Genomic DNA, 210689 nt, shown 5'->3' on the forward strand with positions numbered 1-210689 from the left:
CATCTCCGGGGTGAGGCCGTACCTTGTGAGGAGGGCCGCTTTCATGTGTTCATAGGAGGTCTGCATGGAGGTGGGTAGGTCACGCAGGGTGTCTCTCCCTTCGCTCAGGAATCGTCCCCATAACCCAGCCCCCCAATCCTTCTGCGGGACCCGATGGGAGGTCATGGCGACCTCGTAGGCCCGGAACCACTGCTGAATGTCATCATTTTTTTAATATTCTTTGACCACATCCTTGGGGATGTGGACCTTCTGCTCCATTGGGGCGGCCGCCTCCCGGTTCCCCGGGGGCCGCGTTTCTTCGCTTCTTGCTTTCAGTTCTATTTCCTTTAGGCTGCGTTCATGTTCCAGTTGAAGTCTCCTTCCCTCGTGTTCTCGTTGGAGTTTCTTCTCTTCTAGTTCTCCTTGTAATCGCAACTGTTCTACTGCCAGCTTTTTCTCGGCTAATTTCAACTCGCCCTCAATTTTGAGTTTGGCTAATTCGAGCTCGTGATGGCGACTTTTTTCTCTGTCTGCGAGTTCCTCCGGGGATAGGCCCCCGTCTGGTACGAAGCCTCGCACCTGGTTGCTGCTGCGTTCTCCTTGGGTGGGTTCAGCTTCGTCGTGGGGCTCCCCCGCTCCTTCTGGGCGGGAGGCTCCAGAATCCACCCAAGCTTTCAGTGCCTTTTGCATATCTTCTTTGGTGTTGAGGCCAGTGGTAGCGATTCTGAGTTCTTTACAGAATTGCTTCAGTTCTTTATGAGTGTACTCTTCCAGCTGTTCCACCTGGAACACGGTACTGGCGTCGTCTTCTATGAGAACCACGGCGTTTCCTTCTGCCATCTTTGTCGGTAGTGCGTCAGCCGTTCACGGTACGATCTCTAGATTATGGGCCCGAATCCCGTCGCTGCCACCAATGTTAGAAGGCGACCTCAGAGGGGCCCGGAGGGGGCCCTGACTGCCCTGAGACCCACCCTCGAGGTATCGTAGCCGGGCACTGGCAGGAGACTCCTCAGGGGAGGAACCTCGTATCTAGGATCGCACACTCGGCACCACACGACAGAGAGACACCACACGAGGAGTTCTTAGGAGCAAATCTTTATCAGATCGGAGTGGTAGGATCTTTATGATCAGCAAGGCAAAGTATATACAAGTAGAGCGCGGGCTCACAAAGTCTTGGCGGGGGAGAATTAGGAGGTAGCGGGACAGTCTTTGGGGATATGGATCAAATGCAGGAACGTACCCGGCGCACAGCTCACAATCCTCAAGCTGGGGGATACGCTTGTCGTCGTAGGGTCCGGCAGGACCAAGAGAGTCAGTGGGCGCTGCGAGATACTCAGCAGGCTCGAGTATAAGTTCGGAGGTCTTACGATCTTCGGGGAGCCGCGAGTCACTCAGCAGGGCTAAAGCACGAGTTCGGAGGTCTTACGATCTTCAGGGAGCCGCGAGTCACTCAGCAGGGCTCAAGCACCAGTTCGGAGGTCTTACGATCTTCAGGGAGCCGCGAGTCACTCAGCAGGGCTCAGGTATACGTTCGGAGGTTTGACGATCTTCAGGGAGCCGCGAGTCACTCAGCGGGGCTCAGGTGTTTCCAAGGCGAATCTGCCGGACCGTCCCCAAGCACCCCTTGTTATAGGGCGACTCCTCTTTGATGTCCGGAGTCTGTGCAGGCAGGGGTCTTGTCACCTGGGGGTCGCTTGTTGGGGGTTTCCTGCCATTGTCCTTTGATCCTTTCAGGGCCGGGTCGGGAGGAGCCCCAGACACCCAGCAGGCGTGGAGCCAGCCCTCGGGGAGGCCGGCGGGTCGATCGAAACCCACCTTCCCAGGGAAGCGCAGAGGTGTGATGGAAACTGCTCCTCCCTTTTCATCCCAAGGGGAGCGCTATGTCCTCCAGCCGGAGTGGTGCCTATGGCTAGGGTCGCGCTGGAGCCGGGCGGCCATCTTGGTGCATGAAGTGGGCATGCGGGCCCGGGGTGGCCGAAGGAGGAAGGCCATGGACGGGGGAAGTCCGGGTCGGGTGTGTGTGTTCTGGTGGGAAGGAACGGCTAGGCCGTGGGCTCGGGGCTGGTGTGAGGTGCGGGGGTCAGGTCTGTCTATGTTACGAGGGCCGGGTCTAACAAGCCTTCTGAGAAAGAAAGTTCACAACGCAGGGTAAGTCTGCCCCCACGGGATCCACGTGCTGTTCCATGTACCAACGAAGCCAGCCCTTCCAGGCTGAAGCGTATCACTTCCTGGTTGAGGGAGCCCAAGCCTGGTTGATAAAGGCTGAAGCATGTTCCGAAAATCCAGGCATTTGCCAACGTTGCCGGAAAGTCTCCAGGCCATCAGGGACAACTGCCCCGACATTACCATCGGGTGCATCTCTCCGTGAGGGCCCTGGAGCATCGTCGGGGACTCCGGAATTCTCCTGGGGAAGTCGCAGCTCGCCTCCAGTAGACACGGGAACTAAGGCTGCGGCTTCCACAGGGGAGTCACCAGGATCACTTCCGCCGTCTGCCGCATTATCTGCGTACACACCCGGGGAATCAATATAAACGGGGGAAAGGCATAGTTCAGAGACAGGGACCAATCCTGAGTGAAGGCATCCTTTGCCAGAGCTAACGGATCCGGTCTCCAGCTGAAGAACTTCATCATTTGCCGGTTCAATCGGGACACAAACAGGTCGATCTGGCATGTCCCCCAGATCGCTTGCAGCCAAAGTATTACCCGGGGTTGGAGTTGCCAATCGCTGTAGTCCTAGAGATGGCGGGAATTCCAGTCCGCCACCACATTTGACTGGCCCGGAATGTATTCGGCTATGACCGTTATCTGATGACTTAGACAATAGTGCCAAAAGTCCTTCGCTATCTCTACTAACATGGAGGACCTTGTGCCTCCCAGTTTGTTGATGTAGCGAACTGCCGATATGTTGTCCATCCGCAAAAGGATGTAACACAAGACTTTTTTGGGTGACAGAGTCTGGATCGCGAACGATCCTGAGAGAAGTTATAAACAGTTGATGTGGAGATCTAGTTCGCATAGGGACCAACGCCCTCCTGTGGAAATATTTCAGCAGCGAGCCCCCCAGCCCAAGTGGCTGGCGTCAGACTCTATGACGACCTCTGGAAGAGAGCCGATGATGGCTCTGCCGTTCCACGCTTCCACGTGGGCTAGCCACCACTGAATCTCCTCCCGGACCTCCGATGAAAGAGGGACCTGGTCCGTGTAGGAGAGACCCTTCTGCAGGTGTTGAATCTTCAACCTTTGAAGGGCTCGGTAATGAAGGGGCCCTGGAAATATCGCTTGTATGGAAGACGCCAACAGGCCCACTATTCTGGCAATCAACCTGAGAGAGCCTGTCTGTTTGGATAATAGGGAACGCAATTCTTTCTTGATATCCAGAAGTTTGGAGCGGGGAAGGCTCAACTGAGCTGTGTGCGAATTTATGACAAAGTCCAGGAAGTCTATCGTCTGGGAGGGACACAGTACTGACTTGGCTTCGTTGACCACGAATCCCAAATTTTGCAACATAGCAATGGTCTGCGCAAATGTTGAACCGCCACAGTCGGCGACTGCGCCATGATCAGTATATCATCTAAGTACACTATCATGCGAACTCCTTGTTCCCTGAGGTAAGCTATCACTGGTTTCAACACCTTGGTGAAGCACCATGGTGCCAAAGAGAGTCCAAAAGGAAGGATCAAATATTCGTACCATCGGTCCCGCCATTGAAACTGCAGAAACCGGCGATGTGGAGGAAAAATCGGAATGGATAAATAGGAGTCCTTCAGGTCCAGCTGGACCATCCAGTCCCCTTGTTTCAGGAGATCCGCCAACAGATGGATACCTTCCATCTTGAAATGTTTGAAGGTCATGTAATGATTGAAATCTTTTAAACTGAGTACCAACCTGTAACCTCTGCCTTTCTTCTGCATCAGAAAAATATTGCTGCAGAAACCGCGAGGGCCCTCGTCGCAACACGCTATTGCGTGTTTCCGCAGCAATTCTTCGATTTCTGAATCTATAAAAGCACATTCTGTTTGGGAAAAAGACAGTTGCCTGGGCTGTCTGTCCTCACAAGGGACCTGAAAGAAATCTAGATGAAAACCCTGAACCGTCTGCAATATCCAAGCATCTTGAGATAGTTGAGCCCAATTGTGTAAGAAAAAATGAGTACGACCCCCCAAGGGAAGTGGAAATGAGTCTGGAGCACTCACCTGAAGATTCTGGGGCTTGAAAGCCTCCACGATAGGCTCCTTTGTTGAAACGCCTCTTGTTAAAGCGTTGCCTGTTAGGGTAGAAAGTTCCCCCACGGGTGGAGTCCCAGTCACCTCTGCCTCTACCGAAGTCACCTCTCTGTGGACCTTGTGTGAATTGACGGCCAAACGAGCGTCCCCGGCCTTGATCAATAGTGAAGGTACCCACATACTTTGCCACGTCTTTGACAAAACGCTCCCCAAATAGGTTGCCTTCCGCCAACGGACCTGGTTCTGCTGCCGCCAACTCCGTGAGGTTAGAGTCTATTCGCAGCAGGAGCGATTTACGCCGTTCCGTGGACAAGGCGCAGTTGGTGTTACCTAGGAGGCATATGGCCCTCTGTGTCCACCCTGCCAGGACATGGGGGTCAATTGCAGTGCCCAATTCTTGGGCCTCTAAGGCCATTTCCAAGATCTTTGCTAGGGGCCCTACGACATCTAGGAGCTTGTCTTGGCATCCCCGCCAAGCCCTTTCTTCGGGTCTTTGGCAAATTTTTTCAAGAAGGTCAGAAGGCTAGAATCTATGTTCGGAGTTTCCGTGACCTTGTCTGCAAGGTCCGGTCGGGGGCACTCTGAGCGGAGTCTGTTCCGCACCTCCTTATCGAAACTTTTGCGAATATTATCGTGCAGGTATGCAGCAACCTCGGGGGCCGCAAGCCAATCAGACAAACGAGGATGAACTATATCTGCTGGATTGAAGTTGAAGGGAGTGGAAACCGGCTGTGGGGGTTCCACATTTTTAGATTTCTTGGCCCTCTTTCTGGGGGGTGACTCATCTGGGGTATCCGTAGATGTGGAATCCGTATCTGTGTCCGGGACCTTGGACTTGCCAGAGCTAGGCAAAGAGGGCAGTGCGGAAGAATGAGGCCAGGGAGCAGATTGTGACTCTGAAGCTGCGGCGTCCTTATGAGTTCCTGCAGGAGCAGTGAAACCATGACGCTACGCAAACTTCTCCAACTGCTTCGTTATGGGCTTCAGCGCAGTAGCCAGTGCTTGTTGGGCAGTCCCCGGGACTGCTTTTTCAAGGGCCTTGTTGACCGACTCCTGGACGGAGGCGTCCAGGGCCTCAACAATATTATCCTCTATGGAAGGGTTTTCCACTTCCTCCTCATATAAGGTATCATCCTCTTCATAGTGCACCCAATCCTCCATCTTAGACCCAAATTTGTAAATATATTTGCTCATGGAGAGATTTCTGCAAGAGGAGTAAAGGGGGGAGCCAACCCACAGCACAACCAATTAAAGACCAGGTACCTAGCTCCTCAGCAGTAGCTGTATCACAGTTCTTCCAGCCCTCAGGGCGTAATGGAACCAAAAAGCAGTAATTTTTTCCAGGAGGTGTGCGCCCTCCAGTCCCAGATCATTATTTCTGGCAGCCAGGCGTAAGGATGCTGCTCAGAGGAAATCACACCAGAGAATAAACTAATTTCTATGAGAACAAGCATTTGCAATGCAATAGGTCTCGCATTTATATGAGTTTGAGCTATTGGCATTGTAAATGACAATGCCTTTTATTTATGTTTTAAAAACCCACACATAAATAAAAGGCATTGCCATTTACAGTGCCAATAGCTCAAACTCTTAACAACTGCGAGACTTATTGCATTGCAAATGCTTGTTATGGTGAGTTCATGTTTACTATGCGAGCAAAATAGTGAGTAAAGCATTCTGCACTTGCATTTTTACATGTAAATGTTTGTGTAAGCAAAATGTAAAACGGAAGCTAGCAAAGGCATTGAATTAACTTTAGACGTTGTTTTAGAAAAAAAAGAAAGGATAAAAAAAAAAAAACAGTGTGCCACTAAGTCTGGAGTGGCCTAACAGCTTTAAATTGTTTAGGAATCTGCTGTGAAAGGAAACAGCAATCCTACAATAAACTGAAAGTTAGCCTCCTAATTAAGATAGATATTAGTGTTGCCGTGGCACCCTTTCAGCTGAATGTGTTTGAAAAGCGTTCACACCTTGGTTTCGGAAGAGGACCGAATGATGCGCCAAGAAGTCTGGAGTGGTGTGAAATGTTTGAATAGTTTGTAGATGTGTTTGATGTGGAGTCTGCAGTGGTACAATACAGAGAAACGTCGCCTCCTGGTTAAGATCGTTATCACTGGTAGGAGCTGTATATGCGGCTTTCATCAACTTGTACATATTGATGGAAACAACAAGGTGGTAAGTTTCAAACTGAGACCAGAATGTTGTTTTAAAGTTCCCTTTCCATTCCCGCTCTAACAGTTGCACTTTCAAAACGTTAAAATAGGACGGAAGAAAAAAAACTATGAAATTATACAAAGTGTTGTGCGGTTAAGTGGACAAAAAGTGTAATTACTTCTAACTATATGCACCCTGTGGAAACCAGTGTGTTTGTTTGTTTGAGAAATAAATGCGCTCCCTAACGTTTACTGCACCTAACACAAAGAGGGCTTCAGGAAAACAGAGAACTAGAGAAGGAGATATAGGATATAGAATTAGAATACGAGTGTGTGAGAGAAAGAGAGACGAAGAGAGAGAAAGGGTGAGAGAGAGAGATTATGGGTTAACGCATGGATGGCTGAATGGGCGGATGGTTGGGTGGATGGGTCAGTGGCTAGCTGGCTGGATGGATGGGATAATTGGGTAAGTGGGTGGGAGATGGGTGGATAGATAGATTGGTGGATGGTTGAATAGGGAGATAAAACAGAGGTAGAGAAAGGGGAGGAAGAGTGTGAGGATGGTTTTAACATTTAGCCTGCCTCACCTAAGAAATATTAGCCAGGTGATTTAGTTATTGTTTGCGAATGTACAGTTCCAAAAGTGGCCTATTGGTACATAAGGCACATTGCAAAACACATACTCAGTCTGAAACATAATAGTGCGTAATACCGGTCAGGCACACAATTGGCAGCAGCTAAAATGTTTCCCACGTAATAAACATCACGTGCTTACTGTGAAAACTGTAAACGTTTGACCTGCTTGCTGAGCGTATGAAATGATGTGGACTGTAAAGGGGTTCTGACTAATTGCTTATTTACTCTTTGGCCTCTCTGCTGAGCACAGTAAGTGATGCTAAATGCTGTGTTTGCGTACATAGAGACCGGACGGCTTATAGCACTGTAAAGGGGGAGATAGGGGGCAGTACTAGTGGCCCAAGTGCCCAAGTAACTAAAATGTAACATCACGGATAGTTGCGCATTTTACATAAAATTGTGCTTTGGGGGCACACAATTACCAATGGTGAATTTTTTTTACAAACAGTTTAGCAGTATAAATTGTATACATTGTTATGCTGCATAGGTAAAGCAGTGCCTATAGGTTGTTGATATTAGTGTTTAAAATACCTGCATATTTACTCCGTGGCCTCTTTGCTGAGCGTACGCAATCATCCGTACCATGAAGGGGTTCTGACTATTTGCTCATTATCTATTTGGCCTCTCTGCTGAGTGCAATAAGTGATGCAAATAATGTTGTTTGTTTGCTCTGACAAGAAATTGACTAAAACACTGTAAAAGGTAGCGCAGTTAGATGTCTATATAGCTAGACCGAATCTGTGTAATAAATGCGAGTTTTGCGTGTATGAACCACTGCCTGTAAATATGCGCATTTGTGAAGGCAATTACAGATGGTGGGCGCCGATACAGTTTCTTAAGGCCGCTGGCTATGTAAGCCCGGAGGTCACTGCTGACGCCGCTGTTGCTTTTCTAAGCTCCCTAACGTTTACTGCACATAGCATAAAGAGGGCTTCCGGAAAATAGAGAGCTAGAGAAGGAGATATAGAGATATAGAATTAGAATAAGAGTGTGTGAGAGAGAAAGAGAGAGGGGCAGAGGGCTGCAGGCAGGCTTCTACCTTTGAGAGCATACCACACTGGATTCCGAGGTGAAGTGGGGGATGGTAGTGGGGAGGGGGTCGGGGGTGTAAACAGAGGTGGTCGACAAGTTAATAGAGGGAGTCAGAGCCGAGTGTTGAAAAGCCGGGCTTGCCTCAGAGAGTCCGTGCACCAAATGAACATTGAAAATATTCGGCATGTAAATCACGCAAACGATATCATGTAAATAATAAATAATAAAAACCAGAGTCTGTTCAGAATTCAAAAACAGTCATCACGCAAACGATGTCATGTAAATAATAAATAATAAAAACCAGAGTCTGTTCAGAATTCAAAAAGTCTGTTTATTAACGCGAGGAATCGTTTCACCTTAGTGCTGCAGATGATACCAAGGCACTGACTAAAACACTGTAAAAGGGAGCGCAGTTAGATGTCTATATAGCTAGACCGGTGTAAGTATAGCATTATAAGGGGGATGTAGCTAAAACCAAAACAGAAACCTCGCCTCATGCGACACGGTGGAGAAGCTGTAAGTGAATTACAAGCCCGGCGCGCCGCTTGGCGGGGGAGCGCATTCCAGGCGGGGGAGCGGACCCTTTGAAGTGCTCCCAAAAGGGAGTGTCTGTATGTGAGAGGAGTTCCTTGTACTGCACCGGGTGTGTGCCTGAAGCGTGTAATGATGACCCTGTCTTGTGCAAGAGGGTGACTTGATTTCCTTGCTCCCCACGCTGCATTTGTCGGTGTGCGAGTGAAGCTTTCGCTGCTGACAGGGCTGTGCCTGTTACCAACACTTCGGCTACGTGTTGTCTGTGATTGAGGGCCGTTTGTGTAACCTCGAAACACCTTCTTAAAGTGGATAGATCCCAGTTACAAACAAAGTTGAAACATTTGAGTAAATGCCTACAGTTCTAATATAATTTTATGGATAACTAGTTTTGTTTCACAAGATGCAGCGCTGCCTTCTTTGCTCGGTGGCTGAAGGTTAGCTTTCTGAGGCCGTATTACTCAGAAGAAAATAAAGAGTTGGAGGTCATGAGAGGGCACCCAGAGAGTATCACAAAAGCCCGGCTCTATATGTGGGTCACATGGCGGGTCCGGGGGCTTGCGTGGGACTCACAGGCCGGAGTTATGCTAAGCCGCCTTCTCCAATAGCGAAGGGTGACCGCGGGGGCATAGGCAACAGGAAGCCCATTGTCCTGCAGGCCCGGTTGTGACACAGTCGCCAGCAGTGTCTCCGGCCTGACCTCTCCACTGGCACTGCGAGGCCCAATATTAGGACGCAATGTCATCCTCAGATGAGCTTACATGACACTCTTTGAAAGAACTATGGTTTGTCGATTTAATTCTTACAATTCAATTTGGAAGACTAGAACACAGGAATTTCCCTGGCCCCGGTTTTGTGAAATTCAGATGGTGCCTAAAGTTTATGAAATGTTGGCACACCACCAAAAATCTCTTTGAACTTCTTTAAAAAACATGGATAGCGAAATATTTTTTCAGTTAAGGACATAGTAGCTGCATTTGATACTAGATCGTATGAAAATGGTTATGCTGAAAGCACCCTTTCAAATGTGCGCATTACTACCCAGAGCCATGGAACCAACAGAAGGATAAACTGAAGAAAATTGTGTAGCTTTCTGTTTCCAGATGCAGGATACAGAGAATAACAAGCATTGGCCGCACGCGCGCCTCGCGCTTAAAGTAAAAAAAAAAAAAATGAAAAACAAGACAAGCCCGGCGGAGCGTGGCGCGCGCGCGCTTGGGGGCGGGGGAGCGGACCCTTTGAAGTGCTCCCAAAAGGCGGATTGCATGGCGGCACGATGCGCGTGATTGTGCGCGTGCTAGCCATGCAATCCGCTTTTTGGGAGCACTTTTCAAACCCGCTTTCTATAATCTCGCTTTGCGATCGCTTACGCGATAGCAAGGTCGAGACCTAAAAACGGGCAGTAGCGACGTGCGTAACCAAATCCTACCAAAAACCAGCCCAATTGGGCTACGCATGTCGAAACTATCTAAAACTGAAAGTAAAAGGCTCCTGCGCAATCGGCCTACAAGGGGGGCCTCAGCGCATAAAATACATCAAGAGACACCGCCGTTGGCGGCGCGGTACAGGCTAGTGCCCCCACTGGGCTTAGTGAGGGCCGGGTACGCAGTTATCAACACAAGCAAGCAATTAACACTTAACTGTCTGCGTGAGCAGCAAAGAAAGAGGAGGATATCCAGTCATGAGTGGCTCTTATGGGGTCTGACAGGATGTGATGTGTACTTGTGCATCATGGGAAATGTTTTTTTTATACATTACTAAGTTTCATTGGCTGCTGTGAGTAGCAATAAATGAAAGAGAAAGCATAATACGAAGCCTCCGGTCCTGTAATAGAATTGTCTCAACCTAATATAAACTTATTTTGACTTGTACTTAAGTGGTTGTCTATTTACTTACTTTTATACTATTGTGTGACGTCCTCTGACATGTCTGTAAAACTTACCTTTTGTCCCGAAGTTCGGTCCTGAATTTTGACCTCCTCTCCTGAATTCTTGTACTGAATTTTGACACTGTCCTGAATTTACTCCCATGCCAGTTGGTCACCCTACCCACAAATACCTCTCCCAATAGGACTGACCACGCCCCTGCAGCACTCAAGTCGTTCAAGTATCGAGACCCATGCAGCCGCAGTGCTACTACAGCAAAAATTGCATCTCCTCTCTGAAATACGCCTCCAACAGATAACTCGCTATAGACACTCTTAAAAGGCATTATTGGTGCACCTCAACTCGCCGCCCTAGGACTGAGCAATTCCTCCTGCGACAATTAACCCTTCACACGTCAATCCGATATATTTCTGATCATCTATGATGGCTTGTAGGCTTACTGACAACGAAAAAAGAAAACACTCTCCGTAGGAGCCAATAACATGACCAAACTGCTGGTCAGCCAATAACTGCGTGCCTTTCTGCAGGTTTATCCCGTTGATTGTACAGTGGACGTGTCACTCTAACGTGGTGGGCTGGTTTCTGCAATTGATTTGTTGATTTTCATAACAAGTTAGATTGATCTATGTAGAAAAAGTAGGTATTGGTTAGCGATTGGCCGGCCCCTCTAGGAAACAAAGTTCACTGGCAAGCGGCAAGGGATCCTGACTTCCTGATTGGCTAGCTCTGATGTCAGTTATGTTTCACTGTACAGCGGCAGGGGCAGCACTAGCAGGAAGCACAAACCCATCTCTAACCTGTGCTGATCCTAGAGCCTCAATGAGCGGACAGGGGAGTACGGGGGAACCCGAGGAGATGAGCGACCAGGTGTTTGCGCAAGTAAGACAAGGGCTGCGTGGAGGGAAAAAGCAGTGCGTGTGCATTGATTGAACCCCCCTTCTTGTTAGCTCAGATCGTGTCACGTTCAACCTGTGGGATACGTATGTCCGGGGGTGGAGTATTGTATGCGTGCATGTTCAAACGCTGCTCGCATGGTGTGCTACTGTGTGTTTGTAAAAACTCTGTGTGAGTGAGACAGTGTGCGGAACCTCTTGTCTAAGGGCGATATCGTGAAGGAGGTATCCGTGCCTAAAAGGATCCCTGTGTATGGCTGTGCGCATTGGAGGATTTCTTTAATTGTCCCAGGGCCAGTGCTTAAAATGGGCAAGCACTCCGTACCTCCACGTATTTAATTTGAAAGGGAGAGTACCTGCTCCTCCCAGCAGCAAATAGGTAGGTACTTTGGGATAGTGAGTACCTACACTACATTTCAAGCTCTGACAGTGGTGTATGGTTTTGGTAACACATAGTTCTAAAGTCTGAGTAACCAATAACTATAGCACATTTGATGACATCAAAGGAAGTGACATCACATGACTTATGATCCACTGACTTCACATGGAGCGATGTCACAGGCAGTGCAATTACAGTAAGAGACATTGCAGGATGTAATCTTGCAAACGGTGCATTCTTTCGCCACCTTTGAATCATTAGATCATCTTCTGAAATGCTGTCAAAGCTAAAAAATAAAGACGTTGGATCATTTTTTGGGGTGGGTGCCCATTTCAAAGAATAAGCACAACCCTTGACAGGGTGAACCCACAAACTTACTAAATTAACCTAAACTTAGACCCCTGGTAGGTGTGGCACAGAGCAGACAAGCATAATTTAGGGCAATGTGTACAGTAATTCTTTAGTACCAAAACCGTAATAAAGTCAATATGCAAAACAATAAAAATCCCGAACCGAATTAGAAAAATAGTGTAACATTAATAAACACAATGACAAAATCCAATAAGTGGATCCAAAAATATGGGTTTGAAAAAAAATATTTAAGGTAAAATGGTGCCAAAAGTGGCAATGACAGTTATAACGTTATTCTTTACAGATAGACAGCTACGCGTGATGTATGAATAAAGGTACGTTTATTGGAGAAAGGGTTTACACAACTCTCCAAGGATAAAGCCTGGGCCAACTTTCGTTGCATGGAATCTGAACCACCGAGATTCCAGCATCAGATTCCATCCAACCTCAATGGCCAGGATTTAACACATCCCCTATCGTTAGCACAATAACAAATAAATCAATACACAAATGTACATGTTGAATGTACTGAGAACAGAACAGTATAAGTTTGTTCAAAACGAAAATACCTCTGTATGCATTGCAAAACAGAAACTGATAAAAACATATAAATACATGACCCTGACTTATACATGACCCTGACGTAACACAGTGTTACCACTGTGTATATGAGTACACGTGACTTTAGATTTTTACTGATGTGACATGCTATAGTCTTTGCACCAAGCTGGCTTCATTTTTAACCTTGAACCTCGACCTCGTTTTGACACAGCACCACCTTGACAATTCTCTACAACATCACTTGGTTCAGAAGAACCGTCTTCACGATTACTCTCTTTTGGCCATAGACATTCATGCACTATAACAACCCTGCTCATACTCCATACATTTCCATCAGTCAATTCTACTACCTGATGTCCCACTCTGATTATGTTCATGGGAATAGAAAACATGCATTCTCCAGATTTAATTAATCTTCTCTTCTTCACTGGGACCCATTCACCAATGACAAATTGATGTATGTGACCTTTGTGTTCCTGAGAAAACGTTTATCGTTTGACAACCATATATGATCTGACCTTACCACCCTGGTACTAACTACCCTATTTTTAATTTCCATCATCCACATCTGGTTCAGATTACACACTGCCTTTCTTCCCCTCATTTTCTCAAATGGAGACATATCTACAAGGGTTCTAGGTGTGGCTCTATAATTCCATAATACGTCTTTGAGTGCCTTATGACAATTGTTTTCAATGGCCAGAGCTAACTGTATGCCTTCTTTCAAAACCCTTATCCACCTTTCCACAATACAGTTGTTTTGTGGATAATATACTGACATTCGTAAATGACTAACCCCATGTTTATCCAAATAATCTTTCATCTCATTTGATCTTAATTGTACACCATTGTCCGTAACCAAACATTTGGGAAAACCTTACTTTTCAAACACTTCATTGGTGCATCAGGTTGATTTGCAAACTGTATTACAGTATGCAAATCAACCTGATGCACCAATTTAACTGGCCATTGAGATAATTGATTAATGAGAATGATGGCAAAACATGACTGTTGGATAAACCCATAGGACCAGCAATATCAAGAGAAATCCTTTCCCATACTTTTCAGGTCTCGATACATTGGCTTTTTCGTAATTAACACACTCTTGAGATTTGTCACTAATAGAGCATTAAATGCATGATCTAACTTTTGCTTCAACACATCTATCAATTGCCGGCCACCAAAATTCGGAAGGCAATCTACTTTTCATGCTAGACATGCCAGGATGACCTTCATGGGCCATGTCTAACACCAGTTGTCTCAAATCCTGAGGTACCACTAGCTGCTCCCCCCCAAAATAACAGATCATCTATCACTGATAGTTCACTTGCAATGTAAAGATAAGGTAATAATTCTTTATTCAGTCCTTCTTTTCTGGCCATTGCGACTTGTTATACTTGATAACTTCCTGGATTACCTCATCATTATTACAGGCATTCCTCCATTCATCTTGTTTAATGCACCCTCTTGACACCTCACATATAGATACAAATCTCTCCACGTCCTTATCAATAATACATTGGTCACAAGCCTCTTTAATCGGTAGCCTAGATAAACAATCTGCTAAAGTGTTCCTGGCACCTGGTATGTATTCTACCTTGAAATTAAAATCTTGCAATTTGTATTGCCATCTGGCAATTCTGGGTGTGGCTTTACCAGAACCTTTTGTAGTGAATAATTCCACTAAAGGACGATGGTCTGATCTTATTTTACATTGGGTACCATATACATATTTGCGAAAATACTCAACCCCCACCCCCCAACATGCCAGAGTTTCTTTTTCAAGCGTTGAATACTTAACTTCTGCATCTCTTAATGATCTTGACGCAAACGCTATGGTGACCAGTCTTCCTTCATGATCTTGCATCAAAACAGAACCAATCCCAACACTACTTGCATCTGTAACTATAACTGAATTATGAGTGTCAAATGTTGCCAAAGCAGAAGTGGAAGACAATTCTTTTTTTAGGTTGACAAATTCAATAGTACATTCTTTACTCCAAACATATTGTTGGTTCTTCTTCATTAGACCTCTCATGTGATTTATCTTCTCAGCAAACAATGGAATGAATTTGGCATAATATTCTGCCAAACCAAGAAAAGATCTAAGCTGATCCTTATTCTGAGGTTCTGGAGCCCCTTCAATTGCTTTTACTAAATTCTGTTTTGGTAAAATGCCTTTCTTGCTGATATTGTGTCCCAAATAGTCCACAGATTCCTTTTCAAATTAAACATTTTCTTTGGTTAATGTCATTCCATAACTCTGCAAAATGTTCAGGACTTTACATAGGGTCTCTGCATGATCTTGCTTATTGTTCCCAAAAACCAGTATATCGTCTTGAAAATATGGAGTATTCTTTACATCTCTGAACAATTTATGCATGACCCTTTAAAATACTGCAGAAGCTGAGATTAAACCGAAAGGCAATCTTTTGTACCTAAATGCCCCTTCAGGAGTTATAAATGAAGTGTAAGGTTTACTATCCTCATGCAAAGCAATTTGATGATATGCATTGGATAGGTCCAATCTTGAAAACACAGTGGCCCCCTTCAATACTGAAAACATTTCCCCTATATTAGGCAGTGGGTGCCGATCCACCCACACGCATTCGTTTAGATCTCTCAAATCGACACAAAGTCTCATTTTCCCATTTTGTTTGTGTACTACAACCACTCAAACAACTCAATCACTTTAATTATGTCTTGACTGCATAATCTATCCAATTCTTCCCTTAAGGCTTGCCTCATAGATAAGGGAATATTCCTGACTTTGTGTACTTTGGAACAACATTCTGTTTTAAGATAATTTTATGCACAAAGTCCTCAACAATCCAAGCTTTGATGAAAATACTTTGATGTTGTTTTATCTTCACTGACTTGAGCTATGAAATCATTATATCCTAAAACTTGTTCAGGATGATTGGGATCCAGGGTAAGGAGCAAATCCCTTTATTGTGGCCATCCCAACAAACAGGATCCCTCCTTGGCTACATATACGTTGGCAGCTATGGCCTTACCTTTAAAACTAATATTGGCACCAAAATAACCTAAAACCTCAATGGGGCTATTACCATAACCAACCAGTTTTATGTCGGAAGGTAATAATTGGATGTTAGGAAATTTCTGTAGCCATTGATCACCAATGAAAGTATGGTGAACACCTGAGTCAGACATAACTTTAATATCTTTACCATCAATGTTAAAAACACAGAATGGAGAATCCTTGCTTTTAGCATTGACTTCATGAATACAAAGTAGAAATTCTTCTCAGTCATCATACTCTTGATGTATTTCCTTGACATGAGCAGATTTGTTCCTGTTCTTGTTTTTATTCCTGCACATGCTGTCATAGCGACCCTTGCTTTTACAATATCTACACATCTGTCCGACTGCTGGGTATAATCTGTCATTTGCTAAATGACCAGATAACCCGCATTTGAAAAAAACATAATCTTTTTTTCCTAGACCTTGGGAACCTATTCTAGTTCTATCCTTGTCACTGTCATTGGTTGTTTTATCATTACTCGCAATCTTTTTCACTACCTGCACCTCAGAAGTCAGTTTCACAGCCAATTCTTTCATACCTAACTTCATCTCTTCAAATCTATGACTAATATCAATGGCTCTCTCTAACGTAAGATCTTCTGCAGCTAAAAGTTTCTTTTGCAGTATTGCATCCCCAATTTTGTGTACCATTTGATCATGTAACATCTGGTCATGTAATTCACCATATTTACACTTTGCTGCAAGAATCTTTAAGCCATTAACAACAGAAGCAATGGATTCATTGAGCAGTTGAGCTATACTCAAGAATTTGTGTCTAGCAACTACCTCATTAATTGTTTTGATATAAAGTATATCCAGTTATGAAATCACCCTGTCATATACATCAACATCATCTTCGTCATCTTCATCAACAACAATGGGTGGTAAATGACTTAAAACACGCCTCCCCTCTGCACCCAAACAATGTTTAAGAACAGCAAGTTTCCGCCCATCAGTATAAACATCCCCCCTATAGCTTCTAAATAGGCTTCAAATCCATCTTTCCATTGTTTCCACTCCTAAACAGGGTCTCCTGGATTGGGTAGAAAGGATACCGGTGCAACAATACCTTCCATTTTGTCACTAAATTATAATTTGTGTACACACTCTATCAATACGAGACAATAATATTAATAATTCTTTTTTTCTGTGAACATATTCCAATTACAGTAATACATTTAACTTTTTCTCAAAGGTGTGTGTATCACTGTATCAAATCGACATGTTTGTTGGTGTCTTTTGAATCTTCACGATAAAATGTGCACAACTGTACCACACACACTAGTTTATAGGCAAATTATTCGGGTGTGCGGATCACAGCTGCATTAAAATCTGGTTGGTAGCTTAAAAATGGCATTCGGTAGCAATTTGACCAATTTTCAAAGTTGATTGGCCTTATTTTTTCATGCCTGACCACTGTGTGACAAGTCAGGCAACACAATGGCATCCGGCGTGCATGATTACATCACGGCACAGTACCAAAGATATGCGCGTGGTGATTGTTTTCAACTTGCAGTGCTAGATAGTGTGTGCGCGGTGACTGTCTTCAGTATGCAGCGCGAGGAAGTGTGCACGCAGTGGCTGTCTTCAGCGTGCAGTGCGAGTAGATGCGCGCCCCGAAACCCGGCAAGGCCAAATTAAATTCTAAACTGTTTTTTACTCACAATTCATACAACCGATCTCTTGTGATGTTGAAATTTTCTTTCACATACCACAGAGATTCCCTTCCACACATAGGATCCTGGTGTCCTCCTCACGAAAACCTCTGATCTGCCACAATGTCACATCAAGTACATCGGCAGTGCTCCAGGCTTTTCCTAGCTGTATCCCGCTTGCCGTCAGTATAACGTTCTTCTTTACGGATAGACCGCTACGCGTGATGTATGAATAAAGGTATGTTTATTGGAGAAAGGGTTTACACAACTCTCCAAGGATAAAGCCTGGTCCAACTGTTGTTGCATGGAATCTGGACCCCTGAGATTCTAGCACCAGATTCCATCCAACCTCATTGGCCAGGATATAACAACAGTCTATGGTCCAGGCAGACCGGGATCTAGGCATGATTTGAACTGACAGCAAAACCTACAAACCTGTAAATAAATGTCACCATGCGATGAGGGAGCAGAGTCTTGGAAGGGGTGGGACCTAGTGCCAAACGCTGCCTTCCATTCAAGCCCACCACCACCACCACCATCACCTCCTCACTCCCCCCTCCCCCCAAAAAACCAACAGGTCGATGAGGCTGTTACCGATGTCCTCGAGTTTTTTCCACACCTCTTAATCGACATCGGCTGCCTACAGCTGCACAAAATAAGCTGGAAATACACTGTAGGCAGTGGTTTCCAGCTCACCTTGCCTGCCACTATGTGGTGTCTGCTCCTCACAGGGTGACCGTGTGAAGGTAGCCGAAATTGTGTGCACACAGTGACACCATGTGTGTTGACAGATCTGTGACAGCGATAAAGCTTCGGGTCAGATGCACCAACCAGACACAACCTGGTCAAAGATTTTACCTTCTGACTTAGTGTGTTAAGTCCTAATCCACCACAGAAGTACACTTATACTCCCCCACTCCCCAATACCTCATGGGAGACACTTAAAGACTTGCAGTGTGTCAGGCAGAGGCCAACAGCAGGGTCCAGTCATTGTCTAGTTGCCTTCCAGGAAAAAGCCTCTTTCAACTTGTTGTCTCCCTGTAGCCACACAGGTCAGCCAGCTGACCCTTTGAGTATACATGAGGAAGCAGGTCCAGTCCTTCCGGACTGCTCTTAGGTCACATATAGCTGGTTCAGTGCCCTGCTAATCTTATGCAGGCTCAAAGTGTTATAAAGTGGGCGCTTCAAGATGCCACATTAATGCCTGGCATTAGCTAGTGGGTGGGAATGACACCTCGGCACACACTTACCAATGGGGTAGAAGATCCCTGGGAAAACCCTACACTCTTTGGGCATTTTCAAGATGTAAAGGTTTTTAGCCACACTAAACTTGGGCTCTGAGGGCTTGAGATGTGTGTCGGACTGTAGTATGGTAATCTTAGTGTCCTCCCACATGTTGAGAGCGTAGTTCCTCTGCTACACGTCTCAGGCTAAGTTGGGTCACCAATGATGGTCCTCTCTGCCTACTGCTGAGTGTGCTTGATAGTAAGTAGCAACTGGGTGGGCATCAGTGTTGCCAGACTAGGCTACCTCCGTCACAAATGAGCAACATTTTTGCCATTTGTGCGGGGAAAAAATACACCTGACGGATGACAGCTGTTTGAGCTAGGTTGTGCCCTGAGTGCTTTTTTTGTTTCAGTATGAGGCTCTGCCTTATAAATGTCTTGGTTACACAATGCACTGAAGGTGCACACTGTCCCCTGAGCTCAGCTGTCTGCTTTGCTTGCCCCGTCTGCATGCCTTGGGTAGGCTCACACCCTTCTCAGTCTGCCACCCCTCCAAGGCTATCCCCTCCCAAACCCCAAGCATTGAGGTAGAAGCAACAGTCTATCACGGGCTGTACACAATAATGACACAAGTAGTTATATTAAGGCGCAATGACATGTCATGTGCCTTAAAGCAACTACTTGTGCCATTGTTGACACCATCCCTCTGTGGTGTTTGGTTACAGGGCCGCCATTCTCTTTCAGCGTGTGAAAGCTCTTCCAATGACAGCCCCGTTTGAAGAGAATTGTCTGTCTAGTGTGTGTCTAGTGTGTGTCCAGTGGATGGGTGACTGGTGCTCGGCAGCAGAGTCAAAATTGGCAGTGACCGGGCCTGAAAGAGAAAGTTTCCTCTCCTTCTGCTCTTATGTCGCACGTCGTGCTTGAGTCTAACTATAAGAAACATATGTTGGTTAATGCACGCACTGCAGGGATCTGTGTTTTGTGTAATCGCAGTTTTGTCTCATAAAGTAACATTAAAGGTTAATGTGCTTGCTGCAAAGCACTACTCTTTGGTTACTTGAAGTTTTTATTTTACAATCTTAGTATGACGCATTGAGTTATGAATCGGCGTCATGCACACTGCAAGGCATAGGTGTAGAAGCTTATCGTTTTTTTCAGTCTTTTGGTATTCTAGGGTCGCTAGAAAGAGTTAATTTTGAAGGAAATAACATCTTTTATGTATTGACAACCTCAACTTCTGCAATACTTGTTAAATCTGGACTTTGTTTCTTCAGACCAAGCACTATTCACATTTAACACCTACCAGTATGGATATGTGACTTCTAAGCCTTGTGACAATCATTCTGTTATGTAACATTCAATGTACAGAAGGCAGACCCACAGCTACTGTCCTTCAGGAAGAACCTGAAGACTCATTTGTTTAAAAAGATAATCTCTTCATCCCAAGTTGGACGGCTGGCGGAGTGATCTAGGCGCAGTTGGTTATGTTCTCTCTGTGTAAGCGCTTAGAGACCGATGGTGATAGGCGCTCAACAAATTGACTCTAACATAACATAACATTTACACATTTCTATGATTTATTGTATGAGTGTTATATAAAGTGCGCGGAAACTGTACCCTAACCCTTAGCCTGGGACTAGTAGCGCTACAAAATAAATTAAAAAAATACTATTTAAATTATTACCAGCATAATTACTCATACGGAGAGATACACCTGACATTCTTATAGTGCATGCATAGCTCACATACAGCGGTTGAACAGAGTTAAAACCTTGCCTCCAAATTATAGTTTCGCTTAAACACTTGTGAAGTAATAAGCCGATTGTTTTTTCTCTCCATTTGATTGACATTTAGGTTGTAAGCTCCAGATACGTCCCAGCCAGGGTAAGACACCAACAAAAGGAAGAAAGGAAGGCTGATGGCCTTTTAGATGAGGCCATTGTATTGGCTCATCTGGAAGTAAAAATCAGAAACCCCCCTTTATACTCTACAGGTTGCTACTCTCAAAGAAACACAACCAAGTTGCGAGGGCTGCTGAATGAGCCCTAGTGTCAGCAAATTACATTGGGACAAATTCTGCATGTTCCATTTAAGCTTGCTCAGATCTGACCAATAATTGCTGCTTGATCTGGCTGGTTTCCCATCAGATTTGCACTGATGAAAGGGAATACATAAAGGACAGAGTGAAAAGAGGATGCTGAAAAGAAAAACAATGAAATGTAAGATATGCCAATGGAGGATTTCAGAAAGATGTGGGGTGGAAAAAGGGCCCCATAGTTCCATACCCTCCCCTTGCTGAGATGGGCATACAAAACTGACTGTAACCCAGATTCTGAATGCATGGGTGCAGTTTACATGTGACCATCATTATGTGTGCTCTGCAGTGAGGGCAAGGATCATATGTGCACGTAGTGTAAACCCCTAAATAACCCACTGATAAGCACTGTCAGAAACGTATACTGCTTTCAGCATCGGGGCTCTCAATCATGCTCCGTCATAAACACCCACCCACACCCTTAACTCACCCAGATACCTAGAGGTGACTCTGTTCACAATATGCACTATACAAGAGTTATATGTGGCATGAAAATAGAACTACAGAAACCCATCTGAAAAAAGCAAATATTTGTAGGTAATGAAGGTTGAAATATAAATGAAGGTGAAATGTGAAAAGGAACTGTTTTGCTGACGATCAATGCTTTAGCCTTTACATTTAGGGATATGATTATAGGGCCCCTTAAGGGCCCATTTCAACGTCAGTTTTCGGACCTGCTCCCCTTAAAGCCGTGGGTGAGTGATAGGTTTAAATGAGCTGGTTAGCCTAATGAGATTGCACTGATCAGCAGTGTCATGAGGAAGGGGCAGCGCTACTGATGAAGGGGAATGGAATTGGATGGGGCAAGTGTAGTGATGACAGTGTCATCAGACTTGGAAAAAAAGCTTGTGTTTAGATGTTAGGGGAGGGTATCACCTACGGTTTTTGGGAAGGGATCTTTTTCCTTTCCGCTCCAATAGCCTTGATTTCATTTGAACCTCAAACAAACCCATATACTTCTTAACTTCAAAACTAGGAGCTTTAGTCTATTTTTTGCTGAAATATGAAGGCAATAGCATCAGCCCTGTATAACAATTAGTGTCACAATAAGTGGTCCTGGTGAAAGACTTTGGAGCAGGGGACTCATCAGAGTAAGCGACTATCTCCTTTCTGATCTTTATACATTTTAGCTGAAGAGAATGGGCCTCTTGTTGCAGGTTGCCTAAGAAGTGGTGCTGGAATGTGGTTTCTTTGTATGTGTATCATTGTGTGGTGTTAAACCTGCAAGATCGATTAAATGTACTGTTTAGGAGCCACATTACTTAAACAGTTTCAATGTTCCAGCACTTGGACTTTATTGAGATGCATTATAGTCTGCCCTTGTAAAGTTTTTTCATCAATGCCAGATACAGGTTTGGATTTGTGGTGACGGCAGAGGCAGTTGGATTTTAGTTGGGAGCGATGTTCAAAATCATTTAGTTATTTATAGAATTTGGACATGATTGCAGAATCCTCCCACTATACACATATTGAATAGAAATTAGAAATATGCTTAAAATGTTTCCTGAAGGCTGTTTTTGCATAAATTGAGGTTTGCAACTTCAGGCTGGTTTTTGGGCCGATAGGGGTCTGAAAATCTGGGCTTGAACTTGGACAGCTTTGAGCTAGGAATGGGGTTGCAAAATCTGGCAACACTGGCCTCCTCTCGCCCAACAAACAACATGAGGTGGATCGCAGGACAGTGGGCAGGCTAGCTATGCTGTAAAGCATGTGGCAGGAAGAATAACAGTCCCCTTATTAACCTATGGATGCTCCTGCCTGGCTAGGGGCTTGCTCAGGCACTCCGGTGGGCCATTCTAGAAATGCTAGACACCCCATGTTTGGCCTATTTTGGTCTATATGCTTCACTGTACAGTGCCAGGCGCCAAGTGAGAAGATAAACTCAGGAACGTGCATCCAGACACTCTTGAAAGGCTCTGGGGGCGCATAATAAACAGCACACTTGTCTGTAGCAGAGTCAATGCTGATGTGCATGAGAATCAGCTGTCTCAATGTGACCGCTTATTCACTTACTAATTTGCATGAGACTTGAGGTCTCTGGCAACACCGACAGACGGTCAAGAGTATGAACATGACTGAGAACTGCATTTAACTATTTACAGGGTGATGGGTAAGGCTGAGAGAATCATTTAATGAGATATCCATGTCATAGCTTATGGCCTATGGAACAACGGATAATTTACAAGATAAAACAGTTCTTACTTTGCTGTTTATAGATAAACATTTATTATAGTATAAAACAAATAACAATTGTTTTAAGTCCGGTATCGTTTAAACAGAAAAAAGTATTTGGCTCTTTCCCGAAGATTAGACCTGTTGCAGCCATTCTTAGCCTGGGAAGTAAAGAGTTCCTAGGTGTAAGGGCAGCAAAGAAGTCTGGGATTTTTTTAAAGAGAGACCTCAAAGCAGGCACGTTCCTTACTGCTAGTAGCCCCTCTACCCTCTTACAATCTGAAGGTTTACCGCTAAATAGGATGGTTGTTGCTGCACCAAGGTCTTATGGGGAAGGCAGGCTGGGTTAAACTGAACATGCACGTCTAATAGCAGTCAGTGGATGGATTTGTAAATGGGCGTGATACGTTCAGATTTACTAGCGCCCATAGTGATTTACGCTGCTGACCAGCTTTAAGTAGAAGAAGGACACTTTTAGGAAGGACAATTAACAATGCATTGCCACCAACAAAGTGGAAGAGCACAAGATCTTGTATTCCGGTGCTGAATGCAGTTGTAGCGAGAACATGTTTCAGCCATCTTGGGAGAAATAATCCAAAATGAGCATTCTGTTCTTTTTTAGCAAAATTTGCTTACTTTGTTAGTTTGGAATCTAAATTGAGACCTATTTATCTGGCAGGCTAAGCCTATAACACAGTGGCATGATGTTTGTGAAGTGGAAACCCATGACTGAATATAAGTGGTATCTTTAACTGAGGCAAAGAGCATAAACTCAGTAATAATTGGACTGAATTTTAGATTTGCCTAAGCTAGTCCATGCTTAGTCACTGAGAGTCAGTTTTGCAGCTGGGAAAGATCATGCTATGAATACACTATATAACAGAGTTTGGTGTCATGGGAAGCTGATTAATTTGGTAATTTTCATAGATTATTTCAGTGTGGCCATGAATCAGTCTGAATTCCCAGCCACACGGTGTGAACTTACAATTTTGGTCCATGTGTACCATGCAAATTGGAGCCATTATATAATTTGATTATGTTCTGATGTGAAGTATGTCCAAACAATTGTTTTCAAAGCTGGAATTAGCACATCTGTGCTTGATAGAGGCATGATTTCATGCAATCAAAAGTACTCGTCCATTATCATCAGCAGATGCTTAGGTGAAGCAATAGGGCCGTATCAATAACCATTTTTCTCATAGGCCCTGTGGTAGAGGGGACATTTGAAGGGGAAAGGGGCACTTTCTATTTCTAACCTTTGCAGGCTTGACTACTTCCAAGCATTCTTCTGACTGGCTAATGGGAGAAAGAGACCCATACTTTCTGGCGGTGCGTTCCTTTCATAATCATTCTGCCTTATTGTACTTCAGAGCCGATCCTACTACTTTCTGTCATAAGATGGAGAGAGTTGGCCTAACAGCTAGGGCGGTCGACATCAAATCTGGTGAAGTGGGTTCGAGTCTCGGTAAGGACGCACAACATCCTGTGATTCTGGGCAAATCACTTAATCTACCCGTGCCTAACAAAAATGAATGTGTCCTCACGTAACGCAACTGGTGCTCGTGTAAAGCACTCTGATACCCGATACCTTCGGGTCAAGTTCGCAGTATATAAAAACTCAGTAAAAAAAAAAAAAAAAAGACATTCGGCGGCCCACCAGCTCACCTAGTACATGGCAAAAAGCTTTCAGTTCTTTCAAGACTGTGTGGTTTATGCACGTTTTGATGCTGCCAAGATCTCTCAATTGTTCTCTGAAATGAGTGTAAGGGGTCCTGAAATGAGTGTAAGGGGTCCTGAAATGAGTGTAAGGGGTCCTTCTATATGCCATACAAGAGGTTTGTTTGACTTACAAACCTAGGTGTTGCCTACCTCACAAAATATTTTAGACTATTATTCAACAATTGACAGCTTTGTCATGCTGTGTTGGACAGGTAAGTGGAAGAACACAGCGGGGTTGTGCCCCCTTTTGAATTTACAGATTATCTGGAAGTAATATTTGTTAAGACACACACCCCCTCTTTCAGTCCTTGGCACGATCTTTGCCTTGAGGTTTCCAGTGTGATGGTCAGGACCTGTCATAGACCAACTAATTGAATTGCTCAAATGCCCAGATTATGCTAGACTTAATTCTATGCTTGTAAATGGTTTCGTGTTTTAATCTGGCTGTGACTGCCCTAGGCGGTGATCTTGCTGCTTGTTTCAATATCATGTACTGTTTGTCTGAGGGTGGCACTGGGTCTTAGAGGTCTGTCTTTCACAATAATTTTAGTACTAAATGAAGGGTCATAATATATCACAACCCAGGCTTCAGAAATCTGTATTCTGACGACTTCAAAACTAATGAAAATTGTCCTTTCTTGATCACTTCTCTAGGAAAGCAAAATCCTATGCTTCAAATTCAATTTAAAAACTGTTTATTAAGTCATAACTGTATAGAGAAACATAAAACATACACACAGAGTTCTATTACACACAGCTGTTTTTAAACGCATTGACATTACACGTGTGCTTGCTGCATCTTTCCAGTTTTCTTTTAAAAAGCTGCTGGCTCGAACGCTACCAGAGAACTATTCAAAGAAACAGAAAACTCACTTCTTCTACTGTCCTTAATGAAATTGCGTTAAACAAGAGGAGAAGAAACATTCTTCGCAACTTCCTATACTTAAGGCAAAAAAGGAACATGTGCAAAAGAAGATTCACTCCCTTAGTAACACAATTGCAGTCCTGATCGTTTACATAGATGTTATTCTTACCAAACGTTACGGGTAGAACGGGTACTCTGATTCACATTGAGTAATAAATGTCTGCCAGGCATAGGAACTGGCATCAACTACTGAGTTATTCCAAGTAAATTTCTACATTGCTACCAAAAAGTTAGTGATCTTTTAGTTGCTGCATGGTCAAATTTTTATATGCTGTATTTCAGAAAAGTTTCTTTGAGTTGACCCTAATTCATATTGGATAGTTACGGAGAATAAATCAAGGTAACTTGAGGATCATATTTGGTTCACTGACAGAATATCAACACCTAAAATATCCCCATACCACAATATCAAGTTATAAATATCAATGTCAAAAATATCAACATCCTACATTTATAAGGGTAAGTACAAAAATATTGGGAACAAAATTTTGGTCAAAAATAGTTGGACAAAATATCGTTTTATATATATTAATTAATATATTCTAAATAATAAACATCATTAAAAACAATATACATTTTAGCCGACGGACCTGCCACCAAAAGGGAGGCTCTGGGTGACGCTCGGCCAAATGGTGGCGAAGAGGAACATAGCTAGACTTTGGGGAAGTCCTATTCCGCCCACATTGTCAGACTGGAACAGAGACATGGACTGGTGCATGCTACAGGAAAAAACCGTCTATGTGGCAAGAGGGTGCCCCCGTAAGTGGGTCGAGGTGTGGTCCAAGTGGAATGATTTCAGAGGGGGCATTTGTGTGCCTCCTTCTATCGAGCAGGCAGACCCCGGGGATGTGTAATATACCACTGCTCTGGACGCTCCGAAGGTTAAGACAGTGGTGCGTAGGTCGCACCACCGGGAAGTAAAGGTCAAAGGTGATTACAGTGTGGACCGTCAGTTGGAAGGGGGGGGGGGAGTTTTGACTGTTAGATAAGTTTACGCCTGTTGGGGCACATGCTTGTGTTCAAAGTGGTTCTAAGAGAAAATAAGACCTAAGACATACGTCCTTCTTCCCTACAAATTTGATGCACTGGTTTATTAACGCCGCCGTACCCCCGGGTTGACGGCACAGGGCTGTGTTATTTGGTTACACATATAGGATTCCCTCCGCTGCCGGCCCACTGGGTTGTAGGCTGTCAGCCGTGTATTGTGTGTCTCTTAATAAAGGTCTTTATAAAAAAAAAACAAAAAAAAAAAACAATATACATTTTAACAAATAAATGTAATTTAAAAAGTTAAACACACATATATAGTAATTAATACATATATTTACTTTAAAACAATTAAACTAATTTATTTTAAAATTGTAAACTTAGAGGGGGCGTGGCTTGCTAAGCCAAGATGGTGGACGCACTTTAAGAGGGCTCCGGGACCCCTCCGCCATCCGCCCGATATCCTTACCTGAATCGAGCCATCCAGCGGTGTACTTTGCTGTGCACGTTGCGGATCAGCTCTGGCTGCACCCGTGGGACTTCTGGATCTTCGCTGAGCCGTCTCGTTGCCGAAAATCAGTGCATCGCGCCTCGCTCGCAAAATGGTGGCCCCTCTGTGGTGCCCCTGAGATGCCCCTGAGGTGCCCTCCCCGGATCCGAGTGCGCTGCTGTGGTGAGGGGTGCACCTTGGCCGTGTGTCCTGAGGTGAAGCGGCTGCCGGCCTGACGGACTCTTCCTATCGCTGCCTGGTGTTCCTTGGTCACTGCTGGCGGGAACGGACCTGTGAGGGAGGAGCCTCGGTGGCCTGGATCCAAGTCGCGGCCGGAGGCCCTCTCGGTGGCGCTGCGGCGGCCTCGGCTGCCATATCGGGCGGCGTGGGTGCGAGAGAGAGGCCGCGCTCCCATTCTGACAGGGAGTTCAGCGGAAGACTCCGGGGCCATATTTCCGGTGCCTGTTGAGCGGGTGAGCCACGGCGGGGGTCCGAGACGGCTGCTGGGTGCCCCCCGGGTAGCGGGCGGCTCATTCCTCGCTTTTCCCCCTGAAGAGTTGGCTGCCAGCACCTGCCCTGGTCTGGGCCCACGCTGACTCCCTGGAGGGGCGGACTCCCTGTGACCCAGCGGATCGTGGACTCCTTGGGGCCGGTCATCAGTCATTGCCGGTGAGCGGGGTGCGGGCCTGGGGGTTCGGCTGCATCCTCGAGCAGGGGGTTGGTATCGGTGCCCTCTGCCCTCAGGGGTAACCCAGGTCCTGTGTGGCTCCTTCTGCGCTCCCCGGTGGGGCCCTGGGATGTTGGGCCGGCACCGCATTTTAGAAATGGGGGCCCCCTGTTCCTCGGGGATCTGTCCCCGCAGCGCCGTCGGCGACAACTGGGCGCAGCACCTGGCGGGTTTTTGCCCTGGAGTTCCCACCCTGCCCGCTGGCGGTGGTTCCCGCCGGCCACAACCTTCTTCACTGCCTTGGCGACATACGGGAGGTGCAGGGACGTCACGCCCTACGACTGACTGCCGGGCGTTATACGGAGGTGGGGTCGGGCTAGCCCACGCACGGATCCCCCTTGGGTTGCAGATCTGCTGGTCATCCGTTTCCACCACTGGGAGGCCCCGCATCCACCAGTGCCCTTACCGGAGTGCCCGTCACCGTCTCTGGCCCTGCGGACTGGGCCGTGGGGCGCTTAGCCCGGCTGCTGGTTCTGCCCTCCCCTTGCTGCACGCCTTCCCGGGTAACCCTCTGGCTCCACCGGATGGTCTTTTGGACTGGTGATGGTTCTTAGCCCTGGTGTGGGGTGTTCACAGTTCCAGGTCCCTCAGCTTTGTCCCCGGGCTCCTGGTGGCAGTGGGATTGCCCAGCAATTATGGGGAGGGACAAGGGCCTCAAGCCCACACAGGCCCCCACTCAGACGAAGATGGACCGGTTTACCACCTCTGTCCCGGAACCCCCTGGGCAGGCGGCCGGGGCTCCCCACCCACCCCAGGACAGGGATCTGAACACCATTCTTCAGGCAATCAGTGCCTCACAGGCGTCCGTCGAGGGGAAGATTGGAGAAATCAAGGTGGACGTCTCCCTCCTCCGACAAGACCTCCGCAACGCCACCGCGCGACTCGCAGAGGCCGAATCAGGCCTATCCACAGCGGAGGACGACATCTCACACTTGAAGGAGCAGGTAGCTCACCTCAGTACCCACACCAAGGAACTCCACCGGCGTGCTGAAGATGCTGAAAATCGCGCACGTCACAATAATCTCCGCCTGGTGGGGTTTCCCGAAGGGGTCGAGTCGAATCCTGTTGCTGCCTTCGTCGAGGCCTGGTTTACATCGTGGATGCCCAAGGACGCTCTCTCTCCCTGGTTCGTGGTTGAGAGAGCCCACTGTTCTCTCGCTCCCAGGCCGCCCCCCCGGAGCTCCATCCCGCCCCATCATACTGAAAATCCTTAATTTTAAAGACGGGGATGCCATTCTGCGGGAGGCCCGGGCCCATGGTCCCCTCAGGTTCCAGAACCATACTGTTACGCTATTCACGGACTACACAAGGGAGGTGCAAGATCTCTGTCATTCGTACATGGACGTTAAAAAGAAATTGCACACCCTGGGCCTACAATACCAGCTTCAACGTCTCCGGGTCACCTTTCAGAACAAAGCTCAATTTTTCGACACACCCCAGGCGGCATGGACATGGCTGATGGAAGAACGTCCCCTCCGCCAGAGGGGGGACCCTTTCCCGGGCCCTGCGGGCTCCCAATCCGTGAGGCCGTGGTTGCCGGGGCGCCGGCGCCGCTCACACTCCCGCAGGGGGCGCCGGTCTCGGGCAGCGGCATCCAGGTCCCCAAGCATGGCAGCCCATGGACTCCAGGACTCGTCCAGCCAGTCAGGCTCTCCACACCGTACCAGGCACCGATCTGTTGACGAGCTATTGGGGACATCCTCATTGCCGACCCGGGGGGGTTCCCCCAGGCTTGACTTAGACCTCTCCCGTACTCCTACTCTCTGAGGGCCCATTGAGCTAGGTCTGCTGCTTCTCGGCTACTAGGTGGGACTCTCTCCTGACGAAGATCTTGAACATTGGTAGAGTGTCACGCTCACCCCCTAGTTCCTTTGGCCGATTCGCGGTTCATCCGTCCACATAGAGGGGTCCTCCACGCAACCAACCCGAGCGTTTTAGTTTGGTTACAGTTACAATGGGGGGTCGACAGATACTTCCGTTCTTGAAGTGTAGGGAGGGGGGAAAAGTTTGGTACGGGTTTTCCTTAGGTGGTTGTTGCTTTTGTTATTTTTCCATTTCAGCTCCCACGGATCCTCTCGCGCTGACCCACCAGGGGCCAGGCACGAGCTCGCTGCGTGTGCTCACCCACACAGAGGCAGGCTTCCACGCGCACTCCCGTATCCCTGTAGGGATGCACGACCCAGATCCACGTTCCACCCGCCATGACTGACACAATTACTCCTAAGGCGTCCCTTCACGTTTTATCGTGGAATGTTAACGTCTCTTGGACCGGGTTAAATGTACGGCGGTCCTGCGCTATGCTCAGCGCCTTGGCGTAGACGTCCTCTTACTTGAAGAGACGTACCTGATGGGTAACTGTTGCCCCTTCCTGGCACGCTACGGGTAAGACCGAGTGTGGCATTCAGGCTTCTCTAGGGGTTCCCGAGGGGTGGCTATCCTTCTAAAACGTACCCTGCCCTTTGTACTCACACAGGTCTTTCACGACCCTCCATGGCTTATTGGTGACCCTTTGCGGCTTGCTGGGCTCCCCCCTCCACCTTATGTCCATCTACTCGCCCCCTCGATGCTGGCTGTTACCCTTAAACACACCGCTGCCCGCCTGAACGCTTTGCCTCTGGGACCTACTATCATTGGAGGTGACTTTAATGCGGTTTCCTTTCCGGCCGTTGATACTACGGGCCCTCCCTCCACCACTAGATTGGCGCAGGCGAACCAGCTATGGCGCTGGTCCGAGTCTCTGGGCATATGTGATGCATGGCGCACCTGGCACCCCCGTACCACCCAATTTACCCATACCTCTGCAGCGCACCACACACAGGCACGCATAGACGCGATCTTTGTCCCCTCGGTTGACTGCGCTGGGATTGTTGATGTCCGGATCCTTCCTAGGGGAATTTCTGACCACTCCCCAGTGCTTCTTAGTGCAGGGGCTCCCCCCCCCCCCCCCTGCCTGCCAAACATGGAGAATGAATGCCTGGTTCCTCCAGGATAGAGAATTCAAAAAGGTGGTGGGGATGGAACTCAAGCAATACTTCCTTACCAACGATGGCTCGGTGGCTTCCACGGGTACCTTATGGGAGGCGGGGAAGGCTACCATTCGGGGTGTTGCAAAGGGTCAGCTTCGGAGTCAGAGACCGGTGCAGTTGCAGGAAATTACCTCGCGGGAGGCGCAGGCGCTCCGCCTTGAGCAATCCCTTTCTCTGTCCGACGCGGTCCAGGTCCGACAACTCACCCATCTTCGGGCTGAGATCAGGCAGTTATCCCTAGATGCCGCTAAGCTCCTTTGGCGATCGTCAGTGGCAAGAGTATTTGGCTGGGGAGATAAAAACGGTACGATCCTGCATCGCCTGGCCACATATCCTAGAGCCAACCACATTATCCCGGAAGTAGTGGACGACGAGGGTGCAGTGCACAGCGCTCCACTGGTGATGGCACGCATCTTCGCCTGTTCTTACCAACGACTCTATGAGGCGCGGACCCCTGGTATATCCCTCTCAGCCTTCCTCGAGCAAGGGCAGGTGCGTCTCCATCGGCTGACTCCCACCGCTCAGAAGGACCTAGACCGCTCCATTTCTCGGGAAGAAATTGACGCAGCTATCTCCCTCGTCTCGTCAGGCAAGACCCCGGGCCCAGATGGCCTTCCCCAAGAATACTATGCATTATATCGGGAGACTCTTGTGCCCCGCTTGGCCGATCTATACGAGGAAGCTTTGGAGAACGTTTCCTTCCCACCGAGACGGACATTGCCACCATCGTGGTCTTACCGAAATCCCAGCCACATTCCCCGTCACTGCGCAGACTATCGCCCCATCTCCCTTATCAACACGGAGATCAAGTTGTATGCTGCCATACTCGCTCAGCGACTGAAGCCATATCTGTCCCTGCTGGTTCACCCCGACCAATGTGGCTTTATGCCCTGGCGTGGGAACAGACACTGTTTTCGGAGGTTACAGCTGGCTCTGGCCCACCGGCACCTCCTCACTCCATACCTAGCACTCCTTTTTATAGACTTCGAAAAAGCCTTCGATTCGGTGGACTGGGTATACCTATTGGCTGTGCTGGCCGAGATGGGGTTTGGGCCCCACTTTCGGGCTCTGGTCTGTGTCCTTTACGCACGCCCACCCACGAGCGCGGGTGTTGGTTAATGGAGTGCTATCTGAGGCTTTCCCTATTACCAGGGGGACAAGGCAGGGCTGCCCTCTTTTCCCCCCTGCTCTTCGCCTTGGCGATGGAGCACCTGGCCTCTCGGGTGTGGGCTGACGATTGCATCTACGGCTGGGAGTGGCCCAATACAGAGGCGGACAAGATTGCCCTAAATGCCGATGATGTCCTGGTCTTTCTGGCCGAACCTGCCGTATCCGGGCCGCGGTGTCTTCAGATCTTGCAGTCCTTTGGGCAAGCATCTGGTCTCCGGCTGAATCCCGGGAAATCATCACTGGTCCCACTGCACCTGTCCAGGGACTGTTACGATTGGCAATCCATGCTTTGGCGTCAATCGGTCAAATATTTGGGGATTTGGGTCACCCTTCTTCCTGAACTGAGATGGTCTCTTAATGTAGCCCCATTGGTAATGAAGGCCAAGGAGGACATTCAAAAATGGAAGACGCTACCTCTGAATCCCCTGGGGAGGGTTGCCCTGTTCAAAATGATGATCCTTCCCAGATTCCTCTACGTCCTTCAGAATGCCCCTTTCTGCTTCTCTAGAACCTGGTTCAGGGAACTGGATAGTCTCGCCACTAAATTTCTTTGGAATGGGGGGAGGGCGCGCTTGGCCTTGACCACCTGCCAGATCCCCTCCTTCGATGGGTTATGGGGATGACGCATCTGTACCTTCACTTTTTGGCGGCGCGTCTCCTGGTGATCCACGATTGGTTCAACGGGGGCTGGTCCGACCCAGCCTATCGGCTCGAGCTGAGCGAACTGGGCCTACCCAAAATCCAATACATGATGTACGGGGAACCATTCCGTCTCAGTTGCCTGACACGACACGTTCCGTGCTGCTGGCCTGGCAGGCTTCTCTACGCCACACTCGCTGGACGTGTAGGCTGACCCAATACACTCCCCTCTGGCAGGGAACATGGCATCATGAAGTTAGTGGGCTGCAGGGGTTTAAATCGTGGGACCTTATCGGAATTTCGCAACTTGGGGATGTCTGGGCCAATGGCCACTTGCGTTCATTTCAAGAACTCCGGGCCCGTTACTCCCTTCATTCATCCCAATTCTTTAGATACCTGCAGCTGCGGCACGCCCTCCACACACATCTCACAGGCGAGACCAGGCTCCCGGAGCACAGCCCTTCCGAGGCGCAAACTATGTTGGGAGACTTGGGCAAAGGGGGTATCTCCCGCATTTACCGCACTCTTGTCAATAAAACTCCCACTTCCCTGGACAAGTTGCGCGACCAATGGGTGGAGTGGGTGGTCCCTATTGACGAGGCAGATTTCCGGGACGCCTTTATGGCACCAAAGATGATTACAGCTTCCGCCAAGCTCAGGCTGATCCAGCTATACTACGTGCATGCCGCCTACCTCACGCCCGTGCGCCTTCATCGTGCGGGCCTGTGCCCAAATGCGTCCTGCGCTCGGAGTGGCCACGCTCCTGCTGATTTCTTCCACGTGGTATGGTCGTGCCCCCACCTGGCGCGATTCTGGGGATCTATTGAAGATGAGGTTACGGAGGTTTTAGGATGGACAGTTCCCCATGACCCACGTCACTCCTTACTGGGGATCACAGACGGGTTGGATGGGACCAGAAAGGAAAAGATATTCTTCAACACGGCCATGATTGTAGCCAAGCGCGACATAGCGGCGGCATGGAAATGCCCTGACCCACCCGACCCTGGGAGATGGCGTGGGGGGTGGATTGGTGCGCGACCCAAGAAAGAACCCTGTACATGGCAAGAGGATGTCCCAAGAAGTACCGTAGGGTGTGGGGCAAATGGCTGGGTACCGTGGAATGACCACTATCATATGTTAAACTTCTGTGCTTGTGTATGCCTGATGGGGCAGGGTATCGTGGGATGCCATGCTTCTGTAAATGCTCATGATTTATCGTGCTCCGTGGTCTTGCTGATCTTCCGTTCCTTTTACGTTTTGTTATGTGTAATTTCTCTCAAACCAATAAAAATGTGTTTATCAAAAAAAATTGTAAACTTAAAAATTTAAATGAGGACGTTATTAAAACGCGCAAAGCCTTTTAATTTGCACGCGACTTGAACGATTACTCTACAGGGAGGATATTTACTTTCTCTAGAAAGTTTGACAAACGCCAGGCATTCTCTAATAAAGCACCAGAAGCTGCCTCAAGTATCATTGCCGAACAAACAAGCTCCAATGTAGATCAGATATAAACTCACTAACATCAAATAGTGATTCAGATGAAAGCGGACAAGCTGCCTCAATCTCTATAAACTGCAATATAAGTACACTGTCTCCAGCAGAGGAACTTAATTTTATAAGAGAGGATCGGAGACAAACCTTGCGACCGAGGAATCCTCAACAACAGCAAGGATATCAAGGACAATCATCAACCGAAGCAGGAGAGAGAGGTGGATCAAATTCCGCAAGAGGTTCCAACCAAGGGAATACGGCAAAAAAATGGAGACCACAGCGAGCTCTTTAAACAATACGGTATTTAACCTTACCAACGAAGTCCTTACTAGTGCAGAAACTCAAATTCTGACGTTAGGACTCTCTTACTGTCCTGTCAACACTGTCTCTTATAAACAAACCAGAATTGATTTATTCAAATTCGTGAGAAAGGTAAAACTCAGGAAATATTTTCAGCTTAACAAATATATTCCTTCTCCTGCCATTCAAATCACCAATAACTCTGAAAGTTTGTTTGTTTAATAGCTTTATTTCGATTATTACATCATAAAAGCAACACAAAGTAAAAATAAAACTAGTTGTCAAGCAATTAGACGATTAAAGTAACTTACAAGTAAAACATGTTCCCATGCTACATACTTTGCAAAATCTACTAGACTGCGGTAGTGAAAATGACCCAACCCAAGACATGATGAGGAATATGGGTATTAATGTCAATCAGGCAGCCTCCAGTCCTTTTCGTCCAGTATCAACCTTTCAACCTCTAATGCAAAGAGATGCAGTTGATATTTTCAGCAAAAGGGTTGTCGATGAACCTAAAACTCTCAACATGCTGTCAATAAACAACAAAAACGCAAAAACTACAAAAACGATCAGTACCATGCTTTGATGAATAAACTCAAGAAAAAACACAATATTATAATAAACAAATCTGACAAAGGCGGAAATGTTGTCTTATGACAAAAAGACCATTACATGATTGAGGGAAAACCTCATCTCTGACACCTCTTGTTATAGAAAATCGTCCAAACAAGAAATGAGGCTTGTACAGGACAAAGTGGTAAAATGTCTTATGCAATGGAAGAGACAGGGACTTCTGACAAAGGATGAATTTAACTTTTTAAAAGTGGATTTTCCTATCATCCCTAGTTTGTATTTCTTGCCCAAAATACATAAGATGGTGGTCCCAGTGCTTGGCAGGCCAATCATTTCTGCTCAGAAAAGCTTGCTTGAACAAATGTCTAAATATGTGGACCATTTTCTCCAACCCCATGTCTCTTCCCTATTTTCCTTCATAAAGGATACCACGGACTTTCTATGTAAGATCAAAGAGGTGGTATGGGAGTCTGATTTCTTACTAGTAGAAATGGACATTGAATCCCTCTACACCAGCATTAACCATAGAGCTTGAATGACTTCGGTTAAACACTACCTGGCTGAAAGAGGAATCAATATGAATGAACACAATACCATGCTTATGGCCATGATAGAACTGTGCCTCAATAACAACTATTTTCTTTTTTAATCAAGAGGTATATCAACAACTAAGAGGTGTCGCCATGGGGGCATGCTTCTCCCTCAGCTATTTGTTGGTTGGTGGGAGGAGCATGTCCCAAAGGCAGACTATCAAAGAAAATGGAATGAAAACATCGTGTACTATTGGTGATATATGCATGATTTGGAAAGGCAGCAAGAACATGGCTAATGATTTTGTTAATTCTATCAATTGTAATGATCTTAACTTGAAATTTACAGCAACTGTTAATGAGAGTAATGTTGAATTTCTAGATGTGTCTGTCTATGTGAACGAGGGCAAATTAAACACTAAGTTGCATCGCAAGGTCACTGCAGGTAATTCAGTCTTACATGGTGAAAGTGCCCATCCCTGCCATACTATACGCAGCATACCCTACGGCGAATTCTCACGAATTCGCCGTATCTGCATATTTTGGGTCCACAATCAAGAGAGTTTGCCGTACCTCTTCCCAAACTATGACTTCCATCATGCATCTTACTTGTTAGCAGGGAAAATGTCTCTTGATGGAGCCCAATTGATAAACATCCTCATTGTGAGTATGGGTGCCCCTCCCTGGCATAAAGCAACACTTTAGTGTGTAAACCAAGTGTGTGACTACACGGCCCAGATGCATCGCTAATACTTTTGCGAGTACTTTGACATCCACATTGAGCATGGATAGTGATTGGTATGGCCCGGGTCCCTAAGGTCTTTACCCACTATCACCCACTCTCATCAGAGTTCATTGTGGAAGCTAAGCAAGAAGTCATTTACCAACTCAAGATAGCTCTGTAGCAAGAGAATACTACAAATCACAGGAAGACAATAAAAAATATGGTACTTGAGTATGTGCGCAACGCCTTTAATAGATCATGGCGTTAGGGTTTGGGGTACACCTGAGACATGGAGCCTTGGGGGTATGTATTATAAAGGCCTGATTGGGCAAAGGAGACAGCACATTGGTAGTTTGACCATGGAAACTCTTAGGAGCGAAGCTCAAATAGGGTAAATGGAAGCTGATTGTTGGTAGTCTGGCATTCAGGGGGGCAGAAGGGTGCGCTATGTATATTATTTAAAGTTGTAAAGGTTTTGTTGTAGAAAAGGAACTACGATTGGAGTTGGTGGGCATCTGTCGAGTGGTTCTAGCTCTAGTCTCTTACTAGGGTGCTGGTAGAGTGAATTTGAGGTACAAGGCTTGGGTGGGTTCAGTCTGTAAATGTCATGGAGGGAGGGAGAGGTTTAAATTGGTGCAAATTATGGAGTCATTATAAGGCTTCTGAGAGACAGGGAAGCTGGTATGTTTGCTACAATAAACTCACGTGCATATGTGAGATTAGGGCAAAAGGTAGTTCAAGCGGTTCCCCCCGCAATTTCAAGCTTTGTAAAAGGCAAAGAAAGGTGGGTGGGCATTCTATGAGCCACTGGTTTACAGGCAAAGTTTTGAGGGTGGTTGCCGACCTCAGCGGGTGATATTTTCTCCGTATATAAGTGGGTATTCAGAAATATTCATTTTCATATCTGTACGCACCCAGTACAGGATTTCAACGGTTCTTGAAAGACATCATATCACAACTTAACAAAGTAGCAGACAGCAGAAATATTAGGGGGTAACTTTAAATAGTGATGGAAAACACAAAAGACTGGACACAAGCTAAGGTAAGAAGGGTAGGTGCACTATTGGAAGCAGGGAAAGAGTGCTTCAGTCCAATATTTTGGGGCATCAACCTAGAGACTAGACGGAGTTCACCTGTTTCTCAGTGGCACTTGTGTTATGTCCGCTGTGCCATTCTTACCAATACTTCCCTAAAGGTCAAGGGTGAGAAGACCTCTGTGGTAAAGTTTCTCTTTTAGCTAATAGTCTACTATGTGGAGAATGGGTGAGTGGACAGGAGTATTAATACATGTAGGCTTGGTGGTTTCAGGACAAGGCCAATCACTTGGGCTGTCTGTAGCAGATGGTGAAGCTTCCCAAATGATTCCACCAACTCACTGAGCTTCCTTTAGCCTGGTACACCAATGGTGGCCCCACATGCATCAGAATGATGCATCTGCACCAGGACACCGAAGAGCCCTATGTGGTCTTGGCAGAGGTATTCTACCTCTTTTGCAATGTCATTGACATTGCTGTCTCTATTGACCTGGAAACCGCCATTTAAATCATTGAGACCAGCTTAGGGTCCAAGTCATGTGAATCTGCCACCTACTCCTGCGTTGCATAACCATTGTTGTCTGTTGCCTATTAATGAGCTCTGAAGTTTATATAAGTAAACTAACTACTCACTCCAAATGTAAGGGGATAAAATCTCGAGACTAAGATTATTGTGCGTAGAAAAGATATATAAAGTATCTAAATGTGCCCCAATACTGGTGACATGCCGAGCAGCATTATCGTTGGGTAGTTGAATGAGTGCCCCGACCGATGCCTTAAAATGGCTGACGCTGCTCAAGGAGGCTAGAGTAATCTCATGCCACTTACTCCATGCACTTCGTATGCACAGCTGGTCCGATTAGATCAGAGCACTGCAGCGATCCTCAGTTTCTCTCCTGAACGTGCCTCTCGGAATGTCAGATGTGGAATGAGATAAATGATTACAAGTGATCGAGAAGAGTTGATTGGTTTTTATTAAACACCTCAGCCACTGTTCCCTATCCTCCATCACGCTCCAGATGCCCCTTCTTCGCGCACATCCATTCTTGAACCTTCATGTCGAGTGGTTATCAGCATATCACAAATAGGAGGGCTGGATGGGAGATACCACTTGTGATAAAAGGATACTACAATTCCTTTTTTATTACAAACCAGAACTAAGAGACTATATCAATATACATTTCATAAAGAATAAGGGTGAAATTGTATGTTGAAGAGAGTTATGTATCATTTAAAGATTTAACCTATAACTTTAGGAATAATTCAAGCATGTAGATGTAACAATGAGTGTATGAAACTGTTCCCACGATTGGCAAGAACGTGCTAGATAATCGAGAATAAAAATATGCTGGGAGACCAATAACACAAAATGCAAGAATAAAACGTGAAGAATTCTGGGTTATACATTTTCACAAATGTGAGTGTTTTTACAGCCATGTTTGAATGTAGTCTTTCAAATATGTCTAGTGGGACGGATACTTGTTATACTAAATGCTAGATCAAATATTGTTTTATTTTTTTCTTTCCCCTGATCATCTTTATTTTGGCGATTGTCTGGTTCCAAATCATCCTTCATATCGTCTTGAGTTTTGTGACCTTTTTCTGTAATCAGGGTACCGGACTACCCTACTCTAATTCTAAACTCTCCCATCCTGTGTCCTTACTGAATTCCTGAATAACTTTATTACTTTCATAGTTTTGGTGAATTTAGACCCAGTGGGTGCTTTGACCATCACTCAATCACCTATTTTCACTTCTCTCTGTATAGTGTGATGATCAATGTTATTTTGTTAGTGTGCTTCTTGTTTTATTTCTTTCTGTCTCCAGGATTGTCTGATGTTTACATCAGTCCACCCTTTCTGCCATTTCAACCAACTTGGAACTTACTTGGTGTGTAGTTTCCTTCCTCTCATCAACGGGAGTGTTGTTCTGTTGTCGAAACACTAGTAAACTCCTGTAGGTTGATAACCCACCTTCTGATTCGGTTTGATATAGAATCCAATCCTTTTTAGGTCTCGCCTGACACAGCGCATGCGCTGGTCTGGCGAGACTTATTGAGAGGGCTCCAAAAAGTGCTACCAGGCCAGCCTAGAGCTACAGTGCACGTGCGCGGGCGCGCGCGCCGCGTTTTACCGCGATTACTTTCAATTTCGCGGCCACAAGGCCGCTTTGATGTTTGATCGCGATCACTTTCACTTTCCCGGCCGCTTGGCATAGCCAATAGGTCTCGCTCTTGGGACCTTACAAGTATTTAGTTATGCAACTGTTGCATGGCTAAACACTTATAAGGTCCCAAAGGCGAGACCTGTTGGCTATGCCAATGCTTGTTTTCTTTTTTACAAAAACATCCTCAAGTGGTTTGTGATCAGTGCGTACTTTGGATTTCCCCATAGAAAATTTCTGAACTTTTGTAATGCCCAAAAGAGGGCAAGTGCCTCTTTCTTAATGACAGACTAGTGAGATTCTGCGCCACTTAGTGATCTTGAAGCAAAAGCATTAGTTGTTTCTTCACTAAGAGTTTCTTGAGTTAACACAGCTCCCTTGAGCTGGCATCCGTGGTGACAACAATTTATTTCCGAAGAAAATTCGATCCTTACTTGGGAGAACAGTTTTTGATGTCAAACTTATCTTAACATGCCTTACTCCACTCAAAAGCCTCTTTATTCTTCATCAAAATCCTCAAATTAAATGTTCTGCTGGTCAGATTATTGATAAATTTGCTATAAAATTCTACTATTCCAAGAAAAACTGCAGGGAACAGTAAAAAACGTCCTTGTTATGATATGAGTTTACATAACTCCAAAGCTCAACATCTATCGTTCCCCCTCTGTAAGCCTTATTTATGAATATACTAGTAGTATTCTGACATCCGTTCTTTAGAGGTATGTTTAGAGACGCTGTTACTCGGAGCCCCTGTTTTTTAGGTCTCGCCTGACCCAGCGCATGCGCTGGTCTGGCGAGACATTTTGTGAGGGCTCCAAAAAGTGCTACCAGGCCAGCCTAGAGCTACAGTGCATGTGCGCGGGTGCGCGCGTCGCGGTTTACCGTGATTACTTTCACTTTCGGGGCCGCTTTGATGTTTGATCGCAATCGCGATCACTTTCACGGCCGCTTTGATGTTCTCCGTGAGGCTTCAATAGATTGCAGCAGTTAAAACAAGCATTGGCATAGCCAATAGGTCTCGCTTTTGGGACCTTATAAGTGTTTAGTTATGCAACTGTTGCATGGCTAATCACTTATAAGGTCCCAAAGGCGAGACCTATTGGCTATGCCAATGCTTGTTTTCAGTGGCGAGGCAGGTACGACAAACTGAGGTTTATCTACTCAGTCTCAAATAGAAGAATCTTCTTGCACTTCAGCATGTTGAGGTGTTTTCTGTCTGCAATCCCATCCTCGTCACGAGTGTGAAATGAGAATAAATCCTCACAAGTGATTGAGAAGAGTTAATTGTTTTATTAAACACCTCAGCCACTGTTCACGATCCTCCATTCCTCTCTAGGTGCCCCTTCTTCTCGCACATCTATTCTAGAACCTTCGTGTTGAGTGATTCTCAGCATATCACAAATAGGAGGGGCGAATTGGAGATACCATGGGTGATAAAAGGATACTACATTGGAGTTTCGTCTGGGACTGGGAGGGAGATGGGAAGGCTTGGGAATCCCGATCTGAGCCGGCAGGTGAGAGTACAAATGTGCCACTGGGGTCACATCAAATACGCAGTCCCATTTTATAGTATGTTTGTTCGATGTTCTAGAAGCATAAGACATACATCATCTCAGGAAAAACCTGCCCAATATAAACGAGAAAACTCAGAAAAGCTAATATACACTTATCAGTGGCTGCTGTGAGCAGCAAACATAGAGAACAGTATGAGTATGATGTGCCAATATATAGTGTTATGGACATTGTGACTGGTCATTGAGGTCAAGTATGTTATGACTTGTTTATATATTCATGGGAGATGTAGTTTATTTTACTGGCCGATGTGAAAAATCAGTAAAGAAAGCTAAGCATAATCTGAGCCACTGGTCCTGACATAGAATTGAAGAAGAGGGCAGGGGTTATCCAGGTTGAGAACTAGATGGTGATGTTTCTTGTGCCTTGACCAGAATCTGTTTGTTGGGAAAAAAAAAGGATTTGTGCTTTTTGTGCTATACCCAAGAAAATAACCTATCATAGCTCATGATAGTATACTTACTCAGTCACAAGGTTTAGGCATCTAGTGCCGCAGAAAGAGAGAAACTGCCTTAAAAAGCGTAACATGAAGAAAGGTTCAGAACGATTACTGTCTACACCATGGTTTTGAGTGTATATTAGTGTGTAAATATAACCAGTGATTGAAGTCATAACATTTCTACCTTTAAAAAAAAATTTTAAAAAAAGAATTACAGGTGTTTGCATTGTCAGTGTATCGCTCTTTTTATTACTTCACGCATGAGGTCAGCAGACCACAATGTCTATGACTGCTATCTAAGAAAGCAATCTTTTTTTGTTTTTTCTAAATGTGGCCCGTTTTCCGTCAAGGAAACAGGATGTGTTTTAAAAGAAAAAAATGAAACTTTGAACTTTAATATTTTAAGAGTAGGCAGTGTTCCATGGGACCATTGCCTGTGCTTAAATATTTTTTCAGCATTCGCAAAGCGGAAGGGGTCTTGCAAATGGGCCACAACGACTTTTAAAATTGTGGTAAAGTATTACTGTTTTTTGACCGGAATTCGCAAAGCAGTAATTCATATCATACCGATTCGCTATTTGGAAGTGACGCTCAATGCACGCCCCTTCCAAATACTGAATCACAAATGCAAATTGCGATTAGCTAACGAGTTAAAGAATCGCATTTTCCATTTTGCACATCACGGAAAGCATTTTTCTGGTCGCAAATGGGCCGATTTTGTGAATCTGCCCGTTTGTTCCTGGATAAAATGCTTTGTACATCTGGCATCTAAATACACACAACACACACAAGAAACAATACCAAGTATTTACATAGGGTACCTTATCAATACTGTGCCTGAGAGAGCTTGTGAAGAGATAGGCAAGCACCAGAGTAATACTTGAGTTTGTTGACATAAAAGGAGAACTCCTAGCAGCATTTTGCAGTTCTTCTACACGTTGCTGTGGCGATATGCATGCCGCCAAACTATGGTGATGTTGCAGCTGGAAAAGGTGTGACAGAGCTCCATTTTAAATTACGTTTAAGGACACAACGTCCTATTTGGTGTAAATGGCATTTACTAAGTTTGGTAGGGTTTAACCACCTACTGCTGCATATAATCTAGTATAAAAGACAAAAAACTACTTGGTTGACAGAATTACTCCATTGTTTGGTGGTGGTGTATGCGATCAGGTTAGGAATTGAGCATCATATTCCTTAATGGTGTTTGCTATAAAGTCAGTTTTGCAAAGGGATGGAGAGAGGAGTTTTGTTTTAAGACTTATTCGGAGTCTAAGATGAGAACGTGGGTTCTTTTATCCATTTCTTTTGTACGCCTTGTAGGCTGAAGGAATAGAAAACCTGCTGTAAAGGAAGGCTGCAAGCAAGATTTATAGTTCCAGATTTGGTGTGAGGGATGGTGTTAGACCTGTTATCCTTTGGGTGGTCTTCCCCCAAACGTTTTGCTTTTGACCTCCACGTTTTTCTGAATCTTTTTGTTGGTCTTAGGACTCTGAGCACTTTACCACTGCTGTCCAGTGCTGAAGTACATATGCTTCTTCCCTGAATGTGTGCAATTGCTGTATACCTGATTGGCATATTTAATGTACTTGCAAGTCCCTTGTAAAGTGGTATACCATATACCCAAAGCGTGTAATTTAAATGCTACGAGTGGGCCTGCAGCACTGATTGTGCCTCCCATTCAAGTAAGCCTTTAAAACATGACTCCGGCCTGCCATTCCAGTGCCTATGTGTGCAGTTTACTGCCACTTCAACTTGGCATTTAATACTACTTGCCAAGCTTTAAACACCCCTTGCACTACACATGTCACCCTTATGGTAGGCCCTAGGTAGCTCTAAAGGCAGGGCGCTATGTAAGTAAAATTTAGGACACGTACTTTTATGGTTTGCATGACCTGGTAGTGACAAACAGCTAAATTCATTTTTCACTACTGTGAAGACTCCACCTCTCATAGGTTAGCATTGGGAATACCCTTATACACTTTTAAATGGTAATTCCTGATCAGAAAGGAGTAGCTACTTCATGTTTAACATCTTTGGAATGGTAATGATAAATACTCCTTACTGGTGAAGTTGGATTTGACATTACTATTTTAGAAATACCACTTTTAGAAAATGGAAGCCTCGCTGCACATACTGCTTAGTGTGCCTTGCAGCCTGTCTTCAATAGAGGTCTGGGGTGGGTGACAGCTACACTTTGGGCATTCCCTCTACACAGCCATACATACAGGAAGGAAAGGTGTTTCTGAGTGCCATCTACATACATCTGCATTCTAATGGCCCTGCCTAGGCAGGACGGATGGAAGGGGCTAGCACTTCACTGAATAGGTAGTGTCCTGTCCCTACACAGAGGGCTGATTCAGCCCCATAGATAGACTGGCAAACAAGGCTGGTTTGAAAGGAGGACTTGTGCACTTGAAGTAGCTGCTTTGAAGTAACCCTCACATCAAAGGCAATTTTGGATACAAATACTGAGTCTCTGGCCCCCTAAAATCAGCCACTACTGGACTTGTAACTAAAGCTCTGCCAGAGGAACTGCTGTGCTGCTTAATTGACTCAACAAGACTGCTGATCTGGAAGGCCTGCTTTTCTGCTTGTTGCCCTGCTGCACTCTGATTTCTCTGATCGAGACCTGGACTCTGCCTACACTCCAAGTGTGCTCCAAGGACTTGTCTCTACCGCTGCTCCTGTTCCTGGCTCACTGGAAGTGGCCCAGATACTTGCAACAGGGACTTTGAAGCATTGCATGTCTGAATGTAGCAGAACCGGCGCATCGACCCTGTTGCGGAAGTAAAATCGGCACATTACATCGGAACCAGCGCGTTGTCTCCCGAGATCGACGTATCACACAGCGTATCGCCGCCGCTGCAGCTTGGAGAGGTCAACACATCCTCTCTGCTGCATAGAGAAACACAGCGCATTGCTCGACACCTCTTGGGTCAGGCACCCGTCTACGAAAGCGACGCATCGCCATCGGCGCATGCAGAAAATCAATGCATCCTCGACTTGCGGGATCCACATTGGCGCGTCTCACAATGCATCTCGCTGCTACATCCAGGAAAAGTACTTTGTTCACCGGGCCTGCATGGGTCCTGTAGCCGGTCTAGCGCAACCTCAAGTATCCCCTAAAGGGCTATTTGCTTATAAGTGCGATTTTTCACTTATGCTTGTGAAATTCAATATCTCAACTTCTAAATATTGGATTTTTGTCGTTTTGGTCTTGTTTTGTTCAGAATATAATAACCTATTTTGCCAACCCTGTGTGGAGTCTTTTTGTGGCATATTCATTGTGTTACTGTGTGCGTGTGTTGCACAAATACTTTACACATTTCCCTTTTTGGATAAGCCTGACTGCTCTGTGCCAAGCTGCCAGAGGGTGAGCACAGGTTGTCTTTTAGTGTGTCCTTAGCTTGCCCTGATAAAAGTGATGGTACCTCAGCCAACCAGGAATTCCACTTCTAACAGATTGGAAGAATGCATACCTAAAACGATTATGATTAAGCACACTGTTCATAGAACTTGGCTGGCATACCCATGCAACTGTTTGAAGATTAGTAAGATAGTCTTGTGTTATTATTGTAGGCTTATCTTGTACCCATAACTGTCCACTGTGTGTGTGTGTGTGTGTGTGTGTGGCAAGACTGTAAAAGGTCAAGATGTTTGTGTAGGAATGGTGAATATGTATTCATGTGTTTAAAAGCGGTAGTTCGGGGCTTGCTGTTTGAGTAAGAAGTGTGTGTGTGTATATCTATAGATATAGATATATATATATTGGGGCAGAAGGGTCCATGGGTTATTGCTTGATAGACGAGGAGGGTGTTATGGAATGCTGGGAACCAGTGCTACAGTTAACTTATGAAACTGCTTAGGGTTTGAATTTGTCATCCTTGTCCTTTTAGGTACTCCTCACCTTGAATGAGGTAGCAATCTGTTTTGCTGATATGCCCCCAAAAGTGTCTGAGGGTCTGCACCATGTCCCTGACCAGAACTCAGAGGAACAGGCCTGTGGAACTCAGTTGCCAATTGGTAAAAATCTGTTTTCCTAATTTCCATTAATTGGTGTTGTTTATATTTGTCCAGAATGATATTACTGCTTTCTGATTTGATGTCACTGACCACAAAAGTCTTCCAAGTTGAACTCTTCTGTTTTCGTACTGCACCTTGCCGAAAATGCCCTGCTGATTAATGTGACGGTAACTTCATAATCTCTTGACTACACAGCGATTGTTTTATATGTTCTTGTCACCTCTTATTGTATGTATAGCTTCAGTTTAAATACCCTAGAAGCAAAACTGGAGAATTATCTTTTCTCAGGCACCCTAAGAGAAAGTGAGGCAAGGAGAGGATACTTGTGCTACACAGTTAAGGTTAGAGTATGCGTCGCAGTCTTGGCTCTCAAAGGCTCTTTAGCTGGCTGACTGTTTGCAGTACTGCTGCATATTACACTACTGTGCATGTATGTTCCTAGCACTTCTACTCCTCTTTGGACAGAGAGTCAGTAAAGCACTGTTCTAGTGTTCTGTTCTATGTTGGTATGCCCGAAATGTTATTTTGTGATTTTCCATGCATGCAGGGAGTGTAGGGAATTCCTTCTAAAATTAATAAACCCAAGTGCTGTTGTTTGCATGAGGTGGAAGCAAATACATTCTTGTCCTTATTGTTTTAGAATGAAAATGTGGCAATCACTCAAAGTTATCTGTTAAGTTCTTTTGAAGATACCAGCTTTTGTGACCATTATATGTGAGCAATAACTAAAACCGCAATTACAACATGTTATGTATTTTTTTTTATTTTTATTAATCAGCTTGCATTTCACAATTTACAAAAGCACCGGAGGATCTCCCCAGTGATCATGCTTTGTCATCATATTATACAAGCAATTTTTACAACTTTAAATGAGCAAACTATATCCTCCCCTCCCTCCCTCCCTCTCATTTCCCCAATTCTGCACTTACTGTCTATTACACATGTTGGCATCTTTTACAACACAACTTTAGTGATACTTTCAGACGGTGTCTGCAGGCAGTCACAAAACAGTTATTTATTACATTTAGTGCATATCCTGGCTCCCAAGCAGGTACACAGTAAGTGACACCCAGAAGTCGTAGGGCCTAGATGCTTCAGGCAGTTCCTCTGCATAGACCCCCAGTTGCTCTTTGTAATACACTAGATCACGGACACATTTCTGAATTGTGGGACTAGTACGTGCCCCCCAACATTGTGCCACTGCACGCTTGGCAAACAAAGTTGATATTGCAACAATTTGTCTATTGCATGGCTTAAGCCTCTTCACCAGTCCCAACAGACACACTTTGGGGTACAATCAACACGTTCAAGGTCCACCTCCGTAAGCACCTCCGCAACGCGTTTCCAGAAGGCATATATTTTGCCGCATCCCTATGCCAGATGCATGAAATCTGCATCATCTTGGCCGCATCTTACACACTTTGCATTTTCCCTTAATCCAAATTTCTGCAACTGACTTGGTGTATAATATAGCTGATTCAAATATTTGAAATGAATAAAGCGTAATTTACAATTGGCAGTTAATTTTCCCATTAACTCACAGCAGAACTACCATTGTTCAAGCGACAGTGGGATCTCAAGTACATCATTCTACTTTTCTAGTGAGGGAGGTTCAATCCGTTTGTTTTCATACAAGGAAGCATTATATAACCTTGTGATCAGACCTTTGCTGTCTTCTCTCTCTAATACTACCTCTAATACCTTTGGCTCTGCTGGATAGTCAGGGAATATGGCTCTAATCGCCTGCCGCACCCTAATATACGTGAAACCGAGCATCACAATGTAGACTTTCCCTGCTAGTAACTCCTCAAGTGTCTTGAACGATCCTCCCTTATACATATCTCCCAACTGCTTGACCCCGGCAGCCTGCAAGGCCCCTACAGCCGTCTGCTTCTTGGTCGTAGATATACCCCGGTGTGCAGCAATAGGCAGCGCTGGGGCATAGAAATAGTCTAATCGGGCTTGCTTAGCCAGATTCTTCCATGCCCAGGCAGTGCATTTAACCGAATTTATTTCATTCCTCGCACTCCTCCTGATAGTGCCTCCGTCACGAGTGGGGTCGGATGCACAGTGTCAGCTTCTATCGCCACGTGGGGTAAATACCTTTGTGGGAAGTACCAATAATCCGCGAACTGCGCTTGAGCATATAGATAACATAGCCGCAAGTCAGACACTTCGAAACCTCCTCTGGCAAAGGGTTGCGTTAATGTGACCCAACTGCATCGTGGCCGTTTACCTGCCAGGTCAAAGCCTGTACAGCCGCCTGGAGGGTATTAAACAATGCCATGTTTAGTTTCATAGGGATTTTGGGCAAGATTGTCATCTTTACCTCCGCAATTCTGTCTGCTAGGGAGAGAGGCAGTCTAGCCCAGCTAGCTGTCTGCTCAGTGATTCCTGCGGCAGCTCGCCCGTAGTTCATGGAGAGTATCAATTCCGGATCCCTGTGGATCCACACCCCTAGGTATTTCACTGGCTCGGTAGACCATGACAATGGACAGTCCATCTCCACTTAGCGCGTCCCGTCATTTAACAGGAAGACAGTGGGTTTTGCCTAGTTGATCCCCAAGCCTGTGGATCTTTCAAATGCTACGTACTCTCGCAGTAACGCTGGGAGGTATATGGCGGGCTCTCGCACATACAACATCATGTCGTCCGCGTATAGTGAGACCACAAGTGGTCTCTGTCGGAACTGCAGCGCGGCATATGCATGTTTTTGCCTTAGTTTACAAGCTAACGGTTCTAACACAGGTGAGAACAACATCGGGGACAAGAGACACCCCTGCCTTGTTCCTCTTAATTGGGAATGTCTGCGATACCCACCCATTTACTCGCACACATGCCACTGGCTCTGTATACAGTATTTTAATCCATTTAAGGAAAAAAGGTGGTATGCCCATCCGTTTTAGTACGGTGAACATATAGTCCCATTGCAGGGAGTCAAAGGCTTTAGCTGCATCCAGCAGCACTGCTACAGCCCGAAAATCCGGTTCTAAATAGTGAAGCGCAGCGAAAATAGTATGCAGGTTATGCATTGTCGATCTTCTGGAAACAAACCCTGACTGTTCCGGGAGGACAAGCATGGGTACCAACAGCTGCAGCCTATTTGCAATTATTTTCGCTAATATCTTTGCGTCTATGTTGATTAGGGACAGTGGTCTGTAAGATTCACATTTATTCACTTCTTTCTTGGGTTTGAGCAGTGTGACAATCAGTGCCTCTTTTAATGTGGGAGGTAGTATACCTTTTTCATATGCCTCTGCGTACACTTCTAATAATCTGGGTGCTAGTTCCTCTACGTATGCCTTATAAAACTCACTTGGGAGTCCATCTAGGCCTGCCGCTTTACAGGTAGGGAGGGACATAATAGCTGCCTTTACATCCTCCAGTTTGGTTATGTTCTGTCACCAGAACTCTGATGTTGGCTAGCGTTGCAGGGGAGGGGTTCTATTCATATTCGCGCTCTAAAGCTGTGATCTGTGCTGCCAGCTTATTTATCCTGCGCCTGAGGTCTCTCAGTACACTTGCCTGTGCGCCTATGCACTCCCCCCGGATCGTCACTTTGAAAGCCTCCCAAAGTGTCCCTGCACTATCTACCGTACCCTCGTTCTCCGCAAAATAGTTTCTGATCACCTTTCCAATCGTACCCTTAAACAAGGGATCCGCCAGGGAGGACGGTTGTAAGCGCCACTGAAAGGGGGATCGCGCACACTCAGGAATTTGCAGCTCTAAGAATACTGGTGAATGATCAGAGAGTGTCTGAACTCGATGACTAATTTGGGCAACCCAGTGGCATGCCCCCTCAGATGCAAGCCAATAGTCCAGCCTGGACCATGACCCATGCACCGCGGAGACCAGGGTACTTTCCTTAAGCTCCAGATGATGTAATCTCCACACATCTTTAAGACCTCCAGTATCCAGCAACCCTGACAACGTGTCTGCGGCCTGTTTCCATACGCTCCTGCACCATCAGAGCGATCCATATTCACATCTATGCAAATATTAAAATCCCCCTAGAGCACCTCCACCAGAGGATAGTTATAGATACATCGCCAAACTTCACTGAAGAATGCAGGGTCATCGATATTTGGGCCATACATGTTAACCAGCAGCACCTTCACACTCCCCAATTTGCCCAAAACCAACGCCACTCTGCCCTGCTCATCTATTTCTGAACTAATCATCGTAAATGGCACACCCTTCTTGATCAGGATCATCACCCCTCTGGCGTAGGAGGAGTAGGACGAGGCCCCCCTCACACCCACCCAGCGGCCTCCAATATTTTGCTCCGACATTTTAGTTAAGTGATTTTCTTGCAAGAATGCGACCTGGACGTCCAGCATGTCCACATACGCCTGGACCGATCGTATCTTCTTGGGACTGTTAAGCCCGCGCACATTCCATGTAAGAAATTTGGTATTACTACCCGAACCTGCCATTCATCACTTTTGCAGTATGCATTGCCCAACCTATCACACATGTCGACATTAGTGCATTTATGTATAGGTTTTATTTAGCGCCTGAATCACCCCCGAAGGGGTATCTCTGCGCTGCGAACAGTACTGCGGGAAGGCTGACGGGCAGTTTTTAGAACAGGGCGGTCTTGAGAAGCTTTCCGAATTGAAGATAGTCAGAACATTGCCTCAGATGGATGGGGAGCTGGTTCCAATAAAGGGGAGCGAGGTAGGAGATAACGCCATTTCTATGACATTGAAATCTCCCTTTCCCACCTTTACCCAACACCCCCCCCACCCACTTCAGCTCCCCCAACTTGCTAAAGCCATCTCTTTTTAAATTGAACAATCCCCCCCCAAACGCATAAATGCATAAGATTCTTGTGGGATACTCCCAGTAGGGAGCGCCAGAGTGCTACCTGTCTCCCACGTGAGTAGGAGGTGGCTGACATGTGCCATATCAAGTACTGTGCCGCCCTGTCCCCAGTTCACAGAGAATAACATGGTCTCAAGGTTACAAATGCAGCATACGGTGGACCTGTCAATTCCTAAGACGGTACCAAAAAACTATTGTCTCCTGACCCAGTCACATACAGATATAGCTACAGTTATTTCTGCATCAGCAAGTTCCGTGTACACACATTATTGCTCTTCCTCTTCTGGGTCTTGCGAAGATTCCCGTTGTTGCCTTTTTAGTGTTTTGACATGCTCGAGTATGGCTTTCGAGTTTGTGAAAATCTTGAATGTCCCTTCTGGGCTGATTCTAAGGCGTGCAGGGTAGAGCATGGCATATGGAATGCCCTCCGTCTGCAGTTGCTTTTTTACTGTTCCAAACTCCCTTCTCGCTGCTTGCACTGCAACTGTAAAGTCAAGATAGCAAGCCAGTGTGTTACCCTGAAAGTTTATAGTGCCCTTGTCTCTCGCCATGCATAGTATTGCATCACGGTCCCTGTAATTCAGCAGCCTGGCAATAATAAGACGTGGCATGGCTCCGGGGACTGGACGCGCTGCAAGCGAGCGGTGTGCTCTTTCTACTATTAGGATGGAAGACAAGTTTTCAGGTCCAAATATTTCTTTAATCATCGTCTCGATATAGGTCTCTATTCTCCCTATATTGGTCGACTCAGGCAGCTCTGTAATCCAAAGGTTATTATGCCTCGATCTGGCTTCTAAGTCTTCATTTTTCGCTTGTATGAGTGAAAGGAGCTTTTCCATATTTAATGCTTTACTCACAACTGCACCTAGCTCATCCTCAGTGGTGGATACCCTTTGTTCAACGTCACCGATTCTGGTGCTTGTTTTTTTCCAGCTTAGCAGACATGTGGTCCATGCGTTGGTTCAGAGCGTCTATCTTCCCATCTATGGACTGTAGGCTGCGCTGCATAGCTAAAAGAGTTGTTTCCAATAGCGGAGTAGCCTCTCCCTGCGCATCTGCCTCAGAATCCAATGCCATCCTTTGTTGCGTCTTGCTCAGTTTCCGCATCTCAAAGGTTAGGCGAGGTTGAGATTTATCCACTTTCCCCATGATGCTTCTCCAGGTGCACGGGTGCCTTCACCTAGGGTGTTGCTACTTGTTTTACTGTTAATGTGGTGACAGTGATGAGGGTTTGATGATTTGGAGGAAGCTTGGCGCTCGAGCGTGTACGTGATTGGTAGAGTGAAACAAAATGTACGGTGCCACTAGGTCAGGGGTGACAAACCCAACGAAATACCCCTGCAATGCGTAGGGCGAGACCTACAACAACAACTGGAAATGAGATCCTGTGCACACGTATGGGTAATTGGCTGGTCCTGTATGTATTAAGTAGATGCCAGAAAGAGTCGGACAAAATCTTTGTAATGGATAAACACTGGTCGACATCAAGTGTGTTGCGTGCAACAATTCTTTAATTGAAAGTTTCAGTGTGATGTACAAAAGAAAATAGATCAGCCGACACGTGTTTCGTCACAACGAGTGGCTGTTGTGACTCATCAGGGCTAAGGAGAAAAGGAAGTGGATACATAAAAAATACATAAAAAATATATAATAAATGCAGAATGAAGGTAAACGAACACAAACAGGAAATGGAGCCATTGTAACAGAAAAGGGTAAGAGAGCCAATAAAGATCGGCGCAACAAATAGTGTCAGTGAGGGAGACGGAGGATTCTAAAGTGTGACGGGAAAGGGGTGCCAAAATGAAACGAATGGTGAAGCAAGGTCGTGTTGGACACAGAACTGGCAGGCAAATAATGTGAGGAGTAAATCGGTCGTGGAGACATAGTCTAGCCCGAATGGCTGGGTTAGGTGTCTATAACACAAAACCATGAAATAAGATAGAATGTGTCATCACTACGCAATGTTGCATTAAAGTTCAGAAGTTAATAATCAAACTAAGGGGCGAAAGAGTGAATACATAAAGAATAAAAGAAAGTACCTAGAAGGCACGGAGGTGGATCAACGTGGAGTGAGTTGGAGGTTGTATAAGATGTTTATAACGGTCAGGTGATCAATAGTGGGTGAAGTGCGAGGTAAATAATAGTATTAAGCTGACCGTAGTGAGTCATGCCGGTGAGACGATAAAGAAAGGCATGCGAGAAATATTAAAACAGATGGCGAACAGTTCAACGGAGAAATTCATCTTGTGAAATCATTAACAGGTTGACACAATCAAACGTGTACTGTAGTCGATTGAACACACATGTTAAACTGGATAACGGTCAGAAGGTCATATTGGGTAAACAAGCTCAAAACTAGGCTGGATGAATCATACAAAAAGTGACGGTCCTGAGCGCAAAAGAAAAGCGCGTTATGCAGAAAACTCAGTTAGCGATAATAGTCGACCATAATGTGACAGTGAGTAGTTCATGAAGTATTGGAGCGCGTTATTACGACACAAAACAAAGCAGGTATCAAACAACCAATTGGTGGCAATACAAGAAATATGTAAAATAGCTCGTAGGACAAAATATCCTGGTGAAAGTAATGGAAACGTGACAGGAGCACAAAGTAAGTAGTGAGAAGGAGAAAGGAAAATGAGGGAAGAGGCAAATACCTGTACGGGAGTAAAAGTATGTTTTACAAGGACCTCGATATGAAATCGCTCGAGGAAAAGGACCCGCTGAGGAGACGGCGGGAACTAAGGTCATATAGTTAACGCTAAAGTAGCAGGATCTGTAGAATGAGAAAACAGGGATGTCTGTCAGTACAGGTATGAAAGTTCCCTGTGGGGAAGGGAAAGGATTAAAGAAGTGAATGGTCTTACCGGTAGAGGAGCGAACTCGGGTGCGGGATCAGCTCGTGATTCCAGGGAGCGGAATGACGAGTAGCGGTAAAACCGGAAGTTAAATAGTCTAAAGAGAAGCTAGAGCGGCAGATGGTGTATCCGGTTGAAAAAACCGGAAGTGAGGACGTGGATAGGTCGGGATGGGTCGGAGGGTGCACCTGCATGAATTGTGTATACGGGGGATAGAAGGTCAGAGGAGATAGAGATGGCATTGACCGGGGAGGATGAAAGGAGATAAGAATAGTAAGAGTGTAATTAAGTGTGTAGAAATTAAGTAAAAGAGGAACAGGAGTAGTAAAAGCAAAGAGTATGACAGGTATAAGTTTAAGGATGGTAAAGGGAAAAGGAGGTGAACTGAGGATGCCAAAGGCCGGTGAGAGTCACTGGTCATGAATTGTACAAAATGCAGGATACAAAACACAGGATATAAAACACCTAAAACGAGCAAAAGGGAAAATTTAAACCAGACATGCACATGTGAGAAATGACAGAAATATCACTGGGTTCTGATGTGGACACGGATAATGTGTCGATGGCGAGCCAGAAGGGCTGAGCAGAAAGCTTTTACAAGGTAGGGTACGGTACATGAAGTATGAAGAGTCAAGACCCTAAAAAGTACTGCAGCTCATGGTCAATGTTAAGACCGTGTTTGACCGACTGAAGACGCATGATCCATGATGCTTCCTGTCTTCTCAGTCTAAGTTCACGGTTACCACCCCTGACACTGTTCTTGGCAATGTCAATACCAAAAAAGGTCAAGCTCTTGCGTGGACCTTGAGTTTTGCATGTGGATATGTGAGAAGCCATGGGGTACTTGGCATCTTGGTTGTGCATGGCTCTGACATGTTCGCTGATGCGTTCTTACAATGGTCTGACAGTACTTCCCACATATTGTAATTTACAGGTGCATTGCAGGATGTAAACGACAAAGTTGGTATTGCAGTTAATGTTAGTGGTGATATTGTATTTTTTGCCATTCCATCCACTGAAATCTTTGGTACCGTTCTTAGCCCATTTGCATGTTCCACAACTTCCACATTTGAAAAAGCCGACCGTGTGAATGGTGAGCCATGAGGAGGTTGGAGTTGAACGTGGTGTGGTAGGGCACAGTCTGTTCCCAAGGGTTCTTCCTCTTCTGAAGGTAATCTGTGGGTGTGCTGTTATATTGTTCCTTAGTGCTTTGTCGGTGAGTAGAGTGTTCCAATGTTTATTGAAGCTTTTGCGCATGGTGGTGCTGATTGCATTGTACTCAGTGATCAGTCTCACGGTTTGATTATCTGTTACTTTCGAGGTTTTGGGTTGTAAGGTCATAGCTCTTTTGATATTCTTAATCCTGTTGGTTGCTTTCTTGATGATCATGGGCTTATAGCCACGTTGACAAAATCTGTGTTGCATGTCATTGAGACAGTTTTTGAATTCAGAGTCTTCGCTGCAGTTCCTCCTGGCCCTGGAGAATTCTCCGTAGGGGATTGTACGTATTTGGTGTAGGGGATGAGCACTGTTGGCATGAAGAGTTGCATTGCAAGATGTCTCCTTGCGAAACAGCTTGCTATGTAGGGTGTCATTTTTTACGTACAATTCAATATCAAGAAAAGAGATACAGGTTTTACTGGCCAGGCATGTGAATTTCATGTTCATGTCGTTAAAGTTGAGGTAGTTACAGAAGCAATCGAGTTGATCTTGTGAGCCCGACCAGAATAACAAGCAATCATCAATGTATCTACCCCAATAGACGATGAAATCCGTCCATTGGGCTGCTTTCTTCCCCCATAGCCAGTCAGTTTCCAGTGCTCCCATGTACAGGTTGGCAAAAGATGGTGAAAATTTGGAACCCATTGCTACTCCCTTGGTTTGTTTATACCATTGGTTGTCATACAGGAAGTAATTGTTATTGAGTATGATCTCCATCATATTTGAGATCATATTGGTGTGTTCCCACAATGATGCCGAACGGTGTTGAAGAGATTTGGTCACTACCTTTAGGCCTAGGTCTGGTTCGATGGAAGTATACAGAGAAACTACATCCAGAGTGGCCATGATCATATTGGGTTGCCATTGTATGTCTGTGAGGATGCTAAGAATGTGTTTCGTGTCTTGAATGTAGGACGGCAGATTCTTCACAATGGGGTTAAGAAAGAGGTCAACATATTGTGAAAGTCTTTCTGTGGGACCATCTATGCCTGAGATTATAGGTCGGCCTGGAGGGAAAGGTGCTTGCTTGTGAATCTTGGGGAGGGTGTAGAGCACGGGGAAGGTCGGTTTGGTTACTTTCAGGTACCGTGCTTCGTCTTCATCGATGATACCTTGAGTCTGCCAGGCTAGTATTTTTTTGTTGATGAGATTGTTCAACTGGCCAATTGGATTGTGATTGAGATGTTCATAGCAGGTTTGGTCTCGGAGTTGTTCCATTATCTCATTGTGGTAGTCAGCGTGGTTCATGATGATCACATTGCCCCCTTTATCCGCTTCTCTTATGATGATATTGGGGTCAGCACTGAGTGTTTTGAGCGCAGATCTCTCTCCTTTGGTTAGATTATCTTTGATCCTGGTTTTTTTGTGCATGAGTCTTTTTTCGTATTTGTCAAGATCTTCGAGTACAAGATTGTGGAAGACATCTATGGCATTTCCACCTGGAAGAGTGGGTGTCCATTTGGATTTAGTTTTCAAGCCACTGGGTATAGTGCCGTAGGGATCAATGTCTAAGTCTTGTAGTAGTGATTCCAGACTGTATGGTGGATTATCTGATTCAGTAAGGGAGAGGAGAAGATGTGTATCATTAACATCCTTTATGGTCTGAGTGTCCAGGGGACAGATATTGGTTCTTCCTGTGGTGTCAGATATGGGCATCAGTTCAAAATGTTTTTTAAGTTTCAAGTTTCTGATGAATTTGAAGAGATCTATTTTCGATCTACATAAGTCTCCTGATTCATAGGGGTTGAAATTGAGACCTTTGTTCAGTAGAGAAACCATGTTCGTGTTGAGAGGTGTAGAGGAAAGATTAACTACTTGGATGTTAGTATTGGTTGTTACTGTTTCTTGCCGTTGCCCGATCTCAATTTCTTTTTGTATTGATCGTTGTCCTGATCTTTTCCCTCTACGGGTTTTCTGTCTCCTGTACCTGGTCTCTGTTGAGTCCTGGTCTCCCGTCTGATTGCTTGTACTTCCCGTAAAAAACTACTTGAAGACGTGGGTATGGGATTGGACTGTCCTGTGGTTTCTGGATCACTATCACTAGTGGGTGCTGTATTGAGAGAAGATGTGCTAGAGGAGATAGAGGATCTGGAGATGTTCACAGCTTTGGTAGAGTTGTGTACCAGTTGGTCGTACTTGCGTGCGAAGGTGAAGACACGGCCCTCTTTGTAGTCTGCTTCGTCTCTTCTGAGCTGTCTGGTTTTCCTTTCCTTTATATCGTTCTGGTGTTTAGCCAGTATTTCATTAAGTATAGCGTAATTCTTTTCGGTTGCGTCTTTCAGGTTGAGCTCTTCTATTTCTTTTTCAAGAATGATGATTTCTGATTGGAGTTTCGTCACTTTTCGTTCTGCATTTTCTATCAGAATGTGAATGAGAGTATTGGAGTTGTTAGTTAGAGCTTCTTCCCACTTTCCCAACAGATCATCATCCAGATCATCAAATGTGGGGAAAATTTGTGAGCGTAGTCCCCTCGGGACTCTGTTCAGCCTTAGGTACTGTTTCAAGGTGGCGCTATCCCACCACCGAGAATTCTCCGTCTTCTTCAAACGTTCTAGTCTGATGAATTTATCCTTAAGTCCTTCCTTGCGTTGAGAGTTATTGTTGGAGGTAGCACTGGTTAGAGGTATACCTTTGGCTAAATTTTCGAAAAGATCTGATGCGACCTTGTCTCTATCCATATCACAGAAAGACAGTTGAGAAGTAATAAATTGGAGATAGCTAAATCGCACGTTGCGGCTGCCCTTCCTCCCGAAGGAAGTGGTGACAGTGATGAGGGTTTGATGATTTGGAGGAAGCTTGGCGCTCGAGCGTGTACGTGATTGGTAGAGTGAAACAAAATGTACGGTGCCACTAGGTCAGGGGTGACAAACCCAACGAAATACCCCTGCAATGCGTAGGGCGAGACCTACAACAACAACTGGAAATGAGATCCTGTGCACACGTATGGGTAATTGGCTGGTCCTGTATGTATTAAGTAGATGCCAGAAAGAGTCGGACAAAATCTTTGTAATGGATAAACACTGGTCGACATCAAGTGTGTTGCGTGCAACAATTCTTTAATTGAAAGTTTCAGTGTGATGTACAAAAGAAAATAGATCAGCCGACACGTGTTTCGTCACAACGAGTGGCTGTTGTGACTCATCAGGGCTAAGGAGAAAAGGAAGTGGATACATAAAAAATACATAAAAAATATATAATAAATGCAGAATGAAGGTAAACGAACACAAACAGGAAATGGAGCCATTGTAACAGAAAAGGGTAAGAGAGCCAATAAAGATCGGCACGACAAATAGTGTCAGTGAGGGAGACGGAGGATTCTAAAGTGTGACGGGAAAGGGGTGCCAAAATGAAACGAATGGTGAAGCAAGGTCGTGTTGGACACAGAACTGGCAGGCAAATAATGTGAGGAGTAAATCGGTCGTGGAGACATAGTCTAGCCCGAATGGCTGGGTTAGGTGTCTATAACACAAAACCATGAAATAAGATAGAATGTGTCATCACTACGCAATGTTGCATTAAAGTTCAGAAGTTAATAATCAAACTAAGGGGCGAAAGAGTGAATACATAAAGAATAAAAGAAAGTACCTAGAAGGCACGGAGGTGGATCAACGTGGAGTGAGTTGGAGGTTGTATAAGATGTCTATAACGGTCAGGTGATCAATAGTGGGTGAAGTGCGAGGTAAATAATAGTATTAAGCTGACCGTAGTGAGTCATGCCGGTGAGACGATAAAGAAAGGCATGCGAGAAATATTAAAACAGATGGCGAACAGTTCAACGGAGAAATTCATCTTGTGAAATCATTAACAGGTTGACACAATCAAACGTGTACTGTAGTCGATTGAACACACATGTTAAACTGGATAACGGTCAGAAGGTCATATTGGGTAAACAAGCTCAAAACTAGGCTGGATGAATCATACAAAAAGTGACGGTCCTGAGCGCAAAAGAAAAGCGTGTTATGCAGAAAACTCAGTTAGCGATAATAGTCGACCATAATGTGACAGTGAGTAGTTCATGAAGTATTGGAGCGCGTTATTACGACACAAAACAAAGCAGGTATCAAACAACCAATTGGTGGCAATACAAGAAATATGTAAAATAGCTCGTAGGAGAAAATATCCTGGTGAAAGTAATGGAAACGTGACAGGAGCACAAAGTAAGTAGTGAGAAGGAGAAAGGAAAATGAGGGAAGAGGCAAATACCTGTACGGGAGTAAAAGTATGTTTTACAAGGACCTCGATATGAAATCGCTCGAGGAAAAGGACCCGCTGAGGAGACGGCGGGAACTAAGGTCATATAGTTAACGCTAAAGTAGCAGGATCTGTAGAATGAGAAAACAGGGATGTCTGTCAGTACAGGTATGAAAGTTCCCTGTGGGGAAGGGAAAGGATTAAAGAAGTGAATGGTCTTACCGGTAGAGGAGCGAACTCGGGTGCGGGATCAGCTCGTGATTCCAGGGAGCGGAATGACGAGTAGCGGTAAAACCGGAAGTTAAATAGTCTAAAGAGAAGCTAGAGCGGCAGATGGTGTATCCGGTTGAAAAAACCGGAAGTGAGGACGTGGATAGGTCGGGATGGGTCGGAGGGTGCACCTGCATGAATTGTGTATACGGGGGATAGAAGGTCAGAGGAGATAGAGATGGCATTGACCGGGGAGGATGAAAGGAGATAAGAATAGTAAGAGTGTAATTAAGTGTGTAGAAATTAAGTAAAAGAGGAACAGGAGTAGTAAAAGCAAAGAGTATGACAGGTATAAGTTTAAGGATGGTAAAGGGAAAAGGAGGTGAACTGAGGATGCCAAAGGCCGGTGAGAGTCACTGGTCATGAATTGTACAAAATGCAGGATACAAAACACAGGATATAAAACACCTAAAACGAGCAAAAGGGAAAATTTAAACCAGACATGCACATGTGAGAAATGACAGAAATATCACTGGGTTCTGATGTGGACACGGATAATGTGTCGATGGCGAGCCAGAAGGGCTGAGCAGAAAGCTTTTACAAGGTAGGGTACGGTACATGAAGTATGAAGAGTCAAGACCCTAAAAAGTACTGCAGCTCATGGTCAATGTTAAGACCGTGTTTGACCGACTGAAGACGCATGATCCATGATGCTTCCTGTCTTCTCAGTCTAAGTTCACGGTTACCACCCCTGACACTGTTCTTGGCAATGTCAATACCAAAAAAGGTCAAGCTCTTGCGTGGACCTTGAGTTTTGCATGTGGATATGTGAGAAGCCATGGGGTACTTGGCATCTTGGTTGTGCATGGCTCTGACATGTTCGCTGATGCGTTCTTTCAATGGTCTGACAGTACTTCCCACATATTGTAATTTACAGGTGCATTGCAGGATGTAAACGACAAAGTTGGTATTGCAGTTAATGTTAGTGGTGATATTGTATTTTTTGCCATTCCATCCACTGAAATCTTTGGTACCGTTCTTAGCCCATTTGCATGTTCCACAACTTCCACATTTGAAAAAGCCGACCGTGTGAATGGTGAGCCATGAGGAGGTTGGAGTTGAACGTGGTGTGGTAGGGCACAGTCTGTTCCCAAGGGTTCTTCCTCTTCTGAAGGTAATCTGTGGGTGTGCTGTTATATTGTTCCTTAGTGCTTTGTCGGTGAGTAGAGTGTTCCAATGTTTATTGAAGCTTTTGCGCATGGTGGTGCTGATTGCATTGTACTCAGTGATCAGTCTCACGGTTTGATTATCTGTTACTTTCTAGGTTTTGGGTTGTAAGGTCATAGCTCTTTTGATATTCTTAATCCTGTTGGTTGCTTTCTTGATGATCATGGGCTTATAGCCACGTTGACAAAATCTGTGTTGCATGTCATTGAGACAGTTTTTGAATTCAGAGTCTTCGCTGCAGTTCCTCCTGGCCCTGGAGAATTCTCCGTAGGGGATTGTACGTATTTGGTGTAGGGGATGAGCACTGTTGGCATGAAGAATTGCATTGCAAGATGTCTCCTTGCGAAACAGCTTGCTATGTAGGGTGTCATTTTTTACGTACAATTCAATATCAAGAAAAGAGATACAGGTTTTACTGGCCAGGCATGTGAATTTCATGTTCATGTCGTTAGAGTTGAGGTAGTTACAGAAGCAATCGAGTTGATCTTGTGAGCCCGACCAGAATAACAAGCAATCATCAATGTATCTACCCCAATAGACGATGAAATCCGTCCATTGGGCTGCTTTCTTCCCCCATAGCCAGTCAGTTTCCAGTGCTCCCATGTACAGGTTGGCAAAAGATGGTGAAAATTTGGAACCCATTGCTACTCCCTTGGTTTGTTTATACCATTGGTTGTCATACAGGAAGTAATTGTTATTGAGTATGATCTCCATCATATTTGAGATCATATTGGTGTGTTCCCACAATGATGCCGAACGGTGTTGAAGAGATTTGGTCACTACCTTTAGGCCTAGGTCTGGTTCGATGGAAGTATACAGAGAAACTACATCCAGAGTGGCCATGATCATATTGGGTTGCCATTGCACTGCTCCTGTTACACCTCCTGTTAATCCACTGCGTTCTATCGCTTATATCCACTATGCAGCGTGTTGTTTTAAAGCTCTGCTCCCACACGTTGCCTGTCTCAGTCACCTCTGGCCCCTGCAGCGCCGCAGCTCTTAATAATGCCGACCGGTACTTTCTAGTGGCCCGCTGCACAGCCCAACATTGAGGTCTTCTAGCGCCACGGTGCTCACTTGCGCACTGTCAGCAAACTTAAATCCTGCTGGCAGAGTATTTTGAAATGCGGGGTGCGCTCAGACTCCTATATGCAGCATCGGCGCCCACTGCGGCTGTATACAACATTATGGCCAGATGCCCCACGTGTGCCTCTTTGCCGCCTTCCACTTCGCTCTCCTCATCCGCCACAGCGCCTCCGAGCATGTCCGTAGGCCGCAGTCGTACTCCCAAGCACGCACCCGCCTCCGCAGCTACAGGCACAAGTCCAACCGCAGCCCCACTCACCGCTCACTGGGAGGCAGTCAGGTTTACTCTCTGGAAGTGGCAGGACTCCTGTCGGGTCTCTGCAGGGCAGCTGTTCACCGTGTCGCTTCACACTCTGTCACGGCTCCTCCAGCGCCTCTAGACGACTGGGCCACACTTCCCAGTATTCAGGCTGCACCTCTCCACCTCGGTCAGCACACAGTTGCGCAATATGCAGCAAGAGGCACTTGCCGCTCTCCGAGCTCGCTACAGCCGCCTTCAGTATCGCTTTCGTGCCCCTCGCAATACTTGCTGGCTTCCGACCAGCCGAGTTTCCGCTGTATATCCACTGCGTCGTTCAGACAGGGACGTCCCTCATATTTCCCTTGCAGGATCTGGTGATTTCGCTGCTGGTTTTCTCTCGGAGTTTCGGCTTACAGCTGCTGCTAAATGCCTCAATTCCACTCTAGGCGACTTGATATCTTGCTTTGACGCTATTTCCAGCTCTGATGCAGTACTATTCAGGCAGATAATGGTCGGATTATGAATCAGCCGGGCAGAGCTGCACTACAGCGCAGCCATCTTGCCGTGCGCCCTCTAGCGCTCCCCCTACAACATGAATGTCAACATCAGGGACAATTCTGCTCACCTCTCAATCAAGCATTAGTAATGCATCGGTTATGCCTATGTGATGAGGGCTGATTTTATCAGTCATCGCTCAGACGAAGGAAAGAGCTCTCTGACAAATAGCACCGGACTGTAATGGATATGGCGCAGAGGCCAGATCTGCTGACTCGAGAGCTGGGGATCCCAGTTCAAGATTCCGCTGAGCAACATCGTGTGATTCTATGCAAATCACTAAATCTCTCGGAGTAATAAATTGCTTTAATGTTCCAAAAAGGATACCTTCTCAAAGGGGGGGATTGGGAGCCTAATTAGGAGGTCCAAAAGCTTGTGCTCCTATACAGTATCCAAATTTCAACAAAGGGCTAATATTCCTATGAAGAATAGAAAGAGAGGCACTATATCTCCAGGGTGGAGAATGCCTTGGGTCAGAGTACTGGATAAAGACAGTCAGCTGGACTGCTCATAGTGCCCTCACACATCCCCTAGATGATGTCATGCTTCATCATAGGGCGGTACTCCTCGTCGGGCTGGCGCTGCAATGCCCGACTGGTCCCCCGAAGGGTTACTTTAGCGAAGATCTTTTAAGAGGATGCCGTATAATGAGTGCGGGTGAGGTGATTCGTGAAGTGGTGGGTCATTCTCCACCCTGGAGATATATGCCTCTCTTTCCATTCTTCATAGGAACATTAGCCCTTTGTTGAAATTTGGATAAATTGCTGTATAAATATGCTGCAAAAGCAAAAAGAGGCAAAACGTTATGAAAATAAATAGTTCCAAAGCGAATACTAACAGTATTTCAGCTACGGGAAACTAATAAGAGAAGCAAAGAAGGAACAAGCAATGGTAAATGCAGGAAAATATGCTACCTCCAATAGAAATGGAGAAAAAGTAAGTGCCACACACAGGAACCAATGAGAAGCCAGGAAAGAGAGGAGGCGGGATGTAAGCCCCTTTTAAGTTTATATTAGAAACAACAGATTTCTGAATCACAGCGCAAGCGCCATGCAGGCGAAACCTAAAAAGGATTTAACTTCACTAATTATTTATTATCTGCAGTCTGCCTTAAGCAACCGTGCCATGTTGGTTGCTTGTAGCGTGCTTATGTGGTCTAAGATCTTACAGGTTTTGAGAGGAAAGGGAGTCTTTGTTATTGATTAGCATTTGAACTGCACCCAGATCGAATTAAGTGAGATGGAAACGCACATGGTGGTGACAACAAAAAAGGCTGCTGGAACTATCAGTGCTTGCAAGGGTGAAATATCAACATTTTATAGTTTAAAAGGGGGGCGATTGTCTTGAACTAAGTGTCCACCATATAAGTGCAAAGGTCAAAACCAAGAATAATACCACAGTACTGCAGCAATGTGTCAGAACTCGACATTCTTAACACTATGGGTCCATTTAACAATACTTGTTCTCTTTAAATACTTTTGTGTATAACTAATGCACAGTAAAATATATATGGCACAAACCATATAGTATATCAAATCTGCATTGTTTAATATGACCTTTATCACACCATATAGTTACTGCACCATCTCTATAGCAAATTTTTAATTGCTATTTTGTTTTTATTTTATTAGTTTCTTGTATGAAAGGGAATGCTATAGAAGGCCTTTCAGTGTGTATTTAAATGATTTACTTAATATTCAGTCTTCCTCATTGCCATTCTTGTGATACTTGCTACTAAAAATGGTGTGTTATATTCAGCACAAGGTTGGCTTCTAATAAAAGCCTATAGAAAATATTAGTTGCAAGAAATTGTATTTATATTTAGGGTGGCTGACTACCTTAAGGAACAATCACAACCCTTGTCAGGGTGAACCCTCAAAGTTACTAACTTGAGCTCAACCCCCTGATAGACATGGCAGACAGGCTTAACGTAGGGCAGAGGTCTTCAAACTTTTGGATGCCGAGACCCCCCTGTCAACATTTTGAGGCGCAAGGACCCCCTCCTGACAAAAATGTCTAAACCTGTTGACTAAATTGCGTGGGATGAAAATGTAAATGAGGTTATGTGATGCCGCGTATTTTGGGATAGCATTGCTTCATTATTTTGATATTTGTTACACACAGTAACGCTGAGGAAAGATTTCACCCAATCAGTACCCATTTATAACCAAAATACAGCAATTATCATCAGAAAGATTTCAAGTCAACCTTTGTGAAGGGCCTTCCACTCTGCAGCAATACGTGCTGCCACATTAGAAGCTCACCTGGCCCTGACCGGAAGAAGCAGGGGTCCCTTAAAACCCTGGCGGTTTTGTGTAGAGTTAAGCCGTTTACCCATGCAGCTTTCCTCTCACCCCCTCCCTTCCATCCCTCTCTCCTCTCCTAACCCCGGATCCTTCTCTCACCTTGCAGGTCATTTTCTTTCACCCCTTTTTACAACTTCTGAACTCTCCCCATTCAACCTCTCACTTCACCTTTAATCACCTCTTGCCATTCTGTCCTTTCACTGCCCTCATCTCTAACAGTCTCTCACATTTATCTCATGGCCTCTCTGGCCCTGTCACCTCCCGTGCCCCTCAGCACTTCTCATTCACCTCGTCTCTTCATTCAAATTTTTGTCTATTTGTATCTTACACCTCTCCAGTCCCCCCATTCCTCTTTCACATCTCCCATTTGTTCTAACAGAAGCCCTCACCTTTGGATCACACTCACTTCTTGCGTGTCCACACTTCTCTTCGGCAATTCACATTTCTCCTCATCCCTGACCTCTTCAATCAAATTCTCTCACTCCCTTGCTGTCCTCTCTCCTTTTGGGTGCGGATGCAAGTTCAGAATGGGATGAATGAATGTATGATTACTGATGGGCTTGTTTGAGTGAGTTGCATATTGAGTAGTGAGGGGGACAGGTGAGTGAAGTGTCACATGAGTGCAGGATGAGTAGTGTACTCGTGTGACTGCAGATTGAGGTATAGTGTGAGCAGGACAAGTGCATTTTGAGTGCAGAGTGATCACTGTGAGTGCAAGGTGAGCGGGTGAATGGTGCAAGTGCATGGTGATCAGTGTGAGTGCATTGTGATCACTGTGAGTGCAAGGTGAGCGTGACAATAAAGGGCGAGAATGAGGAATGAGTTGTCTGAATGCAGGGTGCATTCCCAGACCCATGAAGTAACTCAGCATGTTATTGACGGGGCGTAGACTTTCAGATCTAAGTTAAACTATTGCGGCATTAATCGGGGATCGAGGGTGAAGTAAATAAATAATGTGCTGATCCTGCAACAAACTTCCAGTCCTATGGTTAGGGTTACCAGCAGATTATTTTGATGGCCCAGTCGGTACAAAAAAAAGCAGTAACCTAAAGCGGTATTTTCAGCGCTTATCTGTGCATACTTCCCAGGGCCGGCTTTAGTGCTGGTGGTGCCCTGTGCGACAATGTTTGTTGGTGCCCCCCCAATGACCACCCCCACCACGGATTCTTTCACTAGCACCCTTTAACAGTGACCAAGTCTCCATAACCCCACACTCTCAGATGCATTGAATTAGTTATATAGTGCCACTCATACCAGTGTAGGGTGTCCGAGCACTTTGCATCACACACACATTACACAGAGACAATCAATCATAAGTGTGTAAATCAGTGTATAGGAAATGTTACATAAGCCAAAGGACTAAAAGTATAGGAGTCACATGTCATCCATACTGGTAGGCAGTATAGTTCAAGAGTGCTTGGTGTGGAGAAGCACAAACTCAGAGTCGAAAAAGAAACAGCATAGTTGGGAGTTTCCTTTAATAATAAGAATTGATTTCTAGCCAAATTAACCCTTTTTGCAACATTAATCAATGGTCTAATAATGTATTCTTTGTAGTGTGCATGCTGTTCTAGGATGAAAGTTAATAGCTCACTATTCTATATTAGGACTTTAAGTTATAAATTGCAAGTAACAAAAGGATGTCTCTTTTGAAAGCAGTAACCTGCTGATCTCTTCACATCATATGCACTCTGTAATCTACTTGGTACACGTTCTTTGCAGCAGGCATATTAACCCTCTGCACTAACTTCACCTAAGTCAAAACCTCAACTATACAAAATTCTGATCTCTCTCCAGGAAGATAATTAATCACACAAGTTATCTTGACATTTATGTGAGGCCTGGTAATTGCCGGGGAAAGCGGCAGCAGGTGCTTCAAAAGCACAATAAACTTTCACACACGGTGTGCATTCTCACACTACGGCAGTGAATGAAAAATCCAAATGTAAGGAATAGGCACAGTGGGGACCCAGGGGGTACTGGAACCAGCAAAAAAACCTAAGCCTCTGTAACCAGTTTACAAAGGCATGTTAAATGGTCTTTAAAGACCTGTGAAAAAACACGGGGGTGCCAGAGATAGGAATCCAGACACTGCCCAGCTGAGCCCCCAGCAGCTCAAGTTTCACTGCAGCAGCCGGGCTGAGACACAGGACGGGGGAAGTGTGGGGGGGGGGCTGAAGCCCTTGGGCCTGGGCAGAAGTGTGACTGGGAAGGCGCGACCCCCTTTGCATCACTCCACGGCCCCCCTGGGGGTCGCGCCCCACAGTTTGAAGACCCCTGACGTAGGGCAATGTGTAAGTCCGTATGCAATACCAAAATAATAATAAAGTCTAAATGAAACACAATAAATATCTTAAAAGGAATCCCCAAAATAGAGAAAAATTTAATAAACAAAATGACACAAAACTCCAATCAGGGGAACCACAGATGTGTTTTACGTTTTTAAGTAGGAGTATTGCTAAGAATCATAAAATGCCAATAATAGTTGATGATCACGATTGAGTGCGGTTCGGATACATCAACCAGGTTTGTCCTGATCAAAGATTTTAGCTTCTGACCTTTAGTCCTTTAAGTCCCAATCCATCAAAGGAGTTCACTTCTAGACCACCCCCTCTCCCAATCAAGTCTTCAGGGTGGGCACTTAAAGACCCACTGGGTGTCAAGCAGAGGCAAAAACCATAGGGTCCAGCCCATGTCCAGCCCATGTTCAGTTGCCACTGCTCAGTAACTTTAACAAGAGATCAGCAGTGTGGCCTTTGGAGTCCACTTCTTTGTTCTGGGTACAAAAGAAAGCAGGGTAGGTCCAGTAGTTCAGGGTTCTTCTCAGGTTGCTGACAGCAGGTTTAGTCCCTTTGTGATCTTTCTCATGTCCAGGAGTGTTCCGAAGTGAGTGACTGGAGATGCCACTTTTATGCCTGGCATGAGCTAGTGGGTGAGACTGACTCGTTGGAACGCCCACACCAATGGAGTAAAGGTGTCTGGGGACGCATTTGCCATTTTCAAGATGGAGGCAGGGAGCCGGCTGAGGCAGCGGGGGACTAGGGGCTTCCCCGGTGTGCCGCAGCCATAGTGTGGTGGGAGTCCTGGGTGGGCACAAGGGAATCCACCCTTTGTTGGCCAGGCCCTGGGATATGGGGTCCCCATGGCCGATATAGGTCATTAGAGAGGGTTGTGCACCCCCTCCCCCTATTGCAATACGGCCGAGCCCTGGAGGATGCGTGCCCCCAGTAAATATAGTGGCGGGTCCTGGGGGATGGGGTCCCTGGGCCCAAAGTTTGCCCAGGGAAGAGGGCTCATTCCTACCTCCCCCACAAAATGTGCTATGCCCGAGGGGATGGGGTCCGGCCCAGGGAGGGGGGCTTGTGTGCCCTCTCTCCATTAAATATGGTGCTGGGCCCAGGGTGATGACGTCCCAGGGTCAAAGGCGGCCTGGGGAGGGGGGTCGTGACTCCCTCTGTCTTACAGGTCCCTACTAATCAAGTAAGACTGTGCGTTTGGACAACATATGCGTCAAAATATAAGAACTGAACCCACGCATATAATCAGAATTTGTTGGCCCAATTTCTGGCTAGCTCACAGTGCGCCATCTGGACCCCTAACCTGACAGGGTACTGGATGTTGTCTTTAACCGCAGAACCTGACCACTCTGCTTCCCCCAAGAAATTGTGGAAACAGATCTACCCTTTTGTAGTTACCTTAGGCATGCCTAAAGGGAGTCACAAGAAATACACAAACTGTCATTTGAAACCTTTATTGAAGCAGTTGGATTCTTGTGTAAAATACATGAGCTGCAATTATTAGTAGACAAAAACAAAGCATTGTTACCAGCATTACAAGAATGATGAATATTTCAACCATTATAGCATTGCAGTGAATATATGAAAATATATCATTATGATAACCCTACCTAACACTGACTATTCTCTAGAGAATGAAGTAAGAAGAGCATTCTGCCAGATCTCTTGGAGCAGCCTAACTCCCCCATATACCTGGATGTGTGATGTATCCTGAAGCCAGTCCGATGTAGAACAGGCTGCCGTCCTTTGCAGGATAGTGATGGAAGTCTGCAAGGCTGGCGATCAGTCACAGGCAAACTGCCAGGATAATCCATGGAAGTGCTGCACTAATGAGCCAAAGCTCAGAAGCAGTTTATATCCCCTACACCATTCGCACTGTGTCTGAGGTTCTTTATTAATGTTAGTAAACTGAGCTGTTTCCAAACGGACAACAAAGTACAAGGGCAGTGTGGTCAATGTACTTTATCCTTGAACAGAATGTACAGTGTCGGATAAAATGCTTAAGAAGAAATGTGTGCTGCAAGCAGAACACTTTCTGAGTATGTAATCATGTATGCGCAAAGTATGTTAAAAGTCACCGTCTAAAAAGATGTCAAATTTAAACGGTAACTTGTAAAATTAAAGCTTTTGAGCATGGACCCTGTAGAACCACACAACACCTCCCTCTACAAAATGTGCTGGGCCCCAGGTGATAGGTCTCTGGGGTCCCAAGTGGCCCGCAGGTAGGTTGCCTTTACTGCGTACAGCCTTTGGCTGTGGCCAGCATGAGGTTGGCTGCATGCGGGGGCTGGCCGCAAGTCAGGGCTTGTGGCCAACCCCCCACTGCGCATGACCTTTGGCTGTACCCAGTGTGGGGTTGGCTGCATGCAGGGGGTTGGCCACAGGCCGTGCGTGGCAGCGATTGGATTAACATATGGTAATTAAATATTACTTTACGTTAAAAAAACCTTAGAAATTTACTGAAAAAAACAAAGGATACAGGGATTTTATAGTTAGGAAATAGCATTAAAAATGTAGAAATTCACTGAAAAAAACAAATGTAAGAGGCACCTTCTAGTTAGGAAATAGAATTAAAAAACGTAGAAATTCACTAAAACAAAGGTAACAGGGACGTTATAGTTGGGTTTAGATTTTACACACATTCCTCATTATTGGCAATAGATTGGGATCCATAATGTTTTTATCATAGTAGAAGACTACCTTGCCTAGCCCTGTCTGACAGTAAAGTCCATTCATATTTCAAGATGGAACATACTCATGAGAGTACAGCCAAGAATCCCCTTGTTTCTGTTATTTTTTCTTTCTCCTTTTTACTCTCATTTTTTTAAAAAACATATTTTATTTCCTTTTGTGTTCTTCCGCATTATACCATTGTGTACAATCTATTTTACATTCCTAACTTTCATGTTATCGTGTACATACATCTGCTTAAGTACATCCATCTACTTCTGTTTAACAACAAGCTTATTCTTAATTTTCCCCTCCAACTCCCCCCAACTCCCCCATCCCGTGCCCTCACTGCAGGTCGTCCGTTTATCTTGTCCCCGCCATAGTGTTCCACTCATTTATTGTCTATTGTGTGGTTGCCCATTTTCCGATGGTGATCCTGGTCTTGTATCTTCCTATGTTCCGTATTTCATCTTGGGAAGTTTCATCTACGGGTGCCTGTTCTAATGTTCTAATGCCCCTTCCTGGTTATGTCTTATAGGGCTCCCCTCTTGTGAGTGTGTCATTGGTGTTGTGGATCCGGACCCATGGTCAGTGTGTCTCATCTCCTCTACTAGTACCTCCCAGGTCCTGGCACTCTCAAGTTTGCCCAGTCCTCGTAGTGTATTCCTGAGCAGGATCCTGCCCTCGCACCCCGCCCATTTCTCCAGTTCCTGCCTCCATCTAGCTACACTAGGGCCGCTTGGTGCCTTCCATCTACTAATAATTTTGCGCTTGGCTAATATGAAGGCCAAGTCCTGAAATTTGTCAGTGATCTTTGTCTTCGCTGTATGGGGGAACAAGCCAAGCAGGCAATGTGCTGAAGTGCATGGCACCTCTCAGTCGGTAATTCGGGCCGTTTGGTTTGTCACTGCCTGCCAACAAGGAGCCAGGGCCTGGCAGCTCCATATCCTGTGTTTGAAGCCCGCTCCCACCTCAGCACATCTCGGACACTCCGCATCCTCTCTGTGGAAGTAGCCGTTAATCCGGCTTGGGGTGATGTACGCCCGATGTAGTATGTAAAAGCTAATCAGACCAAATCGGGCATTTGTTGAAACCCTGGAAGTTCTGTACATTATGTTCTCCCAGTCCTTATCCTCAAGGGGTCTTCCTAGCTCTTCCGTCCAGTAGTTTCTCAGCGTGTCCAGTGGCTTAGCAGAGTCTTTGCCTATCGCCCTGTACAAGCAGGTGACGGCTTTTATGGTGTCCCCCGCTGTACCTATGTACTCGTGGCGTGATGAGCAGGCTCAAGGGTACCCATCCCCCAGTGTCGTCGCATAGCTCCCGTAATCGCCATATGGAGCAGAAACTGTCCCCCGGGGATGTCCCAGTCCGTGCTAAATTCCGCAAATGTTATCAATCCCCCAACCCTGTATAGGTCACCCACTTTCGTGGCCCCTGCCTGCTCCCATTCTTCTAGTTCTCTCCATTGCCCCCATTGTGGTAATGCCCGGAGCATTGTCAGTGGCAGGTCCGATGTGTAGGGTTGTCTAGTCTGTGTCCTCTGGAGGCATCTATTCCAGCACAGTTCCATCACCGTGTGTTCATTTGTGTATGTGTGCTGTGTCCTTGCGGTTTTTAGAAGAGTGCGTATTAGTACATTTCTCTTGGGGGTGAAAGGTCCTACCTCCTACCTGGTGTAATTCTCCCTGCTATCCACTGCATAAGTCTCTGTAGTTGCCCTGCCAGGTAATATGTCTCAAAGTCAGGGACCGCCAGCCCCCCTCCGCTAGGGGTCATTTTAGTATTGTCAGGGCCACCCTACATCTTCCAGTCCCCCATATAAAGGACGAGAGGCATGAATCTAGCTCTCGAAACCAGGCTCTGGGTACTCAGACAGGCAGCGTGGTAAAAAAAATACAATAGTCTGGGGAGGGCCACCATTTTTAACAGGCCGATCCTTCCCACCACGGAAATAGGGAGTTTTCCCCCCAGAAGGCCATGTTGTCCTTTAAAGACCTCAACCCCCTTCCTAAGTTCCCTTCATGGATGTCCAACAACGAGGGGAATACCTTTACTCCCTGGTATTTAAAGCATCGGGGCTCCCACTGCAGGTCTCCCAATCCCTCAGGCAGTTGACTGTCTTCCATTAATGGGAAGAGTCGAGATTTCTGCCAGTAAACTCATAGCCCCAAGAGGTTCCCGAACCTTCCATCATGTTCCTGGCCACTCGCAGTTCCTCCTCTGGATCTTTCAGGAATAAGAGAATATCGTCCGCGTATAACTCTATGTGATGTGCCTGCCCTCCCAATCGTAAGCCTCTGTATCTAACGCTCGTCTGTACCAAGCAGGCCAGGGGTTCCATGGCCAGGGCAAATAACAGGGGGAAAAGGAGACCCCCCTGGCGCGTACCCCTCTCCACTTGATACTGTTCTGAGATCGTGCGGCCCGTGCACACTCTGGCCAGTGGACTTGAATATAGCAGTTTCACCCATTGTATGAACCCCTGGCCTACTCCCATCTTTTCTAGGACAGCATCAAGAAACTACCACCCTAGGCTGTTGAAAGCTTATTCGATATCTATGGCGAAGATTGCTCCCTCCTGTTCCTCGCTACTGCCAGTTTCCAATATGGAGAGAAGCAGTCTTATATTTAGAGTCGGTGTTTCTACCCGGAATGAACCCCGCCTGGTCCGGGTGGACCAGGTTGGTCATGTATGGAAGGAGTCTCGTCGCCAGCAATTTACTTAGAATTTTAAAGTCTAGATTGAGCATCGACAGTGGCCTGTCGGCCGGGCATTCTAGAGGGGACGTATCCGGCTTGAGCAGTGGAATTGCCATTGCCTCTCGGCTGGCCTTTGGCAGGATTCCCTCCTCCCCAGCCGCTATGTATAAATAACTCTACCTGCTTGGGGGCCAGCTCTTCCACATAGGTGGCATAAAACTCCATAGGGAGTCCATCTGTTCCTGGGGTCTTGCCTCTGGCCAGTCCTTTAATCGCTGCCCTAATTTCTTGCTCTGAGATTTCAGCACCCAGTTGATCCACTACCTCGTCAGTCAGTGTGTGGATGGGAAGCCGGGCCAGGAAATCGCATGTTGTTCCTCCCTCTCGGGACTCCGAGCTCTTATACAGGTGTTTTTTAATAGTCAAGGAACCTCTTATTTGTCTTGGCCTGCTTATATAGGGGGTGATTGGCTTGGTCAGCCACTTCCATTATGTTATTACCTCTACGGGCTGGATTGGCCAGCCAGGCCATTAGTCTGCCCGCCTTATCCCTTTCCGCATGGGTACGGGCCATATATGTTTTATAGTCGAAGCATCGCAATTGTTCTTCCTGGACTGCTGCTTCCTCCTTTGCACTCAGGATTTCCTGGCAGAGCTCCTGGAGTTCGGGGCGTCGTGTCTCTATGTCTCTCAATACTCAGTCCTCCCTTTCCACATCCGTAATTAGTGCCCGCCATACCCCAATGGAAGTCGCCATGCACCTTCCCCTGATCACAGCCTTAAAGGCTTCCCATTCCAGAATCGGTAGTTTGAGCATTGTCAGTGCAATAGGATATTATGTGTCCCCTGATCTCCTGAAGGAAGGCCTGGTCCTGCAGTGCCTCCGGTTTGAGGCGCCAAGTAGGGATGGGTTGGTGCTGCGCTTCCCACTTTAGCCTCATCCACATTGGATTATAGTCCGATCTTGTACGTGTCAGGTACTCCACTCCTTGCATTAGCGCATGCATGTCAGATGAGCATAGAAAGGTGTCCAGTCTTGCGTGTAGTTCATGTAGATGAGAGGTGTGAGTATTCCTTGTCTAGTGGATGTGTATGCCTCCAGATGTCCACTAACCCCCATCGGGTCTGCCATCCTCTGAAGGCCTTAGCCATCCTGTGCACCGGGGAATCCCGGAGAGGTGGGTGGGATCGATCTAAGCCCAGGTCCGCTACGCAGTTAAAATCTCCTCCCAAGATGACCTAGCCGGTCATGTAGGGCGCTAGATGCCGGTCATCCTCTCCAGGAAGGAAGCCTGTATATATTGACTGTCACATCCTGTCCATCCAATCTGCCCGTGACTATTGGGTACCGGCCCTCAGGGTAGACCTTGTGTCCAGTATAATGAAAAGGAACCCCCACCCGTATCCAGATCAGTACCCCCGTAGCGCATGCTGAATATGAGATATAGTTGCCTGGCCTCTCCATCTGCGGTGTAGTGCAATGCCCCCTGAGGACAGGGTGTGGGTCGCCTGCAGCAGGGTAATATGAACTCCTCGTCTACGGAGGTGTGAGAAAATGTTATGTCGCTTCTGCATGGAGTGCATGCCCCAGACATTCCAGACAATAGGTTATATGTCATTCTACTATTCTTTTTTTTTTTTTTTTATAAATTTTATTTGAGAGTGCGTACCGTCAAATACATATTACTAAATGGGTACATAAATACAAAGAATAAAACATATGATTATACCCTCAAACAATACAAAAACAGACAAAGTGATAAACAGTGACATACAATACGAATTAGATTGGCATGTTAAATATTGATACAGTCAATATATCATTCGTTTGTGGTCAATTTTGCTACCCTCCATGTAGCCACTGGGGCCCAAAGTCGCTTACCCAAATCCCTTAACTTTGCTCCCTTTAAATCATATAATGCCTCCTCAATATTATGTATACCCAACATTCTACTCAACCACATTTGAAAAGTTGGGGCTTCTGTATCCTTCCAGGCTGCGCTAATTAGAATCCTAAGAACTGCTGCAGAGATAAAGGCTAAAGCTTCGGCCTCGATACTTATGTTTAGTTTCGCATCACAGCCGATTATTATCAGGGTCGGGGATAGATTAATTTTAACATCAAGTAGCCCCTCTAAAAACCGTGTTATTTCAATTTTGATTAATTTCAATTTTTCACAGCCATAGAACATGTGTATAAGATCTGCAGAGCCTTTTCCACATCTGGGGCAGTTACTGTCTATCGCTTTCCCCCACGAGAATAGTTTTTCGGGCGTATAATATAAATTAAATAGGGTTTTGTAATGTTGAGCTCTTAGATTCGTGGAGCGTAAGAATCTCTTGTCCATAGCTAGCGCCTTATCAATATCTATTTCTGGATCTCCTAATTTTTTAGCCCATGCAGCTTCAATTTTGTTGCTATCATCTGTTATTGCGTCATTAAATATTTTATATATATCTCTAATTCTATGACCCCCTGATTTCAAATATTCAATTAATTCAAATTTCCCTAGCAAAGTGATAAATGGCCTAATTGATTTAATTTTATTTACAATCTGCATGTATTTAAACTCTTGAAAGCCTCGTAACGAATAATGTTGTGTAAGTTCTTCAAGTGTTCTACACTTATCGGCAATCATTATTTGCCCCAGCTCTACTATGCCATGACTCTCCCATTGACGCCACGTTCCATCCCTACTAAAATTTGGAAAAAGTGTTGAATTCCAAAGTGGTGTGCGATAGTGGAGGGTAGGTATATCTAGAGCTTTTTTAACAGTTTTCCAAATATACCATACATCCTCTAACGTCTTATATCCAGTTTCCTTGAAATAACTCCTCTGAGTTTGCCTTAATAAAAGCCCTACGGCTTCACCGCCTACCAATAGCTGAAAAATTGATGGTATTGCCGATTGTCTGAGGGTTGGGCCACCCGGATGGAGTAGAATAGCCATGTCTGTAAGGAGACATGCAAGATGGTAGCTCTTAATATCTGGCAGACCCAACCCACCTCTGTCTTGTGGTAATGACATATATCTATTTGACCGCCTTATTTTACCATATTGCCATAAAAATTTCAAAAAAAATGGCCTCAATCCTCCTAATAATTTTATCATCAATTTTAAATGGGATTGATCTTAATTTGTAGAGCACTTTAGGAAACATTGTCATTTTTATAACGTTAGCCCTCCCTATCAATGACAGCTGTAATGAGTCCATTCGTTTTAAGTCTGTTTCCATAGATTTCAAAAGAGGGGTATAATTGTCGTTGATTATTTTACCTGGTTCTGCATTTATTGTTACACCCAGGTAAACTACTGATGCTACATATCTTCCATCCACCTTGGCTATTTTTTTTTAACATAATACCTGAGTTTTGTCAACATTTAGTCGATAGCCAGACACATCCCCAAACTGAGCAGTGATGTTAACTACCTCCCTCATAGCTAGCTCTGGATCTTTTGTGATAACTGCTAAATCATCCGCATAAGCGAGAATTTTAGTTTGAAACCCATTTGATGTTACTGGTTTGATAATCGCGCTGTTCATTAATTGGGTTATTAAGGGATCTATGTAAAGCGCGAACAAAATTGGAGAACATGGGCAGCCCTGTCTAGTACCCCTTGTTATATTGATCCTATCTGATCTTTCCCCCATTAATTGAATTCTAGCCGTTGGTGATGAGTACATAGCACGAATAGCTTGACAGATTCTGGGGCCGAATCCCCTTGCTTCCATAACCTTCCATAGAAAACTCCATCTAACGCGATCAAATGCCTTCTCTGCATCGAGGAGGATCATTGTCATTCTACTATTCATTGTGTCCTATTCCCCCTCCCCTCTTGTTTTCTCGTTGCCAGGGTTCCCCGAAAGGTGGAACGAGCGGGTGTGTGACCATCGTTTCCTGTCAAATAGTCTTTCCCAGGCTCCATGCAGTTTCCCCAGCTTAAAACTTTATAAACACCCCAACTCCCCCGCCCCAGGACCAGTGAGAATCTCTTTCCCCCCCTCCAAACTGTGCTACTACTGATAATGTCTAAAGTTCAGGTAGAGACAGGTCAGACGTTCGATTCGGAGAAGAGCAATGCCCTCCTGCCTTCCCCAAGCTCCCCCCCCGCCCACCCGGTGCACACATTATTCCGATAGCACGCCTTGGTCCCAAGTGTTCTCAGTCCCTCTTATTATGTTATTGTATCTCTGAGTCTCTCCCCGTGTTTAATATTCCCTACTATACTTGCCTGTCCCACAGTGTTCAGATAATTTCATCTGCCGATCTGGGAGTCACAGATGGGAGTTCTTGGCTGGCCTCTCCCACCGTACTGGAGCTTTGATCCGAGTCCCTGGAATCATCCCCTGTCATCGAGATGGTGTCCTGCCTTTCAGGTGTGCTAAGGGATGATATCGCAGGTACTGCTCTATCCGTTTCCCGTTGTGTCTCCGCTACCGAGGGTGCACTTGCAGTCTTTCCTCCTAATCCTCATTGTCGAGCTGGGCCTTGCTCTTGTCTCTCTTGTCTTGAGTCGTCCCGTTCCTGTGGTACGTGCTGGTCGATCCATTCCCACACCTCTTGTGACGTTTTGAAGAACCTTGTCCCTTCAGTAGTTACTACTTTCAATTTAGCAGGCACCACCATGGAGTGTTGTATGGCCTGCTGACGCAGTTTCCTTTTAGCAGTAACGTATGATGCTCTCTGTTTCTGGACCTCCCTACAAGACATCTGGGAATATTCTGACAGTGCTGTTGTCCACTATGAGTTGACCCTTCAATCGAGCTTGGCCCAGCACATGATCTCTGTCCTTGTAAAATAGCAGGCGTGCACCACCGATCACGGAGGTCGTCCAGGTAGTGGTGCTCTCGCAGGGACTCAATGTGCTTGCTCCAGGGCAAAGTATGGAGAGAGTCCTTCTTCTGCCACGTTGGTGCGGATCCAATTTTCTAGGTATGCTACCATGTTTTCTCCCTCAATCTTTCCGGCAGGCCAACTATGTGCAAATTGTTGCGCCTTGCTCTGTTTTCGGCGTGTTCCGCCCTAAGTTCCAAAGCATTCACCCGCTACTCCATGTCAGTGAGTCTGTTTGTAGTTTTGTAGTTGTGCCCAACTGGGGTTTCATGTTGTGGACATCTCCTTCGGTTGCTGTGAACCGTTCTGCTAATTTACTATGGTCTGCTCTCAACAGTCCCAGATCCTCTCTGAGGGTGTCAATTTTTGTTTCCACCTCCACACTTGAGGTCTCGATAGCTTGGAGTATGGCGTGGAGGGAGAGACCTCCGAAGCGTCTCTCCAGGCATTGAGACCAGTTAGCTTCGACGCGGCCCCCCCGGGTAGTCCCCTGCCTGTTCCTCCTGCTCCAAGTCCAGTCTTTTACACACCGTCCCCTTGGTGGCTCCTCACCCAGTGTTCAGGCCAGTCTTGTTGAGCTTCCTGTCTCTTCGCAGCCTGCTCCGTCTGCTCAGATACTCGAGCTGAAGTGTGCCGGGTGCCTTCATTTTCGTAGTCCCAGGGGTCTCCCCAGCTAGGTGTAGCAACCTCCAGAGCTCCTATATGCCCAAGAGATGTGGGGGTGCCCCGACTTCTTTTCTCCGTTCTTTGCCCCCCAGCTCTCTCCAAGTAGCACTAGATTATGTCCCTGTGTGGGGTTCAGGGGCTCGTTTGTAGGGCTCACCACATTCCCTTTGCCTATTGCTTCCTTTACTGCCTGCTGCTCGCCAAAAGATGGTTCCGGCTCCGGGGCCCACTTCCGTTGCTCCTGTCCATCCCTCTCTCCCGCTAGGAGGCTGCCCCCGTGTCTAGGCTTACCTCCTATGTTCCTATGCCCTGTTCGCTCCTGGGTCTCGCACGGTTATTCTGACGTTAGTGGTGAGCCGACGCCTCTCTCCTTAGTTCAGCTAGGCATCAGCCGCATTCCACACTCTCCCGCTGGTCGGTTGATCCCAGCCGCCACCCTCGGCACTACATCAGGCGGGGGCCGAACCCATCGTCTGGATGTAGGTCCTGGCCCACTAGCACATAGGCTCTCTCTCCTGGGGAAGGCGGGGATACCCACTCGCCACGCTTCAGGAGTTATCTCTTGTAGCGGCCTCTCACCTAGCCGCCAACCCCTGCGCCTGTGTGTTTCTTCCCGGGGCTCTGCTGTCAGTCTCTTATCTCGGTTCCGGCCTTTGCTGCCGCTTTTCCGACGGGGACTCCCAGTGCACTCCGCGCTCTCTAGCTTCCGAGGGCTCTGGTTCTCTTGGAGACCTTCACCAGTAGGACTTGCCTTGGTGTCCTCTGTGTCTCAGGGGTTCCGTGCCAAGTTCACTATTCTGCCGCTGAGCCATCTTGCCTTCTCCTCACAGCTCCACTTTATATCTTCTTTCGGCCTCTCGTTGCTAACTCCAAATGCTTTCCCTGCGCCCTGGCTGCCGAGGATCCGGGTCGTCTGATGCCCTTCACTGGTAGTTCTCACTTTGAAGTCCACCGTGCCTCTGTGTCCCAAGGGCTCAGCACCGGGTTCACTGTGCTGCTGCGGGCGCCACCTTGCCTTCCCTCACAGTTCCTCGCAGGAGGGTACCTTTTGGAATCGATCAGCTTTTTGACCAAAAACGTGCACGTTTTGCATTGCTTTCTATTGCAACGCGTGCACGTTTGGCGTTTCCCTTGAGGGAGCGAGCAGTGGCGCCTTCTGTCAGTAATTATCATGCCTTGCTGCTCACTCCCGCAAGGGAAAAGCCAGATGACCTCACCGTCTACATGCGTCCTTGCGCAATCTGATTGGTTAAGGATTTTTTAATTGCTTGGTTCAGGCGTCCTTGCGCAATTTGATTGGTTAAGGATTCGTTAATTTATTGGTTCAAATACTACTAGCCGTCTGTTCCACTTCCAATTGTAGAAAAACTTAATTACGCAAGCGTAAAACTTGGGTAAGTCTGCTTCCAGTTATCGTGTTATGGTGTGTGCCTTGTTTCCTTCACCATCAGTACTACCTCCCACCTTGTCTTTCCCCGCTGCTGCACAAAGTCTATAAGAAGTAAAATACATAAGCCCAACCTAAAATGGTTGCACACACAGCGTGCACTGCGTGGAGCACTGCCTCAAATTTTGCAGGATTGTCCCTTTCCCTGCCGCACTGGTTGTCTGTTCCACAGCAGCACCAGGGAGAACAGAAGCCGCTCTGCCAGTGAGGAGTCACTGCCCTAACCATGCATTTGCCCTCTGCCCGAAATCCATTCCCTGTACCCTACGCCAGACCATCCGTGGCATTGGGCTGCTATCTCCCTGCCTGTGCTTTTTGCCCTGCGTATCTTCAGCCTCCCCGCCCAGCCTCCACCCTGAATCGTGTCATCCTCTCCTTGCAGTTCTCCCTCCTCCAGGCCCATCCTTCCCCGCTCTGCTTCTTCTCGCCACATCCTTTGCCATCTCTCGCTACTAATTCTATCTCTGGTCATGGCTTCTCCTCACTACGCTTCCTACCCACATCTCCGCTGCTTCCCCGCTGCTCTTTTCTGGCCTCTTCTCAGTCTCTCACTGCCCGTTCTCTTCCCTGATACGTGCACACACCGTGCTTGCGTATCTAATCCCCTACAAAGTAAATCCAGACTTATTTGCTTTTTCCGTGCTTGTTGCAGTGTGGTTATAAATGTCTTTGATCTGTTGGAAGGAGACACCGCTTGTCTGGGGAAAAAACACCTTACCTGGACTTTTCAAGGGTTGTCAACTCTGATTCTTCACTGGGCAAAGTTTAAACTGTACTCCATGTTTTGCTACAGTGTTACTAACTTGTCTTACTTCAACCAATAAAGTGAATCTATCCTACAATAGACACATGAAAGGCCAACCTTTGTCCTCACTTGTGACTTAATCTTGGGATAGGTTGCTTGTTAAGTTATGCCTTCATAAGGACCATCTCACTTTCAGAAGTCCGCTCAAAACATGTCTTCTGTACAATTCTCAGATCAGCCGTGAAAATCGAGAATAACATTCTTTGAGCACCAGGGCAACTTTAAGGCAACAGAGCGCTGTAGACACTGATTAATTCATACATACATTCATTCACGCATTCATTGATTTATATGTTATCGTAGGTGAACTGTAGGACTGCTTCACTTGTCTTGAAAAGCTTGCTGGGTTGGTGACAGCAATGTGGCTTGGAAAAGCCAGCCCCCAGTCATTGCAAAAGGAAACGGTGACGTAGCTCTGGAGATGGCACACGGCCAAGGTCTTCTGACGCGTGTAGGGCTTTTAGAAAGTGACTCGATACTGCTTCCGGCAATGACGTTTGTCTTGGTGAAAAAATATAGCATACAAGATGTTAAACCTTCTGTTGAGTCACTTGGAGCTTATATTAGTTCCTCAGGAAATAAAATTGATCTTAATAATAGACCCAGGCGAAATTTTCGTTAGGCCAGTCCAATCCTGCAAACATTCTGTGTTATGTTTATTAAATGGAATTCCCCAAATTATGCCATTCCTCCACATCATGTAATTTTTCCGTCTGCTAAAAGAAAATCCTTTCAGGGGAGCAGCACGAATGAACAAAACACGAATGGCAGATGTTTGCGACATTTATGATTTAGTACTTTTTTTTTTTAGCACTCTAATTTTTTGCACAAAATGTGTCCACACGTCTAAAAAAAAAAAAAAAAAGCATTGGCATAGCCAATAGGTCTCTCCTTTTGGTACCTTATAAGTGTTTTGCCATGCAACAGTTGATGTTGTTGCACCAAGGATATTGTCCTGCATTACTGATTACTTATAAGGTCCCAAAAGCAAAACCTATTGGCTATGCCAATGCTTGTTTAGGTTTGCTTGGCATTGCAGATATCTCCACACTTTATGTGATCAACAGAAAAAGAGCTTTAAAAATCACTACTGAGAGAGGAGTTTTTTCTCTGTCCAAACTTTGATTCCCTCAAGTACAGATTTTGATTGAGTAGGATTTGTGTGCCTTCTCTGAAAAATAGTGCTTGTATTGCTTTATGTGTCTTGTGGGAAAGCTAATGGAATGAGTTGGTTATGGTAACAAGCCATTGATCAAGGCTATCTGCCTGATATGCTTATAAAAAGTAACAAAACAACAGAAGGTCTGATTTATTTGTTGTGAAAAGCATTTTTTAAATCCAATGGGCCTTTGAGTTTGGATTGTTAGTTCACTGGGCTAAGTTTATAGGCAGGTATTTTGTTACAGCGAATCTGAAGAATTACCATAGTAGGCAAGGGTATTGGAGTATTTCCAGTGGCATACCCTCAGAGAAGATTTGCACTTTGATAATCTTTGATAAACCTCTTCGGAGGGTTTGAATATTGTTTGGCCACTGTAATTTTGTGTGCATTTATAATTCTCTCACTGTATGCCTGATTTTTATTTTGTGGAAAAGCTTATGCATAATTCAGTTGGCCTTCGTTGGATATTGTGAAAAGCTGATAAAAGCTACAGATCTGATTGGTTCTTTGGGAACTTTTATGTCGGATACCAGAGGTCTGACTGGTTTATTGTTAAAAAGCCTTTAAGGATGGATTGTCAATTTTCCGTCTTCAAGGCTGTAGACAGAAATTTTGTTAAATGGAATATCTTAGATTATTGTAGTAGGCGATGTTTTGGGGTTAGTTATTCCTCTAATAAACTATTTGAGTTGAATATTTGCAACTTGATGAACCTTGTTAGGCCCTTTTCTGAGTGATGTATGTTGTTTTGCAAAATGTCATTTTGTATATATTTGACATTTTATGACCATGTGTCTGATGGTTGGCAGTTTTTGTGCAATACTGGAAGCCACCTTTGGTTATGGCAACAATCTAATGATGAAGGCTATAGGCTTGCTTGGGGAAAATGTTGTCCAATGCCTTAGGTCTGATCGGTTTGTAAAAAGGTACAACAGATGTAGTAGGCCTGACTTGGGTGGATTGCTATTAATATGTTGAAGGCTGCCAATTGGTATTTTATTACGTGGAATCCACATATAACTTAGTAAGTAGGAGTTTCAGTATATGTTACCCCCATGAATAAACCTTTCAGGTAGAGATTTTCACTGTAATAAATCTTGTAATAATCCTTGTTAGACCTTTTGAAGAGGGGTTTTCTGTTGTAGGCAGTAATTTTATACTCATTTGTAATTTTGATGACTGTTTGCCTAGTGGCTGCCTTGTGAGAAAGTTTATGTTCTATTTAGTAGGCCTGAGTTCATGATGATGATAGCCAACAATAAAGGGTATAGCCTCACTAGTTTATTTGGTAGTCTGTTTAATTTAATGAGGCAGTGACTTCATAAATGGGAGGCAGGGTATGTCTGGAATACAGTGCAAGGCCTTCGGTTTTCTTTGTAGGTTGCTCTGTGCTGATCTTTTATCATGCACACTATTTAGATGCAAATGGCACTACTTTTTAAGACTGGCCGAGAAACATCTTCATCCATCGGTTTTCCAAACAATTCATAATTTAAAAAAACTCTTTCTCAGTCTCATCACTGGTCTGTTCAAGTGTCATTCACATTTTGGTTTTGCTTCTGCCCAGCACTCTTTACAGCATGGAACAGTTGGTCATCCCATTTTGTCCCTGGAGGTCTTGCATTTTTCCTAATCACATATGCACAGACTCCTGAAAAGGAGTGTGCTTCAGTGCCAGGTCTTGTGTTCCTGGGCTACTGGACAGTTCCTTTATTTTTACTATTTTATTTTTGTGGCAATTTTGTTTTGCATATTGCAGTTGTTAGCAACAAATAAAATTGCCGTCTTGCAAGACCAGACCCATTGACTTTGCGAAAGCTTGCTAAAATTGGTGGCATCTAACAAGAAAGCTCTGGAATCCCCTGACTACATGTTCACTTGGACTATGGTAGATCTGCAGCAGGATCCTTAAACTCGGACCGTACATGGGGCCTATTAACCTGGATCCTATTCCTAACTTTACAAGCTCTGAAGTCTCAACTTTTTAAAGTAGGCCACCAACAAAGCAGGGGATTTGTACATTTATTCTTGAAGACATACACTGCAGTAACAGATTAGTTGTATGAAACGACTATATTAAAAACAATTACTCCTCTTTATATGACTTGACTTGGGCAGCCTATCTGAAAACCTCTTTTTTGATAATCCACTGTGCTTTTATGTAGCCACAGCATTCCTCGGAAATGTCACCAAAGGCTAATTGGTATAAGGGGCACCCACAATGGATTTCGACACTACTGATATTACATTAAAACTGCTTATTCTGTCTAAGCCCAGTTTACTTAATGAAATAGGATTTTCAAACAGACGTACAATAGTTCTGTATATTCAGATGTAGCACATTACCGTCGGGGACAACGGTAGACACGCCCATGTTGGTACTTAGCCAAAAAGCCCAAGTGAGGTAGTGGTTTCTCTTGGCAAAGGATTTTAATTTGATACCTCTCTAAGGGCCATATGTAGGTAGGGTCACATTTAAGACTCATAAATACCGAATTTTACCGATTCGGTATTTATGAATCGGTAAATGTGATGTAGGTAATCAATCGGTAATATTTACCGATTCGGAAAGGGTCGGTAATTTAGAATCGGTATTTACCGATTCGGTAATGATGCATACCTTCCCATTGATTCCTATGGGTCAGGAGGCCCATAGGAATCAATGGGAAGCCAGTTACCATTACCGAATCGGTAAATACCGATTCGGTAATGGGGGAGGCAGTATCATGGGTGGCAGGGTGTCACATTGACACCCTGTTGCACCCCTGATTCGTCCATGTGTGCACATGTGGCGCACATACATGTCCTAAGGGCATGTATGTCTGCCACATGGCACTTTGACATCAGCAATATATCACGTTTTGCTAGGTATTCGGTATTTATCACCAACCTATATTTGGTGGTAAATACCGAATTCTTTTTCCTAGACATCACTCATTTGAGTGTTACCTACATATCATTTCAGGATTCGGTATTTACCGAATCAGTAAAATTACCGATTCGGTAATTTTACCGATTCGGTAAATTACCGAATCCTGAAATATGCCCCCTACATAGCAAATGCCTAAATACGGGTCGGTAACGGGATATTTACCGAAAATCGGCCGTTACCGACCGGTATTTGGCTTCCTACATATGGCCCTAAGCCACAAGAAAATGCTCGTTGCCATTTCATTGCCGGTTGTATGATGGTGCTGGCTCTAACTTTTAAGGCAGGCAGAATGGGAGTCTCCTGCTTGCGGAGGACTTTGGGACCACAAGCAGACATGGTTTGGGAGATCAGAGGGTGCAGAACATGAGTCACAGAGATCCAACATGGAGACAACTATGTGGCCATTCCTCCTTCTATCCTGAAGCTTTCTAAACAAAATGGTGGCTGCTTCTTTTGTTTTCCCTTGCACCTGGTTCCCTAGTTCCAAAGTCTTCATCTGCTGTCCTTATGCCTCATTTCCTCCTTAGTCAATGGCTGCTTGGGTTACTAAAATATACCAGTGAAGTCCTCCGAGGCTGCCACGTCCAGCAGTGCCGAGTTTCACAGACGCAGCAGTCAGATGTGATGCAGGTTTGAGAATACTGGAGTAACGCTCAGTATTCAGGAAAGTATTAAGATGGCTCTGTGAAAACAAGCATTGGCAAATCCAACAGGTCTTGTCTATATGACCTTTTGGCTTTTTTTTTTTTAATTGCTGTGCATCATGGCTAAAAACATTGTCAACAAGTAGCATAGGAATTTCAGGTTAACACCTTCCACGTTTAAATGCATACTATCATTGACTCCCTTGTATAGCAAACGCTGTAATTCAGTTGGTTGAGTGTCCATACTCTGTAGCCATGAGATGCTGTTGACTCAGGTAAAATCCCCATGTTGCTAGCTAGAGTTTGAGTAACAGGAGGCAGCGGCTGGCTCTGAGCGGAAGTGAGAGTTGAACAAAGTACATTTCCTGCATTTTTAAAGCACCTCCAAAATGAAGAAATAAAACAGATGGGGAGACATCCCCTGCTCTTGGAAAGCATTGAGCGAAGCAAGAGACCGGGACAGAGCTGAGAGGACCATGGCTGATCACAACCACCTGAATCAGGCCTGCCACAGATTGCTCACTCACAAGATTGTTCTAAATATTTAACAGTTTAACACTTAATCATGATTGGCCTCCCTCCCTGGTAGCTACCCAACAAAGTGGTATCCGAACATTTTTAGTTTCTAACCTTGTATTAACTGGAGGCTATGTCTTTTTCTGGAGTAAGTATATTGCACCTACCATGATTTGTGTAATGTTTGAGGATGGTCTGATGCCCTTAAACTGTTTTGAAGATTTGCTGTTTTGTCCAACTTTTATTCCCTCTGTAGTTGGTTCAGGAGGTTACAATTACTATGAACATCTACCTCTCTCTTGACCCTCTGGATTCTACCACCAGTCGTTAGTACTCTTCTGAAACTTTGCCCTTTTCTGCTTTTTTATCGGGAATTCCTCACCGGTTTTCAAAGTTTTTGCTCTATTGCAGGTGGTTTTTTTAACTCTCAGAATGTTAATTCGACCTTCGGAAAAGAGACGAGGAATATAACAATTGTTTTGAATATACCTACTGGAGAATGAAAAAACTTAAAACCATGTCAAAATGTAGTGTCTACAAACTATGGATCCTCAAATGCAAGGTTCAAATTATTTCAGTTTAAGAAATTGCAAAGAATGTATATAAACCTGCTTCTTCTGTAGAGAAATGGGGAATAAAAGCAAGGCCACTGGAATTATGCGATTGTGCAGCCTCGGCAAGTTTCGCATAGTTATAAATTTGCCACATAATCCACAATCTCTTGGGGAATCTGCAGATTTTAACAAAAACAAACTTTGTTTCTAGCTTAAACAGTTCAAAAGTTACTAAAAACGCAGCGACACGTGTTGCCACGCAGTGGGAGGCCCTTTGCAAAGGTTGACTGGTCACCTTACTGTAGCTTATAGCAGTGTTTAGGTGTTAAACTGGTACTAATGAGTTGCAACTAATGCCCAGACTGTCTTAAATTTAAAAATATCAAGACAATGAAGCAATACTATCCCAAAATGTGCCGCATAATTTGCCTTTTCTTGCAGTATAATGTACTCGTCACTGCCGTATAATTTGATTCTCTCCTGCTGCGTAAAAGTGGCCCTGGATAAAAGTTAGGCTAAATGCCCTAAATGTAGATAACCAAGGCCTATTTTATTGGGAGTTATGGTGGATTTATTTATGATGCAAAACAGCATGCGCTTGTCTGCAAGGGATTGAGTGTCCAATGCATCCCGAGCACATCTGCTGGAACGGATTGCTAATAGTGGCCAGAACCATAATTTTGCACTGTTAATGCCTTTACTGTCAAAAAGGCGTCTATAGTTGAGAAATGTCTTTATGCTGTTGAAGAATGGCCAGGTGCTGAGGGAATATTAATCATAAACACCAGAACAGATAATCTTAGAAATTACATGATGATTGAAGATGAATGAATATACAACAGCGTAACCAATAAGGAGCAGAGCCTTCTTGCAATTAAACTAGTATTACAACTTGATTCAACTCCGGATTGTGCAGTTATTACATATTTTTTTTCTCATAAATTCACCTGTATTCTTTATCAATTAAATATTGGGGCCTTCGTTACGAGTGGCCACTTAATTCAAATTGGGCTGGTAACACTTTGTAAATATGTTTAATTTCACCTGAAGATAGTGGTTACAAAAATAACAATTCACATTGCAAGTGGCATTGTAGCCTTAACAATTCCTGGTACAGACCCTAACGCTGCTCAAAAGAACTGACTGTCTAGACTTTGTAATAATCAATAATAAAGGAACAAGGGTTTTTCAGAGGCAGGTCCAGCATACATGCCCAAGGACAAGTGGATCAAAGTAGAAGTATGCAGTTCCTAAAGGGAAGGGGAGGTCAAAGCATGGAGGGAGAGGGGGAACCCAGGTGGGTGAAGGATCAGAAAGGGGAGAGCTCCAATAAGGAGCAAGGGCCCTCACACACCCCGAGAGGCGTCCTGCTTCATTATAGGGCAGCTCCTCATTGGGCCGGCTCTGCAATGCCCAACGGGCCCTCAGGGGGGCTCTTTGCCAGAGGTCTTTAGATAAACACACCAGGAGGCCCAATGTGTATGGGTGGTGGGGCGTGAGATAGTAAGTAGAGTGGGTGTAGTACGTATGAGTGAAAGCAAAAATAGCTACTGTGATCCAGGAAACCTTTATTGACTGGACACTGTGCTATGGTTAAAAAAAGACTACTTGAATCTTGGCTGGCAGGACAAATTCAACCTGTTACAGCTACAAACGTGAGATGACGAGTGAAAGTGGATTAAAAGATCTACGTGTTTCACGCCTAAATTACTCCAACTGGATGTGTGGCTTTTCTTCAGGACCGGGGATTGGGACAAACAAAAGAACCTAATCTACTCTATAGTGTGGGTGACAGTCCTAGGTGTATCCTATAAAGTACCGTAGCAATAGAATGGATTGGACTCAATCCAAAAAAGAGGGGTCAATTTTGTCTTTTTGAGAAGTTCGTCCTTATAGCGAACCTCTGTGGGCGTGAGCTGAAGCTTCAGCCAAGATAACAGCGGGCGTTCACAGCAGTGGTGGACGTGAGTACCATGAGTTAAAGATATTTTCCTTTGCTTCTTTTCTCATTGCTGTGTACTGCTTAGTATGAGGTGAAACAGTGTGAATCTACAAGAGATTAACGCTACAGAAAATAAGTTGTTTGCAAGATTACTTTTGCAGCTCTTAACCTTTTATAGACTAATGCACCGTGGCCAGCCTCTTCAAGCTTAAATGACAGATTGATCCGATGAGCCGTTGATCATGACAAAGGATTCTTTGTTTCCTGTCCTGCTCATTGAGGACTACCTGTGTCCATTTCATTTTTTGTTTTATTGAAAAAAATGTTTCTAATGAAGTTGCTTGTGAATCTAAGCAAGATATAGTGCTCCAGAACTAGTGTTACAGGTAAGTAACATATTTTCCTTTCATTATCTTCATAGGAATCTAACATTTTTCTTTGTAGTCTTATTTTTGTTGGAGAACATGCGAGTGCGTTTATAGTCCAAGGTTCCATTGAAAACATAGTCTGATTAGTGTCTTCCATGTCCACAAGAAAATAAGGAAACCACGAGTAATTCAAATGTTTTACACACTTTTTTGTGGAGTGTAACATTTCCTTTGTTCTGTTTTCATCTCGTCTTTTTTCCAGTATATAACATTGTTTAGTTATATTTCCTGGTATTGTTATTCCGCAGCTTTATAGTGTAACCAAACCTTTGTTTTACAAAGCTTTAATTGATGGCATACTTTTTGAATTAATCAATTAATTGCATTCATGTTTTGCCTGCCTTTGCTTTACTGATTTAACATTTGGACAATATATTGAAGGCATGAATTGATGTCTAAATCTTCTCTTAACTTGCAGAAATTAAATGTGATGACCAACAATTGGAAAGTAAACTACAGCACTGTGCAGCTCCTTGTAACAAAAGTGAGTTCCAAAGACATTGTGTGCAGCAAGAGGAACTCCGTAACCACTACCAGGCTGGGGAAAACCAGGAGGCTGAACACCAATATTGTGCACAGCCCCTAAGCGAACACAATAGACTCCAGGATGTAGAACACCAGTATTGCGCTGAGTCAGAATCTGAGTCCTCTAAACGACTCCACACTGTGGAACACCAGTATTGTGCAGAAGCCGAGAGTCCACTTTATAACAAACAGCAGGCTGTGGAACACCAATATTGTGCTCAACCTGAACCCATTAATAGACCCTTGCAGGTGGAACACCAGTATTGTGCAGAACCTGAGGTTGAGACTAGACATAGACATCAAGAAGAACATCAGTATTGTGCTGAAGTCGAGCTGGAACCTAGCTCCAGAGACCAGGAGGCAGAGCACCAATATTTTACAGAACCTGATAATGGTCTCAGAAGCCAGGACCAGGAACACCAATATTTTGCAGCTCCTGAAAATGAACCCAATAGAAGACAGCAGGACATGGAACACCAATATTGTGCAGAACCTGAAACTGAAGCCAGTAAATGTCGCCAATATAGTGCTGAACCAGATATTGAACGCACTCCCCATGAAGTAGAACACCAGTACTGTGCAAATCCTAATACTGAACTCAGTAACAACCAACCAGAGGTGGAATCTCAGGAACATGCAGAGGCTGAATCCAGAACAATTTATGTGGTAAGGGAACTTGAAGAATATGCAGACCAGCACAATCCACCCAAGAATGGACATTTGTGCAGAGAATCACAACTACTACTTGAACCCAAGACTGAAAGACTTATAGGTGAAATTGATAGCAGTCGGAAAGAATATGATGAACCAGAGTCTGAAAACAGCAAGAGGGGCGTGGAAGGAGATCGAGATGGCTATTCTGAGCTCCATATCACCTGTGTAGAGATCAACCCCATCGAAAATGCTGAAAGTAGCACAGAAACTAGAAACGCTTTTCTACAAAAGGTTCAGGACTATGTACAACCTGATTCCAAGAGTGAAAGTTTTGCTGTATGTTGTAAAGAAGCAGGCCCTGATCTTGGAGGTGATTGTATGAGGATTTGTCGTGTGGCATATGTAGAGCCAGAGGTTGGACCTAGCAGTAAATGTATAGCAGTGTATCATGAAGCACTTTCAGAACTAAAGCTTGCAAGTAATACTGGAGCTGCAGGTGTGTACCATGAATATATTAAACAAGAGGTTGATGACAGTAATGAATACAGTGAGAAGAATCAGGAAAAATATGCTGAACCTAGTTATAGATGTGTGACTAAATATTGTGAAGAACCAGAGGCAGACTCCAGTGACCATTGCTTGGTTGTGTATCGTGGAGAATTTGCAAAACACCAGGTTCAGCCTACTAACCAGTGTTTAGAGGAAGATCACGAGGAGTATACTTTACAACTGGAACTTGTTGAAGCTGCATCCAAAGTCTCCAAAGTTCTCATTCAGTTATCAGATCAAGAAGAGCCATGTGAAAGACTGAATAAGACCCATAAGATGCAAAACAGCCCTACAACAAGTGAACCAGACTTAATCAATGAATGTGAAAACGTTATTGGTTCATCCACAAGCCCCACTTTACTCCAGAGTACCACATCCCCCAACAAATCACACACATGTGCTGAGTGTGGGAAGACTTTCAGTCGAAATTCCAATCTGATTATCCATCGGAGAACTCACACAGGGGAAAAGCCATTTAAATGTGCTCAATGTGGAAAGAGTTTTGTTAGTTCGTCAAAGCTGATTGCACATGAACGAACACATACAGGTGAGTCTGTGTCGAAGCAGGAATTTCTTTGTGTTTGTTAGGCTATTCGCTCGCTCAGGTCCTTCCTCTATGCCGTCAGAATTATTGTTATAGCATACCGCTGTCACAAGTGGGCAAAAAAAGAAATGAATTGCATAACCCAGCAGTATGCAGTTCCTTTGAACTACTGTGAACACATTTTAGTCACTGTCATAAACTGTCCTTGACTTAAGAAACCCCGAACCAATACAATAGAATTCATCTCACCACTTTCGTTTAGTACACATAGATTTGCAAGCGGCGTTGCTCGATAATTCCATCTGTCAGACGTCTATTGCTGTAGTTATGAAAATATTTTTCTGTGGGAACTTATGAATTGTATTCTAGAACATCACAGGAGTATCCTCCAATTTTTAGTCCAAATTTCTCCAAGTGAACATTCTGAGAGAGTTGGACAAGTCGCAAATAAGTCAGGCTTTGGTTCAAAAATCAAACTTGAAAAAATTTAATATTTAAGTCTTATGGGTGAAACCACTCCTCTCTAACAACTAGTCGGAGTCTAATTTTCTTTCATTTTGATTATCTGAGTTTGAAGTTTGTGACATCCCATCTGTCAGTTATTATTTATTTAAAAAAAGGTTTTATATAGCGCTGGCTGGACCCAAGAGTATCAGAGCGCTTTACATGATTAGGTAAAAAACAGCAATTCAATATAACTTTATACACATAAGTCAAGAAAACAAGGCACATAGTGGTTTGTTTAAAATGAGGTAAATGTTAACAAATATGTCATAAGTCTAGCAGCATGGCAATGATGAATAGGCCTGGTGGAAAAACAAATTTTAATTATTAGAAGGGGGAAGGAGGGAGGGAGCAGGGTAATAAAGGATCGGAAGGACGTAATGTATGAAAAAAACGGGGGAGAGAAGGTTCTAAATGAGAGAGTGGGGGCAGGGGTAAGCATAAAAAACAGTGACAGTCAATTAAGGACCCCAGTATTTGTTGAGAAGGAGCAGTTTGAGGTCTTTTTTGAAGCTGGGGTAGGAGGGGTTGCACCGTAGTTCCTTGGGAAGAGCATTCCATACGGTAGGCGCATTTCCAGAGAAAGAGCGAGATTGAGTAGCTTTCTTTTTCAATAAGGGTGGGATAAGGATGAGAGCATTGGTGCTCCTCAAATTTCTGGTGCATCCTGACTTGTGGAGTTTATCAGAGAGGTATGATGGGGTGTTTTGATGGAGGGCTTTGTGCGTGATGCATGCAGTCTTGTAAGTGGATCTACCTTCAATAGGGAGCCATTTAAGGTCTTTGAGGACGGGGGAGATGTGATCAAACCGTTTGCAGTCAGTGATAAGCCTGGCAGCGAGGTTGAGAACGGATTTGATCGGGGCAAGATGGACTTTGGGAGTTCCAGAGAGAGTCGCATTACCGTAATCAAGTTTAGAAAGGACCAATGATTGTACCACTGATTTAAAGTCATCAGCAGGAATGAAGGGTTTAATTTTTTTAAGATGGTGCAGTGTGAAGAGGGCGCCTTTTGCCGAGTTTTTTTTATGGGGAGTAAGACTGAGGTTCTGGTCTATGCTAATGCCAAGGGACTTGATTGAGCTCGAGACGGAGAGAGAGCAGTTAAGAGCTTTGATGTCAGGGATCCACTGTAGGACAGGGAGAGGGTTGCTTTTGGGGGAGAAGAGAATGATTTCTGTTTTCTTAGGGTTTAATTTAAGGTGGTTGTGGTGGAACCAGGATTGGATCTTAGACAAAGCAATGTTAAGGTGCAAGACATCTGAATGGGATTTGATCTTATAGTAAAGTTGGGTGTCATCGGCATAGAGGTGGTAGCTGATCTTAGCTTGCTTAAGAATGAGTGTGAGTGGTTCCATGAAGAGGTTGAAAAGAGTGGGGGAGAGAATAGAGCCCTGGGGGACCCCCAAGGTGACAGGTAGAGGTTTGGAAAGACAGTCGCTGATTTTAGTTTGTTGGGTTCTATGTTTGAGGAAGGAGGTGAACCATTTCAGTACAGCGCCATTTAGACCAAAACGGTCTTTGAGAATGTTGAGTAAGACATTATGATTGACAGTATCAAAGGCTGCAGAGAGGTCGAGAAGGATGAGGATGGAGGATTCACCTTTGTCTAGAGAGTGGTGGATGTCATCGACTATGTTGAGCATAGCTGTTTCTGTGCTGCATCCCTTTCGAAAGCCTGATTGTAAAGGGTCCAGGAGGTTGAATGATTCAATGTGTTTGTTTAACTGGAGCAGAGCGCATTTTTCTAGGGCCTTGGATAGGAAAGGAAGGTTAGAAATAGGGCGTAGATTGTTTAAGTCATTGGGGTCAGCTGTGGCATTTTTGATGGTGGGGGTAATTTGTCCTAGTTGGATGGAGGCAGGGACATTGCCAGTAGTGAGGGAGGAGTTGATGATAGTGGTCCAAAACGGAGCGATGATGTGCTTGAGGTCCTGAACAAGGTAGGCTGGAAGGGGATCGTTGGTATGAGAAGAAGGTTTAAGTTTGGAGATGATGTTGAAGACATCCCGTTCCGTGACTGGACAGAAATTACTCCAGAATGCATTATTTTTTGGTTGGGGGGGCGATGTAGTCAGGTTCATGAGAAATGTTGAAGGGGGGATGTTGGGAAGAGTCCGGGGGAAGGTGAAGAGAGGGAGGAGAGATAGGGGGGATATTAGAGTAGGGTGTCTGGTCGTCAAGGTGGGGCGTTACAATGAAGGATTGTTCAATCTTGTTGATTTTATCAGAGAAGAAGCTTGCGATTTCTTCACATCTCTCGTTCGTAGCCATAAGTTTGGGTGGTGCTGAGGCCGTTTGGCTTTTGACAATGCTAAATAGTTCTCTAGGTCGGTTTCTTGCCCGGTCAAGCTGCGAACGGAAGAAGGAAGTCTTTTCCTTAAAGATGTGTTTTTTGTAGTTTGTTCTTGCGGTTCTGAGGAGGCTAAGGTTTGAGGTGGAGGGTTGCTGCCTCCAGGAGCGTTCTGTCTGTCTAAGAGCGCGTCTTTCACTGTTTAGGTCGCTATTGAACCAGGACTTGGAGGGGTTACGTTTCAACTGTTTTAATTTGGCAGGAGCAATTTCGTCAAGAACATCACCAATTGATTTGTTATAGTGTTCTGTAAGGTCATTAGCGTTTTGGGAGGGAGGAGGAAGGTTTAGGTGAGCTTTAATTTTATTCTCCAGTTGGCCTGGGGGGATGCGGTGGAGATTTCTAGTTAGTTTTTTTTAGTTGGGGGCGTTAATGTATGGTGGTTGTACAAAGCTGTTAATCGTGAAGAGGACGAGGTGGTGGTCGGACCAGTCGATGGGGATGATGTGGGAGAGGGAAGCCAGTTCCTTGTTAGTGATGATAGCGTCAAGGGTGGCTCCTTTGGTGTGTGTTGGGGCATGGCAGAGCTGTTCTAAGTTATTGATGTCAAGTAAGTCCTGGATGAGTTTAACCGAGGGGTCATCGTTTTTATTCCAGTGGAGGTTAAAGTCTCCGAGGAAGAGGTTTCTAGATTTAGTAGACGATGATTAAGTGAGAAAATCAGATAGTTCTTCCACAAAGGATAGAGGGTCTCCAGGGGGGTGGTAGATGGTATGTAGGCGGATAGGGGGTGATCCGTGAGTTATAAGATCAGCACCAAGGTATTCAAAAGTAGTGAGGTCAGGGTGTTGGACAGGCAAGAGTTGAAGTTCTTCTTTATAGATTATGGCGAGTCCCCCTCCGATTTTATTAAGCCTGTCTTTTCTAAGGATGGAGTAGCCGGGTGGAGAGAGCAGGTCGAGTATAGATGTTGAGTGGGCATTGAGCCAGGTTTCAGTAAGAAAGGCTATGTCAATGCCTTCACTAAGGATGCTTTCAGCGATATCTGTAGCATGACAGGCTGCCGATCGGCAGTTAACCAGCATGCAGTTAAGGAGTTTAGGGTCAGTTGTTTGGGGGGGGGAGGAGGAGGGGTGGATGACGGAGAGATGTTGCGGGGGTCTAGGTGAGGCTGAGGAGGACGAGGTTCTTCTTGTGCTTATGATCACAGGAATGGAGGGATGTGGGGGGAGGGTGTTGGTTGTCGAGGTGGTAAGGGAGTGTATTTTATTTGGGTCGTGGAGGTCAGGATCAGGGAAATGGTTCGGAGAGATGGGTGAACTGAGAAAGCCAGTGTTGCAGGTCGGTATAGATAGAGGATTGAAGTACGGGGAGGCATTCCCTTGGGGAGGGAGTGTGGCCTCAGATTGAGCAGATTCCAAAAGATGGTAATGATTAGAAGGGATTCTTGCAGAGAGGGAGTTAATTTCGTTTCTGAGTGAAGAGAGCTCTAGTACCAGGGTTGAGAGGTGGAGTTCTATATTGAGAAGAGATTGGGAGAGAAGTGAGATAGGGAGGGGGGCAAGAAGGTCATGGATGAGGGGGGTATGTTCTTTGTTAGTCAAGGATGGTGGTTTGGGGTGGGGATGGAGTGGGAAGCCAGGAGGATGGGAGTGGGGGTTGTGGAGGTCGTGGCGGGGGGGGGGTCTGTTCTTTGTTTTTCGTGGATGACTCATTGGTGTGTGAGTGGGGTGGGAAGCCAGGGGGAGGCAGGTGGAGTGTGTTAGGGAGGGGGAGAAGAAGGTCACGGGTGAGGGGGGTATGTTCTTTATTAGTCAAGGATGACGGTTTAGGGTGTGGTTGAGGTGGGAAGTCATGAGGATGGGAGTGGGGGTTGTGAAGGTCGTGGCGGGGGGGTGTCTGTTCTTTGTTTTTCGTGGATGGCAGATTGGTGTGTGAGTGGGGTGGGAAGCCAGGGGGAGGCAAGTGGAGTGTGTTAGGGTTGCAGGGTAGATGTGGAATTGGGGGGGTTTGGTTGGCTGTGGGAGGTAGATTAAAGTCGTGGGGAGGAGAAGATGTTGCTGAGGCTGGTGGAGAATGTAACAGGGTATTGTGGGTTTCATTGTTGGGTGTAGGATCAGGGAGTGGGTCGGTAGGGGCCGGGGTGAGAAGGGGTGAGGAGATATCTTGCGTTAGGGGGGCTGGGGGGTTAGAGGTATGTGTAGGTAGAAGGTATTGGGATAGGGAGTAGAAGTGGTGTTCAAAAATGCCAAGGTGGTTCTCGGTGGCTTGTATAAGGATATTTCCTGATTTAAAGATGGAGATGTCAACTTTGCCAGAGAAAGTGTGTGAAGGAGTGGTGGATAGTTTCAAGCCGTAAGGGATTTTGCAGGAGTTTGATATCGGAAGGTGGTGGAGAAAGATACTTTTCCATTTAGAGGGACGTTTGGAGTAGAAGATGTAATTTGTTTTTATGTTGGCGGTTAGGCTAATGTAGTTGTCGGCAAAAAGGGTTTCTTGGTGGTGAAGCAAAAGTTTGTGTTTAAAGTTTTTCTTGCCATTTTTGGAAAGGTTTTGGGGGTAAAGGATGGACCAAGAGTTGGGGCCATGTCTAGTGATGGGGGAGTCCCATGTCATAGTGGTATGGTTGAGGGGAGGCATGGTGGGTAAATGACTCTGTGTGACAAAATAGAGCAGTCAGTGAAGGCTAACGAGGAGAAAGTATGAGTGCAGTAATATGTATTGGCAAGCAGTGTAGTATTAGGGACATATTATGAGGTAGATCATTATGAATGCACATAGAGCATAAATACATAAATAAATTAGCATCAGTTAGCAGTATTCAATTAGAGACTATGGACGAGTGGGACTATCGGAGAATGAGGTAAATTCAATAAGGATGATCAATAGGTTTTGGCTAGCGTTAGGTAAGGAAGTGTGGGTCTGCTTAGTTGCGTGGGGTAAATAAGGATGAGGTATCCAGTAGATAGTTAGCAAAGAACAAATTTGGGGGGGGGGGGGTTTAAATGCTGTCATACATATTCGAGTGGTGTGGGTAGGTAGTAATAGTGAATGCGGGCATAGCTAAGGTGGTTCAAAAGCCCGGAGGTGTGATGAGCAAAAATCAGGCGTAATAGAGTTAATTGATCAGAAATATGAGATGTCATGAGCATAGTGGAGCATAGAGTATTAGAATTGTAATATCACAAATTACGGTTTTGAATATAAATTAGAATCACAGGTTATTTTTTTTTTTCTGGTTATGAAGCTCTGTTCGGATAGGGTTAAACGAGGGGAAGCTCCACTCAAAGATGGCCACCAAAAAGACGGTGTATCAGAAGTCCTTTTTTTATTTCCTGGTTCTACAGGGGCTTGTAGGAGTCCAATTGATGACCCCACAGTTCACTCAGTTCAATACAAAATGGGCACCAGGGGATATAATCACAAACCTTATGAGACAGTCACATGAGTGGAAAGTGGCGATGTGAGGAGCTGGCCGCACATTTAGGCGGGCAATGCAACCTTCATTCCCATCGGGGCAGGGGGAGCTTCAGAGGTCACATAGGCGAGGGGAGCAAGAAAAGTGAAACCAAGTTGCAGAGTGCATTAGCTTTGAATTTCTCGGAATATCGGGGCAGAGTCAGGACGTCATGCCGCCTTCGGCCGCAATTCCCAGTGAGGCTTCTCAATCACCGGGGCCGTACATTCCGCCACGCCTGCCGGTGTCCGTCTCACCAGTCTGGGAGTACTCAGCTGAGTCACAGCTCTGTGCGCCGTATCTAGCTCCGCGGCAGGTTGTAGCGGGTCAAACCCCTCAGAACTCGGGGAGGTTTTTATTATTTTGTGTTATGGCAGGTCACAAGGCGACGACAAGGCTCAGCGCACAGGCGCGGTGACTTTTTTTCCCTGCTGAAAAGTTGTTTCGGGCTAGAGTTCCTGTGTGCTCGTTACCGGGGGAAGCGGGCAGCGGCAATGTCTGCAGCAAACCGGTCATCCGCCTTTTGAGGGATTCAAACTTTAAGTTCAGGGCTCGCCGTGCAGCAGAGTACATAATTTCCCAGAGAGGTTTCTAATCGCCAGGGCCGTGTATTTTGCTACGTCAGCCGGTGTCCGTCCCACCAGTCTGGGAGTATTCGGCTGAGTCACGGTATTGGACGCCGCATCTAGCTCAGCAGCTCCGGGGCAGGTAGTAGCGGGTCAGACCTCCATAGTCTCCCCGATCGCGGAACTTTAATGGAAGACCCGGAGAGTCTCTTCGAGCTCCATCACGAGGGCGGTGTGGGGCGAGTTCACCCCCACGGAGATAGAGGTTCACCCTCCTCGTCATTACGTGCATATGGTCATGATCGGCTTGTGTTCCGGGGTTCAAGTCGCGTCTCTACCTTGTCTCATCAGAATAAGGAGGGCTGTGATTCCTGTCGCCGCTATGGGAACGTGGTATGTGGACTGGCGAGGGATGCGTTCTCTCGGACAGTGTCACAACGCTTACCTTTCCACTCTTTCAAAAACGGCGACGCCAGCGTTCCTCGCGGTTCTCACGTTCAGACCTTGTCTTGGGTCATGCCAGCAGAAGGAGGGCGCAGTCTTCGATGCAGTCCAAGGAGCAGGGGGTGGTCGTCGCCTAGGGAGAGACAAGCCCCAAACCCCTCAAACGAGGCCACGGTGGGCTACAGAGAAGCGTCGGCTAGTCCAGGTGGTTTTCGGTAAGATTTTGCCAGGGGTGTTGGTTATTCGGCTGTCGTTGGTCCGTATAAAGTTGCTGATGTTTTCATCTGTGGTCCAGTGGAGAGCAGGAGGATGGATGGGGGGCATAGACAGGGATTTTCACAGATTTGTGATCCCAGGCCCTGGAGCTTCTCAGGAGAGCTCCTGCTCAGCTAATCATTGATGCTCATATCAGCCCCACTGAATGAATAATTTATAGAGATCACCGCTGTTTAACAGATGCCCGTCACTATGTATAAAGAATAAAGAGACCAATACAGTTCTAATTACCATGACTGGAATAACCTGGGTTTCATTTTTTTAAAAACTTTTTTTATAAGGGTCTGTTCACTGGGAGATATACGAATTTCAAGTGAAAATTGAAGTCTAGGGGCTCAGAAGGAAAAAGTGCCCGCCCTCCCCAGAATCCCATTCGAGCATGTCGTAAGATCTGAGAGATCTTGTTGGATGGTGTGCTCAAATTCTGTCCCTTAAATAAAGTGGACATCTGTTATGAACTGCCCGTAAGGTAATAAGCAGGCATTTAAAATTAATTTGTAAACACACCTGAAGCAAGTGTAAGTTTCTCAGGTGATCAGAGATTAATTCCGGTCTTGGAAGGTCTAATAAAAGCCAAGCAGCATCTTTCACTACAGAGAGAGATGAAAATGTGTATGTTCGTATAAACATGAACCAAACTGGCATCGTAGAATGCTGTTCATGTTTTGCATGTTTTGTTCTCTCCACTACACATAGGCAGATCATACCATATCTTGCTAGTTACATGGTTGCATAAAAGTACATATTTGTTCACTATCTCCTGATCCAGGTGAAGGATGATTGCCACCGTTTTACTCCCAAAATTGTGTATTGTAGTGTTATTTTTAAATATATTTGATGGCAGTTTATGCTCTTGTATCACATGTACATATCAAATGCCGAACAGCACTCTGCTAGGTCACTTTGTGATGCCACCCTCCTTTTCTTCTGTCATAATTTTCAACCATTCAGTTTCTTACTGTACTTTACTCCCAGAGAACTATCGAAGGCAGTGAGGGTAATGGGTGGAGGGAAGATGGTAAAAGATGAGACATAAAATCAGCATCTGTTTTCTCTAAATTAATATGCATATTTTGCAACACGCAAATGCAGATCCGTCTTACACCACATAAGGTTGTCCCTGCACTCTCAATTTCATGTGTCAAGACTGTCTCAGCTACTGCTAAATGACACCTTCAATTTTCAAACTTTCCATCTTGTCCCCTGAGCAGGTCTTCTTGCATATTGCCTTCCTCCATAATCTCTGCTTGCTTGGACCCTTACCTTTCTTCTGCTGGCCTTTAGCAAGCACTAAATATTTTCTTGGTTTGGCGCTTTTTATAAAATAATCTTTTGTAATATTGGATGAAGGTTATTGGCACCAAGACCGATGTTAAGATTCGAATCTTCTCACTGAATCCTTGATTCTCTTTGTTCAAGAAAGCTGTAGCAACTCTCCTAGTATACCACTCCTCTCCACACTCTTGCGCTTTAGATGGAGAATCCCAAAGATCAGCTGTGTTGGAGACCATCTGTAGAATACTGTCCAAAGCTCTTGAGTATCAGGAATACAATACATTATACAGACCATATCACATGCAGAATTATAATCATACTTGCCCAGATACATAAATAAACTCTCAACTCAAACCGAGCACATTAGAAGGGATTTTCCAGTACTCCTGTGCACACTGTCACCAATTGCCACCGAGTTGCACAGTCCTCCCTGCACACAGCCATGCATCGCATAACCTACTTTGCTCATCACTGAAACCCTACATTCACCACATGGGTGCAGCATGGCACTGAAAGCTACATGGTTGGCAACCAACATACATACATTTATATTATACAGTGAATTGAGGACAGGATATGAAGGTAGGACCTTACTTTTACAATTCATAATGTTTGTGTAGTTTTTATTGCGAAGGCAGCTTAACCCCCGCTTTAAACATCAATTTTTCTAAGGGAACTTTCTTGTACTTTTTGTGCATTTGTACATGATATTAGTTGTGTATTCATATATTATCGGGTATATCAACGTATAATGGTGGGTGTGTTGGTGGCTCATGTTAGTTGGTTCACTGTACAACTGTGGATGTAGTTGAGTGGATGTATTGTGGTGAAAGTATTGAACTTTGATGGTCGATGATAGACGGTTGGTGTGTTGGTATTTGATGGGTGTATTGGTGTATTTATATATGATCATGACTTGACTGTTGGCATATAATGTTGGTTGTATGGGCATATGATTATGGTTGTGAACATGTGAAAGGGTGTGTTGTGTAAAGGTTGGTGCGTAGCGAGTGTGGTGGTAGATGTGTTGCTCTCTGATTTTCGTTCTCTTGATATATGATGGTGGTTGTGCCCCATACCCCTGCAGTCTCTCTTTGCCCCGCTCTTCATTGCCACTGCAGTCCACTGTATATAGAAGCCTTCTATGTGGCAGCTAAATTCGCATGTGCAACAGCTGTGTGTGCAGAGGTGCCTTGCCCCAGCAGACCCTCTGTGCTTGAGCCTTATGAAGCCCTTGTATCTGCTCCCTTCCTCTTCAGCAGTCCCGCTGGGAGCCCCTGCATCCTCTATTTATATCCCACTCTTCTGCAGACCCAATGTGTGGCCTACCACCCCTAATCCCCTTTACCGCCCTTGCTGCCCCTGTATCCCCCTCCGCGGCTGTCCCTGCAAATCTGTCTGTTTGTTGCTTGTCTCCCCTATTCGTGCCACCAGGCACATGGCTGCCCTTCCGCGTGCCCCCATGCCTCTCTGCTGCCTCTCTGTGTAACTTTCACCACCCAGCAGTGAAAATGTGTGGCCCTTCTCCAACAATCCCTCTGTGTCTGAGTGTGCAGTATTGGCAAATCGATTGTCTTTTGCCAAAAATACAAGCCAGTTCTAACGCCTTTGCTCCGCTTTTTCTTAACTTCTTAGAATGTATGTAACATTTGAAGAACGTTAAAAAACGTTGTAGGGGTAATTGTAGTCCACGTCTGCCCCTTGCATACTTTTCCTAAGGGTGGTAGTGGTGCTGTGTATTAATTACTATCACAGCCTTGCGAAAATGAAAGGGGTATTGGGTGCAGTATTTAAACCCCATCAAATTTTAAATTTCTTCTGCTTCAAAATATAGCTGTAATGTGAATCCGTTTTTAAAGCTTGTGCAAAGAATAGAAAGCATCACAGTCCAGTGGTTTGTCATGTGTCATAAGATTGAGGTGGTCTCAATCCAAGGGTTTAGATATGGTGCATATGTTCAACTTATTTTCCAGAACATTTAAAGCCATCGGGTGAAATTAAGCGGGGTGATTATTGATTAATAATCCAGATCCAACATTTCATGTTTTCTACAGCTATGTATTCACAGCTGTTAAAGACCTTCTAGAATTATACAGGAATCGCCAAATAATGGATGTGTCAACGCTGGTGCCAGAGTTTGCTAGTTTAATTAGACTGGGGCCCTAGTATTAGCCTGATTTTATCCTGAATAATGTGGCTCCAGGATAGAGAAACACTAAATAGCCATCAGCAGAATGTGTGTCCTGATCCGTGGGTTTATGAACAAAGTAAAATATTGCAAAAAGTACACCCTCCAAACAGAACGGGACAGGATTTACAAACCTATTTGTGAAAAAGCTCATATTCTGCAACAAAAATATTAGAAACTGGATACACAAAAAAGATACAGTTGCGATATTACTAAGATACGTTTCCAAAATGTCATCTTGCATACTAGCGAAGAACACCTACTTGATCAAATCTTCAGTTTGAAAATGATGAAATAGATCTGTGTATATGGATTGTACGGGTGAAATTTAAGTCCCTGTTAATGGCACATGCTGCCCTCCTTGGGCTCGGCCCAGTGTACCTATGGATACGTTTCCAGTTCCATGCTCCTACTAGGCAGCTTCGCTCTTCCACACTGCTGATGGCCTGCACCCCCAGGTTCTTCCTTAAAAGGGTGGGTGGCATCTTCCTTGCTTACGTGGCCGCGGTGGCATGGAACCACCTCCCTCTTGACTTACGCCGCCTTCAGGATCCTAAAATGTTTAGGAAGAGACTTAAAACCTTTCTGTTTACTTAATATCTCTCTCTCTCTCTCTCTCTCTCTCTCTCTCTCTCTCTCTCTCTCTCTCTCTCTCTCTCTCTCTCTCTCTCTCTCTCTCTCTCTCTCTCTCTCTCTCTCTCTCTCTCTCTCCCCCTCCCTCCCTCTCACGCCGGGACACTCTTAAAAGTACCTGTGCGCATTACAAAATGCTATAACATAACACTGTAGCTTATCCTTTTGTTCAGATGTAAACAACTATGAGAATAAATTCAAACAAATATTCAAAAAAATTAAAATTGAACTTATCCAAATTCTTCTAGCTACTTCCATCGAAGTTTAAATTGAATGGTCGTTGTGGAAGTAGAGAAGCATAGAAAATGACAAGGACACATTTAGAGATGTTGAAATTATTGATAAGAGGAAAGCAAGGAAGGAGGCCATTTTCTAGAGGCGCGGATGAAAGTGATGGCATGGGCTCTTTGGAAATTGAAACGGGCATGAACCAGAATAGTGGTCTGAATGTTAAAAGAAGATTCTGCCAACAATTGGCACCAGAGACTAAAATCTGTCTCTTTCAGGAAGTGGTGGAAAAAAACAACAAAAATGTCAATAATAATCTAAAATATATTAAAACATGAATAAATCTAAGTGCAAGCAATGAATCGGCTGTCCAACAATGATTTGATGATAATAAAAGCTTGTATAAGAGGGAAAACATTGTGTACCGAGACAAGGTATAGCAAAGATAGCCACAGGCAGTTGAGCCTAAGAGAATACTAGGAGAAACTTGAGAAGGATACAACTATGGAGATTGCTGGATAATATTTTACCATGCTCAAAAATGATGAGAAGAAGAATTATTAGCCGAAAGAGTTCAAGTAGCTTAAAAAAATACGAGGCCCTTACAATACCAACAATCAATTGGTTAGGCAAGTAGTAAATTCAATAGGATCATTTTGGAGAATAGATCAAAATTGATAAACATTTCTTGAAGTTTTTATTTTCTTATGTGGGCTTACTGTCTTACTTGAGAGATGCAACCGACTTCTTGTGTAAGATTAACAATATTTCTAGGCATGAGACTTTGTTGATTATAGATATAATTTACATTTGTGGTGAATTATTTTTTATTGAAGATTCCTCACATGTAGAATATCCAGAAATGCCAGACTGAACCCGGAATTTTGCAATGGTTCTCTTTTGCCGGTAGATGGTGATTGGCCACATGTTCACGCCTGTCACTGTCCCGAATTGGCGTAACTGGAGTCATAAAGCTCCTTCACTCCTGGTGCCTTAACATTCGTGCCTTTTCTCCCCTCGGCATTCAGTGATGATCCTGAGGTGCTCACTGTGAATTGTTTTCACACAAAACTTAACCTTTATAGAGTTCTAGGCAGTTCACCCTCGAAAAAGTCAGGGTTTAAGCCCTGCCACTCCTGTTGTGAGCAGATATCGATTTCAGAACCCCCCGTAAGGTCTGCTTGTAGTGTTTCGGGCACAAGTACAACTCCATGCCATACAAGCATTGTGGTCGCATGCATTCCAAAGCCATTAAAGGACTGGAAGCTGAAGTTGCTTATGGCACCACCAGTGAAATCATTCCCCGGAGGCAGAGCTAGGGGACATCACTCTGGCTAAATAGCCGAATCTGACTTTGGCGCCTAACCCAGCCCCTAGTGCTGGTTCATGTCCTGACTCCTACCCTCCTTCCAGCATGTCCGATGTTCCTGGTGCCAACCTAGAGCAGTTCCTTGCTTTCACACAAGCCCCTCTACACACACTGGTGCTGACACTGCTTTCGGAGTTTGTTCCACAAACAGAGGGCATTCTAAAGCTCTCTAGGTGCAAATATTGGTAGGAAAAGCTAAATTCAGAGTAGACGCTCAGTCTAGAGCATTGCCCATGGAATATTGGCAGAGGTTAAATGACGTTTTCAGGTGCTATTACGACCACATTCAAATGGCTTATATAATCCTGCATGATGGTGGCAGGGAGGTAGCCAATTTGCTCCTCCTGTCAATACAGTTATGACAGATTACCTGGCCCTTTAACATGGTAGTGGCCTTGACACTTCTGTGCAGGTTGAGATAGAATGCCCCTAAAGACTGCTGCTGCTTGTGTATCGCAGTCAAGTCAAATCTTCCTCTAGCTGACCCATGCATCCTCAGAACCTTTGCTTCCATTCAACGAGACAGTTATGGGACTCATTAAAGCAAACTGTGCCAACCCCACTTCAGCGCCATCAGTGAGTAAAGTTATTCCAAGGCTGGACGGCAGCAGTTATTCTGGTTGCTCCTGAATGGTTGAGAAGGATGTGACATGTAGACCTGAGATTCCCTACTTCTGTTCTTGTTAAAGCTTGACCTCCTCTTGCAGTTGAAGGGGCAGGCCTTACATCTCAGCTTCCAGGGCTGCCTCCTGCATGCCTGGAGAATGAGTGAGGGCAGCATTTCACCTGCGGCCAGGCTGGGTCGGCATCATCTTTCTGGCATGCCACCCTCCACGAAGTCTGTTTATGCCGGATGATAGAAAACTTTTGATGCCTGGTGTGCAAATGAGAATATTTATATATTCACGGTAACACTTTCCGATGTATTGTGCTTTGCACTTTTATTGGCCCAGTAAGGTTGTGCAATGGGCACAGTTAACGGCAATGTTGCAGACCGATCGGTATATATCTGTTTTCTAGACCAACCATCTGTGTTCAAGCTGTACATGTTTCCTCCTTCCCCTTTCATTGTGCCTCAGTGTGACTTAATTTGATTCTAACTGTGTTGATGAGGGCTGTGTTGAAGGCTATGCACTATGCTTTGCTGACAATTGTGGCTTTTAACATTGAAAACCGAGATTTTGGTGGCCATCAGATCTGCTCAGCACACCTGTGAATTACAGATGATGTTTGCCCAGCCTCCCTTCAGTTGCTTTTACAAAGAATGGTTGGATGACACAAGCATGCATGCCTACACCACGGGGTCGTTACACCTACCGTGTCTTTACCACGCATGCCTTTACAACAAATGGTATTGTTAAGACAAGATTGGTAATATGTGTGCTGTAAAGATCCCTCCCCAGTCCCCTCTGCCCTGAGCCCTAGAATTCGGCCTTCCTGTGTTTTAATCTACTCCCTCCAGCCCTATCACCCACCACAACCCTGAGCCCTAAAACCTGTCCTCCTAGCCCCCAAATAATACCTCGAGCCCAGCACCCCCACTCTGAGCCCTAAAAAGTGGCCTCCAGCCTTGAAAACAGCCCCTCCTCCCCCTGCCCTGAAATTCGTCCCGCCCTAAAAACGACCTCGACCCCAGCCCTTTGCCCTGAGACCTAAAACCAGGCCTCTCCCTAAAACCTCCCCAACCTCCCACCTCCCCCGACCCCTGCTCAACTTACCAAGCTGCGTCCTCGTCCTTCATCCTGCCGCGATCCTTCCAGCTCCTCTCCCTGCGCATCTGCTCAGACAGTTAGAACACCGACGGCCTCAACCACGCTTATGCGTGGCTAAGCCATATGCATGGATAAGGCAAGCATTGTTCCGCTTGCGGGGATACGGCACGCGTGCTTAAGTTCATGTTGTAAAGGCCGTTTCCCACAACGAATATCTGATTCTGAGAATAAAAGGTATCTTTTGTTCCAAAGGTGGTTACCCCATTCCATACTGGGCAGTCCATTACGCTTCCCATATTTTTCCCTCCACCCCAATACACCAAGGGACAGAAGAGGCTACATAGACTTGATCCTCCTATGGTGCTCAGCTACTGTGTTGACAGGACCAAGGATTTCCCATGCAATTTGCACCTTTTTGTCAGATACGTATGCAACAAGAAGGGCAAAGCAGTCAAGAAAAGCAGAGGATGGTGCTTTCTAGTAAAATCTTGCCAAAAAGGAACCACCAGTACAGAACAGAGATCATTCTAATAGAGCATTTTCTTTGGCAGTGACCAGGAGAGTGCCCATCACAAAAAATGTAATTACGCAACTGGGCTTGTCTTCACATATTCACCGTTCATTATTGTTTGGAGTAGGATGTGGGAATGTTTGGCTGTTTTGCCTGTTCTGTGGTCCAGGAAGTTTGTGGTGTAATCATTCCTTCAGACCGTCCACCTGAGATTGGCATTGCTATAGTATCTATCACAAAGATGAGAAATTTGCTGTTTGAAGTAGCCATCGGAAGAAAACGTTACTTACCTTCAGATGTGAACTTTCTGGTGGACACTCTATCAACTTGCAGATACTGCCCATCTTCTCATTCTGAGGAAGATTGTAGTCTTCAGAATCATAAGGTTCCATGTTAGATTGTTGCACTGCCTTTACGTTGTTAAATTACAGCTAACAATGCTGGCACTGAGCCAGTCGCCACCTGCTGGTGCATGTGAGCTATTGTAAAATTTCCAGATCCATTAGGGCACTTGGGGATATTCAAAAGGTGCGGGATTAGCAAGCAGAGTATCCATCAAAATGATTGTTACCAAAGGTAAGTAGCTTTTTCGTGTAGATCAGTTGATTATGAAACGGTTCTGAGGGCATGCAGGTACTTCCTTCAGCCAATATTATTGAGTTTTTGGGAAACTATGAACTTAAACATTGGGGTGCTATTTAAAACACAATGGGCCTTATTATGATGTCGATCGGAAAGTCTCCGACCTGCGGTAGGAGGCTTTCCGACCAACATCTCCGGTTTCACTTTCGTCCACCATATTACAACGATGGCGGTCGGAAGTGAAACTGGCCGGTCATTCCGGCTGGCTTCTCACGGCCTCAAGGAACCTGTCGGCCAGTCTGAACCAGCATGTAATCCCTTAAAGACGGCGTTTCCGCCGTTGAGATTACGATGTTGGTTTCATACAGGCTTTCCATGTCTGGCTCTCCAACATGGAAAGCCTGTCGGGAAGTGACTTTGGGTGCCCCTAGCAGGTCCCTGCGGCCTCCGGTTCGAGCCCCCCTGTTAATTCATGTAGGTGGGTCCTTGGTCGTGGACAGGGTGCAGGAGGTCAAATTGGCATATTTTCTGGATGGGGAGCCAGTGGAAGTCTTTCAGATGCTGGATGATGTGGCTCCTGCTTTCTGGATCGTCTGGAGACTTCTCATGAGTTCAGTGGTGAGTTGCCGTAGTCCAGCTGGCTTCTGATGAGGGCCTACGTCAGTTTTCCTGGTGCTGATGGGGAGCCACTTGAAGACCTTGTTGAGCATGGGTTGAGTGTGGAAGCAGGCTGAGGAGACAGCATTGTCCTTAAGTTTCATGGAGAGTTTATTGTCCAGGATAATGTTGGTTTCAGGCGTGGTCTTTCAGAGTGGCGGTGGGTCTCAGTTCCGATGAGTCGTTCCAAAGGTCAGTACTTCTGTTTTGTCTGTGTTGAGCTTCTGGCAGTTTTCTTCATCCAGGCTGAGACGTTCTTCATACAGTTGTGGTAGTTGGTCTTCGTCGTGGTAGGGTTCATTGAGAGCGAAAGGAGAAGCTGGGTGTTTGCATAGGAGACAATGTTGATGTGGGTTCTGACCATGTCCGCGAGTGGTGTCATGTAGATGTTGAAGAGGTTGGGACTGAGGGATGAGCCTTGAGGGATGCTTCAGATGGTGCGCTTGGGTTGAGAGGTGAAGGGAAGGAGACCAATTCTTAGGGTGCGATCTATGAGAAAGGATGTCATCCATTTGAGCGCGTTATCTGTAATTCAGATCTGGCACAGTCGGTCGATGAGTGTGTTGTGGGAGACGGCTTCGAAGGCTGCGGAGAGGTCGATCCGGATCAGGGTGGTTGATGCTCCTCTGTCAAGTCTGGGGAGGATGTTGTCTGTTGCAGCGATCAGGGCCGTCTCTTTGCTGTGATTGGCTCTGAATCCTGATTGGGAAAGGTCCAGCGTTTTTTTTCACTCCACGTGTTTAGTGAGTTGGAGGATGATGGCTTTCCCCAGGACTTTGGTGGGAAACGAGAGCAGTGAGATAGGATGCTAGTTCTGCAATTCTCTGAGGTCTGCAGAGGGTTTCTTGAGAAGGGGCCTGCAGGTTTCTAGGCATTGGAAAAGGTGGTTGTGGCGATTGAGGTGTTGAGGATGGTGGTGAGCTGAACTTCCAAGGTTGAAGAGTCGGTAGGGGCATGGGTCAGTGGGTGCTTCTGAGTGGATGGAGTTTATTAGCTTATTTGTGTTCTGTGTGTTGAGCTGTTCCCATATGGTGAGCAGGTGGTCAGCAGCAGCGGTCGATGGGATGCTGAGGAGGTCTTTGGGTTAGTGATTGAAGTGATTACTATGTTGTTGTAGAAGGGGTTGGTGAGGGGGTTGCAGAGTTCGTTTGAGAAGGGGATCACGTTTTCGGTGGCTGATGGGCAGGTGAACTTTCTGACAATGGTGAAGAGTTACTTGGTTTGGTTGTCGCTGGTCTCGATTCGGTGTGTCTGGGACTCCATTTTTGCTGCTGTGAGCGGGCGGTGGTAGTCGTTTAGGGACGTCTTTAAGGTGGCTCCATCTGTGTTGTTCCTGCTTGTTCGCCACTTTCTTTCCAGTTGTTTTCATCTGCATATAGACGTGCTAAGTTCTGTTGTGTACCAGCTGGCTCGTTTGGTGGAACTGTGCGTTCTGGCGGGTTTGGAGGGAGCGACTCAGTCGCGGTGCTAGTGATCCAAGTATTGAAGTTCTCTAGTGCCTGGTTCAGGTATGTGGTGATGATGGGCTGGGCTGGCTGCGGCTGAGAGCATCGGTCCATTGGTGCGGAGTGACCTTGGTCCAACTGCGTAAAGTGGTGCTATGGCGATTGGGGTGGTGCAGGAAGGTCCGGCGATATTGAAGTGTACAATGGAGTTGTCCGACCAATCAATATAGCATGACTGCTCACCTGTGAGGGTCTCTAGGTGCTGATCCGTCGGGGTGTGGAGGTTCAATCGAAGAGCCAAGTCTTGAGCTCCTTCCTGAATTGGGCCAGCGACGGCGATTGCTTGAGGTGGAGGGGCAGGGTGTTCTAGGTCTTGGCAGCGAGGTAGGAGAAGGATCTTCCTCTGGTTCTGGTCTTGTGGTTCCGTGGGACCATGGCCAGGTCAAGTTGAGCGAAGCGAAGTTGTCTGGCGGGTACGTGGAATGAGAAGTGTTTGTTCAGATATGCTGATCCTATGTCGTGGAGAGCTTTGTAGGAAGATGATTCTCTTGTTGACTGGGAGCCAGTGGAGTTGTCGAAGGTGTTCTGTGTTGTGGCTGCAGTGTCGGTTGTCGAGGACCAGTCTGGACACAGCGTTTTGAATGTTCTGTAGTTTTCGGAGCTGTTTCTCTGTGACGCTGGCGTAGAATGCTTTGCCGTAGTCGAGTCTGCTGTGATGAGTGCTGGGATGACCGTCTTTCTGGATTCTGTTAGGAATCCACCTGAAAGTCTTTTGAAGCAAGCAGAGCATGTGGAAGCAGGATACAGTGTTGATCAGGCGGTTCATTGTGAGCTAGGAGTCCAGTATAATGCCGTCGTTGCGTGCGTGGTCCGTGGGGGTGGGAGGGGTACGCCGTGCGGCAGGCCACCAGGAGTCGCCCCAGGCTGAGGGGACAGGTCCCAGGATGAACACTTTGATCTTGTCCGAGTTGGGCTTGAGGCAGCCATATTTCATCCAGGTGGCAGCGCCTTCATCCAGCTGTGAGAGTTGATTCTGGTAGCTGTGTGTTTGCTGGTGAGGGAGAGGATCAGCTGGGTGTCATCGGCATAGGAGACTGTGTTGAGTCCGTGGTTGTCAGACCAGGTGAGTTCTGTGGTGTGGCTGTACCTGATTCTATTACTGGACGTTAAGATAGGGTCCAGCGTGTGTGATGCTTTGTGCGTGGGGTCTGTGACCAGTTGCTTGATGCCGATGTTGTCCATTCGCTCTAGGAGGTCGGTGGAGTTGGTGTCGGTGAGGTAGTCCAAGTGGAAGCTAAGGTCTCCCAGGAATACAAAGTGTTTGAATTCGTTGGCGAACGGGGTGATGACTTCCTTGGTGGTGTTGCTGAGGCAGGTTTATGGTCCTGGAGGGTCTGTAAGTGAGGGCACCTTTGGTGGTTTTGTAGTCGGTGCGGAGCTGGAAATTTTAGCAAACAACTTAAGTATTCTCTGTGCTTTCACATGATTACTGCCCCTTCTATCAGATCGAACTGCGTTGATTACAAAGTAACTAATTTGCTTGCGATCGCGGTTGTTGCGTGTCTCTCAGTGCCTTGTCATTGGGTATGCCTGATCAGTATTGCATATGGCATGCATGTACTGTTATATCCTCTAGTACACTGGATGTGTTGTGCTGCCAATATGTCGCAAGTTACATGTACATCTTTGCATATATATGGCAAATTCTGTTCTACAATTGTAAGCACGCTTGATCTTAATCGGTTTGTCTTTAAGTGGAGATGTATAGTCAACCATGTTTTCACTAGCAGCATTTGTGTGTGCTTGTATAGTTTACCTGGCAACTTTGCAAATAGTGGCCAATCCCTCTCAAGTCATCACTGTGACCAATGCTTTTATATAATGTTGTCACTTCTAATGAGATCAAAATATAATCATCCTCCATCAGAATGTCATACATTAGCTTCAGAAAGTCACCCGTGTCTTTTACATAAGACTTTAAACTTCTAAAATATTGATGAAGAAAATGATCAGTGTACTTTCATGTGTTCTCGAAGAGACTACCCTGGGATAATATCGGTCTCCCAGGCGGCTCCTTAAGAGACTACACTGGGCTACTATTGGTCTCCCATGGGGCTCCTTTGGATTTTTGGTATCGGATACAGCACAGGTATCTGCGGATGATCATTGTGCAAGAATCAATATTCATATTCATCCTGATTGATCAACTCATCATTGCGTCATTCAGTAAATCAGCTTTATACTGCTGTTTGACCATAGATATGTAACTACGGCTGCTCCTTGCATAACAGTTAGTGTTGTTCAGTTGATTAGAAGCTTCTTTTATGCACATGCTCATAGGCCACAGCATTATATTTTCTCCTTTGTTAGATTTTCGCACAATGACCGGATTATTGGGTTTCAATTTCTTTATCAAGGTTCGATGTCTTATATCAGCAGCTGTCTTTGCTAGTCCCTTTTTGTTTGCTGCCTCATAAACAGATTTGACCCCTTCTATCATAATATCATTGAATGTGTCGCTTGCTTCCCGTGGGGTTACTGGCAAAAAGGTAGACAGTGGCTTAAAAGAGGTTGTTGCATCCCCCCATATATTTAAGTCACACTCCATAATAATGTCCTGCTCAGTGGCGGCTGGGGACATTTGAAAGTGGTGAGGCATTTAATGTTTTTTTATACTGCACCAAACCCCACCAAACAACCTAAGAGGGGGTTGGGGGGGTTCTCCCCCGAGAACATTTTGAAAAAAGAGTGGAGAAATGGTGCATTTTCAAACAAATTTGAGAAAGCAGGAAGGTTAATAAAGCAATTGTGAAAGTGCAGTTATTACATTAATGAAGAGATGTCATATAACATAGGTAGCTGCTTATTGAGTATAACCACAGAGCTTCATAACAGACTTAGAGCTACAATGCATTTCTGAGTACCTCACAGGCTTTACCAGGTGCTGAAAATAAAAATATAACAATTTAGTCAACCAAACACAGACGGTCATCTCACAGATAAGGCAGCGTCCCTCAGCCTTCACATGCAAGAATCAGTCCATCCTTTTCAGGGCTTCTCATGTGGGTGGCACAATCTGTGCTGCAGTCCCACTAGTAGCATCTGATTTACAGGCCCTGACACCCTCAGTGCACTTTACTAGGGACTTACCAGTTAATCAAATATGCCAATCGGGGATAATAAATTAGAATAACAATTTACACAGAGAGCATATGCACTTTAGCTCTGATTAGCAGTGGTTAATTGCCCAGGGCCCTAAAGCCAACAAAAACAGGTCAGGAAAAATAGGAGGAAGAAGCAAAACGTTTGGGGATAACCCTTCAAAAGGGCCATTTCTAACAGGTACCCATGTATCTGCTGCCTTCATTACTTATCAGCTATAATGTACTGTGTGTGCGCTGTTGTTTTTCTACTGCGCACATTTCAAATGGAATGCTCATTTAGGCAGAGAGAAAAAAAAATGCTAGCACATTTCAGGTCTTTAGGCATTGCATGTTAGAAAAAGCTGTTTAATATGCTTACGTTTGCCAGTTTATGTTTCCAGTTTCCGCGATAAAAATAAAATGTTGTACACTCACAACGGAAATTAGACCCTTGAGTAGAAAACAACTCAACACGGATATGTGTTGATGTTACTTAGCCACAGTGTATGTGAGGCATGCATAACATATTTGAGTTGTCATTCCTATATTTACATTTAACACGCCACCATTGAGTTCATTAATCTTGCCAAGTGCCCTCCGACTCCAAACAACCACTTATTCCCTACACCCTCTAAAAAGATGCCATGTTTGGGTGAGGCTAAAAAATGCATTGACAACGAACGCTTGGTTTCTCTGTCATTGTAACTCGCAAGGAAGATGGTGACTCGTCACTCCAGAGAACCATGCATGGATGGAGTGTCCACATCCGGCCTCAACTAAGGCTGTTCTTCACACAAAGCAGATCAAGAGAATAGGATATGCCCAAAATGTGTCTGTATCCCACCTTGGTGCTTTAAAAATACACCAAACTGGGCCGGCCCAACTAGGGGGCCTTCCCTGACTCCCCATGCAGCTGTAAGGGTTGAGTACAAGGCTCTCTGACTGACTTACAAATTCCTGGAATTATTTGTTTTCAAATACCGTCAGGATACATACAAAAAACAAACATGGGCAAAGCCAATAGGCGTGGCCTTGATAAACTGATACAAAAGAACAACCAATACGAGGCTCAACATGGCTCCCAAATGCTGGCACAAACTAAGCAAAATTTAAAAAACATTCACTGATACGACCGGTTTCCATGTGATTTTGTTCTGTATATGATAGCCTTTCAGTTGTGCCATGCATTCTGTTATTATCATCTCTGAAGGAGGCAAAAATAACTCACCGCCTAACCTAGCACTCTAGTTACCGACAGTTAAAATATTACAATGTATGTAACTTAAGCACTTTATAACTTTAAAATGGAAACAGAAAATAAATCACCATCTAACTTGGCACTCAAAAACCTATCAAAATAAGTAAATACAATTTAAAGCTAATATAAAAAAAATAACAAAGTAAAAAACACAATTGGCCCCAGCGTCAGCAGAGTCTGCATAGCTAAGGCTACAATGCACTTTATAAGCGGTTTTCAAAATCATGCCTTGTCTATAACTTTGAAGGTGGCGAGTTAACAAATTAACAGGGAGAGTCGAGCCCAAGGTCTAGCTCGGCTCTTAGAGTCCATGCACCAGCCAAGCCCTGCAAATGTCTGCTATTGAAATCATACAAAAACATCATGTAAAATGCATGTCTCTTCCAAGTAGTATATTTCTTGAGCATGTGGAAGCTTTGACTTTAATACGTCACTTTATAACACTGAGTAGTCTTTACTATACCTGAGTACCAGTTGCATTGCACAAGGTCATGTTCATTTTTTGGGCACAGGGAGATTAAGTGATTTGCCCAGAATCACAGAATGTTGAGTCAATGCCAAAACTCGAACCTGGTTCTCCAGTTACCAAGTGGGCAGCTCTGGGCCTAACACCACATAGTGAGTAGAGCTAGAAGGAGTGCAGCAGGCCGAAGCCACAAGAAATCTCAGCTCATTATGGGCTTGAGGTTCCAACAAGACCTCACGCTGAGCCAGAGCTAGGTTTCAGGCTCGAGCCTGGCTCGGGCTTTCAGTAGCTCTCCCACCTTTACACAGCTATAGTACACGTTTATTTATGTTAAAAGAAAAGCATAAACATTTTCAGAGTTACGTTACCGTTGCTGAAGATTGCCGAAAGATAAAACCTAGTCTGCAATGAAATGCATGGATATGTACATCAACACTCCCTTCCGTTGTGCTTTTCTTTTGGCCTGTCTCTCCTGTATCCCCATGTCTCATCCCCGCCACTTACTGGAGTCTGCCCAAGTCAAACATGCAGTAATGTCCCATGGTGGGCACTGGTGCAAGCAAGGAAAATGGCCCCTTTGACTCCAGTTGGGGCAGTAAACTACAGGAATAATCAGGGTTCAGTAGACCTCGCAGACTGATCAGTAAAGCAAAATGTAAAACGGGCCGCTCTAGAATCTCTCTATCGTTGTTACCTTTTGATTATTAAAAGGGCCTGAAATCTGGATAATAACCTAAACCTTGTCTGCTCATCAGAACAACTATACCAAATGCCAGGACCTAAAGCGGCGTCTGAAGTAAAAGTAATTACACATTCTGCACCTCATTTCAATGGGCTGTGGTCACCTTTTTAATGATGCGGCTCATTACAGCTGATGCACCTTTAATCCATCTACCGCCGCGGCGCACTTTTTGAAGAAGAACTTTCTGGGAGACGAAAGTGATCAGGTTATTCTGAACAGGAGCCACCTTCATTGACTTGGAGCCGAGATTCTGATCAGCACGGGTCCAAGGTTAAGATAAATAATCCCTGGCCCTCTTGACATTCACTTCCCTTGGTTTCATAGCGGGTACAATCGGATGGATGCGAGGGTTAAGAAGGAGCCTGGATATTTGAAAGTGTTCTTAAAAATGGAGCTAAAGAAACAAAATAATGGGGAACCGGAGGCCTTTGTTCGAGTTGGGTTGGCAAATTAAAGCGCAGCAGCCTTTTCACCCATGGTTTTAAGTAGCCTGTCCCTGCAAATAGACAAACAGCCTGTAATATAAGCGCCTACTCGGATCCCCAAGACCGCTTCAGCCTCCAAGCTTAGGATTCCTTTAGGCGGGGGCAGGAATGGCCGTGCATCCCACCCGACTTGAAGTTAATAACTTCACTGCAACCGCCGTATGTTGTCCCACACTCAAAGGCGGGCCCGGACCAGTCCCTTTGAAAACGACAAAGACCTGCCGTAGCAGCTACCAGTGAAGACCGGGCCAACTTGTGAGGCGGGGGCCTCTGTACTGCGTCTCTGGTTGACGCGCTTAATATCACCACAAAACTCCTCCAAATGAAAGAGCAGAGGCTGTGTAGGGAAAACCTTGGAAGCATCTTTTATTTAATGAATGCATTTTGGCCTAACTGGCCGCCTTCAGCGCCCAAATGTTCAGGAGGCTTCACACTCTGCATTAAATAGGATATATATATATATATATATATATATATATATATATATATATATATATTCTCCAAGCGTTTCTTTGTCAAAGACATAAAACGTGGCGCACACACTTCGATAATCTTTTCAAATTTCTTTATTCCGCTCCAAAGGCAGACAAACGCGTTTCGGCCATGCTGGCCTTCGTCAATGTCAATGCACACAATGTTTGCACCGGATAAATAATCATTGTTTAACCCACGTCATCTTAGACTGCAATAGAAAGAGGACTGTAACATTCAGAAAGACTCCTTCACAGCCGATCTAAGAGGTTGCCATTTTGAGCTAGTCAGGAAATGCTATGTAATCCTATAGCTAAATTCCGCCAGGGTGCACATACATAATTGATAAACATATTGCTTTCAATTTTTTTGGCATGATTATTCATGAATTCATTAGAATAACCTCTCATCCCACATTACGCCCCGAATGAGCTTTTAAACATATATGTGTAATTATAATCGCAGTAAACATTTCATTCATGTTTTTTATGGCTGTTCTTTAGGCAACTCTATTGGCCCTCCTTCACGATGTTACACCCAAATTGGCTGGGAACATGTTGCATTTAATCTATGAAAAAAAAAAAAAAAATATATATATATATATATATATATATATATATATATATATATATATATATATATATATATCTATATCTATCTATCTATCTATCTATATCTCTATCCCACAACACAGTTCCACCAGGCGGCCGAACACAAATGCGGGTGCATCCGTAGACGGTAGGTGGACCCGTCATGTTACACAACAACTTCAAGAAGCGGAGCACTCCGGGGATCTTTAAGAAATGGTGTATTCTTGCAAATGCATTTCGGTATGTAACCTTCATCAGTGCTAAAACCATTTAAAATTTTGCTCAGTTTTAAGTCCTTACTAATAAACACTCCATTGGTGGGGCGAGAGCCAATCAGAAACAACCCATTTCGCATCGGCACGAATAACAGGTGATGGGGGCCTCAATGTCCCATAATTCACCATTTTTTCATTTCCGTTATTCAAGTCTTTTTTGGTGTTTACATTAGCCCAATTCGGTGTTGTTTCAAGTGGATAGCCGCTATTTACCATTTCGGAAACTGAGCTCTTCCCCTCGACAGCCGCTGATTTTCAATTTGTACAGGCATCTGTGGATGTTCCGCATATGGTCGAGGCATCCCAAACTCCATAGTCCGCGCCCTTGCAGGACGACAGGCGCTGGCAGCGGCGGTTCAGGCACGCCAAAATATCCCACAACACACTTCCACCAGGCGGCCGAACACAATAGCGGGTGCATCCGTAGACGGTAGGTGGACCCGTCATGTTACACAACAACTTAAAGAAGCGGAGCACTCCGGGGATCTTTATGAAATGGTTTATTCTTGCAAATGCATTTCGGTATGTAACCTTCATCAGTGCTAAAACCATTTAAAATTTTGCTCAGTTTTAAGCCCTTACTAATAAACACTCCATTGGTGGGGCGAGAGCCAATCAGAAACAACCCATTTCGCATCGGCACGAATAAGAGGTGATGGGGCCTCAATGTCCCATAATTCACAATTTTTTAATTTCCGTTATTCAAGTCTTTTATGGCGTTTACATTAGCCCAATTCGGTGTTGCTTCAAGTGGATAGCCGCTATTTACCATTTCGGAAACTGAGCTCTTCCCCTCGCCAGCCGCTGATTTTCAATTTGTACAGGCATCTGTGGATGTTCCGCATATGGTCGAGGCATCCCAAACTCCATAGTCCGCGCCCTTGCAGGACGACAGGTGCTGGCAGCGGCGGTTCAGGCACGCCAAAATATCCCACAACACAGTTCCACCAGGCGGCCGAACACAAATATATATACACATACATACATACATACAATACAATACATACAATACAATACATACAATACAATACATACAATACAATACATACATACAATACAATACAATAAAATACATACAATACAATACAACAACAAAGACCTGGCAACAAAAAAGGCACTATCTGAACGATATTTTTATATATGATTACACGGGATTGCTGGTTGGGTTATGTATAAATCTATTACTCCTACGTCAGTAGTTCTTGTCATGAACTATCATTAAATCCCCAGTGCCATGCAACTTAGTACTTAATTCCCAATAGGTGAAAAAAACAGCCATACATTAGAGTCACTCAACCAGCACCAAGATAATTAAAAAAAATTTGATACAGTGCAGGAAATTAATAAAACAAATATGAAAAAAATGTGAGAAAAAATGAGAAAGTATCTCACGTGTGCAACACCAGAGGAGCTGCTGGCAGGTTCTCACCAGTTTGCTCACGATTTTATCATCATTGTTATCTTTCTCATGAAAAAACTGTGTGCCCAATTCAGGAAAGTGTAAAAAAGAGAGGAAGCAAACCCCAAAACAAAGCAGACAGACCTGTGAAGTCTTAAATAAAATTAGCTCTAACTCACGTATATATTTCTCCTTTATTTCATTACGTGAGTTATCCCAAGGTTTAAAACACAGTCATGTCATGTAACCACATTCAGGAATGGCCAACATGTATCATTGCCTTTTTAGAATAGCGGCAAATTCATCAGGGCGTAAAGGGTCTGCATTCACTTTCCCTGGACTTTTTCTGTTTAAGAAAGAGTGACTGCAAATATGCAAAAAGAAGAAAAAGATACAAGGCTGGTAAGTTCATGAGAGACAACACCCAACTCCCTCTTCAAATTCAAGACAGGTAATCTGAATTAAAAACAAAGCGCCGACCCCCTGACAAAGCCATAGACGTCAATTACCTAATGAGAGCCACGGGCCCGCATACCAGCTCTCAATTAGTTATGGGAGTATGTGCCTTTTGCACTTTTCTTCCCCAATGTAAGCACGTCTGTTGCTCACACCTTCATCTGAAGAGACAGATACATAAAATCTGTACATTCATATACCATGCCAGAATCATCTATCTACAAACGTTCTAACCAGTGTAGACTACAATAAGCTGATTCCCAGGAGCAGGATCTAACAAGACGTCCGCATCGTTCAATACATAGCCCTCCAATGTATATTAAATAAACTTCTCGAGGACATGCTATCAAAAACTATATCCACATTCAAATTCCATTTATCGTTTCATTATGGGAAAGTAATTGCCAATTGAGCCACCTTTTGCCTTCATACCGGCTCAATTGTTTTACCCTACTCTCACCGTTATATATATATATATATACAACCAACAATACTATCCGATAAGAGCAGGATCGAGGGAGGAACACATGGGGGCTTCAGACAGACCTTTAATGAAAGATTCGGGCATGACGCGTTTCAGCAACAGCCTTCCTCAGATGCTTCCATCTTAGACTTCAGACCCACACCTTCAGACTCTTTAATAGGCGCCTCCTACCTCCATGATGAGGTGCGCACCTGATTCACAGCTGACGCGATAGTTTTAGTTGCAAAAACCACCGGTCCCATAATACAGCAGTCTGGTGACCTGAATGTCTGGTTGGCTGTTTTGCTGCGATATCAGGGAGAGACTTAGCCACATTTGGAATATATATATATCTATAATAATCAGGCGCGCCTCTTGCTCTATGTGCTCTATGGACAAAGAGAGATTTCATTCATTTTATTGCTCAACATGGATTGGGACGCGTTTAGGCGCACCAGCCTTTCTCGAACAGGAACTTACGCTCCACTTAAAGGTACTTCCTTTTAAATATTCATCAGCAATACTCTCACATGATGGCATTGTTTGCTTTTAAACTACTTATCCAATCCCAGGTCCACTAGTACCAAGGGGACAGAAGAGTCACAAGGCCTGGGGTACGGATGTAAGAGCGATTTGGTGATCTAAAAAGTGGATCGGGGATGAAAAAGTGCATTGGGAAGTATAAATAGAAAAAACAAGTTGTGAAATAGCATTTTAGGAAGGAGACCATTTTCAAGAAGGGAGAATTGAAAAGTAAAATGAGTATTATATATAATTAATACATACCTTAGAGTGCTGCATGCAGCATTATGATTATCCCCACATCAAGCTAATTTTTCGAGATAGCCATGTGGGAGCAGTTTCACTGTTCATTTGAAAATGAAAGAAACCGTTTTAGGTTTGTATCTCAATGCAGTGGAGCAGTGCTTAATTTGTAAAAAAAAGAAATAATAATGTGCCCAAAATGTTTCATAGGAAGTAACCCACTCCCTTCTTAAGCGCATCCCACTTATACCAATGTTGCCGCCCATTTCCACTACTGCATGGAAAATGCTCAAAGTAAGATTGTAGCAAGTACACCTGCCTTTTTAAGTGGGTCAAATAGTGCATTTTACAGCACTAGACCAATGATAATTTAAATTTGCTAGAAAGCCAATACATCTGAAACGGCACTCATAATAGAATACAGTGCTTTGATAGTCAGTTTTTGTTGGGCGGGAAAACATTTTTTTTTTACACCACTGTTGATTCAGCCATTGCGTGTATTATGAATGAGAGATGACTAGACTAATAAGTATTAAAAAAGCAATATTCTCGATGACCTTTTGGGGCTGGAGGTCAAGATTGGAACACAACTAGTTACTAGTAGATTCCTTTCTGACAGTAGAGGTTCACTGAAAATGTAGGATTTTTGATGAAGCATTAATGACTGATTATACATAGGAGCACTTACTGCACCTGCATCAGTTAGGGCTAGAGACAAAGTGCAGCTGAAAGTATAGCTGTGCTTGATGTCTGTGTGTGTATTGTTTGTTGTGACCTGTGTGCTATAGGCTTAGTGTGCATGGCTTCTATGTGCTGTAATCGTGAGGATTTATTTATGTGTTTGTGGTCTGTCTTTGTGCTATATGCTGTGTGCTTTCTGGTACGCTATATGTTAAAGTCTGTATGTGCTGCATGTATGATTGTGTAAGTAAAAACTGGTTGACGGGATTAGTTGTAAACCCTTCAAGAGTAGCTGGTTATCCAGCAGGCACAATAGCGTACTTCTGATGAGCTGGATGTGAAGCTTGCAGTGCTTACTGTTTTAAAATGAATGGCAGCCCCCAAATAATTTCTTAGCAAGTCACTCTCAACTCGGCCTACTGCCAGTGTTGTGCAATATACAATGCACAACTGTACAATGTAAAGCGCATTAATGATGTCCTACTTGTTTTGAAAATAAGTACCAATATATTGCAGTCTGCACTTATTTCAGAATCTGCAGAATTTCACATTCATGCAATGTTGGATTAACCTATAGTTGTTCTTTGTTTGGTGTAGTAGCTTTTTTAATTCTGATTTCCATTGCATTCTGGTATTTGTAGGCCTGAATAAATAGCAAATGTCAATCTACTAGAAACAGATTCAATGAAAAATCTAATTGACAGGTTACTTGTTTTTCACAGGTTGACTTGAGAGCTCCTAATTGTTTTGATCATACGTTTTAAATCTAAATGTAAATACCAGATCAAGATCAGGAAGCTGCTACCATATTACTGATTGTCCTGTACCACCCTTCCTTCTTCAAGAAGTGTCATGCCTAAAGGGGGACGCAGGGTGCTTGGGTGGTACTGGTACACTGCCACTTCTCCATTCATGAAATAAATTGTGCACGTCATTCACAATTACCTATGATGTTGCAGTGGTTCATTTTGTTAGAAATATAAGACTACTGAGCCATAGCACAGTCACTAAAATCATAATTCAAGCACACCAGTTTTTTCCTGGTGCTCAAACCGCTCCACATTAGAGCTGCTAACATTTATCTCCTATGCTTTGCCTTCAAACTGTCTTTTGTTCTCCTGCTTAAGAATCACGAAGCCAGTCAGGTTTATTTTTTCATCCAGGAAAGGGAATGAGGCGGTTGAGGAAGACAGTCAATTTAGGATGTTTCTGTGTACAGTGCTATATTAAAATGTCCCCTTCACCTTGCAAGCCTTCAGTGGCAGGCTGGGCACTGGGAGATTCTGGGCATCATCAATAGACAGACGTTTATTGTGATTTAAATTCTCCTTCATCGAATATACAGGCATACCAGTGAACTGGGCAGTGATAGCTTTGAAATTAAACAAATGACCATACACACTAACATGTTGGAGTAAAGTGAGGAGATGTACCGAAGAAGTCATGGAAATGTATTTTCTTCATAAATTCACATTGAACTGGAGGATTTTTTCAAAATGGAGACATAAAAAATAAAGCACTTTTGCCTTAAAAATTATAGACTCGACAAAACTGGTAGCGCATGCCTGTCTTAAATTGGGAATGGAAAGACAGCATGCCCTCCCTGCACCCAGACACACATTTCAGTGGACACATATGCGGGCACAAAAATGCACTTCGCTTAGCACCTAGTTAAGGGTATGAAGCACTATATTACTACAATATAGTATAAAGACTTTGACTTTGCCGCAAGTTCTAATCTGTATTTCCTAGATCCAACATAGCTGTGTCCCTCCCTGCCTTGGCCCCCATCCCCCGCCCCCCAATGCAAGCACTGGTCTTGCATGTCTATATCTACAAACTATTAGTGGTGCCCTCAGAAGAATATTGAAAGTTGTATTTTTATTGAGTTCACTAACACCATACCCCAATCCTGTAAACCATGTAGTTCTGAGCACCTGTAGAGACATACAAGAATGTATTTCTCTGCTACAATAGGTTGTTGGAACGAGATTTTTGGTAAATGTTTTATTTCTAAGACTGAGGTGGGGACGCCTTCAAAGAGAAAAAGTCATGTTAGGTAGTTTCATCTCTTCAGGAACAAAGAGGGACTCGAATGGCTAGTGGGTTAAAAAAATATTCACTGCAGCACTACAAGAAATCTAACTTGCACACCTATTTTCTCGTATGAATACAAAATAATTTTGCTTCCTCGCTCATCCACACACTTCCCAAGACCTACTTTCCTCTTTTAACAGTTTTGAATTCAGGGTCATGGGATCACAGAAGGCAGAACTTCTTTCTCCCTTCTCAGCCCCATTGTTTGACTGTGACAGAAAATAGGCTTCAGCACCAAAATAAACGTTGCCCCATTAGCGAATAAGATAGCTAGAAAACTCCAGATTTGTATATCAGCAGTTTTGAGCTTTCAGGGACATGTTGCATTGGAGACTGCATGCATTTGTGCCGCTTCAGGCAATAGTTGTGGTAATTCACGGAAATCAACTGTGAAAAACAGCCCTTCAGACCATAGAACAGGCCACAAACAGTTGAAAATAACCAACCCACTTACCTCTCAGACTAGTCCTTATGCTACTGGTAGAGTGCCCTGCATGCCAGACCTAGCCAGCTCGGCCCTCATATACAAGCATCAGGCTTTCTTTCTGGGCTGAGTTTGACTGCTATTTCACTAAAATAATTCTACTTTGGACACGTAGAATACTTATGATTTAATTTGCTGTGTCAAGCAAAAAAAACTGAGTCGGAACCTAACCTTCAAGTTGATTAATGGCTAGTGTGTCTGCTGTGCTGTATTCTCAAGAAGCGCTGCAGATTGAAGAGAAATGCTGTTCCTGTTTTGATTTGGGGGCGTGGCAGGTAGGGCCCGGTATAAGTCTGCTTACTCCTGCCATCCCGTGCAAAACCTTTACAATGTTGCTGCTTTCCTTGTCCCAAAGCCTCTGACCCTGGCTGTAGCAGGACCTTTCCGTACAAGCAGCTTTTCTGGCCTAAATCCTTACCAAAAGCATAAGGTTAATTTAGTAAAAAAAGAAATTAAAAAAAGAAGTGAGGCACCGTTTCATGACTTCCTTTATCAGGATTGCTGCCCCTGAGAGGACCTCACCATTGCCATAAGCATTGTAGAGTAAGCTTTCAAAGCAATCTCTGACATGCTGACAATATTTTATGGGGGTGCCTGGCCTCTTCAGGCCACCTCTCCCCCATGGCTACTGGTCTGTATATGTTGAGTTGAAAGCTTACTGAAATTAACTGGGGGAATAAAAACAAGCCCTGAATCGCACCGAAGTTTATTTGATCAAAGTGGATGCTAGTCCTGTAGAAGGTGGTAGAATGGAAATGGTTACCACTGAAACATGAATTGACCACTTGTCCTAGGTTGACCTGACTGGGAGCAGCAGTGTGCGATAAAGAAATATAAGATGCACGCTTTTCTCTAAGTAATGTTGTTTGGGAAACAATGTTTTAGAAGTATGGCAGCTGAGATGTATGAATGCATGAATACATGAAGTTAGGGTTTAGGAGCTTCTTCTAACAAATTATTTCTTGGAAAATAATCTTGATAAGGATTATTAAAATATGTTTTGCTAATTGCAATAAGTATAAAGACATGTTTTTATATGATTTATGATGTAAAAAATGTGATGAACGATTTCATTTAAAGAATAGAAAAAGCTATAGAAATGCTAAGTAGCCATAATTGTCATAGATCGTATGGAATGGAATGGAATGGAAATGGTATTTATAAAGCGCGACTGTCGCTCCGGAAGAAGCATCCTGGCGCTGACTGGAAGGGGTGTAGAAAGATGGAATGGAGCAGGGTTAGATGGTGTTCCGTACATACTCGTCAGAAAGGCTAAAGATCCATGTTTTCAGTTGTTTCCTAAATTGGCATTCCTTGGTGAGGGATCTCAGATGCTGGGGCATAGCGTTCCATGCCTTGGAGGCAAGGTGAGTAAGAGTTTTTCCCCCTTTGGTTTTTAGGTTGAAGTTGGCTACTGTTATTAGGTTATTGTTGGAGGATCTCAGGGTCCTCTGGGGGTTGTAGTGGGGATAGCGTTTGATCAGGTACTTGGGGCCAGTGTGGTTAAATGCTCGGAAAGCCACGGTTAGGATCTTGAATAGGATCCTTTTGTGCAGGGGTAACCAGTGGACGGTTCTTAGGGCGGAGGAGGCTGAAGATCTTCTGGGGAGTTTAAGCACCAATCTAGCAGCCGAATGCTGAACACTCTGCAATTTTTTGAGAGTGGCTTTTTTCACACCTGCCAGGAGACCATTACAATAGTCTAAGCGTGAGAGGATTAACGCCACAGTTACCGTCTTTCTGGCTTCAATTGGTAGGAAATCAAAAAATTTGATAATAACAATTAACAGAAGAAATAGAGGTTGCCCAGAAGATCTATTTTGTATTGCGATAGTCTATTTACTCCTCTCTGAGCCTGAAAAAATACATTTTGTGGTTCACTTCCTTACGTTTACAAGGTATAAACCAGCACCAGTGTAATCGGGTGAAGTAAAACATCCTCCTAGTCTTTGTCTTCGGTGTGGGGAAGCTGCTCAAACCCCTGAACTGTGCTGGAGATGGATGCAAATATGGCTTCCAACCGTCTTAAGTACTGTTTACAGACCAAAGTAATGGGAGGAGAGTCACCCTCTCTCTGGAGTTCTGTCATGGTGATAGCATAGTTTGATTTGGGACAATCCCTGGTCCACTGCTCTAAATCAGTAACTGGAGTTGGTATTTGGATCTGTAATCTGCACCCCTGCCTCAAAATGGGAGCAACCAGTAGCACTTTAGGCAAAGACATCAAAGTGTCACCCCATACAGGAGGAAGCATTGGCTGAGGCTGGAATCAAGCTATCCTGGCTGAAGAGGGGTGAAACCCCGTAACCAGTCCTAGGATTCTTGTTTCCTGTCTGGGAGGACATGGCTTGGCAGTTCGGGCTGGAATGTTCCCATGAGGCACAGGGTCAAGACTGATTTACATATGGCCCGGTCTAAACTGGGGTGGCATAGTGAGCAAAAGAATGATGGATTTAACCCAGATCTCTTAACTGGGGGTGAATGTTTTGATTTGTTCTGTATTCCGTCCATCAATTGTGTGTCTTTTGCACTGTGTCAGTCAGCACTGCCAGCACAAATCTAACTGAAGGCATAACGGTGCACCAGAGGGATTCAGACCAGTTTTAAAGTTGCATCATGGCCTCCTTGAAGGCTGTAATCTACTGGAGTGGAGACTGGCCCAGGGAACTTGGGGCTCGCTGGCTCCAGAGTCCGAATCGCCTCCGACTTGGATGATGATGCGGGTACCAGTCTGTTGGGGTGCTAACTACATGAATTATGCTTTGACGTCTTGTTCTTGGACTTTGTCCTGGACTCACTGGAAGATGATGTATGACCTCGCAATTTGGACCAACTTCTTTTCTTGTGTTCTGGACATCCCCTTATGTTTTCCGCGGCTGAGAACTTTGGGTTTAAGTGCTCTTTACAAATACAAAGCATAACATAGTCGTTGGCTTCCGTATCCTGATGGCCTTTGAGTGTAACAGTGAGCATTTGTTGCAGAACATTCGGTCCTACTCGATGCTGAGGCAATAAAAGCAGACATTGTGCTGGTCCAACATCTGCTTCTGGCAAAAGTGGCACAGCTTAAACCTTTCTAGTTTTGGAGAAAACTTCCTTGCACATTGCCTTTTTGAAGTCTTTTTAAGGAACATCGGTTAAAGACCAAGTGGGATCAGAGCTTAGTGTCCAAGTCAAAGGGTGAAGATAAATGGGAACGGACATCAACATGCAGGGCAACACTTATCTTACCAGAGTGCACTCCTAGTGTGGGTACTCGGCAACAGAAATGAGTGCAGTTCAATGGAAATCCAGTCACAGCTTCAAGTGGTCTTTGAAGCTAAAATTTGAAGCAAGGGGACTAACCAGTGATGGAAATGGGTTAGTCTGTTGTTTGAATAAATGTAGTACAAAAAGCATAAAGTTCAATAGTGAGTAGGTGGTTCTCTATAATAGACTGGAACAGATTCATTATATAGGCAGAACTTAGGCAAAGGGAAATGGCAATCTGATATTTAGGTGTTGTAAGAGAAAGAAAACAAAAGCAGGATTGAGCTTGAGGGTCGAGGATTGGACTAAATATGAAATGAATGAATGAAATGAAAATTATATTTATATAGCGCGTAACTACCCGGAGGCCTCGCAGCGCTTCCGCTGATTCCTGTATCGAGCTCCAATGTGAATCAACACGCCTTAGCAAACAAATGGGTCTTTAAAGCTTTCCTGAATGCCAACCAATTATTATTCTCTCTGATGACTAAAGGAAGAGAATTCCAAAGTCTGGCGGCGGTGTGAGAAAAGGAACGGCCGCCCCATCGGACTTTGTTGACCCTTGTTGTGGTTGCCAGGTGCAGAGAGCCGGAGCGGAGGGGTCTGGGAGGGACATAAGGCACAACGAAGGGGAACAAGATGGAAGGGCCTGTTCGATGGAGAGATTTGTGCACGATGCACATAGCCTTAAATTGTGTTCTGGCAGCCATTGGAAGCCAATGCAGTTCCTTTAGAGCTTTCTTGGCTGACTGCCAACGGGGAATGTTAAACAATAACCGGGCGGCACAGTTTTGAGTAACTTGGAGCCTGTTTGTCACTGCTGCCGGGGCGCCTAGATATAAGGCATTCCCGTAATCCAGGCAGGAGAGAATCAGGGCCTGAACCATGACTCTCCTCGCCTGGAAAGGGAGCAGAGGGAGGATTTTGCGGTGCATTTTCATTAGCCCAACACATGTGGAGGCAGTTTTGGTAGCTTGGACCGAGAAGTCTAGCACACTATCAAGCCAGATTCCAAGGCTCTTTATCTGGGGCTTAGGGAGGCGAGGGGTACCAAGACATGTAGGCCAAATGGAGGCCAAAGTGGTCGGAGGAGAGTTACCCAATAACATAATCTCCGTCTTCTCCCCGTTCAGTTTAAGACAAGAAGCTTGCATCCACTTAGCGACGGCCTCTAGACATAAGCCCAGGGTGTTAGACGGCCCCTCAGTGTGGTCCAAAGAGACCACCAATTGTGTGTCGTCCGCGTAGGTGACAATACGCACACCGAAGGGCTGGACTATGTTTGCTAGAGGACGCATATAGACGTTAAAAAGGGTGGGGCTCAGGGACGAGCCCTGAGGGACCCCACAGCTAAGTGGTTGCTTAGAGGAGATTGTCTCACCCTCGAATACCTGGAAAAAACGCTCCTCCAGGAAGGAAGTTAGCCATTCCAAGGCCGCGCCCGACACCCCCATGCCTTTCAGACGCTGTAATAGAGTGGCATGGTTAACAGTGTTGAACGCGGCACTAAGGTCGAGTAATATGATGGCTGCTTTTCCTCCCTGGTCCAACACAGCTCTGGTTTCTTCCGTCACTGCTAGGAAAGCAGTTTCAGTTCCGTGCTGAGGACGGAAACCCGTCTGAGAGGCGCATAGCAGATTGTTAGATTCTAAATAGTCTACTAAGATGTTGTTAATGTGCCTCTCAAGCAGTTTGCTCATCCAAGGAAGTAGGGATATTGGGCGAAAGTTGGCCAAGTTGTTCTGATCTAAGGTGGACTTTTTCAGAAGGGCCCTAACCATCGCACACTTCCATGGAGCTGGGACGGAGTTAGAGGCGATGGAGGCATTAAGGACATCCAGGATGACCGGGCGGATGACATCAATGACCTTAATAAGGGTCTGTGGAGGTGCTGGATCATTAGGGGATCCCGAGATGACTTTAGGGATCATTCCATCCAATGTGGTGGAATCTAGGAAGGGGAATTTGTCCAGCGAACAAGGGATCGCGGGGTCAGAATCCATTATGGAGGCAAGCTCCGAGACACCACCATCAGTGGAGAATGAGGAGTAAATGGTCTGGATCTTCTGGAAGAAAAAGGTGGCTAAGTTATTACAGCGAGTTTTTGCGCCGGCAGGTGACTGGCGCTCAGGAGGGGGGGAGAGATTAAAGATTTCCTTAGGGGAATTTGCAGCTAAATTAATTTTTGATTCGTAGAATTGGACTTCTGCGGATTTCATTTCATTTTTATAGAGCTTTATTGCGGCTCGATACTCAGCTTTTTTTGATTGTATATTGATACGCCCAGCATAAATTATGGAAGGCTCATAGACCTCAAGAGGAGACCATTACAGAAAAGCAAAGCCATGTACCCACTCTGATATGGAGAGAACCAAGTCTAAGAGAAGCTGCAGAAACCTAGTTAGGATGGCCTTCAGCCTTTGGGACACACTGGGCTCCAATTATGACAAAAGCAGTAGTTTACCACTTGTCGTAGAGCCACCTTACTAGTAAACCTCAAATTGAATAAACAAATACTCCCCTGAAGAACTTCACTCTCAATGGCAATGCAGTAGCGAAGTTAAAGGTTTACTTTACAAGATGTTGTGGATTTAGAAAATAAAAACAATGCAAACACGGTAATATCGCTCAATAAAGATACCACTTCATTAAGTGCTTTATTATGTGGTAAAAAAATATATCTGTATGTGAATTAGTGCTACTCAAAGAAGAGAAATATACTTCCTTCCTAGTCAGAGATCTGACCTCAGATTTTATTATTTTGTCTGTGATTAATGCACTAGTTTCCATCAGTGCTGGGGTCTGTGCATAGTGTTATTCATTGAACAAGATTTCTTATAATTTGGTGTGAGGTCTGAGGATGCAGTCCAGTCTCATAAGTTAATAGCACTCAAAAGCACACATGTTATCAGCCTTTTTCTGCTACTGCTCAGTTGCCTCAGGGGAGAATATATATTCAGAACCCGTTCTGAGGGGGGTAAGCCAGACAGGGCTACTTGGCCTCAACCTTGGTGGTCGAGGTTGTTTGCCTCTATAGTCTCCAGCATCTAGTGGCAGAGTCACAAATTAAGTACAGGAGCAGATTATCCTAGTTTCTGCCGTATAGTTTAAAACTGCAACTCAGTTTCTCAATCTTACCCTTGTTTAACTTCTGATAGAAAGTCTCAAGTCTGTGTGGCTTTCCAGGCTGATCGTCAATGAGGTACAGTAGCAGGCATATAAAGTCACTTCTGCAGTGGACACACATACGCCTGGTTGATCGTCATTGGGGCAATTCTCAGGTAGGAACTAAACTGAGAAACCTGGGGACCCTGTCAGAATATTGGTCTCTCATGGCTTCGCTTGCTGATAGTGTCTGCTTTCTCTGGGTGCTACACACACCAAGAATATGCTTGGTTTCCCCTTCTTGACAGTCTCGCCAGGTAGACTTCTTCCCTCTTCTAGGAGACAGGCTTATAAGCACTATGCAGGCCCTCAGGCTACTCCAGAGAAAGTGCATGTAAGTAATTGGAGTATTAGTTGAGGGCGTGAGAACTCAACTCAAATAATAATCACAATCTTTGTTAGGAACAGCCACAAAAGTAACTAAATAAAGCTGTGCTGAACTCTTTGGTCCAAAGCAGTCAGGCTTAACTTAGATGCAATGTGTAAAGTATTTATGTGGTACTCAAACAATAATAAAGTGAAAACACAACACAAGAAAAATCTCAAACCAATTTAGAAAAATTTGTAAAAAGTTATAAATAAAATGACACCAAACATCCAATAAGTAAAACCGGCGATATGAATGTTTAAAGTTTGAATTAAAAATAGTGCCGAAAAGCACAGCGCGCCAACCGTGGATATCTGGTTGTGCTGGATTGGGTCAAATGTTAAGGCTGACCACGAAGGTGTGCGGGTCAGAAACAGGGTCCAGGTCCATCCCGATAGGAAGAGTTTACCTTCTGACTTCAGCAGGGCAAGCTGGATCCAGAGCAGGACTCGATGACGGCAATTTGCTAAAGATCGTCGTCCTGGCAGGGTCATCAACAAAGGAGAGAAAGCTCTGAGCAGAGAAAGTCTGTGCCCAGGAAGGCCTCTACGTCAGCGGGTTGCTGCTTGGCGTGAGTCCTGATGAAGCCCTCTGTATTTAGAATTTGAAACCTTTCTGGAAGGCGAGGCAAAACAACAAGTTGAATTTTATCTGCGATTCTACGGTGGTCCCAGTCTCCCGCCGATTCTCTGGAGTAAAGGTTGGTAAGATTTCAGCTTTTTAAGTTTGGTCAGGAAAAGTACACTCTTAACACCATTCAAGGGTCTAGGACCTGGGAGGCACCACTTGGGAATTAGTACTCACTCCAACAGAGGCTAAAAGCCGGGTCCAGTACAGCTTAAGTTGGAAATGGTCGTGGGCAGTTGAAGGGAGAGAGGCCTCTGAAAAGCTTGTTGTGTCCCTGTAGCTCAAACAGGAGATTAGCCAATTGACCCTGGGAGTCACTTCAAGGGTCCTGGGTTCAAGGTAAGCAGTCCCAGTCTTCCTTCAGGTTCTCAGACAGCAGACCGATTCAGGAGTGTCCTGAGGAGGGTTCTGGGGTTGTAACATTTATGCCAGTGGTGGGTGGGGGAACCCCATGTCATTTCCTAACAAATGTGGTAAACATTCCCAGGAGTGACCCTACCCACATTTACAGCACTTCATTGTGTTTTGCTGTATGTAAACTGTCCATCATTGCCCCTCTCAACCTAAATCCAACATGGCAGAACCCTTCTTCACCTGGCCAGAGTTCCCTGTGCACATCAGGCGGTGTAGCTATGTAAATGGGCAAACTCTCCCTTGTGTTCACTCTAGATCAGTTCTGGGACAGCTCCTCCATCCCAATGGGTTTGGAGCCAAGCTGATTAAGAAGAAAAAGAGACATAGGCCTAGTTGTGAGCCATACCTGCCAGTGACAGTCCTATGAAACACAGGAAGGGGCTGAGCACAGCCCCCATGCCATCCCACTCTAGGCTGAGAAACACTTGTCCACACCTAAGCCTTTTGTCCACTGTTTGGGAGCAGTCCACATCTCGCATCAAGGGAGAAATTCCGCAGTCAGTTGACACTGGCAGAAAGGCTCATTTGGCGTAGGCAAAGAAATGACAACCTCCTAAAATTGTGATTTCTAAAATAGTAATATAAATCTGATTTGATTATTAAGTTGGATTTTAAAATACTATTAAAATTAATACTTGAATCATTTATTCTAGCTGCTCTCAAACTGAAATTAGGCATTATAAGAAGTTATAAAGTAACCCAGTGTTTCTCTATGAGAGGAGCCAGTCTTGATACAGTGAAACATGTCTTTGGGTCTTTTTACTGCGAGGACATGTAATACATTAAATAAAAATGTCCCACTGTTCAAATATAATGCGCAGTAACGTACGTCTAGGCAGGGCCGGACTTAGGGGTGACTTATAAGTTTTGTAAAGGAAGGTTTAGCCCTGACAAAAAGATTATTTTGCCAGGTCGAAATGGCAGTTTAAAACTGCATACCCAGGCTACAGGGCAGGCCTGGAGATATGTTTTATAGTACTACTTTAATGGTTGGCAGAATGAGTGTTTTTGGCCCACTATTAGCATTTAATTTACAGGCCCTAGATACATGTAGTACCATACACTAGGATCCTATACGTAAATTAAATGTGGCAATTACCATTATTTTAATTTTACCATGTTTCAAGGGAGAGCACAAGCAATTTACTAAGGGTAAAGTGCGCAGAGTCCTTTGCCCAACAAAAATGGATTTAGAAAAAGAAGGCAAAAATCTGGGGTAATGCTATGGAACAGATGGTCATTTTCAACAGGGCAGGCTTCAGGTAATATCTCACCTCTGGTCACATAGCAGCTTTTTTTTTAGTACTCTGCAAAGCACTCCCTTCCTTTTCCACAAAGAACTTGAGACTGGAACAAAGTGGGGTGGTTTGGGTCCGACTTCAATAAAGGTGATGTAGATCCTCTGTCTCAAATTTAAGACCTGGTTTGGGGTGGTTCTCTTTTATGTGTTCTACACAGGCTGCTCTCCAGACACAGCCTGTGTGTAATGTGATGCTTTAATCAGTTGGTAGCACTGGGCCTGTCTCCAAGCAGGAGCACCAATCACATATGCACAATGAGGTGTGAGATCAATGCACCTGGCTGTCATCCACCTTTCTAAAGCAATAATGTGTGATTGAAGAAAGGACAGCCCTGACCTAGAAATGTCCTTTCTAGGTCAGAAAGAAACAAACAGCAGACTCACTCTTCACTCCTACCATCCACCATTTGGCAGTACTGTGGAAGAACATTAATCAACAACCCCTTGCTAACAAAGCCTGCATGGAATTTCTAAAGGTAGTCCTGCTGTGTTGTCTTCACTTCAGTTAGTGGACTTCTACCCTCTAGCCACAGAAACGCATGCATTACTCTTCCACTGTCTGGGGAAGTGGTCCTCATCATTGATCTTTTGCCATGCTAAATCACGGGCATCCAAAATGGAGCCCATGGATTTCAGTACTCAGTCTCTCTTCTTATCCCTAACGCTCACTACACGTAGTCAGGTCTAGGTCTCTGCACACACGCTAGATTAGTGTTACACCAAGATCAATATAAAAGTCAGGATACTAGGTTCACAAGTAATAATGCATTTGGGACAGATGAACACTCCTGTATATCTTGCAGTGGACATTCCGGTCCATCAACATTATATTTGTATATATGATGGAAAAAAACAGTACAAGTTATATAAAAACAAATAAGTAAACATTTATAAAAAAAGAAATGCATATTTTTAAAAGGATCTAGAGAGTAAATAAAAAAAAAAATATATATATATATATATATATATATATATATTACCTACTGGCGGTCGCCAGTAGGTAGTTATAGTTAGGACCACGTTTCCATAGGAAAACCTCAACATTCTATTTTGAATAACTTTGGCGCCGGTCGACGAATCCTCGCGAATTTCTCAAAATAGGTGGGGCGCTACGCTCCGCTCCTACCCTGAAAGTCTCGGGGGGATTCGTCAAGCGGGGGCTGAGATAAAAGGGGGGTCCCAAAACGCGTTTTTCCCATGCATTTTTCCATAGGACCTTTAGAACGAGCTACAGCCCGAACGGCTGAACAGAATTACTAGAAATTTGGCAGAGAGGTAGTCCCTAGGTCAAGGAAGTGCCTTTTGTAGGTTTGGTGTAAATCTGTTCAGTAGATTCTGAGAAAATAGCCTTTAAATCAATATATATATCTGAGCCCGCTTACGGTACGCTTACCGTACGCTTACCGTACGCTTACCGTAAGCTTACGGTGGCGTGCGCGATTCTGATTGGCTCTTAGATCTTAGTAAACATTCGAATCGGCCGAAACCAGGAAGCGGCGTCCGCCATTTTGTCTCTCGCACTGAGTGTTGTTTATCAAACATGATGGCCAAAAACATGTTACGGGGCTGTTTTGACAACTCCCTCCCACATAGTCATGTTGAGGGAGTCCCCAAACATCCCCCAAGAGCAAAAACGGTTTTATTTTTTTTTCGGCAATTTCGCGGGGTACGCTTACCGTACGCTTACCGTAAGCTTACCGTACGCTTACGGTAAAAAAATAAAAATAAAAAAAACACTATCCACACTTACCCCACCCCCTGTGCTTTTGGTGGCCGCAGGCCACCAAATGTGCAGGGCTTATTAATAGAGAAAAAAAACGTAATTTTGGCAACATGAAATTATAAAATCGAAATAAAAAAAACACTATCCACATTGACCTCACCCCCTGTGCTTTTGGTGGCCGAAGGCCACCAAATGTACAGGGCTTATTAAAGTTGATAAAAACCGTGCACGGAACGAACTGCGTTAAGTGGGCGCGCACGCCACAAATGGCGTAAAGTAACTTAGCATTTAAAAAACCGTACAAATTCACTGAAAAAACCATAGGTTTCACACACGTTATAGTTAGGAAATAGCATTTAAAAAACCTTGCTAATTCACTGAAAAAACCATAGGTTTCACACATGTTATAGTTAGCTGGACATTTTACTGATAAAAAACCAATGAAATTCCCCCGTTATAGTTACTGTAGGCAACTATAACTCACGCGACCGTAATCCTCTGCTGATGACATATGTGTCTTTATGAAAAAAAAATATTTGTAATATATGTATAGCTAAAATTTAATGGAAGAAGATATGGGCAAATAAGTGTCTAAATACAGTATTAGCATCAGCAGAGGATTGCGGTCGCGTGAGTTATAGTTGCCTACAGTAACTATAACGGGGGAATTTCATTGGTTTTTTATCAGTAAAATGTCCAGCTAACTATAACATGTGTGAAACCTATGGTTTTTTCAGTGAATATATATATATATATATATATATATAAAATCAAAAAATGAAATACATTTTTGAGAAGGAAACTTATTTTGAATAAAAGTCAATACATATGTATACTTTTGATTCTTTGCCACCTCTTTCATGGCGGTGACAGCCAACTTGTAATATGCTTGGCGGTGCTGCAGAGGCACTATCAAGCATATTGTAGCCTCAGACTGCCGCGCTAGGGTTAAGTTAATGTGTTAGAACCAAAGCTAATCATAACTTCACTAACATTTGTTTTTTTCAGTTAATTTCTGTGGTGTTTTGCTCATATTCTACATCGAACCTTTATGAAAGTATACTCCTGTATACTCCACCGTGCAACCATCCTGTGGCAGGTAGATGGCCACACTCTGTAGCATATGCGTCAACTGTGTACAGTTGTTTGGCCACAGGGCCTGTGGTTTGCCTAGGTCATATGCCCACCCTGTCACAGGAGGCCAAACTCCTGCTATGCAGGTTCTTCAACTAGGCCTTGGACCGAAACCTCCACCGGTGGCCATCCCGTGCTGTGCATAGCCTTCAGGTAGGCTGGAAGGTCATACCTGTGACCTGGCCCTGTATTTTAATTTTAGTTGTAAGTGTTTATGGCACACTTAGTGAGGCCTTTGCACGTGCAAACTCATGTTCTCCTGCATCTCATGATCCAGAAACGCCTTGTGAGTGGGAGCAGACCTCCAGGGCTGTGCAGGCAGCGACTGACTCCATGAAACCTTGTAACAATTTTTTTTTTTTTATTATTAGTATTTTACCTTTGGGATGTGGGTACACTATAAGTCTGTGGGTCAAAGAAGGCTCCTTGTCTCCTTTGGGCACAGTTTAATGTTTTTCATGAAAAACAGCAATACTGTTTTTCAAGTTATGATCAGTCAATGAGGAAGATTTGGATGCTCTGATTGAATTTTGGGTTTGTAGACCCCTTTCCTTAAAATAAAATAATTGAGTCTGTAGACAGTTTGCTTACCATCTGCTAATTGATGGCCTAGATACCTCTATCTTGATATACTGGCAGGCTCATTTCTTTGCTCTACAAAAACAACTTTTCTAAAGTAAATTTCTCTAAGCTGCTCAGTGGATTTACACCAAACAAGAAAAACAGTTCCTTGAGTACATTTCTACTGTCATGCTTTCATGTAATCAAGTACAGCCTCTATTTCTGTAGCTGCAGCTTCTTATGGGAATTAAAATGAAAATAAAATCACTGTTGTCACCCTATCGCTTCCTCCCCTTCTTATTTGCCCCGGATCACCTATGTGCATGAAGCTTCCCATGTTGTAACCTAATTGATGAGCATTTTTTAAAAATGTTTTGTGCATGTGTGTAAGACGTTAAAAATACATATTAACTTATCTGCAACGCATTGCCACTCCAGATGTGACTGTCGATTTCGTAACTCCTGATGTTGCATGCAATGTCATGACATAGTGGTTGCCTGGCACATCTTGAACAGAGGGTAGAGCTTAGCTACTGTGTATATATATATATATATATATATATCTATATATATATATATATATATATATATAATCTATCTACTGGCAGTCGCCAGTAGATAGTTATAGTTAGGACCGTGTTTCCATAGGAAATCTGAAAATTCTATTTTGAATAACTTTGGCGCCGGTTGACGGATCCTCGCGAAATTTTCAAAACTAATGGGGCGCTCCGCTCAGCTCCTACCCTGGAAGTCTCTGGGTGATTCGTCAAGCGGGGGCTGAGAAAAAAGGGGGGTCCCAAAACGCGTTTTCCCCATGCTTTTTCCCACAGGACCTTTAGTCGAAGGTACAGCCCGAACGGCTGAACAGAATTACTTGAAATTTGGCAAAGAGGTAGTCCTCATGTCAGGGATGTGCCTTTTGCATATATGGTGTCAATCTGTTCAGTAGTTCCTGAGAAAATTGCAGTTAAAAGTACATAAATATCTATAGCCACGCACCGTGTGCGCACGGTGCCGTGCGCGAGCGTAATTCTGATTGGTGGTTACATGTCAGTCAACATTCGAATCGGTCGAAATCAGGAAGTGTTGTCCGCTATTTTGTGTGTGACAGTGAAAAAGAAAGGTGAAGAACGTGAAAAGGGGGCAGGGTACAGAGTTCCTGACCCCCTAGCTTTTGTCAGGGGGTCCCTGAAGGACCATGAAGGGTGAAAAAAACATTTTATTTTTTATTAAAAAATCGCGGGGGCACGGCGGAAAAAAAATCATTAAAAAAATATAATTAAGAAACACATTTAAGTGTTTAGATGTTAGGTGGCTCTAAAGCTCTAAAAAGAGCTGTTGTGTTAATTGAGGAACAGAGGAACAAAAAAATGGCAAAAATTATAGGGTGCCACACGTGTGCTGCTGTATCTTGCTCTCTATTAGGGGAATGCTGGTGTTCCCATAAGAGAGAAGAGCATTGCACCGTATATGCACCCTCTTAAACAGAGGATGTATATCCAGTGGAACAGAAGCAGGTGAAGCTGCCGCCGCAGATGAAGTGCTCGGCTGAGCTGCCGATGATGTGCTCGGCTGAGCTGCTGCGGATGTGCTCGGCTGAGCTGCTGGAGGGTTTTCTCTAGCAGCTCGAGCATAAGCCACAGGATGTACATCTCTAACGTGCCTGATCATAGTGAAGATACTAAAAGAGTATTTCTTTTTAGGATCTCCTCTTGATAAGACACGATCACAAAGAGTGCAGGTGCCTTTTGGAGCATTCACCTTCTTCTGCCCCTCTGGAAAAATGAAAAATTGCCATATAAAAGAGTTTTTCTATTTCCTCTGTCTCTGTGGCACAAGGGTCTCCTGCTCACTCCCAGAAGATGACTGCTGCTCTGCCATTCTCAAGCACTGGAGTACTGGAAAAGCGGCTCATCTCCTTCTCCCAGGGAATCAGAAGTATAAATGAGGGGAGTGGGTGTGGTGTTGGAAGTTTCTGGAACTGAAACTACTATAAACCAATGAAAAGTGTTGTTTCTAAATCACATGACTTGCCGTGCGCGCACGGTGCGCGCACGGAGCACGCACGCATGCGTCTACAGAGCACGCACGCATGCGCGTACGGAGCACGCACGCAAGCGCGTACGGAGCATGCACGTGGAGCACGTACACATTCGCACGCGGAGCACGTACGGATGCGTGCACCGAGCGCGCACGGTCAAAAACACTTAAAAAAAGAAAAAAAACATTAAAAGTGTTTATAAGTTTATAGAAGATATTAACTATGCTGTTCAACTCTATCCTAATTAAAAAAAAACAAAAAACTGAGCCATTCCATATTACAAGATGAAGTTAATCTATAACTATATATATATAGGTAGCTTATTGTAAAAAAAATATTTTAATAATACATTCATAAATTAGCATTTAAAAAACCTTTCAAATTCACTTAAAAAACCATAGGTTTCACACAAGTTATAGTTAGGAATTAGCATTTAAAAAACCTTGCAAATTCACTGAAAAAACCATAGGTTTCACACACGTTATAGTTAGGAATTAGCATTTAAAAAACCTTGCAAATTCACTGAAAAAACCATAGGTTTCACACATGTTATAGTTAGCTGGACATTTCACTCGTAAAAAACCAATGAAATTCCCCCGTTATAGTTAGTTCAGCTAACTATAACTCGCGCGCCCGCAATCCACTGCTGATGACGTCACATATTACATCACTCATGACATGGTCAGTGACATAACTCATGACATCACTGATGACATCTCAAATGACATCACTGATGACATCAAAGATTACGTCATCGATGTGATAAATTACCACATCTTCTCACACCCTAATATAACCTTTGATACACCGACTCACAATTTAAGAGTTCCATTCTCAAAACCATACATACTGAAATACCAATAACTACATACCCACTTATTAACTCTTAGGTCTACATACACCTCCACTCATTCACCTGTACAGTCACTCATACTTACAGTCACTCCATACAAAACTATCATATGCATTTATACACCTATATAGACACTCACACACTACCAATCATCCATAGAGGTACTCTCACATCTACTCAGTCATGCAAATAATCACACTCCCATTTACTCACCTATGCGGTTATACACACTCAAGTTCACATACTCATAAAAATAGTATCACATTCTTACGCTTTTATAGAATCATTGATACAAGCACACACTCATCCATACAGTCACTCTCACAATCACACACTCTCACATCTACCCACTTATATACTCTTAAACGCATATATACTGCCTTTCACATATGTAGTTAGTCACAAATGTACCACTGAGATATACATTCAATCCCGAACACACCCATACATACACTCACTCAACCATACAGTTCATCACAGAGGCACTCTTAAAACCATGCACCAATAGAATCACCCACTCACACATCTATGCATAGAGTCACACACACCCTACCCACACAAACACTCAGGAACCCATACAGATACTGAGACAAGCAATCAATAACTCATATAGACACTTATATAGGTATTCACAAAACCATGCCGCCACTTATACACTAACATACAGACACATACAAACATTTACACAGTTTAGTCACTAGTCTGCAGTAAGATACATTTAATGACTCCCTTATGGAGTCAGTTACGCACCAAAGAAAATCATACATTTACACACTTGTACACCCACTCATTCTTCAACAGGCCTTTCCCTACATTTATTAAACATATTAAAATAGTTCAGAAACACATACTCAATTGATGATGTCATCAGTGATGTCATCAGTGATGTCATTTGAGATGTCATGAGTGATGTCACTGACCATGTCATGAGTGATGTAATATGTGACGTCATCAGCAGTGGATTGCGGGCGCGTGAGTTATAGTCAGCTGAACTAACTATAACGGGGGAATTTCATTGGTTTTTTACGAGTGAAATGTCCAGCTAACTATAACATGTGTGAAACCTATGGTTTTTTCAGTGAATATATATATATATAATTGACAGCTCACCTTGACATTATCAGCGTTTCTGGGACTCTTCTACAGGTGCAGGAGCTCATAGATGATAAATCTACAAGGAAGGATACAGACAACCTCAAGAGGATCACCATCTTGGACAGCATTTACTGTGTCCCTCCCATAGGCCACCAATGCCCTCTGCACTCTGTCTCAAGCTGTACAACACACACTCATACATTGAAAACACATAAATCACATACTCAGGGAAGCAAAAACCCCAGTTATACTTCACTCAGTTAGTTTGTAGAGGGATTGACATGTTGCAGAAGTCCCTCTATAGGGCCACTCACCAATTGACATAGCATTCTTGTGCTTTGTATTCTACTTCTCTGGAACAGGTTCTTTAGACTTTCGGTCCGGAGCCTATCATCAGCAGTCATCAATCTATAGTTTCTTCAGATGTGGGGTCTCCCACCTACCAGAATAACCTTGTGTTCTGCCTTTCAAAATCAGCACTATAAACAATGATTATTTCCAAGGGACTTAAAGATTAAATCTACTAGGTTTGTGGGCTAGTGAGGAAGAATCACAGGTAACTTTGTCATATGAGTTTTTTGTCCCTATAGGGGCTTTTCAAAAAGGTGTTTGAAGCAATCCAAAAGAAGAAACTGGATTTTGAGTCAACCAAGTGCAAGATAGCTTAGCCCTATGATTTCCATTTACTCCCACTACATTCTTGTAAAAAACAAACAACAAAAAAACAAACAACTGATGGGCTTCATCTTATATTGGACTTGTCTAATCGATTAGTTACTAGGGGTCAGATGTAAGAAAGCATAACCTTGAATGAAACTAGAGTAGTACTCGTTCATCCCAAGAAATGATTTCAAGTCCTCTTTGTCTTTGGGAGAAGGTACTTCAGATATTGCTTTTGCTAAAGAAAATTTTGATTTGATACCATCAAGTGATATTTGATGTCCTGTGTTATCCAAAAGTGGCACTAACACAACGACACGTCAATTTTAAATGTGACACCAACTTTTTTTAAAACATCTAGAACTTTGAGAAAAATATAGCTGTGTTCCTCAATGGATTTTGCAAAAATCAAGACATCATCATGGTATGCCTGTGTGCCTTTTATCCCTGAAAGAATGCTATCCATAAGTTTTTGGAAGACACTCTTTGTAGATGCCAGGCCAAAGGGAAGCCTCAAGAACTTATAGGCTCCAAATGATGTAACAAAAGTGGTCAAGTCTTGCAAGTTTGCAGCGAGTGGGACTTGGTGGTATGCTGAGCGTAAATCTAATAAAGAAAAGAATTTAGCATCAGACAAATAAATCTTGAATTTTGGGAAGGGGATGACAATCCACTAAGATATTACTGTTAAGAGTTCGTAAGTTAGCACACAAGCGTATATCATCTTCCTTTTTGCAGACTATTACAATGGGGCTTACCAATTCAGATGAGTCTGTTCTTCTTTAACCAATTGCTCTAATATAACTTGTGTTCTGTCCTTACTGTCAAAGGGACAGGTCTGAGTTCGTGAGCAATAGGCATGGCTTGGGGTTTTACCTTTATCCTATGTTCACAGTTGCAAATTGTGCCTATTTTGTAATCAAAAACCTCAGGATAAGCTTTAGTCATTTCTTTAATATCCTTTGCCAAATCTACAATGGTTGCCACAAATGTGTGGTTGAGTACTATTGGATTGTCTGAATCAAATCGGCTTTTGGATTCACATATGTGGGAGTCAAAAAGATTTATTCAGCCAATATTGTGAATACAAGACGTCAGAAATAATTGTGATGGGGGCTCCAGAATCAGCCATCATGTGCATTTTGATGCCCCCCAACAAGGGCTTCGCAAAGCGGACCTTTTACTTGTTTAGAAGTGTTATCAATAATATCTAGTGTGAGAACAATATTTAAGAAATTAGAAGTAACTTGAGAGGGTGAAGTTTCTAGATCAACTGTATGGATTTGTACACTACCTTTACCTCTGCATACACCTTGAAAGTGTCCAACTTTGTGGCACTTGTTGCATCATTTACCTTGTGCCAGACCTGCCGGATAATTACTCATATGAGATCTTGACCCCCATCTAACACAAAACCCTGAACCTTTCTTTGGGACAGACGTAACGTTTTTTCCTTTAAATGACAAAGCATTCACAGTGTCAGCATCTTAAATCACATTAACAGTATGACAAACCAATTCCGTGCCCATTCGTTTACTAGTAATAATAGATCTTTCAATTGACTTGGCTAAATCTATGACCTCAGGACACCCCCGCGCCGCACGGCCACCAGCTGTAGCGTGTGCGTCCCCTTGCTACTGTCCTCAGCCTCGCTAAGCCCGCCCCGTCGACCCCGCCCCCCGCCGTCACATTTGGCGTGTGTTCTCTTCATTCTGTGCTGCCTGTATCGTTTTGCCCTTCTGTTCTGTGCCCTTGATTTTTCCTTTTTTGTGCCTGCATTGTATTAGCGCCGCTCTCTGTGCCCCCCACCCGCTTCCTGCTCCCCGCCGCCTGCGTGCAGCCACGCCCCCTTACCTTCTGTGCCCTCCCCGCTCCCACCTCCCAGCTGCTCCGCCCTCCCTCCCACTTGGCCATAAATGGCGACCGTGCAGCGCAGGTGAGTGTGACCTGACCTCAGGACACCCCCGCGCCGCACGGCCACCAGCTGTAGCGTGTGCATCCCCTCGCTACTGTCCTCAGCCTCGCTGAGCCCGCCCCGTCGACCCCGCCCCCCGCCGTCACATTTGGCGTGTGTTCTCTTCATTCTGTGCTGCCTGTATCGTTTTGCCCTTCTGTTCTGTGCCCTTGATTTTTCCTTTTTTGTGCCTGCATTGTATTAGCGCCGCTCTCTGTGCCCCCCCACCCGCTTCCCGCTCCCCGCTTCCCGCCGCCTGCGTGCGGCCACGCCCCCTTACCTTCTGTCCCCTCCCCGCTCCCACCTCCCAGCTGCTCCGCCCTCCCTCCCACTTGGCCATAAATGGCGACCGTGCAGCGCAGGTGAGTGTGACCTGACCTCAGGACACCCCCGCGCCGCACGGCCACCAGCTGTAGCGCGTGCATCCCCTCGCTACTGTCCTCAGCCTCGCTGAGCCCGCCCCGTCGACCCCGCCCCCCGCCGTCACATTTGGCGTGTGTTCTCTTCATTCTGTGCTGCCTGTATCGTTTTGCCCTTCTGTTCTGTGCCCTTGATTTTTCCTTTTTGTGCCTGCATTGTATTAGCGCCGCTCTCTGTGCCCCCCCACCCGCTTCCCGCTCCCCGCCGCCTGCGTGCGGCCACGCCCCCTTACCTTCTGTGCCCTCCCCGCTCCCACCTCCCAGCTGCTCCGCCCTCCCTCCCACTTCGCCATAAATGGCGACCGTGCATACGCGCAGCGTTGACGCACAGCGGGCGCGCCGCCGAAGGTGCGCTAAAGGTAAGCCCGTCTGCGCCGGTCCGTGCCTGGCCCGCGCCCAGCGCCCGAACCCCTGGCCCCCGAGGACCCCAGCCCACCCGCCAGACGTACGACGCCACCACCCTCAACGCACTCCACACCGGCCGAACCCCGGGATGCCACCAAGCCACCCCGAGACGCACCCACGGACCCTTCAGCTGCCTCACCTGCAAGTTCACCTGCATCCGGACCTGCCCCACACCAGCACCCGCCAAGCCGAACACCAGCAGCAACCACCTCAAGTGCATCCTGCTCAACACCCGCTCCGTCCACAGACACGCCATCGAACTCTGGAACCTCCTCGACACCACATCTCCAGACGTTGCCTTCCTCACGGAAACCTGGATGAACGACTCCTCAGCGCCCGACATCGCCATCGCCATCCCAGAGGGATACAAGATCACCCGGAGAGATCGCGACAACCAGACTGGAGGAGGCATCGCCATCGTCCACAAGAACACCATCCGCATCACGACCAACACCGACGACACCCTGACTACCGCCGAACACCTACACTTCCAGATCCACACCGACCCCAAGACCACCCTCAGAGGCACCCTGATCTACCGACCCCCGGGACCACGCACACCATTCAGCGAGGACATCGCCGACTTCATCAGCCCACACGCCCTCCCCTCCGCTGACTACATCCTCCTGGGGGACATCAACTTCCACCTGGAGAACAACAACGACCGCAACACCACCACCCTGCTTGACAACCTCGCCAACCTCGGACTCAAGCAGCTGGTGTCCACCCCCACCCACCTCGCCGGACACACACTCAACGCCGTCTTCTCATCCAGCAAAGACATCGCCTTCAGCCACGCAACTGGACTCCACTGGACGGACCACAGCTGCGTCCACTTCACCTTCAGAAGAACCACGATCCACCACCACCAGCAACAAGATGCTCGAAGAAGCTGGAACAAGATCACAGCCGACCAGCTCGCCGCTTCCCTGAGCCAGCACCCTCCAGCCAGCTCAGCGAACCCTAGCCAGGCCGCCGACAACCTCACGAAGTGGATCAGCACCTGCGCGGACATACACAACAGCTTCATCCCACAAACAACGCCCCCCACGACCGCACCAACGCCCCCCACCACCACCCTCAGCGCCTGGACCCCGATCAACACAGAAGACACCATCCGCACGATGAACTCTATCCACTCCGGATCTCCGACCGACCCCTGCCCTCACCACGTATTCAACAAGGCCGACGCTGTCATCGCACCCCACCTGCGGGACATCATCAACACCTCCTTCGACGACGCCACCTTCCCTGAGAGCTGGAAGCACGCCGAACTCAGCGCTCTACTAAAGAAACCAACAGCGGACCCCACCGAACTCAAGAATTACCGCCCCATCTCGCTCCTCCCGTTTACAGCCAAAGTCATCGAGAAGACCGTCAACAAGCAGCTGGCCGCCTTCCTCGAGACGAATGGATCCCTCGACCCCTCACAGTCTGGCTTCCGAGCCAACCACAGCACCGAGACCGCCCTCATCGCTGCCACCGATGACATCCGAGCCCTGCTGGACAACGGAGAAACAGCGGTCCTCATCCTCCTAGACCTCTCCGCGGCATTCAACACTGTCTGCCACCGCACCCTAGTGCAGCGCCTCAGCAACGTCGGAATCCAGGAGAAGGCACTGGAATGGATCATCTCCTTCCTCGACGGAAGGACACAGAGAGTCCGCCTACCACCGTACAAGTCAGAGGCCACCGAAGTCATCTGCGACGTCCCCCAAGGATCATCATTGAGCCCCACCCTCTTCAACGTCTACATGAGCCCCCTTGCGGCCATCGCACGCCAACACAACCTCAACATCATCTCCTACGCAGACGACACCCAGCTGATCCTCTCCCTGACCAACGACCCCGCCGCCGCCAGAGCCAACCTCCACGAAGGGATGAAAGACGTAGCCGAGTGGATGATGACCAGCCACCTGAAACTGAACTCAGACAAGACGGAAGTCCTCATCCTGGGCTCCTCGCCCTCCGCCTGGGACGACTCCTGGTGGCCCCCCGCCCTGGGCACGGCACCCAAACCGACAGACCACGCACGAAACCTGGGCTTCATCCTGGACTCCTCCCTCTCCATGACCAGACAAGTCAACGCCGTCTCCTCGTCCTGTTTCAACATCCTGCGCATGCTACGGAAGATCTTCCGGTGGATCCCCACCGAGACCAGGAAGACGGTCACCCAGGCCCTTGTCACCAGCCGACTGGACTACGGCAACGCCCTCTACGCCGGAACCACCGCCAAGCTCCAGAAGAGACTCCAGCGGATACAGAACGCCTCAGCCAGACTCATCCTCGACATCCCCCGAAGCAGCCACATCTCCGGACATCTGAGAGACCTGCACTGGCTCCCCGTCAACAAGAGAATCACCTTCCGTCTCCTCACCCACGCATACAAAGCCCTACACGACCAAGGCCCGAGCTACCTCAACAACCGCCTCAACTTCTACGCTCCCAAACGCCATCTCCGATCAACCAGCCACGCCCTCGCCGCCGTCCCCCGCATCCGAAGAGCGACAACAGGAGGAAGGTCCTTCTCCTACCTGGCCGCCAAGTCCTGGAACTCCCTCCCTCCCGACCTGCGCCTGACCCAAGACCACCTCTCCTTCAGGAAGAAGCTCAAGGCCTGGCTGTTCGAGCAGTAGCGGCACCCCCCCCCCCTTGCGCCTTGAGACCCTCCGGGTGAGTAGTGCGCTTTATAAATGGCTTTGATTGATTGATCTGTAAGAGTTGGATCCCTGCAACTTAAGAGTCATTCCTGAATCTCTTGAAATGCAACCACACACAAACAGGTCTGTAATGCTTTATATCTAAAGTGCATCCAAAATTACAATTATCTGCACAATGGCGAAGTGCAGAGGCGTGATCTTCTACTGTTTCGTCTTGAGTTTGATTTCTTTTGAAGAAATTTAAACGTTCCTGAAGTACACTGGGCTGTTCCGTGAATTTCTTTTCTAATCTGGTAATATTTTCTTTGTACTGTTACCATTTCACAGGTTCTTGTGTAGGTATTATTTTTGGCATTTGTTAAAGACTTGTTGCCCTTCAGTACCTAAATTGTTAAAAAGAATATCTGCTTTTCTTTTAGGAAATATTTCTCTCCCTCCAGAGCAGCCAAATAGCTCTCAACTACTTTAAACCATTGTTTCCATGTTAAAGGGAGGTTTCCAGGAAGCTGTAGGAAAGGAATACTGAATCAAAGTGAAAAATACATCAAAAACTATTTTATCTGGAGAGAAATGCTTGTAAATAAACCTTGCAACGGTTTTCAAGATGACATTTTAAACATATATACCAATTGGGTAAAATTGATGCATTTCTGAAAAAAAAATGCTTTGCAAGGTGAAGATCTCTGTTTTATGAAAAACAAAGCTCAAAGATGGCCGCCACATTGCGTGGTAGAGTCGGGATGCTTCTGGACTGTTTACCGGTTTCTCTGGTAACAGACGTCCATGCTTGTGCGTATGCGAAGTCTTGCATGTGCGAAGATCTGGGCTTGTGTGCCTGAATTCGAGTGGGTGCGCAGTGAGAAGATAACGGGCCCGTATAGCAGAGTGTTATAGTAAAGGAAATAGCCTTTGAGGACTTACTTTGGGAGGAAAGGAGGCAGACGCCTCAGAAGCTATCCCAGTAAGCTGCAGTCTTGTAGACGATCCTGTAACTGCCTGTAGTGCTTCTCGTAGTGTAAAACCTCCGCATCAAAAAGAGTTTTATTTTTTTATTTGATAGTGAGCTCCTTCTTCAAGCTTGTCGTCAAATGAAAAGTTGGCTCAGAATAAATAAAGCTGTGACATCCAGGGTTATAAAAAGTTTTCTTTATTCCATGAAAAGGATCCCACTTCCTGCTGGTCTCTCTCCAGAGGTTCCCAACAACAACTGACAGTCAGGGTTGGCAACTATGGAGAAGGAATGCAGAATGCTAAAGCCATGACAAATCATAACGTGTTGTTTCAATGCAGTTACTCACAATAAGTTATCAAACTATAGTTGAGATGAAAGAGGTACTGATGTTCTATCACTACTAGAAATACCACAAAAGGTTCCATCATCATGCCACAAGGGATCAACGTTACCACTATATAATGATATCCTTGGTCTGAATGAACTCCTTGCTTTCACAAAATTCCAGACTCATGTGTTGGCAGTTCAAGACTGCTGCCTGGTGAGGGCTCCCTCCCAAAGGTTGGCTGTGTTACACTTCGTCTTTGTTCTATTTTTTTTTTTTTATCAGAATGTTTTTATTGATTTTTTACAAAAACACATAACAGGTGAAGCTCTACCGAGCTCTGTTACAAGCATAGATAACGGGTAGCTAGAGATAATACACAGCTTCTTCACAAGTTCACAGCTTGCTTCGTAATAGGTTCAGGCGCACAAGTCCAGTGTTACAATGCATATCTTGCGCACTCTGCTGATGAGTGTTGTGCCCTAGTCGTATGATCGGGCGCTTACACGTTAAACACAACAACAACAATTAAACAGTTCCGTGGAACCCTGCGAATAGAGTCCTAAAGTGGCTGGGGAGAGCATAGGATGGGCATTGTCCAACACCCAGTGGACCAAGTGGGCACCCCACTTCTGGTCTGGGAAAGGGAGAGCGAGCACAGAGAGAAAGAAAAAATAACTTGAGGGGGCTCCAACCCCCAAGGGGGAAGTAAGACTGTACCCCGACCCACTGTGTCTGAAAGAGGTGAAGGCCCGCAGCCTAGGGCCACAGGCAAACAGAGGCAGACCCTCGGACAGGTAACCCACAAATGGACTCCAGGTATACTCAAATCCCTTGCGGGAATCCTCTAGAATATCCGTCATCCGCTTAGGAGCTAGGGCCACCATAGGTGTGCATGCCATTGGGTGAGAGAGGGGGCCTCCGGCTTCTTCCAGGCTGCTGCTATCGCTATTTTTGCTGCCCCCAGACAGAGCCACATAATTGAGCGGTCCCCATGGGTCTGATGCTTTAAGCCGGGGTCTCGTAGCCCTAAAAGAGCGTGCTCTAGGGAGTCTGGGATTGGGTAGCCAAGGATCTGTTTGATTTGGGAAAGAACTTACCTCCAGAAGTGTTGGATGGAGGGGCAATCCCACCAGATATGGCGAAAGTCACCCAGGAGCCCACATCCCCGCCAACATCTGTCTGAGGTGCTTGGAAAAAGGGAGTGTAGTTTCCGGGGGTACAGATACCAATCCAACATGATTTTTTAATGTGCCTCCCTCAAAAAAAACAATCGGTTGTATTTAGCAATGCCTTTATATAAGGAGCTCCACTGTTTCTCTACTATGGGGGTACAAAGCAGAGCGTCCCAAAACTCTCTATTTCACGGGGGCTGAGAGGGCCCCGCCGTGAGAATGAGAGAATACAAGAACGAGATGCAGCCCTTAGTTGTAATGCCAGTCTGTACGAATATCTCTATTGGGAGCAGGTCCCTAGTCGCGGCCAGCCACATCTGGGGCTGTTGTACCCAGTGTTTTAACTGGAAATAGTGGTATTCCTCAGTGGGTTGAAGTTTGAAGAGTGCAGTGTGCAAAGGTACACGGTTCTCCTTGTAGGAAGAGGTCAGAAACCATGAGGCAACCACCCTCCCTCCATTTGTCAAAGGGGCCCTCCTGTAGTGCTGGAGGAAAAGCGGCATTGAAGTGGATGGGAGTGTGTGGGGACAGGAAAATCGTAAGGGGCAATGTCTTGATGACAGTGTCCCAAACTTTAAGAGTGATGGCTGTGGGGGTGCTATGATAAGAATTATATGGACTGTCTTGTTTTGGTTTCCAGGGTAGGTCCCAGTTGGTTCTCCCCACTATTTGCCTATCCATATGGAGCCAGTGTTTATCTGACGCTTTTAGGGACCATTCAGGCAATACCTGCAGATGTGCAGCTAAGTAATGTAAAAGGAAGTCGGGGAGAGAGATTCCCCCTCCCCTCCCCCTTCTAAGCGCAGCCTGGACAACAGTCGCTGGGATAAGCAGGCCCTATGCCCCTGCCAGATAAATTTTGTGTTCATCCTCTTTAGCTCTGCGAACAGTTCTCTGTCCACTGTGATCGGGAGACCCTGAAATAGAGCAGTCGAGGAAGAACATTTATCTTGATCTTATTTATACGGCCTATCCAGGTTATATATTTGGAGCCCCATTTTTTGAAGTCGTTTTGAGTTGCCGCGGCAAGGGGGGGAAATTAGCTTTATAAAGGTCTGTTAATTTGGGGGTGATTTTAAAGCCCAAATAAGTGATTTCTTTGTGGACACAGTGGAAAGGCGAAGCCTCCGTGCGACTTTGTTCTTTTAACCAATAAAGATTTCGGTTGTACCTTGAATTTACAAAAGTTATCTTGTGACCGAAGAGAGACTTCAGTTTATAGGAGCTGGTTTGGTTACAGAAGTAGAAATAGCTTTCATTCCCATTAAAATGATGCCCATAACGTCAACTGCGGATCCTTAAGACCCTTCTATATAGTACTTGGACTCTAGTTGTTCTACACTGACGAAGCCCCCTGTGTTCTGCAGGTGATGCAGCCCCTATAGCTCCATGTGGCAGAGTGGGACAGGTACTGAACAGCGAGTCTACATCTCCAGCCTCTTGTTTTATCCCTTCGAAGGTTCACCCCCAAACATTTGGAAGGTTGTTGCCTTTTACTTGACATGTCTTCACATTAAGGTCACAACAGTTGATTTTGATTTCAGATGCAGCCACTTCGCCATCAGTACTTAACTGGGAAGTGGGGAAGACCTAATAGGATGCTAAATGTAAATTTATTCAAGCCGAAGGGGTGGCGTAGCGGCATAGGCACAGTTCTGCATGCGCAAGACGTCGGCTATTGTTTCGTGGAAGCATGATATCTGCAGGCTTCGAGGAGGGAGAACTAAGGGAAAAGTCATACTTTTTATACCCTCTAGTCCTTTCTTTGAGTTAATACATGTTGTGTATGTGTTGTATTGTGCCCTCACCTTCACTGCGCCGTTTTTCACATTGTGGAATACCCTTATGCGATGCATTGTTCGCCTTACTTTGCCTAATACAGTTTGCATCTCTTACATAGAGGTTTGTGGGTGGTCAGTGCATACATCATGAAGGGGATGACTTGTGCTATCCTTTTTTCGGAGTTTAGAAACCCTGATTTCACAACAAATTGGTTCCCCGACCGAATTACTTTACAAATGTATATGTAGTAGACCCAGATTCTGAGGGTTACCGGGCTTTTCTTGTGTAATTTAAATTGTTTCTATATTAATACGCAGCTTTTTGCTTAATATTTTGTATTGGAATTATAAACGTAAGATGGCACCGTATCTTTACAGAAGTGCAATTAGTGATTTCTGTTTTTTTTTCCCAGTTAGATTTTTTTCCACGTATGAATATCAGTGGTTATCAGTGTTAATTCGTTTTAGCACCCCAAATATTTTCCGGGAACACTGTCCTGTGTTTACAAAATACATGGCTTTTATTAGAGTGAGTCCACTATTCCCTTTGCTGTATCATTTTTCAAAATACTTTGGTTTCACTTCAGTCCAAGCATATTTGCTTTTAAGCACAGATATATTTATTGTGCCAGTTTCCTATTTATTATGGCATAACTATCTCTAATTGGAGGCGATCTACTTGAGGTTCCACTTGTTTATTTTTTAGGTCTCGGCTGCGAAGGCTGCGCTTGCGCAGTCTCGCTCCGAGATTTAATGTTTTTCAGAAGGGGGGCTTGAACCCGCCCTTCTTCTCCCCTCTTCTCCATTGGCTGGCCTCTTAAATGCTGGTCAGCCATTGGAGAAGAGCTTTGTCTCTCCAAAGAAGCCCCGTCTTTTTCGGATTTTGGGGCGTGTTTTTTACTTTCTTTCTCTCCTCTGGAATGTAAACATTCCAGTCAATGGCAAGAGGAGAGAAAGAAAAACACGCCCCCGAATCCGAAAATGCCGCTGCGTGAAAGGCGGTGGTGTTCATGGCGTCATATGGCGTATAATGAGGCTTGTTATGTTGTGGTTCGTGTCTTTTGCTTTCCCCAGAGTCCTTTGTTTATACATGTCCTTCATGTTTGCTTTGCCCATGTCCCTCGGTGTTGCTGTGCCTGAACATGTTTTTTGCTGTTCTTCGAGTCTGTGTCTATTTACCGTTCCTATGCGTTTATATTTTCCATGCCTGGGTTAATTTGTGTCGTTTTCGTGTGCGTTTGCGTGTGCGCGTTGGACCCTTCGTCTTTGCCGAGCTTGAGTTTAACTGTGCTTCGTGTGCCTGAGTCCATGTGTTTGCTTTTCCTGGGTAATGGTGTTTGCTCACAGACCGGTTTTCTTGTGTGTTTGCAGTGCCTGTCTTCTGAGACCCATTTCTGTTTGTTGTGTCGCGATCATGTGTTTCCTGTTCCCCACTCCTTATGCGTTTACCGTTTCTGAGTTGTTGCCCCCACCCAAACACACACACACACAGTAGACCACACAACTTGTATCTGATTAACCAAGCATAAATTTACCCTTGAACATGTGTTGAGAAGGGCGTGTTCAGGCACAAAGTAAATGTCACAAAGTATAGAGAAATGAAGGGGAAGGCTGGGAAGTAATTTTTGTAACTTTATTTACTGCCTCGGTAAAGCATTTTGAATTAAAATCAAGGCAAAAGGACCCGTAAAAGGTAAATAATTAAATGGTTTCAAAAATTCTGACTGGATTGGCACCTGTTGTGGCGAGTGTTAATATATATTTTAGTCCAAGTCAGAAAATGTGCTGGCCAACTCGAGCGTGGCTGTGTATTTTTTGTGAATCGCGTTCCCCCTCTTGTTTTGTCTGGGAAGGGTTGACTCATTCCTGTCAGGCTGGCGCCGACAGATCTGCGATGAATCCCTCTTTATTCTATTTTCTCGCTGAAGTTTTACCATGAAACATAGGGGTGCTCCCGGTGGAATCCTCGGCCTGTCTTCGGACTGACCTGTTTATTAGTTTGCGTTAAGCTGCCACAAAACAGCACATGCCACAATTAATAAAATCTTCATTCTAAATCTGCAACTTGGTATTCAGTGGGTAGATGAAGTTCGGGGGCTAGTTAAAATTTGAAGGCGCATTTACATTTTACTGCACGGGCCTTCATCTACGGCGGGGGCACGGAGCTCAGTGGGCGAATGCATCCACCGGGAATTGAAATCCTGACTGGGCCTCTCAGCCGCTCATCCTTTCGGGCTCTGGGTAGCAATGAAGTTCTATAGCGCCGTGAGGTCCCAGCGCTCTTTATATGGTTTACACATACACCAATTGGGTAGTAAGTAGCGGCGTGGAACATTTTTATTACGTGTATGTGAAGTTTCATTTCATAAAAGTTGACTGTGGCCCTTTTTAGGTCTCTGCTAGCGTAGGTGGCTCTGTGTGTGTGGGTGGCTCTGTGTGTGTGGGTGGCTTTGTGTGTGGCTCTGTGTGTGGGTGCAAATGCAATAGGTCTCGCATTTGAGAGAGATTAAGCTATTGACATTGTAAATAACAATGCCGTTTCTTTAAATGTTTTAAAAACAAAAACATAAACAAAAATAATGTCATGAGCAATGCCAATAGCTCTAACTTTAACAATGCTGAGACCGTTGCATTGTAAATGCTTGTTTCAGTAAGGTTCACAGACTATGACTAACCGTCTTTGTTGTCGGTGCAGTGGAGAGCAAGGAAAATAACAATGATCCTCTGTTCAGCAGAATTTGTGTTATGGTAATGGGGAGACAGGCGGAGGGGGACAGCAAGCCCAAAGTGAGATAACGTGCTTGGAGCCTGCCATATATTTGTTCATGCCTCCTTAATCGTCTCTGTCAAGATGGCCTTGACCTGCATGTTAGGCACTTATCCCTTCAGCAGAAATTGAATGTCCTAAGCCGTTTTTTGGCACCTACTGGTTTGGAGGACAACAACACCATGCTCCCCACACCAAAACAACTTTGACACCTGATATGGCCCCAAATATGCTGGCATTGTGGTGTAGAGAAGGAGTGGGTGCCATAGGATAAGTGGGAAATGAGCATGGGAACAAGTCAGCGAGGTCTTTTATTCCTCTGAAGGTTGCTGGAGGTGGCAGTGGCTTCAGCAGCAGCTCTTATTTGAAGTGCTGTTGCAACTTCCATCCCGCCTCCTAGCCTTTTCCGCCAGTACTATAGGTATTACAGCAATAGTACCAGTATCACTGGTGGAGTCAAATCTTCAGTTTTTTTCCTCAACCTGAGAATTTTTACCAGTAGAAATAATTTAGAATTGGACTTCATAGATATAATATTAGAAGATCGATTTAACAAAAAACTCCTTCTCATGAAATCACTATAGTTTTTGATAATTTTAGAGATATACACAAATTTCTCCTCATTCTTGCATGTAAAAAAAACAGAAAATGACTAAATGGTGTGAAAACTTTCTAAGTGTGTACCACAAGAATGGAATTTCAGGTGCAGTAAGAAGACAAAAGGAAAAGGAAGGAAGGTAGTCAAGTTAAACAACATGAACACAAGCGAAACTATTAATGAGCTTTTTTTGTGTTTAGTTGGTTGATCATTGGAGTTGTTTGTACTAAACCTTCATCATGCTTGGTGGTAAGATTTCTACAAGATGCATGTTTTTTCTTACACGTATCCACACCTTGTCATTCTTGAAAACAGAATTTAGTATTTGAAACATTACCTCACAGTTAACAGCTTTTTGGGTCACAGGAAGTATTTTATGGAACAATCAGCCTCTGGCCTGTCAACTCTGAGCACCAAAACCTTTCAAGAGCAGTAAACTTGACTTTAAATTAAAATTGTTTTGTAAGACTCCCGATTTGCCTCAACCCTATTTTTTTTTTTTTAATCCAACAGAACCCAAACCTAGAAAAAGGTTGAAGAAAGATACTGAAGTTTGGGATGAAAGGATAATACCAAAGCACCCCTCAGGAAAAGCCAGAGGAAAAGCAGAGCAGAAAATTAACTCGAAGGGAAGGATCAAGCATGATAAAAAACGAAGAGGCCTTGAATGTCAAGATCAGTCACCCAGCTGCCAAAAAGACATTCACAAATCCAACAAGCCGGGGAGAAAGAAGGGAGTGAAAAAAACACATGTTTGTATTGAATGTGGAAGGAACTTTAGCCGACTCTCAAATCTTGTGAACCACCAGAGAACCCACACTGGGGAGAAACCATATGAATGTGTTGAATGTGGCAAGCGTTTCAGTGACGTGGCAAACATGATCACCCATGGGCGGGTACACACGGGGGAGAAACCATTTGCATGTGGTAGATGTGGGAAGAGCTTTAGTCGCTTGTCCAACATGAAAACTCATCAGCGAATGCACACAGGGGAAAAGCCCTATCCATGCAATCAGTGTGACAAGAGGTTCAGCCATTCTTCACATCTGGTGACTCATCAGCAGCTGCACACGGGGGAGAGGCCACACACGTGTGATGAATGCGGGAAGAGTTTTAGCCGCTTAGCAAACATGCTCACACACCAGAAATTGCACAAGGGAGAGAAACCATATCTTTGCAATGTGTGCTTCAAGAGGTTCAACCGATCATCTCACCTTACCAAACACCTTCAAATGCACATGAAGGAGGACATGCTGATGAGGGAAGATGCCTTGCGCATGGAGCAGCAGGTGCGCATCAGAGAACACATCATTATTTTGCAGTGATGGTGGGAATATGAGCCATTTCAGTTGCCACTACCATATGGATGCGCAAGGAAAAAGTTCTAGGCATTAACACCAAGAAGTTACTGGCCGAGAAATAAGCACTCAGCTTTGGCTCCGACTCTAAAGTCTTGATTGCCAGTTGCAGAAGATTAGCAAGTGATTCTTGAATTGAACAAAAACCAGCAACGTGTTCAAGAAGAACTCACTGTGAACGCTCGAAATAATCTGCAGTTCATGTTCAGATTGGTATTTCTGTGATTCTACCCAGGTCTCCCGTTAAGTAATTCATCTTTAGTAATTTGCACTCTTGAATACATTTGATACAGGCAGATCACTATCATCTTTCCTTGGGTGAACAGGGAGGCATTTACTTCAAAGCAGATGTCCTGGAGGTGTCTATGCTGGGAGAAGTTCCCTTGACTGTATTAATTGGGGTGGGGGCAAAGGGGTTCGGAAGTTGTCATATATCATCCCTCTGTTTAAGTCAGATCATGCACACAATATCATTTACTGCGTTCGGAGACATTAAACCCGGGGCAGAAGTGGTATCTTTTTAAAGATGTGTTAAGGAAGATAGGATAGGTTTTAATGGTTGAGGCACTGAATTTGTAACCAGATGTTATGACCCTAAGTCACATTTTCCACTCGTTCATTCTGTAGGATCCTCAAGCCTAGTCTTGTGGGCCCTAATGGTTTCTGCTTCCACTGGAGACGGAGTGAAAGGAAATGAATGCCACATAGGTTAGGTTTTTCTTAGTTAATTCTCTACATACTGATTATCTCCTGACTTCTATACACCCCGCGATCCTCTTCACTGCGTAAAATAATTTCAAAGGCAGATTCCCATTATGACGGGGTGATCTTTGAAACAATATTCTGTTTACATTCCCTTAAAAAATAAATGTACTTTTCTTTCGTACCATGTTTTAACAGCTGTGCCTCCTGGTGCTAATAAACTTTTCAGCAGTTAATATATCTTGGGCCCTAGATTGCATTTTAATTAAAGGGAGGCAGTGCTATGAAGAGGAACCACGATTTCTTCTACTTCTGTGGATTAAGTTGGTGACTGGGGCAAAATACCAGAATGGCTTTGTGGTGCAGTACGTTCAGTGGCCTTACCAAGTAGTGTCTGAAACGACTATAAGGTTTTCAACAAATGAAAGTGTCTACATTGGTGACAAAATGTAGATAAAAGCCATCTCTTATTTTTGGTAAAAAAATAACCAGATTCTTAAGTAGATTAATACCCTTAACACCTCTGTACTGACACCCTTCTGTGTACTGTATTCTGATTATTTCTTAATTTTCCAGAAATTCGTCACATAAAATGTGAATCTATTGGAGATTAACAAAATATCTTTGTTACATGGGTTTTTACGGTTTGACTAATGGTGCAGGGGTGTTAATGGATAGCTGTTTTATCCACTAAACTTGAAGAAGCCCTCAGGGCTGTCCAACTCTGCTTCTTGCATAGGTGACTCTGGGAACGAGGCTGCTAACTTAATACAGAGACCAGAATATTACCAAGCTACCTTGTATTAAAACGTTCTTCTCAAATTCCATGTTGTGTGTCATTTCTGCAGTTCTCCCCTTAATCAATTGTAAAAACTGACCTTTTCAATAGGTGATTCAAGTGGTTGTGATGCTTGTCCAAAGGTGGGATTCAGACTGACTTTTTTTTTTTTTTAAATCTGTTTTTATTGGCATTTAGTAAACAAATACATGAGCAGTTGTTTCATCTTTTCTGCAGTGTGTAGCGACATTAGATGATGTGCGTCACTGGACATCAATATACATTTAATACAACAGTGAGGTTTCAAAAGCTGGTTTCGACACAGTATTTTAACATACGGTTACTTATAGTACAGTATTTTCCCACAACCAATACATCTAGTTTATATGCACATGTTGCGGAGCTGATTAAGTTTAAATAGTCATTTCGATGTAGATAGATTGGTTAAGCTGTTCATGTGGCAATAACTGTGTACATGGGGTGTTGAACTTGGAGTAGGGTTGGAATGCTCACGTAGGTTGCAGTATATAGAATGCTGTATTTATGCCTCCGAGGGTGCCCCTTAGCAATGCCATTGCCATAAGGTTATGATGCGCAAGTGCATCAAAGTAGTATCGTTTAGCTTGTGGCGCATGCTCGGTTGCGGAAATGTGGTCTATGAGTGAGGGTCGCGTGCGCGGTGTTGGCTGTTTAGGTTAGGTGCCTGAAGGGACTGGGTTGGCAGGTCTGTGGATTGCTGTAGTGTTGCCAGGATCACATCCCAGTTTTCAGCTATAGGTACTTTCCTGAGACCCACTATTTCTTCCCGCTTGATCGCTGTGCCTTCTGCTCTGGCCCACGCAATGGTGGAACGTTTCCAAGCCTGTACTTGTGAGGGATCTGACGCTTTCCATCGTTTTATAATTAGTCGTTTGGCCGTGGCTATGCCCAGATCTAGGAACCGGGAGGTGACCATAGTATTGCGTGTCCTACGGAAGACATGCAGCAGATATGTTTGCCACTCAAAGGGTAGCTCTCTTTCCGTACAGGCACGGAGTGCATCTGCCACTTCTCTCCAGTAGGTGCTGAGGTTGGGGCAGCCCCAGAGCATGTGCACTAGGTCTGCATCAAGAGTCGCGCAGCGGGGACAGGCAGAGTCGGCTCGATGGAAGTATCTATTAATGTTAGCTGGTGTTAAGTATGCATGTTGCGTCATGAAGTATTATATTTGCCGGAGTCGCATATTTCGTGGGATACGAGTCGGGCTGGCCAATATCTGTGTCCAGGTTTTATCTGAGAGTTGGCGTCCCAGGTCATGCTCCCACTTGCGTCTGAGGAGATCTTGGTTGATTGCTGCGTGATGACGCAGTGAAGCGGCAAAACAACGTATCAGGTGTCTGCCTCGTCCCATGACATGGAGATATTGGATAGTGAGGTGCATTTGTGGTTCAGTGCCTAGATCTCCCCATTTCTCTGTAAGGGTGGCCACCAGTGAGCAATGTAGGAGGAATTGTCCTGCGGGAAGTTCCTCGTTTGCTGCTAGTGTCGCATAAGGAATCAGTGAGCCCTCGTGATAGAGATCACCTAAGGTCCGTATCCCAGCTTCGTGCCAATGATGCAAGTCAGCAGCTGTGCACACTGCCGGACCTCTGGGGGTGCCTTCCAAAGGGAGGGCGGGGGCATAAGGTGTGGCATGTCGTGTTAGGTAGAGGCTCCGTCGATTACACCTATAGGCCACATTCAAATATAAGGGTTCCGGGGGGGCGTGTGCGTGTACCAGGATGGAAAAGCGTAAGGATCTGTAGCAGAGTGTATGGTGGACGGGTGGATGCAGTGTCGCTGCGTTGTCGGTCTGCAAACCATCTGGCGATCCATTGGAGTTGAGCTGCGAGGTAGTAACAAGGAGCCGCTAGACCCCCCCTGATCTGTGGGCAAATATAGGTTTTTTGATCGCTACCCTGTGCCGATTGGGGCCCCAGATAAAGTCCCTGATTGTCTGTTCTAGCTGGGTAAAGAAGGAGGCTGGTACATAGTTAGGCAGGTTTGACAAAGTAGTACAGGAGCCTTGGTAAGGCCACCATTTTCACCAGTGCCACTCTGCCCGTGACTGCCAGGGGGAGTATGCTCCAGAATCGCATCTGAGAGCGAATGGCTGTTAGTGCCCTGCCTAGATTGCCGTCAAAGAGGTCCTGCGGTTGCCGATAGACTCGTATTGTGGGATTCAGACTGACTTCATGACATAACAGCTTTGTTAACGCTATAGTCGTCCACAGCACTTCTTGTCGCGTTTTAAACAGATTAATGAATAGAAGAGTCCAAGGTTGCCAGTCCTTTCATATTTAATGACTGTGATTCGAATTTCTGATTTTTTTTTTTTCTTTTTCAAATAATTATTTTGCACCAGATTAGTTGCAGTACGTCTTGATTCTTTTCCTATGATTGTATCTCTGTGGTGCTTTCTGCTGTCTTCAAGATGTACTTATAAAAATGTATTTTGACTGTTGTGAGCCACAGGTACCATTTTGGAATTATTGAACTCCGTGTGCACCATGAATCCACTAGCAGTAGTGGAGTAGCTTTTATTTTTCAAGGTCAATTTTGAAGTTAACAAGGCATGCATGAAAAAATTAACAACTTTTAAGTTCTTGTGGCCACTTTCTCCCTATCCAACATGAAGTCTGTCTTTGTGGTAGTGTTAGACCTCTCCCCAGGCTCTTCGAAACACTTTAAGTAAGCCAATCTGGAGACCTGCAGTTTGGTTTGCAGGCAGGCAGAGACAGAAAAAGTGATAACTATATTGTACACCCGTAGACAAAGGACCTTTCAGACATTTTGACATCTAGGATCCTGCTGTCCTGGTGGCAGAGGTCTCAGATAAAACACTTTGAAAATGTTTCACTTCTTTTTGACAGACCGTACGAGATATGTAACAAAGGTCATCTCTGGAAAATAGAAGTTAACTTGTGTGCAGAAGTCCTGTTCATCCCTCGTTCTTTTTAACCTCTATATTCCTGCCCTTGCATAAATTGTTACAGTTGCTTAGCATATGTTTTTCATAGCTATGCCGGTGATACACAACTTATGTTGCAAGTCATGGGGGCCCTTTGATGCACTTCATTAAATTCCAAACTCTATGACAAGAGTTGGGCCTGGATGCAAGCCAGCTGTCTGAGATTAGATGATGCAAACTGATTTTCTATTCAGAAGTTGAGAATCATGGCATGGATGCTGTATTCTAATTACCTTGGAGTGTGGCGAGAGCATGCAAAGGAGTGGAAGCCACGAAATGGTAAGGGAACTTCTGAACCTGTTTGACCTTTTATGGCCTGCCTGTGTAGTGTTTTAAAAAATCTTTGCTCAATAACAAGCTCCATGTTTTTCGTTGTTTCACCTGCATAGCTCGTTGCTCTGTCAGCCAATGCGTACACCAATGGTGCATTCCCAACCCTAGATGATAACTACGGCTTCTCAAGCAAGATTATGGGTATACTGGTGGTGGTGACGACTTCATCTACTATCATGGCATCTGGTTGCTTTGGTGGGAAGAGACCTTAGTTACCCCTCTTGATAAACCTTCCCACCCCTTTAACGGGGGCTTGCATGCATACATGTATGAGTGATATGGTTGACATGGTATGCATGGTGTTGGATGGACGGCTGTTCTGCTAGAGTATTAAGTATGGCCTATGGAACTCTCTAGGAATGGTGCACAGAACGATGCTTATGCCATCTTTTCTTTATTCTTATGGAGGCTAGAGGAATCTACAACCTCATATGGTGTCCCTGGACATCTGGACACCACCTTCACCTGATCTTGCCTTTAAATTTGATGTGCTTCTTGTTGACTAGGAATAGAAAGACATTGCCCTGAATCTCTGGAAGGTCATTCGTAGAATTAACATGCCCTCACCAGTTGGTGCCTGTACATTCCCTTCTGCTGTGGAAACCTGCGGAGAAAGCCCATGAAAATGCACTGTGCGATTTTTGAGTAGTCTATACATTTTAAAGAGTTGCATGGATTCTGACGGGCATAGTCATGCTTTCGAGAAAAGCTGTTTTAGGCAATCTTCGTCTGGAATTCTGGAGGAGCTGTTGCACAGAACAGGATGACCTTTGGTCAGAAATGTGACTTAAGAATCTCCATACTAACCTCCAAGGCTAGTGGTAGTTTTAGAACTTATGTAAGACCTGCATGGTGTAGAAAAGAGCAGGTACCAAAATAGGTAAAGATCGCCTAGCAGAAATGAATCGTCTAGGAATAATGTGGTTCTTGCACCCCAGTTATTATTATTATTATTATTGCAACTTGTAGAGCGCACGGCTACCTCAAACTGTGGTGTCCCGGCGCTAACAGCGGTTGTAAAGTGGTAGTAACTGGTGGGGGTAGCTCTAAGGTAGGCCAAAAAGCCAGGTCTTCAGAGTCTTCCTAAATAAAGGTTCTAAATTGGCCTTTCGTAGGTGCTCCGGCATGGAGTTCCAAAGAGAGGCGGTTTTAAGAGAAAACGTTTGGCCACCCAGCCTGGCTTTTGTGAAGCGGGGGATGGCTAACAGTTCCCGGTGATTAGACCTCAGAGTCCTAGACTGATTGTATTTGGGGAGTCTGAGCTTCAAGTATTGGGGGCCAGTATCTCTGGTAGACCTGTAAGCAAGGGTCAGAGCCTTAAACTAAATCCTCCTTTTAACAGGCAGCCAATGTAGGCTGCGCAGGTGGGGAGAAATGTGGCGGCGGAGTGGCTCATTTCTGATGAACCTGGCAGCCGCATTCTAAATGACCTGCAACTTTCTAATCAGGTAAGCTGGGAGACCCAAGTATAGACTGTTGGCATAGTCTAGCTGTGAGGTGATCAATGCGTGGGTCACCGTTTTCCTGCAATCCATTGGTAGGAGATGAAGGAATCTCCGCAGGGTTTTCAGCTTCCAGAAGCACGAGGCTGAGACTTGACATATCTGGGCTTTTCCCGAAAGGGTGGAATCAAACTTAAACCCTAGATTTCTAGCGGATGGGACTGGAAGAGGAGGAGGATCAGTTCTGTTGGCCACCAGAGGTCATTTCGATGAGGAGACGGCTGATTAAAAAAAAAACAGCACTTCTGTTTTATCCGTATTTAGCTTTAAACAGTTGTCAGTCATCCAGAGTGAGATGTTAATCAGACACTGTTTGAAGTTGGTGAAAGCTGCCTCAGAGTGATCCCTAAAAGAGAACACCAGCTGGGTGTTGTTGGCATACGAGACCACCTTTACTCCATATTGCTCGGCAAGTGGGGCGAGATAAACACTAAAAAGGGTCGGGCTCAGGGCCGAGCCCTGGGGGAAGTTTGCAGACAAGAGGGCCAGCGGAGGAGACATGGGGGCGGAGAAGGATTTTTTGGGAGCGGCCCTCAAGAAAGGAGCCTAACCAGGTTAAGACGGTACCCCTCACTCCCTGTTCTGGGTCTGACACCGAAACGCACGTAGGCGTTTGAATTTTCTGCGTACCTCCTTCCATGTTACTCCTATTTTCCAGCAGGATGACGCACGAACAAACCTTCTACTTAACATCATTTGGCAGTCTTACTACCATGACCGATGTGTGATATTGTTGTTGGAATGAATGTATATTTGTATGAATGTAGTGATGTGTGGGACACTGAAAAATATTGTCTATGTTTTCTCTTGTGTAATTATGTATTGTCATTGTTCGCAAACTTTTTTGTAAATCTATGTTAATAAAAAGAAATATGTTTTTTTGCTATCCAAGGTTGTGATCTCATGGCCTGAATATCAATTTGGTTCAGCTCCAGTTAGTGATTTAATATCAAGGGACCTATGTATTAGGCCAATGGTTCTATAACTTAGGCAGGTGCTTTTTTCCTAGTGCGCTTTTGAGGTACCCCTCACTCCCATCCGCTCAAGCCTCTCTTGGAGGATCTGGCGTGAGACCGTGTCAAATGCTGCTAACAAGTCCAACAGCACTGACTTTCCCAGCTACCATGATCCAAGGTTCCACGTATCGTTTCCGCCACCTCAAGCAGAGCTGTCTCTGTGCTGTAACCTGACCTAAATCCTTATTGGGAATCATGGAGGAGTTTGCTAGATTTAAGGTATGCTGATAGTTGTCTCTGCACTTCCTTCTCCAGGATCTTGGCCTGTGCACGCAAGAGGGAGATAGGCCTGAAATGTTTTAATTCTGCTGGGTGAGCGTCTTCTTTCTTAAGGATTGGCTGGACCAATGCGGTTTTCCAGATAGATGGATAGATGCCTGAGTTTAAGGATACATTCCAAATCTGGTTTAGTGAGGGATTGAGTAACGGGGCGAGTAGTTTAAAAAACTTAGCCAGGCATGGGTCAATCAGAGATCCAGATTTGACTTTGATCAGTTCTTTTAGGGACGCTTCGGAGCTGAACTGGTGCAATTCAGACCAGGCGTCTGAGCAGTGAAGACTAGGTGGGGGCAAGGCTAAGGATCCTGTCGGAGTGAACGCAGAGAATATTGGCTGAACTTTCTCCTGAAAGATCTTCACACAGGATGGCTGAAGGCGCTATGGTGCTTTTCAAGGCCTCTGGCTTGATGAAGCCCTGAACAATCCTAAAAACTTCTTTGGCAGATTTGTCGGAGAACTTAATTTGGTCAGCGACAAGGGCCCTAATAGTGTAGAGTTTGAGTTTATGGAATCTTTTTAGTGCTGCTCTGTAAGCACTCTTAGTCTCTATGTCGTATGTTTTCCGCCATACCCGCTCCAGCTTCTTACAGGGGCTTTTCTCCATACGAAGTTCAGCTGTGAACCAAGGGGCGGAAGGTTTATTTCTAGCCATTTTCGTGTTTTTAATCTGGGCTATTTTGTCAAGGGCTGCAGTAACCCAACAGTTGAAGGTGGAGGCATCACAACTAGCTTCCCCTGTGAGCAGCAAAGAGGTATTTAATAGTGCTGGACCCATAGACTCAGGGGAGGCTTTCCTCCAGTTCCTTCTATCTTCGTATTTTGCTCTCGCAGGATCCTTGTAGCTAGAACCAGTGAGGTTAAATGGTATTAGGCTGTGATCTGACCATGTAAGGGGAATAGGGTCTTCCACTTTTAAAGTAGAGACATTAGTAAAGATCAGATTTAATATATGGCCAGCTTTATGAGTGGGAAGAACATCCTTTTTAGTAAGGTTTAATCTCTTCAGGGAGTCGGACAACTGGGAGGCCAGGAGATAGCTGTCATTGTCCATATGGACATTGAAGTCGCCCAGGTCTATAAAATGTGTGTGTCTCAGTGAAAGATCCGCAATCAGATCGCAAAGCTCCAGCAGCTCAGAGGACACAGTCTGGGGGTCTGTAGACCAACAGTCCTGCCGCAGCGAAGGTGGACGAGATTTTAATACTGAAGGGCATTGCTTCAATTAATCTGGTCTGTTCAATCCTTTTATGTGAGCTCTCCCAGTGATCTCTTAGGATCACGACAAGCCCGCCCCCCACTCTATTGCCTGTCCGGGTAACTGTAATTATTCTATAACCTTTTGGAATGGCCAGCAGTATATCAGGGTTAGTTAGAGCTTTCTCTTAACCATGTTTCAGTAAGAAACATGAGGTCCCAGGTTTTTGACTCAAGGGTAAGCCAGATGTCATCCCTATATTTGAGGAGGGATCTACAATTGATTAGACATGCGTTAATATTGGGCCCTGCGGCTGGCATGTGTGCTTTGGAGGACATTGCTGTTCTTTTGCCCTTACATCCACTTCCCAGGATCCGCCCTTTATCAAGCGCAAAGGAGCATGCCTTACAACACAGCTCCTGGCCATATCCCTCTAATACCAGAGTACATGGATCGAGACGTGCTGGGCGGGGGGCAACCTCCCGAGGACAACTCACTCGCGCAGTTGAACCCTGGACCAAACAGTTCTTGTTGATGGATCAGGAAGGGCAGCATGGCTGGCGCTGGACGCGGGCCGGGTGCGGACGGGCTTGCCTTTGGCACACCCGCTGTCCCATCTGCTTTAAATGGGAAGCAGGTGTTAAAACAAGCTCAGCCCACTCCAGCGTCAGAGTGCAGCTGAGTAGAATGTTGCTGCCAACCCCGCCCTCCACACAATCGGCAGCCTGCCGCGGTGGACCGGGACGAGTAGGCAGGTAAGAAGCCTCCCGACTTTCCAACTGTGCAAAGTGCAAGTGCGATCAATTTTAAAAGTTTTAAAGAATTTAAGCACACATGTGACACCTTAAAATGCTTCCAGCCCCAGAGAATTTCCCCACTGACGGTAGCCGCGCGAGCAGCCCTACTGTCAGAACCAAAGGTATTTGCCTCATGTAGAAGGAGGGACTGTAGTAGACACTCCAGAACTGTGGGTTTGGTGGACCTGTACAAACCTGACTAATGTGTACCGTCCTTGACTTTGTGTGAGCTCCTAGAACACACTTCCGATCCTGAGAGGAGTGCTGGCATTTTTCCTTTACATGTTGGGGCTTGAGGCAGTGTCTCATTGGCTGAGGGTGGCTGCCTCAAATTTCGAACCAATTGAACCAACCATTCCTACCATTATTGGTTTTAAAGACATCACAAGTTAAAGGGGTAGTGACTCCCTTTACATAAGTCCCAGTTGCTAGTGGCAACCAGTGGGTCACTCTGATGCCAAAGTTCCCTTGAGTGGCTGCCACCTAAACATTGCAGCTGCGACCAGCCGGTCGTCGGATACATGGCAAAAGCTTGAACGTTAACCCATTTGTGGCTCAAGTAGATCATGCCTCCGAACCCCGGTTAAAACAAGCATTTGATCTGGGAGTCTAGTTGGATGGCAGGAGCTTAAGAGACCCTGCCGGGTGGATATTGACCTTTGCAAATTTTGGTTCGCTTTTAAAGAGTGGCTTCTGAATGTTTAAAATATTACTGCCATTTGTGACATTTTCGGCAGATTCACAGCAGCCAGGGCTCAAGCAAGACCTTTGACCTCCTGGTCAGGGAGACTGCACTCTCCTCGCACAGCTCTGTCTTTGCGCCGCTGCCCCCAGCACCTCGCGGCTTGCAGGTAGGTGTTTGAGGCCCTCCTCAACCCTCAGGCTCCTGCCTGCGCCTCATCCCTGGTGGTCCAGTGGGAGAGCCTTGCTCTTCCGCTGGTCCGCTCTGCCAGCCTTTCTGTTTGTTTTTCCTGCTTTTGTCTGTCTGTGCCCTATTTGTCTGTCTGTGCCTAATTGACTGTTTGTGCAGTATGTGCCTCTTTGTCTCTTGCGCCTAGTTTTTTTTTGTGCCTCTGTCCCTTTTGCCTCGTTGTCTTTTTTGTACCTCTATCCCTTGTGCCTTGTTGCCTTTGTGCTTTTTTGTCTCGTTTTTCTACCTTATTTCCCATTTTTCCCTGCTGCTGCTTTCGCACCCTTTCCCGCCGCTGCTGCCCCCGTGGCCCCTCGCCCCCTGCCTGTGCCTGCTCCCGCCTCCCAACTGCTCATTTTTCCCTGACCCCTACTTAATGGCGGCCCCTGCGTGGACGCGCAGCGGAAGCGCCGCTGGTGCGCCAAAGGCATGCTTGTCTTCACCCGTCCGCATCCCGACCATCGGCAGGGACCCTGGTCCTCTGACCCCTCACCGCTAAGACTCAGCAACCCTCTACGCACTCATCCCCAGAAGATACATCAACTGCCAGCTGTCGACACCAACACCACCCAAGGCCATTTCTCCTGCCGACACTGCCGCCACACTTTCACCCACCTCCGGACCCCTACAGCTACCTCCAACCCTTCGGACGCCAGCAAGCCCAAACCCCTGAGCTGCATCATCCTCAACGTACGCTCCCTACACAGACACGTAGTAGAAATCTGGGATGTCCTCCACACCCTCTCGCCTGACGTCGCCTTCCTCTCAGAGACCTGAACCAAAGCCAGCTCTGCCCCAACCACCCTGGAGGTGGACTCGCCATCGTACACAAAAAACTCCCTCTGGCTCCTTACCGCCAGCTCGAACGACTCCTCGCCCCTCATGGAACACCTCCACTTCCAGATTCAGATCAACCCCAGAATGACTCTACGTGGAACTCTATCCTACAGACCTTCTGGACTTCGTTCCCCACTCACCACTACCATCGCAGATCTCATCGTGCCCCACACCCTAATCTCCACAGACTAGGCCCTGCTCTGAGACCTAAATTTCCACCTCGACAACCTCAACGACCCCAATTCTACTGCCCTCCTGGACAACCTCACCAATATCGGACCGAAGCAGCTCGTCATCACTCCCACCCACAAGGCGGGACACACCCTCATCTTTGCAGGAGGAAACCACATTTGCTTCAGCTGCACCACCCTGGACAGACCACCACTGCATCTACTTCTTCTTGAAACCCACTGCACACAAACCCACCCCCTTGTGCAGAAACTGGAGTAAGATCCCCAAAGAGCACCCCGACTTCGCCCTCAGCCACACTCCTCCACCCACCATGACCGACGCTAACTCTGCAGCCAACGAAACTCCACAGATGGATCACCAACTGCGCAAACACGCTCGGCCCCCTCCAGAACTCCGACAGACAATGCACCGCGAAAGCCACCTGGTTCACCACGGAATTATCCAAGCGTATGTGCCGACGTCACAAGAAAGCATGGCGGAACAGTAAAACCTCAGAAGCACACACCCTCTACAAAACCACCATGACAGAGCGCCACCAACTCATCAGGTCCACGAAGGGGAACTTCATCCAGGACCGAATCCTCTCCAACTCCCGCAACTCTAAGAAACTCGTCAGCATCATACAAGAATTCACCAAACCCCTTAGCGAAACCTCCGACATCCCTCCCTCCCAGGACCTCTGCAACAAACTCGTCTCCTTCCATCACAAGATCAGGACTCTCTATGACAACTTCGACGATCACGACCAAGGCACTGACACAACACCAGTCACCAGCAACGCCACCCAGCCAACCATCACTACCTGGACCCCTGTCACCACAGAAGACACCGCACAGACCATGAGGAGCATACACTCAGAAGCTCCTACAGACCCCTGCCCACCGCACATCTTCCACAGAGCTACCTCCGCCATAGCACCCAAACTACGACGTACAATCAACTGCACCCTGGAAACGGGCACTTCCCCCGATGACTGGAAACGCGCAGAAGTCAAACCCCTCCTCAAGAAACCCCGCGCAGACCCGACGGACCTCAAGAACTACAGACCCATCTCTCTCCTCCCCTTCACCACCAAAGTCACTGAGAAGATCGTCAACTAACAGCTCACGAACTTCATAGAATCCAACTCAATCCTCGACTCCTCCCAATCCGGATTCCGCAGCAACCACACCACCGAGACCGCACTCCTTGCCGCCACTGACAACATCCACACTCTCCTCGACCAAGGCCACACGGCCACCCTCATTCTTCTGGATCTCTCAGCGGCATTCAACACCGTCTCCCGCCAGACTCCACAATGCTGGCATACAGGGAACTGCCCTAGGCTGGATCCGCTCCTTACTCGCTGGCCGAACTCAAAGAATCAGACTCCCACCCTTCCTCTCCGAACCCACAAAAATCAGATGCGGAATACCCCAAGGATCCTCACTCAGCCACACAACATCTACGTGGTCCCTCTCGCAACCAAATTCGGACTCCGCATAGTATCCTACACCAACGACACCCAGCTCATCCTCTCCATCACCAATGAACCCTACATCACCAGACAAAGTTTCCAGGAAAGAATCAAGGACGTTGAATCCTGGATGAGCAGGCTCAACTCGGAGAAAACTGAAGTCCTTGTCCTCGGATCCACCCCCTCCGCGCAGGACGACACTTGGTGGCCCCCGCCCTCGGCATCCCTCCATACCCAGGGAACACGCCTGCAATCTCTGCATCATACTTGAGTCCTCCCTCACCAACAGATGAACGCCATATCTTCCACATGCTTCCAACGCCCTCCGCATACTCCCCAAGACCTTCAAGTAGATCCCCCCCCCCCCGAATTCAGAAAGGCCGTCACCCACGCATTCATAACCAGCAGACTGGACTACTGGAACGCCCTCTTCGCCGAAATCAACAAATCTATACTCCACAAACCCCAGACCATCCATAACGCCGCAGCCCGACTCGTCCTCCGCATCCCATGACAAGACCACATCACCCAGCACCTACAAGACCTCCACTGGCTCCCCGTCGAAAGAAAGTGACCTTCAAGCTGCTCACACATGCCTACAAATCCCTCCACAACATCGGACCCCAATACGTCAACGAAAGAATCTTCTTCCATGCCCACAAGAGAAACCTCCCCTCCGCCAACCTCGCCCTGGCCGAAATCCCTCACATCTGGAGAGCCAGAACGGGAGGAAGACCCTTCTCCTACATTGCCGCCAAGACCTGGAACGAGCTCCCTCTCCGCTTCAGACGAACCCCCACTGTGCAAGCATTCAGGAAGAGCTTCAAGACCTGTCTCTTCGGATGAGCTGGAGCTGCCCGATATTCCGCCCCCACCCCATCCCACCCCTCCCCTAGTGCCTTGAGACCCTCACGGGTGAGTAGTGTACTTTACAAATCCCTGATTGATTGATTGAATATTCCCTGTGAACCTAGCACCAGAAATAATTGACATCAAATAGCAGACTAGATACATTGCTGCATTCTTTCTTGTACCTCTGTTCTATTGGCATAGATTCTGTAAACAAAGCCATAGTAAGAGGAACGAAACTGAACGTTTATGAAGATTGCTGAGACGTTGCATATTATCCCGCTTATCCAATGTTATGCAAATTGTGGCACTTACAGAGCAAGACCTAAGCAACTGTGTGGTGGTCATATCCCTGGTTCGATAACAACCTTCTGGTTCGTTCACTACTTTAACTTCGCTACTTTTTCAATACACAATTAAAGGATCTATTCTTTTTATTTAAAAAATTGATTTGATTAGACATTGAGTTTACTTGGTGTAGTTACTTCGTCATACTGTAACTTCAAACCTACAGACACTTGGAGTACCCCTTGAGTGCTCGACCTAGCTACCGTTTTGGAGACTAAACTGCATAAATGAAGTTATTTGGCTTCCCAATTGTTTTTCTTATATTTTATTCTGTCCTATTATCTGGCAACCTATTAAGCTCAACATTCATCCTGGAACTGGCCTCTTGGCACAATAGAAGCTAGACTAGGACCAGCGGGATGTACGGATGAATTGCAGCACCGACTGCAACAGGAGGAGAAGCAGAGTCTCACAGATGGCACATACCTGGAAAATCTTTCTTACAAAAAGAGAGGGCGAGCAGTATTGAAAATCTCATACATAAAGGATAGCCATCAATCAAACGTTTCGATCTTTGTGGAACTATAGTAATATTTCCTGAGCCCAAGGTAGACTCATGCCACCTCATTTTATTTCAAATATTTGATGGCTGGTCATGGTTTTTATTATGTAGACTTACGGCTGCAACAGTCAATTTTTATATGAATGATAGCATTAATTTCCAAGACTTTTGGCAGAAAAACAAAATGGACAAAGAAATTGTGGGAGGAAAAAGTAGGCTTTAAAAACTCTTTTTTAGTAGGGGGGGATGAAAACCAACTCTGGGGTAATTCATGACTCCGAGGTCACGGCCGTAGAGCAAACATCTAATGACCAGGGCTATATAGCTGTATCCCAGAGATCTGAGGATTCTCTATTAACAGAACATCACGGTGATGTTAAGGCACTTTATGCTCATCTAAACGCATATGGCCTAGGGATTACCTGCACAGTTACACTTTAACCTGCTGACATTCAAGGGATTCTGTGTATCATCCACATAGGTGAAAAAGAGAAACCTTGAACATGGATTGTGGTGGGAACTGGCGAACTTCGAAGATTACTGTTCTCAAAACGGGCTTAGGAGAGGAGGTGACATATCCTCTGATTAGAATGAAGGATCTAGTCAATTTCAAACATTGACACCTAGATGTGATGTTTTTTGCATTGTTGGATGTATTTAGAATCTTGACCGAAAACAAGCATCGATCCAGAGAAGGATATACCTCAACTAAACTGGTTTCTGTTATCTTTGGAAGTTTAGTGGGGCATGGCAATAGACAGTTAAAGATTGTGGGAGTTCTTACTGCAACATGCCTGAACTCAACGAGTTGTTTGTCATTTGCAGAAACAATAGAGTAACTGTCAGCAAGTTTTTACAAAGGGCACATTTTTACAAGGGCAGTAGTCCTTGACGGACCCTGTACGTTTGCTTAGGGTGAACAGATTCTTCGAGTCTAATGGCAAAAGAGCTTGAAAGTCATTAAACTCAGACACAGTTTCCTGTTGAGCACTTTTACCTAAAAAGGCAGAAAGCTCAGAGATCTCCTTCAGAGAAATTCTGTGATGTTCTTGACCTTATTGAAAGTAAAAAATTAAAAATAAAAGAGACTGGTTCCAGTGAAGGCCCCATCTCGTTAGTAAGGTTAACTGAACTGGATGATTCCAAGTTGAGAAAGGTTCCCTCGGGAAAACTTGACTGTCAGACAGAGACAACTGTTTCTTCGCCTCTCTGATGAGGTGTAACACCCCTCAAAAAAGATTTTTTTTAAAGTAGTTAGGCATATTTTACTCTCCAGTTTCGTTCAAGCTTATTTAAGGTGTACTGTTGTATTTTCAGGGACGGGGTGACTCATGCATATATGAGATATATTTCGTTTTATTTTTGTTTTGTTTCCACAAGCTCTTGCATATCAAATGCGTTATTGATTGATTTATATATTTTTTAAAGGCTCTGATGTCTTCGCTTCCATCAACTATTTTGGCCAGAGTTTTCAGCAATATTTGAGGCAAGAGTAGAGAACAATACTTTTTTCATGACCGTTGCGATACAGTCACGTTTCAGGTGAATTTTTTCACAGCAGCACATGATCTGAAACCTAACTAGGCATTAGTCTGGTCACAGGATAAGCGCTGGTAAATAGTGCAAGGAAGTTAATTTGCAGGTAGGTACTGAATAGTAATAAATGCAAGTTCATTGATAGGCTGTGCTCTGTGTGACAGACTTTTGACACCTTGTCAAAAGAAACCTGTCAGAACCTGTTCGCGGGGCTGTGTGTGTAGGGGGGGCATTGAGGCTCTACTGGGCTTCAGCCTTGGAAGCAGGTGTTGTTTGCCTCTGAAGTCCCAGGGCCCGTCAACTATGGCACTCTTCAAACGGAGCAGGGTACAGCCCTTTCAGCACTTGACTCAGATGGAGCGCAATCACAGGCTTCTCAATGAGGTAGTCTGGGGTGCTTCAAGCTTAGAAGTCGAAAAACCATCCAGCAGCGTAGTAACTGATTGTCCGACCCAGATAATAATTACAAGAAAATACTTTAATGCACACAGAAACTCAAAACTACACACTACAGGCCTAAGATATGGATGCTTCAGTGAAGTAGAGCAGCTGTACTTGTGGCAGGCAAAATACCCCCTTCCATCCTCCCCTCATTCTCTAACTGGTTAAGGATTTGTCTTGGGCAGGTATCAGGCAAAAGTGCTGTATTACATCCTCTATTGTGTTCAGTTAATCTTAATAGACCCAGATGTCCTTATCTCACAATTGCAGAGCGTTGGCTACGTTTTGGTAACAGCAGGTAAGCACAGCATGCATCTGGCTCACTATCCTTCGGGGAGGATGCGCACTAGTTGTGAGTACTCTGGTACTCAGGTGAACTCCACAGCAGAGGCCGCCACCTGGAGTCTGTGCAGGAGTCAGCATTATTGCAGGCCTCTGGCTGGTCACAAGCATGCTTCTGTGATTCGGGATAATTGTGGTGGTGGGCTGTCGGATTAAGTGTCATAGGACCTCCTCAATGCACTCTTCTTCCAGCAACACAGCCCAGCCACAGCTTTTGCTGCTGGGTTAGTAGCATAGTCTCATCAGGTGCAGTCCAAACTCACAGTAGCCTTGTCTGCTTGGGCACAGTCGCAATGGCACAATCTGCTTGGGTACAACTTCACGATGTTGCAGGGGCACAGCCCATTCGGGCACAACTTCACTCACATCAGTGCCACAGTGCCGGTAGCTTATTGGAAGAGACTGTAATCTGATCCCTGGAGCACATATGTTGCTCTCCTTTGTCTTCCTATGTGGATGGACCCTCTAGCTCTGGTGTTCAGCCGCTTCTGGCTTGCCCTGGACATTCACATCTCGTACAGGAATGACACGCTCCTTCCTTCCCTGAGCAGGCAGATGAGCCTCTAGGTGCTCAAGAACAGCAGTATAGCTTCTTCTTTCCATTTCAGATAACAGGTGATAACCCTCAACTTTGGGAGGCTGACTGTCAGGTAGACACTAGCTTTGGTTCCACGGTATAGAACTCCCTTTCTTAATCACAGAGAACTTGAACAAATGGATCAGTCTCTCCCACATTTGTACAGTGACAACAGACCAGGATTGTGGAATATCTGTGCTACTAGAACCGATTTGATTTGTTTTGGTCATTTCACATAGCCTATCCAAGCTGTTGTGCAGCCACAGCCTTTGTGTAAAGCAATAATCCTCACAGTAGGTTGGTCTTCAGCCTGTAGTACCCACAACAGAGGTACAACAGTGATCAGGAAAGACCCACCATGCTCTTAATGGTCTGTTAAACCTCTGTACTAACACAATGGTATGTAGGACACAAGTGATAAGTCACACCAGCTTACTCCCACATATCTTTCATGTAAAAAGAGATTAAATTAATTCCCCTGTTGGAAATCACTCTCTTAGGCGAGCCAACCCTAGAAAGAATCCATATGAAACCCTAGCTATCACCTTAGCATTTGTGCTTTTCAGAGGTACCGGCTCTAGACAGCTGGTAGTATGATCTACCAATTGCAAGATATACTTGTTGCCTAATGCTAAGAAAAGGGGTTGGGGCGGTGTCTAATGGATAAACCAGGTCTAGCCCCACCTGCTCAAATGGAACACCTATATATGGTAGAGGGACTATGGTGCACTGGTCTTAACCTGCAGACTTAACGCTCAGCAAGTATGACGAGTTCAGCAGCGTCTCTTTACAACCCTGCCCATTCTTTTGAGGAATTCTATTTTTTCCACCCCAGTGTTTTAAATAGCGCAAACTTCACCCAAATATATCTGGTGTCAGAGCTCTTTACATCACCAGTTGCGTTACATAAGGACTCAATTTTTGTTAGGCACGGGGAGATTAAGTGATTTTCCCTGAATCACAGGATGTTCATCGTCGTATCCGAGACTCGAACCCGGTTCCCCAGATTTGAAGCCGACCACCCTAGCCGTTGGGCCACATCCTCTCACCTTGTCATTAGGTGCCCTTCATTAGACAAATGCAAAATCATAAACATTTTTACTTGAAGCTGCAGTTACACTAGTTGTTATTAGGTGTCCCTCAAAATTCAAATGAAAAACCATTGAAATTCTTACATGAGACTGCAGTTCCACTAGTCGTTATAAGGTGTCGCTCACAAGTAAACTGCAAAAGCATTAAAATATTTTCAAGAAGCTGTAGTTCCACTTGTTAACAGAGGTCCAGCTCAAGTCCGAACCAACTGACTATCAGTCATTGGAAAGTGCAAGTGTCTAACAATTTCTATTTTGGGGTAACTATTTTGTAGGTGTTTATGTGCAAAATTTACCCAACCACAATGCCTTTTCCCTCTGTGCTGATTGTTCTGCTGTCAGAAGCACCCTGCTTATTCATTAACTTCTACCACTCGTGCACATATGTTCATGACACACTACAAGTCCTGTTTTTTGCAAAAAAGTATCTCTTCCTTTATTAAAAATTGTAACTATTATGTAACAATAATATACACTGTTAAAACATGGAATCATATATATCAATACACAAAATCATAGGGATGAGATCCTATATGTTGACCAAAGAAAAAACAATTCATTAGTCGTAATATATTCTTATCTCATATTTAATCAGATTGCACTTTGTCCACTGGTTTTGATATCAGTCACTTTACATGAATTGCAATTGATACATACATCCGAAATCCATCAATCCTCTATGAACAATAAAAAAAGGTTTTTAAAGAAGAAATATATAAAACCTATATATTAGAAACAAGTTGTCGACGCTGCATTTCGGTGGACTTCACTTGATTTTACCACCTTCTTCAGGGCTAGCTTAATTTAAAAACAGTATTTGTTCAATATGCAAATGATGATCTTTAAGCATGTAAGTTATTATCAAACTTAATGTAATAAGTATCTGATCCAATAGAGAACTCCAGGACATAAGATGTACCAGAAGATATTTCCTTTTCTTTCCTTGTAGGTCCAAGAACCAAAAGTTGTATCCTCCCATTTCGGTCCTCAAAGGAATCGTGCTCTTAGCTTCAAATATGGATTCTGTTGTCCCAGTAGTGTTCGGGAATGTTCATTGCCCACAAATATATATTGGTAGTGAATTCGCGTCTCTGTTGTCTGGCCTTACGATCACAAGTTGATATATCAACTCTGAAGAAGGTGGTAAAATCAAGTGAAGTCCACCAAAACGCCGCGTTGACAACTTTTTTCTAATATATATGTTTTATATATTTCTTCATTAAAAACCTTTTTTATTGTTCATAGAGGACTGATGGATTTCTGATGTTCCCATGGAATTTCTTATGGATCTATCAATTGCAATTCATGTAAAGTGACTCATATCAAAACCAGTGGACAAAGTGTTAACTGCTTAAATATGAGATAAGAATATATTATGACTAATGAATTGTTTATAAAAAAAAAACTCTTTGGTCTACATATAGGATCTCATCCCTATGATTTTGCGTATTGCTATATATGGTTCTATGTTCTAACAGTGTATATTATTGTTACATAATAGTTAACATTTTTAATAAAGGAGGAGATACTTTTTTGATAAAAACAGGACTTGTAGTGTGTCATGAATGTGTATGCATGAGTGGTAGAAGTTAATGAATAAGCAGGGTGCTTCCGACAGCAGAACAATCAGCACAGAAGGAAAAGGCATTGTTTCTGGATTATTTGACAGGTTGCTCTCTATTTTTCAGAGTATGTGCAAAATTAGTCACTCAAAGCAAAAGCATCCTATGGCTGAAGTGGGCTGGACTGTTGATCTATATCTTGGGCTGGGGTGCGAAGGAGTTTTACTTGAGTGACAGGTCAACAGACCAATGATGAAAGTATTGATTAAGAGCCCATATATATTTTTGTATATCTTCTGGAAAAGGTTAAGGTTGCATTACAGCTAAAGCTATCTTTAGGCCAGACTTGAAATGTCACCCCATGTAGGCCTGGAAGACCGCAGGGTGCATTGTATTTAAAAGTAGAACATGTAGAAATTTCAATTCCTAGTTCTTTACAGTGACTAACACCTAAAAGCTGCTTTCAGTGTCCGATGGCTGCCTGGTCCACAGAGAAACACCCAGAAGCATGGTAAATATGAATTCTGCTATCTCATGTTAAGCTTACTATTCCCACTCCTGTCTAAGCAACAGTACGGAAAATGTTGGACTCCAAAGGGGTTTAATTTGTATTCTCAGTCCGGTCCAAGCAGTAGTAGAGAGTATGGTGGTGCAGTGGCGAGGGCAATTGTAAGATGCATGTGGTGCTGCTGCGGCACTGCCATGCATATTACAAGTTTCAGGACCGCCAGTGTTTTCATGGAGGTCTTTCCTTCATGAAAATGCTAGCAGTGCTGGAATAAAGTGGGCCCTACAGGGCCCCCTGTGCCCCCTCCACCTGGGGATGCAAGCAGGGGGGAACAACATGTGCCCCCTTCACCTGGGGATGCACGCAGGAGGGGCACAACATGTGCCCCCTTCTGTGCATACGCCCCAGTTCCTGCACGGCGTGGACTTTATAGTCCATGCCATGCAGGAACCTGTGTTGCGGTCCCATTTTAGTGCCTTTTCCATAGCTAGGTCCGACTACCCTATTATGAGTTGGGCAATCAGACCATAATTGGGTTGCTGCCTCTGCCGGGAAACCCCCATGCCCTGGCTGTGGCGCAGTGGCCAGGGCCATTGTAAGATGCAGGTGATGCCGCTGCGGCACCACCATACATTTCCATGTTTCAGGACCCCCAGCGTTTTCATGGAGGTCTCTTCTCCATTAAAAGGCTGGTGGTGCTGAAACAAAGGGGCCCCCTGTGCCCCTCAGCCTGGGGATGAATGCAGGGGGAGCACAACATGTGCCCCCGTGTGCATGCGCCCCAGTTCCCAGGAACCAGTGTTGAATTCTCATTGCAGTGCTTTTTTCAAAAGCACTGCTGTCTTTAAAAGAGGCCATGCCGCGGGAACCGCCATGCTGCTCACCCGACAGGCCACAAAATTACTTGTAATCTGGCAGGCGGCAGCATCTTTTGTGGTGCAGGGGCGCGGCGGTGGCGATCCACCCGCCCCCTCACCGCCAAAACTCATAATTGGGCCCTAAGTGTCTTTATGTGATTAGCTGTTAATAAAGGGCTAAATGCTCTCTTGGGCACAGCGGGGGTGATATTCAAAGACTGAAAAGATATAAAGACAGGCCACCAAAGGGAAGTAAAAGAAAGGTTTTGGTTTTTTGAATAAACACTGAAATGGGAACCTGCTTTCAATAAACAAAAAAGAGGGAACCACAATTCATTAAGGCTGCAGGAAACTAGCCTTAACCACATTTAGTGAAAATTATTGTTAACTGTGAACACTTAAAGTTGGCACTAATGACTTCAGTGAATGTTTTTAAGACTGGTTTTGTATAGCTCAATGAGTGTCTGCTCTTACTGAGATAGGAAATAGTGGTGGCCTGCATAAGTGGTCTGGCAAAGGTTCTGATTAGTCCATTTTACCTTGTGGATTATCAGAATACAATTGCATAAATATAGTAATCGGAAGAAAATTAAACCTAATGTCTGTGTATGTAACCATCACTTTTCCAAATGTCAGTTCAAAACTTGGCTTTATATTGTAAAGCTTTACATACAGATATAGAGTTGGACAATTGTGAAGACTCGGACGCTGAGACGACCATCCATTTAAATCTTAACCAAAAATGTATCGCTCATTATGAACAAAGGTGCTTTTCCGATTGCACGTAAGCAGTAATCACATCAGAAAGAAATTTGGGACCAGTTTTATGAAAGACCAGACGAACCAGAGAGGAACTTGAAATGCATTTATTCCCTAACCCGCAAACAAAGAAAGGCCCGGAGGACTAAAGAAACTGACCTAAACCATCCACACACTAACCTAATTGCCAGCCAGATTTTGAAGTCTTAGTAGTTTATTGATGGCTCTGGCTGGGGACCCCAAATAGATATTAGTGCATAGGCTCTTGCCACTGTGAAATATAAGGTTAAAGGCAAAAAGGCATGGGTCTTATACAGGAGGTTTAATTGCAGAAAACCCACAACCCAAACCTTTTACACTTGGGTGTCAAAAAGTGAGGCTTGCGTTTAAAAAGACTCTAAGCTTCTTACCATATGAGGGAACCTTGGAGTTTGTTCCACGCGGTAGGCCAAGAGGTTGTTTTCCACTACCAGGCTGTCTTAATATCTTTTAGGTTTCAGACTTTTGAGCCTCATCAGATGTGGAGTAGGCATGAGACAGTCCACTGATCTTGGTAGATTTTTGATCCAACCTAAGGACTGCCTTCGGACCAGCTGCATAGCTTGAAGTCTGAAATCAAAAGGACTGAATCGGTGCCCACAGAGGCTTTACAGTTTAGAAAATCACAGAAGGGACTGAGCTCTACTGCACACCCTTTGGCATCAGAGGGAAGAAATGTGGAAGGGAGACCACTTGAATTTTGCTAAGACAAAAGCAAGCTTAGCGACACCAAGGATGACCATGTCAACCCTGCTCCACTAAGCAGGTAAACCAAATCAAAGGCAACATAGAGATGATATGCAGTTCGTCTCAGACAGCCAAGGCCACAAAATTCATGTTTCGCCTTGGGCAGGTGATTGTACAGCTGCCTAGTGAGATGTTTCTTCATTACTTTAGCAATATCTGCCAACAGAGTTTATGGGGCATTTGGTCTTCAGAACTACAGGGTCTCTTTCTGCTGTCTTAAGCAGGGGGTTAATGAGAATGATTTGCGCAGCTCCCCGCACTCCTTGGATTTGTTCAATAAACTTTAAACCATTGGTAAATGTTTTCAAAGCGTCAATTTTTATTTATCTTCTTTTGTTCATGTCAATTACTTTCATCATTGACCTTGATAATGTGATATTCACTATATTTTTGGTTTTTGTGCCCAATGCATTTCGGGCCTTGCCCTTCATCTTGCCTTTAATCTGAAAACATAAAGGCAGATACTCAGCACAGTCTAGATTCGATATAAATGTGTGGTTGATATTCAGTTAAAAGAATGTTTTTGTGACTCGATCAAAGACTGAGTGAATTACTTAGGCATTCGCGGTTTTAAAGCGTGTGAATACTCGTCATAACGTGTGATGATTTTAGAATAACAATCATGCTTTGAGCACAGTGTGCGTGCAACGGAAGATTTTTTAAGCAATGCGAGGAACATGTTTATTTAAAAAGTGAATGGACTTGTGAAAGCGGAATTTACCAGTGACCGCAATGCGTGTGTTGAGTGTTTGTGATAGCCATAAAAATTACTTGCGGCCGAACGAGTGGATTTTTCTTTTTTTTTTTCTTCAAATCAAGACTGTGACCTTGTGAAAGATAAATAAAAATTGACGCTTTGAAAACATTTACTGTGAGGAAGAATATATATCTACATGTTTGCATCAGCCAAACCAGTGAATCAATCCCAAATTCTCCCCCACACTATCTCAGACCCACTGAGCTAACTATGTCTGTCTCTGACCAAACTGCTTGCTCTGTGCTCCTAAAATCACCCCTTCTGAATCTTGCAGGTTTTGCTTGAACTTGCTTTCTGTTCCCATGTGTCCCTATTTTGCTCTGTCTTGAGCTTGCATGACAATTCTATTTGTATATGTACAACCGTATTTGGCCATGCCCACATCTAAGGATTTTACTGATGACAGCACTTTCTGCCCTATATAAATGCTCCCCTGAATATCTGTGAGGCCAGAAGAAGCTTGTACCAAGACGTGACACTGCGTCTTCCTTCTGCCTTGGCATGCCAAGAAGGTGCAAATACATTTCCTGTGTTTTGGGGCTGCTGGAGTCTGTTTGCTTTGCGTTGTTTTGAGGAGGGTTGGAAGATTTATTTCCCAACAGAATGGCGTCAGAAGTGAGATGCATTGAAGGACTGTAATGTCACCAGTTGGTAAGTAGGCTGTAAAACGCTAAATGCCTTGCTGGAGTGACCTTTCAGTGTTTCAAATGCTCAGTTAGAACATAGTATTTTTTATTTTTTTTTAGAAAAAAAGGGGGGTAGTAACTGGCATTTAATCTAAATAGGGGACTGAAGAGAAAGATGAATTGAGAATCCTTATCTGTATCAATACCTTTTGAATTGATATGTGGCAGTGGTCTACGGGACCGCATAATCCACAGCAGAAGAGCCTAGCTAGAGAATAATTTATGACCCCAAAGGTAGGGGTAATGAAGAAATAAAAACAGCCCTCCCGGAGTGTAGCATGGGAAGCATTGACTATTGGCTGGCGGCAGGACACAAGTAAATGATTTTCAAATTTGCACTGTTCTGTCATTGATCAATGACTGTATTTAATTATGTTTATGTGTTGATCTTTGAAAGTATTGTCCCGCTATGTTTCTTTGAAATGCCTCTTTGAGTGATATCAAAACAAATTGCATCAGAGAAGTCAAATTGTTTTATGTGGTGTCTGAGTGGTCCACAACGGTTTATTTTTTTCCCTCTCAAGTCTCTCTATCCAAATCTTAACAAATTTTTCCTTCCAGGAGACAAATCTCTTTATCTTTCAAGGTTTAAAATTGTGAGCGAAAGGCACAATGGGCACCGGCAATTCTAAAGGAACTATGGAGGTGGTAAGGCCTTGCATGGTGAAAAAGTCAAAACAATAGTTTAAACAACTGTCATTAGAAAAGGATTTTAAATTACCAGCAGAAAGCCCTGCAGCTCAAGTTGTAAAAGATACAAATTGTTTAGAAACTGTAACGTCTTTTTGCGTGCTAGTATGGACGTGGAAAGGGAATGAAGGGCTGTGGCCTAGATTTGGTTCTCTTGAGATAGATGATATTGAACGCTTGACAGAAAGTATACACTTAAAGGGTAACCCATCATGGGATTGACACTATGTAAAAGATTGTTCACAGCAGTGGCTTTCAATTGCAAAAAATAAAGCTCTTCTTTAAAAAAAAAAAAAAGGCCAGGGGAATGCCTCCACTGAATACAGAGACTGTTCTGCAATAGCAATGGTGAATAGTGAGCACAAGAAGCCTACTAAAAAAGACCTAGAACTAGCAAAAGATTGGCCCACATCTAATAGCCAGTGTTTATTGGAATTAAATAACTATGTGCAAACAGAACAGCATTTGTTGTCACTATGGCAAAAGTGTGGGTTTTCAACAATTGAAGCAGACCGGGTTAAAGACATACCAAATGCCACTACTTCTAGAAGGGCTCCTGCTCTATGTATTTGGACGCACCGCCAAGTAAATATTGACATAAATAAGTTAAAGAAACTGTTTATCGCCTCCAAGCCTCAAGGCCTTTTTGTCAAACTGGGGGAAGGAACAGTCAATGAGCAAATAAATAGTAGCGCATTGACTGAGGAGGAGATTTTGTTGCTTACTGAGGAAGAAAGGAAAAGACAGAGTAGATGCAAATAGTGAATGTCATTCCTGGGTCTCAGATAGAGCCAGCAATGAGAACAGCCACCAAACATTGGGACAAAACATCCAGTCTGCAGGGCATGTTTCTCCTGCGCCTCAATTCTCATCCCCTCCTCCAGCAACTTCAATTTACCCATCACTTTCAGGACCTTACACTCGGTGTGAAAGACATAACACACCTGAGCAAGCACTGGCTTCACAACCAAGCTTATTACGTGTACCTTATTTCCACATATCCCTGGAAGATGATTTAACTAGGGTATCTGACATGCCAACTAGCCCGAGAGAAGGCAGTTTTAGAGCACCAGTCCTGAATGGGCACTTATCCTTAGGAGGGGACATGCTAAATGCTTTTGAATCTCCAGCCCAAAATTCCACTTTTGGTCTGAGGGAAGATTTAGGGCTGAGTGCAAAAGAGAGAACCAATGAGGAGGAACACGAGCAGTTGACACCTGAGGAAAGAGGCAGATGAGTTCCAAGAAGTGAACACTGATAGGGAGGAAATTCAACGCTCCATTAATAAACTACAGGATAAGCTAGAGAGGAGGGAAAGGCTGATATATACACGGTCACGCACACAAACCCTAAAGGGAAAGGGTGAGAACTCATATACTGATGACATACTATTGAACACTAAAATAACTGCACCAAAAATAGTGTTTGGGGGGGGGGGGGGACAGCCATGCTAAAGCCATGGACCCCCTTGGAGGCAACCCAAATGACTAAGGACGCGCCTGACCCACTGACTGCCAGTGTAAAATATTATGAGTGGCTTCATAAAATATGTATTGCCTATACCCCCTCCCTCGAGATGTAGAAATGTTATTAAAAATAGGATATGGGAGCAGATGGTCTTTAGTAAAAAGTGCATTCCAAATTCCACAGGAAAGAGATTGGACCATACTGACTAATAATATGGATGTCACAGAAAATAGATTGATTAACTGGTTAGAGTCTATCAGGGACACAATTAATGGCCTAGCAGTTAAACATGGTGATTTTTCTCAAGTCACTGCCACGTTGCAGAAGCCAGGTGAGTCAGTGGCTGATTAACAGTGCAGGGGTACCGCGCACCACAGAGGCCTAGAAGGTATTGGCTACGCAAACCCTTCTGAATGGATTGCCAGCTTCTGTGGCCCACAGTTGTAAAACTGCATCACCCACTAAAGGATATCACGAGTTGTGCACGCTTCTCATAACCATGGAAAGAGATGTTATTTTTAGGGTAAGGAAGGACATCGCTAAAAATGACAAAGGAATGATGTTGCAGCAAGTACAAAGAGAGGAGGAGCCAGAGGAAATGTACTATAAGGGGGCACAGCATAGACAGGATAATGGACAAGGATACCAGAGAAGAGATAAGAGTAGGGATCGGTGTTATATTTGCCGGAGGTATGGGCACTGGGGACGCAATTGTAGAAATAATAGAGGTAGAAGGGACTGGAATGAGAGAAGTGACCAGTATAATAGAAATGATAGAAACAACCGGAATGAAAGGTTTGACAGAAATGAGATCCAGCCATCTGCGCCATCCCTGCCCGGAGACCTGAAGCAGACACAGAACTCCCTGAGGAATCCTTTCCAGGAGCAACATGGATCAGCATAGGACCACGCAGAGAGAGAGAGAGATGGGACAAACTGCAGCAACCAGAGCCCAGTGCTTTATGATGAAGGTATCAGACACACCTGAGGAGAATCCCATGTTTCAAATTAAGGTAGGAGATAAAGAGATCGATGTCCTAATAGACAGTGGTGCAACCCTATCAGCAGTAAGAAACAAGTCGGGTCCTAGTAGTGGTGAAACAGTCACTACTATAGCAGTAAATGGATTGATGATGCATGAAGAATTGTCAGAACCCCTACCAGTTTCTGTTGATGATTTCACAATGACCCATCCGTTTCTGCTGTCACCAGATGCACCCATCAATTTGCTGGGGAGAGACCTCCTCTGTATATTGCATGCAACATTATATTTTCCACAAAATGGGATTTACTTACAAGTACCAGAGGACAGGTTAGAATTGCCTAATAGAGCACTTACTGCTTGCAAATTAAGTGAAGACTCTGTGTTATGTGCACCCCCCGTCTTCTCTCTCTCCCCAACACGTTACCAATGGACTCCATTACATGGAGATTTTTATGAAAACATGTTTCAAAAACTGTTTAAATGCAGCCCTGTCATTGAGAGTGATTTGGTCACTCATTTAGTGCGGTTGACATTAGTACCTGGGCCCATACACAGTACTGCAGCATTTTTCACAGGAGCAGTGCCTGAATGGTATGCCTACAGGGCAGACAAACATTTGCACTGGACAATGGAGTTGCTCGAGCACACATTATATGTAGGAAAACAAGGGTGTGCAGTGAGCATTGAACTAGTACCACAGGAAATTAGGTTATTTCAAGTGCCAGATTCTGAACCACATGTATCCATAGCTGTAGCACCAGGTTACTACCCTAGGGATTTGGGCCCCATGGTCAAACGCCTTCAGGACTTACCTAGAACTAAGGATTTTACATTTCCTTTAGGAACTGTGTCTGTGTTAGGAGATGGAGAAGAGTGGTGTTGGACGTTGTGTATGAACAGAAAGGACAGGACTGCAGTTTTTGACAAGCTTGAAGGGAATATGGCTTTACAGCTGACTAAAAACAAGGTCCTAGAGCAAGTGAACTCAGAGGTTTGGGCAAAACACAAAAATGAGGCAGGATTATTGAAAACATGCCCTCCCCATAAAGTGACACTTAAAGAAAATGCAGAACTACCTTATGTCCATCAGTACAGACTGTCACCTCAGGAAGAGGAGGGAATAAAACCTGTGATTGAATCTCTCTTGCAACAAGGTATCATTAAAAAGACCTCCAGCCCCTGTAATAGTCCTATCATTCCATTGCCCAAGGGCAATACTGGGCGGGCAGTATAGGTTCATACAGGACTTACGACAGATAAACAACATTGTGGTTCCCTTAGCACCTGTTGAGCCTGACACCAATACTATATTATCTTCTATACCTGTAGAGGCAGAGTACTTTTCAGTCATTGATCTCTCCTCTGCGTTTTTCAGTATTAGAGTCCATCCAGAGAGCGAGTACCTTTTTGCTTTCACAGTAAAAGATACATAGTATACTTTCAGAAGACTAGCTCAAGGCTATACTGAGAGTCCCACGGTCTATGCGCAGGTAGTGAAGAGAGACCTGGACAGCCTACACCTGGAAGGAGGTAGCATCATCTTGCAGTACGCTGATGATCTACTTGTCCCATCTCCATCACTTGAGGCCTGTGAAAAAGACACTGTAGCGCTGCTGAATCACCTCCAGGAGAGAGGAGACAAAGCTTCATTGTCAAAATTCCAGTGCTGCCAAAAAGAGGTGACTTACCTGGGTTATGTGGTATCCAAAGGTACACGCCGCATATCACCCGACAGGATAAAAAGGATTCAGGGCATGCAGCCTCCGTCCACCAAGAAAGGAATGCTGTCATTCCTGGGGATGATGAACTACTGTCGCCAGTGGATCCCTGAGTACAGATCCTATGATGCCATCCTGCGACAATGTACACTACAAGATGCTCCCAACAACACTGTATGGACTAATGAACTTGCAGACTGTTTTAAGATACTGAAAGAGACTTTGTGCACTGCGCCAGCCCTGGGGCTGCCTGATTACAAACTACCCTTCCATCTCTATGTGTCAGAGCAAAATGGCATTGCAAATGGTGTGCTGACACAGCAGCATGGCTCAGGAAAAAGACCTGTGGCACACTACTCTGTGACTTTGCCTGCAGCAGTAACTGGGCATCCAGCTTGTTTGAGAGCAGTGGTATCAGCAGCTGTGATGGTAGAGAGGGTGGCTCCCATTGTGTTGGACTACCCTTGTATTGTTTATGTGCCACATTTGGTACAGTTGTTGTTGTCATCTGCTGCAACACAACATTTTTTGGCGGCCAGGCAAACAGGTTATGAGGTCACTCTGTTGTCTAACACCAATATCACCATTAAAAGATGCCCACCTGTTAATTTGGCAACATTATTACCTCCACTAGGTGATTCAGACGAGACCCCTGACCATGACTGTGTTGAAGTTGTAGTCACATGCACCACACCCAGACCAGATCTGCAGCAAACACCATTAGAAAAAACTGTCTATGAGTGGTACACTGATGGTTCCTCCAGCAGACTAACAGACACAGATTACAGAGCAGGGTATGCTATAACAACAGTAGACACCATAGTTGAAAGTGCAGCCCTCCCCCCTGGCACATCTGCCCAGAAAGCCAAGCTGAATGCTGTAACAAGAGCATGCATCCTAGCTGAGGGGAAAAATGTTAACATTCACACTGATTCACGTTATGCCATTGGAGTTTTTCATGACTTTGGCCAGCTGTGGCAGTATCGTGGTTTCATAACAGCAGCGGGACGCCCCATTCAAAATGGCCCCTTAGTAAAGAATTTGCTACAGGCAATACTACTACCAAACAGAATGGCAGTAATAAAATGAGAAGCACATACAGGAGCTAATAATGAGATGGCTAAAGGTAACGCCATGGCTCAGCAGCAAAAGAGAGAATGTTACAGCCAGTACAGATGGTGCCTTTAATGGCAAAAAGTATTCCAAAAATACAGCTGATTCAGAGACAATTGTTGCTAGCTGATATGAAAGAAGGACAATGATCTGAACCATCAGAGGAAGAAAGAGCGTGGATTGATGTTGGATGTGAGCCGAATGATGAGGGATTGTGGGTCCACCAGGATGGGAGGCCTGTGGCCCCACACAGTATGTTCCTGCCCCTTACATGGCTTGCTCATGGACCCACTCACTTGGCTCAGGAGGGATGAATGCTTTAATTAAACAAGAATGGTTTGCACCAGGGATAACCGCTTCCACTGTACAATTCTGCTCCCAATGTCTTGTCTGTGCCCTACATACTAAAGGTCGGTCCCCCGCTACCCATGATCACTTGCCAGTACCAGAGGGTCCCTTTACCAACATTCAAATAGACTTTACCTATATGCCCCCATTGAATGGATTCAAATATTTGCTGGTATGTGTGGATCAATTTTCAAAATGGGTCGAGGCGTTTGCCACAAGGGAGAATGATGCAGCAACTGTTGTGCGTTCCTTGATGAAAGATTTAATACCCTGGTTTGGGGTTCCCCAGAGCATAAACAGTGACCGAGGGGGGTGAATTTGTTGCTGCCGTTGTGGAAATGATGTGTGACTGTTTGGGAATAGAGTGGAAACTGCATGCCCCTTACCACCCACAAAGTTCAGGCCAGGTGGAGAGAATGAACGCCACAATAAAACATAAATTAGCCAAAGCAACAGGCCTGAAATGGCCAGATGCGCTGCCTTTAGTGCTGCATGCCATAAGAGCAACACTATCTAGAACAACTCTCTTGTTCCCCCCATGAGGTATTGATGGGGCGGCCCATGTCGGTGGGGTTGAGGTTGCCTCTCACAGCATCCCAAGCAGCACTGCTGTGGACCGATGAGCAGATTTCTGACTATGCTGTACAATTGTCAGTGGTCTTGAGGCATCACCATCTCCAGGTGAAGGAAGCTTTGCCCCATCCTTCCTTAGAACAAACACACCCTTTTAAACCTGGAGACATGGTCATGGTGAGGAAAATAAAAAATGTTTCTCTTACTTCTAGGTGGACTGGACCCCACGTTGTGCTCCTGGTTACCAGAACATCACTAAAGGTGCAGGGATGTCCCGAGTGGCTGCACGGAATACGATGCAGGGCAGCACCAACAACGCCTAAGGCAGAGGCACCTTTAACAGATGAGCACAGGGCACAAGTGGAGCAGCGTGAAACACAGGACAAGGGGGAGACAGACCAGACCTTTCCTAACAACAATGCTGAGTGTCCCAGGAACGGTGACACCAACTGATGCTGTTAGGTGAACATGCAACGCAGTCTAGAAAAAGGTGATGGTCTACAACTGCCAAAAATAGGCTGAAGAGGACAACGCAGGGCAGGTCCGTGAAACCGCCCATGAACAAGACGACTACGGACCAGGAGGAGAAGCAGATGACAGCGCACCACAAGAACTTTCATTATTGACACTTACAGAAAGTACCCTGGAACTGAGACAGAAAGACACTGCCTAACAATATTTTAAATTCTGCAAGTGATACTTACCACTGTCAAGCAAATGCATTGCATTATGCTAACCCTATTTTTTAGTACCTTAATTATGTGTTTGCTACCTGTATTGCAACAACCTGCTGACCAGCCGCTCACTGCAGTACATGAGAAAGTTGCCTACGCTTTAGGTCTTCAAAATAGCTGGATGTGTAGAGAATTATCCAGACACCCCAGCGACCCAATTGGCCTATATGAAACACCTGTGCCTATACAAAATTATGTGCAAGGAATAGGATACCTCATATCCAACGTAACTTGGGATTGTGGAGAAGGATTGGATGGTACCCACGTTGTACCATACTGCCAAATATTCAAGTCCAATACCAAGTGTCACCTACAGTAGAATACAATGACAAGGAAAAAACATTTCCTGTATGTTTAAAGCATCATGTTTCAGGATGTAACCCAGCTTCCCGATACTTAGGACATTTAAAAAGTAGCCATTGTCCTAACATATTAAAATTTGATAATGCCACAGGTAATTGGAACATAAGAGACAGACAGTTAGCAAGTAGGAACTGGACAGCTAAGGTACGAGGAAAACAAGTTAACTACACCTTACATTACTTGAACATCACTGTAGATGGAGATACACTATTAAGAACACAGATGGTCTTCTATATGATCCATTAATTGAGCAAAAGAATAAGCATGCTAGGGCACCAAATGTGATTTCTAAAATATTAGAATACCCCTTATGGTCAGCTCGCTGCTCATACATGGCACCATGGGCAAATGTTACGCTTATAAATTCTTCATGGATTGATTACAAATGGTGTGATCAATTCCAAAACACTTTTCCTGAAGGGGTAGGCCTTCCTCTCAGTAAATATCACACATTGGACACACAGTTACAGGGTGGAATGTATTTTATTTGTGGCACTAAAGCACACGAGGTGCCTCCCCGGCACTGGAAGGAATGTGTGCTATTTCTTATCTTACACCAAACATTTCAGTCATGCCACATATTGCAGCTCATGAGCCACTAAATTGGGGGAGTTTTGCTCATAGATATAAAAGAGATATACATGCACCCATTCTGGAAACTAGACAAGGTCTATTCTTTGAACAAATGCTTATATTTATTCCTGGATATGGGGTATATGATTTAGAATTGGCCCTAGTTAATATGTCTGCTGAGCTAGCGGTAGCATTCAATGCAACATGAGATGCACTTCAACAGTTGCAGATGGAAATTAATTGAGTAGCTGCCATGAATATTCAACACCGAATTGCACTTGACCTCATGGCACTACAACAAGGAGGACAGCGTTTTATAAAATTCCTCTTGCTGTTATTTTTTAAACAAAAGTGGAAACATAGCAAGGGATGTGGCACAAATTAAGAATGCATTCCAAATATTCAGTGGAGCAGGGAAAATTACAGATTCTCTATGACTGGACATGGCTATGGTCAGGGCTACCAACAGGATGGTTAAAGCACTTCCTTTTAGCACTACTGGGTATATTTTTAACAATAGTGATATTTTTGTGTTGTCTTCAGTGTTACTGCTCCATGGGACAGCAATTGTGTAGTAAAAGCATCCATTCAATTTCTGCAGTTAAAATTCTACCTCCTACAGAGCAGGAGCTAACCTGCAGATATCTCCAAATACAAGAAGATGTCGAGAAATCACACAAAGAAACATTTATATTAATGGCTAATGATATATAATATAAATGCATTGAGTATTAGTATACAATTTTATCAATGATGAAAAATGAATACCTCTTAGATGTGTCTACACCAATATATGCATGTTATTTAAACACTGTAATGCCATTCAAAGATATCTACTTTATCAATACTTTATATTTCCACCATATGTATATATATTCATATTTTTCTTACAATGGTATTTGATATTGCTATCAAAAAGGAGGGATATTGTGAGGAAAATATATATCGACATGTTTGCATCAGCCAAACAAGTGAATCAATCCCAAATTCTCCCCCACACTGTCTCAGACCCACTGAGCTAACTATGTCTGTCTCTAACCAAACTGCTTGCTGTGTGCTCATAAAATCACCCCTCCTTTACAAATCTATTCAAGCCTGACCCCAGGACCTTTATTACCCTCTTTGACACGTCCTGGGTCAACCGCTGTGAAAAGCCTTTTAATTTTGCAGGTTTTGCTTAAACTAGCTTTCTGTTCCCATGTGTCCTTATTTTGCTCTATGTCTTGAGCTTGCATGACAATTCTATTTGTATATGTACAACCGTATTTGGCCATGTCCACATCTAAGGATTTTACTGATGGCCGCACTTTTTGCCCTATATATGCTCCCCTGAATATCTATGTGGGGCAGAAGAAGCTTGTTCCAAGATGCAACACTGCGTCTTCCTTCTGCCTTGGCATGCCAAGAAGGTGCAAATACATTTCCTGTGTTTTGGGGATGCTGGAGTCTGTTTGCTTTGCTCTGAGGGGGGTTGGAAGATTTATTACCCAACATTTACCAAGGGTTTAAAGTTTATTGAACAAATCCTAGGAGTGCGATTGGGGATGCTCTCCCCTGCAGGGAGCTGCGCAAATCATTCTCATTAACTGTTCCCCACCAATCACACTTCTACCTTTGAGCATACAGAATAACCAGGAGTGCGAAGGACCTTCCTCCATTTGGATCTATATTAAGCAGGGGGTTTGTAGTGCCCCTTTTCCAAAAGGTGGGCACTGTCCCAAAGCACAGAGACACACTAATAAGAATGCATACTAGCCTCTCTTTTGCTGGAAACCAGAAGCTGGTCAGGTTCGTCAGAGGAACCTGATTTAAGACTACATAGTGAGCTGCAGACCTTAAGAGACCAATCAGAAACTTCCTCCGTCGTGGCCAAACTATGCTAGACAAGTGTGCTGTCAGATGAATGTTCTGTTAGATAATGACAAATTTATCTATAGAGGAGGCCAGCTTATTCTGTGATGGCTTCACTCTGACTTTATATAACTTGAAACCACAACCTGAAAACGTCTTCCATCAGTAACAGACAATTGTCCATCAGTCAATCAAAATGCCGAATACTAAAGGCCTGCACTGCTGACAAAGATCATGATCTCTGTATTATAGCCCGAGTCTGACTTGTGCCTGTAGTACTACAGCAGTTTCTCTCAATTTACCTGTCTGCTAAAGGCCTCTGTACTTTTATAATCCTTTACTGTTTGAGCACCTCTGAGAGTGTAATATTAACACTTATTTACAATGCTGTAAAACAGTAAATCTGTTGTGACAAGTGATATATAAAAAAGCAAGTCATAATTGTAATGTCTCCACTATTAAAAAAAGATTAACTAAAATGGTCTGTGAACAGGGTTAGAGGGAGTGGAATGCTACTGGAGTGGTAGGATACGATTTCACTTCCATTATCCTGTTTATTTTCACAAATTAAGGCCGCAGAGAACTTACTAATTTTAAAAGGTGTTGGTTATTTCCTAAAAAAGAATGTAATCCAGGTCAAAGTTTTATGGCCCACAATTTATGAACCCACCCACACGGTGAGCTTCTGTAATCTTCAGATAATACACAAGACAGGATGTTCTTTCTAAAGGTTTTATTGCAGTAAAGACGGCGAGATGCTCCCAGCTGACATATAATTTCTCAACTGCCCTTCTTACATTCTACACCCCCAACCTTCCAATTCCTATGTTCTAATTAGAACATTACTACATCACTACATTCTCTCCCCTCCCCCTTTTTAAAGAAAAGAAAAAGAAAGGAAAGAAGAAAAAGAAGAAAAACAAGAGGTAAGATAATTAAAATGAGATGAATTAGGTATCCCAATATTTAGCAATGTTCTATCAGTCGATTTGGTTTCTGAGAAACTGTTTCGGATTTTCTGTTTGATTGCTCCAAGTGTTGATCATTTGCTTTTGCATGTTTTTGCTTCTCAGTGCTTGAGTTGAATTTCTTGAAAATGTTTTATTCCTTGTAATCACTCTATTGTCATTTTTAACTGTAATGACCTTTCCATGAATTTTTGTTACTTCCAAAGGAGATGGATGAAATTTGATTTGTGATTTTTTGATTTGTGGTTGTTTTTTTAAGACTAGATCGCCAACGTTATAATACTCATTTAGAAAGTTTGCTTTACTGTCTGCATATTATTTCATTTTGCTTTTCGCTTCTGCATCCTTTTTCATTATTTCAGCATGGTCTTTTGGAGAAGCAGGTGGAAGATGTGGCAAAAGTGCTTGTCTCGATTGACCAAACATCAATTCAGAAGGACATTTACCTGTAGAACCATGAGGAGCATTTCTGTAATACCTTAATACTTGACTAGAACTCTGAGACCATTTTGCTCTTTGTATAGCTTTTTTGATAGTGGACATCAATCTTTCCACCATACCATTTGCTTGTGGCCACATTGGTGTAACTCTTCTAGGAGTTATTCCCAAATAACGCATAATTTATTTTAAACTCGTTTCTATTAAACGGTGGCCCATTGTCTGTTTTTAACACATCTGGTATTCCCCAGGTCGAGAAAACGTCAAGAACAGGAAGCATAGTTGTTGGAGATGTGGACGATATCACTTTCACAATTGGGAATCGAGAGTACTCATCAATTAATACCATTAGATAATGTCCTGAGTATAGAGGTCCATAAAAGTCTTCCTCTATACTAGACCATACAGCATTAGGCTATTTGGACATGAGCAACTCTCCCATTACTCTTTCCTTTGAAGTGCATTGACTTAGATGACATGTTTTTATCACTTCTTCTACTTGACTAGCTAGTCATGGGAACCACAAGTTTTCACTTATTACATTTTTTGTTGCCAATATCCCTCTGTGACTTTCATGAGCCAGATCAATTACACGTCTTTGTTAACCTTCAAGAGTTATCAATTTATTTCCCCTTAAAAGTACTCCAGATGATGAAATCGTGTTTCAGCGTTAATTAGCCTCCATTTATTTTCAAGTATAATTTTCTTCACTTCTCCAAGAGTTTCCTCTTTGTTGGTCAATTCAATGAATTCTTTTTCTGAAATGATTTCTGGTACTGTAGATCTGATGATGAAACATATATAGTCTTCTGCTTCCAAATGTCCTTTTGATTGTGTTTCAGCAGGATGCAGAGATAATCTGCTGGGTTAAATTATTTTCCTGGCTTGTGAACAATCTTAAAATTGTAATCCATTAGATGCATTCCCCATCTCTCAATACGTGGTGTCATTTTATCTTTTGGGTTTCTATATATTGCAATCAATGCTTGATGATATGTTATTATAACAAATGGTTTATCAAATATGAAATCATGGAAATACTCACATGCACATTCAACTGCCACTTTCTTTTATTGGTTGTGAATACCTCCGCTATACATCAGTTAAACTTTTACTAGCATGTGAGATCACATTTCTAGAAGTCTCCCTCCCAAGTTTGTGCTATACTAGAATTGCACCAAGTCCCACTGGGCTAGCATTCACCACTAATTCTGAGCACAATTGTGGATCAAAATACTTCAGATTAGCTGCAGCTGATATATATTGGTTTATTTGTTTAAATGCTTGCTCACAGTTTAAATCCTTATTAAATCTTTTACCCTCCTGTGTTAGTTCTCTAAGCTGAGCACTTATGGTAGCATAGCATTTTATATACCGTGAACAATAACTGGCCGTTTCTAGAAATAACACAGTTCTGATATGTCTTTAGGAATGCCTATTAAGTTTAGAGAGGATACTTTTTGGGGATCAGGTCTCATACCTTTGTGTCAGAATGTGTCCATAGAACATTAATTCAGGTTTATTTATGTCACATTTTCCAAGGTTGAGTTTTAAGCCAGCTGTTACAAGTTGTTGACAAACTTCATTTAAAGTTTGATCATGTTCCTCTTGATTTTTCCCAAATATCAAGTTATCATCACTGTAATTCATAGCATTTTTTACTGGTCTTATTATATTTTTTATGGTGTCTAGAAAAATGTGAGCAGCTGAACTTATACCAAAAATCAATCTTTTATATCTGAAAAGACCTAAATGCGTTGAAAATGTAATGTACCGAGATGGTCATCTATCTCCAACTGGTGGTATCCTTTATGTAAATCTATTTTCGAGAATACAGTTGCATCAGAAATACTATATCTCTACATTTCAATTGCTGTGTTAGCTACTCTCATGTCCACACAAATTCTTATATCCTCCATATCTTTTTTGGGGACTACTACAATTGGAGATATACATGGTGTTGGCCCAGACACTGGTTCAATGATGTCTAGTTGAAGAAGTGAATTTCTTTCTTTCTCAACCTTCGTTTGTAAATGTATTGGAACTTTCCTGTGAGTTTGTGGAACAGGTTTTATAGTTTCATTAATATGTAATGTTATTGCTTTGTCTTTTAACTTTCCTAAACCTGTGAATAACTGTTTGTGAAATTGCTCAACAAACGTGGTCCAGGAACTTCACCTTCTAGCACATGAATTTCTTCTTTAGCAGCAGCAGCAGTCGTCAGCAGCAGACTGGACTACGGCAACGCACTCTATGCAGGAATCCCAGCCAAACACCAACGGCGGCTACAAAGCATCCAAAACGCCTCTGCCCGACTGATCGTCAACGCCCCCGCCGCAGCCACATCACCCCCCTCCTGAGAGACCTGCACTGGCTCCCCATCAACAAGAGGATCACCTTCAAGCTCCTCATCTACGCACACACAGCACTCCACAATGCCGGACCAGCCTACCTGAACAGCAGACTCAGCTTCTACACCCCCACCCGCCAGCTCCGCTCCGCCAGCCTCGCAGATGTCCCCCGCATGCAACGTACGACCGCCGGCGGCAGATCCTTCTCTTACCTCGCCGCCAAAACCTGGAACACCCTCCCAACCCACCTACGACAGACCCAAGACCTACTCGCCTTCAGAAGACTCCTCAAGACCTGGCTCTTCGAGCAGTAGCGGCATCCCCCCCCCCTACCCCCCCCTCAGCATCTTGAGACCCTCACGGTTAAGTAGTGCGCTTTACAAGTACATTGATTGATTGATTTACTGCTTTTCTCTCCGTACCATATAGTTTCTTCAAATTTTCCTAAACATATGAGTTTTTTTCTCCCCACTGAAAAACACTTAAGCAGGATTAGGTCAGAGATAGCCGTTTCTCCATGATTTGATATACAGTTAAACACATTGTTACATGTTGCACCACTATCCAACACAAAAGGAACTTTTTGAGAACCCACCAGGATATCCACAGTCGTTATTTTAATTTCTTCTCTTCTAATCATGTTGATTTGCTTAAATTTATTTTCTTCCGACATCATATACAGTCTTTCTGACTGTTCAGGTTCATCATCCTCATAATTCTGTTTGATACTTTGCATTTGTCTTACATGTTTAACATTCCCTACTTTTCTTTTATATTCAGGGTGTATTTGTTTACTCCAATTCTCTTTTTTGTTCCATGTCTCTCTTTTAAATTTTCATACACTTGTAAAGTGATTAAATCGTCCACATTCTCTACATTATTGGCCTAGTGCTGGACATATTGTTTAATGTGGAAAAGCGAATCCACCCCTATAACACATTTTTTTTTCTTTGTTTTGTATATAACAACATAAACATAACAGGTGTATTTGTCAAGCGCACGATTACCCGTAGGTGTCCTGGCGCTGAATAACAGATGTTTATTGTTACCCAACTCAATGGTACTCATTTTATCGACCTCAGATGGATGAAAGGCTGAGTGGACCCGCCGGAATTTGAACCTGTGACCATGAGGTCTAACACAGGGCCCCTGCAGTGGCTGCTTTAGTCCACTGAGCCACCAGACCCGGCTATATTTGTTCTTTCAGAATGTATGGTCGTCTTTATCATTTGTCTTAAGTGTGCCACCGTTTTTATTCAACCTTGTTCCATATTGTCAGCATGCTTTTGTGCTTGCGCTTCTGTTCTGGCCATGCGAAGTGTGGTTTGTAAGTCATATGTTTTTTCTAACAATTTTTTCTTGAATTTGGTAGACAAACACCCTTGAATTATTCTTAGCCTTATTGCTTCTTCGTTGTTGAATATTTCAAATTCACAAAAAGTAACTAGCATCCTTAGTCTTCTTACATATTCATCCATAGATTCATCTTCATTCTGAAAGGCTACACTGAAATTGTATCTTTCAAAGTCAAGATTCCTTTGTGGATCAAATTTGTTGTTTAGACATTGAATAAGTCCTTTATATGTTGTCCTTTTTTGTTCTTGGAAAGTGATGATTAGGTCTTCAACATCATCACCTACTAAGTTGAGTAGAAGATCTTTCGCCTGTTTATCCACGTGCTTTTCACACGTAGCACTTAAAAAAAATTCAAACCTTCTCACCCATTTTTCCTATCTTTGCGCAATATTTTGTTGATCAGCCATAGGAAAAGGTAAGGTTCTTCTACAAACTGAATTTGATAGTTTCTGTTTTTTCCTCAGCGAAATGCTCCCATCTGACATATCCTTTCTCAACTGACCTTCTTACATTCTGCACCCCCAGCCTTCCAATTCCTATGTTCTAATTAGAACATTACTACATTATTACAGCTTCCTTAGAGCTGTTCAACCCCTTCCCACCTCGATAAGAAAGAGGTCACAATATCTCTTTGGTGTGTAAACATCTGCAGTTTTTTTTTAGATATTTCTGAACATATACTTTCCATGCTGTTTCATAATTCATCACGAAGTTTCCGGTAATTAATATGCACCATACCATGCAAGATCATCAAATGGACAGCCCGCCCATTGCACATCATAAATTAGTTCTTGGGGAATTATGCATCGTTCTGGACTGTCCCATAAAATATCTTAAGACAGCAGTTGTTCATGGGCCACCTTTTGTGCCGAACGCCGCTGCTTCTAGGCTCCCCTTGTTACCAGTATCTGGTATTCATGGCCTTCTGTCTGGGCCTGGGCAGCAAGTACTGTGTCCGCCCTGTGCTGACGCCGTCATGGCCCTTTGTCTCTGTGTCCTTGCCCTGTGGCATCCCAAGAAGCAAACTCTTTCTGCTCGCCTTTATTGGTACTGTCATCCGCTCAGCGTCTCTGCCATGAGGCTTCCCAAGTACCTATGCGATACCTACGGTTTTCCGCTGTCTTTGCTCACTGCAGCTGTGATGCCCGAAATTTGCCCGGTAAAGGTGGGCGGATCGACGATTGTGGCAACACTGCTGAGTCTCTGTTATCCCCTCTTTTTAGCCTTGTCCCTGTCATGTACCTTGTCACCTGATTGGAACCTTTGAACCCCGTCAGATAATTCTGTTGGGGAATTTTGTTGGTTTCCGATTGTCTGCCCTTCGCGACCAGCTGCCCTATGGGTGCTTTTGTCGTGATCCAATCTAGGGTCACACTTCACTTTCCTGGGCCCGTGCTTCAATCCACCTCAATGAGCGACCTTCCTCAGGGCCTTACAGTCGTGCACACCTTCCCCTTCTTGATAAGAAAGAGACCACAGGCTCTCTTTGGTGTGTATACCGTCACAGTTTATTACATATTCTGAACATATTCTTTCCATACTGGTTTATAATTCATCATGAAGTTTCTAGTCGTTAAAATGCACCAAAGCATGCAAGATCATCAAATGAACAGTCCGCATGTTTTCAACCATAAATCAGTCCGTGGGGGATCATACACCATTCGGGACTGTTCTATAAATCATCTTATGGCAGTAATTGTTCACAGTCTGCCTTTCATGTCGCGGCTTCTAGGCTCTCCTTACTACTGATGTCTGGCATTCATGGCCCTCTGGTTTGGCCCAGGCAGCAGGTGCTGTGTCTTTCCTGTGCTGACCCCGTCATGGCCCTCGGTCTGCCCACCCAGTGTCCCTGCCATGAGGTACCCCAAGGACCCTGCGCAGGCTATTTCTTTTGACCCCAAGGTGTTATTAGCTGCATTCTGTTGTTGCTGTCCACCGCCATGCTGCCAGCACCCCCCTTGTCGTTCCTTCCCGAAGCCATCTAAGAGAACCATAAAAACAGATGAGAGCAACCCTTCAAACAAAAGGGCCAGGGTTAGAAAACCTAACGAGAAAATGGTTGTTGTTACCGTCAAACTTTTCCCATATATATACCATCATAATAAATACTCTTTCATACTCCCAATCATACTACGAGACCTGTTGATTGCACAGATATCTATACCTTTTATTAAAAAATCCTGTTTTTCCTCCAATAAATTATCATAATAACTATCAACAATTCATTACATAACAATATCATCAAAAAGGAGTTTATAAATAAGGCTCCCAAGTTTTCCGTTTTTACTGAATTTAACAGATAATTTATACAGAAAACCATGTGTTTCCTGTCTGTATTTATTTTTAGGAGCGGAAAAATACAGAAAACTGATTCTTGCGGGCGACTCTCCATGCTGTTTTTTGTGGTTTCCAGAACAACAGCAGAGCAGATAGACAACATTGGAAGTTAAAAAACAGTTCGAGATTTCCTTAAATACAGGCATATGTTAACATATAGTTGTATTATAATGCTTATATTTACCTGTGGGTGTAGTGTTTTGCTGTATTTGCCTGCTAAAAATGCTAAACCGCGACAGGCTGCAAAGTATAAGTGCATGTTCAAAGCAATTCTGTGCACACATATGGTTATAAAGTCAATGTTGACAAAAGTAAGCACAATGATGGAGACGAAATTGTTCAAATATGGACATGTAGTTCTTTAATCCTCAAAGCAGCATGACCAGCCGACACGTGTTTCGTCGGGGAAACATAAACCCACGACTCTTCAGGGCTGCCAACAGTCGCAAGAATGCAGTGGATGCACACAGCCGGTGATAATTCCAACCCGGCTGGGTGTACAAATCGCAAGTCGAGACTAGAATCAGTAAAAGTGCACGGATACGAGAAGCTATCTTAATTGCAAACACAGTTCAATGTCAATGTAAATGCCGCCAGTAAAAGATAGCCCAAAACACGAGTAAATGATCTGAAGCCGGTGTAAAAATGTCAAGGAAATCGTCAATAATGCCAAACAGTTGAGACACGAGTAAGTGTCTGAAAACTGCACAGTTACGGCAGCAAAAAAACACGTCCTGGCGGCACCCGTCCGGTTAGCGAGTAACTGACTCGGACACTTACTCGTGTCTCAACTGTGCATTTTATCACCACCATATGACCTGTACCTTATCCATACCCTTAGTTTCAAGAGCAAAATATCTTCCTCAAATATTTTTATAGAGGGGTCCCAAAGGTATTGCACCATTCCCCCGTTGTTTACCTATTCAATCACATGTATCGTTATCTCATACACTTACTTATACTATCTTTTCCAGATTGTGAGGCGTCGGTAAGGATCATTTAGAGTAAATCACCCTTGTGGTGTTGTTAGTACTTCCTATCATGAATATCCAGAACCAACTTCATGACTTCCAGAAAATAGATGTTGCAAGGTGTTATATTAATGTTGAGTTTCATCTCTCCTTTCACAAGACTTCAGCTACCAATTTGACTGCTTACCCATGAATCAATCCTCGCAGGTATGGCATAAACACACCTCGTCTTTCAATCGTTGCTGTAATACGTTAGAGATCAGGGGCCGTTATGACTTGGCCTGTATTTATTAATATATATATTCTCTGGGGCGTCGGTACCTACCTTCTGCCCTTTTGATCTAAAAATAAGACTCTTATTATTCTCTGAGTGCATTAGGTATAGACAAACTTATCAATGGAGCTGTCTCTTAAAACAGGACATTGTCATAGGTTCACTTTCTTTTTTTTAAAGAGCCAACTCTTGGAGTCGAACTATTTCCGTAGTGCACAAAACTCATTTTATTGTGCCAGGACCCAGAGTAGGATCGAGGAACTTCCCCCCTGCATTGCTTACCAGTATATAATGAGCTCGTCTGCTAGATCGAGTGTTCCAAATATTAAACTGGATTGTCGGAGCTATCCCGCTTTTATAGGCCCGTCATATGTACTGTACGTAGACACGTCGGAAGTGCTGCCGTATTTCAGTCAGGCAATCACCGTCCCCATATTGCAATATTTATTACATTAATTGTTTATACATAACACTGTTACTAAGTGCATAAATGCCAAACTTGAAAACAATATAAGGCTTACATATTGATCAGTACCATCTCCTGTCTAGATCCACTACTCTATGTGCCCTCTGCGTACATTCTTGAATGCTTAGCATGGCGGCCATATTAGTCTGTCAGTAATATATGAGATTACGTTTTACCCTCTGCATCATCTAAAGAGAAGTCATACCTCCTATATTAAAAACCTAATTAATATGATCAAAATCATCCACCCAAATCATTTCACAACAAATAAATCCTATATAATACCCTTCGACCCTCGACATTAATATTGCTTAATCGAAGTCACTACCCAGGATATTATTATAAATAGTGATTATGATCTACTCATTACTTTAATATGCCTCATATAGTCGCTTTCTAAAAGATCCTTTTATCCAGTGGTGCATTATTCCTACATTATTGTCCGCTAGATGAACTGCCCTCTTAAAATATGTAATCTGATATTGCAGATTCTCATCCACTTCAGTTATAACAGATTATCTTTGTCTTTAGGGCGTCCCTCCTAACGGTACTACCTGAATATTTTCTCTGATTCCTTTCTATTATTGAGACCATATGTATATGTCTTGAGCTTGCTCATATAAAATTGCTCCCTTTTCTTTCTTTTTTTTCTCTAGATTGCCTCCTCTCATTGTACCAGTAATCTTTTCTAGAGCACACCATTTTATATCACTAACTCCGTGTTAATGCTGTAACCAATGTTCTGTTAGTGGGGCATTTTTCTTACCCGTTCTGATTGCCGATCTATGCTCATTCAATTATGTTCGTACTTCTCTCCCTGTTTCCCCTACCTAGCCTTTTTACATGGACACATAATTAGATATATTGCATTCTTCTTTTTGCAGATCATCATGGTGTTAAAGACATGTTTCAGCCCGTTCATTTCTATTTCTTTTCCATCCATTATAGAACTGCAGTTGAGACATTTATTACATGGTTAGTTACCTACAATTTTTTTATTATCAACAATTCCTCTTTGTTGTAACTCTTTCTGATCTCTATATGTATGAACTGAGCAGTTTCTAATAGTTCTATTTTTACGGTATACAAAAAGAGGCTTCTCGATTCTTTTCTTTATCCTTTTCTTCCAAAATGGACCAACTTCTATTCACCACATTTTTTATTTTATCGCTCATGTTTGAAAAGTTAGTTACACTCACTATTCTCTATTTGTTATCCTTCTCTTTTGTATCTGTATCGAAAAGGCTATCCCTATTAAAATATTTTGCCCCCTTATAGGCCTGTTTAATTATTCTCTTCGGGTATCCTCTATTCGTTAATTTCTATTTTAGACTTTCTGCATGAATTTCAAAGTTAATGCTATTCCTATAGTTCCTTCTCAACCAAAGAAACTGTTTGAATGGTATATGGTCCTTCTGGCAATTAGGATGGTTGCTAGCAAAAAGAAGAACGGTGTTTCAATCCAACGCTTTTGTAAACAATTCCACTACTTAAATGCAATCTTTAGCTACTATCTTGATGTCCAGAAAAATCACAATACATCTGACTCATTGTTGAGGTAAATTTTAAATTCAAATCACCACAGTTTAACCACTGTATGAAGGCCTCTAAATCATTCTTACTACCTTGCCAAATAAAAAACACAGTCAGTGAAGCGTGACCAATGTAATACAGATTTGAAAAAAGGCGCTACTTCATTAAAAATAAGCTTTTTGCTCAAAATCACCTACATACAGAGATGCCAAACTCCGGGCGCAGGTTGCGCACATACTAGTCCCTTTAATTTAGCAATAATGTTCTCCATTAAAGACAAAAATATTGTTCTTTAAAATAATTTCCGTGAACTCAATCAAATTCGCTCTGGATGTTAAATCTCCCTCATCCTCCTGTAAAAGATCACGGATTGTATCAACTGTATCAGTTTGGGGGATATTCGTATAAAGGTCCTCAATGTCCAGAGACACCAACCATTGATTTTTAGAATCAAACTGTATCCCCTTTATCTTTCTGATCATGTCAGTCGTATATTTAATATATGACTTCGGTTGGGACACTAATGGACGCAAAAAACAGTCCACATATTTGCTTAATGGTTCAGTGAGAGAATATATCCATTGATACAATAGGGTGCATTGGAGGGTCCAATATATTTTTATGCACTTTCGGTAGCCGGTAAATAACCCAGGAGCTTAAGATTAATAAGGCCGTGCCTCAGAAACCCCCACCCCATACTCTTGCAATATCTGGACATGGAAATGTTAAGTTTTTGCTGAAACTTTCTACTGCCTTGTTGCTTAAATCCCTCCTCCGAATGGGACTCACTATTATTTTGGACCACAGGATCTCTGCTGGGCAGACCATCCTGTCTGCCGCAGTAATGTCTGCCTTGATTCTTTCTATGAGTTCACAATCTCCACGCTCAGTGAGATCATTGCCACTCAAATGCACCACTATGGCCTCAGGTTTTCTGAGCGCCTATAGTGCCTTCTGCACCCAAGGAAGTAGCTGTGCCTATTTTATGCTTGGCCTGCACATCCATATCATTATGGTGTTTTGCAGCCTTATGCCCCCATACTGTTTCTTTGTGCCTGCCCAACGCTGTGCTCTCGTGATGTAAAAGGATTCAGACCATCGGCTTTCTGCCTCGTACCCTGTCGCAAGAGAAAGTTTGACTTGACTGCATGTCAGCCTAATTTACGTCCTGAAGGTTTTGACCTCCATCTCCCAAGATGTCTAATCTTCTCTTTGCTTACTGTGGCAGTTGTTGCGGAGTGAGTGAGTGCTGAAGGACTGTGATGATAGGCCAGTGTGTTCTGAGGTTGCCCTCATCACCACTGAAAACTGGAACCTCTGGAGTCATGTTCCGTCCTGGTGTATGAACAGTGGAAGGTCCCCCCCTGGGTCTGTGATGTAGGTAGTCCTTGGTTAGGAACACCGGGCAGTGTTCAAGGGATGCGATGCAATCCAGATGAGTGAATTTGCTCCTATCTTTTTAGTCAGTTTTTTAACATCTTAGTCTTACTACCATGTGCCTGTCGTACAATGTGACATCCTCCAAAAGCAGGCATGGTGTGCCCAGTTTAGACCTCGAGGGAGATACCAGCTCGCTGATCCTGTAGGCCCCAAAAGAACACTAGTGCAAATGAGACCTAAAGAGGGCCACTTTGGCCTCTGATGTGCAAACGCCAGAGAGTGCCTGTAGCAGTGTCCCCAGCTTGTAGAAGTCAATAGACTGCCTCATGTCTTTGGCCCTGACTTGGATCCATCCCCATCCATTCATGGCAGTGTGGCAGTAGAACTGTGAAAAGTAAGCGCCAGCGCTTGTTTGAACTGTGCCTGGTGCTTTCACTTCTTGCTTTTAAATGCCAAAGTATAAATCCCTCAGTCTGTTTGCTCGTCAGCTCCCCTGCCTGTCGCTTACACCTGTGACTGCCTGAAAGGCCTTGCACCTACAATACGTGGCTGCGGTCTTGGGCGTGAGGGCCCTGTCAACTATGAACATTAGGTCCAGTCTACTATGTTCCATAGACTTGTGGGAAACAAAGTCATCTCTTGCTCGAAGTGTGGTGCCAACTGCTGGAACTTTGTCCACTGAAAACGAGACAAAGCATCGGGCCCGGAGTTATCACAGCAACACACGTCTCATTCTTACTGTTATTTTTGTGCTAAGCTGGCAACCCACCAAGTGTCGTAGTGGGCTTAAAACATTGGGCACTTTGCCACGCCCACGTTTGCTAACTGCACTATAGCATAATTATCTGACTACAGCATTACCTTTTTTGTTAGCTAAATGGTCTTTCTAGGCTGGAAAGGCCACCACTATCAGGAAGAGTTCTAGCATGTTATGTTTCTGGTCAGACCCCTCGAATGCCACTAGGCCAGCCACCGAGCAGCGCACCAAGCAGTGCCTACTATGGCTCCAAACACCTCGCAACGTCGGTGAAGAGTTCCAGTTGTGCAGCGGTCACCAAGGGCTTGCCATACTAGCGTCCCATTAAAGTCTGTGAGAAAGGATAGCCATAGTTGAACATCTCGTCTCACTACGCTCGATAGCCTGAACCTATGGTGTTTTTTTTACCGACGACTCTTGTCAGCCATGCAAACGAGTGGTGAATGTCTGCCCGCTGGGATAACTCGCCCTGCAAAGTTAAGCTTACCTAGCAGATGCTGGGTTTCCTTTAGGGTCGCTTTCTTTTTCCAACTAGGAGGTCCTCAATTGCCTCAAATAGACTACTGTCGACCCAGGCAATCAACAGAATCCTGCCCTATACCTAAAAAGACCAGGCAGGTTGATGGGCCTTCCTTCCTTGTGTACCAAAGGCACCCCTCAGCTGTCCTGCCAAACCAATAAACTGGCCTTGGAGTGGCGAACTTAGGTCTCCTATGAAAAGGCAGTCATTAAGGTAGGAAATGTAGACACCCCCCTCCAAGCATTTCTCACCCAGCACCCATTACAAAAAGGTCCTGAATGTTTCGAAGTATGCAAACAATATTGCACAGCACATTGTCGTAGTACAAGCAGCTGTCAAGCTGGAAATCCAGTAAATGATAACTATCTGGGTGCACTGGAAGGATGCGGAAGGCAGATTCAATATCTACTTTGGGCACAAGTGCCCCTCTACTGGCGTCCCACAGCATATCCCCGATTCATCTACCGTGGCATAGGACACTGAATATCATTCTTGGTCCAATCAGTCATTCAGTGACCTCCCCGGGGGTTATGAGAGGTGGTGAATATGTCTAAACTGGCCTGATTCCTTTTTGGGGACCACCCTGAGACGAGAAAATACAATGCTCCATCTGAGGGTGTTCAAAAGAGCCGGTAACATGAGCTAGCTGGAGCTCTTTGGCCACCGTACACCTTTTAACCTCCATGTTCTCCTCCACTGACCTACGGTTCCAGCTGAAGCACCCCTTCTGGAGGCCATTCTACGGAATATGGAAACTTTCTTTAAAGCCTTTTGCTAGCAGCTGTGCATCCTCATGCCTGTTATACTTGTTGAGTAATTATGAGAGCTATGGAACTCGTATGGGAGCTAAGCTTACCATCCTCTCACCTGCACCGCCCGCCATAGTACCCTCTTCCTTTTGGGAGGCTCTTTCTGGTCTGGCATGTCTGAACTTACACCCCTAGCCCCCCCCATTTACAGTCGCCCTTTTCAAACTCCCAGCACGTCATTGCTCGATACTTGGCAGTCTTCCCTCCGAGTAAGGGCTGCCTCTGTCGCCCTGTTGGGACCATTCCTGCTTTTTCTTGCCCCCTTGGGCCCGAAATGGGTGGTCTAGTGTGTTAACCCTCTCGAGCGCTACCATGTGGTGTGAGAACCTCCTGGTGGTCCCAGTCAATTATGAGCCATACCTGCATCTTGGCACTAAAACCTTCATTATATCGCAGCCAAGCCTCACTCTGGTGTTTGCGCTGTGCCTAATGCACTTTCTTTTGCTCATACAGACAATGCACTGCTGGACTCAGTGGGGGACTGGGGGGGGGGGGGGGGTCTGAAGGGAACTTTTATACGAATACACAAGCCAATGTTTTAAAGGTATAACGCCAGTTGTCATTGGACCTTTCAACACTCTGCCTGCATCTCTCCTTTTTCTCTCCTCCTTCTTATCCTGCACAACCAAGCCCAGCCCCTCCTGTCTGGCCTCCAAAAACAAATATAACAAACTCTTTGTGCCATATCTTCTCTTTCACTGCTAACGGAACCAGACTAGCAAAGCCTGTTTTACATGCTATTATAAGCGGGTCGCAGGGCTATGGCCTGGTTTATTCCTTGGTTAGCTTGCCACCTGTTTTGCTCTGTGCAGTGTCCCCTCCCCAACCTGCTGTAGGATCTGCCTGAGGTGCTTTGCTACTTTGCGCCCCTCCTGCTCTTGCTGATGCGTAAGGGACGAGGTGTCACTTTTAGCTGTTATTTGTGCGCAATATGCCCAATGTTACGGGTCCTGTTCCTATCGGAGAGGTATCTCATACCACTGCTTTGGCCCGTGTGTCAACCCCCTGCTCTCTTGTGCACCCTGTTTGGGTCCCTGTCCGTGCCCCGTCCGGATAGGTACACCCTGCTATGGCCACCACAGGGGTGCCAACACTGCGGGAAGAAATGGTGCGAGTGTGCCACCTGCACCTAGGCCATCCGGGGTCAGGACCCCAGCTCTGTGATTTTCCCCACCGCCTAGCCACAATTCCGGAAACTGATGTTGCATTGGCAGGTGAGTGGTAGAATTAACTATGCATACTTGCATCCCGAAGTTTGCTATCCCTTAGGGTGCACTTGTGCGTGGCGACAGGTGTCTCTGCGTGCTTGCACCTGCCTGTCCCTCTGCAATCATATGTCCTCACTTATGGTCTCACCATATGCCACTGGGTGTTCTGATCCAGATGCTCTGCTTCAGTTCAGCAACGCTGAGCTGGCTTCATATGGCTGCAGGGAGCTAGCGACCATGTGCTCTTGTCCACTTCCAACAGCTCCCCTGCCATTAACATGGTGGAAGCCTGCTTCCTTTTATCGTGAGCTGCCCTTAAAGCTACATGCCCCAGGGTTGATGCATATTGATTGGTGGAACTGCTACTGCTCCTCCAGATAGCCCTGACCTGCAATGTCTCTTGTTTCTTTTCTCCCTCCTCATCCTCCTTCCGCCGGAGCTCCCATCGTTGCTTGAAGTCTCTAGCTTGTGCAGTTTTCCCTCCATGTTGACCCCTTGTGTGTCAGGCGACCCCCCCCGCTCGCTTGCTCTCCATTTGTCTTGTCCCTGCCAGCTCGTACACTTTTTTTCTCCTTTGTTGGGAGCTGTCTTCTCCATTGCTGCTGCTTCTTGCAAAAACAGCATTGCCACCATGTTGATATGTTTTGCATAGCAGCAGAGGTGGTCTAGTAGTGTTAGGGCCCACACAGTCCTTATCTCTCTCCACAGCTTCAGAGCTTAGAAAGGACTCACCCTTGGGAGTGCAAGGGGCTTCTCTGGGCCCAATGGGGGTGCCTTATTTCTGCAAGGTTAGCGCCATGCCTGTTTTTTTCTTGGATCACTTCCTGAATCGAGCCCAGTACCTGGTTGATGAGCCACTGCTGGCTGCGCCGCCCCTCTGCTTCCCTGAGGTATGCGAGCAACAGAAAGTCTGTTCAGTGACGCTGATTCATCCTTTTGCACCCATGCTGTTCTTTTTCCGGCCATGTGGCCCTGGGGATGCCGATGGGGCCCGCCAGCAGGGTAAGAGTTTCCTCCTTCCTACCGGAAGCGGGCCGGCTTGTGGCATGTCCTCTTCAGTGATGGCTCTGTGTCCACGCTGCTTCCATGCTTACACTACTGCCACCAGGCTGATGTTGGTCACGGTTATACTGGGTTTAAACCCAGTGTACTCCCCACCTATCGCTTCTCAGGTGGCGCTCCTGGAGTGGTGTCTTCTTTTCGGGTTGCAGCAGGACCTCAATACAAGTGACGCGATGAGGGCAGCAGTGATGACTCTCTCTCCAACAACAATCTATCCAACTACAATCATGATAACACTGCTCGGCCTCTGCTTTCCTCTCCCTTTAGCTTTGTATCCATAATGCCCCATGTCACCTGTCTGGGCACTTTAAATTCTGAGCCAACGCTGTGTGGGGGATTTTGCTGGCTTCCGACTGCCCGCCTATCGAGACCAGCTGCCCTAGGGGTGTGTTAGTTACGGTCCCCTCTAGTGTCTGGCTTCGCCTTCTGGGGCCTGTGCTCCTTTTGCCTAGGACATAGGACATACAACAAAATGGAGCGGATCATCATACTGAAGAGAGTGTAGGATCAGCATGATGAAAGTACCCATTTCCTGCCATCCAAGAAATTGGTCCATGCTGGCTCTTTTGGGTCTCAAAGATTCCAGGTATTTAAGGTCCTCATCACGAGTGGTATTCCCTCCACGCTATTCTGAGTAGCTTCAGGGCTGGGACTACTGTGTCTAAAAACACTGGTCCCATGTAATCCTATGCTCGGAAACACTGGACCCAGAGCTCTGTGCAGTGCTGCTTCAGCACCCAGTAGCCCCTCCCACCTCCTGCACAATGGGGAAAGCAAAACATGCTGCCCCCCCTCCAACTCAACCCTCACAGTGAGATTTGGACACACTCTTGTCCCTACACAATTGATTTCTTGATAGTTAACCGATACAGTCAACTGGAATCAAGGCATGTCTTTTGAAACTACACTTCTGTTTTTTAAGGAATCTGTTGCTATTTGTTGTCTCACCTACGTACTAAACATGGAGGTGGTGCTGGGAGAAGGGTCTCGTGTTTAGAGAAATATGAGGGAGATGGTACAGCAGGAAATGCTTTACGTTTTAGTGTCTGGGAATGGGCATAACCACACTAAGTTGAGTTGGGTTGTCTCGATAGCTGCTGTTTTAGTTAGGTTTCTGAAATCATCTTTTTTTTGTTTAGCCATGAAGAGCTTGTATGGCATTTGTTTTATTGGTCCAGAGCCCATTAAGTTAAGAAGAAGAGCAATTATTCTTGATTAGAAAAGGCATTTGGAATGGGGCTGGTGATAGGGTTACCTTTAGTTTAATGCAAAAAATAAAAAAACGCATAGCATATTACATGGTCTTTCATATGTTTGAAATGCCCATCAAGGGCAGTTTATATATGAATGTTTCTGCACGTTAACATTCTGTAGGGTGATCATCAGGTGGAAATCTCCATAAACATTAGCTTTTCATTTGAGTCTTCTACCTACTGTACAACTGACCTATCGCATCGTTTTTAGGTCTGGCCTTTTTGATATATATCATAGGGACAGCACACTTCAGCCATCAGCCAACTTAACTGTGAATGATGCCATTCTTTTCTTTCACAAGGAGGACACACACAAAGTAGTGCCAGGGACTACTATGACAATGTGTGTGTCTTTTTTTAAGACCAAAAACATAATTTGCTTTCAGACAACTTAATTTTTTATATGGTTGAGAGTTTGGCAGATCCTCAAAAATATTATTTTGCAAGGCAAAACGAAAGAAGCATTGCCAGCGCAAAAAGACTGGTAGCCAACACCCAACACGTTAGCTTTGCCAATGCTAGTTTATTTTGTCCCTGAGAATCGGCTGCAATTTTCTCTTTTGACGAACCATAAAATCCTATGGGACTCCACTGACTGCAGTTGCACCTCAGGAAAACCCGTGGTGTACCCAGGAAAGGGAAGACCATCAATTGTTCCCTCCACTTGGCAGTCTAAAATCCTTTCTAAGATACTGGCTGAAGGCCTTTTTTTTTTTGCAGTTTTGAGGTGGCATAGGTACACTCATTGATAAACCTACTGGTGTTCCAATGTGATAAAGTCCAGTCCATCTAGTAAAATGGCTTTTTTGTAACTGTTTTTAATGAACATAAATGAGTTGGTAATAACAGTAGCAAAACTAAAAATGGGTGTCCGTTGAAGGCAAGCACAATCACATTTAGAGCACCAATTGAGATGTATTTTAGACAACTGTGTTTTACATCGGTATCTGACTGGAGGGAATACACAAAGTGTCCCCATCAGAGCATACCCATGGTGTCATCCAGTCTGAAATTAGTGCAAGGCCTACATCATCATACAAGCCTTTGGAGGAGGAAAAATGCGCCCCACCCTGAATAGTTGGATTTTTTAAATTTTGAGAATGTTATGTTATGGTCTCTTATATAGCGCACAGATGGCCCAGCCAAGGGGCGTCCCGGGGCTTAAAAAAGGTTGCAGCACCACAACACTCTGTACAGCCAGGGGGACACAGTCAGAAAACTAAGCTACATAGGGAAACAGATGCGTTTTAATAGCCTTCCTAAACTTAAAAAGTTCATCAATTTCGCGAATGTTAGGGGGAAGTGTATTCCAAAGTCTAGCAGCTAGTACCCGGAAAGACCGTCCCCCAGCTCTAGAAAGCCTGAACCGTGGAACCACCACAAGATTTTGGCCTGAAGATCTTAAGGAGCGCACAGGCACATAAGGTACCAGAAGATTGGCAAGAATCGGGGATGAGGCCCACTTGAGAATCTTGAAAGAAAGACACAGAGCCTTAAAAGAAATCCTCTGTGCTATCGGTAGCCAATGCAAAGAACGGATAGTACTTTCCGCAGAGCAGGACCTCGGAAACCTACCAGTGCCCTGGCTGCGGCGTTCTGAATACGTTGCATCCGAACAATCTCAGCCTGATTGTCCCCAGCAGGAGCGAGCTGGCATAATCAAGCCAAGATAAAATGGACGCCTGTATGACTAGCTGTCTAGTTGGAGCGTCAAAAAAATCGCAGGATAGGCCTCAGCCCACGTAAGATGCCGAAGCAAGTAGCCGCCACTATTTTAGTGTGGGTGCTGAAACCTAGAACTGGGTCCAGCCAGACCCCCAAATTTTTTACCTCGGAAACTGGGATAGGAGTAACACCCAGTTCAGGAGGCCACCACATGTCACCCCAAAGATCTGCCTGCTTACCAACGATCATAACCTCCGTTTTTTTAGCATTTAACTGGAGACAGTTGGTATTCATCCAGCTAGCTACCACCAACAGACCATCCCGGAATCTGGGGGCATCCAAGTCGGCATCTCCGTTGAGTACAACCGCCAGCTGCATGTCGTCAGCATAGGAGACCATAGTTATGCCCCACTGTTTCACGACCGCAGCTAGCGGTCTCACATAAAGGTTAAATAATGTGGGACTCAACGCCGATCCCTGAGGAACCCCCAGATCCAGTGGGTAGGACTTGGACTCAAACGGTGGGGTTGACACCTTAAACGATCGTTCAGTCAGGAACGAGCGGAACCAATCGAGAGCAGTGTCCGTAACACCAGCCTCCTGTAGCCTCTGAAGAAGGATCCCATGCAAAACCGTATCAAACGCGGCACTAAGATCAAGTAATATCAGTGCCGCAGTCTGACCAGCATCGAGAACGGAGCGGAGATGTTCTGTCATTGAGAGCAAAGCCATTCTGGGAAGAATCCAGAATGCCATTCTCAGCAAGATGTTCAGACAACACCCCGTTCACATGGGACTCAACTAGCTTCGCGACCCAGGGGAGGAGGGAAATCGGACGATAGCTCTCGAGTTTTAAAGGATCCAGCGTAGATTTTTTCAAAATCGGTGTTACAGCGGCTTGTTTCCATTTAGTTGGAACAGCACCTGAAGCAAGAGACAGATTTATAAGGTGACACACTGGGGGGAGACAGATAGTAGCAGAATCTCTGAACTGAGCTGGTGTCATAGGATCCCTAGGAGAGCCAGATTTTATCCTACCAGCCAGCCTCAGAAAGGTCTCCATCGACAGACTAGGGAATGAGGCTAAAGACTCACCAATAGTCAAACTACGGCCAGGAAGTTCGGCTGCTACTCCTGTTGAAGGAAAGGTACGGTAGATAGCCTGAACCTTTTCAAGAAAGAAAGTGGCCAAGTCTTCACAACGAGCCACTGAGCAAGCTTCCGTCACAGTGGCTCTTGTAGCCGTCAGGTCCTTTAGGACCTTAAAAATTAATTTAGACGGATTAAGGCTGGTTTTAAATTCCTGTGCGTATAAAGCCGCACGTGCTCTACACACAGCTCTGTGATAGTATTTAACTTTAGCCAAGTACAGACATTTTTTCCTAGGCTCGTAAGATTTTCGCCAATCTCTTTCTGCCTGTTTACAGGCTTTTTTTAACAGTACCAAAGAACTATCATACCATGGACTATGTGCTCTAGGGCGACATTTTGTAGATACTATGGGAATCAAAACATCCAGAGCCCGGGAAACCCAGTCACAGAAGAGGTCATATCCGGTCTCAACATTAGAGAAGGAACCCATAGGATTAACCTCCAGCAAATGGTGAAAGTCCTCCAATTTAAGTTTCTTCCAATGACGTTTGAACAGCACTCTATCAGGAGATGTAAATGGAAGTCCATTAGTCAAACAGGAAGATTTGACTAAAAAATGGTCAGACCACGTCACTGGACATGGCCTAGCCACCTTAATCCCCGTCAGATTAGTAAATACGGGGTCCAGAATGTGACCCCCCCCCCCCCCCATGTGTGGAGGAAGTCACCAGTTGAGTAATCTGTAGAGCCTCTAAATCAGCCAAAATGCCACTAATGGCCGGGGAATGGTTAGAGTCAAAATGGAGATTGAGATCTCCAAGAATGTTAAAATTAGCACATCCCAATGCCATAGTACTGACACAGTCCGGGAGAGCCTTTCTAAAGGCAATATCACAGCCAGGAGGCCGGTAAATTAGAAGCCCAGAAAAGGAAAACTGATGAGTAATAGAAATACGAAAAAACGCACTCTCACATCCTGGGAGCGTAACTACCCTCCATTCGCAAGGGTAGCAGGACTTTACAGCCATCGCAATGCCACCACCCCTAGAGGGTCGATTATGCATATGAATAGAATAATCTGGGGGAAGAGCAAGATTTACAACAGCCGTGTCCACATCCTGCAACCAGGTTTCCGTCATGAAAAGCACATCCGGCGTCTCATCCCGCAAGATCTCATGAATTCCAGAGTGATGTCTCACCAGGGATCTAACATTATGAATACAGAAAGAAAACATTTGGGAGGCCGGGGGTCGATAGTGCGAGAGCTTAACAGGCCTAGCCTCCATCAGGGATGAGATTAAAGTGGGGGCCTCAAGAGACCACATCCCGCAAGCACAAATATACTTGCCACAAAGAGGGCTAACAGGCTCACGGGTGCAGACATGGACCGACTGTTCAATAGTCAATAACTCATCCCTAGTGTACCGACGTACCGGAGTCATCGCGCATCACAAGGGATTCCTACCCGCACACAGAGTCTCCCCGAGCCTCGCGCCTCCTCAGTGCTGACTGGCGCAGACGGGCAGGACTCTGGCTTGACTCAGGCGCGACACGGCGGGCCCGCTGCGCGTTACCACTGCGCGCTTGAGGGACCGCCTTAAATAGACTGCCCGCGCGTGTCCAGCACCACTAGACCGCACAAAATGGCGGCACCCAAACCTCCACCACGACCAATCCAAAATGGCGGCCGCTTTCAACCTATCGGGACCCCAGGAACCGGACCCGCCAAAACAGCGGTGATTCACAGAATTATAGTGCAGGTAAGAGGGAAGCAGCCTAACAATAGGAGCAATAAAA

The 210689-nt window shown here is 44.9% G+C and overlaps 1 protein-coding gene across 1 annotated transcript; it reads left to right on the forward strand.

Annotated features, from left to right (window-relative positions):
- The first annotated feature begins 11110 nt into the window (after positions 1-11110).
- LOC146855856 (uncharacterized) lies at positions 11111-154977 on the forward strand. The gene is made up of 4 exons (XM_085653799.1): positions 11111-11319; positions 45232-45358; positions 88099-89955; positions 152606-154977. Exons 1-4 carry the CDS (start codon positions 11170-11172, stop codon positions 153415-153417), a joined length of 2946 nt encoding a protein of 981 aa, XP_085509925.1. The 5' UTR covers positions 11111-11169; the 3' UTR covers positions 153418-154977.
- Positions 154978-210689: the final 55712 nt, after the last annotated feature.

Source organism: Triturus cristatus, chromosome 4_1 (assembly GCF_964204655.1).
Source record: "Triturus cristatus chromosome 4_1, aTriCri1.1, whole genome shotgun sequence".
Taxonomy (NCBI): domain Eukaryota; kingdom Metazoa; phylum Chordata; class Amphibia; order Caudata; family Salamandridae; genus Triturus; species Triturus cristatus.

Bases quoted from the DNA above. Each gene is read 5' to 3' on its own strand.
- LOC146855856 (XM_085653799.1), top strand. From the start codon at position 11,170: ATGTCAGTTATGTTTCACTGTACAGCGGCAGGGGCAGCACTAGCAGGA. The intron at 45,359-88,098 runs GTAAAAATCTGT...CTTAACTTGCAG, and splicing joins TGGAACTCAGTTGCCAATTG to AAATTAAATGTGATGACCAA. The intron at 89,956-152,605 runs GTGAGTCTGTGT...TTAATCCAACAG, and splicing joins ACATGAACGAACACATACAG to AACCCAAACCTAGAAAAAGG.